This window comes from Ambystoma mexicanum, chromosome 12 (genome assembly GCF_040938575.1).
Source record: "Ambystoma mexicanum isolate Mex_15411 chromosome 12, UKY_AmexF1_1, whole genome shotgun sequence".
Classification (NCBI taxonomy): domain Eukaryota; kingdom Metazoa; phylum Chordata; class Amphibia; order Caudata; family Ambystomatidae; genus Ambystoma; species Ambystoma mexicanum.
The window spans coordinates 309296225-309584582 of record NC_090936.1 but is presented as its reverse complement, the minus strand read 5'-3'; positions in this window follow the sequence as shown (position 1 = coordinate 309584582).

Here is a 288358-nt window from a genome sequence, read left to right as displayed (position 1 = left end):
CCTGGCTCGAGAATTTCTTGAAAACATCGTTCGGTTGCACGGCTTTCCTTCAGTTTTAATCTCAGACAGAGGAAGTCAATTCATCGCCCACTTCTGGCGGAGTTGCTGTCGGTTAGCTCAAATTGATGTGAGGCTTTCCACCAGTCACCACCCACAAACCGATGGTCAGACCGAAAGGACCAATCAGACTTTAGAACAGTACCTACGCTGCATGCTGCAACAGACAGGAGGAACTTGGAAGGACATCCTTTGGATAGCCGAGTACGCTTACAATAACTCAGTCCACTCTGGAACCGGAAAGACCCCGTTTTTTCTTTTGTATGGTAATCATCCTCGAATCTCTAACCTGGATCCACCTCAGGATCTTGGAACACCAGCAGTGGACCACCTACATTCAACCATCACCCAAGCCTTCAAGGAAGCTACTACCCACCTTCAAAGGGCCAAGGAACAATACAAGAAAGGAGCAGATCAACATCGAAAGGAAGCCCCTCAATACCAAATAGGAGATCAAGTCTGGTTATCCACCAAATATTTACCCTTAAAGGGACCACGCACCTTTAACCCAAGATACCTGGGACCCTACTCTGTTACTGCCATAATAAATCCAGTAGCGGTCAAGTTGGATTTACCCCCTCGCATGAAAATGCACCCAGTCTTCCATGTTTCACTACTAAAACCTGTTCAACCAGAAACCCGATTGACTAAATCTCCTGAACCTATCCTAGTTGACGGAGAACTTGAGTTTGAAATCAAAAATATCCTGGATTCCAAGATCTCCAAATCAAAACTACACTACCTAATTGACTGGAAAGGCTACGGCCCCCAAGAAAGATCTTGGGAACCTGCAGAACATGTACACGCTCCCCGACTAATCAGGAAATTTCATCAGACATTTCCTAACAAACCAAGACCTCCGGAGAAGTCAACCTTGGGAGGGGCCTTGAGGGGGGGTGCTGTCATGATCCCTGCTTCCAAGGGGTCAGGACTTGCCCCACGACCTTGGAAGCAGGCCCATGACTCTGATCCCAGGAACCAGCCAGTCCCTATAGGGACCCTCTGGACCTTGTCTTGGCGCCAGTGGCGCCAGGCTCATGATGGTGACTGGTCCCGGCACAGGAAGCGCCGGGCTCATATTGGATAAGAGTGCTTGGTGGACCTACCTGTAGCAGACCATGCTGCTTACTTACCAGCTAACTGGTCTCCTGATCCTTCTCTGCCTGGAACTACTTTTTCTGTCTGGGTGGAGCAGGAGCCACTCCCTGGAAGCAGAACACAGGAACTCTTTTAGAAATCTGGAACTCTTTTCTTACCTGGGTGGGGCCGTGGAAGGAGACGCCTAAGCACTACAGAAGGCTATTCAAACCACACCCGATTGGTTTCACGTGCTTCGCGTTATTCTGCATCTGCAGCAGGACGCTCACCGTGTCAGCTCCAGGAAACCTCCAGCTTCAGATCCTGTGAACACGAAATAACCTGCTGGAATCCAATCTGCAGTCTTCTTCAGTCTTCTGCAGCTCCTGCAAAACAAAGGCACAGGTTAGGTTAAAGTAAAGGCAGAGAATCTACTTACCTAATCCAACGGCAGCATCCAAGGCGCCTTTTTCTGCCTTTCTCTTCCGGCATCCGACATCGGCAAAGAGAGAGAACATCGGTTAGTAATATTCAACTACAAGTTCTGCTTACCTGTGTTACGCCCGTTCCAACTCAGCTCGCGCTGCATTCCGGCACCTGCAAGACAAGATACATTGGTTAGTAACGCTTAGTTACAAGACTGCTTGCCTGTGTTATGCTCGCTTTCAATCTGTTCGCGCTGCACCTCAGCACCTGCAAAGACAAAAGAGACATTACGGAGCATTCTCCAGCGCTAGTGCAGTCTTTCTACTTACGTGCCATTAGAAGGATAATCTTCATCGTCACAGCATCTGAAAAGGGAAAGACATAGACTTTACAGACTTAAGACTTTTGAAAGAGAAGAAAACAAGGCAAAAGGAACTTTAATACTTACACGGCACGCTCGTGCATTAACGGCGTCTTCGCTCTCAGCAAATCCTCTGCTATCAAGAGGCAGAGCTCGCATCCAGTGAAGCAACTGGATCCAGCGCCCCTGCATAAGACGCAGGATGGAGAGCCCGGCATTTACCTATATAAGGTAAGCGCAATATCAACCCAGTTCCACGGGGAAAGAAAGGGCGAGAGGGGCTAGGAACTTTCCGAACCTTCCAAACACTAATACCTTGGTTTACCCTTGCAGACATCTCTCTCTTCAGCTTAAACTGTCGGTGGGAAGGGGGCCCAGTCCGGGAGCAAAACGAACCCTGCGCCTAACACTGAAGACAGTATCCTCGCCAGATCAAGACCCGCGCCTCCGGGGGAACCAGGTGAGCGTTACACTGTGGCAAAAAACTACATTATCCCCAGTAGGGGTGTCAACACAAGTACTACAGCAGCAGACAGGCCACCGATATGACGAAAGTCCAATGCCCTTGTGCAGTGCTCAAGGAGCTGCCTTCCTTGTTGGGTTGGCACCGCCCGCAGCTGCAGGACTACATTCCTCCGTTGACGTGATGCCCCAGGCACATCAGCAACTGGTGTGGAGCATGACCCTGCGTCCTGATCCACCACAGGCAGAGGTCCCACCACCGTCTGGTCCCTCAGTGCAGGTGTCGCGGACAGAGGGGCGTCCACAACAGAATCACTCACCGTTGACGAATGGACCCGACGCACATCCAACTCAATGTCGTCAGAGTGATCATCCGGGCTAAACTCATTGCCAGCCCTAGACACGATCGTCTGGAACACAAGTGGGTTCTCATGGTCTACCACCCCATGACCCCCACTTGTGCTGGGTTGTTGGTGTGATAGCAACCCTGTGCCTGGCATGACTCCATCCTCTGGCTCCATTGCGTCATCATCTGAAAAGTGGAAAAAAAACAAACATGAGTACACATGTCAGAAGCACATAACCCGCACACACATAGACATCACATTGACAGTCAACACACGAAGAAGACATGTCACACACAAATGAGAACCTGGCATGCATCCAGTGGCCTTGATATGCAAACACATCCCAAAAGCAGAAATGGATGTGTCTAAATCGCAAAGCCTACACAAGTACAAAATGTAGTATATGAACTCCATCAGACACCACCTCTGTCAGGCAAATGTCACAGGAAGAAAAGACAGATAGCAACAAAGCGATGGAACATACCATAAGCATGTCTGAACTGCAAATTGACCACTGCTGCAAGTGAATCCAAACACACAATGACACACGTAATATGCATGTAGACATGCATCACTAAATCATCATAAGCAACATAGCTTCATCCATCTGCAGCTCGGCCGTACCGGGATGCATGGGCCATGTAGATATAGTGAATGTCCCAAGCAAAGCAAGGGCCTGCAACCAGGCATGAGGGATCATAACGCCCAGTACGGTCCGAGTGGCAGGGCATGAGGCCTCCACAACACCCCTCAGGGCCTGATTGAGCACAGTGGGCTTTGAATGTTCCCCAATTCATCAATCCTTGTGTAAAATCGATTGATTTATTGATTTATAGAGCGCTTTACACCAAGGCGCTGTACAGTGGAACAACATTATACATAACAACATCAACAATGTAACAGATGAAGCAAAATGATATCATGAATCATTCGATAAAACAGTGACAAGAGCAATTGACTGAAGGGGAGGGGGAATAGGGAGTGGGATTAGGCGGGTGAGGGAGGGCGTGGTGGAGAGTTAGAAGAGGGAAATTGAAGAGAGAGAGAGGAGGGTAGGAGAGGGGAGATGAAAATCAAGGGGAAGAAAGAGGAGGGCAGGGGGAAGCAGAGAGGGTAGAGGGGGAGGTTTCAAGGAGGAGAATGGAGAAGGAGGGATTTAAGGAAAGTGCGGAAAGAGGGGAAGGACGTAGAGGAGCGGTTAGTGAGAGGGAGTGAGTTCCAGTGTAGGGGTGCAAGGAGTTGGAAGGAGCGGAAACGGGAGGAAGCACAGGGGGGTGGGGTTACGGTGAGAAGGAAGTGGTCAGCAGAGTGAAGGGAATGGGAGGGGGAGTAGAAGGAGAGAAGGGAGGAGAGATAAGGAGGAGCAAGACCATGGAGGGATTTAAAGACAAGGCAGAGAAAGTAAAATTTTAGCTGTAAGTGAAATGGTAGCCAGCCAAGGTAAGAGAGCGAAGTAGAGATGGAGTCACGGGAGGTGAGGAGACAAAGGGTACGAACAGCAGAGTGGTAGATGGTTTTAAGGGGGGCAAGATGAGATGCTGGTAGTCCAAAGAGAAGAGAGGAGCAATAGATGAGGCGAGAAAAGATGAGAGAGGAGATTAGGAGTTTGGTAGCGTGGGAAATCTGAAAATCTCCACATGAAAATCTCCACGGCCAGGCCCCATATTAGCTAATTGGGCCTGGGCGTACACATACTGCACAACAGTGCACCTTCAGGATCATGCCAGTTCAACATAACGTGCGCAATGCAGAAATCTCACCAGCATTAACATCAATCAACTACATATTAGTCAGTCAACAAATAAGCTGCGGAAGACACATGTGTAAATGAACACTTTCACAAACACATATGTGAGTAGTCGCAATGTTGCACTACACAACGTTGAAGCTGCTTGCATATGTACATGTGAAAGCATTCAAAAACACCCCTTTCCCCATACACCTGTATTGTGAACATGAACAGCATCCAATAGGGCAAAGCAAGCAGCTACAACGCTGATTGCTTTGATGTATGTGAAAGTGTACACATACACACATGAAGGCAGCTACACAGTCATTACAACCCAATTGGCAGGCTAAATTCAATCTGCGCCCTATGCCAGTTGGTATAGGCCGCAGATTGACCAATCAACTTTGCTAAACAACCACTAGGGAGCTCCAATACTGAGTACATGTGTCACAGGATGCACCTGTGCCCGTGGCATTCATGACAGAGAAGGGATGAAAATCTGACCATACATGCCAGGTGACATTGACATTGCAGCAGTGAGTAGGCATGTAGAACGATGTAACATGGCTCAGAAGTGGGTTGATGCAGTGCAGAACATTTGTACATTACCCACTAACTACATGAATTAGTAGATTATGATGTCTATCAATAAACATGAAGGCAATGTAAGGGCAAGTTCAGGCATCACGTGCAATGTGCATACAATGGGTTGCATGCCTACAAGCAAACCCGCCCCCCCTAAGTGAAAATGCAGGGAGTCATTGCATGGCAGCGAAGGGTGAACAGAGACCTGTGTATTGGCAGACAGTGTTGACTAGCGTCAATAGCATCATCTGAGTCAACTGACAACACAGCAGATGATAATGGGACAGTAAGCAGGACACATGATGAACCCTCAGTAGTACACCCAGGTGTGCAGAAGCCACTACACCAGTTGAACAGAGGCAGGGGGCCTGAAACAGGGGGATGCCTGTGCCCCACACAGACTGTGAGACCCTGAACATGTGCGTGATGCAGGACTGAGCCAGAGTGAGCATGGAATGGATGATCAAATGCCATGAAATGTAGGTCATCCTGGACACGTACTACAATGATCATCCAGTCAAGGACACATAGGGGCATGCATGGAATGCACATGGAGCATGAATGGGCACTCATGTCCCTGCGGAGCATCTGCCATCTGCACAGTCCAAGTGAGACACCCTGCATCAAGGACAAAGGATGTACCCCACTGTATGTGTCTGTCAGGTTGACTGTCGGAAGTGTGCATGTACACAAGAGCCTTGAACAGGCCATTGCAGTAGTCCAACATGATACACACCAGTGCCATGGTGAAATTGGGATGCAGGGGGGTGGAGGGGCAAGGGAGCATGCCTACATGGAGTAGTCACATGCAGGCAGAATACACATGCACGTCAGTCATGCAATGACATAGTCCCAGTGCTGAGAGGAAAGACACCTCAGGCTACATGCAGAAAGGCCAGTGAGCTGGAACATGGACCGGAGGGGGCAGCCGGGTGACTAGCATGTGAGTAGGGTGCAAGTGTGGTGATGAGGACAGTCCGCGTCTGCTCTACTTGTCCAGCATGATGCACAGCAGCCACGCATCAGTGAAGCATTGCATGACTCGCACATGAGAACCATGTACACATGACATGTAGTGGCAGTCAAGCACAACACATTTCACAAGCAAAACACACATGGTCTGGACAAACACGCGACAACACTCACTGGACGGGGCATCTAAGTCCTGCATCTATCCCACTCCTTCGACCAATCCTGCCGGTATGAACTCTGCAATGACTGACTTGTGCGAAGTGAGGTCCTCCTCCTGAGCAGGTGACCCACTGTCAGTCAACCCAATCACGGCATAATTGGAGGCACGCTTCGCCTTAGTACTGCGTTGGAGGTCATCCCAGCGCTTTTTGCACTCTTGAGCTGTGCGCACCTCATGTCCGAATGCACTCACACAATCCACAACTTGCTTCTAGTGGGACATACGATGGGCAGCTGTAGTGTGACAATTCGGCCCCACTAGCACATCACGGTTGTGGCCCCGCATGTAGTCCACAAGGAAGTCCAGTTCCTGAACGCAGGAAGGCTTCTTCCTCGACGTGCTGGAGCTGTGTCTGGGGTCCCAGCCTCTACTGCAGGTGCAACCTTCCTCCTCTTGGTCATTGGTCCAGACCCTGACTGGCAAATGCCATCCTGATCAGTATGGGCAGTGGCACTGGTGGATTGAACCAAGGGAGTGGCAGGTGGAACAAGGACGGAAGCCCTGACTTGCTTTGGTGGCTGCTGGGTGCCCCTGACTTCACCCTGCGCAGCAACATCTGCTGTGCCAAGGTCACTGACTGGGACTGTCCTGGATGGTAGACTCACAGCCGGGGTGGTGTTGGCTGCATCTGCCCAGGCACTTGCCAACACCCCGCTGCTCGGGGCAGTAGATGACAATACTGCCCCAGGGACATGTGCCTCGGTCAGAGCAGCCCTGCGTGCACTTACCCTGTGCCCCCTGAACTCCTGGAAATCATCCAGGGACTCTTCCGGTGCCAACGCAGCATGCGTTGGCCCACCCTGAGCCTGGGTGGTGGTGTCCACAGCTGCACTGCAGCTACCACTAACCTTGGGCCCGTGGCAGTCGATGAAACTGACTGCCAGGTCATATGGCACCAGTGCCAGATGCAAGAGCTGCATCTCCCGTAACCACAGGGGGTGGTGGCATGACTGCACCAACATGTGGCACAACATCGTGCCAAACTGGCGCACCCCTGCCTCTTACCGCTCTGCGGCCACCCTAGACACCCTGGAGTCTCCCTACTCCCTGGTCATCCCAGCCACGTCCCTGACCACACCCGCCATGTGCAGTACGCCCAGCTGGGGCGCCCCTGACCTTTCGTGACCTCCCAGCCATGGCACAGATGGAGTAGTGCAGGCACAGATGGAGTAGTGCCAATGGGAGGTGTACACGACAATTGTCCTGGGCAATTGGAGTGAAGGGGGTGGGATACAAGATGTTAACAGCACCCTTGTGCACCTGCAAGGCTGTATATGGCCCCAGTGATAAAGGGCTATTTCTCATGTTGAGCCTGTCCTGGCTGGGGTGGCGTTGCATCAATGTGGCATTCGGGATCACGGGCAGGGTTCTCGTGAGTACACTGAACATTATTTTGGATGCCTCGTTGACCACGTCGGCCTACTAGGACAGGTCACCCATGCTGGGTTACTCCGTCTGCTGGATATTCTAGTGAACCCCTCCTCAACTGAACCCCCTATGCGCCAGTCTTCCTCCGTGCCATCTTCCTGCCCAAGTATCACCTGGGCACCCTGTGGAGCTGACCCTGAACCAGCGGCCAGGGTGGTGGTGGAAACATCCCTGCCACAGTCGGGAGTCGGAGGTCCAGCAGGGGTGGCCACCACAACAACTGGACCCCAGCAAGAGGACGACGTGCAGGCATCGACCAGCAGGGCACATGCACGGCAACAGCAGGCTCAGGGTGGGAGCCATGATGGCTCGGGGACATCTACATCAGTGGGGCAGGCATCAGCCAGAGGGCAGGAGGACCCTGGATTGGGAGTGTCTTCCATGTGGCAGCGGTTGGGCTGGCAAATAGATAGAGCGGAGGCGGGCGGAGGAGGCACGGCTCACTATGGTCCGGGTGGAGAACTCCATGCGCAGGGCGCTGAGGCGGGCTGAGTGCCTCAAGGCCACTCGCCGGGAGTTGGAGGAGGCCATGGCTGCATCCCTGGAGCAAGGACTTGTTAATGGAGCACTTGGTACAGTTGTTGGCTTTCAAACATACCCAAGTAACAACAACATTCAATTTGTCAATATTCTCTTCTACACAACATCAGAAGTTAAAAAGATAGGATGCTCAACAGCCCCCTTCCTTCTTTTCAAAGACATGTGTGTACGCAAAGAACTATTTTCACTAACTCTAGCATACGCAGTGACCATTCACAAATCACAAGGTCTTACCCTAGATAAAGCATTAATAGATATTGGTAGCACAGTCTTTAAAGAAGGCATGAGCTTCGTAGCACTATCACGCTTACGAACACGTGACAGGCTATTTCTAATCAACTTTGATGCAAGTAAAGTAAATGCTGATATTCCTTGCATTCTAGAATACAATAGACTACGTTCACTCTACACCTCCCATCTAAAAACCTATCTGTTTCACAAGAAGCAAAACATAAAAGAAAACTACTTCAAACTGAAACGATACAGTATATCACTACAGTTCCTCCAAAGAAAAAAAACGAAACTAATACTGCATCAAGTACCACAATCAAATAAGAATATAGTGGTCAAAGTAACTGAACTACTTCTTCAAAAAAGCAACACAAACTCCAAACAAATGACTTCCACACAGAACTATCTGGTCCATTCAAATTTTCAAATGTAAATGCTGTAAATTGCTACGCAAATGTAGCAATAAATATTCTATTCCAATTGCCACAATTATTGAGAACATTTACTTACACAGTACAGGCCCATTGTGTTTGCAAATGTTAGTCCTTCATAGAAATGCAACCACTAATCCTGACAACACTTACAGTGTTCATGGAGTAAGACAAGAATTGGACTACTGCGCTGGAATTGTCAAATTCACTATCAACTCACAAGAAGATCCACAAGCATTTCTAATGTACTTACTACAAGTACTGGAAAACAAAAAACATACCTATAAATTAAATCTTTCAGATTTCATACATGCACTCTCTGCAACCTTGTGGCACAGGAAGAAGTCCCTAATGAACGCTTTGTGTATGTATACATACCTATCTGTGAATCCATTCCATTTCAGCAACTTGTACAAAATGCAAACCATGCCAGATTATGTACTACCTGCAATTCAGATAATTGCTCCAGCTTACAAATACAGACACATAGTAAATACGTAATAGTAATGCTTTTATGTTACAATGCAGATGGTACCAAACACAACTGTAAGCTGACTGGATTCACACATGGTCAAGTATCACTTCGTAAGAAAACCTTCACAACAATAATTATAATCTACCACGCAGGAGTCACAACCAATGCAGGTCACTACACTGCATATATAAAAAAGAATTGTGGATGGTTCAAATGTAATGATAGTACCATTACTCCAAAGCAGAGATTGCCAGCCAATCTTGTAAACGCTTACTTAATATTCTTAAAACCAAAATTGTATACGTAATCTGTGTATGAACATAAGCAAAACTTCAACTTCAAAACTGTGCACAGTTAGAGTACACCAACATGTATCTAACTGTCCCAAGATTCTGCAACAAGCAAACAGATAAATAAATACCACTAAAATGTAACAAGAAATACACAGTTAGAATATGCCAATAGGTATCTAACCAACCCAAAAAATCTGCAACAATCCAACAGATAGATGAATAGCATAAAAGTAAAAATAAACAATTAGAATATGCCAACAGGTATCTAATTGCCCCCCAAATCTCCAACAATCCAAAGATAGAAGAGTAGCATCAAACAAGAAATAAACAGTAAAAAAATGAAAGAAATGTATTTGACCACACCATAGAAGTGTTTTTTTTTAGCTAGCATAGATTTGTTTTCCCCACAGACCCAATGATTTAGAAAACAAACACAGAAACTGAGCAAATTGCACAGTACACTGGTTTGAACTGTAGTACTTGTAAAGTACTAAATACGAGGGTCAAAAAAATACAGAAATGTCTATTATGCAATGCAATAATTCATTATGAACTACCTACTCCAACATATGATCTTTTCTTTTATCACAGAGATCGAAAAAATATGTCTGGGCCAGTTACCCATGTCATGAAAAAACTGCATACAACCACACCACAAAAAACTCAACCAGTAAGTATCCTATAAATAAACTCAGAAACACTGCAGTCCTTGTTACAAACTCTACAATCTCCACTCCATAACCGAGCCAAAACTTCACATAAAAACTCTACCAATCAAACAGTACACAAACCTTTGTGTTGTGGATATTTGATGGGCGTTTGATTCTATGGGTGTGTTATGCTGCGGTGGTTGTGGCCAGGGCCTAGAGTCTTGGGTGCATGGCCTACGGCCTTCAGCCTTGCACCCAAGACTCTCGGCCCTGGCCACAACCACCGCATCATAACACACCTATAATACCAAACATTTTGACTTTGGTATGTGAGCTGCTTATAGATGATATTAATTATAATCAATGCTGGACTAACAACCCAAAACTAACATCATACTAAACTAAAATAGCCAGTAGTGCATTCATTATGTCCAAGGACAGCTGCTACGACCGCGGGCATGGCGAACACATCAAGGGCACCTGCCACCTAATAAACACATACAATATTTGACCCATCTCTTACTTCTCAACCCTCCCCAAGCACTCCTGCACACCAACACACTCCCCAAAATTACATTTTGCCTCTGTTCGCCGCCGCACTGTTGGCGGATCCAAGATGGCGGGCTCATCAAAACAATGTGAAGCGCCTTACGGTTTACCCCAGCCAATCGGCAAACATGTTCATGTCCGCGGACAAGACGCAAGCTGATCAACCAATCGGTTTCCTGTCCGCGGCGCCAACAGGGAAGTGTGTACATGGAGCAGACATAGATATCACATTTTTTTTGCCTTACGTTTTGGCCATTTTAAAAAAAAACTACTGGACGGATTTACACCAAATTAACAAAAGCACGCTTTCGAGACTAAGCCGCCTCTTCTGCCATACATTTGGTGGAAATCCATCCAGCGGTTTGAGCAGTAGCCATGTGCAAAGTTTTTTCCCATTATGTCTATGGGAAAAAAGACATTTTGGGACCCCCACTATAACTTTTCCCCCCCGAATCAACCGCACTAAAATTCAGAGTGGGCCATATACTTTTTTTGCAAACTTTGGTGAGGATTCGTCCAGAGGGAGCGAAGTTATAAGTTGTTTGGAGGAGAATTGCCTAGCATTTCGGTGCTGGACTGCCCCAGTGCAGGACAAATATTGATACATTTTGGATATTTCTCATCTGTGAAAGATAGTGAGCTAAAGAATCTGGGTAAGGCTCTCGTAACCAGGACTGATGTCTGGCAGAGAGACTCCCAGGACACCTCTTGTTAATTTGCTAATAAATGAGATCACTTGAGGAGAGGTCTATTATCCACGATACTTGTTGACAGATTGGAGTGCACATCGCATGACTGGTGCACCAGTAACAATACAAGGGAATATTAACACTGGGAGAAGACATGACAAAAGGCATGGGGAAGAAGTAAGGCCCTATCAATTCCTTCACCAACAACCAAGCAAGGACCGAAGGACAGAGGATCTGGGGAAAAGTGTTTACTCAGGAGAGATGTCCACAGACATCCATGAAGACCAACTCATGTCAGCTATGCTGAATGGCTCTATGCCTGTCAATGTCAATCTGGATGACATAGTGGCGACCATCGGCTCTCTGAAATCCAAATTGGAAAAAGAAAGTGGCTGTATCACGGAGGCAGAGACGAGGATCAGAGAGATGGAAGATAGGGTGGGATTACATGACCGAGCTATAACAACATCATCAGGTTGGGGTGATGATGAGGGACGGAAGGGAGGGTGCTATCATGGAGGGGGAAGTGTTAAGGGGGCAGGATTTGATTGAGGTGGGTGTGCTGCACACTGGGTTTGTGAGTGGGAGCTTTTGGGGGTGGAAGAAGAGGGAACCATTGTTCCAAATGTTGGCAGATGTGTTGCTAGTGAAGTGCACTTGGTATGACCCGCAGTTATTGATGGGATGGCAAGTGTACATAAAAAGCTCCACTGACAGACACAGGTGAAAATGGCAAATTAATTACCTGGAATGTAAATGGTATTAAAAATCCCATTAAAGCGAGGAAGATTCTCTCATATATCTGGACCGTCACCAGCCCAGAATAATAATGCCAGTGTTCACTTTAATAAGCTCATCAACCAAACTTTGCACACCACCTACCCCCTCCCAGTCCCAGGAAATAGCACCCCAACTTCTTTCTATAGAGCTCCCTCCCAACATTAAACGTTCACTCCTCAATGTACGTTCACTTGGAGCCCATGCCATTGAGACACATGACCTAATTATTGATCAACAATTGGACTTACTAGTTGTTACTGAAACCTGGCTGCATCAAGCCTCAGGCCCCCTACTAACGTTGGCGATCCCACCTGGATTACTTGATTCTTAGGGCGAACCGACTAAATGCTCTGGGAGGTGGCGTGGCTATTATTGCCAAAACTAACCTTCAACTTAGAGCTTGCCCACTTGACCCAATACAAGGCTATGAACTACTCCTTGTCCAAATTACAACAGACCCTAAAACCACTACCAACATCCTCGTCATCTATAGAGCGCCTAACATCGGCAACCATCCGGAAACAGATATCCCACTGCTCATCACTCTGCACATCAAGCCTAATACCAAACTCATATCAATGTAGGTTTTATTGATATACTAGAACACAAAGCGAGTGCCCTCCATGATTCCCTAACGGATATGAATTTTACCCAACTAGTTAATTCACCCACACATTACAAGGGCAGGATATTAGATTGGCTACTCACATTAAATGACCATATTTCTATAGAAACCATCACAGCAGTTGACTGGACTGACCATCACTTGATCAACTTCAAACTAACCAGTAAAGAGAAACTCATCCCCACCCCTACCACGCCGGAAACTATGGTAACAAGAAACATTTGAAACCTAAGAGTAGATAACCTTAACCCTGTCCAGCTAGAAACCCTCTCCACCAATACACTCCCTAACTCCAATCCTGATAGTCTGGCAGACACATATCATCACCGTCTCAAAACCACTATTGACTCCCTAGCCCCTCTCACAACCAAAATGCGGCGTCCAGCTAACGTTCTAATTTTTGGCTCAATGAGGAACTTGTGTTATTTAGGAGAAACAAAAGATCTCTGGAACATATCCACAAAAAGTCTCTAACCACTGATTCGGCCAAATCATTCCTGGATGCTAATACAATTTACAAATCAGCCATCATATCACACAAAGATAACGCTCTGAACACCCGTATAAGTAATGCCTCTTCGAATTCTAAAGAGCTCTTTACTATTCTTAGAGAATTGGAAAACCCCATCCCATCTAACATTCCAATCAATTGTAGTAAAGACTGGTGCACCACCATACCGAACGCTCTGGCATCAAAAATAGTTATGCTCCAAGGAAAAATCTCTTCTAAAAGAAAGCTACTGGCTAATAAAAACTCACTGACACCCCTCAAAGACAGAATCATTGATAACACAAGTACACAATTCAAATGTACAATTCAAATGAAGCACTTGTGTGTGAACGCAATATAAATAAAATATCAAATCATATCATAAATGCACACCAGTAACCCAAGACCAAGTGTATGATACTACCCTGAAACTAAAGCCATCTAACTGCAAAGGAGACTGCTTCCCTGCACACTTTGTCAAGTTGTGCGACCCACTCTCTCACCTATTATCACCAAATTTGTTAATGCCTCCTTCAGTACAACTACTGTCCCGGCCAATATCAAAGAAGCGTGGGTCGCCCCACTCCTCAAAAAACCCTCATTGGACCGTACGGTCCCCACTAATTATCGCCCTATAACTACTGTTCCCTTCCTGTTGAAAATAATTTATAAAATAGCCTATTCACAAATACAAACCCATCTTGAACAAAACCACCTCTTAGGAGTGAGACAATCCGGCTTCCGGCCTAACCATAGTACTGAAACGGCCTTGTTGGACCTCAAAATCCAGATGGACTCTATAAGAGGCACTGGCAAACTTTGTATCCTCCTCCTATTAGACTTGTCCGCCCCCTTTGATTTGGTAGATCATGACAAACTCTGTACCACATTAGCAGACAACTTCCAATTCTCGCAAGAAGCCACTCTTTGGGTCAAATCATTCCTGGCATATCGTACATCCCGAGTCACCATTGGAAAATAAGCAGCAGACCCCATCACAGTACTGCTAGGAGTTCCACAAGGTTCTTGCCTGTCGCCAACCCTGTATAATGCCTACACCAAGTTGCTATTCTCACCACTGGATGCCATGGGTGTCATCTACACAAACTTCGCTGATGATACCCAGATCCTCATCCCCATCACTGGTAACTATGAGCATAATAAAATCACCATCAACAAGGTCTACGCCATAATTCAAAATTGGATGGCTGTCAACAGCCTATGCCTTAATGATGAAAAGACAGGGATCCTCCTGGTGGGCTCCCCGGGTAAAAATAATGCCCTCCACAATGACTTTGCATCTATTACCATTGATGGGACTCCCATCCTAGTCCTTAACCAGGTTAAAACCTTAGGTGCCCACCTAGATGCAACTCTAACAATGACCAAACATGCTAATGCCCTCTCACCGTATACATTCAAACTGATTGCTCTAAGTCAACAATTCCTTATGCTGCAAAACTGTACTGCGCTTCCTGTCCTCATCCTGTCGAAAATAGACTATTGCAATGTCCTGTTGCTAGGCACCTCCAACGCCAAACTGGTCAAACTCCAATTGCTGCAAAATAAAACCCTGCGAGCAGCCCTTGGCTTAAAAAAAGCTGACCATATCTCTACTACCAGGAGGGAAGTCCACTGGTTACCTATTAAAGGTAGAATTATTTAGAAAACACTTTGCATCTCCCATAAATGTGTCACCAAGAAGGGCCCGACATACATTAACAATGCTGTCAAACTAAATAAGACTACGAGAGTTCTGAGATCGAACAATGACACACAACTCTTCGTCCCACGCTTTTAAAGTTTGAGGGCAGGGGGAAGCAGCTTCTCAGTCATAGCACCAAAGCTCTGGAACTCCCTCCCACCACAACTGAGAAATGAGCCATCCCGCTAATGTTTCAAGAAGTCACTAAAAACGTGTCTTTTTAACAAATTCTAACTCTGCTAGGCCGCACCCATTGTACCTCTTCATGGTGGTGATGCAACATACTATCCTATACTTGTTCCCAACCCACTGCCAATTGTATGTATCCTTGTTTTGCAACTATGATCTGCTAGATGTAATTAGTATTGTTATCTAAAACACGTTTGATGGAATTGTTATCTAATATGTGTGAAATGTAATGGTTCTTTTTCTATACTGTAAGTATATAACCAAGATGTCTGTAACCTAAACTGTGATACCTCAGGGTTTGGGCGTATAATAAATACAATAAATAAATATATAAATATGCCAGGCACTGCGCTTTCAGGAAAAATAAAAAAGGAGCATTGATCTGCAGGGTCACTATGTGATGGCATGGGGGAGGCTCCTGGGCACAATGGTGGTATTGGTTAACACATATGGGTAAAATATAGATGATCCCGGTTTTTATGGGGACCTGGCCAAGATCCTTTTGAAATGGAAAGGTTCCCTGATAATATGGGGACGGTCTTCAACATTAGATAGCATATTGGACCGATCCAGAACCACAGAGTGAAGTCTGAATGGGGCAGCGCGCATGGTCACCCATTTTATGACTCAGATACAGTTAGTAGACGTCTGGAGAGACCGCAATCCGGGGGTTGCGAGTATACTTATAACTTGGCAGTCCATGATGCACAGTACAGGACAGACTATTGGCTACTATCCAGTACATGGGCGACAGGGCTGCGGCATGTGGGATCATTTACCAGTTGAGATTACATTAATGTGGGAGGGGTCTGCAGTGCCTCGACCATTGTGGAGGATGGCCCCTTCAATAATGCAGGACAACAAATTGAAGCTTTCATTGCTGGACACATTGCAGGGTTTCTTTGGGAGGAAGGAAGGATCTGTACTCCACCAGGCCACAGTGTGGGAGGCCTTTAAGGTATGGATGAGGGGAGAAATGATGTCCATGACAACCGGGCGTATTAAGGGAGGTTTTGCGTGACATGCCTGACGTTGAAGTAACTTTGATGCAATTGGATAATGAGTATGGTACCAAAAATGAGAGGGCACTGTTGGGTCTTATCAAGGGAAACTTATTGAAGTTCTGGGATCTGGCGGATAAGGTGGTCTGATGCATGGCGAGAACTTTGCAGGTGTGCAGATACAGAGAAGTTGACAGGCCAGGACGTTTCCTGGCTGGTGCGGTTTGGGGCGCAAATTCAAGACAACATATCGCTAGAATTAAGGGATGGTTGGGGAATGTACTGACTACGGATGAGGGTATTGATGAGGACTTTCAAGACTACTACGAGACCCTATATAATAACACAGACCGGGGTTCGGAGGATGAGATTAATCGATATATCTAGGACATGCCCCCCCAAGTCTATCTGCAGAGGCATGTGCTGCCCTAGATTCACCAGTTACGGTGGAGGAGGTGGCAGACTCAATGACGGCACTAGCCTCTGGTAAGGTCCTGGGTTCCGATGGCCTGGGCATTGAATTGTATAAAGAACTTGGGTCGACACTTGCACCAAGACTGTTGAAGCTATGGGAGGAATCGATGGAATCTAGCAGGCTTTCACAAACCATGTCTGAGGTTATCATAACAGTACTGTTGAAGCCGAACAGACCACTACAGGACATGTCCTTGTATAGGCCATTGTCACTGCTCAGCTCAGATGCAAACATACTTGCAAAAGTTGGCCACCCGTCTGCTACCACACATGTCGATGCTAATTCATCCGGACCAATCAGGTATTAATGGGGACCGTTCGACCGTGCTAAATCTTCAGAGGCTGTTTGGAATTTTATCACAGATCAACCCATGGGCCAGGGCAGTTGCTGCTTCCCTGACGCTGAAAATGCCTTTGACTCTTTGTTGTGATTTTTGTTCGGGGTCCTGCGACATATGGGGTTGGGTGAATACATTATCGGCTGTGTGTGGCTTCTGTATACGGACCCTGGTTCTAAGGTCTCCACTAATGGCAGACTCTCAGCGGCCTTTTGGCTGCTGCGTGGGACACCTAAGGGGTTTCCCCTGCCCCCATTGTTATTCGTGTTAATGATAGAACCTCTTTCACGACTGATGCGCGAAAGCCATAGTCATAGGGGGAGCTGAATTGCAGTTCTGCCATGAATCATATTGCTATATGCTGATTATACACTACCATATATCCGGGATCTGGAGTGGAATAAGGCACCAATATTGGAAAAGGTCCGTAAATTCACATACTATTCTGGTTCTAAGATAAATGAAGTTGGAGCTGTTCCTCCTGACAGATAACACGCCAGAACCTCCTGATTTCACTGGATTTTGTTGGGTCCCTAACAGATTGAAATACCTGGGCGTGGTGGTGTCTCGCTCGCGCTACCCCTATAAGTTGTCAATCACAAGGTTTACCATGATGCTTTAGCCACTTAACTACAACTTTGTACCCGGTCGCCAATGTCATTGTATATGAGGCTGTCCGTATTCAAGATGGTGGTACTCCCTACATTATTGTGTTAAATAAGAAATCATATCATGCCTCCTTTCTAATATATATTGGCCTAAGCCTAGTCGCTCTGCGAAGAAAACCGCGTTGCAAAGTTCTGATTTTAGATCGACTTTGCAGCCATTTTGGGATCGTCCGCCATTTTGATTTCTGTTCATATGTAATTCTGTGTTCTAAAATGGTGGACTGTGTTTCCAACTCGCAACTGAGACTTCCTGACCTTTGCACCTAGTTAATGGTTAGACTGTCCGCGAGCTGAATGTTTAGACTGGGTAATGAGACCTTGTCCCGAACATGACTTGTTGTCTTAGGATTGTCTGCACCAATAAGCCTCATCCACGAACATACATCGAAGACAATGTAATGCAAATGTCGAGCGTGGACACTGGCTGCAACACATTGTGAAGGGATATGTGCTAAGGCTTACTGCTAAATACTGGAATACACTTTGCCATTGTAACTTGTCTGAAATGTAGACCAAAGTAATCCGTGTGCATATTGTTGTATGAGCCATAAGTGAACTCGGCACGAACTCTAGACCACAGATTATTAACCTGCAGAGGGGCTGGACATTATTACTAAATTGTATAAAAGTGCGAATGTCCAGATGTCCAGTACCTCTCACTCCTCACACTGAAGGGCTGGTACTCACTGTGATGTATTGAGGGCCAGATAGCTGTCGGAATTTGTTTCTTTGTAACTGTGCAGTAGAATAAAGATCTGTGAATCTTTATAAACCCGTGTTTGGTGTATTTCCTTTTGTGGTACTCGGCCTCGATATTTCCTCTTGCTTTTACAATTGTATTTCTTTAGTACAATCCCGATATGGCCCGGAAGATTATTTTTTATTAAGCTAGGATCTGTAGGGTATTTTGTGGAGATTTGGGGCCTGACGGTATTTTCTTACCGCCGAAAAATAACCTAGCAACAATCACTCCTTGTATTCAGATTGGGCCATGTACAACAATAATACAGTGGACATGCGTTATTTCAGCACACAGACATGCATATTTGGTATGCGTGGTTGGTATGCGTGGTTGGTGGTATTTTGGTGAGCATAATTCCCTTGTTTTATTTGTGGCCCCAATATCCAGAACCCCTTATTTTTGTTTAGATTTTTCGTGTAATCACTAGAGAGACCTCAGGCTTGCATTTCAGGAACACCACATTTTCATTTTTAGTGTGCCACCATGGGCAATTTCTCTCTGTCTTATCTACGGCAGCGAGCTATCATGTGCTATTTTCACTATCTTATATACACCACCCGTCTGCTTTCAAATATTTTTGTGTATTATAAAAGTTGCATTTAAACACGATCTCACTCTTTACAGAAATAATTAAAATAGCACAGTAACAGCATTGTCTGTGATACACTGAAAAGAGAGTGGCGGAGACAAGGACTCAATTTGCAACATTAAACATGTGAGTAAAGCACAGGAATCTCTTTTCCTACACTGACTGAATATTCTCGTACACACTCAGCCCCCACACTTCTGTAATTACCTTATCTGTTCAGCATGAGTTTTCTCCAGCTGTTCTCTTTCTGAATTTGGCTCCCTTGAAGATTAACCCCAGTGAAAACAAGCGTCTTTCGTTCTCAAACCGGGGTTATTGCCTGGAATTCTCAGCTTTTGCAGCAGGAATGCTTCAGCCAGGAAACAGGTCCTTCTCCCAGCTCTGCCAAATCTCGATTGTTCTCCCCCTCTCCTCAAGCTCCCCCAGCAAAACTCTAATCACTGCCTCTAGCATGATACTTGCTATGACGCTGCTCCAATCAGAATCAATCATGTCATCTCCTCCCTCACTACACAATGGCTCATTTCTACAGTAACCATTTGTAACCAACTGATTTCCTGTTCCTTCTAGCCCTTTGCTTCCTGTAGTTATGTGGACAGAGCAGCAGAGAAAAAGAAAAAAAAATGAATGTGCGTTTAAAAGTTCACTTTCAGAGTAGGCCTAATTCTGCAGTGGAGACACATTTTTATTAGTGGGTTATGTTAAATGCAGTTTTATTAGTCAGGTTAGTTATTAATAAGGTTAGTTATTAATTTTCAAATGTGTCTCTTGCACCATAGGCATTTCAGGTGAAAAATAGTGTGCATTTTTGAATGTGCACGTGTGCTTTTAACTGTAAAAATAGATTTGCATCTTATATGTTAAAATCGTTTTTGACTGAATAGCCTGTCTTTACTTATATGTCCATGTTAATCTGGACACACATATAGCAATGCACCACACCCATGTGGTGGTGCTGCATCAAAAAAAAAAATTGCTACCTCTGCAGTAGTGCTGTACTCTGTGCTGTAACACGCCAAATATCCTTACATACCCTCCTTTTGTTTTTAGAACTTGGCTACGATCCAAGCCAATTCCTAAAAACAACTTGTTCTTTTTTTTCTTTTACAATGCATGTGTATTGGGATATCTTTCTCTTCCTGACGTAGCTAGTAAAATCAGTAACATTTTCATTTTTACTGATAGCACAATCAACCATCCACCCATGATTAGCACCAGGACAGCCAAACCCACTATTGAGCGACCCCCCCAGGTTCCCCAATTAAATCTTTCCACTTCTATTATCTCCAGATTACTAATTGTAATATTGTTTTTTCTCAAATTCATTTTTATAACATGTCTTTCTTTGTGATTCAATAAATATTCCACATCCGGATCTATTGGAAAAGTATCCCTTTGAAAAAAATCGATATTTTCCACTTGGCTTTCCCAAACATCATTTGTTACATGAAACAATGTTAACCCCCCAATTGACACAATTGTATCCTTTGGAACCTGTAAATAAAAAAAATTATATTTCATCTGTTTAACCACGTATGTTCCATGGTTTAATTGTACTACCGTCATGTTCTTTAAACAGGTGCTGACCAACCATTTACCTCTGACCATCTTAACCTGTGCCATTTCTTCACTCCCCATATTGCTAATAATCACTTCACATCCCTCTGATATACTTGGGTCAGATTTCAAACCACAAATAGCATCTGTGGCATCAGGAACAAACGGTTTACCTGGACACATATAATTTTGTTCTTTAAATTTTACACATGTTTCCAGGTTTGGTATTAAATAAACTTCAGGTTCCCATGACTGAAATGCCATCACTTCTGGAGTCTTAATCTTAATAAATGTGTCCTATTGCCAAAATCCCACGTTGTGTACCCACTTCGTTTGATAAATAAGTTCAGGGGCTACATATGGGATGCACAGCAAAAATCCGATCTCTAGTCTTTCCAAGTCCATATATAACGGCATTGCATTACCCCTTTCGAATGCAATTTTTACCTGTATTATATCAATTTCCCTCCTGGTCAATCTTTCTATCATTTGACGAATAATATCCTGCGAAACAAAATACAAGGGGATATGTCCTTGAATCAATTGTGAAACTGCAGTTTGAACTTCTCTCATATAATTCGTTAATAGTCTATCAACAGGACTCATTATGTTCAATATTTCATTTAAAGTTCTGTCATGCTTAAGTATTATTTTAGTCGCCCGTTGCATTACATCCGCTTGTTCATTTAGAATGATTGCAGTTTCATTTATGAATCTTACTTGTTCATCCAGTCCCCCTCTAATTCCATCTAATGTTTTTTGTATTATTTCTAGGTCAATACTCAGTTGTTGCACTTTAGTACTCAGTGTTCCTACCGAAATAGAATTGGCTGTTGATATTGTGGTACTTATTATGGCTCCAACTATAGACATTACCAATGATATCGCGAGCATCACCGCACCTCTCTTTCCTCTCCTCTTCTTAATGTCTGCTGAATTCACGAATGTTTTTTCCAATTGCATTAATATATCTCTTATTGACTGCTTAGTGTCCTCTTTTCTTATTTCCAGCCTCTCTTTAGTCTGTTCAATCTTAATTCCGGTATTGTTCAAGTGTTTTTCAATCAAAATCTCAGGATTCAATGGTATGTATATATTTTGGAAAATCATCCTTCTATCACTCATGATGAATCCTGGTGCCTCTTCCACCGCGATACCAGATGCTGGTCCAGGTTCAATGACAACCTGTGCTTCTGAATTCTTGAAGATCCCTCCAAATATCATCATCATTAACCATATCATCGGTATCATCTTCAATGCTGATCGCTTTGCAGCCTTGGTCTTCACCCCTCTTTGGGGCTTTCCCGGAATCCGTCCACGTGGGCTCCAGGACTCCATCGTCTCCCGTGGGCTTTGATCCCGGAACCTCCGACCAAATAATGTTAATTTTCTAAATCAAATAGAAAATAAACAATTTAAGTACATAGCACAATACTAACTTCACCCTTTTGCCAAAAATAAAACATGCTTGGTAAAAATATTTCGTTTTTTTTTTTTTTTCTTTCTGAAATTAAACACAAGTTAAAAAGAAAACAAGCACATATAAAACAGCATTCAATATTTAATACATTTTCTCTCTGCACACCAACCATGAGCTTCCATTATATATATTTATTTATTTATTTTATATTATATATTTTTATATATATTACAGTGTTTATGTGCCATTATAACAATCAACTTTTTAACTTCTTTGTCACTGCCTCCTGATTGTACCCATTTATTTTCTCTTTTTGTGTTCAAGGGACTTCTGTTTCTACATGCTCAAGCTGCCTGATCTCATGTCTGGGATGGCATGGTTTGATTTGATTTACATGGACAAACTGCTCTATTGCCGTTTCACCTTCATTTTTCAAAATTTTCTAAACTACAGGAGAGACCTATAATTCGAAATGGCCCCTGCCAGGCTGCTAGAAATTTAGAATTTTTCTGTTTACTTTTTCCAAAATGAAACTTGTACACCTGATCCCCTACACTGTATTCCTTTACTGATGTCTTTTTGTCATAATAAGACTTTGCACTGTCAGCAGTTCTTTCCAGATTTCTCTGCACAAAAGCAAATGCATGTTGCAAATGCCTCCTCAGTTCATCAATATATTCATGAACTGTGGATGCACTCACAAGTGTCTGCTCATGTGTTCTGTATAGTAGGTGTTGTGGTAACACCATTTTCCTACCTGTCAAGACCTCATGGGGGCTAACACCTGTTGCTTTGGCAGGAGTTGATCTGATTGCCATCAAAACCAATGGTAAACGTAAATCCCAGCTGGAACCTGCTTCTGCCACAAATTTCTTTAAAATATCCACAACAGACCTATTGCTTCTTTCAACTGTACCTGAAGACGCTGCCGATATGTGATATGTAGTTTCCTTTTCACACCTAGTATTTGCCATACCTTACTCATTAGAGTACTTCTGAAATGACTTCCTCTGTCTGACTCAATTCTTTGTGGCAACCCAAACCTTGAGAACACATTGTTCACCAGCAATGTGGCTGCTGTTTGCGCACTACAATCTGGTGCAGGAATGCATTCAATCCACTTCGACATCAAACATACCACACTCAAAATATAACGGTTTCCCCTGCTCGACCTTTTTAAAGGACCTACATAGTCTATTTGCAAATCTGACCATGGGAGAGTTAGGCCTCTATTCATCAATGGTGCTCTATGCATTGGTGAAGCAGGTTTAAATTGGGCGCATACTAGACATCCTCTAGTATATAATTCCACATCTTGGGACATATGTGGCCAGTAAGCATAATCTTTTAGTATTTCTAATGTTTTTTGTGAACCTCTATGGCCTGCAGTTATGGCATCATGTGCATGGTGTAGCATTAGTCCTCTGAATGAAAGGGGTACTACCCACTGTATTTGTCCTGTTATGGACTCTCTAATCATGAGTCCATCCTGTAATCTAATTCGTGTTTTGTTCTTTAATAGCACCCTCAACTCTTCTTTTCCCATACAATCATTTTCTGTTAAAGGATTTTGTTCAGGATCTATCAAATGATTATAATAGATTCCCAAAATTCAATCATTCTTTTGTGCCTCAATCAAATCTTGGTCTGGCGTGTCATGACTCCACTGCACCACCGGTTGATCTACCTCCTTTGGTGCTTTAGAACGTGTCACTGCATCAATTTGTATTTCACCCATTAAATAATCAATAGGTAGCAATTCTCCCATCACAGCCCCAATCTTAGCCAGGTGGTCTGCCTTATCATTACCCTCCTTATCCTCTCCTGGTGTTTTTAAATGCCCACGAATTTTTCTCCAGTATATTGTTAAATTATTCTCTGACACCAATTTGTCTATGGCTTGTATCATTTTTCCATGTTTAAGTGGCTTTTTGTTGTATGTAACCATGCCTCTTGCTTTCCAACCAGGCAAATACTCCACAAAGCTATTCCGTGCATAGTCAGAATCAGTCACCAGGACAATTTCACTGAACTTTTTATCAACTGCAGTAGCAATTGCTTTATAAATGGCTGCCAATTCCGCCACCTGACTGCTCCTATCTCCAATCCTCATCCCTATACTGGGGACGCCTTCACATTTCAACCAGACATTTCCTATTCCTGCCACTAATTGTTTATTACTGTCATTTTCAATGTGAAAAGCACAACCATCCACATATACAGTTGGCAAATCCTTGCATGTTTTTTCATCAAAAGCTTTGTGTGGTGATTGTTCAAATTCCTGCAAACTAGTTTCCACTTCCATTTCATTTGGTATTTGTTCAGCTGCACAGTCATGTAAGTCAGCTAACCCTTGAGCAATTGGATTCTTTTTATTTTGTCCATATCTCACTTCTACGGGAAAGCCTTGTAATGCCAGCGTCCATGAAGTGATTCTGGATTGCGCTAGATTACCTGATCTAATTCTTTTACTCTCTAAAAATTGCAAAGGTTGATGATTTGTTTCAATAATCACCTTTTCTCCCTGAACAATGGGGCGGAAATGTTGTAGCGCCCACACAGTGGTTAATAGGGCCTTTTCACATTCATTAAATTTCATTTCAACTTGGGAAAATGCCTTACTTGCATATGCAATGGTTTTGTGATTCAAATCGTGTTTTTGTGATAACACTGCTGACATACAATGTTCAGAAAAACCTATTTCTATAAAGAAATCCCTGTCCTTTATGGGGTATGCTAAACATGGTGCCTTTACAAGACATTCCTTTAATTTAGCCACTGCATCAGACTGCTCTTTTTCCCGTTTCCAGGGAGTATTCAGTTTAAGCAGTTTAGTCAATGGTTGAGTGATTTCTGCATAATTTTCAATGAACTTTCTGTTATAGCCTGTCATCCCTAATAAACTTTTTACTCCTTTCACATTTTTAGGATCTTTTAATCTTTGTATGGCCTCCATTTTCTTCTTTTGTGGATTTAGCCCATGTTCAGTCACTTCATGCCCTAGAAAGTTCACTTTTTTCTTGCACCATTGTGCTTTTTGCAAAGATACTTTGGCGCCTGCTTTCTGCAATTGGCCAAGTACATGTCTTATTTCATCAAAATGGTTTTTCAGGCTTTCATTTCTTATCAGGACATCGTCCACATAAACTATTGTTCCTCTTTCCGCTGCATCCGGCATGGCCTTTCTCAAAAATATGCCAAATTCTCTCCCACTATTGATGTACCCGAACGGAGCTCTAAGCCAGGTATATTGAGTCCTGTCAAATGTAAAGGAAAATAAATGTTGTATCTCCTCTGCCAATGGCACGCACCAATATCCAGAGGTGAGATCTAATGTGGTAAATACATTTGAGCCATGTACCTGAGCTAGGCCCTGATCACTGAATGGCAGTAGCCATCTAGATACTGGTACTCTTTTATTTAACTCTCTCAAGTCTGCACATAGCCGCCATTGACCATTTGGCTTTAACACACCTAAAATAGGTGTATTGGATGTGCTATGAATGGGCCTGATGATTCCCCGCGATTCCAAATTTTTAATAATCTCTGCCAATGATTCTAAACATGCCAGCGGTAGTCTATACTGGCGTACAAACACTGGATTTCTGCTACACCCTTCTGGTAGTGTGGCCACATGTAAATCAGTTAAACCACAATCATAAGCATCTTTTGCAAATACATCCTTAAACTCCATAAATATCTCCCTCAGATTGTCCCTATCCTCATTGCTTTCACACGCATCCGCTAAGGAGATCTGCTCTTCTACCATTTCGGAAAATTCTGGAAAATCTTCTGGTAAGGGAATCCCGGCGCTTTCCTCTAACTGTGTGGCTGTGTCTTTTTGTAAAGCTGCCACTTTTAAATATTTTGGCATATCAGCTTCCACTTCAATGGGCTGATTTTCTGTTTCATTTTCATTTAAATTAAATATTATGCAATCCTCTTGATGGCAGCACACTGTCTCATTTGAATCATAAGGATACACAGAATGAATTTTAAATATTCCTTTGGGCTGAGAGTCCAGGTGTTCTGGCAACTCACCCATGGCATCTACATACCTTTCAGGAATATTTCCAATCACCATGTTATTTAAATCTGCCGTATAATGTGATTTTTGTATGGCCATTCCTAATGGGGAGTTTTCCTCTAAATGAATATCCTGACAACCTTTATTATTTACCATATTTTTTACAGATTCTTCACCAATATCTACCAATGGAATGTATTCATAATCCAGGCCTTGCTGTTTTATGGATTCATTCAGGCATACAAATGCATCAGAGCCTTTCATCTGCTGTCCATTTTTGCATTTCAGTGTTATTGCAAACTGTTTTGTAAATGCAGGAATAATAGTATCTTTCCTCATTTGTAATTCGATTGCATAAGGAACCAGTTGTGCACAATGATAAGCCCGTCTTTTGTCTTCAAATTCAGGTGCCGGACCACCTAGGCGTGACCATATTTTTTGATTAAGGAAATCTAACACCATACACATTCTGTGCATGATGTCATTGCCCATGTAAAATTCATTTTGTGCTCCACTCACTATCCATACATTATGGTAAATTGTTTTCTGCCCAATGCTAATTTTAAGCATGCATCTGCCTGCAATTCGGTTTTCAAAGTCTGGACTGTCCAACCCAGAAACATATTGGTTTTTAATCCTAAATCTCGGGATTTCTTCCCTCTCCATTATTTTTTGCAACAATTTCTCATTAATGAAACTCCTTTCATGTCCAAGCGCTAAAGTGGCTTTTATTGTTTTAAAATAGTCATTTATACCAACATGAACCCATGGTTGCTCATCTTCCATGTGTATTTCTGCCAGAGTGGTAATGTGTTTTTCTGAATCTGTTTTAGGAGCAATATTCTGTTTGCATGTTTTCTCTTTTAAATAAAAACGTATTGTGTGCTCATCTATGGCAGTCTGCCAATTTTTCCTTGGGTCCAAGTATATTTGTACAGGTAGTTTTTCATTGTCGCTCTGCATTTTGTCTTGACACATTAATATAACAGTGAAACTAGGTATGCAGCTATTCTGGAGATATACCTCCACAGCATCATTTGTTTTGGCAACGGTGTGACATTCATTTATATTGCTGTTTTGTGATTTTAGTTTCTTAGGCCTCAATGGTTTTTTGGTTAAGGACCACAGCACTCCATTCACCCCATCTATGAGAGGAGACAATCTTTTCAGGCAATCTGTCCCCATCAGAAATGGAATTTCACAAATAGGTGTGATCAATACCTGTTTCATTCTGTGCTTTCCTATTTTTATGTCAACCTCAGTTACACCTATGATGGGCACCTCCTACCCATTAAAGTTATGCACTGTGCCTTGATTTTCCTTCACTGTGATCTGACTCTGTGGGGGTCTCCCTTCATTGATACTCTTTACCAGCTCCTTGGACATAATTGTGGCCTGTGCGCCAGTGTCAATCATAGCAAAGGTTTGGCATTTTTCTTCTACAGTGATGGGTGCATAATATCTTTCCTCAACTTCCTCTAATACACATAAGAAATGTGAATTCTTACTGATTTCAGGGCTCACCTTTCTCAGGTCTTTTTCACTTTTGGCTAAACACATTGGTAAATGGAAATACATTTTTCCCTCCTTTTTACCCATTTCTGCACGAGAGACTTTATTTATTTCTCCATGATCAGAGGTTTTTTGGAGTGTGGCCACTGTTCGCCCATCCATCTGGGTAACATCAGAGACCACATTACAACCTTCCAACTGAACATGTGTAACAACATCATTCAGCAATTTGTCATTTTTTAATTCTGTGCATTTGTGATCATTTAGTGTGATACCAGCCCTTTCAGCCTCTTCAAAAATATGTGGCTCAAAGAATTCTTCAGGTGATTGACTTGTACCCTCCTTTTGAGTATTTCCTTTTTCTGTCTGTGTTTGGTCATTGTTTTGCTTGCCCAGGGAAGGAGCTATAGTATCCCCACTTACTCCCTGTTCACTGGTATTCCCCATGCATGAGTCATCTTTCTTAAATCTGTCCCTTTGTTCTTTTGGAATTCCTAATGTTTCTTTTTCATTTGTACACATCTTTACTGTTTTATTTAGCTCTAGGTTAAACCGTACCTCTTTTTTAGAAGTATTTGCACTTTCTGTCACAAGTTCATTTACTGGCACTTTCACATTTAATCCATTAGGCATCTCAGAGTCGTTATGCAAAATTATATCAGAGCAATCTGTCATTTTGGCACTGCAGTCACTTTTCGGAAGCCCCCCGGTCATTGCTATGGCCATCAGCCCCCTCTTTGGAAGGTTGTTTTTGCGCTGTACAGAGCTTTCCTATTTGCTCAGCTAACATTTTCACTTGGGCCTCAAGGCACTGGAACCTTTCCATCTCTCTAGGATCCTCTTTCTGTGGCCTAGGTCAATTTTGGTTGTTTTCCCCCTGATTGGATCTATTCTGATACCTCTCAGGTGATTGATGTCGGTTGGGATGGTTTCTGAACTCTTGATTCATTTGTGGAGGGGAGCGGGTTGCACCCATCCTTTGATTATAGTCCCCTGGTGTGGAATCATTGTATTGACGTGGATTGTAGTTCACGTTTTGCCTCATGTCCTGTCTCTCAGATTGTGGGTACTGGCCCCTAGGTTGATTTCCATTATCAGTAAATCGATCCACATATCGGGCCTATCCTGATTACCATATATCATGGTGTTGGGATCAAATCTGCTCTGTGTCCCCAATGACTGGTAGGGACCATCATTTCTTTGATCTTGATTTTGTCTCTGGTTATTGTTCATACCTGCCATATCAGGCCGATATCCTACCCGGGGTCTGTCCCCTAAATACCTAGGGCTGATGTAGCTCTCTCTATTACTAGGATCATGTGATTGGAACATTGGTACAGGAAATGGCGATCTTTGTTGATTACCCCTTTGTTCAGGTGTCACATTATTTTTACCTTGGCTTTGAGCACACTCAAGGGACATTTTGGCTGACCTGATTTCCATTACTGTGGCTGAGGGTTCTTTAGATTTAGGTCTAGTATCTTTCATTTTATCACTTTCTCTACCCTGACAATAGAGTACCTCATATAGTTTTGTGCTTTGATGTACAATCCATTCAAGGGACTTGTCACGGTCAAATTCACGGACCAATTGGGATATGATGTCTTTCTGTAGCCCATAGAAGTATGCAGTTTTAAACTCATTGGAATTTGAGTCAAAAGATACATCAAAGCGAGAAAATGCTCTTTTTAAGTCTTGTAAAAATTGGCAAGGGGATGTATTAGGTCCAGCAGTAATTGTGTAAGCGACTTTCTTTGCCTCCTGCAATGACTCAAAAGGAGAAAAATGACGCCTAATTTCTTTTTCAAACTCCAACCAGGTCATATTCTGCTGTTCATTTAATCCCCTTATGATGCTGGCCGTCGGGGCATCTAAAGTTAAATGAAAATATTGTCTGTACTGTTCCTTAGGTATCTGGAGTGCTTTAAACATGTCATGCACCGCTTCTAAGTGATCCTCAATGCAGCATTCACCTCCCTTTTTAAATGGTTTGATCAGGGCTTTAATGGATTTCATTATTTTTATGGGGCTACTTGTTGCAATGCATGGAATTGCACTATTTTGTGATTCAATCCTGTTTTCAGGTGTATGAGATTGGTGGCCGCCCCCAATGGGAGTATCAAATCCCCCAAGGGCGCTGCAACCAAGTTCAGTCACCGGCCCAGTCACTGGAGCACTAGCTCTTTGGGCAGAGCTAGAATTCACCTCCACTCCATTGAATGTGGTACCCTGTCGCCTCTCCTGGGACTTGGGAATGCACATTTGCTGTTCTAAGTCCTTACACTTTTTAAGGAGTCTGTTTGCTTCATTTTGCAAATAGTTGTTTTCATCACTCATCTTATTAATCACCTCCTGCATGTCGCACATTTGCATTTGGCATTCATTGAACTCTTTATTTCTCTTGTCTCTTTCTTGAATCATTTTAATCATTTCTTGTTCTGCACTCTGGAGATCATATTCTTTTTCACAATGTTCTTTTTGTAAAATCTGCATTTCTGAAACAACCTCATCTTTATCTTGTCTAATGTGGTCCACTAAGGCTTTTAAGTGTACCAATTCTTGCTCACTATCCTCAAATTGTTTCTTGCTTTTGGTTAACTGAGCATCAAAGTCTCTGCATTTTAATTGCATGTCTTTTTGGCATACATCCAATTCTGCTCTTAACATTTCCTGATTTTTACTTGCCCCATCTAATTCAGACTTTAACCTGTTAATTAGCTGAGTATCATTCTCCTGCATTCGCAGGGACTTATTCAAAATAAACCATATTTTGCCGCATAGCCGTATTAAACAGTCTTTCTCTGCACTTTTATCGGCTGCATTCAATAATCTTGTAAGGCAGACCTGAATTATGCTGCCTTCTGCAAAAATATTGTCTAGTTTCTCTTTCTGCACCTCACCCTGAATGCGTTCACGCCATTCTAACGTGCTGTTCGACGACCAAGTCCCATGTGCAAACAACTTTGCCTCTAAATATTGCACTAAGTCTGAGAATGTGGTTTCCCTTTGTGACATTCTGAAATTCGTTTTTAGTGGCACACTGCTATTATAAAATGGGTTCCCTTTAATGTGCAAATGGCAGTGTGAGACACGCTTGGCACGCCCAGTAGGTACTCTATGATCACTTTCCCGGCCTGCAACGCACCATAAATGTGTAGGGTATTTTGTGGAGATTTGGGGCCTGACGGTATTTTCTTACCGCCGAAAAATAACTTAGCAACAATCACTCCTTGTATTCAGATTGGACCATGTACAACAATAATATAGTGGACATGCATTATTTCAGCACACAGACATGCGTATTTGGTATGCGTGGTTGGTATGCGTGGTTGGTGGTATTTTGGTGAGCATAATTCCCTTATTTTATTTGTGGCCCCAATATCCAGAACCCCTTATTTTTGTTTAGATTTTTCGTGTAATCACTAGAGAGACCTCAGGCTTGCATTTCAGGAACACCACATTTTCATTTTTAGTGTGCCACCATGGGCAATTTCTCTCTGTCTTATCTACGGCAGCGAGCTATCATGTGGTATTTTCACTATCTTATATACGGTAGTGAACTATGTCCCGAGCCTCCCTTTTTACCGACTCATAGACCTCCGACAAACTACAACACACACAGTTAGTTATAATTGCTCATACTGAATTACATTGTGCACACGGCTGCAGCCAAATTTGATGTTTGGCTACCTTGAAAATGACAATTGCACTGTCTAAACATCTCCCCACATCATCAGCACTGTATTGGTAAATATAAAACACACCACCCGTCTGCTTTCAAATATTTTTGTGTATTATAAAAGTTGCATTTAAACACGATCTCACTCTTTACAGAAATAATTAAAATAGCACAGTAACAGCATTGTCTGTGATACACTGAAAAGAGAGTGGCGGAGACAAGGACTCAATTTGCAACATTAAACATGTGAGTAAAGCACAGGAATCTCTTTTCCTACACTGACTGAATATTCTCGTACACACTCAGCCCCCACACTTCTGTAATTACCTTATCTGTTCAGCATGAGTTTTCTCCAGCTGTTCTCTTTCTGAATTTGGCTCCCTTGAAGATTAACCCCAGTGAAAACAAGCGTCTTTCGTTCTCAAACCGGGGTTATTGCCTGGAATTCTCAGCTTTTGCAGCAGGAATGCTTCAGCCAGGAAACAGGTCCTTCTCCCAGCTCTGCCAAATCTCGATTGTTCTCCCCCTCTCCTCAAGCTCCCCCAGCAAAACTCTAATCACTGCCTCTAGCATGATACTTGCTATGACGCTGCTCCAATCAGAATCAATCATGCCATCTCCTCCCTCACTACACACTGGCTCATTTCTACAGTAACCATTTGTAACCAACTTATTTCCTGTTCCTTCTAGCCCTTTGCTTCCTGTAGTTATGTGGACAGAGCAGCAGAGAAAAAGAAAAAAAAATGAATGTGCGTTTAAAAGTTCACTTTCAGAGTAGGCCTAATTCTGCAGTGGAGACACATTTTTATTAGTGGGTTATGTTAAATGCAGTTTTATTAGTCAGGTTAGTTATTAATAAGGTTAGTTATTAATTTTCAAATGTGTCTCTTGCACCATAGGCATTTCAGGTGAAAAATAGTGTGCATTTTTGAATGTGCACGTGTGCTTTTAACTGTAAAAATAGATTTGCATCTTATATGTTAAAATCGTTTTTGACTGAATAGCCTGTCTTTACTTATATGTCCATGTTAATCTGGCAACACATATAGCAATGCACCACACCCATGTGGTGGTGCTGCATCAAAAAAAAAATTGCTACCTGTGCAGTAGTGCTGTACTCTGTGCTGTAACACGCCAAATATCCTTACAGATCCCTGGCTATAGAATATGTGTGGGGGGGAGGGGAGTGACCCGGATGAGGTGGGAGGGGCTAGTGGAACCATATAGCAAGGGAGGCCTTGCGGTGCCTGACTTCGAATTATATTATATTTTAGCGCAGGTACAATATGCTGGGCTCTGGTATGCCTCATGCCCCGGCCTGATACATAGAGCATTGGAAACCTACAGTGTGGCACCAACAAATCTAAAATCGGTCACGCTCTATGACCGACACGCTGATTCTTGTACCTTTGACCCGGTCCGCAGAGCAGTGAATGCATGGCCAAGGTTGTTTAAAAGACAAGGGGTGGCAACCCGTATTGCGGTGCCATTCCCTTGTGGAATAACAATGGTCTCCACTCAACATTCGACCTTGACATTCAAAGGGCATGGGATATCGATGAGTGCATGGTCCTACGAGACTTGTAGTACCCAGAAGGGTTGTTTGTGATGCCAGAGGAATTTACAATAAAGCTAGGGGACAGTTCCATCAAGATAGTACAGTATTACACAGTAAGGGCAGCGGTTCGCCGGGGATGGCCATTGTTCCTTCAAGAACAAGACACAAATAAATGCTTGGAAGCAGTGGCGTCCAGCAGAGATGCCAGGAGGCTTGTCTCCAGGCAATATCAACTATGTCAAGAAGGACAGGCATCAGTTAACAGAGCACGGCAGAACGGTTTAAACAGTGAGATAATGGACGACCAATGGCGGAGATGGTGTCAATTGACAAGGGATGTATTGCTTAATGTAGTAAGGCTCTGACTAATACAATTTAAGGTACTGAACCAACTCCACTATACACCAGTGCGTATTTCCAAATTCACCCGGAATGTTAGTGAGAAATGTGTAAAGTGTGCAGGCAGACTCGTTTCACATGTATTGGGGCTGCCCACTGGTTACACAATTTTGGCAGGAGGTGGCTTGAGAAGGTCTCTGTGCTGGTACGAAGATTGTTCAATCTTAGCTGTATAATGACAAAAAACTGTATATTAAAGTATTGGAAATCCAAGGTGGCCCCTACCGGGGCAGAATGGCTCAGGGCACTAAAATACGTTAATGAAAGGCAGGAGGAATACACTACAATGGGTGTAACAAGATGCAGGCAAAAAGATATATGGGGACTCTTCCGGGACTATCTTGCATGGACAAACATTGGAGCAGGACGTGGTGAAGATGCAGACTTTTAATGTATTACGGTTCTCGTGTGTACAGGCCACATAGATCAAATCTGCTCAGGTGAGCACAGATAACCAATGCCAAACTCATGTGTACAAAACTAAGAATCTGTTGTGGTCCCCTAGCTGTGCAATGTAACATGACTGCCTACTTTTAAACAAAGTAAAAAAAAAAAAAAAAGTTTACCCTACGATATATGTGTGTTTTTTTCCATTTACAGAACACGCTATAGAGATTGATTGAGAGCGTTGGTTGCCATCTACAAGTAAGTTGAATTTTTAGTTGGATTTATTTAGAAGAGTTAGAACTCACGATTTGATGTGGCAATCTACATTGATTGTGATATTGTATTGTTTTGTTTGGTTGTAGCCTTGATTGTGGCAACAGATTGGAGAAGAAAAAGAGGGAATAAATGAAGTTGTTCCCTAAAAGAGAGACTAAGGCTGCAGATTAACTGGCTAATTTATGAGACTATGTTTTGTTCTTTGTTGTCTCTTAACAACTCTCTATTTTGTCATTAAGTTTGATAGTACGAGAACACAAAGGTTACTGTTAGTATTGTAGTTTATAACCTCATTTGATTATATACATTGTATTGTATTGTACTGTATTGTTTATTTATAGAGCGCGCCTGGCCGTTGAGCAACTGGGCGCTTGCAAAGAAATAAATCTTGGGTTACAGGTACATGAATACATTACATTTCTTAGGTTACAGGATCATATATTACAGTTACTTACATTTCTTAGATTGCAGGATAATATATTACAGGCTCATATATCGAGCATTACTTACAAGGCATTTTTACTTACAAGAGAGATATGTTACATTTATCAGAATCTTTTGTGTAGCACTGTTGGATGACTTACAGTATAGATGAGTTACAGTTACAGTGTTTGCAATGAATATACAGAGTATTTGGTATAGTTGGGGCATTTAGCGGTCGTTATTTTTAAGCCAGAGTTTAGCATTGGCTTTGAACACATGGAAGGAGGGGGTAGCTCTAAGTGCATCTGGGATGGAGTTCCAGAGCTGCGCTGCTCGAACCGGGAAGCTAGACCCACCAGTTCTTTTCAGTTTAAAGATAGGGACTTTGATGCTATTTGACAGGGCCTTTCTGATGGGACGGTCAGAAGTGTGCTTTGTGAATTTTTCTGACAGGTATGCAGGAGCTTTGTTGTTCGGACAGTTATGTGTAATGTTCAGAGTTTTGAGTTTGATACAGTCATTGATGGCCAGCCAGTTGACGGCTCTTCTGTGGGTAGATATGTGTTGTCCTTTAGGTATGCCTAGGGCTGTTCTGAGGGCATTGTTCTGCAGGGTTTGGAGTTTGTTAGTGTTACGTTTACTGGTGCCTAGGTACAGTGCATTGCAGTAGTCTAATTTGGAGAGGATGAGGGCTCGCGCAATGGTGGTGCAGCTATCTATGGAAAGGTATGGTTTGCATGCATGGATGAGTTTGCAGGTGTAGCTGGTTGCTGAGGCTGTAGCATTTACTTGTTTGTCGAGGGTGAGAGCTGAGTCTAGGTAGAAGCCTAAGGTTTTAACTTCCTTAGCGACCTTTATTTTGATGTCATCGATCATGATGGAATTGTAAACCTGGGGTAGTTTGTTCAGTTTATTGGTAGAACCAATGATTAAGAGCTCGGTCTTATCGTCGTTAAGACAAAGGCCATGAGTGGCCATCCAGGTTTGGATGATTTGGTAAATTTTATTTATGAGTCTGCTGTCTTTTTCATAGTCACCTTGGATTGGGATAAGGATCTGGGTATCATCGGCGTAATTGGTATATGAGATCCCTGTCCAATATATCAAAGAGAGGCTTTGTAAAAATATTGTATAGCGTGGGGGAAACACATGACCCTTGAGGGACTCCGCAGGTGATGGGGACTGGGTCTGCTGCTGATGGAGAGAAGACTCTTATGGTCCTCTGGTCCAGGAATGAATTTATCCATGCCGTGGCTTTTGTGGAGAAGTTGGCTGCCGATTTGAGGTGATTGCACAGTACCTTGTGAATTACCAGGTCGAAGGCAGCCCTTAGGTGTAGGAGTAGGAGAATAGACACATCTCCTCTGTCTTTACCCTCGTCTAGCTGGTTTTTAAGATCAAGGAGAGCCGTTTCGGTTCCATGTCTAGGCCTAAATCCAGATTGTCTTGACCCTAGTAGATTGTTGCTCTCCAGATAATCTTGGATCTGAAGGTATGCGGCTTTATCTAAGATTTTGAGGAGGAACCGGACAGTTGTTATTGGCCTATAGTTTGTTGGGACGTTGGGGTCCAGGTTGACTTTTTTTAGTAGAGGTAGTATCCAAGCGTCTTTAAGGTTTGTTGGCACAGAGCATGATTTAAATGAGGAGTTAATGAATGATGTGACGAAGGGGGCTAGTTTATGAGCAGCCTCTTTAATAATTCGAGCTGGACAGGTGTCCCTGAGGCATCGGGACGGTTTCAAGGACAAGATGATGTTCTTGGTTTCTGCAGTAGAGATGGCTCTAAAGCTAAATTGGTTAGGGGGTTTAGTTTGGTTAGTGGGCAGTTCCTGGAGGATGGTTTCTTGCGTAGAGAGGGCGATGTTGTGGAGGACAGATTTTTTAGCTCGTATTTTGTCTTGTAGCATTGTGATTTTGTTGCATAGGGCTTTTTGAATGTTAGTGCACCAGACTTTGTCTTTGGTGCAAGAGTCTATGGGTGCAATTGGGGATTCTAATTCTCTCAGAATGGAGAAGATTTCCCTGGTGTTCGAATTGGCTTTTTTGATTCTGTCATTGAAGGTCTCTTTTTTGGCCTGAATGATTTGTTTTTTGTAGCTGTTAGTGAGGGCAGTGAGAAGGTCTTTTTTGTGGGAGGAGGGGATTTTTCTCCAGCAGGCTTCTACATGTCGTTTCTCTTTGCGTAAGGCTTTTAGCGCAGGGGTGAACCAAGTGTTCAGATGGGCAATAGGTTTTGATTTAGTGGGTTTCAGCGACGCAATGGCGTCGATCGCCGAGTTGATGGTGTTATTGTACAGGTCGACTAGATCGTTAGGGTTAGAGAACTGGCTGGAGTGATTAGTGATAGGTTGGAGTAGGGGGAGAAGATTAGCAAGTGTTATATTTTTTTTGCAACGGGTGAGGGCAGGTGGAGCATGAGGTTTGGTGGATTTAGGTTGTGGGAGGTCCGAGATAGTCAATGAGATCAGATGGTGATCTGTACAAATACAGGGTTCAATTGCCGTTATGAGGGAGATGCAATTGATGTCTGCGACCAAGTCCAATGTGCGGCCTTTAGAATGAGTAGGGCCGTTATTTTGAATAGTGAGGCCTGCTTCCTCAATAGTGTTAGCTATAGTGGAGGCGTTAGAGTCTTTTGGGTCTTTGTAGCCTAAATTGAAATCGCCTAATAGGATGATTTGAGTTCCCGGTTTGGCAGTAGTATTTAGTAGGGTGATTAAGTCCTCTTCAAAGGTGCCTAGTGGACCAGGGGGTCTGTAGATCAGGTGTATTGTGATAGAATGTGTGGCAGAGATTTCTAGTTTAAGGGAGAGTAGTTCAGCTGATGGCATAGTGAGGCTATCTATTTCTTTGATAGTGAGATTGGCTCTGCAAATAAAAGCTTTATATGTGTATCAGTTTTATCACATATATCAGTTTTATATGTGCTTGATGGCATTACTCTAAATGTATACTCTTCTTATTCTATCAGATATGTTTGAAATTATAACACTCTCACCTGATGAAGATACCTGGAATCACAAAACACATCGTGGATATACAAGCACATGAATGAGGTATCATCTTGTTTGACGTCACATTTCTCATTATAGGATTGTTATCTGGGAATAATGATGTGCATTGACAACTGTTGACAACTGTTGAATGCTTTGTAATATTCATTGTGCTCTTCTTCATTTTTCTTATGAAGATAGTTGTATAGATTGCTTTAAGAACATTGTTACTGAAATATAATTTAAATAGCCCACTATAATTTCATATAAAAGTCTATACTTTTTTAAAGATATTTGAATTTTTTTATTATGAGAACTTGTCCAGTAAATGGAACTGTGAACAATTAGAAGGGAGTTTAATTTTTCCAATAGGAGTGACTGGGTTAACTCATCAAGTGTTTGATGTTCTAGTATATATATTCCTTGGCAGGCCGGCAACCACAATGTGTGGTGAACACCACAAGGAGAAAGTGAGAGGGTTTTCACCCGCAAAAATACAAAATAATACTTGGTTTCCAAAAGCTCCTTTCCTACTGTAAAACGCACCCCAACATTTTTTAAAAGTATTTAATTTTGATGTATATAAATGATTGTCCATCCAGTTACATCAAGTGAGCTTTTATGTGTTTCAGGCAAGGCTCTTGAGGGATCGTCTATCAATACACACTACTTAGATTTCTCTCACTTAGTATAGTGAGTATATTTCCGTCAACAATAGAGGACAAAATTGAAATGTAGTGACAACCATATTCATTAGTGTATTTCATATGTACATGTGTGTGGTTTTACCCAAACAGATATAATTGACTACCAAATTAATAAAACATTGGATGTAAGCAGTATTAGCAAACAGTTGTTTAAAAAATAAATGCCATGCATTTGTTATGAAAGTAAAATTGTAAACATTAATTTGAGAACAAACGGGAGAATAAAGTTATATAAAGGAGTGGTACGGAGAAAAATACACACAAGGAACAAAATCATAATAATATGTTAGTAGATGATTAAAGGAACATTTATAATTGTTTGGTATATCATCTGTTTGGAAGCCTTTATTTATGTCAACCTATCATATCAGAGAATACCATTATGCACCTGTGTGTGAATATCAAAATGAAGTAACATAGTGAGGCCCTTGGACCATTCCAATTCTCTAATAATTCTCCCTCTAAGGGTGATGGACCAATGTGATTTTTATCTTCAAATTAGTCTATTCTAGTAGGTTGTGGGTAACAGCCTTCCAATTTACTGAGTTATCTGGTCCCCAGTTCATAACTTGTTGTGCAGAGTTTGTCATGTGCACGGGTTTGTTGTCTTCAAATGGATCTTGAGATCTATATTGACAATGGTCAAAATTAATTAAGTGCATTGTGTGGCCTTATCAAATTAATATTACAGGTATGATTATAGAAGGTAAATCTAAACACATTTTAGTTCTAAGGATATTTTAGGCAGAAGTTATTTCTTTTTTCATGTTTCATATTTTTGTTATCTCTCGCTGCATTTTAGTAGGCATGATTGCATGTCATCATTATTCTCTATCCATGTCTGATAGCATGGATATGAGGGATTTCCCCTTTAAGTAGAACCCATCTGTAGGGTAAAGTATACCATGTTTGGATGACAATAATGCCTCATACTATTGTTCTGATCTATACTAGGGTATAGCATGAATCTCCATGTCATATTACTTACCTGTAGTAGGGGAGCAGTCTTCAGTTCAGGCCACTTGCAGTATCAGTGTTCTGTTTTTGAGCGCCTTTCGGTTCGCATTTATAAATATTGGCTTGGGCCCTTTTAGAGGAAATATATGACTGACTGCCTCTGATTCACTATAGTTTGTAGGTATAACCTAAGCGCCATTTTGTAGTGACTTCCATATGTTCACTTAAATAATATTGGTTACAGGCGTTCATTTGCCATAGTGATAGATGGTAAATTAAGTATTTTCTCAAGTTCGTGAGTTGCAAATATCTGCCCTGTTCTAATATTGGTTGTATTGAGTACTATTTATCATAGCCATACATTTTGAATATGGTTGTCACTACATACCAATTTTGTCATCTATTTTTGAACATAAAATACTCATTATACTAAGTGAGAGAAATCTTAGTAGTGTTTATTGTTAGACAAGCCCTGAAGAAGAGCATTGCTCAAAACATGTGTGGGCTCAAATGGTGTAACTAAATGGTCAATCATTACTACACATTGAAATTAAATATGCTCTCAAAATGTTTGACATTTATTGAGTGATGTTTACATACGAATAGAGAAAACGCTTTTTGAAACCCATATCATTTTCTATTTGTGTGAGTATTCGAAGTAAGGGAAGGGTCTTTGTCACTTGGATTCACTGTGACACCCTACCTAATATCACTAGCTACTGCACATACATGCCCCCGGTGGGGAAGACAGAGCCAGATTGGCCAGGAAAAATTATGCAGTCTCGTGGCAGGGGAGAGGAGGATTTATTTCCGAGACAGGATGCAGGAACTGTGGGCTTTCCAGGCAAGGTGAGTAGTGTAGGTGGTGGTAGACAAAGATCAGCAGGAGGAAGGAAGGAGTAGTGGCCTGTGGAGGATATGTGTGAAACCTGTGAAATATTGTTTAGGACTGACAGTGGTTCTGCAGTTGGAGTGCGTTTGGTTTTGCAGCGAATGTTGTCGATGGAACAGCTTAGGGAGTGGTTGTAAAGTGAATGTTACTGAGTGAAAGTAGGGTAGTGCTTTGAGGATAGGTTGTGATAGGGGAGAGTAGTGGTAGGAGGAGGAGAGTAGTAGAGGAAGCAGGGTAGTAGTGGGTGGAGGAGAGTAACAGTAGTAGGAGTGGAAAGTAGTATAGAGGAGGGGAGCAGCAGTGTTGCGGTGGAGATGTGAGGTAGAGTGGGAGGAGAATTAACATCAGAATGTGGATTTGAGAGATAGGAAAAGTGAAACATAAGAGGGAAAGAAGAGTAGTTGGTGGGGTAAGTTGGAGGTCAGACAATAAGAGTAGAGAAGAGAAGAGGTTTCACTTTCTGAATGCTAGTCATAATTGAGATGCCATGTGCATTGTGGAAAATCTTGAGATATCGGACCAATGTGGCAAAGGACAAGTTTAGGACCCTAAGCAATCAACTGTATACTGAGTGAGGAGCCGGAAACACGTATTGGTCAGATGTCCACAGCCACCAGAATCTCTAAGGCATATCCTTCTACCCACAACCCTGTGATCTATATGGCAGGACCTGAGAGTATTTCTCACATTAGGTTGTAAACAACTAGCATGCTTTCCTTTGGAAGTTCAGTTCCACAACATCCAGTTGAATTCCACAGACTGCTATGTATGGAAATGTATGTTCTTGTCTGTTATTATTGCCCTGATGACTGGATATTGCAATGTATTTACAAGTATCAAAGGGACTGAGTTATGCCATCCTTATTTAATGGTCACCCTGTTGTATTGGATCTGGATCCTCATTGGTGGCCAAGATAGCTCTTTGGGTGTAGATGCTCTGTCTCAGAAGCAGCCAATCGTCCATTTACAGTACGCCATACTTTTCTACATCAGCTGGATTTTCTTTAAAAATATAAGCAGAAGTTTCTCATTGAAGCCATTCTTGTAGTTCAAAAGTAATACATCAATGACAGAGATTAATGTGTCTAGGTGTGAATTGTGAATGTTCCAATTACACAATATTTTCAGTTCACAACCATGAACAGGAAATATTGCCGCTGGGTGAAAAATCTCAGCTAAAATGGAAGAACACAAACAAATCCTACTCGACTTGAGAGGGAACAATCAGCAAGTAGCAGATTTACTACCCTTTCTTTATTGCAATGCTTTGGTGCAGCTACATAGTTTTCTCGGTCAGAGACAGGAATAACTTGACTTGCGGTTATCTAGACTTTCACTTGTGTCCTCTTCAGCGCTGCTTACTCAGACTCACTGCATCAGTAGGAACAGTGGTGTCCAGGAGTTTGATGGTCGGTCCACTAGAGAATAGATTTCTCATTTGATTAGAATCCATGCTTGGACACTTGTGCCCACTCCTCTTGAGTTGGTCTGCTGATGTCAATTCAAAGTTATTCCGAAGTCTATGATTCAATGACCTGCCGACATGCACAAACTGTGTCATGCTGTTAATGTTAAAGGATAGTTATACCATGCACTATCACCACTGTAGTGGTCCACTGGCGCTCTGGTGGATCTGAAAGAAAGGCAAGTAGGTTAGGGTGTGTGAGTGGGACAAAGCTTGGAGAAAGAGCAAGGAAGCTGTGATGAACTTTTGGCAGCTTCAGTTCAGTTAACACCATTCGCTGAGCTTTTTGGTGTGGTATCCGGTTGGAGTCTGTTGTGTGCTGTTGTGTAAGGCTCTGTGTGGTTTGTTTGTTGTTGCAGTGTGATACAGTGTGTGTGGGTTGTTGTGGTTTAAGACGTATGGTTGTGTTTAGTTAGGGTTTGAGAGGTGTGTGAGGAGTGTGGAGTTTTAGTAGGGTTGGTTATTAGCATCGATGTCTGGAGAAACGCACACTTGTTTTGTGTGTCTTTCGAGCTTTTAGACAAGATTTCTTCTTTACAGTGATCTAGTTTCAGCATGACAAGGCTGTCTCTCATTTCTCTGTCTATATGTTGAGTTAGTTAGACTCTACGATTCTATCTTTGTTCTTGCTAACGCCAGCCCCTACATCCCAGTCTTCGCCTGACGCAAGAAGGTCCCCACAGATCTATCTAGTTGTGACCAGACCCATACACTTAGCTCTGTCTGAGTGCGACTCAGTACAGTTCAGTCCTTAGCCGGATGTCGGGATTGATGCAAGTGAATCACCATACATATGTCTCAGTTGAGTATCTTGTGTGTTTTGGGTTAATCATGGCGAGTCAGTACATATCCAAGAATACTGCTGGGGTAACATGTATGTCAGTCTAGTGCATTCCGTCTTCTACTTGCTAGCTTGGTGTGGGTTTCTTATTGTGGTGATAGGGGTCTCATTTTGCTAGCGGGTTGGCTTAAATGGAGGGTTAGTTTGAGGAAGGTTGTCTTGTGAGCGTGAGGTAGTGGATTGATCGTGCAGCTGGACAATTAGGTTGGGGTTTACACAAGGTTCATGTAGTCATGGTGTTACTGGGATGTTTGGTGGTGGGTGAGGTTGATGGCTGTGTGTGTCGTTCACTATTGTTCTGTCCTGATTGGGTTGTTTCGTGTGGTCGGTTTCAGCTTGCATTGTCTCTTTTGTCCCCTCTCTCTCGGTTCTATATGTTATCTGTGTCGGGGGTTCTGTCCACTGGTTCTCTTTGCATTTCTTTTCTTTTGTTTCATTTGATTCTGTTTGGTTGTGAGTTGCTGGAGAGCCAGGTTTTTAGTAGTTTTCTGAATTTTAGGTGGTCTTTTGTGTTTCTTATTTCTTTCAGAAGGTTGTTCCAGGTTTTTGCTTCCAGGTGGGAGAAAGAGGAACCCCCACGTTTTTTCCTGGTGTATGGCTTAGGTTACATGCAGGTTTCAATGCTTGTTCTCAGGATTCTAGTCGGCTTGTAGATGGCTATTTTCTTCTGTGGGAATTCTGTTCCTTGGCCGCTGATTGTACTGTGTGTTATGCACATTTTTTTGAACATGATACGTTGTTTGATTGGAAGACAATGTAGCATTTTTAGCGCTGGTGTGATGTGATTTCTTCTATATAGTTTGAGGAGGAATCTAGCCACTGTGTTTTGGATGTGTTGTTGTTTCTCCTCTGCCTGCTGACAGGCAGAGGAGTTAACTCTGGGGACGCCTTAGTTTGGTGATGCGGAAAATGGTTGATAGGTAATAGGAAATATGTGACATATACAAATGTTTTGTCAGATAACCGAGATGCTATATAGAAGGGTCATCACTGCTGCCAGTTGCAAGGGCACATCCTGGCAATGCTATATGTCAAGTGATACTGTGAATAGTTAACAAAATTCTTTGAAAAAAGTATTTTCAGCAATATACTTAGAGGCGAGACTACAAGGAACAAATCATACAATCTAAATGAGTGTAGAGTTTGCTACTTTGGTATCTTTTTTAACACTATGGGTCTGTTTCAAAAAGCATTTTTCAATGGCACTGTCCCATCGAAAAACGCTGTGTGAATTTGCCAACCTTATCCTTCTCTTATTTTTTGGGTTGGCCAGCTCCCTCAACGATAACAGTCACACCATTGAAGATTGAATGTCTCGCTCTAGGATCGGTTATTCTCTGTGTTTATTGTGAATTTTAATGGCGCTACAATGTCTGCGTCCAGGCCATCCTGTGAACATTTCATTATGATCCCCAGAAATTCCTTTCTCTTGCAATCTATAACTTTGGACTTTCCAGGGAAGAGACACATTGGTCTCTGTTTCAACCAAACTCTGAATTCAAACCTAACATGTTTCATTTTAAGGGCTTATGTCCATGTTTGCTATGTTAACCTGTGAACAACAGTATTCCACTGTCCGGGTGAATAGCTCATGAGTTATCCCCTCGCCTATGACATTGGGTAAACCTGCTGTTCAGAAATTCGAATATTGGTAGGTGTGGAACAGCCTTTCACACTTCACTGGAAAAATAAATGAGTACGATTAAATGGGGTGATATTAAAAGCAGTAGCACTTAGAAGCAGGATAAGTCTGGGGTGAAAAATGGTCTGAAAACTTGATATTATTATTATGCAAGAGTCATGTATTAAGAACGTTTTTTGTTTGACATTTCTTAGTGCCTGGACTATTTTTTGTTCCCTTTTTTTAACTTTTATTTATTTCTGACAGAGAGCAAACAACATCCGGCATGACAAGCCTCACATATGCCAGAGCTGAGGTACATTAGAGATTCCATGATATACAGTCGGGAGTGGGCTACCAGAGCAGTTGACACATGGGTTACAGTGAGTTACAAATATGCTCAACATTAAAGAGCTGAGGGATGGGAGTCGACCCTTACTCCAATGCGGTCAATTGGTAGGGTTTGCAGTGCTCAGGTAGGTATGGAAGATTGCCCATATATCGCGGGGCCAGGATCCGGCTGGGAGGGCCAATGCATACTTAGGGGGAATTTGTCCTTTCAGTCCAGAAGGATGGATATTTTGCCAATCATACAGGCAATACCAGCAAAAGCTCAGAGAACGTTACTGCATATAGTTGGCTAGATGCCAAATAGGGGGCCCATGTGTTTGTATTGCAGTTGGACTTCGGTTACCTTAGCTACAGTGTATATAACCTTAGCCCAGTAGTTTTGCAGCGCCGGACAGTTCCACACCTAGGGCAGTTGCTAGTTTGTGAGTTGGAAATTTTAGCAAGTCTAATGGGAGTGTAGTAGAGCTTGTTGAGGATTTCCAATTGGATACATTTAAACCTGAAGTTTATGGAAAATGTCCTGGTGTGTGTACACATCTGAGACCACTGCTCCTCTGTCAGGTCCCGGCCCAGCTCTCTAAATCAGGCGGTACGTATCCTGGATGTTTGGGGGTATCGAGTCCAGGACCATCTTAAAGAGTGATGACATAATGGGCCTCATTACGAGGAGGGCGGTAAGAGGTTAACGGCGCCAGTAAAGGTGCCGGAGCCGTTAACCCCTTACCGCCCTATTACGAGGTCTGCTCGCGGGACCCGCTAAGCTGGTCCCGTGAGCAGCCCAGCATGCTAACAACGGGCCCGTCATTAACGGGCCCATTGTTAGCATGGTCCCCATTCCCATTGAGCCCTATGGGGGATCAAATTGGAATGGGGATGGTCTGGGTCCAGGTTCCCTGAATGGGTAAATACCGGGCCCTCAAAGGTCGGAATGGCCCGGTATTTCCCCATTCAGGGAACCCGGACCCGGTTTGGGGGTAGCCATGCCCTTATTAAGGGCATGGCTACCTCTAAACTTGTAATGAAGCCCAATGTGTCTGCAGCTTGCCAAATTGGCAATGTATAACAAACTTGGGGTTTCAGAGGGTTTGTTAGGGTAGGTAGCCCATCTGGCTTTCACCGCCGCCCTTCATCTGTAGAGTTGCAATCGTTCCCCGCTTGTGTCCCCCTCACCAGGTCTCAGTGTGTCTGTAGTAATGAAGTTGCCCTCTGGGAAGAGGTCCACGAGGAACCTGTTTCCGAGATTGCCCCATTTTATCTCTATTGCTTTGTCCCATGTCGGTGTAACCTCTGGGAATTTCCATAGTGGGAGCCATTTGTAATAGGTTGCTGAGGTACCTATGACCGATTGAATGTACAAATATCTCTGTAATGCCCGTTAAATACTAGAGCTCTCAGGTCAGAGTCCCCTGCAGCGAGGGCCTCATGTTTGGCGTGTGGAGGGGGAGTGTATGGTGTACCAGTAGGTTGCATATTGTGCTTACGCTGCAATCCAATGCAGTTCTAGGTTAGGCGCCGACATGCCCCCCTTCTCGTAGGTGAATGTCATGTCTACCCACTTTTTGCGAACCGCACTTCCATGCCAAAAGAAATGGGCCAGTTGTCCATGCAATTGGGAAAAGAAGCCCTTCCTAGGCAAGATCGAGACATTAGCGAATGCATATAACATTTTGGGATGTAGTATCATTTTAGTTAGTGATCATTTGGTGACAGTGGACAGAGGGAGGGCTTTCCATTTCTTTATTTTAGTTTCAGAGTATGCCCCCAGTGTGTCATAGTTGTCCCTCCAAAGTGTTCCCTTGGATCTCAAGATTATCACTCCCAAGTATTTTATCCTGTCTGGGGTCCAGCGAAGGGATAGCTGTCCCTGGCGATTTGGGGTACTGTCAGTGAGGGGAAATATTTCAGATTTTGAAGCATTGACAGTGAAACCTGTTCGTTCTCGGATATGTTCTATATCCTGTATTACCGCGTGATGTTGTGTTGAGGGTCATTAATGAAGAGCATGACATCAACAACGTATGCAGGAATGATATCGGGCCGATCTGACAGATGGATGCCCCGATGCCCGTGATATTCTTTAATATATTATGCCATGGGCTCAATGGCCAAGGCAAAAAAAGAATAGGGGAGAAGGGACAGCCCTGCTGAGTGCCTCTCCCCAACTGGAATTAGGAGGACATGTGCGAGTTGACCCGGACTCTAGCTACAGGGCAAGTGTATAATAATTTGATGTATTGTCTCATGTTAGGGCCTACTCCCATTTTTTCTAATACTAGGAACATGTAGTCCCAAGCAACCATATCAAAGGCCTTTTGGGCATCAATAGTGACCGCTACAGCTTGGGCATTAGGATCCAGTCTGGCCATAATGTTAAAGAGTCACCTAATAATAAGTGTGGTAGACCTCTCAGGTATGAAGCCTGCCTGGTCGTGATGAGCCAGTTTGGGGACCAAAGAAAGGAGTTGATTTGCCAGTGTTTATGGCAAATATTTTAGTATCGCAGTTTATTAGGGAAAGGAATCTATAGGAGCCAACTTTTTGGTTTGCCAGGCTTCGGCAGCACTGTTATTACAGCTTCTCTGAGAGACTCCGGGAGTATACGTCTATGCAGGGATTCCTCCCAAAGCTGTAGAAGGATTGGGTCTAGTATGGTGGCATATTCCTTATAAAATGTGGCCGTGAGGCCATCCGGGCCAGGAGCTTTACCCTTGGGAGTGAAGCAATTGTGCCCACTATCTCCTCCAATGTGAGAGGGAGCTAAAGTACCTCCCTATCCTAGTGATTCAGGGCTGGTAATGTGATTTTACAGAAGAAGTCCAATAAGTTGGCTTCACCTTTGGTGGGGAGACATATATAGGGTATAATAAAAATCCCTGAACACTTCCACCACTTCTACATCAGACCCTCTATTGTTACCTAACGCGTATAGTATTCAATCTACATGTGCGCCCCCCCCTCGGCGTAACCAATCTCGCCAGCGTCCTGCCCGGCCTATCTCCCACGCCATGCCTCCTTGCTGCTGCAGAAAAGGCAAAATACAGGATTTCTCTTGCAGACAGGGCCTGGAATCTCTCGAGTTCCGCCTGAATCTGGGCTAACCCTATAGGTTCTGAGTTCAACGTGAGTCTCTGCTGCATCTTTTTAAGTAAATTTTCTGATTGATCCAACTCTCGCCTAATACCCTTGAGCACCCCTGCCTCTCTAGAGATTGCAATCCCCCATATATAAGCCTTGAAGGCATGCCACCTGATATCCTGTGATGTGTCTGCCGGTGTGTTGCATATAAAGAAAGTGTTAATATCCTCCTTGATGTCAACCCGGAACACGATATCCCGCAGAGCTTCCGACTTGAATCTCCAGGATCGGATTTCAGGGTCCTTTCTGTATTTCAGGGATAAGAGCAGCGGGGAATGGTTGGACAGTGTGCAGGGTCTAATTTCCACCTGAACCACCTTGCCCACGAAGGTGCTGGAGATCAGGAAGAGGTTGATACGCGAGGACATGTCATGGACTGAGAAATAAAATGTGAATTCCCTATCTGTGGGGTGAATCGTTCCCCGTGCGTCTCGCAGTTCATATAACTGCATAGTGGAAAGTAGTTGGCGGGCTGCTCGAGTTTAGGGCCTGGGTGCTCTATTTGATCTGTCAATACCGCTTCTGTTATGCGGGCCCCTTCATGGGCGAGCTGGGTCTTGATGGAGGCCAATTATTCGTAGACCGCAGCAAACCCCTTGGCAATGGCCTCCATCATGCCTGACAGATCGGGCAAGGAGGGGCCCCAATGTCGGTGTCCGGTCGCACCGGGGGCGGCCGCTCTTGTTGAATGGCTTCATTGAGAGGGGCTGCTTTAGTGTATTTGTCCATTGCACCTGTTTTCTTGCTGCTGCTGAAGCCCCTTGACATAGTCTCTTCCACCAGGCTGGACCAAGATGAGCAGTTCAACTCCTGTTGAGTCTGGAGGTATCTATTGGGCGACGGGGCGTAGCGTGTCCACCACCCCCGGAGGAACAGGTCACTAATCGCCCCCTGTTGGATGCAGTTTAAGTTCGGAAGGGCATGTCTGGGACTGTTGTCAGGAGGTGTTGGAACTAGTAGAGAGCTGCGCCCACACCTCCCATCTCACCCACTGCAGTGTCGACTAACCTCCAACAGAGGAGCATCCTCCACGAGCCCGGGCAAGCCACTCCAGAGGGCAGGGGTGCACGGCCCTTTGGGGCCCAGTGAACGGTTGCATGCTCACAGGTTGTCCAGGCATAGGGGGCCGGTGTACCAAGTCTGTTGTAGCAAGGCCAGCACTAGCTGTATGGCACAGGGAATAATTCCAAGTTGATATGCTATACGCTTCTCTGATGCATCTGGTGTTCCCATAAAGCACAGCCTGTTAGGCCAATCACCCTATCTTTGTGAGAGCCTGTGCTTAGGTCTTATCTTAGAAATCACCTTCCTCCCATGTAGATGTAGGTACACGCTCCCAGCGAGCCCTCTCTGGGGACAAAATGGCAGAGATGTAGAGGTCTGAGTTAGGGTCCGGTTTTCACCAGCTTCGAAGGCTAGGGCCCTTCTGGGGCTGACTGTGGGCCGAAAGGATGGTCTGGGGGCAGGCTGAGTCCAGGTAGGGGCCAGCCCAGCCCAACAGCTCCTCTCCAGCAAATGGGCAGTGCCAGGATAAGGAAAGGAATGGCCCCTTCCCGGCCCGTTGCAGTCGCTCGTCGTCTCGGGGGCCCACCGGGGAGCCGACCACCCAGCAGGCTGCACCGGAGGAGCGGGAGCTAGATAGCCTATAGGTCTCCCCCCTCAGCTGGCCGTGCCGAGTTAGGAGTCACGCACGCCCCAGGAGGGATAGGGGCCGGGGTGAATGCTCCAGCGACTCACCTTGCAATATTGGTCCTCAGCGGAACTTCGGGGCGGCATGCATAGCACTCTGAATGTTGTCCGGGTGAGATCTCCAGCACCCGTCAGCAAAGAACAGGCGGCGCCTCACAGGACCAGTCCCAGCTGTAGTCGCCTGCCGGTATGCCAATCAGGTGCAGTCTCAGCGGCGTCGGCCAAGCCCGTCCTCCCTCCATACACCAGTGAACTCCCGGGCAGAAACGCTGAACGAGTTGGGGCGCAGACCGGAGGCATGCCCACACCACACAGCCTCCTTCTCAGTTAGCAGTAGATGTCCCGCACATTGGCCTCAGTCGCTCTTGGCTCTGACGAGCCGGGCTCGTTCCACCTAAATCAGGGAAAGATAGTGGGCGCGGAGGGCACAGTAGCCACCACCTTGGCCAGTGGCCATCAGCAACGGCTCAGCAGCCCATGCGGCCACAGTCAGCTCGCCAAAGCGCTCCTCCCCTGGATCGGTTTGCTCGGTCCGCAGGGCCCTGGCACCCACCTGGGTCGATCACTCACCACACCAGGGTTTACCCTCAATATTCCAGCAATTACGGGAAATTTGGACAGATGGAGATGCCACGTCTTGCTTCAGATCTCGGCTGTGGCATGGAGCCTTCAGGTTAGACAGCCATCTTCGCTGGCTGCACCACAGTGCCCCCTTTTCTTCCTTTTTTTACATCAGTAATCCAAATGCATTTTTTCTCATTTTGTATTTTATTCTCTATAGTTATTCCTCCATAACGAGACTACTTTGCACCTATTTGTTTTATATCTAAGTGCTGTACACAACAGTATTCCCACTCTTTGCCTCAGGTTCTTGGCCTCCTTTTAGTTTGGTCTATTAGGTGGTGCTTTGGTGTAACCTATAAGACGAAACTATTGCATTAGAGTACAAATATTGAGAAATGGCATACAAATAGGGACACATCGCTTGTAGGCGTTTGGTTATGTGCCCACCGATTGACTTGCCATAGCCATGCTAATCCTTATGGCCATTCCCACCCAGTTCCTGCCATTTCCTACCCAAAGCACCTGCTCAATGCAACTATTTGAGTGGGCTTTAATCATGTCTTACCATCAAACTGTGCACTCAAAGTACTTGCCAGTGTTTTTTCAAAGCAGTCTTCTGAGAGTTAATGGCTTTATTGGAGTTGTAAGTGTGCTATTGTTGTAATACAAATGTCTTAACCAGGTCTGGCTTCAGCCACTCTATTTATAAGCCAAATATCTGGGAGCCTCTCTACTGAGTACTAACTTGGCCCAAATAAAGTGTTATATGTATAGGTTCCAACTCGGGAGTGTCTACAACCACGTTTTAGCTCACTGTACCTTTCAAAGAGGATACATATCTATTTCCATATCAGTCTGGTCCCACCACTTGGGCAGTCCAGAACCGAAATGCTAGGAAATTCTCCTGTGAACAAGAGTACCAACAGCAACGCCAGACACATTTTTTGGCCTAGTCGGGCCTCATCAGTGAAGTGAAGCTGTGCCTCTCTAAGCACAGTGAGCAAGGTGGCCATGTCTGGATTATCCTGGAAAACTTAGGGTGAAACCCAAAGTCCCTAACCAAATATGCAAACGGTCTGGGAGCCCCTCTACCGAGAAAGAACACGGTTGAATAACGTGTACTCTCGGTAGGTTCCCACACGGGAGAGTCTACAACCACATTTAAGCTCTCTGTACATTTGACAGAGGAGAAATATCGATTTGTATATCAGTCTGATCCCACTCAGTTGGGCAGTCCAGAACCAAAATGCTAGGCATTCTCCTCTGAACAAGAGTACTGACTGCAGCCCCAGACATGTGTTTTGGCACAGTCGAGCCTCATCAGTGAGGTGACGCTGTGCCTGTTTATGCACAGTGAGCAAGGGACCACGTCTGGATTACCCTGGGAAACATAGCTTGAAACCCAAAGTCTCTAAACATGAATGCAAACACTATGGGAGTCCCTTTACCAAGAACAAACACAGCTAAATAACCTGTTCTCTCAATAGGTTCCCACTCGGGAGAGTCTACAACCACATTTGAGCTCACTGTACCTTTCACAGAGGAGAAATACCCATTTGTATATCGGTCTGGTCCCACTCACTTGGGCAGTCCAGAACCAAAATGCTAGACAATTCTCCTCTGAACGAGAGTACCAACAGCAACCCCAGATATACGTGTTTTGGCCTAGTTGGGCCTCATCATTGAGGTGATGCTTTGCCCCTCCAAGCACAGTGAGCAAGGAGTCCAAATCTGGATTACCCTGGGAAACTTAGGGTGAAAACCAAACTCCTTAAACATATATGCAAAAAGTCTGGGAGACCCTCAATCGAGAACGAACATGGCCGAATAACCTGCTCTCTGAGTACGATCCCACTCAGCAGGGTCTTCCATCCCACTTTAGCTCACTGTACCTTTCAAAGAAAATAAATATCTAATTGCTTATCAGTCTAGGCGAACCCACTTGGGCCATCCAGAAACGAAATGTTAGGCAATTCTCCTCTGAACAAGAGTACCATCGGCAACTCCAGATATACGTGTTTTGGACTAGTTAGGCCTCATGAGTGAGGTGATGCTTTGCCCCTCTAAGCGCAGTGAGCAAGGAGTCCACATCTGGATTATTCTGGGAAACTTAGGGTGAAGACCAAAGTCCCTAAATATATATGCAAAAGGAGTGGGAGTCCCTCAACCGAGAACGAACATGGCCGAATAACCTGTTCTCTGGGTAGGATCCCACTCAGCAGGGTCTAACATCCAACTTTAGCTCACTGTACTTTTCAAAGAAAAGAAATATCTATTTGCAGATCAGTCTGGGTGATCCCACTTGGGCCATCCAGAACCGAAATGCTAGGCAATCTCCTCTGAACGAGAGTACTAATACCAACCCTAGAAACGTGTTTTGACATATTCGGGCCTCATCAATGAGGTGAAGCTGTGCCTCCCCAAGCACAGTGAGCAAGTGGTCCACGTCTGGATTACCCTGGAAAACTTAGGGTGAAACCCAAAGTCTCTAAACATATATGCATACGGTGTGGGAGCCCCTCTACCGAGAACAATCACAGACAAATAACCTTTTCTTTGAGTAGATTGCCACTCAAGAAAGACTAGGCAATTCTCCTCTGAACATGAGTACCAACAGCAACCCAAGACACATGTTTCGGCCTAGTCGAACCTCATCAGTGTGGTGAAACTGTGCATTCTTAACACAGTGGGCAAGGGGTCCACCTCTGGATTACCTTAGAAAACCTATGGTGAAAACCAAATTCTCTAAACACATATGGAAAAGGTCTGGAAGCCCCTCTACAGAACATGAACACAACCGAATAACCTGTTCTCTGGTAGGTTCCCACTCAGGAGGGTCTGCAACCATGTTTAAGCTCACTGTACCTTTCACAGAGAGGAAATACCTGTTTGCATATCAGTCTGGTTCCACCAACTTGGGCAGTCCAAAACCAAAATGCTAGGCAATTCTCTGAACAAGAGTACCAACAGCAACCCCAGACATGTCTTTCGGCCTAGTCGGGGCTCATCAGTGAGGTGAAGCTGTGCCTCTTACAGTGAGCAAGGGGTCCATGTCTGGATTACCCTGGGAAACATAGGGTGAAACCCAAAGTCCCTAAACATATGTGCAAAATATCTGCCCCCATGGTGATGTGATATGATATGATATGATATGGCATTTGTAACGCGCCTATACACAAGTGTTTCAAGGCGCGACGAGGCAGGGAGGGGGGAACAAGGAGAAGACAGACAATGATTCTAATAGGCCAGGTGTCATTCAGATCGCGCAAGTGCAGGGGTAAGGGGAAGGGAGAATGTGCATAGGGAAGGGGAGGGGGGGAAGTGCAGTACAAGGTAAGTAGAATAAAAATAAAATAAATAAATAAAGAAGGCCAGCTGGTGGCAAGTGCAAGGTAAGTGCAGACAAGTGCTGGGAAGGGGGGGCTGTAGGGATACAGAGACAGTCCCGCAGTGCAGGGGTTGCCAGGGAGGCAGTGCAAGTGGAGAGTGGCTGGGCCCAGGACCGGGGTCGGTGAGAGTGGCCCAGTTGCAGATTCAGTGCAGTTTCAGCGAAGAATTAGCAGGGGAGAGGGAGAGAGAGAAAGCAGAAGCAAAGAGGAAGGTTTTGAGGTGCTTCCGGAACCGGAGATGGTTCTCCTCAGGTTTCAGGGAGGCAGGAAGGCTGTTCCAGAGAGTGGCCCCTGCCGCGGAGAGAGATCTACCCCCAGCTCGTAGCTTTGAGAAGCGGCTCACCCTGAGGGAGTTGGAGACGGATGAGCGAAGGGCTCGGGAAGGAAGATATTTAGGAAGAGAGAGTTGAAGGTATTTAGGCCCCAGGCCCCAGAAGGCCTTGTGGACAATGCAGAGGGTTTTGAACTTTATCCTCGCAGCCACTGGGAGCCAGTGTAGAGATTTCAGTCCTGGAGAGATACGGTCCCTGGGCTTGAGGCCAAGGACAACTCTCGCAGTTCTGTTCTGGATGAGCTGCAGAGGGCGGAGAGTGGAGGCAGGCAGATTAAGATAGAGGCTGTTACAGTAGTCCAGCTTTGAAAGAACCAGGGCTCGGGAGACCGTGAGCTTCTGGGGGAAGGAGAGGAAGGGAAGAATACCTCTGAGCAGGTGCAGCTGGTAGTGTGACTTCTTAGAGACGTCAGATATATGAGGAGAGAAGGAGAGTGTGGAGTCGAAGATAACCCTGAGGTTTTTTGCCTTGCAGGTAGGAGCAGGAAGAGGGTCAAGAGAGGCCGTCCAGAGAGCTGCAGGGAAGGAGGGGGTTGGTGTGCCGATGAGTAGAATCTCAGTCTTACTGGCATTAAGGCAGAGGTCATTGGCGGCACACCATTTCTGGATAGCAGACAGACAGTCAGAGATGAGGGAAGGAGAGGAGGAGGCCGAGGGTAGCCTGAAAATGAGCTGGGTATCGTCCGCATAGCACTGAAAGTTGGGGCAGAGAGCGGCGATGCGGTGGGCAAGAAGTGCCAGATACTGGTTCAACAGCCAGGGGGAAAGAGAGAGGTGGCTTAGAGAGGCTCAGCTTCACCTCACTGAGGAGGCCCAACAATGCCAAAACCCTTGTCCGAGGTTGCTGATGGTACTCTTGTTCGGAGGAGAATTGCCTAGCATTTCGGTGCTGGACAGTCCTTGTGGGTGGGACAAGGATTGATATGCAAATGCATATTTCTCCTTTGTGAAGGGTGCTGTGAGCTTAAACATGGTTTTAGACCTTGCTGAGTGGAAGAAATTCCATAGAACAGGGTATTTGACCCATGTTCGTTTTCAGTAAAGAGGCTCCAACACTCTGCTTCAACTCTATTCATAAGCACTATGCATGTCCTTCACTTAAGTCTGGTTAAAAGCAAAGACTGGAAAAGCAAACAGTTTTGGCTTGTGTATAAGTATCAGGCATTTGCCAGGCACTGTTATTAGATGGCTATGTAATGCACCGTTTTGCACCCGTTACCATTAATAGCACGTTAATAACACTACAGCAGTGCCTCGCAAGTCATAAACACTTGAAACCTGAATGGACTGCTAGAAATAGGATGAGGTAACCCTTCATTTTGATCATAAGCATTTTAATTAGAAAAACAATTAATTCAGCAATTACTAAAACGGATTTGTGTCTTAAAATTCAGCAAAAGAGCAGCATCAAATTTCACTTAGACAACATAAAAACCATTAGTACCCGGCGAGAGACAATCAGAATGCAACAAGCATTCTGATTGGCTCTTGCTGGGTCATTACCGGCCGCCTTGCCTTGCTATGCTCGGGCCTATAACTACGGCCCCGGGCATTACCTGGGGCGGTATTGGCCCACCGCCTCGGGTCTTATTGACACAATATATGCTACAACACATAAGCTAATATCAATCCTAAAATGCAATGTGCTATAATGTTAAAGTGTTTACTCATGATACATCCTCATTCATATGTACATCAAATTATATCACAATACAAAATTCACAAGTGTTTCAAAAACCCAAACATGGATCTATTTATCCAGCAGCAATGCCCAACATGTTTCATTCTCTCCTCACTGGCAACCATCCATAGAACTTCTTCGGGGGCTACTGATTCTTTTACACCCTTATATACAACCTGTGTTTACTCAAAACCACAGTGTGTTTAGTATGCTACTTAGAGCCTTACAATCTTACAATTCTTACTCTTTTGCTATAGTTTTTCACAGATATAACTCCTATCCTATCTTCTCAAGGGCTATTTATTCACCCTTCATATTCACTTAGACTAGATAGACAGTCTTATTTGATGAAGTACTTGCCTTACACATGTCTACACAAAAGCCCAAAGTGCTGTGCTTGTTTTAAGTATGCCACTCCCTCTTCTTGTTTATGTACTGCTTCATTAAAACCATTAAAATAATATTTAGGGTAAATTGGATTTTAGATATGTTTTGTAGTAGTTCATCTATTACAATTAGGAACATTGAACATATGATAGTTAATCCTTCTTTTAAGGGATGCAAATGTCTGTCCTCCATTTCTGTTAGTATTGGTTCCTGGTTGGTGCTTTAAAAGCACCCAAAAGGATCCATGACCATTGTTAGAGGTGATAGATGGCTGTGTGATAAAGTCAACAATATCCTGTTATTTTAAGTGTGATTCATGAGCAGCCAACACATCTTCTGAAGAAACATTTAACAGCTTAAGATACTTCGTGTTGCTTTCAATTGATGCATGTTTTTAGTTTTATTTCCCTGCCCATGATTTTTTTGGCCAGATGGGACTGACTATAAGCCTCTCTTCTTGTAATACTCTGATTGAGAGGTGTGCCTCTCAGCACCTACATTGCACAATTTGGAGAAAGCAGGATATCTGCAGATGATCAATTGAATGGTCCCATCTCCTTGAATCGTGTTCGCCTGTGGTGCACCCAGGAGCTACACTCCAGCCTAGAGCAGCACGCTTCTGTTGCACAATGTTACACTCATCATGCGAGCCACACTGCCTATGACAATCTATTGCAATGGAACAGTGAAGAAAGGCTATTCATCAGTGGAGTAACTTTGCTGAAAATGTTGGGGGGTGGAGGGAACATGATATCTGAAAAAAGGTGCCCCAGCCAAATGAATGGGGACAAAATGGTGTGCCATGAAAGTTGGGGGCGACAAACACCCCTGCCCCCCCCCAGAATCACGGACGTACACACACCATGCACTCCTCTTCATCACCTGTGACAGCTACCTCTCTGGATTGTATGTAATCAACATCAGGGGTAGGGTCCAGGCGGGGAGCAGATGAGAATGGATGCCATGTTACTCTACCACTCCTGGAGAAATCGTTATTTCACTTCAGCACAGTGTGGAGCCTAAAGCTGGGGCATATATGTCATGAACCAAGTAAAGGTACTGTCAAGAAGAGCTGGTCGGTATAGATTATCAGCTGCTCCAGAGGCGTAACTGGTGTGGCTACTCCGACTCAGTGTGCATTGTTCCTGTGGCGCTGTGGAGAAGTGTGTGGACACCGCAGGACGCCTCTCTGCCAGACCCTGTCCCAGGATCCATGTGTGACGGAGGCCCACTTCTGCTGATGTGCATATTGAGCCTGCTGCTATTAGCCTTCCAGTTTGCTGAGTTCCGTAAGTGGGTGCCCTAATAGTGTCCCTAATAGTGTGAGTGAAGCCTGTGGCTGCATGCTGCACTGAGGAGTGAGTCTCAGGAAGTAGTGCTTTTGCAAGCGGGCCATTTCAATATTCTACTGTGTGCGTAGGCACTGCCCATGCTGATATTGAGTAGCTAATGTAGTTTCCATATTCAAGTGCCTTCATTTAGAGTGACATATGTAACCTTGTTTTACCACTTCAGACTTTTCAGCTAAGAACGCCTAGCATTCTGGGCATTGTAGTTTTGCTTTTAAAATTGTAAGTAGGGGCTTCCAATGCCAGCGTACAAGTTGCAGTTTTCTAAAAAGCCTGAACGGGTAGAATGATTCACACATCACATGGGGCCACATTACATTCGTACATTCATTCTCGGCAAATCAGACTCTAATTGACAGGGGTGGATTGCCGCTCCACTCTTTCCCGAAGTACTAGTGTTGGACACATTATTTTAAGGAATTACTCTGCTCCAGCCCATGTGTGTGTTTTCTTTTTCTTTTTAAAACATATTTTTAACTAGTCTCCCACTGACAATGTTGCCTGAATATATTTTGCTTTTTGCAAAATGTTGGGTTACTTGTCGGGCAGGAGCCTAAACGGAGATATATGTTGGGTTCTTTTTTTTTTGGTTTCCAGAGCTAATTCCAAGGCATATTTTGTTACTGTCTGTATTGGATCAGTGCAGCTTAGAAGAGATGCAGAGGTCTGAAATATCTGACACAGTTTATAATCTATTAATAACACAAAATTACCCCACTCTCACAGATGTCTGATCTGGCAGAATTCCACGAATATTTGGCTGGAAAGTCAACTACGCAAATTACTTTTTACTGTGTACTAGAGAGCGTGTTTGGCTGGCTTTCCAGCAGAGGAATAGAAAAGAAGCTTGGGAATATGAATAAAATTAAAATACTTCTGTTTAAACTTAATATTATTCCAACGAACTCGGACTTCCACTAATCACGTCCACATGCATGAGGTGGAGAAACTGTAAACGTAATGACTTAAAAAAGGAAATTAGGTTTATTTGTGTAAACATTGCATACTTAGACGGCATAATGCTTCTGTTTCTTGGGGAGGCAATGGGATATCAACAAAAGGGTTGCGTTTGTTCATGATTCTCAGTGAACTTGTCTCAGGTATGATTGCAGACATTTCCAGACTTACGACCCTGGCGGTAAGTAATGGACATTACCGGCATGGCGCAACTAACGTGTCCGTGCTGGCCAGAAACCGTTAAAAGCGGTACATTACGACCTCTCGGGCACGAGCATTTCGCCATGCCGGTAATGTAATCTGCGCCATGCCGTTAACATCCCAAAACCGGCACCTACCGGCATCGTATGCCGTGCAAGGTGCACTACCGCCACCCTACCCACCGATATTAGCGATCACCGCTATTAGCGGTGACCGTAAAGAAGCGGATCCGGAAGTTGCGCCATCACACCGGAACGGGAAAGAGCACGGCGGCCATCTTTAAAAACACAATCCATTGCCATCCTCCACAACCAGTGCACATCTGACCCCGAGACCTGCCACAAACGTTCACCCACATCCACCCATCGTCAGAATGCCGAAAGTTGTTAAAAAAAGTTACGATCGGCTGCGGCAGGAGCGCTTCACTAGGGAAGAGATCACCATGTTGGCGGAAACCCTACAAGAAAACGCAGACGTTGTATTCTCAACAGAAATGACCAGACCGGCAATAGCACGGAAGAAGGCCGTATGGGACCTAGTCGCACAGCGGGTCAGTGCAGTTGGAACAACACCCCGCACCACAAGACAGTGCCGGAAAAGGGGGGATGACCTCCGGCACCGCGTAACGAGTATACTGTCTGCCAACAGAAACCTGGGCATGGCAATTGGTGGAGGAGCAGACTCACCGATAAAATTGCAGCCGTGGGAGGAGATATGTGCCACAACCATTGGCATCGAGAGTATCGAGGGGGTCGGAGAGATGGAGAGAGGAGCCCCGACATCAGGCGACGCAGGTAGGTGCCTCAAATCAAGCCATGCAAAACTCTCTGACGTCCAGTTTCATGGGAAGCACAATGTTGCCTAATAGGGTTAACGCGACACATCAGCAGAAGACTGCCTACAGGCATTATTGACCTACACCCTGTACACATGCAGTATGCACACTCTCACTGTAGACACCCACATTCCTGCATGCTTCTCCCACCCAAAAGGGAGACAACCTGTATGTCACTGCCTCCAATGTGCACCATCTAGTTATCCAATGTGCACCATCTAGTTATCAAAATGATGGCAGTCATCACAATGCCTGCTCAATGTCCGCAGACCCATCAATAACACTTTCCCTCCTTTGCTCCACCACAGGCTCCCATTCGGACCTTGGTGAGGAAGACACTGGCACCACACCTGTCAAGAAGGCCAGGCCCGAAGTAACACCACACCAACCCTCCACCTCTGCTAGACAAAACAAACCCCCACAGCAGCCAAAATCGACGGCCACAACACAGGCCAGGGCACCAATAAGCACCAAGGCAAGCAGCACGGTACCACCAGCAACAGACATCTAACAACTGGTGGCCACTGAAGGGACTGTGTCTGCAGGAAGCAGCACGATTGGGGAGACTGCTGCCATTGCAGCTTGCTCGGATAGTGATGTGGGGAATGATGATGATGTCGTAGAATGTCCCCCCACTGCCCACCCTCATTCCCCCTACCTTTCCCCATGTAGCCTGCATGATGATGGCACACAGGAGCAATCCCCTGATGACTCCTGGCCAGCCACTCTATGCCCAGTGGAAGGTGTGGAGGAGGGGAGCAGCCCAATGAACATGCCACTGGCATTATCCAATGCCCAAAAAAACCAAGAGTCACTGTACCAAATCTTAACACGCCAACACCAACTGTCCTCACTCCTGACTCAGCATGTGGCCGAATGTGGAGGTGCAAGGGTGGAAATGCTAAAATGTGCCAAGACTGTGAAGGCAGCCATACAATCCTCCACCAAGGATATCTGTGCCGAAATTGCCGCGGTGCGGCACGTGCTCTCGGAGCTTGTACAGACAATGAGGGACATGCGTCCTAGTGAGCAGCCGAGTACCTCCTCCGCTGCCAGTTCTGCCCCAAGCAGCCCCGTCCGCAGGTCAGGCAGGAAGGGGTTCCCCGGGGGCCGGCAGAGGGGGCTGCCAATAGAGGCCGCCCAGTGGAACAATCCCACATTAGGCACTTCACCACAGGCATCCACACACTTTTGTGGGGAGTTGAGGTGGGAGGGGGGAGTGGGTGTGTTGGGGAGTTGAGGGGGGAGGGGGGAGTGGGTGTGTTGGGGAGTTGAGGTGGGAGGGAGGAGTGGGTGTGTTAATTGAATTCACATTTACAATACAATTTTTACTTGAGCACAAATCACATGTATTGACATTGCTCATTGCATATGTGTGCTTTATTGGTGAACAGTCCAATGTGCATATCCCAGACACACACAGTGCCCCAATTGCCATCTCCATGTGACACCCCCCATCCGTGTGTGCTAGAACATTGGTTGATCAGCGTCCGATGCATGTCACGTCCCTCCTGTGCATCGCTGCCTCCCTGAGGTGCTGCCCCATCCCCACCCTCCTCATCCTCATCGTCAGGTGGTTGCAGTTCAGCGTCAGTGGGCAGGGGCACATTCCGTCTGATGCACATATTGTGTAGCATGACACATGCCATGACGATCTTTGCCACCTTCTCATGGCGGTACAGGAGTGCCCCACCAGACCTGCTGAGGCAGCGAAACCGTGCCTTCAATAGGCCAAATGTCTGCTCAATCACCACACGGGTTTGTGTATGTGCAAGATTGAAGTCCTCCTCATGCTGGTTCTGTGGGTTCCGGACTGGGGTAAGGAGCCACCTCTTCAGGGGATAGCCTGTATCACCTGTATGTGGGCAACAATGTATGTGTCAGTCATGACATCAAATCTCAAATCATGACGTGCCACCATGGCATGCATTCATCTCTTACTTTGTACCACATTTACATGCACAAATGGAGTCACACTATGTGACCGGTATATGTGTATTCCTCTCATGGACTGTTTTGCATGCCATCAACCAGTGTATGCAGGGGGGTCCAGTGCCTTGTGAGTGCCCATCCACTGTGTTAGTCCATGGCGTTTGCTTTGTTGACCTGGCAGGTGTCCAGTGATATCAATGCTCTCATCATGGCAACATTGCTGTCAGCCTCATGATGACCCCACTGAGCACTACTAATGTTGCTAGGCAATTTTTTTGGGCCTCAGTGTCTGTGTAGTGGTGTGTTGATGTTTTTGTCCGTCATGTGCCTCCTTTGTGCGCAGTTATGGGGGACTGGCCTTTCAGTTGATGGTGTTTGATGCCGTGTATTGGCTGAAGTCATTGCATGTAGGTACATTTCGTTGAGGTCGATGTGGTCCGATTCGGTACAGTGCACTTGCAGATGGTTGTGTCATGGTTGGGACACACCTTCATTCACATGGTAGGGCTGCTTACATCGGCCATTATGTGTTCAGGTGTCAGTTGACGTTTGGGCTGCTTTAGGGTATGAGTTGGCTCCATTGCCTCTGGTACTCGCAGCCAGGTACGGTATGCATCACTCCCCCCCCCCTTTCAGCCAGGTAAAGTATGCATCTCTCCTCCCCCTTTCAGCCAGGTAAACTATGCATCTCTCCCCCTTTCAGCCAGGTAAAGTATGCATTGATACGTCAATCACCTACCCATTCACATTTCCATGGCCATGACATGAGACTCACCGAGTAGCCAGGATCCCCTGCATGTCGCTCCATGTAGCGTGGTATTGTGGAGTTACGCAGGACCATTGAATCATGGGTTCATCCGGGGAATCAGGCACAACAATGTGTGATGATCCTGTTGGAGTCACATACCATTTGCATGTTGATTGAGTGGAATAGTTTACGGTTGCGGTACGCTACCTCAATGTCATGTGGGACCACCAATTCCACATGGATGCAATCGATGGCACCAATGCAACCAGGTATGCCGGCTAGTGCATGGAAACCCACGTTGGTGTTAGCAATCTATTGGGCAGACCGTGGTAAGGAAATGTAGTCGTTTGTGTGCTTGAGGAGGGCATCAAGCACTTAGATCAGCGTACGTGAGAATAATGGTTGTGAAATGCCATGCAAGTTCCCCACTGTGTGCTGGTAGGTGCCTGTGGCCAGGAAGTGGAGCACGGACACTACCTTCAGCAGGGGGGGGGGATGGCGGTGGGTTTTCTATCATGCTGACGATGTCGTTGTGTATCATGTCCATGATGGTGGTGATGGTATCCCGGTCCAAACGGTACAGGGTGTGGATCTGCTCAGCGGTGAGGTTGAATGGACTGGCTCGGATGAGTGGGATTGGGGGCTGCCTGCGTGGTGGCACTGGCTGTGCTGGTGGGGATTGCTGGCCCTGCCTTGCGATCCTTCTCCTCCTGCGTATCCTCTGTGCTGCCTGTTGTTGTTGTTGTAGTTGTAGCACTTGCATTGCAATCAGGTCCTCCAGCCCCAACATTGCTAGTCGTATTGGAATCATTGTGGAGTGTGACTGGGTGTGGGAAGGGGTGGGGTGTGCTCTTTTCGTACTTGGTGAGTCTGTATTGCCTCCACCTGTGCTGATTGTGTGCACCTGTGGCAGCTGGGAACACTGCACATGGCCATTTACGGTTGGTTCACGATGGCGGACTTAGCACCATGGCGGTAAGGTACTTTACGGCCTTCGCGATGGCGTTGACAGCATGTTCGCTTGATTCGTGATTTCACCCCCTTTGCGCGATGCCGGTACTTACGGCATGGGAGGTCGCGTGCGCGCGAGCTTGGTGATGTTAACGGCACCGTTAACTACGATGCCGCTAATTGCACTTTCTCGGGTCATGATCGGACCTAGCGGTAAGCGATGCCGGTAATCATTTACCGGCATCGTTTTTCACTTACCGCCAGGGTCGTAATGAGGCCCTGTGAAAGCATAAACTGAGAAGGCCCGTTCGAGGTCTTTTCCTTGCATCTCTTCTGGGATTCTAAGAGCTTTGCATTGGAGCTGCAGTTTGAGTGTGTTTGTGCAGCAATCTGTTTTCTATATTAATAAGTGTTCCTTAACTTTGACCTACTCTACCTCAGTTTTTATTAGCATTTTAACAACCATGTGTCCTTAATTCAAATCCACATGAATGGAGAATTAATACACTTCCTGAGCAGTAAAAAGATGATAAAAAAAACAAAAATCAGCATAATATTTTTTTCTAAACAGGCCACTCAGTTACCACCCTTTAATGCAATCTTAGGCCAGCCTCTAAGCATTCTTCACTTTTCTACTTCTCTACCCTAGTTCTCCCTTACAATACATATCATATGCCTGCATGTCATTCAAGGTGGTCACTTGGATTCTCCTTTCCATTACAATTAAAACATATATGGCCAAACCTGGGGGGACTGGTAAAGGAGACTACGCTTTTTTGACTCTGGGTACCACTTACAGTTCCTTGGTGCTGGAACGGAGGAGCCTCGATGGGATGTGTGGGGTCAATTGCTCTTTCAAGTATTTCAGGGCGTAACCAGATATACATTTATGAATCATGGTCAAGGCTTTGAAACGTATCCTTGCCAAAACGGGAAGTCAGTGCAGCTCCCTATGGGCACTGGATACATGTTCTCTTTTTGAGAGATGATATGTAAAGTGAACAGCATCATTCTGTACAATCTGCAGCTGATCAATATAACGAGATGAGGCCCCCAACAGCAGCAAATTGCAATATTCCAGTTGTGGTAGTATAATTAAACTAGCCAGTGTGGCTCGGTTCGTTTGGTATAGGAGGGATTTGCCATGCCTTAGCACTTTCAGGTGGTATTGTGTGCCATGAGTTATTTCATCTACATGAGCTGTGGAGCCTACATTTGCATTCATAAAGACACAGAATTTTCACTTTTCTTTAGGTGGGAATAGCGTGGTTATCAATTGGCATCCAATCATAGTCCTCTGAGAGTTTACCTCTGGCGTATACTGAGCCGAAAACTAGTAGTTCAGTTTTAGATGGATTGAGACACACAGAGTTGAGGTCGCTCCGGTTGTTGATGGTACGAAAGATGCGCTCCATCTGTTCCAAATCCTGGTTGTAATTGGCAATCAACTCCAGAATGAGTTGAGCGTCATCTGCATAGTTGGAAAAATACACATTTAGTGATGCCAACAGGTCACAAAGGCCTAATGAATAGATTGAACAGAGCTGGGGATATGCATGCACCTTCAGGGAGCCCCTCCTTAATGAGTTCAGGTCTCGAAGAGGATCTTCCCCAGCAAATGTGCAAACTCCTGTAACCAAGAAATGAGGAGATCCATTTCATGGCACTCTCTGAGCATTGGCCTAGAAGGGTCAGCCAGTTCAAGAGACAGAAGTGGTCTAGCAAATGGAAAACAGCAGATAGATCTAAAAGTATAGCATGCCTGCCTTCCCCTGTTCAATTATGCTCAATATTTTGGTCTGAAGGTCCGCTAATGGTGTCTTCGTCCCATGAACAGGCCGAAAGCCTGATTGATACCGGTGGAGGATTTTCTTGAGTTCCAAGTGATTTTGGAATCGGCTAGCGGTGACCGTATCAATTACTTTGAGCATGAAGAGCGTGTCAGTTATAGGCAGTATATTGCTCGGGTTACTTAGATCTAGGCCAGGTTTCTTCGGCAAGGGTGAGACAACCACATGCTTAAGGCTGTCCCGTATGGTGGCATCTCTGAATGAAGAGTTGACGAAGCGAACAAGAAAAGGGGCAAAAATGTCAGGGTTTTTTGTCACAAATTTAGAGGGCAGTATATCACATGTGCAGGAGGTAGGCCATCTAGTTTTCAAGATGTTGACAATGGGCCTCATTACGAGTTTGGCAGTAGCCATGGAGCTATTAGCTCCATGGGTGCCGCCAAACCGGGCTCCTTTACCGGGTTCCCAGAATGAGGAATTACCGGGCCATTCCGAGTACAGAGGGCCCATTAATTCCTCCCTCTGGGAACCCGGGCCCGGTCCTTCCCCATTCCCATCTGAGCCCCCACAGGGCTCAGTAGGAATGGGAGAGGGAGCAAAGAACGGGCCGATTACAAGCGGCCCATTGTTTGCTCCCTCTTCCCCTCACGGGACCCGGTCACGACGCCTGGTTTGACCAGGTGTTCCTTACCGGGTCCCGCGAGGGGAGCTTGTAATCGTGCAGAATGGTGTTAATGGGTCCGCACCCATTAGCTGGACCTGTTAACCCATTCTGCACAGGCCGTAATGAGGCCCTATGTCTTTTGTAGTTAGGGACGAGAAAGCAAACTTTCCTTTGTGCTGTACCTCCTTATTAAAGGATGGAGTTGTGAGCATGGGAAATTCATCGAAACAGTGATCTTTCTCAAAGCCTGTGATATTTTGTCAGCAAATGCTTGCTGAACTTTACAGCAGTCTTCATTAGAGGGAACAAATTAGTCAAATTGCACCATGGGTTTTTCTAGGCTGCAGTAGATTTCAAACTGCTTCTTTGGTTCGTTTTTAGCCATCTCAATTTCTTTATTAAAATAGTCTTTTTTAATATCGCAAATTAATTAGTTGTAATACGTGCAGGCATTTTACCAAGCCACTTTATTTTCACCAGATGGGTCTATTACCTAAGCTCTTTCTATTCCTCTCTTTTCTTGTTTGGTATTGATCAACAGATGGGTGAACCAAGGCTATTTATTTAGGGTGTCCCTCAGGGATTTCTGTTTAAGGGGGGCTGCCTTATCCATGAGATAGGTCAATTGAGTGTTGTAGTGGTCCACGTTGTGGCACAAACTGCAGCGATTGATCATTTCACTTATTTGTTCAAAACAAGAAGCAGAGACCAGAAGCAAGGAGAGATGAACTCAAGGATCAAGGGCATTTTTCCAACTGATGAAGAGGACAATCTACTGCTACTTTAAAAAGTTAGCCGTTCAAGGGGCTCTGGACCTGACGGGTTGACCAACACTCTTCTTAAGGAGGAGCCTGAATTATGGGCAAACTTTCTGGGTATATTGTTTGTTCCGAATAAAAAGCTAAAACAGGTACCAACATCCTGGAAGACATCTATAGTGGTACCAGTATTCAAGAAGGGTGAGAGGTCAGACCCAAGTAATTATCGGGCGATCGCCCTTCTTGATGCTGTTGGTAAACTATTTGCCAAACTGGTCCTAAGTGACCTGAGGAAAGGACTAGCAGGTCTGGTCGTTTTGATCTATCGCAGTCAGGTTTTGTTAAGGATATCGCTACCTTATTGAATTTTTTTCTGATTCATCTTTTGAAACATCGGTCCATCAAGACCAACAGCAAGATATACATGCCATTTATTGACTTGGCTCAGGTTTTCGACTCTATAGAGACTTGCTCTGCACCAAGTTGGAGAAATGCTGGTGCCCAAAGGACATCCTGGAAGCCATCAAGGACCTTTACACAGAAACCTTGCTGCAAATAAAGCCGCACCAAAGGGGCATACTATCACGTTTGCTTTAGACATCAAGAGGCCTAAAACAGGGCTGCCCTTTGGCACTGGCTCTGTTTAGTTTATTTATTTCAGACCTGTTGGAAGCCCTAAGAAAAGCCAGCAGCTTCCCTCCCAATATTGATGGGGACCACTTGATAATTTACTGTATGGGATGATTGGTCTTAATGAACCAAACTCCTGTGGGTGTACAACATCAACTGAATGCATTACAAACCTTTGTACAGGACAGTGACCTAAAACTCAATGTGGGGAAATCAAACATCTTGATCCTACAGTCAGCTAAAGGAATGACATCTAACAAAAGATCATAGTACCTGAGCAATGAAAGACTGATTAGAGTGAACTCATTCATATACTTAGGAATGTGCATTAACGTTGGCTTTAGAAATTCTCCTCGTGAAGTCATGCTGCTAAATAAAACAAAAGTACCAGCATCTCAAGGAAGACTGCTTCAAAGAAAATATGATAAATTCTCCATCGTCCCGGTGGTGACCTTCTATAAAAAGAGGGTAGTACTGATATTTACATACAGGGCTGAAGCATTCTTTGCACTACCAACCAGAATTTGGCATTCTATTGAAATCCTGTTTTGGAAAAAAGTTTTGAATTTACCAAACTGCGTTCCAATTCAAGTATTGAGACAAGAATTGGGTTTTATTTCCCTACTAGCTTTGGTCACGTGGAATAATTTAACACTACATCGAAAGTGCCTTCTTGTGGTCCAAGTAAGAGGTTTCTGTTTATTGAAACGCTTCTGTTTATTGAAATGAGCACTGACTAGTGGAACTGATCAATCTCTGCAAGATTGGAAAAGTGCCTATAATAAGGTCTGGAAAAGTTTATACACAACAGAGGAACAGTTTTTGGCCAAGCCATTATTAGTAAAAGTTAAAATCTGAAGGCAAGACTGGATTGGGACACAAGAAAAATCTTGCAGGTTTAAATTATACTCGTATGGTGTTCCAATATGCAGGCCCTACAACATTCTACCAAAATACTTGATAAGGTGTCCGAGCACTTTCTACAGGACACAGTAAATGAGATTCCAACTGAACCTATACCCAACCTTAGAGGCCTTAACAACAAGCTATAGAGACAATGAAATGTGCCACAGCACTTAGAAATCAGTATTTGGTGGACGTTTTCAAAGACACCAAGATGACTACACCAGAGGAATGGTGCTTCACGTTCATGCAGGGGGAAAGGTCATCTTTAATCATTGCTTTGATCTCTTACCTGGCAAAAGTGTTCGAGTTAATTAATGCACAATAAACAATGATAGTGACGAGTATAAAAAGAAGAAATTGATTCTCCTGTGTTAGTGTCTGGAACCCATTTGTGGATGACACCCTTTAGAGTTTAGATTTTATTTTTACTTTACTTTCTTTTCATTTTCTCTTTTTGCTTCTGCTTTTTAGTTTTTTTATGTAATACATGTACGTGGAAGGTGAACGACTTAAATAAAGTCAACCACCTAATACATAAATAAATCAAAGTAAGAAATGTTCAATCCTCAGTTTCCACCCGAGCTACCTTCCAACTGGAAAGAAATTGCAATGTATGTGATTCACAACTTGTATTTCACACTCCAGTATCACTTAGGTCCATTGCAACTTAACTCCGCATTAAGGAATTCTGCCACATTGAGTAGCACTGGTTTTGAATATGCAACATCCTTCTGTACATTTGGTCCATGCTTTTTTGCTAATCGATCCTTTCTGGATGGTATGCCTGATATTCAGATCTTATTTTGATTAAAATCAATAGAAATCAATAAAAGACAGGAACACATTTAAAAACAATGTTTTAAAAGACTGTTTTTCAAGTTTGGAACACGATCAACTAAATAAAGCAACTATGCAGCTGCATATTCACCTTTGTCCAAATGCTTGAGAAACTATTTGGAATTCAGCCGAATGTTAATTTTGCTGTTTGTACACCACGGCAGAATATGATTTCCCCTTAAGGTAGGTGCATGTACCGATTTTTAGTGTGTTAAGAGCGCATATACAGAAGTGCATTGGTGATCACAGAAGGAGCCACAATACTTCTTTTCTTATACCAAAAGAGCGGGCCTGCACTTGAACTGGTGCTATTTTTGCAATGGGAGCCCTTGTATTTTTGATGACTTAATGGATGATGAAGTACCTACGACTTGGTTATGCTTTATTTAAAAACCTCCACCAACTCAGTGTGGCATATGTCAACCTAGCGGGCACTGCTATGCCCAGATGTGTGCCTGAGCTTGCTACGACCCCATTTCCAACCAGGTGAGATGTGAAATAGTAGTTGAGGTTTGCCAATGCCTGGTTTGGGTGTGCTGGTTGCCAATCTCTAGTGGCACCACAGACTGAAAAGCAATGGTTCAGAAGGTTCCTGGAGCAATGCCAGAGGTTGTGCATTTTTAAAAACATTGTATGTATCACTTGCACATTGGAGAGTGACAACTATATTGATGGTGGACTTCCTCTGTTCTGAGTTTGTCCACCCATCAGACATGCAGTTTTCAAATCATGTGCATTTGTAATTCACCCCCAAGAAACGCCTATGGCCATACCATTTAATACCTCAAATATTAGACTTTAGGAATTACAACCATGTATTTGCTCTTATTAAGACAATACTAACGCTATAGGGGTTTTCCCAGCAGATCTGATGCAAGTGCAATATAGGGTTGTCAAGGTTGACAATAAATAATGTGGAATAATTCTAGCATGTAGTGCTTAGGGGCAAGACAGGGGGCGGGGGGAATTATATCCATGACAGATGAGGACTGATCATTTCAACCAAGTTAATACTAGAGGTGTTGAATTCCCCAAGCATCAAGTTTTTCTGTTTTTTTGCAAGCACACCTTTTTGTGTTTGGTCTTAAAAAATCAATCCCATGTCCAAATGAATTCATCCGAGAAATAATTAAAAGGACAATGTTAGTGTTTGTTAGTAGGATCATTACACCCAACTGTCACCGTAAATATCATCCCTCCTTGACAGCCACTACCTATGAACTGGTATGCCCGCTCTTGGTGTATGGTTCCCTCCCATTCCCTATAAAACATCCTTTCCAAGAGAGAATTCCCCATGACAACCCTAAAAACCAAAGCAGAGATTTCAATCCTTGTTTTCCAACCTCTCTATGAATTTCACTACTCTTCTAAAAATCCATTGATTGCACACTTAGCTCAAACCTCTCAGCAACTGCATGCAGAAATGCATCACATATGTTCAATGTTAGCTTAAGCTGCCTGGGACTATAACAGCTTTACCAACACCTAACTACACAACACTTATTCAACCCCTCATTCTCTTCAGACTAGTCACTGGAAATACTAGATGATGTTGCTGATCCAAATAACCCTAAGTGCCGCATAGGTACCTAGCAGAAGGTGCATTCTGATCTCTCAGACCTGGACTCCCAAGAAGCCCATATTTATTTTCAAAATGTTTAGCACCTGTTGCAAAGAAATTCCCCACCAACAGGCTACGTCACTGGCAGAAAATATCACATAGCAAGAAAAAAGCAACTTAACCATGAGGAAAGCTCTGCCTTGAGATGCTGGCGCACAGCTTTGTCCAAGCAAAACATTCCAAAACGCACATAATTGCAGTGGTACCCTGCTTCTAAGGATGGGGGGTGTCCCCCTCCCTTGTGTGGCAGGCAGCAAAGACCCCTGTGTGATTTATTTGCATGCAGACTGTGCTGCCTGCCCCTGAGCAGGGGAGCGTTCGCTGCTACACAATTTAGTTTTGTTTGCAGCAATGCCCTTTCGGCTATGCAAAAAACAAGGGTAATCAATGTGCATCAAGAGTAAAACAAACACAGTCTGCATCATGCTTGATTTTCCCTTCATGCACAGCAAACATGATAAATGTTATAACCTGTCCAGACTCTCCTGCATTGAATGTAGGCAACTGTAGCAGGTATTACAACGTATGTCTGCTTTACCCTTTATTCACATTTTACTGTGCATCAAGGGTAAAACAAACATTTAAGTATTATTACCTAGCTAGACTGTCCTACATCAGTGGTGACACTGAATGTAGGTCAATGTAGACATGCAACAACACAGATCATGTTTGCTTTGCCCTTGATGCCAAGTAAAAACTGGCATGTCACATGAGAAAGTATATGCATACTGGTGCTACTCGGGTCAGTCTGCCTATACTTTATTAATAACGCATGGCAATAGTTGATAAACCCTTTCAGAACCACACTATTTCAATTTTCAAACCTCCATCCACACCATAACACATTTTTACAAAAATCTTAGAATTAAGTCATTGTTTTATTTCAATTCGAGCAGGAGGCATTTGTTTATTTACTAAAACGTATTACATCTTTTCATGAGAAATTGTATTAAAATCTGACTTAAGATCTAAAAAAGCCAGAGAAATGGTACCTTTGCCTAAGATCAGATATTTGCATATTGTGGAAGAAAGTCTCGTACATATGTCAATGTTAAAAAGTAATTTACAAAAAAATAAAACAACTTTGGCGGTAGTTGCTACAGAATAGGCGTCCATTCAATCGTGTATGCAATTTTGTATTATAATCAGTCATTGAAATACGTCTGATCTCAATCTGATCATTCATATCCTACATTTTATAAATTGGAATGATGTTGCACCTAACCACGCAGAAGTGAAGCGCGCCCTCTGAATGACTGCATTAAAAATGGGAGTAAGAAAGGGGTCGCAAATTTCTAGTTTATGTTTGTAAACATCTGTTGGAATATGGTCCATACTAGGTACCTTACCTGTCTTCTGCTAAAACATTGCCACGCTAGTTTCCTTTAAGGTAATCGAGTGGGAATGTTTTTTTCCTTGGATTGGGGAAGTGATTACAGCATTATATACACATCCAAGTTGTTTCAAATGTGTTCAATATCAGGGTTACTTTGACTTTTGAAGGTATGATTCTGAAGTTGTTTAGTTATGTATTGCTGCATTGTAACTATTGCACTCATTGTTGAAAGAATATATTACATTACAGATGACATCACCACTGCCAACATTGCTGATAACTTTAGGATCAAACGTTATGAATACTCTGCAGAGAGATTACCCTGAGACGTTGCAATCCACACAATATCTATTCCATTAGTCTCTGGCCTGTAGCTGCAGCCTTGATCTTTTTACTGAGAGGCAGTCGAGGCAGTACCCTTGTCGACTTCAGTCTGCTCACGGTGTTCGTTTCGGGAGGCAGAGCAGCGCTCAAATGTACGTTGGAGCCGCGGAGCAGAGCGGAGAGGGACAGAAAGACAGTCAAGGCAGTCTGGGCGAGTCAGGTGAGAGAGCCGACTCTGCTTTATTAACTCCAACGCCGACTGTAACTCAGTCAGTTTCACACTCAGCTCTGTCATCCTCTCAGAAGTACGCCGTTCACCATCCTCTCATGGTAACTCTGCTTTAGTGAATCCTAGCCCGTTCCCCTCCCCTTTCCTCTTACATCCCTCCCCACCCCCCCTTTTTCTCTGCTGCCACCCGCGTTCAAGCAACTCCTACTCTTGCAACCGGATTAATAACCTTCTTCTTCTCCCACCATAATGGAAAGCAGAAAGTTAACATCCAGGAGTCTATACAGGAGTGTGTGCGGGAGCGTGGGCCAAAGGGTCCATAGCTTGCCATAGCCTTTGGGTATATCCCAGTCAATTATTTGACTTACAAGCCATTGTATGAACCACTGGCCTACACCATCGTTCATCGTTCACAATGGTGAAACATTGTGGTCCTTTTTCCGGCTGACACACAGGAGCCAGCAAAGACCTTGCAAAGCCTATTGGAGTTGTCGCCCTCGATTGCAAGCCATCAGGATCAAAAGCGGTTGGTGGGAGCTCTTACATGGAAGATCTTTATATTGTGTCAATCCGTGCCAACAACTTTATTCTGTAAACGTGGAGCTGCAGCAGCTACTTAACTGGAATTTAAAAACAAACTTTTCCACACGGCCTCTTCGTGGTCTAACACAGATTTAATATGGATTTTATTGGACGGTGTTGATAATTTTTGGGAATTGTTCTCTTTTTAAACTATTAATTAATTGTGTATTGATCTAGCATAAGCACTCTAACAAATTTAACAAAGGTACACTCTGCCACAAGTATAAGTCTCAGTGGTAGTAATGTTGGTCACTTTTGGAGAGTCTGAGCCCTCTATTTAACTGCCACGGATTCAGTGAGAGTTCTGAGCTGCACCTCACGTTGTGGTGACTGCGGGATATAAATCCTTTGAGCCCATCCTGAGGATGCCGCCTCACTAAACCCAACATTATATCTGCAGGCATGTGTAATAGGTGGTGAAGTAGTGAACTTATGGGGGCCAATAGTCTCTTGAATATGTGTATGAAAAATAAGATCTGAGTCCTGACTACCTCCCCATTGAATTAGGGGGCATTTTTCTGGGTTTTCCTTCTTCCTCATCTATATTGAGGCTGTGGTTGCTAAATCCTTTTTTTTGTATGCAATCTTGCATTATTCAACTTCTCATAACGCGAGCAAATGAGAGCTAGCAAGGTGCAACAAGCCACCCTTTGCAGCGATACAAGGGTGTGTCCTAAATGAGCCCGTAGCCTGATAATTAGTAGGAGCCTCTTAAGACCTGACCCTCGTAACAAAAAATAGATCCAAATATAACCCTTTAAGGTGGATCCAACAAAATAAAAAATAAAGTCTTTCTTTGGCGCAACAGTGGCATCTCCCTTGCACCAGGCAGGACTTGTACCCATGGGAGAAACACTGCATAACAGAGAGACAATTTCACGGATTGTAATACCTTGTTGGATAATAATGGCTATTTGCTTAAACTATGTAAAGGCATACAAAGAATGTCAATTGCACCCGGTGACTTTGCTCAAGATAATGTATTGCCCACAAATATTTCTGGTACTCCAGACTTAGAGCAATTCAAAACTACCACAGAGTGTTCCTCAGATGAAAGTATAGAGGATGTCACCGTGAATGGTCTTCTCCCGGCGGACTCATTCTAACAAAAACGCCAGGAGAAGATAGGGCTAGAAGTTCTGGAGGCCAAGGTAAAGGCATTATTAACATTGTGTGCCAATATGGCTGAGAAACAATTGTCCCTATAAGAGGGACAGGTGAGGCTGATGAAGGCTATGTCCAAACTGACAGCCTCCTCTGTCCCCCCTGGAGCGCTGGAATCCTTAAAAAGGGTCTATCTAAAGATCCAGAGGATTTCCCACAATGTTTTAAACCAACTCTTGCTACAAGCTTGACCACAGCCTTTACTCCAAGCACTCTGGCAGTAGGGATGACCGTCCTCAGGATACAGGCTACATGGTAGCGGACTCAGAGAGTGGGGCGCTGGAGGCAATATGTGAAGAACTCTCCATGCTTAACCAATTTCCGACCCCCTCCCCCTTCCTTAAGCGCAAATTCAAACAATTTTAAGAAGAGGGTAGTGCATCAGCATTCTACATCATCTAACACTGCCAAGAACAAATTACCTCCCAAGGAGCAAGTTCAATCCTGTATACGACAGGGAAGGGGTAGAACAGTTCTAAAGGATATGGGCAATGGTGAAATTAGGGGTGCACTTTTACATGGCCCTTTATATGGATGGTTGTCCAGCTCATCACAGGTACAGGGTTCCAACTCACGGCTGGGGTAGTGGGGTCCATTCCTCGTCTACAAACATGGTTACCTTCTGGCCAGAATTCATTTGCAGCACCCAAACAATCTATTGCTCTTCCCCATTCTCTTCCCACTCTTCCCACTCAGGTGCCTCTGTCTCTGGTTAACTGCTTACAGTGTAGCTGCAACAGAGTAACAGGGGTTCCTCTGACAAATCAGGTGGGGGCCTTACAGGTGAATGTGACAAGAGATCAGGCTGCGACTCGGGCTATCCCGCCACAAACTTTAAAGCAAGTTTCTTGGCTTGATAGAGTGGCTGCCCTTAGTCCTAAAACCACTTCTAAGAAAACGAGCATGGCTGATGTAGCTGTCTTTAAAGACCTTGTCCACATTAAAATTGTGGAACTAAATCCTATGCCCAGTAGCCCATTCCTGAATCGTACCTGGTTATTAGAGCTTTTGCATCTGATACCTGACCTGTGTACCATGTCGACCAGGGACATTCTCAAATTGGAATTGCCTGCTGTGGGCAGTATGGTTTATTGGTCCCTGATAACTTTAATTTTCCCGGTGGTAGTCGAACGGATTTGTAAAAATGCTGAGGCTCGATTGCAACTGGATTTTGAAATCAGGGTGTTCTATCCCTCTAAACCTTGTCTCCAATTACAGGGTACCTCCCGCATTCCGTCTTGTCCACAGGGGCCAACTCATTGGGCTACCTTCCTGGTTCCTCTTTTGAGACAACAAGGGCAATGGCTTCAAGTGGGTGGGTTGGCTCATTGAAGCCCCTTCACACGATTGTCTCACAAATTCAGTCTTCTTTCTTGGAACACCAGGGGACATAGCTCATTCCTACAAAATTATTAATCTATTGAGTGTAGATTGTTTCTGTCTGAGAGAGACTTGGCTATGTTCTTCCTTCGAGTTAGATGGTTATTCCCTTTTTTCCGGTCATCAACCCTTCCGGCGAGGGGGCATCCAAAGTGTGGTCTCTGTATAGGAGTGAAGGTGACTTTTTTTTTAATCAACCTTATTTAACATAGTTTCACAGAATTATAAAACATAAAAAAAGAATACACATGTGAGAATAAATTTGCATGTAGTTCCATAGAGTCAATTTCTTCATAACACATGCCACTACCAATTACCATATTTGATTACCATAAGATACCCACCCCCACATCCCATTTCAACTACAAGACATAGCAAAGACAATAGAGACAAAAACACTCCCACCACCCAACCCCCAACATCATGATCACACCTACAGATAAAATCCCACACTTTAATCAAATAAACTATTGAACAATCCCCACAACTCCTCATATTCAACCTCCCGGTCATGCCTCAAAGCTTGTGTCTTTTTGTACCATGAACATGTTCGCATATCCGACATTCACTTTTCATAGTGTGTTTTTTTTCTAGATTTCCACACCTTCATTATATGCTTGAAAGCCATCAACAATGCCCTATCAATCCAATTCAGAGAATCACATATATCTCCATTTCTATTATCCACTGAGAGAAATATTACTGATTTAAAAGTTTGAGGGAATAAATTGTTCACCACCAAATCGACCCGATCCAGAACATCCTTCCAGATATCCAACACTCTACTACACTCCCAAATCATATGTTGAAAGGTCCCTCTTGAGCGAATGCACCCCCAGCACAAGCCTGTGTCCGTCAATCTTCTCCTATTCATCCTCACAGGCGTCCAATAAATACATCCTAAAATGCGCTGATGGATGTATCTTAGGTTTAGAACAACTTTCGCTGTCAATGCAACTCTCCAGGCATAATTCCATGATTCCTCAGACAACTCCATTCCCAATTCTGACTCCCATTCCATTCTCAGCTTGTCCCAAGAGTTCGACATACAATCCTGTAAAGGCATCAATTTAATAAAGGTCAAAACCGCCCCTGGTGGTGTGGTAAATAATTTACAGATTGGAGGTCAACAATTCAAAAGTCCACTCAACATTTGAAATCTCTCCCTCAGCAACTGCTCCAGAGAGCTTTATCTCCTGATCTCCCTATTGTTCAAACAATAAAACCTAACTAGATCCTCAAACTGAACCATAATTCAATCCCTCCAAACATCTCCTATATTCAAAATACCCTTGTTGGCCCAACCTCTCCAATTCAGCATTTTATTTTCAATTTGCAGACCTGGATTCAGCCAAATTGATGTCAAATCATAAAAAACAAAGACTGTCCACACCATTAAATCCAAGAAATGAGAGCAGATTCTGAAACTACCATTGTTTCCAATTTTGTCCCAGAGTTTGGTATCCTCCTATAGGAATATAAACAGTTCACAGAAAAAGGATATAATCTCTCCCGCTCCATCAAAAGCCAATAAGGATCCAAGTTGCTTCTTTCTCTGAAGTAGTAGGAAGCCTTTTTTTATAAGAATCCATTATAATAATTTTCCAACACGGGGTAGCCAAAACCCATCTTTAACTCTATGTATCATAATAAATTGTGGAATCTTCGGCCTATTTCCCTTCCTCCACAAAAAATCCATTAAATCCTGTCAATACTCTTGAGCACCCTCTTAGTAAACCTGAGAGGGAGAGACTGAATGTAAAATGAACTTTTGGCAGCAACATCATTTTTATTGCATTTATTTTAGCCCAAATTCCCAAAAGCAACCTATCCCATTGTTGTATATCCTTAATCAACACTTCCTTTAATCTATCCAGATTATCTTCAACCATTCTTCTAATGTCACGCACCAAATAGACACCTAAATATTTCACCGAAGCCTCAGCCCAATGACAATCCCAGTCCAATGATCTTCTATTTAGTGGATTTATCTTAAGCGGAAAGACCACCGTTTTCCCCCAATTTACCTTGTACCCAGAGAATTCCCCTACTTCCTGCAATATATCTCTTAGTAGTGGCCCCCCCATCTCCGGGTTTGTCAAAACCACTGTCAGATCATCAGCATATGCCAGAACTTTCATCTCTCCATCCTTTAACTTCCACCCACAAATATTCCATTCCTCTCTAAGATATATCAACAAAGGCTCAGGGTGAAAGTGGGCAACCCCGTCTAGTTCCTCTGATTAACCGAAAAGCTTGAGAAAAAACATCATTAACCCATATTTTAGCTGAAATATTATACTGCAAAGCGACTATTGCATTTAAAAATTGCGGACCAAACCCATCCGAAGTAATGTAAAATTGAGAAACGACCAATTCACTCCAACGCTTTTTCAGCATCAAAGAAAATAAGGAGTATGTCATCCACCTTCTCACGAGACAAACCAACTATATTCAGTAATGTCCTAATGTTATCATATCCATGACTATTGTCCATAAACCCGACTTGTGAACCACCTATCAATTCCTCTATATATTTTTGTAACCTCGTAGCCATGACCTTTGCAAAAATCTTTACATCCATGTTTAGCAAAGAAATAGGACGATAGTTAGGACATTTTGAACTTTTCCCCCGTTTAGGAATTAACGTAATAATCGCCTCCTGCATCGAGGTACATAATACCCCATCCGAGAGGAACCGATTAAACAAAACACACAGCTTGGGCACCAAAACTGAGCCATAAAACTCCACGGGTAATCCATCAGAACCTGGAGACTTACCCAAATTGAGTTGACGAATGGCATCCCCCAACTCTATTTCTAAAACCTGAGCATCAAGTGCCTCTCTACCTTCCTCGGACACTACGCCAATTTTGGCAAAAAACTCAGTCAGTTTATCCTCCTCAACATGCGATGCATCTGAAAAAAGAGAAGCATAGAAAAGTCTGAAGCATTCACAAATATCATTGCTTTTCAACCCTTCTTCATCTTCAACCCTCCTGTTTCATCCTCAATCTTTTGTATAAACGACCTCTCTGACAAACTCTTCAGGTTTCTAGCTAGCATGGTCCTCCCCTATCCCCATCCTCACAAAACCTCTGCCTCATAAAATATAACCCTTTATCTGCCTGCTCATCCGATGTTTTCTTCAATCTATCCCTGGCACACTCCTTCTTCAACCTATCCGCACCTTTACCAGATAAAGCATATGTTTGCTGAAATCTCTTAAGGTCAGATTCCAGATTTTTTACTTTCATCTCACACTCCCTCCTTGCTCTGGCTGTCCAATTAATCAATTCTTCACTTATAGTTGCCTTGAAAGAGTCCCACACCACCAAACAGTCAGCAGAATCTACATTGTCCTCAAAGAAATGAACAATGAAGGCCTCAACTGCATCACATATATTATTCTCTTGTAATATAAACGTTTTAAGCCTCCATTTAATATTAGTGGGTTTAAGCCTACTCCAATTCAAGAGCAACTTCACCAACGAATGATCAGAAAGGCACCACTTCCCAATTTCCACACCAGTCACTACATCGACCAACCTCTCTGAAATCAATAAGTAATCCAACCATGAATGAGAGTTATGAACCGGAGAAAAAAAAGAGAATCCCTTCTCGGCTGGATGCAACAATCCCCAACTGTCTATCAAGTCAAAAGTATGAATAAATAAAATCACAAAAAGCACGACTTAACCTATGACCCATAAACCTGCACGATGATAGCCTATCAAGAGTGGCATCTAAAATACAATTAAAATCACCGCCAAGAATAATGTGTTCGCCACTCATGTTTCTCAGAGAATCCTTCAGCTCTTTAAAAAAACTGATGCCATTAGAGCATGGACTATATACCGAACCCAACGTCAATACTCTCCCTTCGTGATTAACGTCTGCTAATATAAAACGACTGTCAGCATCCATAAGTACATTATGTTCCACCATACCTAGGGCCTAATTCATAGAATTTAGCGCACAAGTGGCGCATGCGGCTGGCGCACAGAGTGCGTGTGAGACAGTCTGCACCAGCCACGTGAGCCAAAACCCATTTTAGCGCACAACGTATTCATGGATTTCAACATCCATAACCAGCCGTGGCGCCGAGCAGCTCAGCGACCGTGCATCAGCACCAGTAACGCCCCCAACCCCGCCCCGTGCGCCAAAAACATCACACAAATCCCCTACATGGCGCACAGGCCAGTGGACCAGCATACAGCCCCCCAATAACGAAAATGGATGTAAAAGTCCACGCGCACCCCTCGGAATACACGTATCCCGCCTGCACTAGCGAAAATGCGTGTAAAAGTCCATGCGCACCCCTTGGAATACACGTACCCCTCTTGCGCTATCAAAAACGCGTGGAAAAGTCCACACGCACCCCTCAGAATACATGTACCCTGTCGCGCTATTGAAAACACGTGTAAAAGTCCACCCGCACCCCTCGGAATACACATATCCCACCAGCACTAGTGAAAACACGTGTAAAAGTCCACCCGCACCCCTCGGAATACACATACCTTGCTCGCGCCAGCCAAAACGCTTGTAAAAGTCCATGCGCACCCTTGGAATACACGTACCGCATCCCACAAAGAGTACTTATAGAGCGATGGAAACCCACGTGGGACCTTCAACCCGTGGCGAGGGAAACGCCCGTGCATGTTACATCACAGACACGCTTACGCGCTAAGGGCCTTTTCTCGGATTACACACCAACGTGCTGTTTTTTCACGTGCCAAATCACTCCGCATCAAGCTGGCCACACGACAACACACGGAAGGCCACGCTTCTGCCTACGAGCCATCTGCTGCTGCCTGTCTGCCTGCTGCCACCGTGCCCTGCCATTTGGTGCCTGCACATCTTCCATCTGCAGGGGTCCAGTTGCAGTGACCACCCCTGCTGGAACAGAAGACTCCCGACTGAAGTACCATCACTCCACTGTCCAGCCCCAGGACCCAGTTGCCCACCCACACCTGCCTTGGGGGGTTGCCATGTCCGACACAACACCTTCCAGCACCAGTGACAACCCCAATCCAGAGAGGCATAGGGCTACCAGCTTCAGTGAAAAGAAAGTTGGTATCCTGGTAGAGCAAGTTCTGGGGCATTATGATGCCCTCTTCACACCATCGCGTGCTGACAAGGAAGGACGGAAGAGGATCTGGAAGGACATAGTGGGTGCCATTAACGCTGAGGGGGTGGCACCCGGTGACAAACATGTCCAGAAGCGCCGGGAGGACTACAAGTCCAGGACCCTCAAGAAGGCCCGGCGCCTCATGGAAGTAGCGGATGCAGTGGGGCACCAGGCCCAGCTTACCACCCAGCATATGAGGGTCCTAGAACGCATTCGCCCAGTGCTTCACCACCAGATCCTCAGGATGCAGGCCTGTCTGGAGTCGAGCAGTAAGTGGCCACGCACTTATGTTTAAAAAAGAGCATGTTGCAGTGTGCTGGTAGTTAGCTACTTGGCTGCATGTGTGAAATGGGTCATGTTTGGATGTGTGTGTGCAGGGACATGATGGTGCCACATGTGAGTCCAGTCAGGCGTGACCCACATGGATGGTGCATGTGTAACAATGCATAATACAGAGCAGCATGCGGAACGCACACATGTAAGCATGCCTGTCTCTGTAATTTGACATGGTTAGGGTGTGAGAGTTGTGTGCTGTTGCCATGGACATGCATGATGTACATGTCCGTGTGTCTGAGTAGTGTGTGCACCATGGATGCATGACACATGTCGGTGATGATGTGTTGATTCACTGATACAGCCTAGTCATCTCTGTATCCACTGTGTCTGGGGGTATACCGGACCAAATGCATGACCCTCCGGTGATGTGTGTGCATGTGACCAGCATGTCCCATGGTGCATGTGAGAATCAGCCCACCATTGGATGCAACTACGGTGCCTTGGACATGGACGCCAATGTATGTTGCATGTGCCATGCCTGTTCCTGCATGTGTGTTGCCTGCACTGACCCATGTGTTGTGGAGGGACATGATGTAAGTGACGTTTGGCAGTGCTACTCATGTACCATTGTTTGTGCCTAGGGGACTACAGTTCAGTACCCTGGTGCTTGTGTTCAATGTCTCCCTTTACACAGCGGCAAGTGAAGAAGAGTGAGGAGACGGCGCTGTGGAGGAAAGCGGCAGAGATGCCTCCACCTGCCAGCGACACAAGGCCCAGTCACACTCCCAGGATATTCCATCATCCGGGAGCAAGGGGACCCAAACAACCCACCCACCCAGCAGTGACGGGCACCCGCCAGCAGGCACCGACTCATGTCCCCCAGCCACCCAACCATCCACCCAGCATTGACGAACCTGCCAGCAGGCCCCGACTCATGGCCCACCAAACAACATGTCCTTACAAAACACACCCATGTCCCTAATGCCAACCCTATTCCCCTTGCCCCCTAGTACAAGCACGCAACCATCCACTGCACCCACTCCCAAATTACCCATGCCATGAGAGTCTCAAAAGAACCACCATGGCCAAGCATAAATGTACAACAGAGCCACACAGTGGCAACACATGACTGAGGCAATGCTCATAGAGACATGCACAAAACCAATGAGAGTAGGCCACACCAATAATGAAGATATACGATATGCATTAAAAAACGTAATGAAAAAGCATATTGAAAAATCAAACTTGTAAATTAAGAGATAATGCAATCAACAAAAAAGAAAAGTCCAATGTTAAACAAAAATCCACAAGAGTCCAAATAAAGTATATGAAAAAAAAAAACATTGATCCATGGGATGTTAAAATAACTAAAGTATGTACAAGTCGGGAACTATATACACTGCAAGTCCAAAGGGTCCATGATGCCCAAACCAAAGGAAACCTACCAGAAATCCTACAAAATAACTATGTACATAAATTGGAGCAAAGTCCATGAACACCAAAATAAAAAAAAAACTAAGGAAACCTAACACTAAAGAACTATGTACAAAGGCGGCGGGCAAGTCCAACGGCTCACTCGTTGATGTTCCGGGCCAGGGCATCAAACTCCTTTTCAACGTCCTGGAGGCGGGCCTCTTCCCTGGCCTCGAGGTCTCGCAGGGATAAAGTCATGGTGGCCTCCAACTCCCTGTGAGTTGCCTCGAGGCACTCAGCCCGCCTCAACACCCTGCACATGAAGTTCTGCGCCCTGACCATAGCGAGCCGTGCCTCCTCTGCCCGCTGCCACTCCGCATCTATTTGCCGGCCCAACCACTGCCACACGGAATCACTCCCAATCAAGTGTCCTCCTGCCCTCGGGCCGATGCCTGCCCCTCTGATGTAGATGGCCCCGAGCCATGATGCATCCCACCCTGAGCCTGCTGCTGCCGCGCATGTGCCCTGCTGGGTGATGCCTGCACGTCCTCCCCTTGCTGGGGTCCAGTTGTGGGGGTGGCCACCCCTGCTGGACCTCCGACTCCCGACTGTGGCAGGGATATGTCCTCCACCAGCCTGGCCGCTGGCTCAGGGGCAGCTCCACAGGGTGCCCAGGTGATACTTGGGCAGGTAGATGGCACAGAGGACGACTGGCGTGTAGGGGGTGCAGTTGAGGAGGGGGTCAGTAGAAGATCCAGCACACGGAGGAACCCAATGCTGGTGACCCATCCTAGTAGGTCGACACGGTCAATGAGGTATTTGAAATGACGTGCATTCTCCTCACGAGAAGTCTGCATGTCATCCCAAATACCACGTTGATGCAACACCACCCCAGTTAGGACAGGCTGAACCCTGTCACCGATTACCACGTCCGCAGGGAGAGGAAGGCCAGTTGTTCGTGCATCCCCTCCCTCAGAACGGGTCTGGACGAAGCCATCCCTGCTGGTGCGGGATGATGCAGTCACAGTATCGGGGACAGTATTACACACAGGCACCTCTGCAGCGGCTGGTGCTGCCTCCTGTCCCTGCCCATGGACTGCACCACTAGCACCAGTGGAATCCCCCCTCCAGACCCCTGCGTGGGCCTCCCACGGCCTCCCCCTCAACCGAACCCCCCCACCAACCTGGATGACTCCATGCCATCTACCTCCATAGCCCCCTGCGGGGGCTCAGCTGCCCCTTCTACTGCCGAGGAGTCCACCTCTGACCTCCGCCTCTTTGACCTTCCCTCAGCAGCTGTGCCCACGGACGCGGCACCAGACTCCTCACTCCCCAAAGAGATGACAACCTGGGAGGGGAGCTGGGCCTTGCGTCTCCGGCTGGAGGTGGGATCCCTGCCGCTGTGCTCCACAGCACCGTATCCGCCCTCTTCATCAGTTGATGCTGCAGACAGGGAGAGACAGAACACAGACATCAGGGCACTGTAGAATGGTCTGATACACACAAGACATTTGCACATGAGTGGCAGTGTCAAACTTCACAGATGGCATCACACTCCCCAACACACATCATTTGAACTCACACACACGCGCAAATTAACAGGAATGTTGCAGCAGGCAACAGCATCCATACACATACAACATCATGAACATCCCAAGGTTGCCCCACTGAAGAACTGTAAAAGTAAACAACAATCCCACCTCAATACTTGGTTCACTCCACACCTAATAGAACGGAGATTGGAAAAAAGGAAGCTTGAAACTGTATGGCGACACACCCCTACAGCTGAAAACAAACTTAAACTCAAACTATGCGCTACTCACTACAAAAAAGCAATCATCCAAGCTAAAAAAAGACGTCTATAACGAAGAATCTCCAAAGCATGTTTCAACACAAAGGAATTATATAATAAATAATTTGAATCTCCCATACCACCACCCGATAACGTACCCAAAGACAAGCAATAGTGTACCAATATCCAAAATGCCCTCGCAAATAAAGTGAAAACATTACAATCTAAAATTACTATAAAAAAAAGCCTTGCTCCCTCTCAGCGAAACTCCCAGTACGCCCACGCCCACGCCCAAACCTAGCCTAATACCCTTCAAATTTGCTAACGTTTCCACTCATGAAACTGAAAAATCATTGTCTCACTAAAACCATCCAATTGCAAAGGCGATTACTGCCCAGCCCAGTTAATTAAGGATGCTGCCAGAGACCTAGCCCCCTTTGTCACTAAACTCATCAATGCCTCCTTCTCGCCTAGCACCGTCCCAAGCAGCTTAAAAGAGTCCTGGGTTCTCCCCCTGCTAAAAAAAAAACAAAAAAAAACCCTAGACCCCTCCATCCCCTCCAACCATAGGCCCATCACTATCACTCCTGTCCCTTTCCTCCTATAGATAATTGACAGAGTGGTCTAGCTCCAAATCCAAAAATACCTGGAGACTAACTCACTCCTTGGCACTCGTCAATCGGGCTTCAGACCTCAGCACAGCACTGAGACCACACTTATAGATCTTAAAGCCCAAATCGACGAGCTCAACGACAAAGGAAACACAGCTATGCTACTCCTCCATGATCTGTCAGTGGCTTTTGACCTAGTGGACCACACAGTACTCTGCAGACACCTAGCGTCAGCCGCCCACTTTTCAAGCGAAGCTATAGCCTGGGTCCAATCCTTTCTCGACAATAGAAGTATGCGAGTCTTCTCCACCTTATATTCTGCAGACCCTCTCCAGACAACATGTGGAGTACCACAGGGCTCCTGTGTCTCACCAACGATGTACAATATCTTTACTAAACCTCTATTCGACAAATTGGACGGACTGGGTGTCACCTACACAAATTATTCAGACGACACCCAGATCCTCATCTCCCTTTCGGGCAATTTCACTACGGATACAGCTTTAGTAAACAAAATGTACACCCTCATTCAGGCATGGATGGCAACCCATGGCCTCCGCCTGAATGACGAAAAAACAGAAATCCTTATTTTTGGCCCACCTAACAACTTTAAAAAACTCGATTCCAACTACAGCTCCTTCAATATCGACGGCAATATAATCCAATTCGCCAAAGAGGTGAAGACCCTTGGTTTCTAATTGGATTCCACTTTGTCCCTAAGGAAACAAGTGAACTCCCTGGCCTCATCCACTGCCTATGCTGGTAAACTTATTAAAGCATGCAGACCCTTCCTCTCGCCAGCTAGCTGCATTATCCTAGCCGATGCACTGATCCTCTCAAAATGGTATTACTGCAATGTACTTTATGCAGGTGCTAACAAATACATCATCAATAAACTTCAAACCCTGCAAAACAACGCGCTCAGAATGGCACTGAACCTCCCAGCCAGAGAGCAAATTTCGAATGTGCGTAGAAATTACAACTGACTAAAAATTTGCGATATGATCACTTTCAAAATTGTCACGCTAACATTCAAATGTCTGAAAAATGCAGCCCCCATACCTTAGGGATAGAATAATAGGAAAAACCGCTGCATGACCAACCAGAACAGCCAACTCTTTTTGCCTCCAGACCCCTAGATTCCGACAAAAAAAAAAACCAGGAGGCAATAGCTTCCCTGTGCAAGCAGCTCAGTATTGGAAAGCCCTACCAGTTGAACTAATAAGGGACCACCCCTACAACAGCTTCAGGCACAATACCTGCACCTGGCTCAGACACAATGACCTTTGAAACCTGAGACCATGTGCATTGTGATCTGATGCCATACGTACCCCTCCACTCTCACATGTAAAATGTAAATAATGTATTTACTGTTTATAATATGTTACCCTCTATCCTTACATGTAAAGAATGTATATAATGTAATTACTGTATATAATATATGATACCAATAACCTGTGATCTGCAACCTGTAACCAAGCTCTAAGTATTCTTGTTAGGTTACCAGTCATTTGGTCGAAAACCAAATGGTCGAATTACCATTTGATCAAAGTAATATGGTCGGAATAAAAAGGATGAATTTTTATTTTATTTTATTTTTTTATTTTATGGGGTGGTTCCCCCCCCTTTTTCCTTTATTAAAAAATATTTAAGCAACCAAAACTAAAAAAAATATATAAATAAATAAATAAATAAATTCGACCTTTTTTTTCCGACCATTTATTTTCGACCAAATGACCAGACACCTTCTTGTTATTCTGTGCACCCAGCTACCCAAGTGTTTTCTGGCACCCTATAAATAAACAAACAAACAAACAAACATGCAACACGGGACTGCTGAACACATGCACACAGGCCACCAGACATACATGCATCTGTACATCTCCACCACCTGTCACAGTGTAATCATCGGCAACTATGTCACATCTGCCAATCGGGTTCCCACATGTCTGTGTCACATGCATCAATGGCGTATCACATTCACACACATGTCAAACACACGCACGCCCATGTGTGCTGTGCACGTACATGAAGGTGGAAGCAGCATCCATGTGTCACACCACAACAATGCCACAGTACATACACAGAAATGCTAACATATGTGTGTTAGGAAAGATTTCTTAATTGTGGGTAATTTTCCTTCCATGTGGCAACCCCTAAACTTTTTGCTGTTGTTTTCACCATGATCTAGACTTTGCCAGAGAAGTGCAGCCTTCTGCCGCACTCCTCTGGGCTTTCGCTCCATTCTTACAGGGAAACTGACATGCCCTTAAGACAGTCAGTACCGGGAAACGTTGTTTTCCATAGTTCTTTTATCATGTTGCAGCTTTCACGCAACATGGCACAAGAGGGCCCTGTAAACTAAGTTATATGCTCTCTTGGGTCTCTAGTCTTCTACAGGCCCTAGATACTCTATGGATTGTTAATGAACGGTGCAAGTGAATCACGGACGGGACTGGTGGCAGCGATCATTTCTTTGTGTTTTTGAGCTCCTTTTGGCGTTTAAGCGCGTTTCTCGCGCTTAGCCCAAAATGGTGGCCTGGCTCCGAAAATGGCCAGACCACGAGGCTCATTGTCCTGTCCGCTGACTGTCTTGCCCCCTTCACCTTCCCCAGGTCGAGCCGACCTGGGGCCTTCCTTATTTGGGCATGTACTTTCCCGTGAAACCCAGATGCTTTTGCGGGCTTCTACAGGCCTTGTGTGTGCCTCCAGGATGTGGGCTGGGATGTCTGGTCCCAATACACATCCTGGGTGCCAGAGAGTCTAGGGTGTCATGAATGCCTGGGACCACCGTGGTCCGTGATAGGTCCACGTATGGTGTGAGTGTTTTGTGAGCAGATCTCCCATTGGGTCCCCTCCGTTTTGGCGCGAAGGGAACCGTGGATAAGAGGGGGCTGGAAACACCACTACCATGTCGATCTCCTGAGTTCTCACGAACAAATGAATACAGGAGCCAAGTATCCTGCAACTACGAGGCTGAAACGAGGAATCGCTGGTGACCCGCTGAAGGACTGCTTCTCTGCACTGCTGTCACTTTGTGAAACCCTTTCTACCTCTGATCGAACGAGAAGGCCTGTACTGGTACTTCGACCCTTGGAATAGGGGGAACAACTATTCTCGGCATCTTCACCATCTCCTGCACGTAAGCCTTCGGAAGTGTCTCTGGGCCATCCAGCAGACTGACCAGCCTACCCAGGAGTCTCGCTCTGTAACCGCCGTCTGGTTGTGTTGTATTACGAGTCCTTGTCACTCTCACACGATTCGTACACTTGGCATTCCCAGGTCTGAAGTGAGTAGTGTACAATGGGCTGAAATACACACGGCCACTCCTTTGCCCTGCTGTGGTAACAAACTGTGCGGGTTCACTGCGTTTGGGACGTCCTCAACTCAACTTCTGCTGCTGCGGAATCTACACGACGAGACGTCCCCTGCTCGTATCTGAACCTGCCAGCACTGAAACTGACGCGGAGAAGCCTGGGTCTGCCTGCATCGGGGACGGCGAGTAGCATCGCTAGGAACTGGTCGCCCTCCTGCAGTAGCCCATACCTTTTCCCCGCTGTGTCAAACAGCACGCCTTTCCGTACTCGCGCTCTGCTTCTACCCACAGTGGAGGCTGCGTTTGAGTCGCGGAGCTCTGTTCATCTTCATTTGTTCATCGAACTGAACTGCCTGATTCCCTCGAGGAGACTCCCCTTTGCCCGTTGGCACCCGCGTGTGCAGGTACTTTTGACCACAAGGCTCCACTCTTCGTAGGGCTCGGACTTCCTTTTAGTTAGGTGCCTCTGAAGGCGGACTGGGTCTAACTATTATTCACACTGCCTGTTTTCCTCCCCATCTAGGTGGTCTACACATTTTGTGCGTCTAACTTGTTAGACTCGTTTGTATTTGTATATATATTGTATTTGATTGTGATGTGTTGGTTTACTTGAGTTTTATTGTGATTTCTCGCTACGGTCAATGTTACAAAGGCCTTGTAATAAATGTGTCTATATTTTTAATAAAACACCTGCTTGGAGTAATTTGTAAGTGTCCTTGATTTGTGTGCTCATTGCGGGCTTTCAGTCACCCTCACCCCTCTTGAGACCTAGTCTTGACCGCCGCAATCGCTACCCCGATTGGTCTGGCTTGTCCAGAGGTTACCCTGTTCCAAGAAACTAGGCTGGCCTTCTGAACCTCTGCCCCTCCAGGACAGAGTTCAGAAATCCATCTTAACAGTGTGCATCCCCACATGCATCCGTGCATCATGCATTTGAACACATACACCATTGATGATTGATGTGACTCACACATGACTGGACTCACATGCGGCAGGCTCATGTCCCTGCACATACACATCTGTACATGGGGCTTTCCAGACATATGTCCAAGCTGCACACTCCTGGCACACCTCATCATGCACTGCGTCCAATCAGTACCCATGGATACTTACCGCTCGACTCCAGACGGGTATGCCTCTGAAGGACCTGGAGGTGGAGCACCAGGCGTATATGTTCCAGGACCCTCATCTGGTTGTTGGTAAGGCAGACCAGGCACCCCTCTGCATGCACTGCCTCCTAGAGGCGCTGGGCCTTGCTGAGGGTCCTGGATCTGAAGTCCTCCAAGCGCTTCCGGACATGTGCCATGTCACAGGCTGCCACCCCCTCCACGTTGATGGCAGTCACGATGTCCTTCCAGATCCTCTTCTGTCCTTCATTGTCGGCACGTGGTCTTCCGAAGAGGGCATCATAATGCATCAGGACTTGCTCCACCAGGATACCAACCTCTGTGGCACTGAAGCTGGTAGCCCTCCGCCTCTCTGGCTGGGGGTTGCTAGTGGTCTCCGATGTTGTTTCCCCTGACATGGCAACCCCCGAGGCAGGTGTGGGTGGGCAACTGGGTCCTGGTGCTGGGCTGTGGAATGATGGAACTTCAGTCTGGAGTCTTCTGTTCCAGCAGGGGTGGTCACAGCAACTGGACCCCTGCAGATGGCTGATGTGCAGGCACCAAATAGCAGGGCACGTGGCCAGCAGGCCGGCAGGCAGCAGATGGCAGGTGGGAGTCTGCTCGGGGCTCTGGGGGGCAGTAATTTGGCCTTCTGGGCAGGAGCGTGGTCTTCCATGTGTTGTCGCGTGGTCATCTTGATTTGGAGTGATTTGGCACGTGAAAAAACAGCATGTCAGCGTGTAATTCGAGGAAAGGCTCTTAGTGCGTAGGCGCGTATGTGACGTGATATGCACGGGCGTTTCCCTCAGCACGTTCAAAAAATTACATCCGTGTGTGAATGCGTGCGATTCGCGGAAAGGGCCTTAGCGCGTAAGCGCATATGTGACGTTACACACGCGGGTGTAGCTCTCAGCATGGGTTAAAGGTGAGCACTGGCCAGCAAAACACTATACGTGCTGTTCGTGGAGACCGACGCGTGTGTTTACTCTGCTGGAATCACACGCAATTACTTCACAGCGTCTGAAGTCCGTACCTCTTCTTTTGGTGGGGTGTTGCCTACGTGCACAAACGCGTGTGCTTTTTTTTCCACGCAAGGCAGAAGGTGAGTCGCATATGCTTTTTTCCCACTGTGGTTCCCCCTGTGCATGCGTACCATTTAGAGCTCATAGTAGCCAGCGTGTTCCATGCGTATGTGTTTTTTGTGTTCCTGGGTGCCACACCGTACTGCTGGAGGTAATATTCACGCATTCCATCAAGTACCCCACCCCCTTCTAGCCAATTGCCAAGGACAATTGTTTAGTGAACCTCCCATAGCCCATTTTCCATCGGTGCCATGGTTGGGAGGCCACCAAAGGCCAAGGGCGGCAAAGCTGGGTGACCTCCCAGGGCTGGACGTGGTCGGGCACGTGGACGTGGAGACCAGGGAGGACAGCGAGTCCAGGGTGGCCAGGGTGGCTACAGGGGTGGAAGAGGCAGGAGTGCCCCTCTGGGACGAGATGCCCAGCCACGTGCTGGTGCAGACATGTCAACACCCCCTGTGGTTCCTGGTGATGCAGCGGTTGCATCACAACCTGGCACCCATATCACCCAACAGCAATTTACATCTGCTGTCACAGGCCCACTGGTGGCGGTAGCTGTAGGTGCAGCTGTGGACACCTCCACCCAGGCTCTGGGTCAGGCAGCGCATGTTGTGTTGTGTAACAAGGACACCCAGGACGATTTCCAACTTGTCTGGAGGGTGGGCTCATGTGCGTCCACTGTGGCTGTGACTGTGGCACACATATCTGGGGCAGTTTTGACATCTGCTGCCCCAAGTAGCCGAGGGAGGTGGTAACTGCATGTGCAGATGCAGCCAAAACTTTGCGGCAGTGAATCAGACCCAAGCAAGACCTTCTGTCCTCATACCAACACCCACTGCCTGGGTCCAGTCCACCAGCGCCACTGCCCCCACTGATCAGGGCCACATTGCCCCCTCAGGGTCAGTACCAACGTCCAAAAGGAGGAAGCATGCTCCTGCACAAGAGGCTGGGAACCCAGACACGGCTCCGTCTTCCGGCATGTCAAGGAAGAAGCCTTTCTGCAATCAGGAACTGGACTTCCTTGTGGACTACGTGTTGGAACACCAACGCGATATGCTTGTGGGCCCACAGTGCCATACAATGGATCACCAGCATTGGGTCCACTGGCAGCATGTTGCGGATGGTGTGACATCCATGGGATTCCAGGTGTGCACAGCTCAGGACTGCTACAAGCGCTGGAATGACCTCAGACGCAGTGCTAAGCATAAGCATGCCTCCAATTACACCATGTCTCTGGTGACTGGTGGTGGGCCACCGCCAGAGGAGGATGAACTCACTCAGCAGGAGGAGATTGCTTCAGAGTTCATCCCGGAAGAACAAATCCGTGGAGTGGGAGAGAGGATGGATTATGATGCATCATCTGGTGAGTATTGATGCGTGTAACTCAATGACATGTGTGTTTGGCATGTGTGACCTGCTCAACTACAAGTAGGCTCTTTCCTATCTTCAATCTCCCTCAACACCTGTGTTGTTCACCAGAGGTCTGACCTCTCAGCCCCAATTCATGGAGAGCAAGTGGCAGCTCTTGACTACTGCATTATAATTTTTTTGTACAAGTTCTGGTGCTATGCTGATGACAACCAACTGATTTCGTGGCTGACCTTGGCCACCTTGTGTCCCTCCCTTATTTCTGATAGCCTCATTGCCATTTGCTTTTGGTGTACTACCAACGGTCTCTGTCTGAATGGCAGCAAGACTGGCATCCTCCTCATCGATGCACCTTTGCCATCCTTTGCCATCAATCTCTGGCCAGCCCCACTTGGCCCTCCTCCTGCCTCCACCTGCAAGGCCAAGAACCTCAGGGTCACCTTTGACTCAACACATCCCTTTTACACACACACATTTGTGATGTATCTTGGAATGGATTAACTTCTTGCTCCGCCACCTCAAGGTTACTGTGCCCTCCCTAATATTCTCCTACATGCTCACAGTCTGTCAAGCTCTGGTTCATTCAAGGTTGGGGCACTGTGACAGTCTCTTTCAATATTCGACCTGCTCCCACCCTCCAACACTAATCCACTACAGGACTGCAAGACTAGTCCTTGGCCTCAAGCCCTGGGATCCTATCTTTCCAGCTCTGTGACCCCTTCATTGGCTACCAGTGGATGCAAGGATGTTACTTCAGACCCTCTGCATTGTGCACAAGGTTTTTTTGGGACTGGGTATAAAGTACCTTCAACAATCCCTCTACCAATTCCACCCCTCTTGAGTCCTTTGCTTCTCTACCCCACACTCCCTCAAGGTCAGTCATTAATTGAATAAATAAGGTAGGAGCAGATCTCTGTGTACAGCTGGGAGCTCACTTTTGAACAGCCAACTGGCCATGTGGAATCTTGAAGAGAGAAATATCTGCTTCTGGAAGCACCTCGACATCTTCCTACTTGCTCCTGCATTAGCCCCTCTCTACCCAGCTGAACAGTTTACTATGTTGGCACTGTGCCCCTGCACACACTCTGTCCATTGAATCAGGTACCTGCACACCTTGCCTCCTTGCTGCACTGCCTACAGGCCTCCCACATCAATGGGTCCGGTGCGTGTCCCCATACGTCCAGCACTCTTTGTCTGCACTCATCAGATTTGCCCTGTCCAAAACATCTTGCACTTGCCAATTTCTGGCTGCACTCCCACTTTCTGAATGGACATTCTATCATTGGACTTCATTTTCCTTCTTTGGTCTGCTCTGTTTGGCACGTTCCCCTTCTCCCCCTTCCTGGGTCTTCAACCCTTTATCCCTTCTCCATTCAGTAGTGTGTTCTCTTTGTCTCTCTGCCCAGTATGATAGTTGTTTTGAACTCCTTTTCTCCCTTGTTCTCCTCCCTTTTTTGTGCTCTGAGCCACTTGTGTACGAGTGCAATCTTGATGAGATGTCACCTCATGTCATATGCATCCTTTGTCCTTGGTGCAGTGTGGCTCACTTTGAGTGTGCTGATGGCAGTGGCTCCCCATGCACATATGTGCAGGATCATGTTACATGTGCATTCCATGTATGCCCCTAGGTGTCCTTGACAACCTGCTCATTGTATTTGTCCAGGATGATCCAAGTGTCAACTCATTTGGACAGCCATGTCAGGCTCACTGCAGGTCTGTGTGTCATCATGCATGACTTTAGTCTGTGCACATCTGTATCATGGCCATGGCTCCCCCAGTTACAGGCCCATGACCACTTTTCAACTGGTGTTGTCTTCTACATGCATGGATGTACTATTGATGGTTCCTCACCTCTCCTCCATCATGTCCACTTCTCATCGGCTGTAGTGAAATTTGACTGACAAAATCCAATAAACGCACGCCTACACTGTCTGGCAATGCACAGTTTGGCATGGAACATGTCATTTCATGCAGTGCCTCCCTGCTATTGGCCAAAGGGCGGGTGTTTCACGGAAACCATGCTACCTGGTGCATGCAATTTGCACATGATGGCTGCAATTGCCGGTACACTGCCATAATGTTTGAATATTGTCATCACTACATACGTCTTGATGTTGTAAGTTGAGGGACTACACATGCGCTACAATGCACACACCCACTCCTGTGCCATGTTAAGCCCTTCAACATGCAATCATGATGGTGCTGTGTGATGTTGACCTGACATGTATGTACCCATGTCCCTCCTACCACAGTATGGAAATGCACTACCGTAGGTGCCTCCTATGACACATGTACTGTGCATAGTTGATTATAGTTGAGTGCTGCACATGAACATGCATGTTACATGTATCATGGTGTGTTTGGTTACATTTCTAGCTGTGTCTATTTGTGTGTTAACACATGCTTATGCTAGGTGCTGACTATTTGTAACCATCTCTCATTTTGGCATTGGATGTATGCCCTCTAGAGGTTGTATGTGATGCAGGTGATGTGCAACATGAAATACATGTGTTGCATTCACATTTTGCACACATCCTTTACTGCTTTTGGGATGGCCCTGCATTGCAATGCCACTGGTGCATGTTGGGGTTTGAGTTGCCTGTGACATGGCTGTTTCATTATTTGTCTGTCAATGTTGTGAACGGTATGTGTGTGGTATGTGCTACTGACATGCATGTTCTTGTTTCTCTTTTTTATGTTGCAGGTGATGACGCACTGGTGGCAGAGGATGAAGATGTCATCCCAGACATGGTGGTCAGTTCACATGACCAACCAGGCACCAGTGGTGGTCGTGGGGTGGCAGCCCATGAGAACCCACAGGTGCTCCAGGCCATTGTGTCCAGAGCTGACTCAGAGTCAGGCTCTGATGTATCCTCTGACCACTATGTTGAGCCGGATCTGCATCATGACGTGTCGTCGCTGGTAGGTGATCCTGTGTCGGATGGTCTTCTGTCTGCAACACCTGCAGTAGGGGGCCAGGCAGGGTTGGAATGTCCGCCTGTGGTGGTTACGGGTGCACGGTCACACTCGACACCAATTGGCCATGTTCCTGGGGCATCAGGTCGACGGAGGGATGCATTCCTGCAGCCGCGGGCGACACCAACCCAGCAAAGACCACTGCTCCTTGGGCCCAGCAGGTGTGGTGTCTGGCAATGCGGTGGCCGTGTGCCACCGGAGTCAACTGAGTGGGAGCGTTCCATGATTGCCATAGCACAGCAACAGGGGGAGCAGTTGAGATGATTGCTCAAGGTATGAAAAGTGTGGCCCATTCCATCCTCTTCTCTGTAAGGCAAATGGTGCTCCAGCAGCGGGCTACGCAGTCCACGTGCCGCTCACTCAGGCTGAGCATGACGGTGTATGACAGGGCATGCCGGGCTGAAATGATGGCTCTGCGTGAAACACTTAATGCTCAAGCAGAGGCACACCATGAGGCCCTGAGGTTGGAACAACAAGCCCTCCGATCTATTCTAGCTGACCTCATGATGGATCAGAGTAAGCGGACAGAAGACAGGTTGGAACAGCATGAAAGAACCATCTCGGCTGAACTCCATGCAAGCCGGGAGTCACTCCGTTTGTCATGTGAGGCCATGCAAGCAGAACTCTGTCACACACGTCAGTCCCTGCAGGAGGAAGCACGTGTGACACGTGAGGTAATGCATGCTGACCTCAGTGTCAATGCCCGCCAGGACCTGGCTTACCAGACCTGTATACTTGCTGCCATTGAGGAGCAAGGCGTGGCTAGGCGTGGCAAGTCAACAGCACCACGTCAACCTTCTATTTCAGATCCAGAGGGTGACTATGACAACCTATCTCCCACATAGGTCGGGCCGTGCAGGCGCTGAGCCCAGTGAGTGTTTTTTTTTTTTTACCTCAACATATACACATGTGGATGATGAGGTGCGCCCTGTACTTCCCCTCTCCTGGGTGCTCCCCCACCCCCTGGTCATATATGGCCATTTTTTTTTTCCTGTAAATGTTTTTTTTTCCAGCAGTTTTTATCCTGAAAATATTTTTGATTTTTCATCCTAATTGTATGGTTTTTGGTAAGTATGTTATCATTCTATTTTCATTTTTGATTTTATTTGACTTTTCCGTTATTTTGTTGTTCTTTTTCAATGATTTCACTTTGCTTTTTATTTGTTATGTTTTTTTCTGTTTTTCTTCTATTTTATTGATGTTGCTTTTGTTTCTTTTATCACTCTTCATTTTTTTATTTCAATTGATTATTTGATTTAATTTGTATTTTCTTTAGAATTCTTTTTTTCCAATTTTATTTTGTCTATTGTGCATACATGTGACAGTGTGGTGCTTTGTGGCATCGGAAGGCATCCACTGTGTGTTTCTGCTGGGCCCATTCAGGCTTGTCTTGTGTATGTGTTTTGCTTGGGGTCCTGACACATATGCTACTCCTGCTTCCCTTTTCCATGGGCTCGCAAGGATGGCTCGGTGTAACAGCATATCACACATGGGCATTGGGCTTCCGTCATATCTGTGGCCAGCCTGCAGTTCTACTTGTGTGTACACCCCTAGTGGGTATTCCAGATGGGTTCTCGAATGCATGTCTCACTTCACTTTGGTGAGTATTAAGTTGACTGTGCATTTCATCATGTTGCTTGAGATGTTTGTTATGTATTGACTGTCTATGTTGATGCACTTCCTGCTGTAGCTGGTACCATGCACCCTTTGGCTGCATACAACACATTGATGGTGGGAGGGGTCCATGTGCTGAGAATGTTGAATTGGGACCGTTTTCCCACAGTGATTTTGATATGTCACATGAAGGCTGCATGCTGAGTTACCCTGTCACCACGCTTTCCAACAACCACCCATTCCTTGCTAGCACCACTTTGGACATTTCCCAGCCCTGGCTGGTGTTTGGATGTGACATCTGGTTATGACTACATTGTTTGTCATTTAAATTTTCAGTTGGTGTCCTGGACCTGCTCCACCCCTCCCACTGTTTGCACTTGGCTCTTGTGACAATTCAGACAACCAAAATGCTTGAGCCTGCCACCACTATCAAAAGCCCACTAAGGTGGCCCTGTCTAGACCTGTCCACTTGCCTTCTCAGTCACTTGAATACCCCCCTGTTTCCCCAGCCCCTGTCAATGTCCCTCTGTCTCCCCCCCTTCATCACCACATCCCCCACTCTCCTGCACTGTCAGGTTTCCCTCTGCCCCCTATGTGTGCTTTCTTTCACCATCTTCCCCATTAGTCATTTTGAGCATGGCCCCCTCCTCCCTACTCTCCTCCCTCTCCACCACCCTTTGGCCTCCTCCTTGTACTTTGGCTGTCATTTTCAACCACTATCCCAATTGCCATTGGCCATGGTGATACAAAAGCGTGTGTTCTTTGCATACATTTGCCCTTCTGCCTCCGTCCTTCCACACCCCACCTTCACCATTTTAAGTATTATTTTGACAGTTAATTTGATCATTAGTCCCTCCATCACTGAATACAGGTCATCTCTTCCCCCTTACCCTTCTGTCTTTCTTCTCCGCCTCCCCAGCACTATGTTGGTTCTTTGTAGACCTACCACAGTTTGTCACTTGTTTTGTTACTCTCCTCACCTCTTCCCTCTTCCATCACTCCCCTCCTTATGTGACTCCTGCGCTGCGACTATTCCCGTCAGGCATAGGAATAGTTGATGCTAGTTATATCATCCTATATTCCCTGCCTAGACTCTCCCTTATTGGTCCAGGCAATAGTAACATGCACTTTGCTTTTCCAGTTCATTCATTCATATGGTGGCTGTTTGAAGGACGTGTAGGAATGTACTGTTCTTCTCCCTTATTCACTCCCTCATTGATGCGCTTTGATGAAGTTTGTGTGTTGGTCATATTATGGATTTCTATGAATCAGTAATGAGTCATTGTCTGCTATTGCCGATTTGGTGTAATCTGTACATGATATATTCTGCTGGTCAATTTCTGATGCAATGTACTGATTTCTTTTGAGGTGTCAGGGGATGGGTGTGGTTTGAGACACAGGGGGGTCCTTGGTGCTATGTTCATATGTGCTGTTTACGGGACACTGGCATTCACTTCATTTCACATGCATGTATATGGACAAATACAATTAAGCAACAACACCCCCCCCCACCAACTACATTGACACCATGCAAACGCATGCATCCAGATTGCCTTCTCATACATGCTGTGTCACGACAATCCATGTTCACTTCTGAGTCATTGATCGTGTACATTCATGACAGGGTAATATTGCTAATGGTTGAATGCCATTTTTTGAAATGATGCAGAAGGGTTTTCACCAATGCAATGCACACTCACTGTGCTGTGCGGTGTTTGATATGGCAATTTGCAATTGTCCAATGTGCATGGCAACAGGTTTTCTGACTTTTGTTGGTTGCCCCACTGGTGGCATGCATTTGTGGCACCATTTTCAGGGTGTGAGGTTTTGGTCACTCTTTTCTTCCGATTCCATGTGAGGTATAATGTCTGGTGCCTATTTACATTTATCACGTGGCACTTCATGACTATTGTGTCGTGTTTTGTGGGTGTGCAGTCAAAATATCGAAAAACATTTTTTATTTTTTTTTATTTATATTTATTTTTTGGCTCTCGCGTGTAACAAAAAAAGGTTAAAATAAAAAAAAGGGTGGTTTGGGGGGGGTAACACCCCCATTTCGAATAAAAAACGTAATAAAAAAGAAATTAGACTTTTTTTTTCTACATTTTTTTTCTCCATATTTTGACTCGACTATTTTGTTTTCAATATTTTGACTATAAACCGCATGCATATGGTTGGATGTTCTGCCGTTGCATGCCATGGTATGGTGTGGCAGTCAGGGTTCAGGAGTGTTGGGAGGGTTCGGGTGGCATACCAGTCCTTTCATGCCCTGTTTAGCAAGGGGGGGATGCCTTGCATGTGTTCCCTTTGGTCACATGGGATTGGTTGTGTTTAAGTAGCTAGGGATGCACACAATGTGGAACTTCCGTGGACACATTCTCAGGGTGGGAAGGTAGTGACAGTTGACTATCCCTTTGTCATCATCAATTGTGACCTGGTATGTGCTAGGCCTGTGTGCACTATGCAGGGGTTGGAGTTTAGGTGAAAAATGTGGCCACAAGCTGGGTACGGGCTGCCTCGCTCTGATGCTGGAAATGCATCGGAGGGACAGGGCCTCTGTATCCTTGTCATATACTGCTTTCTATCATGTGCTCGGTCATGTTTTCCGCGCAGGAGTTCATGTGGGACTCCTGGCGGTGCAGCTCTCTCTTTTGGTTTGGTGAACAGACCCATGGGATACCCTTATGGCACCCATGGGTGGGGGGTACAACCCTGTGCCCCTAGTGTATGATTTTGGGCACCTGTGTGTGGCCCACAGAGCAGGGTATGGGCTGGTGGCAGCTCCATGCTGAATTTGACAGGTGCTCCAAGTATCCTCCATTTTGGGATACCCAGGCCCTGCCATTGGAATCAGTTGATTCCGGATAGGAAAGAAGATGGGCCCCGTGGCCTCTTGCTTTCTATTGCCTGTTACCTTGTTTTCCCAAAGTCCTGGGAAGCCCTGACTCTGTCCCTTCCCCCTGACCGTCTGTTGGGTGAAAGTTCCATATATGGTGTTGTTGTGAAGCCCAGGCCAGACTGCCTGGAGCCTTCCCAGTGACTGTATGTTGTGGGTACACCCTGTGGGTGGGACCTGGGTGAATGGAGTGTGTGATGAATACGCATTCTGTGTTGTGGGTGTCTAGTGTCTGGTGTTTGACACAATGGGCCTCATCACTAGTTGGGCGGTAACGCCGGCGCTATTAGCGCTGGCGTTAATAGCCCTACCGCCAAACCCCCGGGTTCCAATAGCGCCGGATCACGGGTTTGGCAGAACGGGTATTGCCCATTCCCCACTGAGCCCATTCGGGAATTCCCCATTCCCCATTGGGCTCAATGGGGAATTTTCACGCTCTTGCCGGCGGATTTCCCACCGGCGGTAATAGCGCGAAATTTCGGCGGATTTCCCCCCAGCTCAGAGCTGGGGGAAATCTGCCAAACCCGTGATTTGGCGGACCCTTAAATGCAGCAGTAACAGCGCAACTGCACGATTTAAGGGTTAACGCCAAACTCGTGATGAGGCCAAATAACTGAGACAGGCCTTCCCGAAACTGGTATGAATGCAGTGTGGAGTGTTGAATGGCTGGGTACTTGTCCCAATACACATAACTTGTTGTGCGTGTCTGGAGAGGAGTGAATGGCCTGGATGCACTATGCACCGGATTGGCTGCCTGCCTGCATGAATGCCCTTCTGACCGATTGGTTGCCTGAGGGTGACCCAGAAGAATGAATGGGAGATCAACTAGTATATCTGGGGGCCTCTCACTTCTAGAATTCGTGTTCAGAAGCTGAAGAGTAACTGGAGTGAAACTGAAGCTTAACCTTGAAGCCCTGCTGGAAGAGAAGAATTGCTGTTGCTCTCCTTCACAATCTGAAAGCTGCTGTGTCTCCAAGAATTGACCCAGAGAGGACCTGGCAAGGTGCCCTCTTCCCGAGCTACGAGGGACCATTGTGCACCAGCTGATCTTTGCCAAAGCTCCCTGGTAGACAGACCTACGACAGGCTGCCGACCGGAGACGGGGACTGCCATGGAATCCCAAAGAGAAGCGCCCGGACTGTTGTCCGCCACTGTAGATGACTGCCGTCGCCGACTGGAGCTGCTGTGCTCCCGTTTGTATAAGAACTTAATTTGAGCCAAGGATGCTCTTGTCTGCATCGCCGCCCGCTTTATCCCGCTGGAGAAGGCCCGGCCATCGATGCGCCGAGGAGCATCTGCCGGTGGGTTTCCCGCCACCTAAAGACCACAGAGACGCCGACGACTCAACGCCCTTGCTGGGCCACAGTTCTTCATCATCTCTTTGCGGTCCAGAACTATCGTCACCGAGGTGCCCCACACGCCTCTTCCTTGTAGGACGCCAAGGTTCCGTCATCGACGAGCACCACTAGGAATGAAGCTGCCACTTCACCGCCGTAGTTCACCCTGTTCTCCGTCGGACGTTCGACGACCTGTGACTCCTGCCTTAAGGGAGGGCACTCAAGAAGGGCCGTCGATTTCCTGTCGACGAACGCTACAATTCCAGGTACATTGGGGCTATAGAACTATTGTAGAAAGAAATAAGACTCATAGAACAATATATGGACTGGGCTTGTGCTATATCTTTATCTTACTGGTTGCCCAGGTGGGGGGGATCTTCACACAGAACTATGCTTAACGTTAGAGGCTAGTATTCTGCCTATTGTTTCAACCATCTTGCTTTCCTTCCTATTTCTATTGCTGGTTTTCTTGTATTGATCTGTGTGACATTTTGACAGTATAGTTGATGCACTTTAATGAGATCTGATAATACTTGTGGTACCACTTTAGAACTGTATATATTTACCATTGTTGATTTTCTGAGCACAAAGTGAGTTATTGTGATAGTGTACATAACCTTGAAAATTAATTATATAAAGACTGTTTTAACCAATACAGTGTGTGGACATTCCTTTGTGGGGGCTTGGGGACCACACTGTACTTAAGAACCAGCCTGCATCACCTCCTGAGAAGCTAGGCCTTGATTGCTCGACCATAGCTACCAAATAGAGAATCTTGGCTGGGGTCCTCTGTGCATCTCCTCTACCATATATAGAGCAGAATTACAGACACCCCCCTCGAGTCATTACACTCACCACATGCTCTTTCCCCTCCCATGCGCAGCAGCCGTGAGTTTGGTTGGGGATGTGGGGGCACCACCATGTCCACCGGTATGCCATGCTGTGTTGCAATGTTGTGCAGGACACAAGCTGCCACAATGATCCTGCACACTACTGGATGTGCATATAGTAGCTGTCCAACAGAGTGGTCAAGGGAGCAGAAACGTGACTTGAGCACTCCGAATGTGCGCTCCACTATGGCCCTGGTTGCAATATGGGCTGCGTTGCATGTCACCTGGGGTGGTGTGGTGGGGTTCCGTATGGGCGTCATCATGTAGGTGCTCAGAGGGTAGGCACTGTCCCCTGGTAAGGTGATAATAGTTGTCATTAGTTGGGCTTGTTTATTTGTCTGTGTGTGACATGTATGCATGTGCACAGGCATTTGTACTAACCTAGGAGCCATGTGTCGCCATGCTTCCCAGCTTCCAGGACCCGGCTCAGGGTGGACATTCTGAATATAAAACTGTCATGGGTGGACCCGGGATAGTTTGCATAGACAGAGGTGATGATTCCCTTGACATCGCATACCACCTGCACATTGATGGAATGCCAGTGCTTCCGTTTTCGATAGATGTGCTCAGTGGCCTTAGGTGGACATAGGGCCACATGGGTGCAATCTATGGCACCAAGCACTTTGGGGAAGTGTGCCACCATGTAGAAGAATTAACTTTTAACAAATTGAGCATGTGACAGCGCAGGGATAAGGGGAGCAGAAGCCTCAGAATCCAAGGAGCAGAAACCTCGGATGTCGGCCACTAAGGAATTGCATATGAATGTAAGCCCAATCCACATTTGCTGGATTGCAGACAAGAGGGGGCGAGACACCAAACCACCAAATCTCTTGTGAGCCGAGTCTTCGTGAATGTTTGACTTATGCGGATAAGATGAGTTTCTACTCAGAGTCGCTGACTACACGAATGGGCGCAAGTGTATTTGCTCACACATCTCGGGCAATCTCTGTGCTTTTGATACAATGTGACACCATTGTATGGACCTTAGTAGGACCCTTACCCTGGGGAATACGTACACCTTTAGGAAGCATGCAACATACTAACACCGAGAGGCATGGCATGCCCTTTAGAATATTTATCACATGCGGTCCAGATTTTCTGAGCCCTTTGATTACATTTTCCGGGGGTCATCTCAATGTGATTTGACCTTTTTTAGCCTAGCACTTTCTAATTTTTAACTGATTGCTTAAAACAATGTTATGCTGTTCGCCCCTTCTGCCAAAAGACTTAAATCACCATCTCTTTTTGCAGATTCTTGAGCATGCCAAATGTCCCATGTCTCATTGGGGAGTGCACTACCAAATCTTCCCTTCTACACGGATACTCGTGGGGACCCCTGTAACTAGGTAAGACCTAGTCCCAGTCTACTATACGATAGCACCCATGCAATCTTCTATTGTCTAACAACATTAATGGTGCCTTTTCCGTCCTTTTCTTCCCCCTCCATCTGCAGGTGGGATCTCCTGGCATTATCCAACCATTTACCCATCTGTCGACACAGCAATCTTTAAGTGTCAGCCCAGCCCTGATGAATGTGGCCTCTATCGAGCCTGTGCCACTGAAACCAGTAGGCTTTTTGTGGCTTCTTTACCAGGAACAAACCCAGACGAGCAGATGTATATTTTTTCCTGAAACTCGTCGGGCCTCCTCATTCCTTGACTCCCCCTCAAAAAAAGATGGGAATCACCATTATCCCTAAAAGGACTCTGGAAAAATTATGAAAAAGACCAGAGCAGAGGAAATAACAAGGGAGACCTGAATCCTGAGGAAATTTTAAAAAATGAATACAAGTATCCAATAGAAATACATTTATATGTATCCTCTTTTTATACCCTGTGGATAGAGAAATCTAATTTAAAAAATTCTTTTTTCATCAATGAAGCAGTTTTTAAAGCAATCTCAAGTACCTCAAAAGAGGGAAAACTCAAACTCTGAATGAGATATTTGACTACAATATCCCCCATAGAACCGATCAACCTGAGACTTCTATTGTGCGAATATATAAGGGTACACTCAGGCATGAAACCCTCTTTTTGGTCCCTTTGTGTAAAACAATTGCTTATTTTCTACCCATATGGGCATGTTCTTCTCTTGCCTCTATATGAATAAGCCGTAGGAGGCCGATACATGCCCTTTGAAATGTTTTCTATTACAGCATGAGGGGATTGGGGCTCATATCCAGGAATGCAATATGGCAGCAAGAGAGAACAGGTTTCCGTCCAACACCACCGTGTTATGTTCCTAGAGCAAGTTTTTAACTGCGAGTTTGGATTTTTGTCCTACTTTTTTTTTTTACCAATAAATGCTTAATGGACAAATGCCATCTACTAATACAGGGTCGATGTACATCTATGCAGCAATTTTTGCTCAACATTGACAATAACAATTCTGATGGGTATTCGAATATCAGCCATACTTTTGGTATCCCATTGTGCAAAATGTTATACAACTTTACTTTTAAAACAAGTTCATAGACCGGGTTATATTTAGTTGTAACAGTTTCAGGAAGTTTCATCAACTGACACAAACCTTATCAGCATCTCAAACGGGGCCTAATGTAGTCATAGCTGCAGAGCTTCTACTGCCTCCTTGATGGCTATCCATTGATATATGTAATATATGTGCTGTTTTTTTTAAAAATGAAATTAACTAAAATAGAAATAGTAAAACAACAGCTTATAGTAACTAAATTATCAAATAAAATAATGTGCAGGAATGGAACAACTCCCTAAATGTATGTCTAACCCCGCATCAAAGACTGGCCTCAACACAACCCTGAACAACCCTGAGAAATGCACACATCGGGCCTCATTACAAATCAGGCGGTCCGGAAATAACGGTGGTGGTAAACCCGCCGCCACCGTTGTTTCCGGACCGCCTGATCCCGACTCCTGCAGGCGGGAGGTGATGTTCCCGCCAGGTCTGACCTGGTGAGTTTAACACCGCCCACCTGCAGGCGGACGAGGAAACACAGGCAGCATCACGAGATGCTGCCGGTGTTTCCACGATCCCCATTCCCATTGAGTCCCATAGGACTCAATAGGAATGGGGATTAACACCATTCCGCCTCTGTGATTCCTGGGAAACCGGGGTTGTAATGCCCCAGTAATTCCGGGAATCACGGAGGCGGAAAGGTAATACGAGTCCGGCAGTAACCAGGCGGTTTTACCGCCTCGGTTACCGCCGGACTCGTAATGAGGCCCTTTGAGTACTTCATAGTGACACAAAGCGAATAAAGGTGAATCTCCACTCACCAGTATGACTTATGTTTGGGAAAAATGTAATCTTAACAATAATTAGTTCAATAAAGGTTCACCTCACCGATGAGGCCCAACAAGGCTGAAACACGTGTGTGGGGATGCTGTTGGTACTTTCTTTCAGAGAGGAATTGCCATAGCATTTCAGTGCTGGACTGCCCATGTGGGCGGGACAAAGACTGATATGCAAATGGCTATTTCCCATCTGTGAAAGGTACAGTGAGCAAAAAGCGTGTGCTGCAAACTCTCATCTCAGAACAGGTCATCATGCCATGTTCTTTCTGGAGAGGAGCGCCTGCTACCTTTTTTGAAATATTACCAATAATTAGATGCAATTGTCCTAGGATGAATGGCCAAAAAAGAAATAAAAAAATAGAAGAAAAATAATAGATGCAATTATCCATTTTAATACGTTCATGTTAAAAGATGGAATGACAGGTATTGTAACTGACTTCAGAGTTACTATATATAATAAATTAAGAAACACTGATGAAAGAACGAATTAAATTTGAAGGAAGAAACATAGAAAGAAAAAATGAAAGAAGGAAGGAAAATACATTTAATGAAATTTCAAAATCCATACAGGAATGTATTCAACAAAGCAAATTGATGACACCAGACCAATAAGTATGTAGTTTGTAATTGTGGGTAAATCAGTCCAACCAACATTACAGTTTGATAACGTCCGCATAAAGAATATACTGATATTGCATTACAAAGTGTACAAATTGGAGTAAGTAAATACACATACGCTTATGACGTATAAAAACAACACACATATGCATTGGGTAACTTAACCTAAAACACTAAAAAGAATGAAATATATATTCCAGATAACCAGTTATGAGATAATTGTTCCTAGCTTTGACAAAATGATTCAAGCCTTTGGACTGCAATTCAAAAGGTCTGATAACAAAACCTATGAAAGAGTGGCTATGACCACTGCACAAACCTCATATCAATCAATAAAGGACTTTAAAGAAAGTTTAATTAACTGAAATGAAAGAGCTCACCTAATAAACAAGCATTTTGTCCAAATTATGAGGACACTTGCAATAAGTAAGAACTACAAATTGTGGTTGATCAAAGCACTTCATCTGAAGGAAACTCAAAGGTGTTCAAATTAATAGATTGCAAGAAAGTAGGTGGGCACAAGCAGAAGAGGCAAGCATTCACATTTGGACTGCTCCTAGAACCAGAGAGCCCCATATACAACGGGGGAAGTGGAGTCTCCGGAGTGACAAGCAACAAATATGTGTTCATCGAATGAATGTGAAGGTATTGAACAGCAGGGGTGAAAAAAAAGTTCTGGTAAGAACAGCAACACATTAGTACACTTCGGACTGAGTTGGAGTTGGGAAAGCTGTGTAAAGAGAAGAATGCAAATGGTCTGGTTCACATTATATTGAATGTGTGTGGAGTTCTCATTTTCTCTTCAAGTTAGAACATTCAATACAGAAATAACTTCGCTCGCGGAGGCAAAGGGTGCACTGTTGTGTGCCATAGCATCTCCCAGGGAGTACAGATCAGGAGCTCTTTAGCTGTGTAGCCTGTGCTGGCAAAGGACGTGGTGTTGTGCACCGCCGGTGTTAGGCACTGAAGCATAATTGTAGTGGCATGTACCAGAGCTGCTGTACCAGAGCACAGATTTGTTCCCATTGTGCGTGGAGGTGCGAGCTGAGAACTGAGTGGTCAGAGGCATTCACAAGCAGCCTCAAAGTAGCTCTAAGGTAGTTAATCTTCCTTACTAAATTATTTGGAACATTGGCATTGTATTTCACAAATCACTACCTGGGACTAGAGTAGCACATCCACGACACGCAGAGCCTCATTGACTAATTCAGTCTAGAGCTGGGGAAGTAGACAGACTAAGGCTGCTGACTTAGCAGTCGAGCGTTCTCTGCTTCTTAGCCTTGTTTAGACCTCAATGCCCCAGGCTGTATTACATATTTTGAGCGGCTAGTTTATTGTTCTACTGTAGGTTGACTGTGTGAATCAGCGCTGCTTGCAGGCCATTTTTTTAACTTGCGTTTTAACATATGCAATAAATGGATAGGCCTATTTTATGACTTGATTTTAGTAGTAGTGCTAAACAAACTGTTCTGTTTAATGTTAAGCTCGTAACTTTTATAGAATCCTCTCTCTTGTAGGGAATTTCTAAAAGAAAGCCCACTTCAATTATGTCACAGAGGGAAGGACCAAAGAACTATATGTTCTTTTTGAGCCAATTAAATCAGTATATGTTTTAATCACGGAAATTCAAGACCTTTTGCGTGATATCAATGGTGGGGCTAACAACAAAGAGCAGACTATGAAGGGTGTAAAGTCAAATTGTGTAATGAGGGTTGTGTATATGAATTTGCTAGTGATAGAACAAAGGGGCAGTGAGACTATGCGTAGATCCCCTTATCCCATGTGTTTGGGCAATTCTGCAGCCTAAGTGAAGGACCCGCTGGGTGATTATGAGGTGGGAAATAGAGACGGGGGGGGGGGAGGGGGCATTTACACAATTCCAACTACTGGGATAGGACTCAACGGGCAAACAGGCAGTGGAAAGATTGAACTGCACACTCCTAGTGCGAATAAGCAGGAAAGGGCAATCGTACTGCAGAGGAAGTAATGTATAGGTGTTCTGGCACTGCACGGAAAGTAATGTGTGGGCACCAAGGCTTGTAGCGGCTTAGCTGGCCTAGATCAACCAGCTAAAGATACCTTTTGTCTACATAATGGCTCATCAAGGATCAACTATATTTTCATTTTGGCTAGAGTTCGGGACTTAGTCTTTAGCTTTGAAGTATTAAACCGTTGTTAGAGTGAACACAAGCTGTTGTCTACTGTTTTCTACCTACCTGGGCGCCATCACAGTGGCTCCTTGGATGTAAATAGGGCCTCGGAAATTCTAGCAAGCGGGCATGCCCATTGTTCAGTGAAATGAACTAGTATTGTAGTGACTGATTGTAAGCTGGGCATCTGTAAATCGGTTTTGGAGAATATCGAGAGCATCTGTAATGAGGCGTATCATGGCCAGACGGTGGTGTCGCAGTATGACACACTAGTCAAAAGCCTTAGTCCCTTATTCCAATGGCGAAGGTCAAGAAGTTAACATTAGGGAAAAAGTGGTGGTTTGATGAAAAGTGCAGGGCCGCAAAGAATGAAATAAGGATATGCCTAGCGGACAATCCAACTCTGCATAAAACATGATTGTGAAGACTCAGAGCGAACTATAAATGGATTACTAAAAAGAAGAAAGTGTCATTCCTTAGTGACAAATGGAATGACCTGGTAACACACCAGTTTATCGCACAAAATGTCCTGCGTATTTGATTATAACAAACCATAAAACAAAAATGTAGCTGTGTACCCTGCAGCCTGGTCCCCCGGTCCCTTACTAGGTCTGCCAGACCCCCAAATCCCAGCAGAGCCTATATATACCCACTTAACTCCCCCATGGACAGTAAGCCCTCAGAGTGAGGGCAACATTCCTGAAGAATACACACATTGACAATGTAAGTCTCCTAATACATGGGTGGTCTCTACATTTAGGGATACCTCTGTGGTTACTGCGTTAATCCTACTTGTCACCATTAAAAATACAACCCCCCCTCAAGATATCAGTGTTGTTTTCCTTTGTCACACTGCTGCCAGCAGACAACATCTGGAGAAGATCTTGACAATGTACACGAAAGAGAGGGAGAGAGAGAGAGAGAGAGAAATAATGAGAGCAAAGGAACGCAAAAGAGGGCTCGATCACTGAATGAGACCATTTACAGGAAAATTCATCATATTTTGGGATTGATAAACATATCAGTCTGACTTTAAAGACTTTGCATTCTGTCAGTAGGGGTGTGGAAAATATCTTGTTTGACGTTCAAATTATAAATTCTCATTAAGGTGACATAACTAATCTCAGCCCCACCCCACAATTATAGGCAAGAAAGCCACAGTGAATTGTCAAAAAGTCGACATATATTTAGAGAATGAAACACCATCTAAACAATGATGGTATCCAGCTTTATACCAATTAAATCACAACAATGGTAAATACGTATAAACAATTAGTTGTTGTACATAGCTTTATTCGGTATTACACCATAAAAGCAATTAAATATCACATTCTAAAGATCATACGTAAACACTGCAATTCTTATTGGCAATGCACATTACATTTTTAAGGGAAGAACAATTAATCTGACACACACATGTATCAGTCACATTTCACCCTGTAACCAGGCCCTGAGTACACATTTTGCATTTGATGTATTCTTACAGAAATTCACAGCAAAATCTGTTGTTCTAATATCTTTCAATCGAAATACTGGCAATAGATGGCACTTTCTCAGCCGTGTATAACCTGGGCAGAACAATAGGAAGTGCTTGATTGACTTCTTGGGATTGCCACAGACTTTGCAACTCATCTCCATGGAATCTAGCCACTGTGTTGTGTATGTGGCCACTTCAAGAGTGTTTGTGCGTAATTGTATATATATAAAGCACGGGCATATGCAGGGGCTACATGATCTAGGTACAATTCAAATCCCTCTACCTGTTTCAGCATTATATAAGGAGCGCCTGTCTTCAGCACATCAAAAGCACTTTTCATCTTGCTTGTTATAACTTTGTGGCAATTTTAATTTGGGCCTTTGAACTCTGAGTTAGGTCCTCTGGGTTTTCCCAGAGAGACGCCATATCCGGATCCTCAAAGCCTCTACATAAAAATCGAAGCCATGCCAGAGAACCGGATCCTGACGTTTTCTTTCAGACAAATCAATGGTTTTTTTGTATTTAATAAGTTCAGGAGTACTCCATAGCCTAATCCAATACAGCAGCGGTTTGGTGGCAATCACTTCATGTATGGGCTTAAAGTCACATTCCCATCATAAACTTGCCTTTGGGACTCCCTTAGGTTGCATTAATAGGCCCTGTAAAAAGCTATTGTACACCACACCTAGCTCATGTGAATGAAAATGACCAGACAGTTCTGTCCAATACATTGCTGCTGCCCTGCCTTGTTCTTAATACAGTTTAATAGCTGGGGAGACTGCATCCCTACCAAGCTATTTATAAAGGCAGCAGATTCCACCACTATAAGGTCGCTGTGGCCTTAACAAGATGTGCTGACCATGTTAGATCTTCTGAGAATCTATTCCCTAGATAGTCATAGTAGCACACCTGTTCTAACACAAAATCACCTACTGACACCTTCAACTTAATTTTCTTCTGGTTCTTTCTACTAAATACCAAACCCTTGTTTTCTCTAGATTCAATGACATAGACAAATGTTCCTATCAAAATGTTCAGGTTGTGTTCCAGCCCCATCAGTGTTGTAGACAATAGTATGCATCATCAGCATAGAAGAGTGCTGGAAACCTGTCCCGCCCAAGATTAGGTGGATCGAGAAAGGCAACCAGAAGTTATGATATGATAGGTTATTTATAACCTATCTAGCTTATACCCAGAGGTTTCTAAGTGCGGACCCGGGGATCGAACTTATGTGGCTCCTTGTTGTCTTGCTTCCGAGGTGAGCATGTTGCCCCTGCGCTATCCTCCAGAGTTCCTCTACGATGATGTTTATATACAGACAGAATAAGAGGGGGGCCAGCACACACCCCTGGCACAGCCCCCTCTCCACTGCAAAATAATCAGTTAACTTCCCAGCTAGCCTCCATCTAACTACCCTATTATGACAGTAAAGGCATTGGATATTACCCAAAAGGGCATCTGGATTACCCTTTTCTCTCAGTACTGACCATAATTTGCTGCGGGATACACTGCTGAATGCCGTACGAAAGGTCCACAAAAACAGCTTAGTCCCTAGTATGCTGGAATGTAACATATTTTGTCATAATTACATTCAACCTGTGACATTGGAGATGGTTTAATATACTGTTCTCAGTGTCCCATTTTTGTAGGCAGGTTGTTAACACTTTGGCACAAACCTTTCCCAGGGCACCCAAAGCAAGATAGTCTGTAATTACACGGCTGCCTATAGTCCCCCTTTTTAAAAATGTACAGAAATATAGCACTTCACCAGGATTGTGGCACATTCCCTGTCTTAGCAATACAATCGAACACCCATTTAAATAAAGGGGTCCATACATACGAGTTAATCTTTGAATAGATCAATTGGCAGTCCATCCGGGCCTGGTGCTTTCCCCCTCCCAAACCCTTTAATGACCTTTTTCACTTCAATTACAGAGATGCTTATGTGCATGCCTCTTTCTCCCCCAATGTCACTACATTCGCTAGATACTCTGGGTACTTCCTGGCTTTTTCATATGGTGTGCTAAAATAATGGCACCAGTCACTCGGGGGGATATGACTTAACATCTGGTTATCCATTTTCCTTTCATTCCCCGCAACATAATTCCAAAAATTGACCAGATCATCTTTCTTAAAGTAATTTAATAGGTTGTACCACTTTTTCTAATCGAACTGGGCCTTTTGTGTAGTTACCGTCAATTTTAGGTGGCCCTTAATTTCCTCACATGTGGCTCATCTGAGTTTCATTCTTTAGATAAGTGAGTAGATCATTCTTAACTTCACGACATTCACTATCAAACTAACCCTTATTGCCCAATGCCTGCTTCCTTAATTGCCCAACCGTTTTAGTAAACAAAGGGAGCTGTACCTTTGTCATATTTATGTACAAGTCTTCGACATCCATCGGTTTTCACATTTTAAACAGATACCATGAATTTAATGTTCAGTACTAGCATATATTCTTGGTATAATTACGCACAGGTCCAGCGACGACCATTTTAAAACCCCTTTAGAGTGCCCCATAACCATAACAGAACACCCATCCCTCATTCCTCTTAAGTTACTTCCACCATGTTTCCCCATAGTCACAGTACAACTCAAGGGGTAATAATCGCTATCACTACGTGCAATCACTTCCATGCTTTCGACCCTAGCCCGATCTGACATACTCATTGTTACATAATCAATCCGCTATCTGCCCTGATGACTTACATAGGTTTAACTCCCAGGCTTATCAGGGAACGCTCTCGCGTTGCATGCTCTCAAACATAACTCATACATTAGTCTCACCACTTCTACGGCAGCAGGGTGAGTTCTAGCAGGTTTAGCTGTCTCTAATGCAGGGATCCTAAGCGCTGCGTCTTGATCATCCCAGAAGCCTTCTAATACTTCCATTATTTTAGTACACTATATGAAAAAGCCAGGAAGTACCCAGAGTATCTAGCGATGTAGTGAAATTGGGGGAGAAAGGCATGCATACTACCTTCTAATACTTTCAAAGGCTCATATTGAACATTGAAATCCCCCATTGCCAGTAGTATTGGAGGATTATTGGACGATGACTGTCTTTTTAACTAATAAACTCATGGCCTTCAGGCATTCTAGATTGTCCTTACCGCCAACTCTGTTATAGATGTTAAATACCAGCAGGCGGTTCCCTTTACTGCTGATCATGTCAAGGCACATGAGATCGTCAGAGCCTGTGGGAATCAGCTTGGCAGACATATCCATGGCAGGGCTAATAAGTAGTGCCAGGCCTCTCTTTGGTCTGACTCTTAGTCCTTTTCTTGCATTCAGGCTGCAAGTGCTAAACCCCAATAACTCAAAGGAATCTATTGCCCATGTTTCCTGGAGGCAAACTAGGTCATAACAATGTAAGAAGCGGACCCACTCCAAATCTGGCAGTAATCTATTGACCCTAGCCCATTCCGGGACAGTACTTTTATATTTGACTTCCCAGAATCTCCCTCAGGTTACATTAGTGATAAAAATGTACTTTTCCATGACTATATGATTCATACTAATATCAATTCACACAAGCCTCCATGTCCATAATCAATGCTTGGTGTATATATATTATACTATAAAAATATTTAGTTATTTATTTATTTTATTTATTTATGTACAATAGGAACAATGCTCTTTTGATCACAAAATAATGTACAATAGATAAGAAACTAGGAATGCTAAATGCACCCCTTCTATGATTGCTTATATCTAATGAAATCAGGTTATTAAAATGTTTGCAAAAACAAATTGCAGGTTTGTAATAGGCAAAAAAAGGATTGTGCACGCTTCTCAGAACATGTGTGTGCAGTCTTCTCGGAATATGTATATACAACTTTCCATATATAGTTGCACTGTTCAATCTACATATCTGTGCCTGGCTATGTGAGGGGTCAGAAATGCGAGGTGGACAACTATGTGAAAGTGTTTCAAAAGATGCCATTTTTATTAACGCAAAGGTTGGATAAACGCCTCACCATCCCTTCCCTAGTGAGGATTTCTATCCCTTAAATAAACTAAAGGAAAAACTCTAACAAAAGGGTTTCTGTCCCTCGTCATTATATACACAATATATCAACAAGGAAATATATGGCAGTTTAACAACAACAATTCTAACAGTATAAGTCACATCACAATAGCTGCCTCTGATAACGTGGACAAACTCCAATTCCCCAGATTCAAGCAGCTCTGTCTTTAAACGTTCAAAAAGAATAAGGATATCTCATGTCATAACAAAAGCATTTTCTTTAATTAAAGTTTATTGTTAAGACGGATTTCTGAACTCTGATCTGGTGGGCAGATGTTCAGAAGGCCAGCCTAGTTTCTTGGAACAGAGTAACCTTCTGGACAAGCCAGACCAATCAAAGTAGCTTGGCGGCAGTCAAGACTAGGTCTCAGGAGGGGTGACGGTGACTGAAAAACCTCAATGAGCACACAGAGTAAAGGATACTTACAAATCACTCCCAGTCAGGTGTATATATATCAAAAATACAAATACATTTATTCCAAGGCCTTTGCAATTCAACACACAGTAAGAAAATCACAGCAATACTTTAAAACCAATACAATCCTATCTATACATATATATATATATATATATATATATATATATATATATATATATATATATATATATATATATATGACCAATGGGGTCTAAAGGATGAATGCACCAAATGAGTCCACAACCTAAACAGCGAAGGAAGCAAGCATTGAAAATAGTCTTTAGGCCCTTCTGCATCAAACACAGTCCTAACTGAAAGCCAGTCCATTCCCTAAGATGAGGGGAGCCTAGTGCTCAAATGTACTTGCAAAGCTGGTGCACGCTGTAGTTCTAATTGGCAAAGCAGGGTCTTTTGAAGGGGCTGTAGCAGCTCAGTAAGGTAGGTGAGGTGATGCAGAATCGGTTCCCACTATTCGAGGAGGGCCTCCACTTGAGGGCAGAGTCAGTTCCAAGAGTTGGGAATAGTTTGCTAGTCGCACTAGTAGTGGAATGGAGAGGGGCCTTCAGCGGTCACTCGTGCGTAAAAATTGATGGATGCGCTAGGGGCAACCGGTTAGGGTTGCAATTACTCACCGATCCCCAGCGCATTCCGGACCAAACTTCGGCTGTCAAGTCCACTTTGGTTGCAGGTTCAAATGGGGCAATCTCACGGCTCTGCGGCTTTCAGCAATGAAGATACAGCGCTGATTCCCCTACGGGACAGTGGTGATTTCTGCGCTCCTGGTGGATGGATCAGGCCAGTTCCACTCTAGCAGGCTTCAGGGCATAGAGGATCACAGCTGCAATGAACTTGCAAAGTTCGTCACCACAGCTGGGTGATACGGTAACTGCGTGTACTCCGGTATGGGCATACTCACTTTACTCAAGATCTGGGAACACCAAGTGTATGAAATTCGGTATGAGAGTGCCGTGAACACAGAACTCGTGATGTACCATGTTTGAAGGGCCTCCTCAGAACGGCAGCGATATCAGGGCAAAACTGCTGTGCAAACTGGTGAGCCCACTGGTTGGCCCAGGGACACTTCCGAAAAGGCTTACTTCCAGGATTTGATGAAGGAGCCGAGAGTAGTTGGTCCCACTATTCCAAGGGGTCGAAGTGCCTTCACAGACCTTCTAGGATGACCATATGCAGTGGGGTCCAGCGGGACGACAGCAGGCTCAGGGTGCCAAACCTTCCAGCGTGTCACCAGTGGTTCCTCGACTCAGCTTCTTAGTCTCAGGATACTTGTATCCTATCCTTCGTTCAGTGAGCACTCCAGAGATCGACATGGTATGGGTGTTGGGCACCCTCTCTTATCCAAAATCTCCTTTGTGCCAATACGAAGAGGACCCAACGGGAGATGTGCTCTCAGACAGGCATACCATACGTGGAGCAATCACGGACCACAGTGTTCCCAGGCATTCACAGCACCTCAGACACTCTGGCACCCAGGATGTGTATTGGAACCAGACGTTCCAGCCTACATCCTAGGGGCACACACACAAGGCATGCAGAAGCCCTTGAAAGCTTGGCACTATGCAGGAAAATGCATGCCCAAATAAGGACTGACCTGGGTCGGCTCGACCTGGGGAAGGTGAAGGGGAAAGATGGCCAAAGGACAGGACAAAAAACCTTGTGGCGTGGACATTTTGGAGCCAGGCCACCTAACTGTGCCAAATGCGGTAATCATGGTGTACCTGGCAAGAAAGGGTTAAAAATATGCAAAATGATAAGCTGTCACCAGCCCTGTCCAAGGCACATCTGCACTTCTCCTAATGAATCCTTTGAGAGTATCTAGGGCCTTTGGAAATGACAGGAAGACCCAAGTGCACTGTACGGTAAGGCACATTGTACACTTGTTACATGTTGCAGAAAAGTTGCAACATGGACAAGGACTAAGGGAAACAAAATCTGAGTACTGACTGTCTTTAAGGGCATGTCAGTTTCCCCATAAAAAGCGAGTGAAAGCCCAGGGGAGTGCAGTAGAAAGCTGTGCTCCTCTGGTAAAGTCAGACTATGGTGTTTAAACAAGGCAAAAAGTTGGGGGGTAGACAACTGGAGGGAAAATTACACATTAAATGGAAATCTTTCCTAAAACCTATGGCTAATACAATGGATCCTTTTGCATACATATCATCACACTATATACAAAAGAAATGAGGCAACAGCTTATACATTATATATAAAATCAACAACATTAAAACCAGGGGTGTTGCTAGGTCTGGAAAAGATCTGGGGCTACGCTAATTTTGGGACTGCCGGGACTAAGGGCTAGCTCGCCTTTTTGGTTGCAACCCCTGAGCTTCTATCCAGGGCTACAACCAAAAATCCTCAATTCATGTACTACTAATTCATATTATACTGCCTATACTAATTGCATTATTAAAATAGATAAAAGCTACACATTCAAATTAATGTCACTAGACCTATTAGTGACTAGAATCTGCCTCTGTGTCTATTCTATATAAGTAACCCTGACACCTGTTTGCCGTTTAGGAATTTTCGTTGGTAGCGTGCCATGTATGTCCTCCCAGACATGCACTGCAGCTGCAGTAATCACAAGGGGCCACAATCATAGATGAAAACTGTCTGTTACTGTGCTGTCTGGTACTGTGCAGAAATGCTCCTAGCCCTCGAGATAAAAGTGAGTTGCCTTCTCACATGCTGTCAGAATGTGCCTATTAGTTTCTATAGAATTAGCACACAAATGACAAACTTTTTTCGTGTTCAGTGTTCTGCCACGCACTAATTTGTTCGATAACCGTCAAGATGTTTAGACACAGAAACATGATAAAGTGGCTTATTGTGTGTGAACATGCCTTAATCAGTTACCTGCATGGCGTGTGATATGCAAAACTTTGTTTACCATACTCCTTCTAACGCTATGTTTTCTCTAATATGCCAATAGGTCTCACTCAGTCCCATTCCTGTGTCTTGAGCTTTAGTTTATGTAAATAAAAAACAATATCTGCTGCCTCTATCGGGGGCAGTCCAATGTTCTCCACATGGACTTGTACAGAATCAACCAATATGAGCTGTGCATTATTACCCCTCTGGTAGTATACATGTCCTTTAGATGTAAAAAGTACATCAGGGATGTCAATTGTGATGCTAGCTTGATTTATTTGTAAGAATAAACTTACTACAAGTTAATTTTCTAATGGTGAATAAGGAGATGGTGCCGAGTTCCATTCTCAAGGCATCCACAGGAATAGTCATGGATAAGCTCAATAGTGACCTGTGTATTGTTCCTTCTAGTTTATCTAGCCAGCCCACATGCTTGTCAGGCACTGTGTCAAGGCCTTATCAAATACATGGTACAATTGCTTTGGTATACACTTCCACTAGTCCCTCTTCAGAATTTCCACCAACACTCTTAATAAATCTCCTCAATACCAACCATTGTTGCATCGATCTAGCATTAAAATAGGCTGAGTATTGTGAGGATGTAGGAGCACTGTAAAACATTAGCCCAAGATAAACATATGTTTTTACCTGCACCAATTTGTTACCATTAATATGCCAGCTGAACCTAGTAGCAAGATGACCTTTACTCCGAATGTGCATAACCTTGATCTTCAAGTGTTTAGCGTCTGCAAACTGGGCAAGGATATCAATGGCTCTATGTAGGCCAAGTAGGGTGCGGTCAAGTAACACTGTCATCCACATAAGTAATCCACGGTACCGCTACCCCACCAATACGTGGTGGAAAAATCAGTGTCCTGCTTAATTTTTTCCACATGTCAGCCACATAGAGGTTGAAAAACAGGGGTTCAAGAACACACCCCGGCTTTAATCCCCTAATATTAGGCATGGGGGAAGAGATATCCCCATCTTGTGAGAGATGGACTGTGACAGTTGTAGCGGTATATAGGGCCTTAATAAAGTACAGCAGGTTTAGACCATAAAATATGACGGTTGACATAATCAAATATTGTCATATAATTGGCAAAACATAAACAATGTTGCCATCAGTCATATTTCGCACATCAGCAGCTAACAGGTGTAAAGCCCACATAGCCTGTATAGTTGAATAGACCTTCCTAAATCCTAGCTGGTGGGATTTAAGCAACTGTTTATCACTAACCCATTTCTTCAACAATTGCAATAACATTGTTGCAAAAATGTTGCTGCTAGTATCTAGCATGGCCAATAGTCTGTAGTGGTTAGGGTCTATGCAGGAGCCTCGTTTATGTATCGGGGCCAGTATTGAATTAAGCCAACTCTGAAGGAGTACTGCCAGTGTGCATATGTGGATGTACATGTCATGCAACACTGTGGCCCAAAATTGAGGGTTAGACGTCAATACAACATTGGCTAACCCATCCAGCCCTGGGGCCTTGCATGGTGTTAATCGTGCCAAGAATGTCACTGATTTCAATATTCGGAGCTGGGCCACCCAAGTAAGCATAGAAAGGCTTACTTTTCACAATACATTAGTCCCAATAGATGCCTTTCACATGTGCCTTCCAATCTTCTTCCGCTATGGCACAAATGTCCTTAGGGGTCATTGCGGCTAAATAAGTCCGATATAAGCAACAGACGTTCTGTATATATGCATGGGACCTTTTTAAGTTGGCCTCAGACCACACAATTCTGTTACCCTGTGCGTTGACAGCTGCCTTACCTAATTCTACCTTCCTGTTCTTCTGAGAATATATGTGAAAGGTAGATTTCATCATTGCATGATCACTAACTAGAGTAATCACAATTTCTTACTTCAATGGTTTACAATGTAGACTATCCGTAAGGAATATACTGTACAAACATGAGGCACTGCGCCCATTAGTAAATGTAACAACCTCCAACAGAGTTTTGTTCTTGCTTGGCAGCAATAGCACTAGATTAAATTCCAGTAGTAGTACTTCCGACCAGCTCAGCCCTTCTGTATTAGTACTCGAGAATGCTCCAAGAGCAGCCTCAATTGGTCGTTTGTTATGACATCACTTACCAAATGAATACATTGTGCATTAAAGTCGCCAGCAATTATTATATTTCCCTTCGGCTTCTTTCACTTCCATGTTGACAATAGCTCTGCCACCCATTTCAGCAGTGAGGCAGTATGCCTTCCATCTGGGGGATCATATACATTTAGTATTAAGGTGCTGCCATTCCAATCAAGAAAGTTCTTAGTTTCAACTGCTAAAGAGTTGTCACAAATAGCGCCAATTTTATACCCTGCTGTCTCGTAACCTTGTTTGAGGCCTATACACAAGCCACCCTTAGTTCTCCCTATCCAAGCTCAGATAGCTGGTTGGACAAGTATTTGGTAAACATCCAATGAAAAAGTTGACATCAAGCAGGTTTCTTGTAACATTAATTTGTCAGTCATGGCAAAAGCAGCATAACCTATTGGTTGTGTGGTAAACAATCTGAATCCCTTGTGTTCCAGGATACGACAAGGCCCGAATCAAAACTGGCCTTTGGTCAAAACAATGGCTTTCTACCGAAGGCGCCCAAAACTCATTGGGCAGAGTTTGCTGTATCGATTTAAATTATTTTCCTTGATGACCCGACCTCTTTTTTTGTCCAGGCAGGTTCAGTTGCTGCTTTTCCCTCCATGATATACATGGGGACTTAAATCACTCCTCATTAGGTGGGCCATGGTATAACTGCATGCAATAGTCTATAGTATACAATTTATTGGCAAATAACATGAGCCTTTTCACAACCATACAACTGACACACTTTACCACCACCCAATTAGATTGAGTATGGAAAACGGGTAATTCTATCCTTTCAATGTCTTGTGATATCATAATGGAAAACTCCTCGATTTGTTGTAACAGTAGCATCACATTTCCTCTATTTAAAAATGGGCTGTGGTTAGTTGGCTCGATTTCCTCAATATAGATGCATTCTGGGTAGTATGATGGCATATTTGATGGCTTATCGTACTGCTGGTTATACGAGTAGGTCCACGTAGCATGTCTACCTTCATGCAAAGCTTGGCTAGGGCCGATTGGCTGTCGCTGGCATATAAGTAGATGATGTGGCTCAACCAATTATCAGATATGTGCTTGGGCATTGCCCACAAGTCTGCAGACTATGCTGTATTCTGAGAAGGTTCCCAGGCTGTGTTCAGTGTACATGGTGTACCCACATCCATTTTTGTCTGTTGCACCTTAATTACCTGATCTTTATCTCTTTGTGTAGAGATATTTGTGTTGTTGGTTTCACCAGAAATATTCAGAGAATTAGCTATCTTGGCATTCACAGATGTCAAACTTTTAATTACAGTTGTGATATCTGCAAATGACGATGCATTATTGGATGCTTCCACAGGAACTTGTTTTCTATGTTTAGACGATTGCTTAGTTTAATGTTTGCTCTTTCTATGTTTCTGTGTTGTTTTAAAAGTGGCTGTTAGATGACACGATCGTGGCTGTAGGAGGTTTTAAAGATGGCTGTTCCTGCATGAACCACCTTTGATTCATATCCACGAATGACATAGAATGATCAGAGATTCAGTGCAGGGTATTTAACATACTTAGCTCAGCTAATAAATCTTCACCAGCTTCTTCTACAAAATCCATTTCTACTATTTTTCCTGTCCGTCCTCATTCAACTGCACTGTACGTCAGTATCACGTCCACTACGAAGGCCAACATCCTATTTATTGCTCTCTGTTCTTTGGCCAATCTAGGACATAGGCCAAAAATTGCATCCATCGTAGCAGCGATTGTATTCAGGCTTGGCATAAAGGTAGAGTCATTAAAATTACCATCATCTTGAACAGTACTTTTTGAGGTATGCTGACTCAAGTCTACCACAGTAGACAAATGTATATTCACATTTCTTTTAAGATAAGGTGTTACTGATAAATTAGTTGGAGGAAGCGATGCAGAAACTTTGATGTGGGGAGCCTTTCCTGATAAGGATGATCATCTTAAATTCAAACACACATTTTAAAAAGAGTTATTATTGTCAATGTTTTCCATCGAATTAGGTGCGCTCGCTACTACAGGAAAGCATTCAGGTCTTATTATGGAAAGTGTTGGAAAAAATAGTTTTCTCCTCTTCTTCTGTGGCAGTCTATCCACTGATCGTGCAAGCCTAGCACAATGCAAGCCTTCCTGTGCCTTAATGAATTCAGGGACCACATTCGGTAATGCAGGGGGCTAACCCCTCCCTCTTCACACAATATTTGTTCACCAGTGTTAATGCTCGCCATATCAATGATAGGTTCTGTCACTCACTGTATGGAACATATTTTGGCCATAGTCTGGCTTCTTTTGTCAGTAATACCGTGGGGTAGGCACAAGGAGATGGAAGTTTAACACATTCTTCTTTTTTCGCAGCCCTTCCCTTTTTGACATTAGTCTTGTAGTTGCAAATGCAATATATATAAGGAATCCGCCTACTTCATTGAGGCTCGGAATTATAAAAACCGTCGACGGTCTTGCATGAGGCCCGGGAATTTATGAGAAGGGAATGAGAATTGTATTTGCCGAGTATAAACACCAGTGGCCCATGTGAAAAACAATGGGCACCTGTGAGCCACAGAAACCACCAAAAAGGCCACCAACACCAAATCAGGATGGCAGCCCAAAGCTAAAATGGGTAGACTGGCTTTACCAAGGACCAATACTCAAAAGAAAACTCCAGAGCTAGCTGTTCCCCTAAATTCAACTAAAGCCCAAGCATGGGCCTGGAATCCTGGAGGGTAGCCTTAACACACTTTCTGACTTTGGCCCCCCTGACGGGGTGCAGAATGCACCCACCCCCGCAACCCAGGTTAATGGACGTGCCCCAGGTTAAAGGTCATACAAAAGCAGTAGGTCTGGGCGTCACAGTGGCTCTGTCAACACTCACCATTCAAGTGTTACTTGGTTGTGATAGGTGGTAAGTCTGCAGAACACAACAGGACACGACTCACCACTGCCGTGTTTGCTTCTCTGTTAGACTCTGAATACCAAATGCTGGCCACACAGACACAGAGCTTTCCGCTCACAGCTTTTCTACCGCTGCCATCACTGGAATGCTAGAGGAAATAACATATCAACATGTAAATGAGCGTGTCAAGCCACACTGCCACTCAGCAACTCTCTCGTTAGCAGCCACAAAATCAAAAGCAGTTCCAATTCAGTTGTGTTTCTAATCCAACTTTACAACACAAAGTTCCATCTTGGATTCCAAGGGCGGTTTACAATTGTTTAATAAAGCTTTCCTCTTTCCACTTGCAATCAAGGCCCTGATACTGTTTCTTGTCATCATAACTGAATAGTTCAGAATTTAACTTCAAAGTAAAATGAAGGTGTCAAGATGCAAGTTCAGAACACGTATTTGTCAGGATATGTTAGCACCACTTTAGCTTCAGTACTACTTCATCAAAATAGAGATCCATTAAGAATATTTAAAAATGTCATGAGCTTCAAAACAAATGTCTTTATCAGGATATTCTGTCACCACTTTAGCTTTACCCCACCACAGTACTTTATAAATTCCCATCCGTTTACTCTCATGCCAGGTTCACCACCTCTACAACACTGTTCTGATGTATTCTACCAGAACAGAAGCAATGGATACACATGTTCTTGGTCTGGTATACTCTGCTGCCAGCCAAAATAAACTACTGCAGTTCTCTGTGCAGGTATACTCTCCTGCCGGAACATAATCAATTGGCACACGTTTCTAGGACCTGGGATACTCGCTTGTCAGATCCAACTACTACCGCCAAGTGCTTCTGTGGTACTTCAAAGGTTGTAGCAATGTCTTCTGCTTGCCACAATTAGATTTGAGAATGTCTTCAAGGGAAACAAGAATCACACTGGTGCTTTTTACTAAACCTAATTGTTTTCCAGACGCAAAACAAGCAATGCTTCCTTCCTTCCGAATCTCTTGTATCAGAAAGGCAGCCCACCTGCCAATCTTTTCCTCCTTTGTATTATTAACCAAATGCTCATAATAACTCTTCAGTTCCTTCTGACTTCTTTGGCTAGGACATGTGGGTTTGCAACAGTCTCTGTACCTGGGTAATATTCTTTACATACCCTATTAGGCTTAATTATTTCCTTTTGGCTTAGGCAACCCTGCTTGTTTATCAATTGCCTGCACGTGAACCCATTTTGGCTTTGGCAATGATGGTTCAAGTTTACTTCTGGAGATATTGCCCCTTTGTGAGGTTGGCTTTTAGGATAACCCACTATGCAACTGTCACCTCCTTCAGATGGAATCTTGGCTGTCTCTTTCTGCCATCTACTTTGGTTTCTATCAGCTCGGTATGCGTCACAATCATCAACTTGTCTTATATCAGTTTGGTATTCAAAGAGAAAAGTGGATGCAAGAAACAGGCAGTCATGAAGCGCTCCAAGATCACAATAGAAAAGGGAACTCACCAGGTTTTGCGTGCACATCCATTTACCTCGCTGCTTCCAGCTCTTCTGCTTCAGCTTCCCTATGCGGTCCCGCCACCTCTCATGCACATCTCACTGTGTTCCGTGCTAGCTGCGTTCAGAGCCCTCATGGCTTCTCCTGCAGTCCAGTGCTCGCCTGCCACCTCTGAACACTTCCAGTGGGGAAAGACACTACAAGGTATGCTTTCCACTGTGCAACCTCGACAACAGCCCTAACAGCTTCCCCAGTACTCCGGTGCTTGCCTGCCACCGTTGTGCATTTCACAGTGGAGAAAATTACATAAAAGGCACACTTTCCACTGCACGACATCTGAAGCTGAAATCTCAAGCCAATACAAGCCTATCATGACGGGCCTTCTTGGAGGCTTCAAAACTCATCCAGCTACTACTGCCCTTGCCTTCGTGCTGCTGCTGTTTCGGCTGCCTCACCTGCTTCAATATTGGTCTCCTGGCCTGCACCGGAGAGTGATTTTTATGCCTCCCAGCCATCCTCAGGTGCGGGGATTTAACATCAATGGGCTTCACTCTGCAACCTGGTGCCTCTGCAGCCCTCTTCTTTATCCCAGTACTTTGATGTCCCTAGAACAAAAGTCAGTTTCCTCAATAATAATTTCCCAAGTTCCTTTTTCTCCTTAAGCATATTCCTCAAAGGAGTGTCACAAGGTCAAAAATATATATTTGCTTTAGAGAGGATTTAGGTTTTTCCAGTTTCAGATTGGTAGACCTCTTGGCATGCTTCATCAGGGACTCATATGATTTCCTATTTCGGAGAGGGTTACATATTTTACAAAAATTTTTCTCATCCTTGATACATGACCAGTTATAATTGTCTTCACTCACTCTGTTACAGTTAACATTAAGGAGTACCCCTTCTCTTTGACAACATGCCATCATATGTACTGGCATTCATGATATTCCCTTCCTTGAGATAGACAAGTACTGCGTCTCATCCCATGAAGTCTTCCCATTTCCTTAGGACCCTTCTCCTCCCAGGTGAATCTCCCGGCTAACACCACCCCCAGGATCAGGACCAGGAAGTGTCAGCCTTTCCCTGGCCACATGAGAGGGGACTTTAGGTAGGGCTTTCATGAGGACTTCATTGGATTCATCACAGCTGTCCCTCTACATCTGTGTAGTTTGCAATCTACTCCTATTCACTTGCCTTCTGATCTGCAGGATTTGAGGTGGAGATGTAATATTTTCCAGCAGAAGTTACCATGTTAAAGTACCCCTGCCCTTTTGCATTGGTCCAGATGATTCTATGCCAGCATGAGCCGAGGATTCTATTTTAATTTGGTATCATTTTACAAAAAACAATCTGCATTCAATTTCCACAAACTGCTTGTCCATTATATATTCTGCCTCTCAATGAAGAAATTGCCTTGGGCTTTAAGAAAATGACATCTCACTTGGTACTCAATTTAAATGGGAGCTACAGGGCACTGTATTCAACACTGCGCTTGAATCTTGGTCAAATTGGCATTCCCCTTAACCCCCAACCATTTATTCTGTGTGTGAACAGTATTATGGGTAATTTGGATTTATATTGGGGGTTTCTATGCTAAAATGTCTTTTTTTTTCTTTTTGGTTTTTCCAAATCTTTAAAAAGTGAAAAATAAAACGTACAAACTGTTATCTCCAAACAATTTTAAAACATAAGAAATTAAATTTATTGACACTTAACATACATTCAACACCTAAAATAACAGCTACTTACTATCTAGATTTAATATACATTTAATAGAATTCATTAAATAAGTTTGCATATATTTTTCAAAAGCCTGAGCACAGCATGTTTCAGAGACAGACCTTTCATGCATGATATCCCCTAGTGTTACCCATTGTACACTAGCTACATATCTACTAGAATATTCCATTCTCTACCTTCTCAATGCTGTACAGAAGAGAAGCAAATGTGGAGGTATTTTGTTTCCTTTTGACATTTGCAAAATTGGCGCTGTGCAGAGGCTCTCAACACATCACCACTAATAAATAAAATCTCCTTTGTAAGCAACGCATTAAATCATTCCTCATCCTCTTATTAGGGAAACATTTCAAATAAAATTCCAGAGTGCCTGGTTCTTTTTTAGTCTAAATGATTTAAGAATAAGGCCACTATTTGAATACATCATCATTAGTCCTTATCCAGTCACTTCTCTGATTTAGCCTTTTCACTTTGAGTGGGTTTGCCGCCAATATTTTCACGGAAGTAGCTAGATCTTCCAAGGACTGCAAACCCTCAAGATAAAATTTATAAACAAATCCAGATTCCAAAGTCCCCCCCCTCACCGCTTAGTAAACAGTATAGGCTTCTTTCCAAATTAACATCAAATTTCCAGAATAAACTCAACGTTCTCCATTCAAATATGCTTTAAAATGACTGTAACCCAATTCGTAGCGTATTGCGGAATATACAACACATTTTGGTATACAATATAACACTGATTGCCAGATATAAGCTTTGTACTTCCCCCGACTCCGGAATTATCCACTTTGGAAAAAGCTCCAATCCATAGCATAGGCTAGGAATCACTTTTGCAGTATAGCATTTTAATACCATAAGCATTCCATATTTACCAAACTTATTGTCAATCTTTATCATTTGGGCACCAGATTTAATCACTTTATCCATCAAGTAATTTCTATAGAAGCACTTGATGGGGTGAGTAATTATCGGGTAGCCCAAATATGTCGTATTAGATTTCTCTTTAAGTTAATTTTGATTTAAAAACTACACACGTGTTCCTATTTTTTTTAATTTACTCAGCTTCAAAATCACAGTCTTCTGAGGATTCATTTCTTAATTATTTGTTATTATATATTGTTTAAAGTCATCAATAAACTTTTGGAGGCCCAATGGGGTATGGTCTATCAGGGTAAAATCATCAACATAGGCAGCGCAAGAGATTTTTAATCCACCAATTTTTGGTGGCGCAAACAAGGGTCTTAGATTTGCCTGACCAACATCAGACACACATAAATTAATAGACCAGGTGCCAATATGCATCCTTGTCCAAGATCATGAGATGTCTCAATCAGTCTGGTCAGAAGTCCTTCCTTGTTTTGCCTCACTTGTATCAAAGAGACTTCATGTAAGTGAATTAGAATACTTAATAAACCTTGTGGCAAACCTAATCTACTGAGTGTGTTTCAAAGTATATAGCAATCTATGAGATTAAAAGCCATGACAAGTCCATGGAGGCAACATATATTGGAAGTGATTTCTCTTTCCATGCTACACTCTGTAGACTACCCAGCAACAGCACTCCACCGTCTGTGCCCATGGACTTTCTAAAGCGTGCCTGATGATAAGCTAAGACACTATTAATGTTACACCACTCTTCAATATGTTGCAGTAGTAACAAAGCAAATATTTTAGAGTCAGCATCCATAATAGCAATTGGACGATAGTCTAACAGCAATATTCTATCTCCTTTTTTGTGGATGGGTATGCCATAGGAGTTCTTCCAAGTAGATGGAGTTGTCATTGAGTCCATGATATCTCCAAACAATACATACAGCACCTTTAAGCACAAAATTAATTTTCTGTTTGAAAGTAAGATTCATAAATTGATTTGGTCCACAAGCTCCAGAGGTGCTGGCTTTCCTAATCAAATTGTCAATACATTCCACAGATATTGTCATGGACCATTTATGGTTTGTTTACACTACCTGTAAATGCTGCCCCATGTCCATTTAACCCCAGTAACTGGTTTCACCAAATCTGCTCCATTATAGGATTAGTTTATATCATTGTTTGTTTGTTCTCTATACCATTTATGATTGTCTGGAAATTACGCATATTCTGTTCCTTCATAGCAGCCATCACTGATTCCCAATCACTTTGATACATCAAACGACAGTGTGATTTAATCAATTTTTAAAAATGTTGTTTTAGTTTATGTAATGAAGTGACCTTCTAAGGCTTCTTTAGGTTACTTCAAGTTTATTAACAGCTTCTTAAATCACAATTACATGAGTAAGTTACTTAGAACAATAACACTGGCACCCATATCCCAGGCAGGGACTCTCTAACTGCCTGGGCTTGGAACCCTCACCACAACATTCTCTCATAAACAACATAACTTTCCACATGACATCATAGACTTCCGCATACCCTCACAGGAATTATACAACACATCTCCTTCCCTTACAAATACACTAGACACACACACACAGGGGAAAATCGAAACACATCACTGCACTCACCCAAACACACACAGCTCCTTGTTTAGAGAGTAGACAACTCTGTGAAACAATCAGAGGCGTCCCTCCTTCTTTACCCAAACTGTATCTCCAAAACAACACAAATCATGGCGGGCCTCACACACACCACTGTTACTGACCTGGTGCGACTCACACATACCACTCACACTGACCTGGCATGACTCACACACATCCACACTCACTTCTACAAACAGAGGTATGAACATCCAGACCCTGTGGCACACACAACCACACACACACTCACTTCTACAACTGGAGGCCCAACCATCCAGACACTGTGGCACACACAGCCACACTCACACTCACTTCTGCAACCAGAGGCGAGACCATCAAGACCCCGTGACACACACACACACTTCAACTTCACACTATATATAATAAGAGAGCACAGCCCTCCATAGTTCTCATCTGTAGGTGGAAGGCGCAACCCCCCCAAGCCCTAGACATCACACCCTGACCTGGCATGACTCACACACACCACTCATACTGACCAAACTCCTGACCACTCTAACCATTTTAACATATACATTACAATATGTGGAAACTAAAAAAAACATTTTTTTTATTTAAAAACAAACTAAAAGTCTATGCTGCTCATCAGCAATAACCCTTCAAATCCTCAAAAGTTTAACTCTAATCCCAGTCTTAGCTCCTCAAAAACTCTGGCACTTCACTTGTCTTAGTGGGCCTAATACCTTTGCCTCCAATAAGTCCATGGGTGCTGTGCATGGCTAACCTGCAAATCCTTAAAGTTGTTAACTTTAAAACATCTCCACACCGTACTATATGCCTTTGCACTGATGTAAACTAGAATGCCAACATGTCTTCCACATACATAACCCAACCGCAATACTTGTCTTGACACACCTTTTTTCGCTTATCTCGTAATACCAAAAACATTACAGCATTGCATTACTTATTGCAGCCCAAGCAAAATAACTAATTATGCCAAATGATTCTACATGTAAAGGATACATATCATGTGTCCATCTTCCAGACACACTGAGGAGCACATAATATGTGCACACATATTATTCCAGGGCCAGATGACATCTCCATAGCTCACGTTCCGGCCCTGATGCCATCACCAATAACATGCAGTCAAACAGTACCTGACTTCTTCCCATGCTTCATGTTGATGCCGGTCCGGTACCTATACTCCTTGCAGTACTTTGTGTGCATCCCATTCCGGTGCTCCTTGTTCCAATAGCCTATTGAAACTGCTAGTCACCTTCCACTTTGCGGCTCTCTTGCTCCACTTTACAACACGGCCCGACTCCTGCACTATGCATCGGAGAGCGCATCACTTTGCATTTACTCCTGCACATTACTACATGTTTCCTCTGACCCTCTCCCTCAGCATGCCACTCTTGAACTGGTGTAGGCACAGCCCGGGCACTGATTGCTTCTGATCCCTGCGACGACCAGTCAACTGCATACTTCCTGGTCACGCTAAGGCACGGTCCAGAGTGCCTTACTCTAAAGTTCATTCAGCCTTCAATTTGAACTGTGCAACAGCAAGCAATTACAAACGCTGAAAGCCAATGTCAAACATTGCGCACGTTTGATTAGATCGCCATCCACCTCAGCACAATCGCTGACATCTCCATTTGGGGAACCAACTATGGAACCGCTCACAGCTCCTGATGCCAACCGTCGCCACGGCAAGTTTCACCCACCATTGCAGATCAACACAGTGAGCTGTCCCCTTTTTCTATGTCCATAGCTTTGGCCCGCACAATGATCTGGCAATTTCTAATGCTCACATAAACTGGGCACTTTCCATTACAGGACTCTAATATTCTTTGTTCCCCTGGGCCTCACCCAGGATAAACTCTGGCAACTTTACATTTACTGGATGCTAAACAACACAGTCTTCTGGTACTTCTACTTCCCTCAGGTGTCAACTAATGCAGTCTCTAGCCTCTAAGACTCCTTGGCACCATTAACGTCTCTGGCAACCTTACTTCTCATGGGTGCCTACTAAGACAGTCTCTCTAACTTCCCTTTGTGGCTTATCTTTCCCCTCCTTTCTTCTTTGCCCTGGCTCTAAATTGGGGGGGTTACTCCCCTGCCCTTCTCTCATGGACTGCAGGGCCAACATACTCCCTCTTTTCAGCCCTGGGTGATGGGTCTTACTTGTGTGGGGGCAGTGTGTTCTCTTCCTTCTTCTTTCTGCACCCCCCCGCAGCAGATTCAACTCTTCTTTTGCCACGCGCAGTTCTTCTTTTGACCCTCTTGTCACCATTGTAATGAAGGGACCTTCTTAGGCTTCTTTAAGTTACTTCAAGTTTATTACCAGCTTATTGAGTTACAATTACATAAGTAAGTTACTTAGAACAATAACACTGGCACCCATCACCCAGGCAGGGACTCTTAACTGCCTGGGCTTGGAAACCTCACCACAACATTCTCTCATCTACAACATAACATTCTACATGACATCATAGACTTACGCATGCACTCACAGACACTATCAACCATACTAATATTTTCCCTTGTTTAAATGTCGAATCTGTCTGTGTATATAATTTTTCTTTTCTTGAACTTGTGAGTCAAATTTGTGTGTATGTTAAATATTTGTGTTTATGTTTTGTTTTTTCCTTTTCCCTTTATTTAGGTCACCCATCACAGTTTGTAGATAATAGTTTAAAGATTTGGTTGAGTAAATACTAAGTGTAGTATCTAAAGAGTGATCCTCAAAATACTTCATCATAACCAAATTGAACCTCTCAATATTACCATCATCCCAAATTGATCGATTACATTTCAAGTTGGTGAGCAGGGTTGAACTGTATGTTTGGAGTTTAGGATCAGACATTCTCCAATGTATTGTCATTGTTAGCATACCATGATCACTATAGTCATTTGAACGTCAAAGTTAACAACAAGATCAAGCAGGCTTTTAGTAACAAAAATATAACTGATGGTAGAGGAAGCATGTTGACCATACCATATAGGAGTGTTTGCACATAGCCTGTGTAGGCCCCACACCTCTAAACTCTGACACCATAGATTTCCTTGTACCCATTAATGCCTAAAAGTACAGATGGCATTTAAGATCTTTCAATTGTGTAATCGGATCTCTCAAGGTCAAAGCTAACCATTGCCAATTGAAATCATCATGGTCCTTTATTTAATCCTCTGGTGAACATTCCTCTGCCTCTACGCTAGAAATCTCGAATTACTTTTCTTGGATTAGTTTCTCCGTCTTTGATTGAGTATTTCCCCTTCTCAATGTTCCCTCATCAAGCAGGGAAAGATCATAACCTAGTTTATGAAGATTATTTCATTTAGGAGTACCTCATATACCACCCTAGATGCAATCACCAAATCACATAATCAGATCTCTGTGGATGGAAGAAATCCACTATTTTAATATCTCTTGATGGAATCAATCTAAGTGCTGGCAGACGGACATCATTTCACCAAAATGCCAGGGGTAGCGGAAGTGACATCACACGACCCTTTACCTCTGATGACATCACAGAAAGTGATGTTGTTTGACCATACCCTGATGTGGCATCACAGGAAGCGATGGAATACAACCTTTCACCCATTGACAAAACAGGAAGTGGCATCACATAGCATTGTTCCTATGTACACTACGAAAATATGGCCCGATATCAATAATGTGATATATATTTCATACTAGAACGGATCACCTTATGTATCGTTAATATCAGTGAGTATATGCCCATATTACAAAATGACTGTGAATGCAAGCAGACATCCAAGGCCAAACGATAATGATGTGTTATTTTATAGCTCTTATGCTTAAGCACTTCATATTGAACAAGTATACATACAATATCACCTAACCTCCTTTGGTACTCATTTATCGACCTCAGAAGGATGAAAGGCTGAGTTGGTTCTTGCCGGGTATTCAAACCTGCAACCTGCAGATCACACACACATCGCAACAGCAATCATTCAACCCACTGAGCAATCTTACCGGCTAGAGTTATCTTACCGGCTATAGTAAAATGAGCAATTACAAGTCTGAATGTTCACGAAGTCAGAGAGCAAATTACACTCTGTAATGGATACCACTACACTGGTTATCAAGATTCAACAGCAGGCCAGTTCATCTGCAGGTGTGGTGCAAAGTCGGCCACATGTCAAGCCAGCATAGATCTACTTTTCATGCTTCAGAGGTTGGCAAAATACATACCATTGGGAGGGTTCTTAACACTGTATTAAAGAATTTAGATAAGCACAGCCAATGCAACGCACTGACACATCATCTCATACTCTGGGCACTCTTTACCTGATACATGCAAACAAACATCCTGAACAGCATTCCAGGTAGGAAAGATAGACACATTACAAAAAAGCATTAATTGTGGCACAATAAAATCAAGGGCCACATTATGTGCTATAGTCAAACATTTCTATACTGTACACAAGCTTCTAGGCACAAGGGTTTTGTCAAGTGACCGAGGAGACCGAGATGGAATGTCTTGTGATGATCGTAACAGAGAGAAAAAACATGCTATAACTGCAACTTGTGAAAAAGCAAAATACATAGGGGCTCATCACGAGTTGGGCGGTTAAGCCGGCGTTATTAGTGCCAGCGCTAATAGCCCTACCGCCAACCCCCCGGCGCTATTAGCGCCGGATCATGGGTTTGGCGGAACGGTTATTACTCATTCCCCATTGGGCCCATTCGGGAATTCCTCATTCCCCATTGGGGAAAATTTGCGCTATTACCGCCGGCAGATTTCCCACTGGTGGTAAACGCGCCAAAAGAGCTGGGGGGAAATCTGCCAAGGTCATGATCTGGCGGACTTTTAAATGCAGCAGTAATAGCGCTACCGCCGCATTTAAGGGTTACTTCCAGACTCGTGATGAGGCCCATAGTCTGAAATGTATGCTTATTCTACTCTAAACGATTTTTGGAAGTTTTTGTCTGCATTGTGAATTTGAGGTGTTTAAGAACAGACTAAATTAGTGATTAGCCCCTGAAGTGGGCCTGAAATAAACCTTTCATGAGTCTGGCAATTATTGTGCAGAATTCTAGAAAGCCAAATTATTTGTCATTCCTATTTTATCTGATTTAGGGTCACTGCTCAAAGCGTTGCACTTGTGGAACCAACAGTTTTTTTTAAAAGACCTAAACAAGAAAGCCAGCCACTCCAAAAACAAAGAACCACCAGCCTTTTTTTCAGTGGTAGTAATGGAGACCAGAACAGTAGCAAGGGAGACCTCAGGGTTCGCAGGAGTGGCCCCTGGTGACTCCAAATGATGTCCCTTTGCTGGCACCTCATTAACTAAGGCCAAGACCTGCATTCTATTAAGCCACCTTGATCAAAAATATAATTGAATAATACACTTCGTTCATCTGAGAAATCCCTCAACTGAGTGCAATCCATCCCACCTTGGTTGATCCCAAGAGGATTTATTCTGCAGGTGGATTTCTTTGTCTTATCCGAGGTATCCGGGTCATAGTATGCTTTCCTAGCTTCTCTTGGGACAACTGTCTGAGTTAAATTATTAGGCCTATAATCATCCTCAGCTAGGAGATTACAGGCATCTTTCACAATTGCCCAATCAGCTGTGTTTTTAAGAGCAACGTCATGACCTTGCATATTAAGTAAGTCGGAAAAGTGGCCTCCCTCTAATGGGATGTTATTAATCATGGCCCTTCCACTTTCCTGTTCTAGGATTGTTGCCTCATCCGTGATATTTTGGGATGGTATCACTTGGTTGCTTCCTCCCTCTTTATCTCTAATGACACATCATCCAATAGATGTGCTTTCAAATTACCTTGTTCTATTATGTTCTTCACAATTTCTCTAACAGTAGGCTCTTTCAAATCATGGGTATTCGACTCAACGGTCATTGGGGAACTAGTCACTTTCTGAATTTTAAATGTCGTAGTGGGGACTGTTTGGTTAGAGCATGTGTCTCGTGTTCCTGACTCAACCACATCTAAGTGGATGCCTCCTACTTCCTGTACAGTCCTCTCTTCATAATTCTCCCCATGACTGTCACACTTTCTTCGTGTAGTATGTGTTTGTTTCACACACTGCCCCCCTACCCCCCCCCCGGACCCCTCGTGTACTTTATTTTTTATTTTTTACATATCAAGGATTGTGGAGGTTTAAAGATATCAAAAAGCACCGTTTCCTTCTGAGGGAAATAAATCCCCACCATCACTCCTTTATGACAACCATTTTGCTTAGTTGCATCTTATAACCATAGATCAGGCTCCGCTTGATGGTCTACTTGAAATAGTTCTGGCGTTTCTTCCATGCCTTTTCTCTCCATCCCAAATTCAATCACTGAGAGAGTGGAGCTATTCCCTCTGTGTTCATGTACATCGTCATTCGTTTCACCCTGTCCTTCCTCCATTGAAATGTCCTGCTTATAATAGTACTTATTATCATAAAGCTCTTGGTGTGCTAATGAGCGCAAGTATTTCCAAGATGTTTCTTTGTAATTTTTAACTCGGTTAATGTGTATCTGTCATGCCTTTTTTTTATTTATGAATTTTTTTTTAGTAATTTTTTTTTTTTTTTTTTGTTGGTATTCTGCCCTGAACCGTTTTCCAGAGGAATGTTTTCTTTCATTCTAAATTCAGGGATTGATTCAAATTCTTTTTCACTGTTTACCTAAACTACTCTAGCTCTCTGGATGTTGTCCTCATTATTCTCTGATGCGGGTAAAAGTGTCTACAATAGGCTCCGCAATTGATTGTTTATAACATACAACAGGAGTGGAGTTTAAAGGATGATGTTCCTGATACAACTTGTTTAAAGAGACTAAAGATAAAGAAATCTCCTTCAAATAAGTTGTATGTTGCTTTACCTCCAAGCCTAAGTAGTCCTGCAACCCTAAAATGACATATTTTAGGGTATTAGGTATGCCTCCTCCAACCAAGGGGGGGCTAGACTGTTCTTGTGCTGAGGTAAGGCTCAAGTCGCCACCCTCATCCTCTTGATGATGTTCTGAGAGTACTAAGAGGGATACTTCACCTCTTTCGAAAATGGCTAGAAATTAACCATTTAGAGGCTCAGCAATCAAAAAACCTTCATATATATCCTTTCCCAGAATTTGATTCTTCATTGCCTGTGGCAGGATATCCAAATCCACTGTTGAGGCATTGGTGTCAGTGAACAAGTCTGCCTGTGTTCACCCAACCACCTCTGAGGACATGTCCATTACATTCTCTACTTTGTCCCCAGATCCAATGGGGCAGGGGGTAAGGAAAGCACATGAGCACAAGACATACTGGGGGTCATTACGACCCAGGCGGTAAGGGGTTAACAGCGCCGTAAAAGGTGGCGGAGCCGTTAACCCCTTACCGCCTAATTACGAGGTCCCTTTGCGGGTCCCCACCTTAACGGCTGGTTGTACCAGCCGTTAAGGAAGGAACCCGCAAAGGGACTTTCGAGGTAATTACGGTACCGTAATTTGTGGTACCGTAAATACCACCTTCCCCATTCCCATTGAGCCCTATCGGGGCAAAAATGGGAATGGGGAAGGGCCAAAGGTGAATGGGGAATTACCGACCCCGCCAATCTTGAAATGGGGCAGTAATTCCGCCATCCACCATGGCGCAATCGGTAAAATACCGGCGTCAACCATGGCGTTAATAGCGCCATGGTTATCGCCTGGGTCGTAATGACCCCCAATGTGTCTCCGGTTTGTAAATATAAGTGGGACTGTTATGGTGTTTCTTTTAGCAGCTGTTGCCCTCTCTTTTCTCTTTAGACCTGGGAATTGGAGTTGGGGTGTTGTGGCAAGAAAATGCAATCCTACTTACAGTACTTCAATCACAGAAGCTACCTTCCAATTCAACATTTGATCATCACTTATACGAGATGCATATGCATTTCTTTCTATTGGTGCCAGTCTTTCATATGCAATTTCATATAACAATCAACAGCGAGTGTCGTTAGAGCCTAATCACTTACAGGTTTCAAGAAATGCAAGGAAAGCAACCCCTGAGTCATACAAAAACCACTCACTCCTGAGCCACCGGAACAGCAAACAACCAACAGCACTCTCGGTGCACTCCGGGATGTGCACAACCTGGGAATTTATTGCTGTTTCTGGGTTACGGGGGAGGAGCAAGCAAGAGTCGTATTTTTAACTCATAAATCGTAACTCTCCAGACAAGTGGATTCAGAGCTTCCATCAAACAACCAACACAGCCAACAGCACTCTTGGTGCACTCTGTACACATTTTATATTTAGCATCTTAATTCTAATGTCTCATATTGGACGATCACTCTGGCATTACTGCCTCAGCAAGGTCCCTTTCAGGTGGTTATCTGGAAAATCAGTCTCCAATATCTCTCCTGCTCATCACTTTGAAATGACTATTTTCTCTAGCCTCCCTTGAAATCCGTCATCTAGATTATTTCAGGTCCGCTCCCCAGGCATCTCCTTTCAGTTGTATCCAGAAATATTCTCCAATATTCATCTCCCAATATTGATCATCCTTTAATTCTGTGTGTTTGCTAACTTATAATCTTCAGTTCTTCCCTACACCTTATGACTAACCTGTGGCTTCCACCAGTCCCATGACAAAGAATGGAGGGGGAGGTCACTGCTAATCTTTTGGATAGGCCTTTCCTTTATTTTAAAGTAACATCGGATGTAAATGCACTAATTGTAAAATAGAACATTATCATTTATATATCAGAAGAAATTATTCAAGAAATTAAATACTCCTGTATGTTATTTACTTAATGAGATTTTAAAAAATCCTACTTATTTACATTTTTTTTATTACGCGCCATGTACATTTTACGTTGGCGAAAGACATCTTTTTTTTTATCTACAATGTACAATTAGTGTCCTGTTCCTAAAAGCATCCTTTATAAAGTTATAATTTTTTAATGATCACATTTTGCGGTAAAATCCGACGTACGTGATTTCGTATTTAGTTTATAACTAAAGACATCCTGATTTTGGCCAACAGAAGTCATTTAGATACATCCCACATACATTCTCCTTCATGAGGGACTTCATGCCAAGTCTAGATTCTTTGACAAACATTTTCAACAGACATCTCAGAAGTTCTCATGACCTCAGGTAACTGCATTTTGATGAGGGGCTTACACTTGATGGATGTGACTGGTATCTTTGTAGTTATACATTAGACACACACTTGGCAAATTTTATGAGGCAAAACTAGTTTTAACATGATTATTCCAATGGTTCTGTGTGGCCTCTGTCTTGTGATGTCGCTGGGGCTTCTGGGGGTGAATTCTAGGTGAACTTTGCTAAAGCTCTGAATATATGTCCTTAGGGCAGCTAAATTCTCTTGGATGTGGCAAACAAACACTTTTTTACATGTAGCAGTGCCGCAGTTCCACTTCCATCTGCAGTTTTCTACATGTCTTACATGGCTGGATAATAGTTGAAAAATACACAATTTACATTTGTGTCTTTAAAAAATGAAATCAAGCCTTTTACATTTTTACATGTAGAAAATTCCTTTCTGAATAGATGCAGTTCTCTGCATCTTTTCAGCATTGACAAGCCAGTCCCAAGCCAGTCCCTAGCATTATTTTTTAAAGGCCTTAGAAATGGTTGCAGTTTGTGGCTTTTCTTTTTCTTTGTTGAAAAATATTCTCAGGTGCACATGCAGGTATTTGCACCTTACATTTTACAGAGGCACCCAATTCATTGAGAAATATGCGCAATCCAATGCGCAGCATCATTTTGTGAATGACACCTCTCACTCTATAGAACACTTCTTGTTCTCATTTTACTACAGGGGTATGGTCTTTCACTTCTATGTTCCCCTCATGTCCCACCTCCTGGAACTGATGTCACAAGGAGAAAGACAAATGTTCAGGGATAATGGCTTCCTGAAAAATATATTCCTTTTGTTCTTGCAACAGGAGGTCCAGATCAACCCTGCACATTTGACTTCCCCGGCTCGTCAACATCAAGACTCAAATTACATCTGTTCTTCTTTTAATAGGGATTGTTAGCATATCAGCCATTTTCTTTCATTGGTGCATACAATTAACACTCCTACTTTGGATTCCCCCGATTTCCTCTCGTTTGGGTACGGAAGACGGGAAGGAAGGTTTTGGTCAGCTTGCTATAGAGATGGTTAGAAAAACTAATTTAATGTAACATCACACATTTTTATTTGACAGACTTTCAAATTCCCTATCTTACCCTATACTACACAATGCTAAGAAATAATAGTTACACTGTCAAAATATATTCTAAACATTATTCAAACACTCATCCTTTTAGTCAAATCATTCATACTCAACTCTTTACGCAGATTCCCTTTCTTGGTTAAAATATATCTGATTGGAATGTGGAACTGATTCCTCAATATGATGAACAGCATTTCGAGGGTGGCTGTCTTTCAGCTGGTTAACCTGAACACATCGTTTCTCCACCTACTTCCCTTTTGAATTGTGTATTTTTTAAGCAACAGGAGGGATCTTATCAGTGATCCTATATATTATTTCTAGTCTTGCAAGGAACTCGTAGCTTTAGAAATTATAAAGATAAACTCTATCATCTATCATAATTATTTTTGGATGTACCCAGGTCATAATACATTCTTGTAATTACCACATATTTTTCCAGGTTCCTCTGAACATATGCATAAACTTGTTGAAGACATACATTTTCCATCTTTTCATGAGTGGTTGAGATGTTGTTTACCATATGTTCCTACCTTCAGCATAGCAGATGTTGAGGCAAGACCATTTAACTACCGGTCATGAGTTCAAAAAGGGATAGTTTCAGAAGTAGGTGTCAACATCAGATCAGAACAACACCCTTGTTATTTGCATATGTCAAGTAACTTTGGGTCTCACCCTACGTTACTAGGGGAATCCAGATGTGGACCCCTTGCTCACTATTCTTAGAGAGGCACAGCTACACCCTGCTGATGAGGTTTAACCAGACAAACACGTGTCTGGGATTGCTGTTGGTACTCTTGTTCAGAGGAGAATTGCCTAGCATTTCAGTGCTGGACTTCCCCAGGACAGGACAAAGACTGGTATGTTTAGGATATTTCTCCTCTGTGAATGATAGTGAGCTAAAGACTCTGGGTAAGGCTCTTGTAAACAGGACTCATGTCTAGCAGAGTCTCTCAGGACCCCCACTTGTTATTTGTCAACATCAGATCCATCAGGATTAGTGGTAATCATAAGTCCTAACTGGGTCCATAAATCACAACAAACCTTTTTAAGATTCCTATTATAGTTTTATTATAACCTTCACCCACCCCATGCCCTGCTGGATGCAGGGTAGCAGGCAATATGTAATTTACACTGAACTCCAAGAATTTCCTTCATTTAAACATTATCTCACTGGTGAAATAACTACCTCAGTCAAGCTCAATCTTTTGAGGAATAGCTACTGTCTCTGTCCCGCAATTTGGGGTGAGATAACATTGGGCCCACTTGGTCAAGAGACACATAACTTTCAAACTATATTTGTTGCCACATGAAGAACAAGTCACTGGACCAATAGAGTCAAGCTTTAGATCAGACTATGGTAACAACGATTTCCCTCTTTTGTAGAGGACCCCGTGAGAGGGAGAACTTGGTAGGAACTGAGCACACACTGGACACCCCGTTATATAAATGCATAGATCTTGACTTGTGAGTGGCCAATAAGTTATTTAATGTAGCATCTCCATTGTCTTTTCAAAACCCAGATGACTAGCCGTTACTTCATCATGGACATGATTTAACATTATACTTCAGAATGAGTACATGATTAAATGTGGGAATCTCCCGATCCTTCGGTAATTTCCTAAGTAATCTTTTACTAATAAAACATCTTTGAGTTAGGAAAACTATGGAGAGAGCAGTTTTCTTACCTTCATTGTGTTGGATAGGGAAGGATATGAGTTCACCATTTCTTTGCAGTTGAGTTAAACTGCTGATTCTGTTTTCTGAATTATCTTCCAGTTGACCTTGGTTCTCACTACATGTGTGCATGAACAGAACTTCAGTGTTTCCCTCCAAACTGGAGAACCACTGGTTAGTTGGAGAAAATGTATTCTCAAAGGTTCTGTGGCAGTCCCTTCGGTATCATCTTGTTCTTTCACAAATATGATAGTGATGTCTGGAACTTGAGCGTTTAGGTAAAATAAATCTCTACTAGGTCAAGATGTTTTTAAATCAAATGGCAGGTGTTACACAAACTGAAGTTTAAGCCTCTGAAGCAAATTGTTTCATAGTAAACCAGAGAGGTTTGAGGGTGATATATTGATTTTGCCCCTTCCTTGTTGAGACTCTCAAGCACGTCTTAAGCTATCAGGTTTGCTTGAGACACTGGGCCTCATTACACGGATGGCGGTAAGGTAAAATACCGGTACCGGTAAATCCTTACCGCCTTACTACGAGGTCCCTTTGCGGGTTGGGGATTTAACGCCTGCTTTTTGCAGGCGTTAAAATCCAACCCGCTAAGGGACCTCGGAGCAAAATTGCGGTGCCGTAATTAGCGCCTTCCCCATTCCCATAGAGCCCTATGGGGCAGAAATGGGAATGGGGAAGGGCAATGGTGGAAAGGGGATTTACCGCCCCTCCAACCTTGGAATGGGGCGGTAATTCCCCTTTCCGCCAAGGCGGTGCCGGTATTTTACCGGCATGAGCCATGGCGCTAAAAGCGCCATGGCTCACAGCCTACCGTGTAATGAGGCCCACTGTATCTATGAGAGAGGGTAAGTCGAACTGTCCCTGAATTTGGAGGGACACAAAAAAAAATTACATCTCCAACCTACAGAGACATTGTCAGTTAGTGGATGATTGGGATTGCATTTGGTGAATATTTGGAATTTCACAAGCTTGTCCCTGGGATCCCCACTTAAAGGCATTCTCCTCAGGGTCAATTTAATGTGGGATGGGCAAGGACTCTGTTGCAATGAAAAACATTTGAAGAATATAAAAGAGGTGGGGACTTACCCCTTTTCTGTGGTGTCCATGTCATTGCTACTGCTTGGATTGCGAGGCCTTGAAAAACGTAAAGAGGAAGGAATACCCTTTTGTTTTGGGGTCTCTGTCAAAATGATTGAACTTTAATCATCTTGGGTATTGCATCTACGTGCTTCTTTGCTACTCTGTTTGTTCTCATTCAGGTTCTTTGCCCGACTTCTTTTTACTTGGACTGTTCTTTTAGAGACATTACGTCTGCGAAAGAAACAATGCTGGGGTTCATCGCCACAGAGTTCTCTTCTTTTTCAATTGTAACCGTTACATTTTTCTCCTCACTGAATTTTACTTTTTTGTTTTTCTCCGATTTTATTTCAAGGAATAAAGAGGTTCACCATCAACTGTTCTCAATTTCTCTGTAAGCTCTGGGGTATTTTCATGCGAGGTAAAATAATTTTCCTGATAGACTTAGCATATCCTTTCTGTCGCCTCCCACATTTCCTCTTCTCCTATTTTGAACCGGAACAAATTCCTCTTGTTATTTTCCACCCTGGCATGTCAATTCATTATGGGCACAGTTTCTATGAGCATTAGAATCAGAATTTCCCTGTTTGGAACTCATGAATTGGCCAATACCCTCTGCAAATGCTTGACCTGTCGCTCCATTTTGAAACTCTTTCTCTACTTTTTGGACTGCACAGTCTTCTTTGGTCATATCAATGTTCTTCTCCAGAAGAGTAACAGTGTATTCTAGGGGAGTCGTTCCGGTAGTGCTGAAAAGTATTGTATAAATTGTCACATTTTGAGAGCTGCAAATTGTGTGTCTGTGTAGACAGGACAATTTGTTTGATTACCCACTAGTTTGTATTTGCACGGTGAAGTGTAATTGTACACATTCTAGTTGTTTAACTGTCTCTAGACATCGTATAGTAAAGTCTAGAAGCGTGCAATTTGTGAACAATGTATTTTCATCTAAATTGGAACTGAAATTGAACTGGAATTTGTCTGCGACTTAAACTCCCAGCAGCCCACAGTCCATCTTGAGACCAAGACAGATGCATCAGCACCGGCACATGTTAGCCAATTTCTGTTGGGATGTTCAAGTCTAGAATTGTGATTCTGGTAAGAATCATTATTCTGAAAGATTTTCTCATTAAAGTGGAGGTAACGTTATATACCTTCCTTGTACCACTTAGTCCTAATCTCGCAATTTATTTTTACTGCCAATTTTACTATGGGACTCCAGTCAGGAAACAGTCTGATTTTAGCATCGCAGAGATCAGCTTGAATTGCCATTGTAAACAAATACCTTGCCACCTAAATGAATCTTGACTTGGCCAATTTAGTGTAGCATTTCAGCCCAGCTGACACACAGCAGAGGGGCACACATTTGCTAGATTCTACCATTGCTACCGAAGAGTTAACTTCTACTGATCAAGAAGATGTACATCTTATCAATTCTGCAATAGTCCCATTAATTATGGCAATTTCTCATGCGGTCCCTCTTAGTGAGCCATCTGACAATGACCCCTCCTACATGCACAGTATTAATGACAAATCCAACACCTTTCTGTTTCCTGATGCCACAAAACTACCTAATTACAGAGAGCAACCAACCTGAATTTAATGCTGGCTGGACTACCACTGTTTGTTGCCTTCATTATTTATATTTATTATTATTTATCTGTTTCTCCTTTGCTCCGCACTTTCCACTTCTCCGTCCTTCCATGCACTTTTCCCGTCCCCCTATCCCATGCATTTGCGCGTTCTCAATGTCACTGGGCCTAGTAAGATTGTTGTTTTGTTCTCCCCTGTTCCGCTCCCTTGCCTTGTCGCCCTCTGAAACACTTGTGTACGAGCGTGATAGAAATACATTTCGTACAAAATGGTGACTGAAGTAGGAATTATTTTGTGCAAGCGACCACAAAGTCTGAAACAGCTGACACAAGAAACCTTATCTTCACTTACTACACCCGAGGAAATTCAGCCAATTGTACTCCCAGACCATCTTAACTCACTGGTATTGCTGATAGTAGGATTATTAAAGCTGTCCTCTTGCATACCAGGTCCTTATGTAAACTTTCTATAGAAGTACATGGTTACATAACAGGAAACACAATTGATATATTATAATTACCAGAGGCCTGGCTCAAAGAATCTAGTGGACCTAAAATCAATCTGCCAACACAGGGTATGGTATGGTATGGTAATTTATATAGCGTGAACTAAGGCCAACAGGCATCTAGGCACTGAAAAACAGACAGGGAGGTGAAACAGGCCAAAGATGCCCCAAAACTTCAAAAAAGCTACACTTTCAGAAGCTTGCGAAATTGAAAATGATCAACAGTGTGTCGAAGGCACACAGGAAGAGAATTCCACAGAGTCAGGGCCAGGACTGAGAAAGAACGTCCCCAGCCAGGACCTTGTGATATCTCGGAGTTCTCTACAAAGCTTGTGAAGAAGATTGAAGAGTTTTTGCAGGCATATAAGGGATCAGCTTAGAACAGAGAATGTTAGCACTGGCATTATGAATAGCACAGTGCGCAATACACAATATCTTAAATTCAATCCGGCTCCTTATAGGAAGCCAGTGCAGCTGGCACAGCAGACCCCGAGAGTGAGAACATCTCAGTGCCCCCAGAGTTTTTCAGATCTTCAGATGCCGAAATAAAAAAGATGGTTGGCCAAGGTAGATACCATTGCTGTAATCCACAGACCCCATGATGGAAGATGTCACTATCTTGGCACGAGATCTCAGGGTTGTGTTTTCTTCTCCCAGAACTTAGAACGCGGTAACGGGGGAGAAGTTGCAATCCTGGCAAGGATAGAATTTCTCCTTTTCGAGACTCCCAGTGCTTGTAACAACTGTGAAATTCTTCACCACAAATGTAATTGTAATTCCACTCACAATAGCTGTATTAATATCATCATTCTTTACTATCCCTAGAAGACATGCCCAATTTAAATGAGAAAATCGTGCAGTTGTTAGGACCCCTAAATTGACCTAGCTGTGCAACTCTACTTTTGGGAGATTTCAATTGCTGGCATGGTAACACCACTGATAAGGATGCCATAACTTTGGAAATAACTCTCAATCACATAGTAATTTTAGTTCATAACAATTAATCCACATATCACAAAGGAACGATCTTGGAATGGGTTGCATCATGAAACCTTGATATCAACATAACAAATAATAGGCCATGTATTTGCTCTGACCATTTTATCATTTAAGTGACATGTATTGCTCCCGGACAACTTGAAAAAACAAGCTAATACTCTCAAAAGTGTCCTTAGTTGGAATTACAAGAAGGTTCAATCTTCCGACATTCAAGAATGTATGAATAAACTTTTGGATTCTACATTGGATTCCGACTCTCCTTGTACCTTAGCTACCATGTACACAACTCACGTGACCCATATGTTAGATCGTAATGCCCCTATAAAAAGAAAACAATCAGGCACCCACCACAACATCTGGCTTACAACAGATCTCAAAATTCTTCTTTCATATTTTCCTGCTGTTGATAGCAGATCATCCACTCAACAAATAGGAGCACTAGGAAGCGAGCTGTCAACAACGGCAGAAGAGGCCCAGCTGGGGTACATGTGCATGTTATGTGAATTGGGATTTCACTTTTCATTTGGATCTCGATCGCACTGAATAGCAGTGTGCTTAAGCAGGGCTGCTTCATTGATCAGCCTGCTCCTTTGTCCACGTGGGTCAGGCAGCATGAACAGGCTCAGCCATCAGCATAGTCCAGTTGGGCTGGTGAAATGCTGGGGCCTTGCATCTTTTAACATGGCCGTTACCATTACCATTTGGGAAGTGCATCCACTACCTGCCCTACTGCATTCTTGATTGGCCAAATCTGTTATATCTCAGCCAATCTGGGAGCCGGCAGGAATGAGCCGGCACTCAGCCAAGGCCTACACTAAGGCCCCTGTCTGGCCTGTCTGGCCATGACCACCATGCCACAATGTTTTGCTCCAGCTGACTTTTCACCCACCATGCCTGTGCTCCACTAGGCCCGCCAGAGCCTGCCACTCAGCTCCTTCACCTACCAAATGGTTAAGCGCACACCACTGTGGTTATCTCTCCGGCATCCCCAGGCCAATGTTTTCTTCCTCTTTGAACTCTGCCACGATCCTCCACCAGCCGCTTGCTCTCAAGCCCCCTCCCCAAGCTTGCGCTCCCCTTAGCATGATGCTGAAACCCTGAAGCCTTTTGTCCCCCCTGACACACATCAGCCTGCCCAATACTCTTCAACCCTCTACTTGGCAGCGCATGTACCCTGCCTTACTTGGAACTCTATATCTGTACTTTTACCCCATGTGTGTGCATTGACTCTCCCTGCTCCTCTCCATATCCACATTGCCAGCACTGTCTTATGTCCGCTCACCAAGATTCACTTTTTTTCTGTTCAGATACTGCCTTCACCAAATATTAATCTACCAGGCATTGTATCATAACCACCTTAATCCTTATATTCTGCTGCATCTGCCTGGGTGCTTTTTCAATGCTCGCATTCTCATAGATTTGTAAAACTGATTCAAATATAATCCCCCTGACCTTTGTTAGCCTTGTCTAAAGTGCTGAACTTTTGCATATCTGTTTGAAAGCTGAATTGCTACAATTTCCCATACCTGTATGAAAACTGAATCTAGCTGTGATTGATCTCTACTGGCCTTGCCAAATTGCTTCATTTTGCAAATTTGTTTGAAAGCCAAATTGCTAAAAATATTGTATAACTGTTTGAAAACCGAATCTAACTGTGTTTGATGTCTGCTAGCCTGCATAAATTGCTGCATTTTGCATATTTGCTGTAATTATGTTCACCTCCCTCACCCCCTTCTCACTCATGTTGGGTTGCTGCTAATTGCCAGTGTATTGATTGTTCTGCTTCATTTTAGTGTTTTGTTTGAAAGTTGAACTTAGATGTTCCTTGAAATTGGACATTGATTGTCTTCAGCTGCATTTTAGAGCTCACACAGTCCGGGTGCTTAAAATTCCATACCTGTGCATATTGTGTTCAAAGCACCTCCTTCTGTGCATGTTTGGCTACTAGGCCCCCTAGGTGACTTTAGCTGTGCATTGTGCAGCTCTTCTGTCCGTCTCTCTCTCTCCATCTGCCACTTGCATGACGCTCTTTATCTCCCGTATCTACTCTAATTGCTACTCTATCACCTATCCTATCTCCCTCACAAAGTCTGGAAGAGAAAAGCTTATAAAAGACCTGACCTCTAATTCAGGACTACCTATTGCTTACACCTCCGTCAATGTTACTTCCAGGCAGACTATTACCGATTTCCTCTTTTCTGTCCCTTCCCCAGACCCATGGACTTACCATTTGATCTCTACTCTCTCCCCTTTCTGCTATTCACCCATTAATGGTTGCACTAGATGGGAAGTACACGTGGCATACTTCTCATCCTCTAGATGCATCATTAATGTCTATGACAATGGCAAGATCATGGCCCAAGGTTCTCAACCTACTCTTCTGCTTCTTGGCCAATGCCTACCCTCTCTCATTAACGTTCTCCCTTCTCCAGCTACTCCTCCTTCCTCTCCTTCTCTAACCTCTCCACTACCACCATACCCCTGTACCGCCCTCGGAAAAGTTTCAAAGGTGTTAGTCAGCACGAGCTAGCTACTCTGAATGCTTTTTCTGCTGCCAAACACTCCTTTGAAGTCTCTCTCCTTCTTGAAGACATTGAACTCGGCATCCTCACCCTTACTGAGACGTGGTTCAATGCCACCTCTATCACTGCTCTTGACACTCTCCTTCCTGAGGGCTACAAACTCCTCTTCAAACCGAGGCCCAACCGGCCTGGAGTTGGAGTGGCCCTGATTTTCCCCAAGTGGGTATCTGCTTCTATCATACCTACTTAACCCTACTCTTCTTTTGATTGCCTCATTTGTAGGCTTGGAGCGACTCCTACTCTTTCACTCATGCTCTCTACCACACTCTTTGAATGTGCCAACCTCACCTCTTGCCTCTTGACCTGTACTTACAAACTCCTCCTGCTCATTGACTTTAACATCCACCTTGACTCTCCTGAATCAGCCACTTCTTCTCCTTCTTTTACTAGTCTTCCTTCTGGTCCAACCCACACATCCAGACACACTTTGGATGCCTTCATCTCTGGAGACATCCCTGTCTCTAACCCAGTCACCACCCCTCTCTTCTGGTCTGACCACTCCCTTCTCTCCTCTCCTCTCACTTGGGGCCCCTTGACCCTCTGTCCGAGCCACCTCCCGCACTGCCAGCCTACTTCACCGCAATTCAACCGATGAAGCAGGTGTAAGTCACTGCTTTTGCTTGCACTTTCAGCCCCCTCCCACACCTGCCACTGACTCTTCTTCTGACTCTATCCTTGATAACCTTCACCTCTCCATCTCGAACACCCTTGACATCCTTGCTCATGTCACGAGGATCCGCCTGAAGCCTGCCTCCAAGTGTAATGCTTGGTATGATTCTGATCTAGCTTCTTTGAAACGTAAGTGCAAAGTTACTGAACAAAAGTGGCAGACCTTGGATTCATCCTCTGACAAACTGGCCTGTTGCATGCTCCAAAGGCAATATCGCTTCTCTATCCGCTCCAAGAAGAGGGCCCACATCCAATCCTGCATCTCTGGAGCCACTAACAACACGGCTGAACATTTCTAAATCTGCAAGGAACTCGCCAATCCAACCCCAGTCTCCACCTCTCTCCTTCCTTCCAAGGCTCTTTGCACCACCTTGGCCTTTCATTTCACTTCTAAAACTCAGGACATCCTGTCCTCACTCTCCTCCACTCCCATCTCCATTGCCACCTCTGCTCTCCTACCTCCCTTAGCTGCCCTCCCTGCACTCTCTGCTCCCTCCTGCCCATTGCAACTGATGAGGTCTCTAAAGTTGTCCACTCTATGAAGGTCTCATCCAAACAGGTGCTTCCCTGCTCTTCCAGAACCATTAAGGACAACACCTCCTCTCTTGCCCAAGCTCTTTCTGATTTCAGTAAGGACTCCTTCACCACTGGCTCTTTCCGGCTATCCCTCAAGCTCTCCCTTGTGCACCCTCTCCTTAATAACTGTCTGCTTACCCCTCCTGCCTGGCTAATTATCACCCTATCTCCACCACCCCTTCCTTGGTAAACACCTGGAGAAGCTGCTCCTCCCCCAACTGACCCTGCATACTGAACGTGTTGGTTGCCTTCATGAACATCAATCTGGATAGCGGGCATCCAGAGTCACAGAAACTGCTCTCCTGAACACCTGTGATGACATACTCACAAATCTTGACTAACTCTCCTGCTGTTCTCATTCTCCTTGATCTCTCCTCTGCCTTCGACACGGTCAACCATTCTGTCCTCTTAATATGGCTCTGATACCCTCAGCATCACAGGCTGGGCACTGGACTGGCTGACTGTTTTTCCTCACTTACCACCCTTCCCACTGCAAAACTGGGCCCTTTCTCCTCCACCACCTCACTCTCTACGTGAAGCGTCCCCCAGTGCTCTATCCTATCACTGTGACTCTTCAATATCTATCTTACCCCTCTTGCTCACCTAATCACCGCCTTCTCTCCTCATTTCCAGTGTTATGCTGATGACACACAGCACTCTTTCAAACTTCCCTCTACTGCCTCCTCTTCCTCCTCTCTCATCTCCGATTGCCAGACTGCTATCTAGGCATGGTGTGTGACTGACAATCTCTGTCTTAATGCCAGTAAGATAGAGTTCCTTCTCATTGGGACACCTGCACTCTCTTTCTCTCTTACCCTTTGGCCACCCTCCAAGGGCCCTCTACTCTCACCATCCTGTGAGGCCAAAAACCTTGGCATAATCTTCGACTCCTCTCTCTCCTTCACCCCTCACATCTTGGACCTTGCCAAGAAGGCTTGCTTCCAGCTTCACCTCAGCCCCAAAATCTCTCCACTGGCTCCCAGTGGCCGTGAGGATCACATTTAAGACCCTCTGCATCATCCAAAAGGCTTCTGAGCCTGGGTCCATGCTGTCTCCAACTTTCTCTCCATAAATACTTCCATGCTAGATCCCTCCTCTCCTCTAACTCCAACTCTCTGAGGTTCCATGTCTTAAAATCACAGCAATAATGGCCGTGTGTACAAAACATTGCGGCAAAAATGCAGTGGTTTTGCCGCTACAATCATGTAAAGGATGCGGGGGACACCCCTGCAACCTCTGGACCCATTATACCATTTAAGGGGAGTGGGGGACACCCCCGCATCCCCCGCTCCCTTAAAGGGTATAATGGTGTACACCTTTACCGGGTCAAACCACAGCATTTTTGCCGCATTTTGTTTTTACTGGCAATATTTTTGCCACAATTTTATTAACTGATACCCTCTCTGATTGTCAAACAGGTCTCCAAGCAGAGAATGGGGCAGGCCTCTCTCTTCAGCTGTTGCCTCTCTCTGGAACAGCCTCTCTACCCGTCTCAGTCTTGAGCAGGACCTCCTTCAGTTCCCAAAACCTCTCAAAACTATGCTTTCTCTACCTCTTTCCCTCTTCCCTTCCCTCCTAACCACCCCACTGCCACTGAGACTGGTGGCCTGGTCCTTCGTGAATCTCACAGGTTACCAGGCCATCTTCCGAGTCGACACCAGTACACTCCCACCCTCGTCAGCACTGTCCTTGTGTGCCCCCTGCATGGCAGATGTGCATACCACCCCTTGGCATCCCTCCGCCCTGCACTTAGGCAGTGGACTCCTCCCCTGGGAGCCCTTTGCACGTCACTACTGGGCTCACCAGCAGTTACCCATACATTACTCCCCCTCCCTTATCTTCTTCACTTCTCTTGCATGTCCAAATGTCACAAGGCCTAGTAGGACCATGGGATCTTTTTGCATTCTATTCACTCCCCTTGTTCCCTCCCCACTTGACCTGTGGCACTTGGAAACACCATTTGGTTTTATAAGTGGCTAACAAATGCTCAACATATAAATAAAAAAAACAAAAAAAAAGAAAACGAGACGAAGGTGTTAAATTAACTCAGAGGCACATAAAACTGTATGCAAAAATCATGAAAAATCTTACAAACTTGCTATCTATGAAGCCAAAAGGAATCATTTTAGCAAGAATATTTATAGTGTGAGGAACACCACCAAAATTGTTTGAAATTCTAAAAATGCTAGAAAAAAACGAAAGCACAAGTACCACATTGGAATCCAACCAACTTAGATCGCACTTGGCTTCAGCAAACATTTGCTGGCAAAATTACAGTTGCACAGGAGAACATTTAAAAAGATCTGATGGCTGACTCCCTGGGTGTGATTCTTTTGCTAACTTACAACATCATCCTCATGACTCCAAGCAAATGCTAGACTCTCTAGCCTTCACCTTTAGGCTCATTACGTTGGCTGCAATGGAATGAGCCCTGGGTGAAAAATATCCCACGTCCTGTTTTGGAGATGTTATTCCCTCCAAAAAAGTTTAAGAAAACAAGGAAATCTTTTTCACCCTTCCTTGTGAGGTTTGTAAATACATCCATTAATCACAACTGTGTTCGTAATCCATCAAAGCAGTTACTGTCACACCTCTAGTAAAGAAAGTGTGACTGAATCCCTATGAAGTAACTAATCTTAGCCCCATTACCAATACCTACTTCTTTCTGGAAATATTACATAAAATAGCAACGATTACATTTCAAGATTATTTCGATACTTTTCCTAAACTAAACATAAGACAACCAGGTTTTCGCTCTGGTCACAGTACTGAGAGTGCTCTATTAGACACACATCTTTGATATTTTGGACATGGGCAAAACCGGGTTGCTAGTATTGTTAGACCTATCGGTAGCCTTTGATCAGTTAGATCATGGGGCGCCTTTTAAAAAAATGCACTTATCTCCGTAGGCATCTGTTCACAGTGTGCTGTGATCTGGATTTTTTTTTTCCTAAAGGTTCACTGTTCATTGGGGGTGAAGCCACCTCAGACTCCGCTCCTCCATCATGTGGAGTATGCCAAGGATCTTGAATGTCACTGAGACTTTTCAACATTTATATACAATCACTATGGGACCTTCAAACTGAGATGGGTGTCTACTTTACCAACTATCCTGACGCCACACAATTGTTACTTGAACTCAGTAGAGTTTACGAAACAGAGGCTACCTACCTCACTCACATCTACAAGGCCATCAAAAACTGGATGTTGACACACTGGATGTGCTTGAACTACTCCAATACTGAGTTTCTGATTCTGGGTTCAGTTCAGGCCAGAGCCAAATTAGATCTGAAATACCCTAGCTTTACTATTGAGGGTTTTAAGATAAAAACACTTGAACAAGGAAAAACGGTCAGTGTTTATTTTGAATACACACTTGGCGCTGATGCAAACACAAACTATGTGGCCAAAAACTGTCTATACTACCTTAGACTTTTAGAAGTTAAACGTTTTGCTAGTGAGAAAAAAATGTACTCCCTTAGCCTGTGTCATCATTTTACCTAGGACTGATTACTGCAACTCACTTCTAGTAGGTGCAAGTAATGGCTGCCTTCACAGGCTTTAGGTCACACAAAACGATGCCATTCGCATAGTAAAAACTGTTTTCCTCAGAGCCCACACTACCACCATAAGAAAAGGCATGCACTGGCTACCAAAAGTGGCCTGAATACAATTTAAAGTAGCCACCCTAGTACACAAATATCTCTATGGCAAAGCCCCAATACATGTTCAGGAAAGGTTGGTCATATATGAGCCTATGAGGGTGCTTTGATCTAGCACCGCTAGTTTTTTGTGTTGCCCTAGAATTAGACGGACTCAGGTAAAAGGCACTACTTGGAACAATTTGCCTCTGAATTTACAACAGGAGACCAATTTTCTCCTTTTCCAGAAAATTATTAAAACTGCTTTTGAACTAAACCTCGCTTTTGATGCCTCTTCTTTTCTTTGTCCTGTTCATGATGTTTCCGTCTTGCATGTTCATGTGTGCCCTGATGCCTACAGGCTTTGGTGAGTTATAAATATATAAATAAATTATAAGTAAACACATCTGCACTCAACCTGGAACTGGTATCTGTTATCCTTAAACCTAGAAGAGGTAGACTGGTAATTGTCTTGATAATCAGAGCTAGGAAGTAGTAATTGGCTTGTTTCCCTGAAAAAAATTCTGACTTGGATTTCCAAGGGTACCTATTTGTGGGTTATGAGCATTTCTCTCTGGCGGAAGCACATACTTGTAGCTCAGCATAGGCTTTGAGCCTAAATACCGAGAACTGATGCAAGTCTCTGTTTTTGTAGGGTCACAAGTGGAGTACTGCTCAGCTAGCTTTGAACAGAGGGTTCCTTAACAAAAGAGGAACAGTTATCTGCCCCCGCGTCTCTAAATATACGGAGGAGTACTCTTCACCTCAGCTACCTTAATGGTGGCTGGAGCAGGCGCTTGTTAAATAATTATTTGTTTTTTTGTTTGTTTTTGGGTTCTGTACTTCATAGATCCTCATGGCCTGCGTGATTATCCACTCCAACTTTCTTGGGTCATCAAAATCATGGACTAACTGAGTCACGATATATTTTGGAAGGGCATGGAAAAATGTAGTTTTGAAGTCTCAACTTTCGGTATTGACATGCAAGGAATTCTTCTCCATACTCTCTAGGAAAATGATCCTCAGCATTCATCGAATTGTAGGCTGTCGTGAGGGATTCTTGGGGTTGGACACCATGTAAGAAGACTATTTGCAGTGATGTTGATCATCCAGCCCAACAAAGAAACTAGAAAGCTTGAGAGAGAACATCCATTTTACAAAGTCTGTTATTTTGATCATTCTTCCCTCCAAATGATGCCATCATCAGTTCATACAATTCTAAATGTTCCCTGTTCTATAGTGCCTGTGAGTGTATGCGGAAGTCTATGATGTCATATAGAATGTTATGTTGTGGATGAGAGAATGTTGTGGTGAGGGTTCCAAGTCCAGGCAGTTAGAGAGTCCCTGCCTAGGTGATGGGTGCCAGTGTGATTGTTCTAAGTAACTTACTTGTGTTATTGTAACTTAAGACGCTGTTAATAAACTTGAAGTAACCTAAAGAAGCCTAAGAAGGTCACTTCATTACATTCCCAAATATAATATTTAGCATATTTGTGGTAAGTAGTCATACAGCTTTTTGATTGATTGGATCTTTCAAAAACTGTGATTGTGGCTTCCTGTTTCAATGCCCATTTACCAGGGTCCAGCTTCCCTCATCAGAATCAGTGGCACTACTGGAATTCCCTTCCGTACTTACCTATTTTCCCCCCTATGTCACTGTGACCATTACAAAGCCCTTCTTGATTTGCATTTATTGTCTCTCAATGTCAGTCAAATGGGCTAGGTGGTCTCTCTGTTGAATTATCAAAGGCAATTCCTGTTCCCATACCTTATTTTTATGTCTTGAATCACTAATGCTCTAGGTGTGCTCTCACTCACACTTCCGTCCATGCTTGACATGCTAAGTGTGCCACTCCCCTCTTCTCTGACCTGGATTTCTATATATTCCTCTGCATCTGCAAAGAAAGTCGGGGCTTCCTGTGTATCTGAGTGACTTTGGGAAGAGATGATGTGTCTGGTGTGCCCTATATCCTGATTATGGCTAGGCATGTCAAAACCACCAGCATGACACTGGGATGTTTTTGGCAATAGAGAGGTAGTCTCAGGTATTGGAAACAATCTCACCTTTCCATCAAACCTATCTGTCTGCAAGTTTTAGACTTTGAGTCTGAACTTGCTTGTACATCTTTGATATCGTGTCTCAATCCAACATTATTATCCATTTCAATTATGATCAGATGTTTACTTCACTCTAGCGGTTCCCTAGTTTAATCCAGACTAGCCCGGCTAGTGTTAATTGCCCTACTTTGAAAGCCAGGGTTTCTTTCATATTTTGTATTTCTTGCTATAAGGAATCTTTTTCTTTTTGATATGTGTATCTTCTGTTCACTCCTGCCTGATATTCTGCTAGCTAGTTAATGTTTTCTTCTGGTGTTCAAGCTCTGACCATGCATCATCAAAATAGTTGCCTAAGGTGTCAATTATTTTCTCTCAATTATACATTTTCCTCCATTCTCTACATCAAGTATTTTGTAGCCTCCTTGCTTTACTCGTCTTGTGTCAGTTGTGAAGTAAGCTGGTATATTTACGGAATTGCAGCATGTTTCTCTTGGGATACCTGAGCCCTTTGCTTCTTAATGATTTTTATATAATTGTGTAGCTGATCCTTCTGTCTGTGAGTCAATGTACCTCATTGCATGTTTTGCATTTGCACCTTGATACTCTTTAATTTTAGTTTTTATATTTACAATGTCATTCAGTAAGCCATCAGTAAACATGGCGTGGTTAGTTATTTTGACCTTCAACCAATCAGGTGTCTGTAGACACTGGCCTCATTATAAGTATGGTGGTAAAGCAACAACAGTGCCGGTACCGCTACCGACACCGTTGCTACCATACCACCATACTACGAGCTGTGCTGTGTTGTTAACGGTGCTTGTGCATCCGACGTACCCATTCCCATTGAGCCCTATAGGGCTCAAATGAGAATGGGGATGTACTGGGACCGGCACCCATGAAAGGGCAATTACCGGGTTCGGTTGGGCTGGAATAGCCCGGTAATTGCCCATTCGCGGGTGCCAGACTCGGATGCGAGTTTGGAGGTAGCCTTGCCGGTTTTATTGGCAAGGCTACCTCCAACCTCGCAATGAGGCCCACTGACTCCGAATATCATTACGATCAGAGAGTTGGTCTGTAGTCACCATTTGGCTTCATGTACAAGTCCTAATTCTATATAAGCAACACATTAAACTTCAATGATAGTATTGCTGTCTATCAGCCAGTGTGTGTGTGTGTGTGCATATTGTTATAGAACCATTTCAAAACTCTTCAGAAAAATTCCAGTATAAAAACAATTATGGTATTGGAGAAAAGTTACTTGAACAAAAACCATTTACAAACACATATGGGCATCATTACGAGTCGTTAATAATGGTGCTTCTGTGAAAAGTCTGCGGGCGGCTTGGCACCCGCCTGCAGGCTCAGAGTGTGCCAGTCTGGTAACAATGGTGCTGGTAGGCTTTCCGGCAGCATTGTTATTGGGCCAGCACACTCGTAATGAGGCCCATATTCATTCTACCTCTCTCTCCTACATAAGTGTGGGGTTATGGATGTACAAGCTTTGTGCAGGTCTTTTAAATGTAGGCAGGAACACATTCCATATAACTCCTACAGGTTTTTATTAGGGAAATAATGTTCTCAGGGATTGTGCACTCTTTTCTGAATACGTGTTTGCAGTCTTAGAATACATATGTGCATCTTTCAATCTACATGCATGCACCTTCCAATCTACATGTGTGCACAGAGTTCACTGTACGTTTCTGTAGTTCTCTATCTATTCCTATTCATTTGGCTTTTCATCTACATGTTTTTAGTTGGAGATGTAATATTCTTCAGGAAGAGTTGCCATTTTAAAGCACCCTTGCCCTTTTACATTACACATAGGTCTGTCTGTGTGTTTCAAGATAAGGGATGTCTGGGGTTTAACACTGTTCACGATTTTCTGCAAATATGTTATGTTATTTGATATTTGTATGGCGCCACAGCCATTGTTAGGGCTTTGAAGTGCTGTGGTGGATAAAGGCCCTACAGTAGTTTGTGCAAACTTGAACATCAAAAGGTATTATATTGCATGAGAATAGCCATTAGCATTTGGTGACTATTCAATTACTGGGAAAGATTACTAGTTTAAAACATTATAAAAATCATGCAGCATATTGTGTTCAGACAGAGAGATGACTTCTGTATCATTGTCTATGTGGACCAAATTTTATGTGGGGCTCAGCACACAGGTGGATGGGTATTATAAATAGTCTATCAACCCCTAGGGCAACTGTCCACAGTTGAGGGCCCTGCTATACCTTACTCGCAGAACACATGGACAATTGTCAGATATGTCAAAGATACATTAAATCTACATCCACTTATCTGTACCATTGGGTTATTTCAGTACAAATGTTTTATATTGGATACAAATGTGATGGCAGTAATACATAGCCATCTATAAATAAAATACAGTCTCACCCTCTAGGACATCACCACTTTCCAAGAATCCAGGTGCTCTAGAGAATAACCACCTGCTCCCGGCTGCTACCCACATAAACCCTGAAAATCAATTTCCTTGCCCGTAGGAGTCCTGTGCACCTGATGGTGGGCTAGTGGGAATTCAAGTGAAGTATTATGTTATTGTTGGAACCCTGCAATCCCCCCTGTACCATATTAAGCCTAACGCTAAACCACAAGAATAATGCCAACACAAAATCAACAGGCACACTTGGCAGTCACATCCGCAAAACATAGAAAGACACGTCCAACCTCGGGTGGACCCTCAGGTATAACGAGTAGACAAATCACATTTTCTTTTGAGGATATGTATACATGCTGTATACATAGGAAGAATTATCTTTGCTCATTTCTGTTGTGCAACATCTAATGTATGACTAGACCCCCCTGTGGCTGCATATGTGTATGATTTCTCATTTGTAAATAGTGTGCCATGAATACACTATGGTCCAGATAATTCTATGCCAGCATGAGCTAATGATTCTATTTTAATTTGGTATGATTCTACAGAAACAATCTGCATTCAACGTGTACAACATGTTTGGACATTTTAAATTGTGTCTCTTAATACAAAAATGCATTGGACTTTAAGGACATGACTTCTCACTTTGTACTCAATTTACATGGGAGATGCAGGTCACCATATTTAACACAGCACCTGTATATTTGTTAAGTTAGGATTCCCCTTGCACCCCAGGCGTCTATTCCCCAGATTTACTGTGAACAGCACTGAGGGAAATTTGGATTTATATTGGGATTTCACTACTTAGATTTTAATTGTGACTTCTTATTTCTGGGGAATCAGCTAGGACCCTGGCTTGAGAGTTACTGCCCCACCTAGGTCATTTTCAGCTGGCTTTCTAGAAAATCTGTCTCTAATAGTCTGCCTGCTCGTCTCTCTGAAATGGCTTTCAGCTCTGCACACCAGAAACCTCCTTCCAGTTTATTGAGAAATATCCTTCAATATTCATCTCCCACTATTGATCATCCATTATTTCTGTGTTCAAGATATTTTACAATCTTCAGCTCATCCCCACATCTTGTGACTAAGGTGTGTGCCTTCTACCAGTTTCATGACACAGAAGGGAGGAGGAAAGTAACTCCAAAACCTATGAAAAGGCTCTCATTTGTTTTAATGTAACTTTGGATATGACTGTGCATGTCTAATAAAATACAGATTATAATCTGTAGAACAGAAGGAACAATTCAAGACATTCAATGCTCCTGTACATTTTGTACTTTCAGAGATAATCAATTTTCCTAATTATCTTAATTCTTTTTTTATTACGCCCGAGGTGGATTTTAGGTTGAATGAAATACATATTTATGTTCTATGATTTGCAATTAGTGTCATATTTCTAAAGGCTTCCCTTTTACAGATATGAATTTTTTATGATTACATTTTGGGGTTAAAATGCATTTTATGTAACTGTCATATTTGGTTTGTATGTAAGAAAATGTTATTTCAATTAACAAATGTCACTGCTGATACATCCCAGATATATTATTCTTCATGAGGGACTTCATGCCCAGGCTAGTTTATTTGGTTTTACAGGGAATCTGATCATCTGTTTTCATGACCTTAGCTAAATGGATTTTTATGAAGGGTCTACACTTGATAGATGTGACAGGTCTTTTTATAGTTATGTATGACCCAGCCACCTAACAATGCTTAAGAGGCAAAACTAGTTTGAACACAATGATTCCAGTGGTTCTGTGTGGCCTATGCCCTGTGATGTGGTTGGGGCTTGTGAAGGCAAATTCTGGGTCAACTGCAGTCAACACCAAGATACACATACCATGGAATAGAGAAATGAATGCCCAGTTTTTCATCTTACACAAGTGTGAACCAATTCAATGTTTTTACATGCCTCACTTGAAGTAAAATAATATACAGTTTTACTCAAAGTGGAGCGAAGTGCATGGAAAATTGCAACGGGACTTCAAATAATGCCTTTTTTCAACATTATACTTTGCATTATTTTGGTTTAACATGAAACATATTGTAACATACTCTAATTAAAATCAAAGGGAAGGCTATTATAGTACACAAGTGCATCTTTTCCTGGGCTATTACAAATCTGGTGGCTGGGAAGTCAGGCGCTGGTCCATTTGTTAATCCTCATTCCCATAGAGTCTTTTGTGACTCTATGTGAGTGGGAACACAGGAGCACGGTTAGCAACAGTGCTGGTTCTCCCATGACAAGTCTGAATACTGTGGCCGCTGTGCCCGGCAGGGTCAGAATTGTAGGCCACAGCAGTCTTGGCAGTCAGTGTTGTAGTTTGCCAGTCCGGAAACAAGGAAGCCTGTGAGCTTACCGGCACCCTTGTTTCCGACCAGTAAACTTGTAATGAAGCCCATAGCGTACATAGCACTTGTGATGAAGTCCAGAAATTGTTCCTATAGAATATAAAGCTCTGAATATAAGTCTTTCGCCCTGGTAAATTCTCTTGGATGCGGCAAACATGATAATTTCTACATGTCGCACAGTTCAACTTCCATGTGCATTTTTCCACTTGTGTTACTTACTGATTAGGCAATAGTTGAAAAATACAATATCCGAGTGCCGTTGCGCTATTGGCCCCACCTACCTCTGTGCAGTCGTGCCCCAGCAGGAAGTGACAGGGGTTAATACAAGCCCCCAGGCGCCCTTGCAGCGCTAAGCCCGAACGTGCAAAGGGTGATTAGCAGTCTCACCTAGGACTGCTGTTTGGCTGTTTGCTGCTTGCTGTGCACTGCACGGCGACCTACTCCCCTAAGCTGAGAGCGAGCGGAGTGACAAAGCTAGACGATCGTAGAAAGCAAAGGATTTCCTCACACCCCTGTCACAAAGGGATTTCAGGTAAGAGACTAAAAGCACTGCATGGGTTACAAGGTGGGAGACTGTTCAGGCAAGTCTTCTTTGATCCCATTGGGAAGTCAGTGTTTACAGTAACATGGAAAACTCTGTAACGGGAAAAAGAGTACACGTTATAGGTGCTTTGCGGAAAGAATTAAAAAAAAACCCACAAATTTAGTGGCTGACATATCTTGAGCACCAAAATAAATATCTTTTCAATAGTGATATAATAAAAAGAGGAAAAATGAAATTGTAAAGTAACGCATTGCAGGATGACCTTAGGTGCCCAGAATGGGATAGTTCCTACTCCAAGGAGCTACAAATACAAAATCAAGAGCTGCCATTAAAAAAATGCACCTATCTCAAGTCAGTCCTTAGTTAACAAAACTACAGCACAGATACATCCTGGTCCCTTGGGCTACTTGCCAGCTAGTAGCACTCCGTCTGGCACGTTACAGTCATGGAGAAAAGGGTTGGAATACACTATTACCATGAACAAGATTCAAAGGAAAATTGATGAACATTTTGGCAAGAAAAAACAAAGCCAAAATAAAAACGTTATTCTTAGAAACAGCATAGAACTCTCAGATAATGATGTAATTGAGTGTTCATCTATAGCAGACCCTCCTCTTCAAATCCCCTTGCAAACAACTTCTGTACCTGAAAGGGAGGTAGTAAATGGAGAGGAGGCAACAGGAGAGGAAGTTTTTACACAAGCACAAAATTATGAGGAAAAACAAACTGGTTCCACATTAGAAGTAGCCCAGGAGTTAAAGAATTCTTCAGAAGAGGAAACTCTAAAAGAGCCAAGCGCTGCTGCTTTTGCAGCTTTGAACTTTGTATTAAATTCACTGGTGACTGTCTTTGAGAAACTGAAACTGGAAGTCCAACAACAAGCAGGAATCCTGATGGAAGTTCCCAAAGATTTAACCAGTTTGGATGCCACAGTAGTGGGGCTGACCTAATTAATTAACACAGTTGTAACACCATCACTAAGAGAACTGAGAGTGGAGCTTGCAAAACAAGGTCTAGACTTATCAGCCCTAGAAAGGTCCTTGATAAAGAAGTTAGAAGTCAAACAAAAGTGTCTACTTCAAGAAATTCTACATCTAATCAAGGCTGAGAAGAAAACAGTAACTGGGTCCTTGGAAAGCCCGAGAGAGGGGGAAAGGGCAAGTAACCATTTTGATGACACTGCCCTTTCGGAGTCAGTATTGGAGGAGTTCAGAAGGCTTGCTCATGTTGTAGAAGATGAAGTGGTAGAAATTGAGCATCATATAAACAATCAGGAGGCCTTGCCAAATGACCAGGATGTATGCTCTGCTGAATGGCTGGTACCTGGTAAACAACTGTCAAAGGGAAGAAGAAAAGCCCCCAAAAAAATAAAAAAAACAAAATCGGCACAATGGCATTTCCAGTCACCCTTCGAAAACAACAAAAAATGGCCAGTCAGGTGTCCAAGAAATGAAAAATCCTAAAAATGAGGAACCAACAGCCACTAAAGAAATGAAAACTCCTTCTCGGAAAGATACCCAAGAAAACAACTCGAATGTCCTGGGCATAGCAAATGGAAATACTAAAGGATCCCTGGCAAAAAGTGGGAAACCTCAACGTGGTATTGAGGAAAAAAGCACAGAAGGGAAACAGAAAGCTATTGTGGGAATCGACAAGCGATCTTCAGCAAAAACAAAGAAAATGAGTGCAAGTGTTGGACTACAGACAGATTTTTAGATCAACAAGTAGATCCTCTACAAACCTGGTCCTCAGGAGTCATAAGTGTCACAAGTCCCATTGGGAGAAGAGAAGAGAAAAGAGGGAAAAAAACAATCTTGAGTTGTCCATCACTGAAAGGCCCACCCTGGGCTCCTATATTCCTGGGGAATGAGAACGAACCTCTTCCCAAAATAAAAAAAACGCTCAGGCAACAACAGAAGCAACGTTAAAAATTGCCCCAATCTTTCTGAAACGAAACTCCAAGAAAAACCAAATTAATACCACTGTTGGATGAAGTTAAAAATGGAAAGCGAAAAATTAAGGAATTAACTGAAGCACCGAGAGAAAAAGCAGAAGACCGGACAAAGACAACTGATTCGGAGGTGAACTCCTATGAACAATCTTTGGAGGAAGACATAGAAATTCAAGAATATGCCGTCCCAAAACTCTGGCTAAAAGTGCTAAATAGAATATACATCGCTTTGCAGGAGTGCTATCTTGTACTACGTCAAAAGAGTTCCCAACCTCTACCTGTTTGGCTCAGGGGACTTGGAACTTGTAAAGTTCCCAAGTAGAAATGTGAGGAATATAGTAGAGGTGGTTTTTACTTCACAAAAAGCATGGAAAGGTATAAAAAAAAACAACAAAAAAAAGAGCTGGAAAAAATCAGTTTGTTGATTTTTGAGAAGCCTCCGATTGAAGTGCAAAGTGGAAAAAACAGCGAGAGCCCTGCTTCCGAAGGAGCAAGATTAAAAGCTGTGGGAAGTTCAAACCAGAAGCCAGAAGTATCCCTTCAGGGAAACTCTGGAGACACTAAGGCCAGTACCATAGCGGCACTCCCAGAGATTCTCACACAAGTACTACTGAAGCTGGGGTTGAGTCAGCAGAGTCTTTAGGCAAAATGAAATTAATATCACAAGTTGGAATACCCGCGGACCAAAGACCTTTACTGCTAGTACCAGAAAGAAAAATCTTTTCGTAAATTCTGATGCCATTCTTCTCCAGGAGACCTGGTACACACACCCAACAGAAATAAAAAGGGTACAGGGCATGGCACGGAGCCGCCATGACTGGTATGGCTTCCTAGGAGCTCCTGCATGGCCCGCAGCACCATCATAATCTCCGCCGCTCCCAGACCCCGTTATGGAAGGCAATTAACAGAGATTGCACATGAACCTTCGCTGCACCTGTCAACCGAGTGGGTCCTCGCTCCGAGTCTGTTTTATCACAATTCGGCTCGTTTCTCCTGCCGGGACCCGCTCGGCTCCAAGATGGCGGCAATGATACGATCTACGGAGGCTTCTCCATGAGGGGGAGGGGCAAGTGCGCTTTTGCAACTGAACCCGCCTAGCATTCCCAGCTTGCCCTCCCGCTCTGTCGGTCTCCTATCCTGTTCCTTCTGATCAGATGCTGCTGCCGCCGGACATGAGCACCCGCCACGCATTAGCTGCATCGGACTCACTGAGGCAAGCCCCGTCACCAGCACACATCCCGCTGCAGAGGCGGGGGGAAGATTATCGGCCCCGAGGTGTCCCCGGCCCAGCCTCTCTGTCTGAGACTCGGAGCCCCATGCTCCTCCCACCCTCCTTCCCGCACGAAGCTCAAAGCATTCGAGGCCCCCCCGCCCAAGGGCGCTGGGCGTGGGGCCACACGCACGTCGGGGGCCTCGAGCGGAGGGAGGCACACTCTGTAGGCAACCCCGCCTGAGGCTACCTGGCAGCAATCTTCCAGCTAAGTGTCACTTTGCCGACCAGGCACTGGACCATCGCCCTGATACTCGCATGAACGCTGCACAGGGAGGCCTCTTATCCTGCAGCATCTGGGGATCTCCAATTACACCCACGACTCAGCAGGCTTTCTGGAGCGAAGAGCCCCCAGCGCCTCAAACGCCCATCACACCAGACTGCTGCATTAACCGTCTCCTGGGGCCCCTGATGTCTCAACGCCCTCCGCAGATCTCGCCAAAGCAGGCCCTGCGAGGTAAGGAGCAGGGAGGGGGGAGAGGAACTGCCTGAGCCATAATCTACAGCCCTACACCAATCGGGCTCCAGGTCACCTCTCCTATTGGACACTCCTGGATCACTTCAGCCGGCCTAATCACACCCTCGGTACCCATTCATCCTGCTTGCCACCTCTCCCCCCCTCCAACCACCTGGACCCACCAAAGCAATCACCGAGGCCACCCGCGCCCACCTGAGGGCAGAAATCTATCACAACCGCCCTCTCATAGCCGATCGGCCGATACTGGGTTTGGCTGGGCTGGAACTCAGCGGGGGCTCCCAAACTCTGCTCTTGCGAAGTGACACCAAAGGCCCAACTGTATCAGCATGTCTAAAAGCAGCAAAGCATCCAAACAATCAGACATTGGCCCTCATTACGACCCTGGCGATAAGGGGTTTACGCCAGGGTTAGCTGCGCCGACCCCTTACCGCCAACTACGAGTTCCCAAAGCGCCATGGTCACTTCTACGCCCGCTTTTTGCGGGCGTAGAAATCCATGGCGCTATGGGACCTTGGTGTTAATTACGCCACCGTAATGTACGGTGGCGTAATTAACGCCTTCCCCACTCCCATTGAGCCCTATGGGGCCGAAATGGGAATGGGGAAGGGTAAATGGGTCAATGGGGACTTACCGCCCCGCCAACCTCGGAATTGGGGGGGGAAAGTCCGCCATCCGCCATGGCGTAAACGGACTTTACGCCATGGCGGAAAAGTCCGTCGATGGCGGAAAAAATCCGCCAGGGTCGTAATGAGGGCCATTGTCTCCCTGAAGGCCATCTCAGCGGCCGACAGATCTAAAAAGGGGGACCCCCCAGATGATTCTACCAACAACCCCACACCTGCAGCACCCACCTCAGTCCAAGGTCCCTCCCAAATGGTCACCAAAACCAACCTGCAAGACCTCCTATCAGCTCTAACTAAAGAAATACACAAAAGCACAGAAGAGGTCACGAAGAAAATTACGGTCTTGGACAAGCGGGTGGACGAAATAGAACACCGAACGGCCGAACTGGAATCTGAGGTCTGTGACCAAAGATTTGAAGGAGAACTGGACAGGGACCGGATAACAGCCCTGGAGGCGAGATGCAACCTCCTAGAAGACAAACAGGAAGATGCAGAAAATCGCTCTCGGAGGAATAACATCCGCCTATGAGGCATCCCCACATCTATCACAGACGCAGAACTAAAACGCTATGTCTCTGAACTCCTCAGGTTCACAGTCACCCTCCCGGACACCTCACCCCTGGAGCTGGACCGAATACACAGAACATCTCCGAGACGGGAGTCCAACTTCCCACCATATGTCCTGGTCAGGGTCCACTTTTTCCAGCTAAAAGAAGAAATCATGCGCGAAGCGAGACAAATGCAACAGATAACTTTCTGGGGAGCCACAATCTCACTCTATCAAGACTTGGCCTCCTCCACACTACAAAAACGAAAAACCATGCGACCATTAACGGAATGTCTACGTGAAAAACAAACCCCATACCAATGGGGATTTCCGGCCTCGGTCAGATTAAAATGGGATAGATATCAGAAGCAAATCAACTCACCAAAAGAAGCAATGAAATTCATGGGCCTCGGAGGTTCGGACAGAGAGTCAGGATCTGAAGATCTGAACCGCCCCCAGCGGGACAAACCCTGAATAGGAGAATGGTCAAAAGACTGGCAGGCGATGCAGACCCCGAGGTCCCCCCCAAGAAAGACAAAAAACCGGGATGACCAACCATCAACAACCTTGGAGGGCCCCGGCTCTCAAGCCTCTGGCACACATCCCTCGCGGGCCACCACGTTCATGGTGAGGTACACCACTTAGCCTGCATGAGCTTGAAACAATGTCCTCAGAAGGATGAAGCCCACAAAGTACACTACGTGCATTCTCGCCGACAGTGCGGGAGCAATGTTCGAGCTCCAGCATATTCCTTATTAGTGGCCCAGTTGGCCATTGTCATGCGCTTAGGTGCCACCAGTTCCCCAGTGGCAGTAGGATGACAGTTCTCCTACCAGTTCTTGTTTATAGGGGGTGGGGGGGATAAATGGGTTTTAGCGGATCCAGGCTATGGAGGGGGCATCTGCCCCTCCGGACATCGGCCTTACACTCAAGACAGCAGCACGACGTAACATCAACGATATCTCCACGAGTTCGATGCAGCAATCACTCTTCACTATCAGACTCTCGACCCCGTGGGGGGGATCATGGACAGAGGCACATCTAAAGCAAAAACATAAAGTAAATGTCAGTAGCCAATGAAATAATAATCCTCACCTGAAATGTCCAAGGCCTAAACTCGCCACGCAAACGCAAATCAGTGGAACACAGACTGGGCCAACTATCGGGAGACATCATACTTCTCCAAGAAACCCAACTGCTGCAAGAAGACGAATGACAGGTGAGATTCAGCAGGTATAAAAGAAGATACTTCGCTTCCTCCGGACAAAAGAAAAGAGGAGTAGCAATTCTTCTAAGACATAAAATCCCACTGTCAAAGATCACCATAAAGAGACCCACATGGGCGCTTCCTCCTCTTAAAGGGCTTCTTCGAAGAACTCCTGATCATCATCGTCTTGATCTATGGCCCCAATACGTCTCAAGCTAATTTCATAGCAAACCTAACGCCTACCATCACAGCATTCCGCGAAGGCCACCTCATCATGGGTGGGGATTTCAACTGCATGCCAAACCCACAAATGGACAAGACTCTACCCCCCACAAATGCAGACTTTACGCAAGCTCTGTCCATTGCCAAGCTGCTCAGAGAAATCAAAACTGTTGATGCCTGGAGGTTATTCAATGACACCGCGAGAGACTACACCCACTACTTCTGTGTCCACAAAGGATTCTCAAGAATAGACCTCATACTAATCTCTGGAGTCTTGTTCCCCTGTCTTAACAACGCAGAAATACACACCGGCATGATATCGGATCATGCCCCACTCTCGGCTAATCTAGCCATCTCAGGCCAAAAGCACCCTGCTCAAAGACACTGGAAGATCAACGACTCACTGCTATTAGATATATGCATTAGAGCAGAAACTGAAGAAACTATTTCCAACTACTTCAAGGAAAACACGACAGAGGAATCCCCCATCAGCATTATCTGGGACGCCATGAAAGCAGTCGTCAGAGGCACGTTAATCAGCACTGGAGCAGAATAGAGAAGAATCTCAAATATCATGTCGGCCAAGCTGAAGGAAAAAGTAAAGCAACTAGGGAACGAACTGAAATGACACAGCTCCAGAATAACAGAAAGAGCCCTGAGGAAAGCAAAAACTGTGCTTGAAATGCATTGCACCGATCGCACAGCCAAATCCTTTTTTTAACAGCAAAAGTAATAAGGCGAACAAAGTGCTAGCGCAATAACTGAAAAAGATTTGCACCTGGAACAACATCCTGAAACTAAAAGGGGAAGACGGAAATTTGCACTACACCGAGGCAGAGAAAACCGAAGAACTATTCAATCACCACAAATCTATTATGTCATGGAAGCCCACCACACTAGACAATAGAATCCCACATCACTAGTGAAGAAATCATGGAAGCTATAAAAAAAAATCTCAAAACCGCTGCCCCGGGCCCCGACGGCCTGTCCGCAAACTTCTATAAAAAATTTGCCAGAATCCTAGCTCCCCAAATGGCAGCCCTATTCAACTGCTTCCTATCCTCGAAGTCAGTCACTGGCTCAATGGCAGAATCGCTCACAGTCTTGCTGCACAGACCCGGGAAAGACCCCGAACTGGCCACCTCTTACCGCCCAATCTCACTCCTTAACAACGATGGCAAAATCTTTGCCAAAGTGCTGGCTAGCAGGCTAGGCCCGATCCTGCCATCCCTGATTGACCAAGACCAAACGGGTTTCATCCCAGGGAGAGCGACCCATGATAATATCAGGAGAACGATAAATATCATCGAAAGCACTCATAGACTAAAGGTGGGAATGGCGGTAATTTCTTTAGATGCTCACAAAGCCTTCGATCTGGTCGACTGGGGGTACATCCGGGCAGTTCTCGAGCACTTCGGCTTCGGCCCAAACTTTATCACATGGGTAATGGCTAACTACCAATCTCCCACCACGCAGCTGCGAGTCAATGGCACCAGGTCAGCGACAATCCACATATCCAGGGGCACCAGACAGGGTTGTCCACTCTCACCACTAATCTTCGCCCTATCCATGGAGCCCTTCGCAGCAAAATAAATCAGACAAAACCCTAGAATTAGGGGGATACTCGTGGGAAATCAAGAATACAAAATAGCACTACATGCAGATGACATTTTAATAACGGCATCAAATCTAGCAATGTCCTTGGGCGCCCTGTGGGAGGAGATCACAGAATTCGGGACACTATCTGGGTTCAAGGTGAACCTCAATAAATCCGCCGCACTCGTAGTTAATCTATCTAAACAAGAAAAAGTCTCCCTCAGCCCCCAATGCCGATCCCATGGTCGACAGGCCCAATCGCTTACCTCGGGGTACAGATCCCCAATGACCCACTACGCTTGTACTCAAGCAACTTCCTGCAACTAATTAAAGAGCTCCAAAAGGATCTTAAACGATGGAAACCCCAGGAAATCTCCTGGTTTGAGCGGATCACCGCCATCAAAATTAATCTACTCCCTAGATGGCTGTACCATTGCACAGCACTATCAATTCAGATCCCCGGTCCAGCCCTAATAGCCCTACAAAAGAAAATCCAAAAATTTGTATGCGGTGGGAAAAAATCTTGCATTGGCAAACGAATAATGATGAGGGGGATAGCACAGGGCTGGTTGGGAGTTCCAGACCTGGCTAGATATACCCTAGCGGTGCAACTATCCCACGCATTCTCATGGGTCTAAGAATCGGACACACCGAAATGGACTCATCTTGAAGAAGCCTGGTGTCGGACCCCACCCTTTGCACTACCACACCTATCCATCATACAACCTCAAGCTACTACCGGCCCCCTACTAACGACTAGAACTACAGCCCGTTGCTGGAAGGCTGCAGTCCGAAAATGGGGCATCCGTGGCTCTCTAGGCCCCCTAAATCCCATTTGGAACAACCCAGAATTCTCCCCAGGCATGTCCCCACAGAACTTCCAACCATGGAGGGAGGGAGGCTTGCAAACAACCAGTGATTTCCTAGAGGCAGGAGAACCCATTTAATTCAAAAGGTGCAAAGCAAAATTCGGGGTAAATAAACGAGAAAGATTCTGCTATGCCCAAATCCGACACTGGCTATCCCATAGAGCGACCAGAGAAACATGCTCCAGAGAACTAACTGCATTGGAACTATCCCTCACGACCCCTACTAGCAAAGGCAGAACCTCAACCCTCTACCAACTCCTAGATAGGGCAGACCCATCTATAAAAGAAAGATACATGCTTGAATGGGAAATGGACCTGGGCAAGGAAATCGATATTGAAAACTGGGGGAAAATCTGGACTAGGCTGCATAAAAGCTCACAATGTATCGCAAATAGGGAAGGGGGCTACAAGCTCTGCTACAGGTATTATATAACCCCCTCACAAATCAACAGGGCCAACCCGAACATTCCCTGATCATGCTGGCGCGGCTGCGCAACACCAGGCTCACTATTCCATATGGTATGGACATGCCCAAAGGCTGAACTGTATTAGAGAGAGGTAATTAAACATATCAAGGATATCTCGGGCCTCTCCATCCCCTGGGACCCCGGAATCATCCTACTGGGTGACACAGGTGATGGCGCTTTCCCACTCTCAGGCCAAATCCCCCGGCTATGCTCTCACCTACTCCTAGCAGCGAAAATCGCAATGGCCCGGGTATGGAAAGATAAAGAAGGGCCCTCAGTGGCACTCTGGTGGGTGAAATGCTGGGACATAGCGGTCGCCGAAAAAATCACGGCAATCCGATCTGGCTCTCTGAAAAAAGCCTTAAACATCTGGGACCCATTCATGGACTATGCTGCCAAATTTCCGGCTCTCACCAGAAGGCCTCCACTAACCAGATGGCTCCAAATCAACCCGCTCCACTGATCTCCAGCCTCGGGCCACAGCAACCCAGCATGCCAAAGGCCCCTCAGCAACCAAGGACAGATCGGGCCACGGACATGATCACTCAATCCATCAATATGGCCCTCCCCCCCCTCCTCACTGCTTCCACCGAGAGACAATATCACCTGATTATACTTAGCGATTGCAGAGCTGCTGTCCTCATACTCAATGTAATGCTCATTTATAAAAACCCAATAAAATGTTATGAAAAAAAAGAAATAGAAGGTTACACGATTTTCACAACTTTGACATGTCAAAAATCCAAAGGACGACCGTCGGGTGGACTATTGCTTGGGATTAACAACTCATTAAGTAAAGACGTCACACTTTTGCATAATGGAAGGGAAGGCATCTTAGCACGTGAAGCCAAGCTCTGTCCTCTCAGGGTCATCTCTCTCTAGCAATAGTGAACATTTACTGGAACCCAGCGCAATGTAATCTTGAACAATTCCATCATTCACTCTCAATGGTCTTGGAGAAGATCGCACTGTTTTATGGAAATGCCAGTGTGATCCTGGGAGGTGATCCGAACACTAAATGCATAGCAACACAATATATGAAGAATATATCAAAATGGGCATAAAATCTCCAAGACAGGAAGACAGTGGATAGAGTATCTGAATTCATGGGGCCTTTTCATGTTAAATGGCTCTGTAGAAGGCGATTGCCCCTCGAAACCAACATGGACCCGTGGCAACTCCTTCTCCACATTAGATTATGTTTTTGTTTCTGAAGACCTACACTTGAAGGAAATATCTATGGAAACAATTTGGGGAGAAGTGAGTGATCATGCTCGGCTAAGAGTTAACATCAAGCGCTCAATGGAAGGCCAACTGAAAAAATATTCACAGGACTTACTACTGAGAAAAGGCAAAGCAGTCCTGGTTAAATATAAGAGAGGGACGCAACTTGAATGAGAAACTAAATCTTATCTCATTAGAAGAACAAAAAGAGAATTGCAAGCCTGACTGCTTCAAGCCATTCATTTGGTCAGCGCACCGCCCAACTGCAGGAGCCTTGATAAAAGAAACTCATCATCAACATTCATTTGATGAGGAAACGTGGATTAAGAAAAGGATCTTAAGGCGAGAAGACAGACGGCTGAAGAAATCTATCATGAATCCAATCGAACTTCAAACAGATCAGAAAAAGCTCATTAGAAATTACAAGCAATGGTCACGAGCAAGAAAGATCCTCCAACACCAACAAGATAATGAGCAGATGCGGGAGGCCCTTTGTGAAAACAGTATCCGAAACCTTTGGTCTATTATAAACAGCAAAGGAAAGAAATTAGCCAGCAACACTACGCAATCTAACTTGGTTCCAGAAAAGAGATGGATAGATTATCTGATAAAGAATTTTAAAAACACGTCAGCCACCCTGGAAGAACAGCAGGAGGTTGTTAAGTGGGAACTCAACTTCGATATAAAATTAATAGAAGATCTTATTCTGAGCGCTTCATCATCAAAGACAGCGGACCCAAATGGGTTAACCTATCTGGTTCTGAAGAATAACGTAAATACCTGGGCGATTCTTCTGGATACCCTCTATAAGGAAATATTAGAGTCAAAATGCTGTCCTCCTTCCTGGAAACAAGCGGACACAATACCATTCTATAAGGGAGGGCGATAGAACTCAGCCTGAGAATTATAGGCCAATCGCCCTGTTAGATATCGAAAGCAAGATATTCATGCAGATCCTCTTGATAGAGCTAGAGGACTCGGCCAAATCAATTAAAATAGTCTCCAAATTTCAAACGGGATTTAGATGAGGAATGTCTACATCATTAAATGGCATCACTCTGAGCCTCTTAGCAGAACACTTAAATGGAGAGGGGATGATATATGGACCCTGGGTAGATTTCTCCAGAGGATTCGACTTAGTAAATAGGGAAAAACTTTGGGCAAAATTGAGGAGGTGTGGACTTCCAAGCAAGCTACTGGCTAGATTAATTGAGCTTCACAAAAACACCTCACTTATGGTAAGATTAGATGAGGCTGGTCATCTTACAAATACAATCAGCGTGGAGCAAGGGGTGCGACAAGGGTGCATGGGAGCCCCCTTCTTCGTTAACCTTTATTTGTCAGATCTGGGTGACTTTCTTCAAACTTGGATCATGGCAAGCCCCAAACTCAACTCCATCAAGGTTCACTGGCTCGCATATGCACATGACATCGTCCTGTTTGACACGACAGCAATAGGCTTGCAGCACTTATTGAATGGTTTAAGTGAATACACTAAACTTAATGGACTGCAAGTAAATCCAAAGAAGTCCAGCATTTTGGTGCTGAAACATCCTAAAAAGCAAATCAACTTTGGAAAATTGTTTTTTGAAGGTGAAGCAATTTTTTGAGGGTAGATGAATTAGTCTACCTGGGCTACACAATGTTTGCCTCTCCATCAGTCGGTAAAGTGGAACTAGAAATAAGATCAAAGGTCGAGAACAATATCACAAATGAAAAAGATCTTCTTTGAGCTCTGCAAATTCTCAATTAAACCACTAATAAAGTTTTATAATGCTAAAGTAATCCCAGTGATATTGTACGGGTTGGAGGCACAACCAATGCGTTGGGACATAGACTGGCTAAAAGTGGAAGGACAGATTTGGAAGAGCTCCTTGGGCTTGCCCAGCTCTCTTCCTACTGGTAACTGAAGGGATAGCCCGAATACGTCAGAACATTGGGCTAAAGATACTAGGTCAACAATGGGGGTCTGTTCTGACGTGTAGCGTTTTCTGGGGACTACTATTGTGCTAGAGTAGACCTGGATTATTTCTATTATGTCAAAATCAGTACATAAACACTTTAAATGTGAAAGATGCACAAGAAGGAATTTCAGACACAGATCGATATTGAGCTGTCAGCTTTTTAAATTTATTTTGCTTCTGAATGCATTTATTAATCGTGCATTTTTTGATATTGAGCTGTCAGCTTTTTATTTTGCTGCTGGATGCATTTAATAATCATGCATCAGTATTAATTAAGAAAAAAAGTAAGAAAAAAAGTATATTGTTAAAAAGAACAGTTGCGAGCTGCAAAGGATTCAATCACAAAAACAGAGTTTGCAAAACGATTAATTCTTAATATTTCCTCAAACAGCTGTTTTTGACAAAACAAATTTATAACCACCACCTAAAGTGACTAGTGATTAAGATATAAAATATACATAACAAACATAACAACCAAAACAAAAGCAATAAATGGAAAAGCTTTGGGTTATGTGTATCCAGGCTGGAGGGTGACCTAACAGGTGGTCGACGTCTAGATATGGATCAGGAAAGATGTTGTGACCAGGCAAAGTATTGAGGTACTGGTCAAAGGGACGTTTCGGCTTGGAGCCTTCATCTAGGGCCTGGGGTAGGTCTCCCTAAAAATAGAAACAGGGGGACTGCATTAGTGTCTGAGTGAAACATTTAAAACTATTGTTTTAAAAAAAAACACATGACATAATAATCTCCGTGAATGTGGTACACCACTCTAAAAATCAAGGACAAGGAAGACACGGGACTGACCTTGGGGGGTGCAGATCTGTTAAGATCTGAAGTTAATATAACTCATGGATGGCAAGAGATGCTAATTAGTTTGGTCTTCTGGCAGTCAGCTATGGATTGCTGCAAAAATCAAAAAACATGTGGTTCTGGGTGAGATTACTATTAGTGGAGGAAAATAACAGTAAGATGTTTAACCAAGTGTGCCACAAAGACAAGTTCTCACCTGACTAGATTATAGCTGCGCGACGACTCTCAGGAAGTACGCAGGGTGCCAGTTGGTTTTGCACTTGATCATTAAAATGTGGACCAGCACATAATGGTGGCTGGCTGATAGTTTATGGTCTGTAGTCGTCCTACAAGGGAAGCGAAATGTATGCGCCCGTTACGATAATTCGTAAGGAAAGGGTCTGTGCTGTGTGCCCAAGGAGGAAGAGGACATACCTGGTATTAAGTCCCAGGCTCGCTGCCGGCTGGCGTGTGGAGCCGCGTCTCGGGCTCGCTGCAGGCTGGCGTGTGGGGCCGCGTCTGCTATTTGCGACTAGATCGCTGCGTGCAGGTTAGCGAAATGAAATGCGCCGAGCACTGCACGTCTGTACTGAATGCGCATGCGCATCAGGAGTAGTGTTCTTTGAACTAGCGAGTGCGCATGTGCCGGCCCGCTGTGGAGTAGCGTTGCCGTAGGAACATGTCAATACGAGACACTGGTCTCTTGCGCATGTCCCTTTTGGGACGAAATGGCAGTGAAATATATTTGCGCATGTTTTTAAAAATAAAGAGAATACCAGTTGTTATGGATGATTCCAGAGATATCCTGAAGAGGGGTTCCTGCCGGGTGACTGCGTAGAACGCATCACAAGTGAAGTTGTGTGCTACGGAAGGAAGGTGGGGAAACCAGTAAAAGACTAGTAAAGAGCACGCTTCCCGTGGGCTCATAAAATTGCATGAGAAATGGAGATGACAAAAGGAGAGGAGACTCAGGAGATTTTCACTAGTATAAAAGTGTGTAATTATCTACAAAAACGCGTGGGATCTAGCTCATTCAACCCAGTTGTAGTACTTTTCAATTTAAAAATCCACCAAGCTTCTTTGTGATTGAGTGAGTTGGTGGTATTGCTTGTATTTGATACTGAATCAGCTACCCACCATAGGATGTCATCTGGGCCATGGTGGTTTTCAGTATAATGTTGTACCATTGGGGCTGTGGCAGATTTGCACCGGATTCGAGATCTGTGCTCTCCTATCCTTTTGTGGATTTGCCTTGTTGTTTGGCCCACATAGCGCAAACCGCAAGGACATTCAATGATGTAGATTACATTGGCTGTTTTGCAATTTGTGAACTGTCTGAGTTCCCAGTCTTTTTCGCCAATCCTAAATGAAGACATTTTCCTAGTAAATCTACATACTGTGCAGGTGCCACAGGGGTGATGTCCCTTTATTTCCCGCATATTCCAGAGCGTTGATCTTTGAGATTTTTTCTCCAGTCTTGCATGTGATAACATGTCCTTCAGATTCTTGGATCGTTTCAGCGCCATTCTTGGTGGTTTTTCTTCTGGCAAACTCAATTGTACCAGGGGCCAGAACTTTTTCAAGATCCTTTTTAGTTTAGTTGTATCAGGGCTGAACGTGGAGACAAATGTAAGGGTCTCATCTCGGTCCAGATTTTTCATTTTGGGTGTTAATAGACTTTCCCTGGGCGTGTATTTGGCTCTTTTGATAGTCCGACTGACAAGTTTTCTGGGATATCCTCTTTCTCGTAGTTTGCTTTCGAGCTTTTTTGCATGTTCTTGAAATGTATTCATTTCGGTGCAATTACGCCTTAATCGTAAAAATTGGCCATACGGGAGGTTGTCCCTTAAGTTCCTTGGATGATGACTTTTGTAATGAAGTAGAGTGTTCCTCTCGGTCTCCTTTGTGTATAGGTTGCATTGTAATTTGCCATTCTTGGCTAAGATGGTCAGGTCCAAAAAGTTAATGGCATTCTTACTGTTTTGCATAGTGAATTTTATCTCTTGGGTCTGGGTATTGATCCACTCGAAAAATGAGGTGAGGCTATTTTCATCTCCGTTCCATATAAGGATGATATCGTCAATGTATCTAAACCATGAAGAGATTTTGTTTTGGAACGGGTTGGATATGTCTATAACATGTTTCCTCTCAAATTCTGCCATAAAAATTATGGCCAGACTCGGGGCAAATGCAGCTCCCATCGCCGTTCCACTTATTTGGAGATAGTATTCGTCATCGAACGTGAAAAAGTTGTTGGTTAGTGCGAGTTCAAGTAGTTCCACTATGAAGTTAGTTGGAACTCTTGTTTGAGTCATAAAGTGAGTTAGATGTTGTCTAATACACTCCACCGCTGCTTCTTGTGGGATGTTTGTGTAAAGGCTAACAACATCCATGGTTACTAGGAGTTCCTGCTCGTTGTTGAACTCGCGTCCTTCAAATTTAGAGATGGTTGACATGGTATCTCTGAGGTACGTAGGTGTTTGTTGGCTCAGAGGTTTCAGAAAGTGGTCTATAAATTTACAAATGGGCTCAAGAATAGACCCACATCCTGATACAATCGGTCTTCCTGGGGGATTTTGGCTGTTTTTATGAAGTTTTGGAAGAGCATAGAAGGCCGGTATTCTGTTGTCTGAGGTATTAAGGAAAATTTCTTCGTGCTCTGTAATCCACTCATGCTCTAATGCAAATTTGGTTGTCTCCTGGATTTTATGTTTTATGGCGACTGAGGGGTCTTTCCTTAGTTTTTTGTAGTTGCCTTCTTCATTCAGTAAGTGCATCACCATTTCTTTGTATTGTGTTATACTCTGAATCACAATCCCACCCCCTTTGTCGGCTGTTTTTATAATCAAGTCTGTTTTTGGCTAGGGCGGTTAGGGCCTTGCGTTCCCCTATGGTCAAGTTCTGTCTCAGCTGCTGCTGGTCAGTTTGGAGTTTCCTCATTTCTTTCGTGATGCATTTTTCAAATGTAAGCAAGGAGCTAGGTACTTCGTTTTCCATAGGGTTAAATGTTGATTTTATTCTTAATCCGGTGTCATTTTGTTCTTGGCGAAGGTCCTTGTCCCTGAAGTACACTTTTCTTCTGATACTTCTGAAAAGATTGGATACTTCAGAGTCCAGTTTGAACCAGTCAGTATGTTCTGTAGGTACAAAAGATAAACCTTTGGTAAGGACGGAGATTTCTTCTTTAGAAAGCACATGTCCTGATAGATTAAATATTGGGATTTCCATTATAACCTGCGATTGACTCTCCTCCTCTGGTTGCGTGGTCCCCATTGGGGGTAGTTGAAAAATTGCATTGCCTGTGGGTGCGGAGGCGGCCCCCAGTATGCGCCTCTGGGGGCCATTTGCCCTAAAAAAGGCATCTGATTAGGGGGTTGATATTGTCCCTGTTGTCTATTTCTGTTCCTGTTTTGGCTAGAATCTCCTGACGAGGAGTCCGAACTGGAAATGTCTGAAAAAGAGACCCATTTGCGTCTATTTCTAGTGGCCGCAGTTTGGTTGGCCAATCTCTCCTTTTCCTTCTTGTCCTTATATTCTGCTGAGAGATATGGGTAAATTAATTCTATTTTGAAATTACTTATATCTTTTGCCAATTTTTTATGTTTTTTCTCCAAAGTGGTAGCAGTGAACTGGTCATAGGCTTTGTTGATTTCTTTCAATTTATCTCTGGCGTTGGACAGACTATCATCATGCAGAAACTTGGCTTCTTCTTCCTTGAGATCTTGTTGTATTTTGGTATGAATTCGTTGGGCTGTTGTTATTGTCAAGGCCATTAGGTCCCTGCTACATTTTGTTGAGATTTTACTGAAATCCAGCATATATTCCTTATCCTCAAGGAATAATGCTGGTTCGTTTTTGACCAGCAGACCCATTGGTACAAGATTAACTCTCAGGTATTCCCTGAGGAAATGAGCATGGACTTCCGTGCGAAAGCATTTTTTCTTTAAATTTAATAGCGCGTCTCCTGAAGCTGTGGAAGCAATATGATGTTGTGCTCCTGCTAAATTGAAGAGAGATGGACCCTCTATAATGTTGTCTATTTCTTCTTCCGTGAAAGATAGCATTTGATTCATGATATTGACGTGGGAGGTTTTTCACCCCTGGGGGGGCAGGTACCGTGTAAATCCTTGATAGGTGTAGGTATATGTGGGCCTGAAATTAAGGCTCAGGTGCTAGAATTAAATAAAAAAGAAATTTTAAAGAAATTTTAAAGAATTTTTAGAGAAACTCCCTATTATAGCATGGTGCTATATCTAAATACTGGTAACTGAAGGGATAGCCCGAATACGTCAGAACATTGGGCTAAAGATACTAGGTCAACAATGGGGGTCTGTTCTGACGTGTAGCGTTTTCTGGGGACTACTATTGTGCTAGAGTAGACCTGGATTATTTCTATTATGTCAAAATCAGTACATAAACACTTTAAATGTGAAAGATGCACAAGAAGGAATTTCAGACACAGATCGATATTGAGCTGTCAGCTTTTTAAATTTATTTTGCTTCTGAATGCATTTATTAATCGTGCATTTTTTGATATTGAGCTGTCAGCTTTTTAAATTTATTTTGCTGCTGGATGCATTTAATAATCATGCATCAGTATTAATTAAGAAAAAAAGTAAGAAAAAAAGTATATTGTTAAAAAGAACAGTTGCGAGCTGCAAAGGATTCAATCACAAAAACAGAGTTTGCAAAACGATTAATTCTTAATATTTCCTCAAACAGCTGTTTTTGACAAAACAAATTTATAACCACCACCTAAAGTGACTAGTGATTAAGATATAAAATATACATAACAAACATAACAACCAAAACAAAAGCAATAAATGGAAAAGCTTTGGGTTATGTGTATCCAGGCTGGAGGGTGACCTAACAGGTGGTCGACGTCTAGATATGGATCAGGAAAGATGTTGTGACCAGGCAAAGTATTGAGGTACTGGTCAAAGGGACGTTTCGGCTTGGAGCCTTCATCTAGGGCCTGGGGTAGGTCTCCCTAAAAATAGAAACAGGGGGACTGCATTAGTGTCTGAGTGAAACATTTAAAACTATTGTTTTTTAAAAAAACACATGACATAATAATCTCCGTGAATGTGGTACACCACTCTAAAAATCAAGGACAAGGAAGACACGGGACTGACCTTGGGGGGTGCAGATCTGTTAAGATCTGAAGTTAATATAACTCATGGATGGCAAGAGATGCTAATTAGTTTGGTCTTCTGGCAGTCAGCTATGGATTGCTGCAAAAATCAAAAAACATGTGGTTCTGGGTGAGATTACTATTAGTGGAGGAAAATAACAGTAAGATGTTTAACCAAGTGTGCCACAAAGACAAGTTCTCACCTGACTAGATTATAGCTGCGCGACGACTCTCAGGAAGTACGCAGGGTGCCAGTTGGTTTTGCACTTGATCATTAAGATGTGGACCAGCACATAATGGTGGCTGGCTGATAGTTTATGGTCTGTAGTCGTCCTACAAGGGAAGCGAAATGTATGCGCCCGTTACGATAATTCGTAAGGAAAGGGTCTGTGCTGTGTGCCCAAGGAGGAAGAGGACATACCTGGTATTAAGTCCCAGGCTCGCTGCCGGCTGGCGTGTGGAGCCGCGTCTCGGGCTCGCTGCAGGCTGGCGTGTGGGGCCGCGTCTGCTATTTGCGACTAGATCGCTGCGTGCAGGTTAGCGAAATGAAATGCGCCGAGCACTGCACGTCTGTACTGAATGCGCATGCGCATCAGGAGTAGTGTTCTTTGAACTAGCGAGTGCGCATGTGCCGGCCCGCTGTGGAGTAGCGTTGCCGTAGGAACATGTCAATACGAGACACTGGTCTCTTGCGCATGTCCCTTTTGGGACGAAATGGCAGTGAAATATATTTGCGCATGTTTTTAAAAATAAAGAGAATACCAGTTGTTATGGATGATTCCAGAGATATCCTGAAGAGGGGTTCCTGCCGGGTGACTGCGTAGAACGCATCACAAGTGAAGTTGTGTGCTACGGAAGGAAGGTGGGGAAACCAGTAAAAGACTAGTAAAGAGCACGCTTCCCGTGGGCTCATAAAATTGCATGAGAAATGGAGATGACAAAAGGAGAGGAGACTCAGGAGATTTTCACTAGTATAAAAGTGTGTAATTATCTACAAAAACGCGTGGGATCTAGCTCATTCAACCCAGTTGTAGTACTTTTCAATTTAAAAATCCACCAAGCTTCTTTGTGATTGTGTGAGTTGGTGGTATTGCTTGTATTTGATACTGAATCAGCTACCCACCATAGGATGTCATCTGGGCCATGGTGGTTTTCAGTATAATGTTGTACCATTGGGGCTGTGGCAGATTTGCACCGGATTCGAGATCTGTGCTCTCCTATCCTTTTGTGGATTTGCCTTGTTGTTTGGCCCACATAGCGCAAACCGCAAGGACATTCAATGATGTAGATTAGATTGGCTGTTTTGCAATTTGTGAACTGTCTGAGTTCCCAGTCTTTTTCGCCAATCCTAAATGAAGACATTTTCCTAGTAAATCTACATACTGTGCAGGTGCCACAGGGGTGATGTCCCTTTATTTCCCGCATATTCCAGAGCGTTGATCTTTGAGATTTTTTCTCCAGTCTTGCATGTGATAACATGTCCTTCAGATTCTTGGATCGTTTCAGCGCCATTCTTGGTGGTTTTTCTTCTGGCAAACTCAATTGTACCAGGGCCAGAACTTTTTCAAGATCCTTTTTAGTTTAGTTGTATCAGGGCTGAACGTGGAGACAAATGTAAGGGTCTCATCTCGGTCCAGATTTTTCATTTTGGGTGTTAATAGACTTTCCCTGGGCGTGTATTTGGCTCTTTTGATAGTCCGACTGACAAGTTTTCTGGGATATCCTCTTTCTCGTAGTTTGCTTTCGAGCTTTTTTGCATGTTCTTGAAATGTATTCATTTCGGTGCAATTACGCCTTAATCGTAAAAATTGGCCATACGGGAGGTTGTCCCTTAAGTTCCTTGGATGATGACTTTTGTAATGAAGTAGAGTGTTCCTCTCGGTCTCCTTTGTGTATAGGTCGCATTGTAATTTGCCATTCTTGGCTAAGATGGTCAGGTCCGAAAAGTTAATGGCATTCTTACTGTTTTGCATAGTGAATTTTATCTCTTGGGTCTGGGTATTGATCCACTCGAAAAATGAGGTGAGGCTATTTTCATCTCCGTTCCATATAAGGATGATATCGTCAATGTATCTAAACCATGAAGAGATTTTGTTTTGGAACGGGTTGGATATGTCTATAACATGTTTCCTCTCAAATTCTGCCATAAAAATTATGGCCAGACTCGGGGCAAATGCAGCTCCCATCGCCGTTCCACTTATTTGGAGATAGTATTCGTCATCGAACGTGAAAAAGTTGTTGGTTAGTGCGAGTTCAAGTAGTTCCACTATGAAGTTAGTTGGAACTCTTGTTTGAGTCATAAAGTGAGTTAGATGTTGTCTAATACACTCCACCGCTGCTTCTTGTGGGATGTTTGTGTAAAGGCTAACAACATCCATGGTTACTAGGAGTTCCTGCTCGTTGTTGAACTCGCGTCCTTCAAATTTAGAGATGGTTGACATGGTATCTCTGAGGTACGTAGGTGTTTGTTGGCTCAGAGGTTTCAGAAAGTGGTCTATAAATTTACAAATGGGCTCAAGAATAGACCCACATCCTGATACAATCGGTCTTCCTGGGGGATTTTGGCTGTTTTTATGAAGTTTTGGAAGAGCATAGAAGGCCGGTATTCTGTTGTCTGAGGTATTAAGGAAAATGTCTTCGTGCTCTGTAATCCACTCATGCTCTAATGCAAATTTGGTTGTCTCCTGGATTGTATGTTTTATGGCGACTGAGGGGTCTTTCCTTAGTTTTTTGTAGTTGCCTTCTTCATTCAGTAAGTGCATCACCATTTCTTTGTATTGTGTTATACTCTGAATCACAATCCCACCCCCTTTGTCGGCTGTTTTTATAATCAAGTCTGTTTTTGGCTAGGGCGGTTAGGGCCTTGCGTTCCCCTATGGTCAAGTTCTGTCTCAGCTGCTGCTGGTCAGTTTGGAGTTTCCTCATTTCTTTCGTGATGCATTTTTCAAATGTAAGCAAGGAGCTAGGTACTTCGTTTTCCATAGGGTTAAATGTTGATTTTATTCTTAATCCGGTGTCATTTTGTTCTTGGCGAAGGTCCTTGTCCTTGAAGTACACTTTTCTTCTGATACTTCTGAAAAGATTGGATACTTCAGAGTCCAGTTTGAACCAGTCAGTATGTTCTGTAGGTACAAAAGATAAACCTTTGGTAAGGACGGAGATTTCTTCTTTAGAAAGCACATGTCCTGATAGATTAAATATTGGGATTTCCATTATAACCTGCGATTGACTCTCCTCCTCTGGTTGCGTGGTCCCCATTGGGGGTAGTTGAAAAATTGCATTGCCTGTGGGTGCGGAGGCGGCCCCCAGTATGCGCCTCTGGGGGCCATTTGCCCTAAAAAAGGCATCTGATTAGGGGGTTGATATTGTCCCTGTTGTCTATTTCTGTTCCTGTTTTGGCTAGAATCTCCTGACGAGGAGTCCGAACTGGAAATGTCTGAAAAAGAGACCCATTTGCGTCTATTTCTAGTGGCCGCAGTTTGGTTGGCCAATCTCTCCTTTTCCTTCTTGTCCTTATATTCTGCTGAGAGATATGGGTAAATTAATTCTATTTTGAAATTACTTATATCTTTTGCCAATTTTTTATGTTTTTTCTCCAAAGTGGTAGCAGTGAACTGGTCATAGGCTTTGTTGATTTCTTTCAATTTATCTCTGGCGTTGGACAGACTATCATCATGCAGAAACTTGGCTTCTTCTTCCTTGAGATCTTGTTGTATTTTGGTATGAATTCGTTGGGCTGTTGTTATTGTCAAGGCCATTAGGTCCCTGCTACATTTTGTTGAGATTTTACTGAAATCCAGCATATATTCCTTATCCTCAAGGAATAATGCTGGTTCGTTTTTGACCAGCAGACCCATTGGTACAAGATTAACTCTCAGGTATTCCCTGAGGAAATGAGCATGGACTTCCGTGCGAAAGCATTTTTTCTTTAAATTTAATAGCGCGTCTCCTGAAGCTGTGGAAGCAATATGATGTTGTGCTCCTGCTAAGTTGAAGAGAGATGGACCCTCTATAATGTTGTCTATTTCTTCTTCCGTGAAAGATAGCATTTGATTCATGATATTGACGTGGGAGGTTTTTCACCCCTGGGGGGGCAGGTACCGTGTAAATCCTTGATAGGTGTAGGTATATGTGGGCCTGAAATTAAGGCTCAGGTGCTAGAATTAAATAAAAAAGAAATTTTAAAGAAATTTTAAAGAATTTTTAGAGAAACTCCCTATTATAGCATGGTGCTATATCTAAATACTGGTAACTGAAGGGATAGCCCGAATACGTCAGAACATTGGGCTAAAGATACTAGGTCAACAATGGGGGTCTGTTCTGACGTGTAGCGTTTTCTGGGGACTACTATTGTGCTAGAGTAGACCTGGATTATTTCTATTATGTCAAAATCAGTACATAAACACTTTAAATGTGAAAGATGCACAAGAAGGAATTTCAGACACAGATCGATATTGAGCTGTCAGCTTTTTAAATTTATTTTGCTTCTGAATGCATTTATTAATCGTGCATTTTTTGATATTGAGCTGTCAGCTTTTTACATTTATTTTGCTGCTGGATGCATTTAATAATCATGCATCAGTATTAATTAAGAAAAAAAGTAAGAAAAAAAGTATATTGTTAAAAAGAACAGTTGCGAGCTGCAAAGGATTCAATCACAAAAACAGAGTTTGCAAAACGATTAATTCTTAATATTTCCTCAAACAGCTGTTTTTGACAAAACAAATTTATAACCACCACCTAAAGTGACTAGTGATTAAGATATAAAATATACATAACAAACATAACAACCAAAACAAAAGCAATACATGGAAAAGCTTTGGGTTATGTGTATCCAGGCTGGAGGGTGACCTAACAGGTGGTCGACGTCTAGATATGGATCAGGAAAGATGTTGTGACCAGGCAAAGTATTGAGGTACTGGTCAAAGGGACGTTTCGGCTTGGAGCCTTCATCTAGGGCCTGGGGTAGGTCTCCCTAAAAATAGAAACAGGGGGACTGCATTAGTGTCTGAGTGAAACATTTAAAACTATTGTATTTTAAAAAAACACATGACATAATAATCTCCGTGAATGTGGTACACCACTCTAAAAATCAAGGACAAGGAAGACACGGGACGGACCTTGGGGGGTGCAGATCTGTTAAGATCTGAAGTTAATATAACTCATGGATGGCAAGAGATGCTAATTAGTTTGGTCTTCTGGCAGTCAGCTATGGATTGCTGCAAAAATCAAAAAACATGTGGTTCTGGGTGAGATTACTATTAGTGGAGGAAAATAACAGTAAGATGTTTAACCAAGTGTGCCACAAAGACAAGTTCTCACCTGACTAGATTATAGCTGCGCAACGACTCTCAGGAAGTACGCAGGGTGCCAGTTGGTTTTGCACTTGATCATTAAGATGTGGACCAGCACATAATGGTGGCTGGCTGATAGTTTATGGTCTGTAGTCATCCTACAAGGGAAGCGAAATGTATGCGCCCGTTACGATAATTCGTAAGGAAAGGGTCTGTGCTGTGTGCCCAAGGAGGAAGAGGACATACCTGGTATTAAGTCCCAGGCTCGCTGCCGGCTGGCGTGTGGAGCCGCGTCTCGGGCTCGCTGCAGGCTGGCGTGTGGGGCCGCGTCTGCTATTTGCGACTAGATCGCTGCGTGCAGGTTAGCGAAATGAAATGCGCCGAGCACTGCACGTCTGTACTGAATGCGCATGTGCATCAGGAGTAGTGTTCTTTGAACTAGCGAGTGCGCATGTGCCGGCCCGCTGTGGAGTAGCGTTGCCGTAGGAACATGTCAATACGAGACACTGGTCTCTTGCGCATGTCCCTTGTCCAGTGTCTCGTATTGACATGTTCCTACGGCAACGCTACTCCACATCGGGCCGGCACATGCGCACTCGCTAGTTCAAAGAACACTACTCCTGATGCGCATGCGCATTCAGTACAGACGTGCAGTGCTCGGCGCATTTCATTTCGCTAACCTGCACGCAGCGATCTAGTCGCAAATAGCAGACGCGGCCCCACATGCCAGCCTGCAGCGAGCCCGAGACGCGGCTCCACATGCCAGCCGGCAGCGAGCCTGGGACTTAATACCAGGTATGTCCTCTTCCTCCTTGGGCACACAGCACAGACCCTTTCCTTACGAATTATCGTAACGGGCGCATACATTTCGCTTCCCTTGTAGGACGACTACAGACCATAAACTATCAGCCAGCCACCATTATGTGCTGGTCCACATCTTAATGATCAAGTGCAAAACCAACTGGCACCCTGCGTACTTCCTGAGAGTCGTCGCGCAGCTATAATCTAGTCAGGTGAGAACTTGTCTTTGTGGCACACTTGGTTAAACATCTTACTGTTATTTTCCTCCACTAATAGTAATCTCACCCAGAACCACATGTTTTTTGATTTTTGCAGCAATCCATAGCTGACTGCCAGAAGACCAAACTAATTAGCATCTCTTGCCATCCATGAGTTATATTAACTTCAGATCTTAACAGATCTGCACCCCCCAAGGTCAGTCCCGTGTCTTCCTTGTCCTTGATTTTTAGAGTGGTGTACCACATTCACGGAGATTATTATGTCATGTGTTTTTTTAAAAAACAATAGTTTTAAATGTTTCACTCAGACACTAATGCAGTCCCCCTGTTTCTATTTTTAGGGAGACCTACCCCAGGCCCTAGATGAAGGCTCCAAGCCGAAACGTCCCTTTGACCAGTACCTCAATACTTTGCCTGGTCACAACATCTTTCCTGATCCATATCTAGACGTCGACCACCTGTTAGGTCACCCTCCAGCCTGGATACACATAACCCAAAGCTTTTCCATTTATTGCTTTTGTTTTGGTTGTTATGTTTGTTATGTATATTTTATATCTTAATCACTAGTCACTTTAGGTGGTGGTTATAAATTTGTTTTGTCAAAAACAGCTGTTTGAGGAAATATTAAGAATTAATCGTTTTGCAAACTCTGTTTTTGTGATTGAATCCTTTGCAGCTCGCAACTGTTCTTTTTAACAATATACTTTTTTTCTTACTTTTTTTCTTAATTAATACTGATGCATGATTATTAAATGCATCCAGCAGCAAAATAAATTTAAAAAGCTGACAGCTCAATATCAAAAAATGCACGATTAATAAATGCATTCAGAAGCAAAATAAATTTAAAAAGCTGACAGCTCAATATCGATCTGTGTCTGAAATTCCTTCTTGTGCATCTTTCACATTTAAAGTGTTTATGTACTGATTTTGACATAATAGAAATAATCCAGGTCTACTCTAGCACAATAGTAGTCCCCAGAAAACGCTACACGTCAGAACAGACCCCCATTGTTGACCTAGTATCTTTAGCCCAATGTTCTGACGTATTCGGGCTATCCCTTCAGTTACCAGTATTTAGATATAGCACCATGCTATAATAGGGAGTTTCTCTAAAAATTCTTTAAAATTTCTTTAAAATTTCTTTTTTATTTAATTCTAGCACCTGAGCCTTAATTTCAGGCCCACATATACCTACACCTATCAAGGATTTACACGGTACCTGCCCCCCCAGGGGTGAAAAACCTCCCACGTCAATATCATGAATCAAATGCTATCTTTCACGGAAGAAGAAATAGACAACATTATAGAGGGTCCATCTCTCTTCAACTTAGCAGGAGCACAACATCATATTGCTTCCACAGCTTCAGGAGACGCGCTATTAAATTTAAAGAAAAAATGCTTTCGCACGGAAGTCCATGCTCATTTCCTCAGGGAATACCTGAGAGTTAATCTTGTACCAATGGGTCTGCTGGTCAAAAACGAACCAGCATTATTCCTTGAGGATAAGGAATATATGCTGGATTTCAGTAAAATCTCAACAAAATGTAGCAGGGACCTAATGGCCTTGACAATAACAACAGCCCAACGAATTCATACCAAAATACAACAAGATCTCAAGGAAGAAGAAGCCAAGTTTCTGCATGATGATAGTCTGTCCAACGCCAGAGATAAATTGAAAGAAATCAACAAAGCCTATGACCAGTTCACTGCTACCACTTTGGAGAAAAAACATAAAAAATTGGCAAAAGATATAAGTAATTTCTAAATAGAATTAATTTACCCATATCTCTCAGCAGAATATAAGGACAAGAAGGAAAAGGAGAGATTGGCCAACCAAACTGCGGCCACTAGAAATAGACGCAAATGGGTCTCTTTTTCAGACATTTCCAGTTCGGACTCCTCGTCAGGAGATTCTAGCCAAAACAGGAACAGAAATAGACAACAGGGACAATATCAACCCCCTAATCAGATGCCTTTTTTAGGGCAAATGGCCCCCAGAGGCGCATACTGGGGGCCGCCTCCGCACCCACAGGCAAAGCAATTTTTCAACTACCCCCAATGGGGACCACGCAACCAGAGGAGGAGAGTCAATCGCAGGTTATAATGGAAATCCCAATATTTAATCTATCAGGACATGTGCTTTCTAAAGAAGAAATCTCCGTCCTTACCAAAGGTTTATCTTTTGTACCTACAGAACATACTGACTGGTTCAAACTGGACTCTGAAGTATCCAATCTTTTCAGAAGTATCAGAAGAAAAGTGTACTTCAGGGACAAGGACCTTCGCCAAGAACAAAATGACACCGGATTAAGAATAAAATCAACATTTAACCCTATGGAAAACGAAGTACCTAGCTCCTTGCTTACATTTGAAAAATGCATCACGAAAGAAATGAGGAAACTCCAAACTGACCAGCAGCAGCTGAGACAGAACTTGACCATAGGGGAACGCAAGGCCCTAACCGCCCTAGCCAAAAACAAAGACTTGATTATAAAAACAGCCGACAAAGGGGGTGGGATTGTGATTCAGAGTATAACACAATACAAAGAAATGGTGATGCACTTACTGAATGAAGAAGGCAACTGCAAAAAACTAAGGAAAGACCCCTCAGTCGCCATAAAACATACAATCCAGGAGACAACCAAATTTGCATTAGAGCATGAGTGGATTACAGAGCACGAAGAAATTTTCCTCAATACCTCAGACAACAGAATACCGGCCTTCTATGCTCTTCCAAAACTTCATAAAAACAGCCAAAATCCCCCAGGAAGACCGATTGTATCAGGATGTGGTTCTATTCTTGAGCCCATTTGTAAATTTATAGACCACTTTCTGAAACCTCTGAGCCAACAAACACCTACGTACCTCAGAGATACCATGTCAACCATCTCTAAATTTGAAGGACGCGAGTTCAACAACGAGCAGGAACTCCTAGTAACCATGGATGTTGTTAGCCTTTACACAAACATCCCACAAGAAGCAGCGGTGGAGTGTATTAGACAACATCTAACTCACTTTATGACTCAAACAAGAGTTCCAACTAACTTCATAGTGGAACTACTTGAACTCGCACTAACCAACAACTTTTTCACGTTCGATGACGAATACTATCTCCAAATAAGTGGAACGGCGATGGGAGCTGCATTTGCCCCGAGTCTGGCCATAATTTTTATGGCAGAATTTGAGAGGAAACATGTTATAGACATATCCAACCCGTTCCAAAACAAAATCTCTTCATGGTTTAGATACATTGACGATATCATCCTTATATGGAACGGAGATGAAAATAGCCTCACCTCATTTTTCGAGTGGATCAATACCCAGACCCAAGAGATAAAATTCACTATGCAAAACAGTAAGAATGCCATTAACTTTTTGGACCTGACCATCTTAGCCAAGAATGGCAAATTACAATGCGACCTATACACAAAGGAGACCGAGAGGAACACTCTACTTCATTACAAAAGTCATCATCCAAGGAACTTAAGGGACAACCTCCCGTATGGCCAATTTTTACGATTAAGGCGTAATTGCACCGAAATGAATACATTTCAAGAACATGCAAAAAAGCTCGAAAGCAAACTACGAGAAAGAGGATATCCCAGAAAACTTGTCAGTCGGACTATCAAAAGAGCCAAATACACGCCCAGGGAAAGTCTATTAACACCCAAAATGAAAAATCTGGACCGAGATGAGACCCTTACATTTGTCTCCACGTTCAGCCCTGATACAACTAAACTAAAAAGGATCTTGAAAAAGTTCTGGCCCTGGTACAATTGAGTTTGCCAGAAGAAAAACCACCAAGAATGGCGCTGAAACGATCCAAGAATCTGAAGGACATGTTATCACATGCAAGACTGGAGAAAAAATCTCAAAGATCAACGCCCTGGAATATGCGGGAAATAAAGGGACATCACCCCTGTGGCACCTGCACAGTATGTAGATTTACTAGGAAAATGTCTTCATTTAGGATTGGCGAAAAAGACTGGGAACTCAGACAGTTCACAAATTGCAAAACAGCCAATGTAATCTACATCATTGAATGTCCTTGCGGTTTGCGCTATGTGGGCCAAACAACAAGGCAAATCCACAAAAGGATAGGAGAGCACAGATCTCGAATCCGGTGCAAATCTGCCACAGCCCCAATGGTACAACATTATACTGAAAACCACCATGGCCCAGATGACATCCTATGGTGGGTAGCTGATTCAGTATCAAATACAAGCAATACCACCAACTCACTCAATCACAAAGAAGCTTGGTGGATTTTTAAATTGAAAAGTACTACAACTGGGTTGAATGAGCTAGAACCCACGCGTTTTTGTAGATAATTACACACTTTTATACTAGTGAAAATCTCCTGAGTCTCCTCTCCTTTTGTCATCTCCATTTCTCATGCAATTTTATGAGCCCACGGGAAGCGTGCTCTTTACTAGTCTTTTACTGGTTTCCCCACCTTCCTTCCGTAGCACACAACTTCACTTGTGATGCGTTCTACGCAGTCACCCGGCAGGAACCCCTCTTCAGGATATCTCTGGAATCATCCATAACAACTGGTATTCTCTTTATTTTTAAAAACATGCGCAAATATATTTCACTGCCATTTCGTCCCAAAAGGGACATGCGCAAGAGACCAGTGTCTCGTATTGACATGTTCCTACGGCAACGCTACTCCACAGCGGGCCGGCACATGCGCACTCGCTAGTTCAAAGAACACTACTCCTGATGCGCATGCGCATTCAGTACAGACGTGCAGTGCTCGGCGCATTTCATTTCGCTAACCTGCACGCAGCGATCTAGTCGCAAATAGCCGACGCGGCCCCACACGCCAGCCTGCAGCGAGCCCGAGACGCGGCTCCACACGCCAGCGGGCAGCGAGCCTGGGACTTAATACCAGGTATGTCCTCTTCCTCCTTGGGCACACAGCACAGACCCTTTCCTTACGAATTATCGTAACGGGCGCATACATTTCGCTTCCCTTGTAGGACGACTACAGACCATAAACTATCAGCCAGCCACCATTATGTGCTGGTCCACATCTTAATGATCAAGTGCAAAACCAACTGGCACCCTGCGTACTTCCTGAGAGTCGTCGCGCAGCTATAATCTAGTCAGGTGAGAACTTGTCTTTGTGGCACACTTGGTTAAACATCTTACTGTTATTTTCCTCCACTAATAGTAATCTCACCCAGAACCACATGTTTTTTGATTTTTGCAGCAATACATAGCTGACTGCCAGAAGACCAAACTAATTAGCATCTCTTGCCATCCATGAGTTATATTAACTTCAGATCTTAACAGATCTGCACCCCCCAAGGTCAGTCCCGTGTCTTCCTTGTCCTTGATTTTTAGAGTGGTGTACCACATTCACGGAGATTATTATGTCATGTGTTTTTTTTTAAAACAATAGTTTTAAATGTTTCACTCAGACACTAATGCAGTCCCCCTGTTTCTATTTTTAGGGAGACCTACCCCAGGCCCTAGATGAAGGCTCCAAGCCGAAACGTCCCTTTGACCAGTACCTCAATACTTTGCCTGGTCACAACATCTTTCCTGATCCATATCTAGACGTCGACCACCTGTTAGGTCACCCTCCAGCCTGGATACACATAACCCAAAGCTTTTCCATTTATTGCTTTTGTTTTGGTTGTTATGTTTGTTATGTATATTTTATATCTTAATCACTAGTCACTTTAGGTGGTGGTTATAAATTTGTTTTGTCAAAAACAGCTGTTTGAGGAAATATTAAGAATTAATCGTTTTGCAAACTCTGTTTTTGTGATTGAATCCTTTGCAGCTCGCAACTGTTCTTTTTAACAATATACTTTTTTTCTTACTTTTTTTCTTAATTAATACTGATGCATGATTATTAAATGCATCCAGCAGCAAAATAAATTTAAAAAGCTGACAGCTCAATATCAAAAAATGCACGATTAATAAATGCATTCAGAAGCAAAATAAATTTAAAAAGCTGACAGCTCAATATCGATCTGTGTCTGAAATTCCTTCTTGTGCATCTTTCACATTTAAAGTGTTTATGTACTGATTTTGACATAATAGAAATAATCCAGGTCTACTCTAGCACAATAGTAGTCCCCAGAAAACGCTACACGTCAGAACAGACCCCCATTGTTGACCCAGCTCTCTTCCTATGCAGGTCCTAAGGTTTGAACTCGGCCTGAAATCACTGCAGCAACAGGTGGCCTGGTGATGGTTATCTCTGTACAGGCTAATAATAATTCCACAAAAAACTCCCTTTATGAAGACATCAAGCATCATCTTCAAATGGACAGCTCCAAGATCCTTCAACAGTTGGACATAAAAGTAAAAAGAAACCTGGCTGGAGCCGATTCATTGGTAGCAACCCTGAAAGAGAATCCCCTGAAAGAAAAGAAAGAACTGGAAACAATGGACTGGATTAAAACAGGGCTGGAAATGAGACCTGTAAAACCAAAGAATAGTTTTTCAGTAGTGGAAAAAAAAACTGGGAGAACTGCCTAAATATTTGTTAAAACATCCAAACAGTGAATCAAGGTATATATTTCTTAGGGCGCGCCTAAACTTAATTCATACAGGCGAGATCTTAAACATCAGAAGGCAAAGCCATAATATCATACCCTTTTGCAAAATGGGTGCAAACCAAAATAAGCAAAACCTGCATCATTTGCTCCTAGAATGTGAAGGAACTTGGAAGACTAGAGTTCTGTACTTTGAGAAATGTATTCATAAAATGGAGTGCTTGCACTCAGAGAACTTTTGGAATCGTTTGATTTTGGGGCAAAATACCAGTTTGATGATTGCAGTGGGTCAGGTCGTTTTAAAACTTGGCTTGACCTTAACAGGCGCTCGGCAGACTGGGACTAATGTTTCTCAAGAAATGTTGGCTTAATACAGAAGTAGAAATTACATTGGAAGTCTCTCTCGCAGCTAGAGAGTTTTGAACAACATAGGATGAGGTGCAGGTTTTTGGGGGAGTGATGGTCTTTTTTTACTATTTTCTTTTTTCTTTTTTTTAAGGCTCTGTCCTCCGTTTAGTAGAACAGTATAAAAGGACAATTATAAAATTAGTGGTGATCACTAGTTGGTAATATGTTGGTTTTAATATTTTGTAAAGATCTAATTTGATTAAAAATAAATAAAAAATAAATAAAAAAATACAATAGTTACATGTATATCTTTAAAGCATGAAATCAGGACTTATTCATTTTTACATGGAGAAAATTCCCATTTGAATAGATGTAGTTCTCAGCATGCCTTCAGCATTTACAAGCAGGTCTCTTCAACTCTTCCTGAAAGCCTTAGAAATTATTGCACTTTGTGTGATATTCTTTTACTTTGTTGAACATGTTCTCAGGTGTGCACTACTTATTTGCACCTGCCATTTTTGCAGGGGTGCCCTTTTCATCATGGCAGTGAGCAAGATGAGCAATCCAACATGAGTCATATGTTTGTGAATGTGATGTAATGTAATATGTAATGCAATACAATTTGTAAAGCATGAAACCATGAAACTATGGCCCAACTGTGGCTTTTTTCCTCTGCATCCATGACATCAAAGGAGGCAGGCTTCCTAACTCTGCGCTGTTCACTCTGCCGCAGAGCCCCCCCCCCCACGAGATCGGAGCTGCCTGCAACCCGACAGCCTCATCATTACAGGTTAGCCATTTTTGAGCTTGACACAGATCGAGTGGCACATATAGTAGAAATAAAAGTGCTGCATTCTTAATTCATTAGCCTAATCCCAAAACGAAGAAATCCGTATTTTGAGCACCAGATATGCTGTGCTCCGACCACATGTGGTTTCATTTTAGTGTAGTACCATTTTACAAGATGGCAGCTTTATTCACCAGCACTTGAGTGCTTGGTGAGTCCGAGGCCACGTGTTCCTGACAGGCTGCAGCACTGTACATAATGTGCAATCTGGGAAGCTGGCATGCAAACACCGGCCCCCTTCCAAGGCCCACTCTTAAGGCCCCTGTCTGTTCCTGTCCAGGACTGGGAGGGCTCATAGGGCACCCCCTCCTTTGTTCTCCCTATTAGGAAGAATTCGCTGTTTAGGCTGAATTTCCTAACCTAGTGAGTCCCCCAGAAGCTTTGCTGGATTACTGGAGTTTGTTTTTTTCCATCCTGCCAAGAGTGAGACTCTTTTTCTCCCACTCTTGGACATGAATGTGTGTAATTCCTTTGAATGTCAATGTGTTCTATGGGCTATGGGGTCTTTTACCTCATAGGGTCTCATATGTTTTTCTATGTGTGTTACACCGCACCCTCCGTGCCGTAGCACTGGGGCGTCCTAGCGGACCTCCATCATAGACTCCATACCCGGGGACTGACTACTGTCTCCCAGGGCATGTAAAGTCACCATTGGCTTTACTAGACCTAAATTTACTAACAGAACTAGTACACACCATCCTATTGTGGACTTCCTAGTAGGGGTAATTCGATTACTCCTGGGTCTGTTATTCGAGGGGGCACTGTCCCGTCCCCCCTCGTCGAGTTTTGGCTGGTGGCAGTGGAAACTACTTGTTATATTCGACCCCGACTATAACCCTATGGGATTCTTCCCATTGTTGGAGGTTAATACTTTTTCTCGTTAATCTCTAACATACCACCGGTTTATTTATCTTAAATAAATCTATCGGTTGGTATTTTCTGCCAGAACTCGGTTTTTAAAATGGCGTCTGTGTCCGTCTCTGTGACTCCTAAACCAAAGGTTGAGCCCTTTGTTCCACTTTTGGCGGGCCTCTACACCGAGGCCCTCCAAAGTGGTGCCATTCTGTCTGGGTACCACAGAGGGTGTGGGAGGGGGTTTAGGCACCCTGGACTGAGTTGCCTTGCCAACTCAAGTCGCACTCCGGTGTGATTGGCCCAAGTGGTGAGCCACCCCGCTCACCACTTAGCGTGTTTTGAGTGACAGCTAGGCTGAATGAATGGGGGTTTTCTGCATAAAAGCAGGGCTTTTGGGACTGGATCCTCAGAAGTCGCCACAGGACCTAAGAATCCAACGAGGGTAAAGCTGAGCCGACCTGCAACGATGACACCTCCGGTGGAGCCCTGCTGAACCGACTCACCACTTCCCGACGACAGAGGAAATCTCCCCGCCGGAGAGTCTCTTCCCCTGACTGGTGGGAACAACCATTCCCCTTTGCTTTTTCGTCGTTCCAGAACGCTGTGGTCGAATTGCCCGTGCAGAGCACCCCGACAACCGGATAGCCACTAACCCCTGTACCGTGACCAAAAGGTGGTGCCTTGTGACGGAGCACTCCGCGGCTGGTCTCTTCCCTGGTGGTGCAACGATCTTCAACTTTCCTTCCACGACGAGATCATCTCTTCTCTTGGCAAAGCCCCGACGTCCATCCACCACCAGGAACAACTGCCCCCGCCGGAGCTGTCTCTCCACAAACAAGGTACCGTGTCCGCCTGGCTTCCCTTGTGTCAGTTAGTGTGAGGTGTCTGAATCCTCGCCTCTCCATTGGGTCGCCTCCAAGCTTTCTCATCTCTCTGTTCTGAACTGGTCCAATCTTTCTATAACAATTTGCGACAAAGACTCGAAGTGCATTTCCACTGTGATACTTTTTTGGACACATCGCCTTGCCTCTCTCCGAGTGGGCCTGGCCTCTGAACTTTGCGATCTACAGTACACCCTGCCTTACTTGCCTTGCATTTGTTCGTAAAAGTGTTGGTACCGAGTTGATTTCATACCCTGCCTTTTCTCTCCCGTCCTAACGAATACTAGAGTGCCATCTAGGTTAAAGCATTCACCTCTGTCTGCAAATAAGTGGTGCCATTGAACCTAGACTTGTCGAACTATTGTTAGGGGGATTGAATTTTCTTATAGTAATTGTGCTTGAAGTGTTTACCGAATTAGTGCCAGTGTGTTTTTATAGATGTGTTTTTATAAATAAATAACTCTATATCTTTACACCAAAGCCTTGTTCCGTGTTTGCTTGTTCTACTGTGTAAATTGCCCTATTTTGTATACTCCACATACTGCCTAACTCTTCTTGAGGGAAGTCTGACTGCTCAGCCACAGCTACCAAGTGAATCTGTGTGGTACGGACTGCTACCAAGTGGGTTTACTGCCAAACACCTGTAGTCCTAAATCTTTTGCAGTGGTCCCAGAGGGAACTGCACAGGTTTCCGCCTAACACTCCCCTGCAGTACCATATGGAACAGCCACTAGGCATGCAGCCTGCTAACACGCAAGCCCATCAAGAATCACCTGCGAGTCATGGCTGGGCATTGTTTTGACCTTTCAAATTTTTTTCTGTTCCCCACTAACCTAATACTACTGTTGAACTAAGGTATGCCTCTTCCATTCTACGTCTGTGCCTCACATAATCCTTCCTATCACTGCATTCCTGTGTCTTTTGTTCAAATTCGAATCCCAGTGTGTTTTCTAACATCTCTGCACACTTTTTTGCATTGCATTTTGTGTCTCTTGTGCAAATTTCATTTTTGCATTGCATTTTGTGTCTCTTGTGCAAATTCGAATCCGGGTGTGTTTCTTAACTCCTCTGCACCCATTGTGGTACTGCAGCATTCCCAGTGTATCTGTTCTCTTGCTTCCCTTGGCTTATAGGCCACCTGGTGAGTTTGTGCTAATACTGTGCTGTACAGCCCCTCCTCTTTCTTCTCCCATCTTCTACCGCCCCTATGGCACTCTCCATCTCCCCTATCTTTCTTTAATTGCTATCATATATCCTCCCTCTCTCACAAAGTCTTGAAGAAAACATGCTTAAAAAGACATCCTGACCACTAACCCCGGCCTACCTTTCGCAGACACCATCAGTCAGCACAACTTCCAGACATATCTTCACTGATATTCCCTTCTCTGTACCCTCCTCAGATCTATGGACTCCTCATCTCTCCTCTTACATCTTCACCCATTAATGGTGGCACCAGATAGGAAGTATTCTTGGCGGGCTTCGCATCAATCAGGTGCATCATTAATTTCTACCACACTGCCACTATCCTGGTTCAGGATCCACAACCCACTCCTCCTCTTTGACTGGTGCCTGCCATCCCTCATCAACATTCTTTCAAAACCTGCTAGTCCTTCTACTCTCTCCGTCTCCCCGCTCCAACTGGTGTACAACTCCCTGTACCCATCCACAGAAATCCTTTAAAGGTGGTGACCCCTTGCATCTAGCCATGCTTAATGCTTGTTCTGCCATCAAACACTCTGCCGACATTTGCCTCTTCTTTGAAGACCTTGACATAAATATCCTTGCTCTTACCGAGACGTGGTTCAATGCCATCTTAGTGACTACTTTTGACTCCCTTAGCCCTGATGGCTTTAAGATCATCTCCAAGCCTCACCCTAAACATGCTGACAGCGAAGTTGCTCTGTTCTTCCTTAAGTGGGTCCCTATTTTCCTCATTCCCACCCAGCCTTACTCTTGCTTCAAGAGCCTGGATTGCAAGCTGGTCATCCCTCTGACCACCTCTTTGAACATTTCCACTATCTACAGGCCACTTGGCTCTAATACCATGTCCCTCTCTGAATGGGCTGATTTCTCCTCCTCCCTCCTCACACCCATCTATAAACTTCTCCTGGTGACTTCAACATCCACCTTGACTGCTCAATCATGGCACCCACTCTCTTCCGTGACCTCTGCACCTCACTCTCCCTATCCATTTTCCCCTCTGGTCCTACACACTCGGCTGGACACACGCTTGATGCCTTCATCCACACTGATTTCTCACAATCCCCCCTACTGATCAACGCACTCTCCTGGTCAGAACACTCCCTCCTCTCCTCTCCTCTCACCTGGGTCCTCTCGGCCCTCTGACTGCACCTCCTCCAGCCCTGCCAATATCCATCCGATGAAACAAGTGTCAGCTGCTGCCGTCGCATCTACCCCCCCTCTCTCCCCACTGCAAACTCTTCCTCTGACTCTGCTCTCAGCAACCTCCATCTTGCCATCACTAATAATCCTTGACATTCTTTCCCCAGTCATGAGGATCTGCCTGAAACACGCCTCAGAGCATAACACCTGGTACGACTCCAAACTTGAAGCCCTGAAATGCAAGTGCAGAGCTACGGAACAGAAGTGGTAGTCCTCAGGTTCACCCTCTGACAAATTGGCCTGTCGCCTGCTCCAAAGTCAATACCGACTCTATATTCATTCCAAGAAAAAGGGCCCACATCCAGGCTCGAGTCTCTACACAGCTGAAATCTGCACGGAAATAGCCAACTCTTCTGCAGTCTCCTCCTCACCTCTTCCCTCCCAGGTCCTCTGCAATGCACTGGCTACACACTTCACTGCAAAAACTCAGGAGATCCTGAGCACCCTTGCGTCCCTCTGCCCCTCCTCTTCCTTCACCCTCTGCCTCCACTGGCCTTCCATCCCCCCTCTGCCTCTCTCTCTCCTCCTTCACTTTAGGTCACCAGAGTTGTCCACTCCATGAAGGTCTTCTCCAAACAGGTCTCCCCCTGTTCCTTCAGAACCATAAAGGACAATATTGGCTACCTTGCCCATGCTGATTTCTGCAACCACTCTTTTGCAACTGGGTCTTTCCCCTCCTCCCTCAAGCACTTCCTTGTGCTTCGCCTTCAGAAAAAAACCTTTGCCAGACCCATCTTGTCCAACCAACTACTGCCCCATATCTATCACCCCATTCCTTGGGAAACTCTTGGAGAAACTGGTGCTTCCCCAACTGATCCAGCACACTGAACTTGTTGGTTGCCTAGACGACCATCAATCTGGATTCCGAGCCCCCAGAGGCATGCCAGCTGCTCTTCTAAACACCTGTGAGGAATTGCTCGCTTATCTTGACAACAACTCTCCATCTGTTCTTATTCTACTTGATCTCTCCTTCGCATTCGTTACGGTCAACCACTCTATCCTCATGAAACGGCTCCATGACACCCTAGGTATCTCGGAGGGGGCAATGGACTGGCTGACCTCCTTCCTCAATGACCAGCTGTCCCAGGTTTCCTCGGTTGTTTCTCCTCCCGCACCTCTATCTCCACCTGTGGCATCCCCCAGGACTGTAACCTTTCTCCCTGGCTCTTTAACACCTATCTTGTCCCTCTTGCACACCTCATTTCTATCTTCTCCCCCAACTTCCAGTGTTATGCAGATGACACACAACTTGTTTTCAAACTTCCCTCTGATCCTCTGTTTTCTTCCTCCATTATCCCGGACAGCCTATCTGCCTTCGAGTTCTGGTGTACTTCCAATGATTTCTGCCTCAAAGCCAGCAAGACTGAGATCCTTCCTATTGGGACTCCTGCTCCCCCTTTCTTCCCCTCACTCTGGCCATCCTCCATGTGCTCTCCTGCTTCTCCTTCATCTGAAGCCAGAAACCTTGGAGTCATATTCGACTCTTCCATTTTCTTCCTCCCTCACATTCAGGACCTTGCTAAGAAGGCCCACCTTAAATACCACCTCCTCAAAGGAATTCTTCCTTTCCTCACTTTCCCCAGAAGCTGGATGTCTCTAGAGCTCTTGTTCTCTCTAGGCTCAACTACTGCAATAGCCTCTTCCTCAATCTACCCACCTCTTCTCTACAACCCCTCTAGCTAATCCAGAATAGGGCTGAAAGACTTATCCTTGGCCTCAATCCTAGGGGCTGCATCTCTCCAGCCCTAAAATCTCTCCACTAGCTCCTGGTTGCCGCAAGGATCAAATTCAAATCCCTCTGCATCATCTATAAGAGTGTATGGGGCCAGGGACCATTCTATCTACAGTTGGCTCTCGCTAAATACTCTTCCCTCCAGATCTTTACGGTCCTCCGGCACCAACTATCTGTGTGTCAATCGCTTTACTAAACAGCAAGCTCGTGGCCAATCTCTTTCCTCGTCTGGTTCCCACCTATGAAACAGCCTCCCCATTCCTCTTCATCTTGAGCCAGAATTCCTCAAATTCTGGAAGCTCTTCAAGACCTTCCTTTTCACCTCCTACTTCCCTTTCTCCCTCCTCTGCTAAACCACACAGTTGCTGAGATTGGTGACCAGGGCCATTATGTGTTCTCCTAGTCCTGGCCTCACACACCCAATCGCCTTCAGCATTAGCCCGTTCCAAGCACTTGTCAATCCCAGCACTTGCCTTGGCACTCACTGGCCTATGCCACCATAGGCAGACACTTACTTATTATTGGCAGCTGGCCACTCTCACCAAGCCACTAACAGCTGCTGACACCCTAGACACCGTAGCACTTCCCTCTTTATTACTGCTAGATTCTCTCTCTCTCTCCCCCCCTCTCTCTCTCTCTCTCTCTCTCTCTCTCTCTCTCTGTACTGAAGGCTCACAAGGCCTAGTCTGTCTGCCACTATATTTATTGTTATATTTATTCTCTCCCATGTTCCCTCCTGGTTGCCCTGTGGGTGCTTTGAAACACTATTTACTTGTTGCATAAGCACCTTACAAATGCACAATTAATAAAAACATAGGTAGGTAAACAAAGGCATCTAGGTGCTAGAAACAACATATGAGCGAGACCCGCTGTACGACCGAAAAACTAGAGATAAGACAAGAACAGATGTGTTTCCAAGGCTTTCCCAAAGTCCAGATGATCGTTCATAATCTGAAGCTGGTCTGGGAGAGAGTTCCACAAAGCAGGTGCAAGAATGTAAAAGTCTCAGCCCCCTGCACGTGCTCTCCTGAATCGAGAAACTGTCAAAAGTTATGAGAAGCCAAATGGAGGGAACTTGAGGGAGCGTAGGGAATAAGTTTAGCCTGCAAATACTCTGCGCCAATGTGATAAAAAGCCTGGTGAGTGATGCACAGAATCTTAAAATCAATGCGACTATTCACCGGGAGCCAGTGAAGTAGTCGAAGGAGAGCCTGTGCTTGAGACAACCGACCAACTCCAAGTGCCAGCCGAGCTGTATCATTTTAAAGAAGCTGCAGTCTTTGAATCAAAAAAGGCTGGTAGGCCCAGATAAATTCCATTACAATAATCAATGGATTCAAAAGTCGATGCAGCTACCACCTTTGCTCGAGACTCAGAAGTCAGAAAAGGCAGCATCTTCCTCAGAATCCTCAACTTCATAATATCAGAATTGCAAACTGATTGATATTTCATGTATAATGTGCCTGTAGTTTCTAGGTGCGACAAGACAAGTGAGGGAAGGCAGAGGGAGGACAAGACAAATGATCTTACTACGCCTTGTGTCATTCAGCTTTTGCAAGTGCAACAATGCAAAGTGCATGGGAATGGGAGAGAAGGGAAGTGCTCTGAGGGTAGCCAAGCAACCAGTTGGCACAGCAGACAGTTAGGTCAGCAGGGGAAAGAGAGAAAGCAGAGGTGATAAGGAAGGTCTTGAGATGCTTCCAGAACTTTAGGTGGTCCGGCTCACGTTTGAGAGGGGCAAGGAGGCCATTCCAGAGGGAGGCCCGTGCAGAGGAGAGAGATCTACCCCTGCCTGGAGAAGCATCTGAGTTTGAGGTAGCTGAGGGAAGGGCTTGAGACGGAAGGCATTTTGAAAGAGAGAGTTGTATGTGGTGCGGGCACCCGGTCCCAGAAAGCCTTGATGAGATCTGCAGTTCTCGAGAGCCTGAAGGTGACATTTTAATACCACAACTTTTGACTGAGTAACTGGGTACAGGACAAGGGCCTAGGGAGTCTGGCTAGAAATCACTAGGCCATGATATCAGTTTTTTCTCTGTTCAGTTCCAGCCAGTTTTTGGCCATCCACTCCCCTACTGCTGCGAGACAGCTTCTCAACCGAGAAGGGGGAGCACTTTCAGGAGAATCTAACCGAATAAGCAGCTGAGTGTCAACTGTGTAGGTATCAAACCATACCTTTTGCAAATGAATTAGATCTGACAGAGAATGTAAATTAAAGATTAAAAAGAAGCAAGGACAATGACAATCCCTAGGGAACCCCGCACTAGAGGGACCATGAAGAAGATTAAACATGAAATAATGACACTGCCTGCGTGCGCTTCAAAAGAAAAGATGTAAACCAGGAAAGAGGAGCACTGAAAATGCCCACCCTATCCAGGTATTTCAACAAAATACTATGACCAATAGTGTTGAAAGCCGTGGAGAGGTCCAAAAGAATTAAGATACCAATCTCCCTGTGGTCTTGGAGACACGACAGAACATCCAGGACCGAAATCATTACTGACTCTGTACCCCTAATGGGGTGGAAACCATATTGAAAAGGATGTAATTGCACCCTGAATTTAAAAAAGTGTGAGAGTTGAGGGGTAGTAATAGCCTCCATGAATTACATGACACATGGTAAAAGTGAAATGGGCCGATAGTTAGCTACCAAAGCCAGATCGATGAGTCTTTTTCAGTAATTGTGAGACAAGTGCATGCTTCAAGCCTTGGGGACAAAACCCATAGATAGCAAAGTCTGCTGTGCTGCAGTAAAAAGTGGAGTGACCTCCGGTGGCAGGGACTGTAACACCCACAGAGCAATAGCGTCTGAATGGTGCCTCTTGCTCTATAGAACACTTTTTTGTTTTCAGTTTGTATCAGGTGAATATGTGTTCAATTCAAAGTTCCCCAAATGTGGCCCCTGGGGTCTGCAACCTTTGTCTCACGAGATATTTTGGACTACACATCTCATCAGCCCTAGCCAGAAAAATCAATGGTGATGGATCAGGTAATTTGTTGTCCAAAGCATCCTCAAATCAGCCAGTTGCATTCCCCAATCCATGCTTTCACTGCATAGCATTGTAGAGATTACTAAATGCAACTGCTGAAGAAACATTTTTCAGGAACACTACTGAGCTCTCAAGTGTGAACCTTGTCTCCTCATCCGAAATGCTAATAGATGACAATGACTAGATGGCTATCTTTGGTTTTAATGCAGGTAATGAGAGGGGCATTGATTATATCGACGAGACGTTTATAAGAATGGATTTGGAAGTATCTAGGTATGCTGTACTGTGTTTTAATGATAACAGTTTATGCTAACGTTATTTTCTTTCCTTCTATTTTGCAAATCAGGGATTTTATGTACGATGTTTTCAAGTTTTTATTGAATAATTGATGTAAATTCATTCCAGCTAACTGCATGAATACTGTTCATTGATATGTGCATTTTGTTATACTTTAGAAAGCTGTTAATATCAAGATTTGTTGATTTTAAAGCACTGTCTGTACTAATTTAAATTGGTGCTTTTAAAAAATAGAATTATGGAAATGCTAAGTGACGTAAGAATACGCAAACAATTGTATTCTATTTTTAAAACATGGGTAGGGCATGGTTGTAATGTAGGATTCGGGGAGACTGTTTTATACTATTACAACAAAATCGTATCTCCTCTCCAACTTCTTGAATTACATCGAGATTATTGGGCCTTATGTTAAAGAGTCAATGGGGAGAGTTGGATTGAGACGGTTTTATTTTAATTTGAATGCGTCACATTGAGATTCTATGAAAAACGATGGTTAAAGGGTTTTTATGTTCATTATTGTTATTTGAATGTTAGGATGTATTGGATATTATGACATTGTTTTGTTTTAAATTTGTACAATATGTGTAAAGTTTATTTTGTAAACTAAATCACATTAAATATTAAATAAAAATATTGTTTTGCACTTTGTGTTTTATAATGCTGAGATCATGCTATCTATGTTTATATATAGCAGGTTGGTAATGATACTTGTGTTATGAGGGGATGAATGTTTTCTTTTTTTATGATTTGTCTGTGCTTAATACAACGAACTGTTCAGAATAAAGAATACTAAAACTGATTAAAGCAGTAGGGGGTTCACAAAAGATGCTGCTGAATAACTGAATAGTGTCACATGATGTGCCCCCTTCTAGTTAAGATTCTGTTGCCAGGGCTAATCCTGGACAAAAGCAGTGCTTAACTTTACTCACAAAAACACCACACTTGATTAGTGTATGGTGAACGTCTACATATTACTACTAGCTCTCATATAACGCTTCCTATGAGATCAACATTTGATAATTGTATTAATACACATTTAGTCAAGTGGCTTTGCATACACAACATTAAAATGACAATAACGATGACAACGCATATTATAATTCATGATTGTGGTCTAGTGTAAAAGTTCATCATAGGAAATAAAAACATTTGAAAAAGATTTGCACTTGTGACATAACTAGGTTCTTCATAGCAAAATCACATTATAAACAAGATACAACAAGAAATATTTTAAAAACCTAGTGTTACAACAGAATGTTAAAAAATTGACAGTTTGCATCAAGTCAAACACTAATACAAAATGAGGGTGAAAAAATGTGTTTCCAACGACAATAAGTTATTATCTCTGCCCACTTCCAGTAAGATTTTACCAGATAAAAGATCAAATTATGATCACAACCATCTATGAAAGCGGACCAAATTAAAAGGCTGTGATTGCAATTAAAACCACTGTGATACGATGTTAAGTAGCTACATCGTAACAAATGAAGACTCTCACAAGTTGTAAAAAAAAAAAAAATGTGTGTTCAATAGTTTCTATGGCGTCAGTACCACATAAACAACACAGTCTGGGGTTATGAGGAATGCCATTTCTTGCCCCTTGAGTGATTAGGGCATTACTAATATAAAATTGTAATCTTAAATATTGGCACACAACAGCACTGTTTGGATATGCAGTTAGGTATGTTGGCTTAGATAATCGATCAGCTATGTAATCACAAAATGCTGTGGCATTACTCCCAGAGTATACATTGACCACATGCTGTTCTTTGAAAAGTTCATAGAGTTTGGATTTTAAGCGAGACTTTATCATGTACATACCTCCATTTATAGTTCTGCCACTAAGTTCCTTTTGCCATTGTGAGTACATGGAGAGCAACAATCCGAGAGTTCCCATTGACATACAGTTATCAATATCACAAAATGCTTCAAGGGAGGTTGCCATCATGGTGTTATTCGCCAATTTGAGGAGATTGTCACAGAATATCACCGCCTTCACATTGAAATCAACTATTATGCAAGTAATATCAAAGTCCAGGTACAGATATTCGATTGGGACAGACTGTGGCAGAAAAAAAACAATGTTAGCCCTTCATACTGTTTCATATCAGCACTATATTTGTGTCCCCAGATCTCACAACCCTAGATGCTGGCCAATGAATTGACAAATGATACAAACTGCTCTATTAGATTTAGCATTGGTTAACTGCCAGTATGTCTCCCATCTCAGGTTGCTTTTAATATGAATACCTAGATATTTATCTGTGGTAACATTATCCAGGCGTTGCCCATTCAATGTGCATCCACAGTACGATGGTTCTGATTTGATGGAGAAAATGTCATGATCTTGCTTTTCTTGATGTTAATCTATAAACCGTTCATTTTTTTAAAGTAGATTTTGCAGGCCTTTGGGGGTATAGTAACCAGAATCAAGTAATGCGCATAGGGTAACAAACTGATGAATTGGCGACCCATTTTAAGGGGGCACGAACACAGATTCATCAGTGCTGGGCTAATATCAGCAAGATACAGGTTTAATAAAGTAGCGGCTACTATGTATCCTGGTTTGACGCCACAATGAGTGGGCATAGCACTAGATAGTTTACCTTCAGCATCCAATCTGACCTTAACTGACGTATTGAAATATAATAGCATTAACAGTTTAAGCAGTCCAGCTGATAAGTTCCACTGAGACAATTTCTTCCACAGTCTATTGCGTAACACAGAGTCGAATGCTGCTGAGAAATCCATGAAAGCGGCATAAGCAGGTGTTCCTTTTCGCTTCCAAGCATATTCAATGGAGGTTACAAGAATGAGTAGATTATGAATAGTGCTAGATTTTTTATGAAACCCAGCTAATTCAGCGGTAGTATATTATGTGTCGCAATCCACTCATTCACTTCAATTAGTAGTACCTTAGCAAAGGTTTTGGATGGTACGTCCAAAATTGCAAGCATTCGATAATTAGTTGCATTGTTCCATGGACCTTTTTTATGTACTTGCAAGATATGACTCTGTCCAAGTTTTAGAGATGCATCCAGAGTTACCTATGTGGGTATACAATAAGTGTAGGCTATGGGCCCACAGTCCTGGGGCGGTTTTAACAAGGGGCTTGCATATGCCATTGGGTCCAGCAGGACGGGATGGGTTGAGGTGCTCAATCATAATCGTAATTTCAAGAATCAATGCCTGGAATATCCAGGTTGTGATTGGGAGGGGGAATGCAGTAGCATCACTCTCACTCCTCCCTAGAGGATTAGCAATGTGGTTCATCCATTCAGGTTCGTTGATCACATTGATGAGCAGTCCCCGGGGCACATTTCCTCTTAACACTGCCCAGATGTTTGAGTTCACCTTTTGGATGGCCATATGTGTGATTTCTTTCCTTATGTTGAGATTACTTTTCATTCTATAATCCTTTAACCATTTCCAAATCAAGCTCTTGGCTGCGCTAACATACAGACAGACTTCAGTTGAGGTGAAGGTGCAGATTTTGGTATAAATGGCTGCTCTAATTGTCATGCAAAGTTGTCGTTTAGCTACTGCTATCACTGGATCATAGTTAATTCGTCTTGAGATTGTTTTAATAATTCGCTGAGAGGCTCTCTTATATTTCTGAAGAGATACTATGGTGTCTTCAATTGGACCAACCAAGTTGGCAAACACGGTCACAATCTCATTCTCTGAATTGGTGGTTGTAACATTAAAATGAACTATGATATGATATGATAGTTTATTTATATAGCGCCTATACACAATGTGTTTCAAAGCGCTTCAAGGCAAGGGAGGGAACAAGGGAAAAAACAATGACATTCTTACAGGCCATGAACAGTAAGGATGTGAAATTAACTATCGTTCTCGGCCTGATGACATTTCAGATAGTGCCAGAGCTAAAACATAGATAAGGAAGGGAGGGGGAGAGTGGGAAGGAAATGGAAACAGACAGGCGACTACCGTCTAGGCCTGACGACATTTCTGGTAGAGCCGGAAAAAAAACAAGAGGTGAGGGATGCAGAAAGGTAGGGGAGGAACAAAACAAGCGACTATCATATTAGGCCTGACGACATTTCAGATAGTGCTGGAGGGGGTTGGGGAGGAAAAAAACAGTAAGGGGAGGGAAGAGGAGACAGACGAGGTTGATATCATACTAGGTCCAGGGACAATTCTGATAGAGTAAGTGCATAGAAGAAAGTAAGGGGAGGAGATAGGAAAAGGGAGAAGGGAAAGGAGGAGAGAACAGAGAGTTAGCAGTCAAAGAGTGGAGAAGCAAGAGGGAGAGTGAATACAATTGCAGAAGTCAGTAGTAACACATAATGTTGCAAGCCAGGATACAAGGAAGATGGGGAACAGCATGATTCAGGGCCACCATGAGTACAAGATGCAAAAGAAGTTCAGCATGAGAGTTGAGAAAGGGTGACGCACCATGAATGAATGAAGTCCATAAAAGTCAAATCCAGCATTGTCCGCAAGACGGTGATGGTGAAACCAGAATGTATCAGGACAGACTCCTGCAGAAGTAGGCTTGAGTGGAGTGAGGGGGGAGCAGGGTAGAAGAATCAAGCAAACAGACAACACCTGTGTGCAAGAATGGGGGGGCACAAGGGAACATCACGGGGGGACCAAAGGGAGTAACACATGTTGGTGCATGCCTACCTGCTGTCTGAGCAGGGGGTGGGGGGGTCGTGCCCTGGGTCCTCCTGGTCCGAACAGGTCCAAACAGGAATTCCCCCTTTTCATCGTCTGCCCTATGACAGGGGGCAGCAGATCACGTCTGGCCAAAGTGGCACGAGCCAGTGAGGAAGCATTCCATCGAATGCGATTGCCTTGCGTATTAGTCACAATATCTCCATTAGTGTCATATGACTGGGCAATTATACTGCTATCTATTTGGGTAAGTAGCAGACATAGGGGAAGGTGATTACTTTCGGAGCGTTGTATGATGGCCATGTCTTTGACTAAGTGCATACCACCAATATTAACAAATAAATAATATAAGATAGAATCAGATTTCCCACTGAACATAGGGGTGTCTCCTGATCAAAGACCATTCAAATGTGTCATACCATGCTCTTCAAGAAGCAGCACCCATTGTTGTGTGGCTCCCTTAACAGTTCTGTATGGCTGACAGGGACCTGAGACATGTACATTGCTTCCATTAAAGCTAGATAGTTCAATGTAAGCATTAAAATCGCCTACTAAGAATATCGGACATTTAGAGAAAAATTTCTAAATGATTGATCGTACCATGGCAACATTCACACTAGTCGCTGAATTATTTGTGGGGTCATAATTAATTAGAATAAGAGGCTGTGAGCCTAAGTGAAGTTTTGATGCTAATACCATGGCAGTGGAACCTTCTATTTCTTCTTGAACCCATGGAGAGGCTACTGAAATTAGTAAACCGCCTTAGGTCCTTTAACAGCAACCTTTTGTATTTTGAACCGGCCATCAAAGTCGACTATGACTGTTAACCATGTTTCCTGTAACGCCACATTGGTCAAATTTGACAGATGGGGGTCAGCCCATTATAGTTGAATATATGTGTGGACCCATGGGTATTCCACCGTAGCATAATAATCTGAGTGTCATCACCACAGTTGAGAGAAGTGCTCTTTGAAGACAGAGGAGAGCCACTGCCAGTAACCAGAATCGGTTATGTCATCGGCATTGTGTAGCTGTTCAGGTTGGGATGCTGCTGGCTTTGTAATTTGTTGCATAGCATTACTGGATGGGAGTGGGTGGCGCTTTCAGTTGAGTCAGTGACTGACGGCTAAACGGACACGCATGCCCACAACAAAGGTGACTGGTAGAATCTCCCTTCTTATTTAAGGGAGGGGGGCTGCTAATTCAGTGGAAGTTAAGGGTCTAGCTAGATTCTTTATAGGACTCTTCGATCTTAGCGGTCTACGTTTCTTAATGGTGGGAATTTGAGCAACAGAGCTCTGATATCCGAGTTTGAATAATGCATCTTGGTACGTTAAAACATAATACAAAAATGAATAAAATTGAAATAGAATGTTCGAAATATTAATAAAACAATGGCCTACTTGATCAACTAAAATTATATCACTAGACTCGATTACCCATAGTGGAGCAATAGCGTGGAGCAGTTTTAGTACTGCAGCACGATTCAACGAAGCAGACAGGCCATCAGTGGCGAGGGACTCCAGTTGGAGTAAGTATTGCCTCTCATCTCGATGTTGGTGAGGTTTGAGGATAAAGAATCCACTGCAGGTGCTGCCAGATGGCTAGTTGCTAAGGGCCACATATCAGTCAGTCATGGCTGACCCAATAACAGTGACGCTTGATGACCTGGAAGAGTCGAGACAAGGGGAACAGGGGGGTGTACATGTGGGGCTCTCATGGGTAGTAAGGAGGAGACGCAGGCTGTAATGGCAGGTGCCGGAATGTCATTAGACAAAGGTGGGGCACTTGATGGTGGAGGGACGTCAATATTAGTTATCACTGCACTAACATGAATACTTGGATCAATGATTATACATGGGTTGGAACAGGGTCGAAGTCCTTTGGCATACATAATCGCTTGAGAGATAACTTTCTTTTTGCGTTTTGCAATTACTACTTGATCAGTCGGGTTTCTTATCATTGGGACAGCCTGAGATAATTCATGATTTCGGGTTTGAACTAGCTAAGAAAATTATTGGTTTGGATAATGCTGGGACAGGAACACTGTTAACACTTTTATCAGTATTGGTGCATTGGACCTGGACTGCTTTTCAGACTCAATTTATACTTATGAAGTGATTTTTTCACATTTATCAATTAGTGTGCAAAGGAGCCATTCAAAAGCCTGAAACATTTAATCGGAGTCCATGCTGCAAGTACTGGCAGGGCTCAACTGTGGAGGGCCAGGGGAACGAGGGAGGGGGAAGAACACTGGCAGAGGGGAAATGGAAGGGGAGGATGGGAATCTGGTAACTGGAATAGAAACAGTCAGGGTGGGGAGGGGGGGACAAACATCATGGGTGACTAGTGCATGAATTTGATCTTGGGTAAATTGGAAACTCAGGTCATATTTAAGGAAAGCGAGGGTCGACTGCATTGGCACAAGTTTTGGAAATGACCCGTCAAAACAGGGCCCTAGACATTCCACATCACCTATGCTGTCCGATAGATCTAAACGGTTAATTGGAACAATGGAAAAGATGCTATTTGACATGCGGGGGGTGGATTGAGGCATTGGTGATCACGTCATAGGTTAGTACAGATAATCATGGAGGTTTTTTCGAACCCGGCGGCCAGAGGCGTTACTGTTCGTGATGATATTGCCCTATCAGAGGAACTTTGTATAGTAACGGGATCGTTAAGTCTGAGATCTTGCTGGGCTTGACTCGGTTGAGTACAGGCTGTTCAGCAAGAATTTGTAACAATTTTGGGATGGGCGAGATCAGCTCTCCAACTCGTTTAGAGCCTAAACAACGAAGAGAGTCTGCGAGATGAGCAGTTACAGTTTTAATGCAGAGTCAATTTCTTCAAAGTTTGGTGGCAGAACCTTAGCAGAAAAGGTTGTGAGCTTGCAAGTGTTTATTTACCGCACCGGTTGTGTGATAGTTTTAGAGGTGCAAACACAGCGGCCATGCTGCACAGGATTTTCGGTTTCTACAGATATGATATGGTATGATATGATATGGCATATGGAAACAAGTGTTTCAAGGCGCGACAAGGCATGGGGGGGAACAGAGGCAAGACAGAGACAGCGATCTTACTAGGCCAGGCGAAATTGATATCGCGCAAGTGCAGAGAATGGGGGCAAGGGTAGAAGTGTGGGGGGAAAAGAGCAGGGGCAGTGCATAAGATAACCGTAATAAATATAGATAAAATAAATAAGACTATAAATAAAAAGTGTGGCCAGCCAAAGTCGGCAGACGCCGGCACCACCCCAAAGGACCACACTCTGGCCCGAACACTTTCATCCATCATTGAATTTCTGCCTGCGCTGCTGGCACGAGTGCCCTGGACTCGCTCCAAGCCCATGGAGCACAAAGGAAGGACCCCCGATCCAGATGCACTCCAGGAAAGCCCATCGGGGCTCCATGCGCTGTAAAGTGCGCAAGATGATCTTGTATACATTTCCCAACCGCTGGTGCTGCAATTGAAGAAAAGATCGCATATTTAATGCGCATCCGTGATATCTAATCGCAAAACCCGCTGCCTACCCTACTAATGACATGATTATATCCGTATTCACTTTGCAGCACATTGAAAGCTGCACATCTTTCATTATGGGAGCATAGCATCGCCAACGCAGTTCCTCCCGCCTGACTTCCTGGTTTTTACTGCGTGGCTGCCGTGATTGGCCACTTGATGTTCAAATAGAACCAATCCGGGGCCGGCAGGCAGACGCCGGCACCACCCCAAAGGCCCACACTTAAGGCCCCGTTTGCCTCTGTTCGCCAAGGTGAGTCACAAACCCCTTCTGTCTAATTTGCTATCCTAACTCAATACAGCTACTGTTTTTCTTTGCGCTCCCATCGCGTTCACTCTGGCTAACGTCTTTGGCCGCACACTTTGGAAAACCGTACCGACATGCACACAGTGCCTGCCCTGGTAATAGTTCACCCCGTCTATCCGCTCCTGTTCGGAGAGGACATTGCCACTTATTTACAATGACCCTAGTCTACAACTTGAGTCGTACTAAAATACTTTGGTCACCTTGCTCCGATGAGCAATCGCTCATTACAGTCATATCTGCCCAGGCTGCCAAAAATCTGCATGCGTCGCTGCCTTGTGTCGGCGCCATGAAGTCTTGGCTCAGACGCCGGCTAAACATCCGATTCTGAACACTACCGTCACTACCTTTGCACACAGCATCCGCCTCTTGTGGTCCAGCTGCTGCATTCATGACTATTGCCTTTAACACCTGCTAACTGTCCTTTGTCTACTGATATTTGCTGTATCTATTGACACAATGTATATGGATTATTGACTATGCATGCTGCTTCCCTGTTGACTTAGCACATTGTATCTAGCCGACCTGCCCATTGCCTACCATAACTTTATATTAGCCTACCGTATTGGGGGAAATGGACTAACCTTTTAAACCTGAGCGATCTAGCCTACTGTACCTAAAGTGAACTAGTCCACTGTACCTTTAGTGAACTAGCCTACTGTACTGTCCCTTAAGTGAACTAGTCCACTGTACCTTTAGTGAACTAGCCCACTGTACCTTGACTGAATTAGCCCACTGTACCTTGAGTGAATTAGCCCACTGTACCTAGAGTGAACTAGCTTACTGTACTCTGGTGAACTCTGCTCTACCTGAGTAAAATAGCTCTTTGCGCCTGAGTGAATTAGCCTACTGTACCTTAAGTGAACTAGCATACTGTACCTTATTTAACTAACTTGCTGTAACCTAGTGAACTAGACTTTGCACTGGAGTGAACCAGCCTACTGAACCTTAGCTAACTCTTTGTACTTGAGTGATCTAGCCTTTAGCACCAGTTGCCCTAGTACGCTTAACACACAGGCCTTCTATTCTACAAAGACCCCTGCCTTCATGGCTGCCCTCTGCAGAGCCACTCTAACTATGGCAACTATCCTCCCACTACTTAACTCAACCACCCAGTCCCACTTGCTTCCCCGGCTGCAATCACCCCCAGCACCACAATCACCCTACCCTCACACAGAGTCTGTGGTTCGCAACAACATTAAACTGGACTCCTTTCCCAGTCCATCTCTTAGCCCTACAGAATGGATCCACCGATTTGCTTCACCTCCCACACCTTGGATCCCCTGTCCAGTGAAGGACAGAAACCTGAGACTCTGTTCCCGGCTCCCTCTCCGTAGGACACTTACGAGAAGAGACCCCCAACTCTTGTCTCCAAACCTTTTACCAGCCAGCCCAACCCCTGACCCAGCCAAGACCTCAAGAGCAACTCTTAGCATAGCTAAATGCCCCACCATCAAAGGTGCTCTCATTAATGCTCGGTCTCTGGTTGCCCATGCACCCGATATTGCAGACCTTATCTCATCCAACGACCCACACTTCCTGGTCATTACTCAAACTTGTCTGCACAAGGCAGCAGGCCCAGCATTATCTCTTGCCATCCCAGAGGGCTATTCAATAGTAAGGAAAAACACAGGCAAAGGAGGCGGAGTCTAGGATCTCAAATCATCCTGCCTGGTGACTTTAACTTAGGTCTCCTTGATCCGAATGACCCAAATGCCTGATCTATGGAAAACTATCTCCCAGCTCGCCTTCAACCACTGCGTCACAGCACTGACACATAATAAAGGCAGAACATTGGATTGGCTGGTAGACTACAACTGCTCCACCACCATCCTCCAAAATGAGCCCACTACTTGGTCAGACCAGCACTTCATCTCCTTCTCCATCAGGGGAATACACCTGCCAGCCCTAACCCTGCCATCACTCTGCAAACGCTTGCCAGAAACAACCGCAACATAACGTTGCAAAGCTTATGCCCACTAATCCATAATATCATAGACCCTGCCAACTGCGCAGACTTAAATGCAGACTTAAGTGTTTTGTTGTAGTAGACCTCTACAACAAAACACTTGAGGCAGCAGTAAACAGAGTCACTCCCATTAAACTAACTAAAGCTAAACCAATAGCCCATTTTAGCAAGTGGTTTACCCAGAAATCAAAATCCTCCGGAATGCCAAAACAGCTGCAGAATCCACAAGAAGAAAAACGCTCAACCCACCTAACAAAGCGTTCTTCACTTTAGCCGCTTCTGCCTGCAAATCAGCTATCCTCATCTCTAAGAAAGAGACATATGACAACAGAATCCTTAATGCAAAATCTAGGACTAAGGAGCTCTTCAATATCCTTAGGGTACTTGAGTCACCATCCCCTCCCTCGGAAGCCTGTGGGAAAGACGCAGACTGGTGTGCAAAAATACAAAAAGCTCCTGCAGACAAAATTGCCCTGCTCCAATCCAAAATTGGGCAAAAAAAACAGCTGGGCCAAGAATGCCAATACCTCTCCACCTCGTAACCATAGAAACCCTGTATGCGCACCCTTCCCCTCCCTCACCGGTCTCACCCAAAGAAGTAGAAAATATCGTCAAAGGCCTCAAACCTTCCAGATGCCAAGGAGATCTATGCCCAGCCACAATCATTCAGGAAGGCGCCAAGGACTTGGCCCCCTTCATAACTGCCATAATCAACTCCTCCTTTAAAACTAGCTCAGTACCCAGCAGCCTTAATGAGGCCTGGGTTATGCTCCTCTTAAAAAAAACTAACTTAGACCCTAATAATCCCACTAACTAGAGGCCCATCACCACCGTTCCTTACATTCTAAAGATTGTAGATAGAGTGGCCTATCTACAAATCCAGAAACACTTGGAGGACAACAGCCTACTGGGCCTCAGACAATCAGGCTTTAGGCCAAGGCACGGAACAGAAACAGCCCTCCAGGACCTTAAAATCCACATGGATGAGGTAAAGGACAATGGTAAGCAGGCCATGCTCCTGCTTCTAGACCTATCAGAAGCTTTTGATCTTGTTGACCACTAGATCATCACTGAGCACCTGGCGACAGCAACTGCCTTCTCTAGCCATGCATCGGACTGGATGCAATAATTCCTATACAATCGCACCACTAGGGTCTTCGCACCCTCGGCCTCAGATGACACTATTCCCATGTATTGTGGTGTCCCTCAAGGCTTGTGCGTATCACCAACCCTATACAATGTATTCACAAACATCCTATTTGACTGTCTTGGCAACCTGGATGTCGCATATACAAATTATGGTTCTCATTACGCTGTCAGGGTGCTATGAAGAGGACCCAAAACTGATTAATGATTTATACCTGGAAATCCAGGTGTGGATGGCAGACCACAGCTTATGTCTCAATTATGAGAAAATGGGAGTTCCTGCATGTCGGATCCCAAATACAACTTAACAAATTAGACCCTCGATATACATTCATCAACATTGATGGAAACCTGATTAAAGTGGCCAAAGAAATCAAAACCTTATGGGTCTACTTACTCTACACTTTCACTCAAAAAGCAAGTGAATGCCACTGCATCCACAACTGCCTACACCAACAAGCTGATCAATGCTTGCAAGTCATTCCTCTCGCCCAATAGCTGCATTATCCTAGCCAGTGCACTAGTGCTATCCAAAATTGACTACTGTAACACCCTCTTCCTAGTCACCTCTGAATGTAACCTTAACAAACTCCAGGTTCTCCAAAACAATGCTTTAAGATCTGCTTTGAGCATCCCTTGATCTACTCACATCACTAGCTTCAGAAAGGACACCCACTGGCTCCCAGTACGAGCCAGAAGCACCCTTTGTTCACTTATCACCCATAAATGCCTAAGGAACTCTGCGCCTAAGTACCTGGCAGTTAAATTCAACAAACACCAATCAGTTAGACTAACAAGAACCATGTACTCGCACTGCCTCACCATCACCAAATGTAATCTAAAAAATGCTGGTGGAACGAGCTTCCCTGTCTTAGTTGCCAAACAGTGAAACGCCTTACCCCTCAACCTCAGAATGGAATCCTCGTTCTGGACCTTTAGAGCCAACATTAAGAACTGGCTCTTTGATAAGAGGCACTGCTAATGTCTGACTAACTCGCATCAAACTTCTCTGCCTGCTTATTTTCACTGTATCTTTGTAATACTTCGCAACTCTGTATTGCAGCACATTTTCTCTAACGAGCGACCATCATGTAACCCATGTCATCCACACTTACTGTTTGTTGTTGTTGTTCTAGTATACTCTGATATATGCGTGTAATATGTAATATTTGCTCTAAGTCTCTGGCGCCCATTTACCTCAGGGTTAACCGTGCGGTATAAATAAAGAAACTAAACTAAAATAAAGCTGATGGCAAGTGCGGCCAGCTGGTGGCAAGTGCAAGGATAAAGGCAGACATCAGGTGTCTAGTGCTGGTAGGGGGCTGTAGGGATAAAGAAACAGTCCCAGAGTGCAGGGTTGCCTGGTGGGCCATGCAGTAGTGCAAATGGCGGGGAGTGGACCTGGGCCCGAGATCAGAGGGTAGCCAGGAAAACCAGTTCAACAGGCGATCAGCAAGGGAGCAGATGAGAGAAAGCAGAAGCAAAAAGGAAGGTCTTGAGGTGCTTCCGTAACAGGAGATGGTTCTCCTCAAGTTTCAGAGAGGCAGTGAGGCTGTTCCAGAGGGAGGCCCCAGTAGAGGAAAGAGATCTACCACCAACTTGTTGCTTGGAGAAGCGACTGACTCTGAGGGAGTTGGAGGCGGATGAGCGAAGAGTTTGTGAAGGAAGATATTTAGGAAAAGAGAGTTGAAGATATTGAGGCCCCAGGCCCCAGAAGGCCTTGTGGAAAATGCAGAGGGTTTTGAACTTAATCCTCACAGCCACTGGGAGCCAGTGAAGAGATTTCAGTCCTGCAGAGATATGATCCCTGGGTTTGAGGCTAAGGACATGTCTTGCAGTCCTGTTCTGGATTAGTTGCAGAGGGCAGAGAGTAGAAGCAGGCACATTTAGAAAGAGGCTGTTGCAGTAGTCTACCCTAGAGAGAACCAGAGCTCTGGAGACAGTGAGCTTCTGGGGGAAGGAGAGGAGGTGCAGATGGTAGTGTGACTTCTTAGAGATGTCCGAAATGTGTGAAGAGAAGAAGAGTGTGGAGTCGAACATGACTCCAGGGTTTTTAGCCTCACAGGTGGGAGCAGGAAGAGGGCCAAGAGAGGCCAGCCAGAGAATGACAGGAAAGGAGGTAGCAGGTGTGCCAATCAGGAGAATCCCAGTTTTAATGGCATTAAGGCAGAGATCATTGGCGGCACACCACTCCTGGATAGCAGACATACAGTCAGAGATGAAAGATGGAGAAGAAGTGGCGGAAGGGAGCCTAAAAATGAGTTCAGTGTCATCTGCATAGCACTGAAAGTTGGGGAACAGAGAAGCAATGCGGTGGGTAAGAAGTGCCAGATATTGTTGAACAGCCAGGGGCAGGTTAGACCCCTGGGGAACACCACAGGTAGAGATAGACAGATGAGAGTAAGGTCCCGAATTGGACCTGGGATGGTCGATCAAGCGAAAAGAGGTCAGCCAAGCCAGGGCCTGATTGGTGATACCCAGCTTATCGGGGAGACAGTTGAGCAGGATGGCATGTTGACTGTGTCAAAGGCAGAAGAGAGATCAAGTAAGATGGGGACGCAGGTGAGTTAGAATGAAGGTTGGAGAGCAGGTCTTCACGGATGTTCAGTAGAGCAGTTTCCATGCTTCTTGCAGCTCTGAAGCCAGACTGATGGTCATGGAGACAACCAACAGACTCAGTGTGAAGATTAAGCTGGGAGATGGCCAGCTTTTCCAGGAGTTTTCCCAGGAAAGGATTGATGGATATTGGACAATAGTTAGCCAGGCATGACGTGTCAGCAGAGGGTTTCTTAAGAAGAGGCTCCACAAGGGAGTGCTTCAGAGGGAATGGGAAGACCCCGATGCTGAAGGAGTGGTTGCAGAAGTCAGCCAGAGCAGGGAGCAAGGTGTCAATGTGGTTCTTGATGGTTTTGGAGGAACAGGGGTGAACCTGTTTTGACAAGACTTTCATAGATCAGACTTGTCTACAAACCTCATCTGGGGAGAACAGGGAAAAGGAAGAGAAGGAGGGAGGAGAGGTGGCCAAAGAAGGACCAGAGGAAGAGGGAGAGGACAGGATATCCTGAGTTTTAGAGATGAGATGAGAAGCCAGGGCTGTGCAAAGGGCCTGGGAGGCGACAGGAGAGGTAGAGACTGCAGCATGATTGGCCAGCTCCTTGCAGATTTTAAAGAGTTTGGCCGTGTTGTTAGATGCCGCAGAGACACCGACTTGGATGTGGGCTCTCTTCTTGGTGCAGACAGAGAGCCGGTATTGCCTTTGGAGCAGGCGGCAGGCTAGTTTGTCAGAGGATGTACCAGAAGCACCCCAATTCCTCTTAGCCACCCTGCACTTCTGTTTAAGGGTGGCGAGGTCCGAGTCTTACCAGGAGTTGCACTTGACTTTAGGCTTCAAGTGGATCCTCATGACAGGGGCAAGAACATCAAGAGTGGCAGAGATGGCAGAGTGGAGCATGGAGAGGGCTGTGTCAGGGTGTGAGTCAGCCAAAGGGGGACGGTGGGGGCAGAATGTGGCAGTGAAAGCCTCAACTGACACATGCTTCATGGGTCAGATGACCGAGAAGGTAGGTGGGAGTGCTGGAGTTGGCTTGGCCTGAGGGGTGGAGAGAGTGTGCTGGCAGGAAAGGAGAAAGTTAACGCTCCAGGAGAGAGGAGTGGTGAGAGGGATAGAAAGAGGAAGGTCTGTAGAGATCAGAACATCCAGAGCATGCCCTGCAGAGTGAGCCGGGCCAGAGGGGATGATAGACATTGAGAGAGAGTCGCAGAGGTCACGAAAGAGTCAAGAGGAAGCATCCAGGTGGATGTTGAGGTCTCCGAGAAGGAGGAGTGGAGTGGTTGAGACAGGGAGGGAAGAGGAGAGGGCCGTCCACTCAGAAAGGAAGGAGGAGATCTGAACAAGTGGGCGATAGATGGTAGCCACAATAAGGGAATGGCTAGGAGAGAGAGAGTCGGCAGGCGAGGCATTCAAAAGAAGAGTAGCCCTGCATAGGAGTGACAGAGGCAGCAATTCAATCAGGGAAGGTCAGGGCTACATCCCCTCTGGAGCGGTTGGACCTGGGCATGGAGAGAATCTTGTAGCCCTCAGGGAGGAGCGCGTCAAACCTCGCGACAGAGCTAGCCGTGAACCATGTCTCAGTGAGACCGAGGACAAGTTCTTACAGGAGGCGGCAGATGTCAGGGGAGTGTTTGACAGCTGAGTGAGAGTTGGGAGTGGCAATATAGGGAAGGTTGCCGTCCTTGAAAGACTTCCGAGGAGGGGTGCAAATCAGAAGAATGCTGAGCGGAAGTGTAAGAGAAGCCAGAAGTGGGGCAGAAGAGGAAGGAGGAGAGGGCTGGGAGCCATGGAGGAGACAGCAGGGGGAGGCAAGGAAGCCGTGAAGGGGAGAGAAGGGAGAGAGGTGAGAGCATGAGAAGACAGGAGATTGATGAGGCACGGTAAGCATCTATCAACGAGGCGAAGGTTGGCCTGAGGGCCTTGGACCAAGACGGTACCATTCAGGTAAACATTAATGATGATCTTAAGTGAGGAGAGCAGGATAGTCGATAGAGAAGCAGTTTGAAAAGATAGGAGAGACAGAGAGAACCATATGGTAGGTAGGGAGGGGAAAGAAGTGGAAAGGTGTGGGTGCGGGGTGCAAGCAGACAAGACAGAGGGAGACAAGTAGACAACTGCACAAGACGATAGTGGTGGAAAGTTTGCTAGAAGGATGCAATGCTAGGAGGCTGAACCACAGAACGGTACAATTTTCGAATCCACATTTTTAAATACTGGAGAAAAAAAAACACATCTAAGTCTGAGAATCCTGTAAGTGGGGAAAACGGCCTAGGTTTCACAATGTAATATTTAAATAATTTCACAATGCAATTTTAATTACCAGAGAAAACACACACCTAAGACTGAGAGTCTGCTATGTAGCCAGGTTTACAGGGTAGAATGAGGCTCCATTCCTGACGCAGGACATTGCTACCTGAGTAGTCGCAGCTGGTTGACAGCTGGTCCCAGGATTCCCCTGCTGACACCTGCAGACACAAAAGGGAGCCACCTCAGTGGGAGCCGCCCTTTACCTAGGGGCCCTTAGCCGCTGGGGCTGCAGGGGCAGAGGGCTGCCCTAGGAAGGTCCGTTATGACCAGAGATGTAGCCTATTAGGGGAGGAGGAAGGGCTGGGAGGAGGGAGGGATTGGGAACACGTAAATGGAGGCAGTGGGGGTGGGAGGGAAGGGAGAAACCAGGGCTCTAAAGCGCTGATTCAATTATCCTCTCTGGAGGATAGCCCAGCGGCAATGTGCTCACCTTGGAAGCAAGGCAACATGGAGCAACACAGGTTCGATCCCGGGGTCCGCGCTTAGTAACCTCTGGGTATTAAGCACATTATAAATAACCTATCATATCATTTCATAATTTAAAAAGCAAAACACAAGGCCCGTAGGACCAAAGCTGCTCTAACCTGCTCTGCATACAAAAAATTACACGAGCAGGAACTACTGTGGGTCGGTAGGCCAATAGACACACGAGGCAACTACCAATCAGGGGAGGAGGGAGGGATTGGGAACACGGAAATGGAGGCAGTGGGGAGGGAGGGAATGGCGAAACCACGGCGCTGAATCGCTAATTCAGTTATAATTTAAAAAGCAAAACACAAGCACAGGAGGACCAAAGCTGCTCTCACCTGCTCTTCAAAAAAAAAAAAAGATACAACAACAACATCATTTGCTGGGATATCATTATCAACATTAAAAACACTAACTCAGTGCTTTGGACATATTGCTTACCATTCAAGCTCGGATCAGTCAGCCTTATTTTAAACAACGTTCTGCGGCAAGGACCAATGAAGGCTCCTCGATGGTTACTGGTCAAGCACAAAGGGTCCGTACACTCTCGCCAGATTGCTTGGTTGGATCATGGGAAGACGAACGTGTAGTTAGACACAGGACACTTTCCGTCAGGCGTTAGGCATTAGCTCTATGGTTGAACAATCAAGGTAGAGAGTGGACTGCTATGTAAGAATAGATGTGCAGCAGTCAGAACAGGACTCTTGATCGTGTGCACAACCACGTATAAGTTTCGGGGAGATGCTGAGGAGAAAGATATGACGGATTGCAGCAAAGAAGTGTGGCTAGCGCTGGTGTGCGAACGAGCTAACAGCACACTTCCGTTGCGCATGCACCGTTGCACACAGGCTCTAGATTTGATGGCTCTTCCCCCAAGGAGAGTGGGGCTTCAAATTAGTACACTAAAATTAAAGGAACACAAAATATTTAGACTCCAATTATATATATTGTGAAATTTAAGCCTATCTGAAAGTTTAGCTAGTGAGTCTTACAATAGTCCAACAGGTAACTATCCAGGGAGGTGGTGAAAGGGTGACTGCTCTCAAGATGCACAGAGTTTCCCGTCGAACAGCACACTTCCTAGCGCACTTCCATTGCATGTGTGCCATTGCCTTTAGGCTCCAGATTGTATGGCTCTTCACCCACTGCTCTCAAAATACACAGAGTTTCAAAGCAAACAGCACACCTCCTAGCGCACTTCCGTTGCCTGTACAGGGAAGTCTGGTGGCTGGTCCACTGCTACAACTTGTATCATCTCCAACTAATGATGATCTGCAGTACTATTCATTACAGTATGGAAATATGTATTTCATTCAGCTTGCTTTAAAAGACAATACATATATATCATTAGAACAACTAATTCAGAATCATTCTCATTACTCACGGATGTTTAATTTGACTCCAATCTTTATAAAAGTGTACACAAGAAACAGTACAAAGAGGTTTCTTAAAAAATTGCTGAGGTGCAAACAGGAATGGAACAGGGTAACATTCAATAGCTGTTGTTGTCCCTGTTCTGCATTTATATTCACACATCTCTAGGTATCTTGATAATTGTGAGCACTAGATGATAATTTACACACACCTATAGATTTCATGCCTTTGAAAGTGCTGAATTATTTTTTCACTTCATTAATGGGACACCAAACTCGTTTTCTGAAGTATTCACATTATATTAAAGGGCTCAGTGCCTCTGTACTATAGTGCTCAGAGACAGACTTGGGTTGCTTGGGTTGTGTTCTCACGGAAATGGTGTGCCAAGATCACCTAATAACCAGATGTTCCCATTTCCATTTCCTGACTGGCAAAGTCCTTGTTGTGACTTGGTGATAGGAGAATAACTCCCTGTCTCCAAGAAAAGTTAATTTGCCCCAGCTCAGGTAAGTCTCGCCACACTCCAGTGCTCATTTGGCCTTTTGTGTGAGCAGGTGCAGTTTTCTCCATTTGTTTCCTTTGTTGGCACCTAGTCACTCCTTGTCCCACCTTCTCTAAACAACCCCTCACACTCCTCACTCCCACACGCTACATGGGTCACATGACCAGAACCATTTTCACGCACCTGAGTGCTTTTTTAACTGAATAGTTGGTGTCCCGTACTCCATTTCACCCGTGGATCCAGCTCGGGTAAGTAAGCTGGACTCTTTTGCTCATTTAGCATTTCGTGTGATTGAATTAAGTTTCCTCCGTGTGTTTCCTTTGTTGACTCCTAGACCCTCCTTGTTCCACCTTCCCTAGACCACCCCTCACTCTCCTCAGTCCCTATTGGACATGCAACATGGCCTACTTGACCGGAACCTTTTTCCCACACCTGAATGCTTTTTTAACTGAATAGTTGATGTCCCGCACTCCATTTCACCCGTGGATCCTGCTTGGGTAAGTCTTGCTACACTTTTGTGCTCATTTAGCATTTTGTGAGAGTGGATTAACTTTCCTCTGTTTGTTTCTTTTGTTGACTCCTAGTCCCTCCTTGTCCCGCCTTCCCTAAACCTCCCCAATCCCTCCTCAGTCCCTATTGGACACGCTGCATGGCCCACGTGACCGGAATAATTTTTCAGAGGCTCTGGTAGGGCATCCTTGCCCGAGCAGCCAGCGAAGGGCCATAGTAAAAACCAGCTCCCATATGGGCCGCTCCAATTCCCTGTTTGCACCTGTTCGCCCATGAATGCCTGAAAGAGCTGCCTACAGGTAAGGTGGTATGGGCAGGAAGCACAGCAATTACTGTTCTCTGGTAAACCCCTGGCACACCCACATTACTACTATCTACTCTTAACTGTATGTTTTCATGCACTATTCTCCGTGTTTTGCCATTGTTTTGCTTTAAATGAAATGGGCAGGCTAGCACATGTATTACATTTAGATGAAATGGGGAGGAGAGCACATGTATTGCAGCTAGAAGAACTTTGAAGGCCAGTCCGTGCACTGCACTTAGATGAATTGGAAAGGTTAGCCTATGTATTGCATCCTGAAGAACTGTGAAGGTCAGCCCATATATTGCACTTAGACGAATTGTGCAGGATAGCCTATGTACTGCATCTAGAAGAACTGTGTAGGTCAGCCTGTGCATTGCATTGCGCTGACATAAATTGAGAAGGAGAATCCTCTACTTCTCCTGATGATTCGTGTAGGTTAGTCATTGCTTTGCATTCTGAAACATGTACATGGTAGCCAGGTACTGCACTTAGAAGATGGTGAAGCTAGCTTAGGCATAGCACACAATAGATTTAGGCAGATAGCAAACACACAACACTTCGATGAAATGCGAGGATGGCTAATGTGTTGAACTTGGAGGATGTTGAGGGGAGCCAATGTATTGCATTGTTTACTAATAACACTCTAACTCTCAACACCCAACATGTCCACCACCCTTTACATTACTAACTTGACAACTTCTGACACAAGACACCAAAACTACACTCTCCCATCTCTCCACACACCCACAGAAAACACCTGCATAAAACATATAAATGTCACTCCAACAAAATCATGTTAGCAGGCAGTGACCAGTTTTTCCCAACTTAAGCTACCAAGCCCCTTCCTTTTCCAATCCGTCAGGGCACATGGAGACCAGGAAAAATGTCAGCGGTGCACGTAACAAGTCCCAATAGCATAACATAACGTAACATTTTACCTTTGTAAGCGTTTAAGGTTACGATGAGCTGATGATTGACTGGAGTTAATGGACTACTTACGATTGGCTCATGGAAGGTAATTAATTCATTGCCACCTAGTATAAGCCAAAACTAACAGTATGGAGAGTGGCAAAGAAGTGTAGCTTTTACTCATGGATATATATCCAAGGTTGTTTGGCCATACTCCCCCATAAATACACTCCTGCCATCGGCTTTTTGCGTGGTGCAAGATGCATTGCTGGGGTCCTTTCTTCCAATGAAATTGATTTAGCAGGAAGTTCTCTTCGCCAGCAGTTTCATTAAGTTACAAGCCACCATAGGAAGCCAGAGTAGAAAGCGCTGATGATGCTCTGCCCTCCTATGCAACCAGAGAAGAGCAGGAGCTTCGTTAGGCTGTACCTGGTGTCAGCCTAGTGAAGCCCAGATTTGCTCAGGCTGCAAAGGAGCGTAGAGGAGTATGGTAGAGGAGTATTGGTACTCTCTCCTCTGAACTCCGAATTCACTACCACTCTCATATGGCAACAGCCAAAACTGTTGGATTTACCAGTACTTTATTTAGCTTTGCCTCATGGGTGAAATGTTAGTGCCACCCAAAAGCGGTTAACTGTAATGGTAGACGAGTTTTATGTCCTCTCACCCGCCAAGCCTCTAACCCACCCATACACCTCAAGGGACTCTCGCCCGCCAGAAATAAAAGAGAGAGGTATACAAGTCCTTATTTATTTTCGTAAACTTATTATCTGATCATGCAGGCCCAGTAAATTCACTTCACTCACTTATAACACGTTCTTCTCTGTGAGGTCTAGTAATATGATACCAGAAAAGAAAAGCGTTGTTAACATTATGTATGTAAAAACAAGCTGACATGAATTGTGCAAGGGACTATGTTAGTAGTACATGGCTTATAACATAGTATATAATGTCAGAATTTAATATATGGTTTGAGTACCTGTCCATGTGATAGAAAACACTGGAGTGTAGTGTGAGAACCAAGGCATCCCATGTCCATACCTGTAAAATGATCTAAGCTCCTGGCCAAATTAATTCATAGCTTGGCAAGGAAAGGAAATTCTTGGGGGCATATCAACACATTTCACTAATCAAAAGTCAAAACTATGATCTATGTCAAAGCGTGTATTTTTTGTCATCGCTCAAGGATAGTGCTTTTGCGCCTCCTCGTAAGCTATAGTTGTTTGCATGGGAGTGTGGCAAGAGGTGAGATGGCATACGAGGAGGGACACACACAATGCTATTGTTCTTCAGCTATGCTTTTTTATTTGAAGCCCATAAACGTTAAGCATATCAGAGGCTGCAGACCCCTGTGGGTATCAAGGTAGCTGAGACAAGAAAGCAAGGATATGTGTGGTGAATGTCTTTAGCAATCTTAAAAATATTGCAAAGGTGGAGAAGGAAAGAGGGCATCAACCAGGACTGTAAGAACACGGAGGCGCTCACCTTAAAGGCACTGCTAGCCAAAGGCCCTGATCTGAAGCCAATGGCCCTCTGAAAAGCTAATCAAACATAAACGGCGTAGGTCGGGTTCAGCTATTTTTGCACAGCCAAGCTAAAAAGCGTTACTTCACCAGGAGTCTCCTTGCCATGTTTGTCTCTCCTTTATTACATGATGAATATTTGGCTGGAACACATCTTACTGCAGGATTCGTCAATGAGCATTCCAGGGCCTGGAGTATGAATTATTTTGAAGTTAGGACTTTACCGTGCAGTCAGTGATTTACTGAATGAACAAGAAAATGCTTCCAGTTTCTAGGTGGGCTGTTTTGACAGTTTTAGAAGCTTGCCTTGGCAACAGTTGAATACATTCCCAATCCTTTGCACTGGTGCCAGGAGAGACGGCGCATTTCTCCAAAAGACAAACGCTCCAATTCCTTGCATTGGCCCGTGCAGGCTACATCTGTTTGCTGGCGCGCATTTCATTGATTTTATTTTTTTATTTTTTTAGCCAGGCTGTTAAAACCCACAAATTCTGTACTAAATACTACAGATGCATCGCAGCTACTAGCGTGACCAAAGGCACTTCACATACAAATGGGTATATGTGTACTGCATTTCATTGCCTCATTAACACAGCATAACATGGAGCTGGTGTCTGGTAGAATGTGCTGTATATATGACTGTTATTTGGCCTTTTTACTTTTTAATAATTGTCAGCATTTGCTAAAATAACAATATGTATACCTGCATACCCCTATCACTTCTTTCTATGCTATAAAAATTTCCCTCGGTTTAACACTCATTGCAGTGATATTACATGGCCTGCTGTAGCGGGCGTGTAGTTATGGTTAAGTTGCTGAACTCATAGAACAAGCCCTTTTTGGGTGGCTTATAACTTCGATCCCCCTGGACGAATCCATACCAAATTTTGAACAAAAAGCATATGGCCCACTCTGAAATTTTTTGACAAGTTTGTTGAGGTTTTGTTATGGGGGGGTCCCAAATATATATTTTTTCAGTAGACATAATGGAAAAATGTTTTGCTCACACCTACAGCCCAAACCGCTGGACAGATTTTCACCAAATTTGGGCCAGGAGCAGCGGCTTTGTCCTGAAAGCGTGCTTTTGTAAATTTGGTGTAAATCCGTCCAGTATTCTTTTTTAAAACAACCAAAAAGAATGTCCAAATAAATGTTTAATATCTGGGTTCGGTCTGCGGACCCATTTCCCAGTTTGGTCCGCGGACATCACGGCATCCTATACGCCGATCGGATGCTTGTCCGCGGACGCACCCACTGATTGGATGGTGAAAAGCATGAAGTGAGTCCGATTTTTTTGGTAAACACCTGCCATGTTGAATTCGCAGACATCCGCTGGTGTCCATGGACACCATGGCAGAAACATATAAAAAAACACAACATTGTACTTGTCAACCTTATCAAGCAATCTCTGGGGAGGTAAGGGGTGATGAGGATGGGATGGGATATGGCTGTAAGAAGCAAAAAAACAGGTGTTTTCATCCCTGAAATCCGCGAACAGTCTGGATGTTCAGAGGGAAGTCCTGTGATGTTCGCTAACACTTTAGGTGTTTGGGGGCATCTATGCCTATTTCTGCATTACAGGGTTGGTGAAAAGTAGTTCTTGGATGGCTTATAAGTTTGGCGCCACTCAAAACTGCATGAAATTTCAGAATTGTATTCTAGACGTGATTCTAAGGGGCCGATTCATGGAACAAACGTGCGCCGAAAATCTTCGCGCAAGCAGGCGCAAGCGGAAAAAAACAGGCGCACGCGCACGCGTGCGATTCATGGAAGTCCCTGCGCGTGTTTACCTCGGGATGTGCGCCAAACCCGTGCATGGCGCACACGTCACTGCAACATCCCGAAAGACGTGCGCGACGCGCACAGTGAAAGCGCACAACCTCGGCGCATACACTAGAAAGTGGGCGGAACACGGGGCGTAACGCGCGGAATGGGGAACAACTCGCGAAAACAAGGGCGTAACTGGGGATGTACTGCAGGGAAGCAGACGGAACGCCCACACGCACCCGAACCACACGTATTCATGGAATCGAATAGGGCAAAGCTACGCACAGCGAAAGACACGCACAAGCCGAAACACGTCCGCCACACGAAGGCAGGCGGTAGCGTCCCTGCGCATTACAAAAGTGGCAACATACAGCAATTGGGCCTGTGCGAGCGGGGCACGTGTATATCGGGGGTTCGCGTGAAGTTTTTCACGCGATCGGGCCTGGGGGAGCGGGCTACATGTATTTCAGGGGTTCGCGTGAACTTTTTCACGCGATCGGGCCTGGGGGAGCGGGCTACGTGTATTTCAGGGGTTCGCGTGAAGTTTCTCACGCGATCGGGCCTGGGGGAGCGGGCTCCGTGTATTTCAGGGGTTCGCGTGAAGTTTTTTACGCGATCGGGCCTGGGGGAGCGGGCTACGTGTATTTCAGGGGTTCGCGTGAAGTTTCTCACGCGATCGGGCCTGGGGGAGCGGGCTACGTGTATTTCAGGGGTTCGCGTGAACTTTTTCACGCGATCGGGCCTGGGGGAGCGGGCTACGTGTATTTCAGGGGTTCGCGTGAAGTTTCTCACGCGATCGGGCCTGGGGGAGCGGGCTACGTGTATTTCAGGGGTTCGCGTGAACTTTTTCACGCGATCGGGCCTGGGGGAGAGGGCTACGTGTATTTCAGGGGTTTGCGTGAAGTTTCTCACGCGATCGGGCCTGGGGGAGCGGGCTACGTGTATTTCAGGGGTTCGCGTGAAGTTTCTCACGCGATCGGGCCTGGGGGAGCGGGCTGTGTGTATTTCAGGGGTTCGCGTGAAGTTTCTCACGCGATCGGGCCTGGGGGAGCGGGCTACGTGTATTTCAGGGGTTCGCGTGAACTTTTTCAGGCGATCAGGCCTGGGGGAGCGGGGTACGTGTATTTCAGGGGTTCGCGTGAAGTTTCTCACGCGATCGGGCCTGGGGGAGCGGGGTACCACTCACTGTCTGCCTTGCGTGTAGAAGAACGCGTAGCCAACACCCGCTGTGAAGTAATAGCATGTGAACCCCAACGGATGGAAAACACACGCACCGCACGAAAAGCACGTACAGAACATAAAGGCACGCGGGATCTCCAAGCCCTGCCAGGGCAACGCCCGTGCGCAAAACGTCACAGACGCGCTTACGCTGTAAGGGCCTTTGGTCCAATGAAATCGCGTACGCGTGCTGACGCGCTTACGCGCTAAGGGCCTTTCCCCGATTTTCACGCTGACGTGCAGGATTTTCACGTGCCAAATCACTCCGTATCAAGCTGGCCACGCGAAAACACACGGAAGACCACGCTCCTGCCCAGAAGGCCGAATTACTGGCCCCCAGTGCCCCGAGCAGTTTCCCACGTGCCATCTGCTGCTGCCTGCCTGCCTGCCTGCCTGCTGCCACCGTGCCCTGCCATTTGGTGCCCATCAGCCATCTGCAGGTGTCCAGTTGCTGAGTCCACCCCTGCTGGAACAGAAGACTCCCGACTCGGATAACATCGCTCCACAGCCCAGCCCCAGGACCCAGTTGCCCACCCACTCCTGCCCCTGGGGTTGCCATGTCGGGCACATCAACATCTGGCACCAGTGGCAACCCCCGGCCAGAGGGGCAGAGGGGCACCAGCTTCACTGCCACCGAAGTTGGTGTCCTGGTGGAGCAAGTCCTGGGGCAGTATGATGCCCTCTTCGGATCGTCCCGCGCCAACAAGGAAGGACGGGAGAGGATCTGGGCCGACTGTGTGGTTGCCATCAACGCGGAGGGGGTGGCAACCCGCACCATCCAGAAGGTCAAGAAGCGCTGGGAAGACTTGAGGTCCAGGACCCTCATAAAGGCCCGGCGCCTAGTGGAGGGGGGCCGGGGCCGCATGAGTTCCATCAAGATGAGGGTCCTGGAACGCGTACACCCAGCGCTCCACGCCCAGGTCCTTGAGAGGGAGACCCGTCTGGAGTTGAGCGGTAAGTGGCCAAGCATTGCTGTGTGAGACAGGGCATGTTGCAGTGTGCTGGTTGTCTGATACTTGCCTGTATGTGCGACATAGGCCATGTACGCATGTATGTGTGCAGGGACATCATGGTAATACATGTGCGATCAGCAATGTGTGAACCGCACGGTCGTTGCATGTGTTTAAATGCGACATGGGGAGCCCTATGCAGATTGTACACATGAGAGCATGGCAGTCTCTGTTCCTGGACATGGGTGGGGGTGAGGGATGGGTGCTGATGCCAGGTACATATATGGTATCCATGTCTGTGTGCCTGACCTGCGTGTCTGTGACTTGTGAATGCCATGGATGCATGACACATGTCTGTGACAATGTACAGATTCACTGATGCAGCCTAGTCATCCTTGTATCCACTGTGATTGGGGTGTACGGGGCCAGATGGATGTGACTGAGGTGAAGTGTGTGCATGTGATAGGCATGACCCATGATGCATGTGAGTACCATTACATTGTATGTTTCGAGAGTCCATTGGACATGTATGGAAATGTCCATGGCATGCACCATGACTGTCACTGTGTGTGTTTTGCCTGGACTGACACATGTGTTGTGGAGGGGCATGATGGGAGTGTACTTTGACAGTGGCACTCATCTGCTATTGCTTCCTGTCTAGGGGACCATTGTACAGTACCCTGATGCTTGTGTTCTATGTCTCCCTCTACGCAGCGGCTAGTGAAGAAGAGGGCGGAGACGGCGCTGTGGAGCAAGGCGGCGGGGATGCCCCCATGGCTGCAGCGGAAGGGGTGGGTGAGCCCCCACAGGGGCCTGCTACGGCGGAAGACGGTGAGGAGCCATCCAGGTTGGTGGTTTCCACAGAGGAGGAGGAGGCCGCCACTGAGGCGCACATGGGGCCTGGTGGGGGCATCCCTGCTGGTGCAAGTGGTGCAGTCCAGGGGCAGGGGCAGGAGGCAGCACAGGTCACCGTGGAGGGGCCTGTGCATGTCGCTGTCCCTGACCCTGTGGGTGCACCACCATGCACCAGCAGGGATGCCCCGTCCCAGGCCCGTCCGCAGGTAGAGGGGATGTCCATGTCATCTGACTCCCCTCCACCTGCGGACGAGGGGACCCCTGGCCGTATGGAGAAGGTCCTGATTGGGGTCGCGATGCGCACGGCTGTGATTCGTGATGCCGTGCGTGCTTCCCAGGAGGAGCACGCACGTCATCACGAAGAGCACCGTGCCGACGTGGCCCAATTGGGATCGTCCTTGTTGGGGGGTTTCCTGCATGTGTCGGCCAATCTGGCGGCCCTCTCCTCCTCTGTGGAGACTATACGCCAGTCGTTCTCCTTGCCGTCTTCCGGCCCAGATGCCACCAGGGCCCCCTGTGGACCTGCCCTGACCAATGCAGCCAGCTCGGTGGGGATCCCATCCCTGCCACAGTCGGGAGTCAGAGGTCCAGCAGGGGTGGACACACCAGCAACTGGACCCCAGCAGATGGAGGATGTGACGGCATTATCGGGCAGGGCACGTGCACGACGGCGTCGGTGGTTTCCATCAGCCTGGATGCCGTCGTGCTGGCACAGGCAGTTGCGTCGGAGGCAGCAGCAGGCTCAACGTCGGAGGCATCATGGCTCGGGGCCATCAACATCAGGGGTGCAGGCATCGGCCGGAGGGCAGGAGAACCCTGGAATGGGAGTGGCTTCCGTGTGGGAGCGTTTGTGCCAGCAGATAGGTGCGGAGCGGCAGCGGGCAGAGGAGGAACGGCTCACAATGGTCAGGGCGGAGGACTCCATGCGGAGGGCGCTGAGGCGGGCTGAGTGCCTCGAGGGTCTTCGCAGGGAGTTGGAGCTGGACACTGCATTATCCCTGCGGGACCTCGGGGCCAGGGAACATGCCCGCCTCCAAGCCATTGAACGGGAGTTCGATGATGCCCTGGCCCATGACAACAACCAGTGAGCCGTCGGACTAGCCCGCTGCCTTTGTATATAGTTATATAGTTAGTGGTAGGTTTCCTTTAAATTATTTTTTTTTTATTTGGTTGCGATTGGACAATGCGCCACTTTTTTGTATATAGTTCAGTTTTTAGTTAGTTGACATAGTTAGGTTTCATTTGGTTGGGCTCATGGACCCGGGATTGTCTTGTAAATAGTTCTTCTATGGATTTTTTGATTTTTTGGATTTATTTCATGGACATTCATCTTCTTTTTGTTGTTTTGCTTTGTGGTTTTTCTCATTTCATTTCCATTCTAGTTGATTTTCAATACATTTTTATTTTCATCCTTCAATGTGTCGTATCATCTCATTACTTTCATGCATGTCATGTTGGGTGTTTTAACATTCACTTGCAGCCATTGTGTGTGACAGACATGTGTTCATTTGCATTATTTACATTGGGTGTGTAACATGTAATTGCCTTTGATATGTGGGTGGATGTGATAGTTGGTTGGGCCTTTTGGCAGGGGAGGATGGCCATTACGGACATGATTGGGGATTGGTGGGACCCAGGTGCAGGGGGGCATGGATGGGACATGGGCGAGGGCCTGGTGGAGGGTGCCCCGCAATGCTGGGGGGTGTTGGTGGTGGGGCACATGAGTTGGACATGGGTGGGGGCATGCTGGCAGGTGCCCCACAGTGCTGGGGGGTGGGGGTGGTGGGGGACATGAGTTGGACATGGGTGGGGGCCTGCTGGCAGGTGCCCCACAGTGCTGGGGGGTGGGGGTGGTGGGGGACATGAGTTGGACATGGGTGGGGGCCTGCTGGCAGGTGCCCCACAGTGCTGGGGGGTGGGGGTGCAAGGGGACATGAGTTGGACATGGGTGGGGGCCTGCTGGCAGGTGCCCCACAGTGCTGGGGGGTGTTGGTGGTGGGGGACATGAGTTAGACATGGGTGGGGGCATGCTGGCAGGTGCCCCACAGTGCTGGGGGGTGGGTGTGGTGGGGGACATGAGTTGGACATGGGTGGGGGCCTGCTGGCAGGTGCCCCACAGTGCTGGGGGGTGGGGGTGCAAGGGGACATGAGTTGGACATGGGTGGGGGCCTGCTGGCAGGTGCCCCACAGTGCTGGGAGGTGGGGGTGCAAGGGGACCTGAGTTGGTGTTCATTAGTTCAAGGAGACATGTGCCTTTGCTGGGGGGCATGCCCATGTTGGGTGGGCTGCCTGCGGGACATGACCAGGGATGCAGGGTAGTCCCCTGTGGTGTGGGCTGCCTGCAGGGGCCCTGGAGGGTGTACAGGGAACACCTGGGAGGACCCACACTGTCAAATCACATGTAGGACTCCCCGGCACCCCTGAAATACACGTCCCCTCGTGAAATTGCGTGTAAAACTTTCCGCGCACCCCTGAAATACACGCGCCCAGGCCAATCGCCTGTGGAACTTCCCGCGCACCCCTGAAATACACGCGCACAGGCTATTCGCGTGTGGAACTTCCCGCGCACCCCTGAAATACACGCGCCCAGGCCAATCGCGTGTGGAACTTCCCGCGCACCCCTGAAATACACGCGCCCAGGCCAATCGCGTGTGGTACTTCCCGCGCACCCTACACGCGCCCAGGCTATTCGCGTGTGGAACTTCCCGTGCACCCCTGAAATACACGCGCCCAGGCCAATCGCGTGTGGAACTTCCCGCGCACCCCTGAAATACATGCGCCCAGGCCAATCGCGTGTGGAACTTCCCGCGCACCCCTGAAATACACGCGCCCAGGCCAATCGCGTGTGGAACTTCCCGCGCACCCCTGAAATACACGCGCCCAGGCCAATCGCGTGTGGAACTTCCCGCGCACCCCTGAAATACACGCGCCCAGGCCAATCGCGTGTGGAACTTCCCGCGCACCCCTGAAATACACGCGCCCAGGCCATTCACGTGTGGAACTTCCCGCGCACCCCTGAAATACACGTACCCTGCTGAAATCGCGTGTAAAACTTTCCGCGCACCCCTGAAATACACGCGCCCAGGCCATTCGCGTGTGGAACTTCACGCGCACCCCGAAATACACGTACCATGCTGGAATCGCGTGTGTAACTTCCCATGCACCCTGAAATACACGTACCCTGCTGATATCACGTCTGGAACTTCACGCGCACCCCGAAATACACGTACCCTGCTGATATCGCGTGTGGAACTTCACACGCACCCCGAAATACACGTACCCTGATGGAATCGCGTGTGGAACTTCCCGCGCACCCCTGAAATACGCGTACCCTGCTCACACGGGGCCAATCGCGTGAGGTACTTCCCGCGCACCCCAGTGATACACGTAGCCCGCTTGCTGTGCTGGTACAGGGTTAGCGCAGCCCTTTGCGCTGGATTGGGTATGTTGATGGCTTTTCCCTGCGTGGGAGGCGTTCTTGGGGGCGTAACTGGCGCTGCTGCAGGGTCGCTGCGCCACTGTGCGCCACGGCTGGTTTTGGTGGCTGGAATCCATGAATACGCTGTGCGCGGAAATGGATTTCAGCGCACGCGGCTGGCGCAGGGATTCGCACGCGCACACTGTGCGTCAGCCGCGTGCGCCACTTGTGCGCTGAATTCTATGAATTACCCCCTAAATGTTTTGGAAAGTGTGGAGCTGTTTTGTCAAGAGGGAACACATTTAGAGAGGGGGTCCCAACATATTGTAAAGGCTTATAAATGTGGTGCCATTTGACAAATCTGCACAGAAGTTTGCAACACTATTTTAAATCTAGGTATAAATGTTTTTGTAAAGTTTGGTGGGATTTTGTCAATAGGGGGCTAAATTAGAGGGGGTTCTCAAAATGTTTAGATGTCTTATAACTTTGTTGCCTTTTTACGAATGTGGACAAATGTTTTCAGAAAGATTATAAACCCAACCTTCAATGTTTGTGTAAAGACTGAATGGATTTTGTCAAGTGGGGGCTAAGTTATATGACTATTGCATGTACATACATTTTGACACTTTTGAAAAAATAAAACATTGGTGGATTTCAAGCAAACTCATGTAAGGAGCATTGGCAAGGAGCTTAAAGCATGGTTTTGAAAATGTGCCTGTGTTTTATTTTTTTTACAAGTTTCATAATGTTAGTACAAAATATAGTGATATACTTTTGGTGACTGTGACCATGGGCAGTGGGCAGATTTTCCCGGTCGTGGTATAAGGTCATGACCAAGACAATCTGGCTACTGGCCATGACCGCAAAGGACGAAAAATGATGTTAAAGTGGCCATGTCCACCTGGGACCGGCTGTGTGGTAAAGTTATTTCGAAAGTAGGATAGGTCTGAAAGGGAATAAAAATGTGCTTGTAGGAATTTGGTCATAGTGTTCTGCCTTCACCTTCTGCAGGCTGCCATGGAAAGGTAAGAGGGGCTCTGTACAGAGCCCCACCTTCTCTTTCCATGGTGGTCATCTTGGAAAAGGATTTTCGTTCCTGTGGGAGGACAGATCTATTTTTTAGCACCCCACGTTCCTACTTTGGGGCTGCAATGGAGGATAATGGTATGGAGCCATCGTTATTTATTTATTTTCTTATTTATAATGCACTGAAGCCCACAGGCATCAGGGTGCACACAGACACACTTCGCTTGGGCCGATAACTTGGGCTGCCGGGCCGTTATCCCCATCTTCGGTCCTTGGAAGGGGGGATAAACGTCACCTTATTCCCATTAGCATAACACAAAATGCTAATGGAAAGAGTCTAGGCACTTTACTGAGAAATGTAAAGTAGATGGAGATTTTCTTTTAGTTCTATTTTTTAACTGTGAAAGGTGGTTCCTAAAGGAACATTCCCTTGGTTGTTTTAAAAAAAAAATAATGTTTGCTGGAGAGGTTAGAACTTAAGGTGGGGAGGGAAATGAGGGAAGAGGCACCAAGCACTAATATGGAGGGGCAGGTGGACAGGGCAAGATGTTGCACGTGTGTTACTTCTGAGGTTGTGAGCAGTGTTTCCCAAGCTCCTTGATTACAGTTTCAAACGCATGTCAACATTGCTTCCCCCTGACCAGAGGTGTGTTGCAGTATATACAGAGGGCTGATGTCTTTGAAAGATATGAATCAATAGCCTCTTTTATTGCTTGCAAGGTAGCTGGAAGACAGCCTACTACTTGCTAAGAAAGTAACAATCTTTCTGAGAGCATTGCAGTATTTGGATTTGTTGTTGGCAGCGTATGGAGGTGGTCCCATAGGAGTAATGTCCAGGTAGTCTGCAACTAAGTACAAAGTTGCACTCAGCGCATTTCACTTTTGTAGCTTTAGCCTTTGGTACATTCCCAACAGCGGTAAAGAACTGCCACACCCATGATTCTCTCTGGGTGCTAGAGGTAGGCCCTTCCTCTACCTCATCTTCTTGGTCCTCTTCATTGTCTTTGGAAATTCTGCATATTTTTTTTGTGTGGGTCCTCCAGCTGGTGGTGGTGGTGGCTCTTGGGGAGGAGGGATGGCAATAGCTGATGCCATTTTTAAGATAAATAGCCATTTTGCTACTATTCTTCCAAGTATGTGCTTTGGACTAGATTGTTCATGGATAATGAGGAAGAATAGGTGCAGGAGCTGTGCAAGGGTACATTTTGAGCTTGAAAATTCTTAGATCAGTAGAAAATGCAGTTACAAACTCTCCTCGAAGTAAAGGACCCGAAAGCAAAGTGCAAACGCGTTCATGGACACATTATCATGCCGCACAGAAGCGCATGGTCACGTGGCACTGTCCGGAAGCTCCACAATGACATCAGAGGTTCGCGGACGTTGACAGAAGCAAAAACAGTGGAAAAAGTATAGAAGTGTTAAAAATGATGCTAGAATGTGGGAAATGGCAGAGTTGTAAGGTGAAACATCGCAAATTGGACAAAAATGTTGCTATATTGGGGTAAATATGATATTATTAAGTTGTAGGAAAATATATGCACTGGTAAAAGCCCATGGAATTCTCTGAAAAAACTTTATTAAATAGATGTTATGGTTAAGTTGCACCGATAAATACCTATACAATTCACTGAAAAAAGTTTGTTAAAGGGACTTTATGGTTAAGTTGCACTAATACAAAATCTATAAAATTCACTGAAAAAACTTAGTTAAATGGATGTTGAGGTTAAGTTGCAATAATACAAATCTATAACATTCACTGAAAAAACATTGTTAAAGGGACGTCATTGTTAAGTTGCACTAATAAAAACCTATGAAACTCAATGAAAAAAAGTTGTCAAAGGGGCGTTATGGTTAAATTACCCTTATAAAATCCTATGAAATTCAATGAAAAACCTTTGTTAAAGGGACATTATGGTGAAGTTTTACATTTGTGATGTCATCTTTGATATCCTGGGTGTTAGTCTTAGCAGTGCACAGTGGTGGCCGAGTTATGGTTGCTTAGCTTACCATAACTGGTGACTTTCTGAGGTTTTTTATTTTACTTGTAACCATAACATCCCTTTAACAATGTTTTTTCATTGAATTTCATAGGTTTTTATTAGTACAACTTAACTATAACGTCCCTTTAACAAAGTTTTTTTCATTGAATATATATATAGCGCCAGCGGCCATGTAGTTATGGTTAAGTTGCTAAACCCATAGACGAATCCTCACCAAACTTTGCAAAAAATGTATATGGCCCACTCTGAACATTTTCCCCAAGTTCGGTGAGGTTTCGTCAAGGGAGGGCACAGTTATAGGGGGGGGTCCATTTTTTTTCCATAGACTGAATGGAAAAAAACTTTCCTCACGCATACAGCCCAAACCGCTGGATGGATTTTCATCAAATTTGTGGCAGGAGCAGCGTCTTGGTCCCGAAAGCGTGCTTTTGTTTTGTGAAAATCCATCCAGTAGTCCCAAAAAAATAGTGATATCTGGGTCCGCTCCGCAGACTCACTTCCCTGTTCAATATGCGGACAGGACTCTGATTGGCTAGAAAAGCAACGTAATGTCCACGGACATATAACATGCTCACCGATTGGCTGGAGGGGAGCATGAAGTGCGTCACATTTTCCTGATGCATCTGCCATGTTGGATCAGCGGATATCCGCGGATAGCGCGGTTGCAAACAGGGTCGAACCCAATTTGGGGAGTGAGTTAGGGGGAAGAAGGGCTAGAGAGGGTGGTAGAGTGAAAAATGGGTCAAATGCTGTATTTGTTTAGGCAGAAGTAGGCCATGCTATGATCGCGGTGTCCACAGACACCGCGGCAGTCTGCGGACAGGAGCTTGGGCGAACAGCTTATGTTGTGAATGCAAGTAGGATTCATTAGGGTGGGGGAGTGGAATGTAGATTATATGAGGATGGTTATAGAAGTGGAGAGGGCTTCAGATGTCTGGATTATGTGTGTGGGTTGTAGTTAGTGTAGAGATTGTTGGGTGCAACCTTGTGTTATGTTGTGTTCATTGTGACCAGCTATTACAGTCTTGAGTGCATGGGTGGAGGTGATGCATGGAAGAGTCTAGTGGTGTGGCAACTTATTACAGTGCTGTAATGGTTTGTGTGGAAAAGTCTGGTGGGTCTTAGTTGGTTGGCGTATTGGTCCGAAGTGTGTTCTCACTAGTTTTATGTACTTGAATGATATGTGTACTGTAATAGACAGGGCTTCAAGTGGATGCCTTATGTGTTTGGGTTGTGGCCACTAGGCAGATTGTTGGGTATTTCACTGTGTTATGATGTATTGCTTTTGGGTAGTTAGTAGAGTGTTGGGTGGAGAGGGCATGCATTGAAGAGTTTGTGCATTGGCTGCAAGTACTGTAAGGCCTCCGGCCATGCACCCAAGACTCTAAGCCCTGGCCATAACCAACACTGCATAACACAGCCATGGATGTAAACATTTTGGCAGTGGCATGTGGATTACATAGGGGGCATGTACTGAAGAGTGTGTCCACTAGCTTCAAGTAGTGTAATAGTATTTGTAGACACCACTCATGCTATACTTACTGTTTGCATTGTGGAGGCTGTATGCAGATCTTTTCATGGTATGTGAACATGTAGCAGAAATTGTTTTTTCATTCTCTGTGATAAAAGAATGGATCACATGTTAGGGTAGGTACTTTGTAATGTGTTATTGCATTGCATAGCAGACATGTTTGTACTTTGTGGACACTCATAGTTAGTACTTCACAAGTACTATGCTTCAAACCAGTGTACTGTGCAATGTGCCCAGTTCCTGTGTTTGTTTGCATAATCATTGGGCCTGTGGGAAGAATAACAATCCAGAATTAAGAAAAAACCTTTATAAGTGTATTTTTTATTGTATGGCACAGTGTTTATTGGTGGTCTATTGTAGTAGGAGGAATTGAAAAAGCAAATGGTTTTTGGTTTGGAAGTGGTGGTACTGTTGTTGCAGTTAGATACCAGTTGGAATATTCTAATTGTTTATTTGTTAGTGCCTTTTAGCAGTATTTATTTATGTGTTTGGTTGTTGATCTTTTGTAAGTACTGTGGTATTGCACAGTAATGTTGCAGTATTTTGGGGGAAGTTAGATACCTGTTGGCGTATTCTAACTGATGGTAGTTTTGAATTTGTTGAGGGTATGTTTATACGTAATAAGTGTTGCAGGGTTTCCTTAGAAAAACTTATATTGCAGTATTATGGTTACAGTCAGATACCAGTTGGCATATTCTAACTGTTTATAGTTTTTCACTTCTGCAGGATATGTTTTCAAGGCCGTGTTTTCTTGTTTTTGGATGTACATTTTCACTGGTAGATAGCTGTTGCCTTATTCTACTAGTTTGTTATTTTAAAGGTTATTGAGGACAGTTTGTAGACGCTCATACTCAGATTAGTCATGTTGGGTGTTTTAACATTCACTTGCAGCCATTGTGTGTGACAGACATGTGTTCATTTGCATTATTTACATTGGGTGTGTAACATGTAATTGCCTTTGATATGTGGGTGGATGTGATAGTTGGTTGGGCCTTTTGGCAGGGGAGGATGGCCATTACGGACATGATTGGGGATTGTTGGGACCCAGGTGCAGGGGGGCATGGATGGGACATGGGCGAGGGCCTGGTGGAGGGTGCCCCGCAATGCTGGGGGGTGTTGGTGGTGGGGGACATGAGTTGGACATGGGTGGGGGCATGCTGGCAGGTGCCCCACAGTGCTGGGGGGTGGGGGTGGTGGGGGACATGAGTTGGACATGGGTGGGGGCCTGCTGGCAGGTGCCCCACAGTGCTGGGGGGTGGGGGTGGTGGGGGACATGAGTTGGACATGGGTGGGGGCCTGCTGGCAGGTGCCCCACAGTGCTGGGGGGTGGGGGTGCAAGGGGACATGAGTTGGTGTTCATTAGTTCAAGGAGACATGTGCCTTTGCTGGGGGGCATGCCCATGTTGGGTGGGCTGCCTGCGGGACATGACCAGGGATGCAGGGTAGTCCCCTGTGGTGTGGGCTGCCTGCAGGGGCCCTGGAGGGTGTACAGGGAACACCTGGGAGGACCCACACTGTCAAATCACATGTAGGACTCCCTGGCACCCCTGAAATACACGTCCCCTCATGAAATTGCGTGTAAAACTTTCCGCGCACCCCTGAAATACACGCACCCAGGCCAATCGCGTGTGGAACTTCCCGCGCACCCCTGAAATACACGCGCCCAGGCTATTCGCGTGTGGAACTTCCCGCGCACCCCTGAAATACACGCGCCCAGGCCAATCGCGTGTGGAACTTCCCGCGCACCCCTGAAATACACGTGCCCAGGCCAATCGCGTGTGGTACTTCCCGCGCACCCCTGAAATACACGCGCCCAGGCTATTCGCGTGTGGAACTTCCCGCGCACCCCTGAAATACACGCGCCCAGGCCAATCGCATGTGGAACTTCCCGCGCACCCCTGAAATACACGCGCCCAGGCCAATCGCGTGTGGAACTTCCGGCGCACCCCTGAAATACACGCGCCCAGGCCAATCGCGTGTGGAACTTCCCGCGCACCCCTGAAATACACGCGCCCAGGCCAATCGCGTGTGGAACTTCCCGCGCACCCCTGAAATACACGCGCCCAGGCCAATCGCGTGTGGAACTTCCCGCGCACCCCTGAAATACACGCGCCCAGGCCATTCACGTGTGGAACTTCCCGCGCACCCCTGAAATACACGTACCCTGCTGAAATCGCGTGTAAAACTTTCCGCGCACCCCTGAAATACACGCGCCCAGGCCATTCGCGTGTGGAACTTCACGCGCACCCCGAAATACACGTACCATGCTGGAATCGCGTGTGTAACTTCCCATGCACCCTGAAATACACGTACCCTGCTGATATCGCGTGTGGAACTTCCCCTGCACCCTGAAATACACGTACCCTGCTGATATCGCGTGTGGAACTTCACACGCACCCCGAAATACACGTACCCTGATGGATTCGCGTGTGGAACTTCCCGCGCACCCCTGAAATACGCGTACCCTGCTCACACGGGGCCAATCGCGTGAGGTACTTCCCGCGCACCCCAGTGATACACGTAGCCCGCTTGCTGTGCTGGTACAGGGTTAGCGCAGCCCTTTGCGCTGGATTGGGTATGTTGATGGCTTTTCCCTGCGCGGGAGGCGTTCTTGGGGGCGTAACTGGCGCTGCTGCAGGGTCGCTGCGCCACTGTGCGCCACGGCTGGTTTTGGTAGCTGGAATCCATGAATACGCTGTGCGCGGAAATGGATTTCAGCGCACGCGGCTGGCGCAGGGATTCGCACGCGCACACTGTGCGTCAGCCGCGTGCGCCACTTGTGCGCTGAATTCTATGAATTACCCCCTAAATGTTTTGGAAAGTGTGGAGCTGTTTTGTCAAGAGGGAACACATTTAGAGAGGGGGTCCCGACATATTGTAAAGGCTTATAAATGTGGTGCCATTTGACAAATCTGCACAGAAGTTTGCAACACTATTTTAAATCTAGGTATAAATGTTTTTGTAAAGTTTGGTGGGATTTTCTCAATAGGGGGCTAAATTAGAGGGGGTTCTCAAAATGTTTAGATGTTTTATAACTTTGTTGCCTTTTTACGAATGTGGACAAATGTTTTCAGAAAGATTATAAACCCAACCTTCAATGTTTGTGTAAAGACTGAATGGATTTTGTCAAGTGGGGGCTAAGTTATATGACTATTGCATGTACATACATTTTGACACTTTTGAAAAAATAAAACATTGGTGGATTTCAAGCAAACTCATGTAAGGAGCATTGGCAAGGAGCTTAAAGCATGGTTTTGAAAATGTGCCTGTGTTTTATTTTTTTTACAAGTTTCATAATGTTAGTACAAAATATAGTGATATACCTTTGGTGACTGTGACCATGGGCAGTGGGCAGATTTTCCCGGTCGTGGTATAAGGTCATGACCAAGACAATCTGGCTACTGGCCATGACCGCAAAGGACGAAAAATGATGTTAAAGTGGCCATGTCCACCTGGGACCGGCTGTGTGGTAAAGTTATTTCGAAAGTAGGATAGGTCTGAAAGGGAATAAAAATGTGCTTGTAGGAATTTGGTCATAGTGTTCTGCCTTCACCTTCTGCAGGCTGCCATGGAAAGGTAAGAGGGGCTCTGTACAGAGCCCCACCTTCTCTTTCCATGGTGGTCATCTTGGAAAAGGATTTTCGTTCCTGTGGGAGGACAGATCTATTTTTTAGCACCCCACGTTCCTACTTTGGGGCTGCAATGGAGGATAATGGTATGGAGCCATCGTTATTTATTTATTTTCTTATTTATAATGCACTGAAGCCCACAGGCATCAGGGTGCACATAGACACACTTCGCTTGGGCCGATAACTTGGGCTGCCGGGCCGTTATCCCCACCTTCGGTCCTTGGAAGGGGGGATGAACGTCACATTATTTCCATTAGCATAACACAAAATGCTAATGGAAATGTTGAAAAAACGTATTGAGTCTAGGCACTTTACTGAGAAATGTAAAGTAGATGGAGATTTTCTTTTAGTTCTATTTTTTAACTGTGAAAGGTGGTTCCTAAAGGAACATTCCCTTGGTTGTTTTAAAAAAAAAATAATGTTTGCTGGAGAGGTTAGAACTTAAGGTGGGGAGGGAAATGAGGGAAGAGGCACCAAGCACTAATATGGAGGGGCAGGTGGACAGGGCAAGATGTTGCACGTGTGTTACTTCTGAGGTTGTGAGCAGTGTTTCCCAAGCTCCTTGATTACAGTTTCAAACGCATGTCAACATTGCTTCCCCCTGACCAGAGGTGTGTTGCAGTATATACAGAGGGCTGATGTCTTTGAAAGATATGAATCAATAGCCTCTTTTATTGCTTGCAAGGTAGCTGGAAGACAGCCTACTACTTGCTAAGAAAGTAACAATCTTTCTGAGAGCATTGCAGTATTTGGATTTGTTGTTGGCAGCGTATGGAGGTGGTCCCATAGGAGTAATGTCCAGGTAGTCTGCGACTAAGTACAAAGTTGCACTCAGCGCATTTCACTTTTGTAGCTTTAGCCTTTGGTACATTCCCAACAGCGGTAAAGAACTGCCACACCCATGATTCTCTCTGGGTGCTAGAGGTAGGCCCTTCCTCTACCTCATCTTCTTGGTCCTCTTCATTGTCTTTGGAAATTCTGCATATTTTTTTTGTGTGGGTCCTCCAGCTGGTGGTGGTGGTGGCTCTTGGGGAGGAGGGATGGCAATAGCTGATGCCATTTTTAAGATAAATAGCCATTTTGCTACTATTCTTCCAAGTATGTGCTTTGGACTAGATTGTTCATGGATAATGAGGAAGAATAGGTGCAGGAGCTGTGCAAGGGTACATTTTGAGCTTGAAAATTCTTAGATCAGTAGAAAATGCAGTTACAAACTCTCCTCGAAGTAAAGGACCCGAAAGCAAAGTGCAAACGCGTTCATGGACACATTATCATGCCGCACAGAAGCGCATGGTCACGTGGCACTGTCCGGAAGGTCCACAATGACATCAGAGGTTCGCGGACGATGACAGAAGCAAAAACATTGGAAAAAGTATAGAAGTGTTAAAAATGATGCTAGAATGTGGGAAATGGCAGAGTTGTAAGGTGAAACATTGCAAATTGGACAAAAATGTTGCTATATTGGGGTAAATATGATATTATTAAGTTGTAGGAAAATATATGCACTGGTAAAAGCCCATGGAATTCTCTGAAAAAACTTTATTAAATAGATGTTATGGTTAAGTTGCACCGATAAATACCTATACAATTCACTGAAAAAAGTTTGTTAAAGGGACTTTATGGTTAAGTTGCACTAATACAAAATCTATAAAATTCACTGAAAAAACTTAGTTAAATGGATGTTGAGGTTAAGTTGCAATAATACAAATCTATAACATTCACTGAAAAAACATTGTTAAAGGGACGTCATTGTTAAGTTGCACTAATAAAAACCTATGAAAGTCAATGAAAAAACGTTGTCAAAGGGACGTTATGGTTAAATTACCCTTATAAAATCCTATGAAATTCAATGAAAAACCTTTGTTAAAGGGACATTATGGTGAAGTTATACATTTGTGATGTCATCTTTGATATCCTGGGTGTTAGTCTTAGCAGTGCACAGTGGTGGCCGAGTTATGGTTGCTTAGCTTACCATAACTGGTGACTTTCTGAGGTTTTTTATTTTACTTGTAACCATAACATCCCTTTAACAATGTTTTTTCATTGAATTTCATAGGTTTTTATTAGTGCAACTTAACTATAACGTCCCTTTAACAAAGTTTTTTTCATTGAATATATATATAGCGCCAGCGGCCATGTAGTTATGGTTAAGTTGCTAAACCCATAGACGAATCCTCACCAAACTTTGCAAAAAATGTATATGGCCCACTCTGAACATTTTCCCCAAGTTCGGTGAGGTTTCGTCAAGGGAGGGCACAGTTATAGGGGGGGGGGTCCATTTTTTTTCCATAGACTGAATGGAAAAAAACTTTCCTCACGCATACAGCCCAAACCGCTGGATGGATTTTCATCAAATTTGTGGCAGGAGCAGCGTCTTGGCCCCGAAAGCGTGCTTTTGTTTTGTGAAAATCCATCCAGTAGTCCCAAAAAAATAGTGATTTCTGGGTCCGCTCCGCAGACTCACTTCCCTGTTCAATATGCGGACAGGACTCTGATTGGCTAGAAAAGCAACGTAATGTCCACGGACATATAACATGCTCACCGATTGGCTGGAGGGGAGCATGAAGTGCGTCACATTTTCCTGATGCATCTGCCATGTTGGATCAGCGGATATCTGCGGATAGCGCGGTTGCAAACAGTGTCGAAACCCAATTTGGGGAGTGAGTTAGGGGGAAGAAGGGCTAGAGAGGGTGGTAGAGTGAAAAATGGGTCAAATGCTGTATTTGTTTAGGCAGAAGTAGGCCATGCTGTGATCGCGGTGTCCACAGACACCGCGGCAGTCTGCGGACAGGAGCTTGGGTGAACAGCTTATGTTGTGAATACAAGTAGGATTCATTAGGGTGGGGGAGTGGAATGTAGATTATATGAGGATGGTTATAGAAGTGGAGAGGGCTTCAGATGTCTGGATTATGTGTGTGGGTTGTAGTTAGTGTAGAGATTGTTGGGTGCAACCTTGTGTTATGTTGTGTTCATTGTGACCAGCTATTACAGTCTTGAGTGCATGGGTGGAGGTGATGCATGGAAGAGTCTAGTGGTGTGGCAACTTATTACAGTGCTGTAATGGTTTGTGTGGAAAAGTCTGGCGGGTCTTAGTTGGTTGGCGTATTGGTCCGAAGAGTGTTCTCAATAGTTTTATGTACTTGAATGATATGTGTACTGTAATAGACAGGGCTTCAAGTGGATGCCTTATGTGTTTGGGTTGTGGCCACTAGGCAGAATGTTGGGTATTTCACTGTGTTATGATGTATTGCTTTTGGGTAGTTAGTAGAGTGTTGGGTGGAGAGGGCATGCATTGAAGAGTTTGTGCATTGGCTGCAAGTACTGTAAGGCCTCCGGCCATGCACCCAGGACTCTAAGCCCTGGCCATAACCAACACTGCATAACACAGCCATGCATGTAAACATTTTGGCAGTGGCATGTGGATTACATAGGGGGCATGTACAGAAGAGTGTGTCCACTAGCTTCAAGTAGTGTAATAGTATTTGTAGACACCACTCATGCTATACTTACTGTTTGCATTGTGGAGGCTGTATGCAGATCTTTTCATGGTATGTGAACATGTAGCAGAAATTGTTTTTTCATTCTCTGTGATAAAAGAATGGATCACATGTTAGGGTAGGTACTTTGTAATGTGTTATTGCATTGCATAGCAGACATGTTTGTACTTTGTGGACACTCATAGTTAGTACTTCACAAGTACTATGCTTCAAACCAGTGTACTGTGCAATGTGCCCAGTTCCTGTGTTTGTTTGCATAATCATTGGGCCTGTGGGAAGAATAACAATCCAGAATTAAGAAAAAACCTTTATAAGTGTATTTTTTATTGTATGGCACAGTGTTTATTGGTGGTCTATTGTAGTAGGAGGAATTGAAAAAGCAAATGGTTTTTGGTTTGGAAGTGGTGGTACTGTTGTTGCAGTTAGATACCAGTTGGAATATTCTAATTGTTTATTTGTTAGTGCCTTTTAGCAGTATTTATTTATGTGTTTGGTTGTTGATCTTTTGTAAGTACTGTGGTATTGCACAGTAATGTTGCAGTATTTTGGGGGAAGTTAGATACCTGTTGGCGTATTCTAACTGATGGTAGTTTTGAATTTGTTGAGGGTATGTTTATACGTAATAAGTGTTGCAGGGTTTCCTTAGAAAAACTTATATTGCAGTATTATGGTTACAGTCAGATACCAGTTGGCATATTCTAACTGTTTATAGTTTTTCACTTCTGCAGGATATGTTTTCAAGGCCGTGTTTTCTTGTTTTTGGATGTACATTTTCACTGGTAGATAGCTGTTGCCTTATTCTACTAGTTTGTTATTTTAAAGGTTATTGAGGACAGTTTGTAGACGCTCATACTCAGATTAGTGAATACATTTTGGTTTCAAGAATATTAAGTAAGCGTTTGCAAGAATTTCTGGTAATCTCTGTTTCAGTGTAATGGAAGTAACATTGCATTTGAACCATTCACATTTCTTTTTAATGTATTCAGTATAGTAACCTGCATTGGTTGTGCTTCCTGTGTGGTAGTTATGCATACTGTTGTGATGGTGTTCTTGCCAAGTGATATGTGTGCATGTGTGAAGCCTGTCAGTTTACAGTTGTTTTTGGTACCATCTGCATTGCAACGCAAAAGCATTACTATTTCGTATTTGCTATGTGACTGTATCTGTAAGGTGAAATGATTATCAGAATTGCAAGTAGTACATAATATGCCATGGTTTGCATTTTGTATGAGCTGATGAAATGGAATGAATGTATAGTTAGGTATGGATGCACACCGAAAGCACTTGTTAGGGACTTGTTCGTGCATTACATGGTTACAGAGAGAGCATGTATGTTTCCACATGTATGAAATCTGGAAGATATCACTTTTAGGTATGTTTTTGTTTTCCAGTACTTGTAGTAAGTACGTTAGACATTCTTGTGGATCTTCTTGTGTGTTTATAGTGAATCTCACAATTCCTGCACAGTAGTCCATTTCTTGCCTTATTCAAGAAACACTGTAAGTGTTGTCAGGATTGTCTGTTGCATTTCTGTGAAGGACTAACATTTGCAAACTCAAATGGTCTGTGAGATTTAAGTAATCGTTTTCAACAATTGGTGGCAATTTGAATAGAACATTGATTACTACATTTGCAAAGCAATTTACACTTGTTGTATTGGAACATTTGAATGGAGCAGACAGTTCTGTGTCTAAGTCATTTGATGGAAGTGCAAGTAGTTTCTTTGAAGAGGTAGTTGGCTTTATTTGTGCAGTTGGATATGCATTTTTTTCCAGTACATCCTTCTTTGGTTGTGGTAATTGATGAAGTACCAGCTGCTTTTAATTTCTTTGGAGGTAGTGTTGTGAGATCATGTATAAATTGAGGCTGCACTAGTTTTCTCTTACAAAGTTTCAGTTTTTGAGGAACAGGGTGTGTAGAGTGTGTGAACATTGACAAACTGAATGTTGTTGTCACGTGGGTATGTTTACAAGCCAACAACTGTACCAAGTGCTTCATTAACTAATCCTTGCTCCACATCAAGGTTACGCTTTAGCATCACTCTACAGTTTAAACACAATGTCAATATTTTCTCTAAAAAAGCTGTTTCAGAGATATAGTTTTCTAAGGTATTTAGTCGTGCTGTGGCTTGTTGACACAAGGGTAGTGCCATACCATGCACATCCAGTTTATCTGTGGAGTAAATTTGCACTACTGGTCACATTTAGTTTTTCAGCATTGTTTCATTGAATTGTGCGCAGCTTGCAAGAGTTGGCATCAAGGACATACAGTTTGCTTTTTTGAGTGCTAATTGTTCCATGACATCAGTAGCACATGTGTTATAGCCGTATAGCTCATGGATGTGTCTGCTATTTAATATAGTCTGTGCTTCCTTAGATAGTACACCAATCTGAATACTTTTCAAAATGTTGGCGTATGTGAGGTCTGCACACTGACACATGTTTTCAGTTAGTTCTTTGTATTGGAAATGTCACCAAAAGATTTACATTTCCAATGCTGCCAAGAGTTTTACGGCACAGTTTGTGTCCTAAGGTTTTAAAAATAGATTCCCCTTTCACTGGTGTAAATTGAAGAAGATCTCTGAAAACAATAACATGTTTTCCTCAAAAGAGTACTTTGTAGTCTGTTTTAAGGACCTCTTGCAATCTGAGGTGAATCAAAGCCAACATTAGGTTGGAGACCATACTCACTTCATCTATTAGCAGCACTCACATTTGTTTCAAAACTGTTTTGGTGTTCTACTGGAAGGAGTAGCAATCGATGTAAAGTGACACCACCTATGTTTTAGGCAGCTAAACATGTGGGGGCAGTTACCACAGCTCAAAGTTTGTTGTTTGTCAATTGTTGGAGGAACTTGCTGGTGATTTTTATTAAGAATGTTTTGCCTGAACCAGCTTGACCACTTACATACAGCAGCATAGTTTTATAGTCTGGACAGGTACAAATTTTAGTTTCGTGGAGAACACCTTGTTCAATTTGTTTAGTTAGTTCTAGGAAAATGCTACGCTGTTCTTTGTTTAATTGTGATTCGAGTATAGCAAAGTCTTCTGTGGATTGCTCATACTGACACATGGTGTTTTCTACTTCAGTCATGCCTAATTCTGCCTCATTTGCTATGAGTGGCTGTCCAAGTGGTTCTTGGCTTCCTTTTAGAGATGGTTGACTGCTGTCTGAGTGTCTATATTTAGTTATGCCTGGAGTTCTTCTTCTTGTTGGTGTTCAATGTCCAACATGGTTATTATAATGCTTTCATTTGCATTGGGTATCCAATATATCTTCTTCTTTTCTCCATGGTTTAAAAAGTTGCAGTAGTTCCACTCCCCGCCAGAACCCGACGTGGGTGTTCGATGGTGGAAGCAGGGCACATACCTCCCAACAACGCCCTCTCCTTTATCTCGAGATGGTACTGTCAACAAGGTTTCCCCCACGTTTTAGATATGCTTCTCCTCTCTGGTTTCACACCTCCCTGACGGGCACCATTGAAGGCTCCCAGACAGTTTGTTACCCACAGCAAAGTTCAACTTCCCCTTGTTAAATCCCAGTCTAACCAAGGCGATCACTTGCCACTTCTACGCCTTAAGTTCAAACATAAACTGGGTACTGGAGTTCTCTATTTGCAGATGGCTTGGGCGCCAGAACGGATGGCGCCCGACAAAGACACTACTTAAACCAACGCACCTTGGGGACTCTCTCCATTGCACCTTCGATGGAACTGTCTAACGTATTTGCTGCCACAACTTCTTTTTATATGTTACCTATTGAGTTTTCCATGTTTTGCCCCCACCTATTGATACCAAAGAAGGGATATATTTCAACCCACCACGGCCCTCATTATGGTTGGGCCGCAATGCCCCTCCCAGAGAAATGTATCTGTCCAGTGATGATGGCTAGAAGCTTCACATTATCCATAGAACCTGAGCGACTGAGTTATGGCAACCCCTAGCTATAAATTTATTTCGCTTAACGTGCAGGGCCTAAACTCCCCCCTGAAGCGAAAAGCACTCCTCCATAGATTGAAGTCTCTAGACGCCTCCTTCCTGTTCCTTCAAGAGACACACCTGTGCCCAGCGGACGAATTCCGCCTGAATGACAGAAATTATCCCATTAGATTTTTCGCATCGAGCGGATTGAAAAAGCGTGGGGTTGCCATCTTAGTGCGCAAAGGGATCTCTTTTAAAACTAATGGACAATTCCGGGATGAGGAAGGGAGGTTCCTGCTGGTCAACGCTACACTAGATGGCCGCAGGGTCACTCTAGTCTCCATATACGGCCCAAACCTTAACCAAAGTCGGTTCTTCACAAAGTTGTCCAAAGCGCTATTTGACCACGCTGAGGGGGAGGTAATCATAGGCGGGGACTTCAATGCAGTAATCAATCCCACGGCCGACAAAACACTACCCCCCACAGTAAATGATGGAAATAACTTCAAGGCCCTCACCTCTATGCTGAGAGATCATTCCCTGATCGAGGTATGGAGATATCTCCACCAAAATGAAAGAAATTACACGTACTTCTCACCAGTACATGGCGGGTTCTCAAGACTCGATATGTTTATGATCGCCGACTCATTGATCCCGAATGTGTTAGAATCAGAAATTCTCCCAGAGGCCCTAGCGGACCATTCTCCGGTCCTATTATCTATCTCTCCCCCTAGAGTCTCCCCCCCCACGAGATCACCCTGGAGGTTAAATGACTTCCTACTAGACGACCCAATAATTCGAGCCCACATTAAAGAAACTATAGAGCTATACCACAGTGAGAATAGCACAGGAGACGTGAGTGTGGGGATGGTCTGGGATGCGGGGAAGGCGGTACTCAGGGGTCATCTAATAGAACAGGCTGCACAACGAGGGAGAACCAGAAAACTGTTGCGGGAGCAGCTAGAAGAGGAAGTTATCAGACTGGAAGGGCTACATAAGAAGAAACCCACTCGGCGCACATTGAGAGACTTGAGGGTGGCCAAAAAAGCGCTAGAAGCACATCATATGGGGAAAGCGGCCTATGGCATGATGCGCACTAAACAATTTTTCTACACTAAAGGGAACAAGGCAAACAGGCTATTAGCAGCCAAAATAGGGAAGCAAACTAAACAAAACAGAATAGACTTCCTAAGGGACAAGACAGGCAGAGGCACATTTTTGGAGGAGGGTAAATGCTGCATCATAAAGGAATACTTCACGGAACTCGCCACCCCGCACACAGGGAACCCGCCCCTAATTCAGGAGTTCATAGACAAAGCAGAGCTCCCACAACTACCCCAATCTTTGAAGGAATCCCTAGAAGCCCCAATAACTGGGGAAGAAATAGAAACAGTCATTAAATCTCTCCCCAACGGGAAAGCCCCGGGTCCAGATGGGTTTACAAACAAGTTCTATAAAACCTTCGTGAAGGAACTCACACCACATCTAACCACCCTGTTCAATAGCCTATGGGAACTGGGATCGGTCACCACATCCATGGCCGAATCATTTACCACCCTAATACTAAAACCAGGAAAAGACCCAGCTGACTGCTCCTCCTATCGGCCCATAGCTTTGCTTAACACGGACGGTAAAATCTTCAGTAAAATCATAGCTCGCCGCCTGGGAGAAATACTACCTAAATTAATAGATCGAGACCAGACGGGCTTTATCCAGGGAAGATCGGCTCATGACAATATCAGAAGAGCTATCGACCTGATAGCCCTTGCTCCCTCCATGCCAGGCCCTCTCTCCCTACTGTCTCTAGACGCCCATCGGGCCTTTGACAGCATGTCATGGAATTACCTACACTCCGTCCTGAGGGGGTTTGGGTTTAGCCCGCATTTCTCCAAGCTGATACTATCGAACTTCCAGATCCCCACCACCCAGGTACGGGTCAACTCCCTGTGGACAAGACGAATACCTCTCGGCAGAGGGACTAGACAGGGTTGCCCCCTATCTCCGCTGGTATTCGCGCTCGCAATGGAACCGCTAGCCCAACATATCCGCTTACACCCCGAAATTCAAGGGTTCAAACTGAAAGACCAGACGCACAAAGTGGCCTTATACGCGGACGATGTGCTCTGTTTTCTGCGAGAGGCCCAGTCCTCGGTCCCCCCACTCATGGCCCTGCTGGATAAATTTGAACAGACCTCGGGCTTCTCAATAAACGCGGCCAAATCAAAGGGGCTGAACCTGTCCGAAACACCGGAGGCGCTAAACGTCATACAGAACAAATTCTCCCTCAGCTGGGAAACCACCAAAATAACATACCTGGGAGTGTTCTTGACCGCAAGATACTCTGACCTGGCGAAGGCCAATATCCCCCCACTATTTAAAAAAGCAAAGGAATCATTAGTAAAATGGGGCCCCCAGGAAATCTCCTGGCTAGGGCGAATGCAGGCTGTCAAAATGACCCTACTATCCCGCCTTCTCTACGCATTCCAGGCGCTCCCAGTTTATATCCCGGAGCGAGACCTGCACGACCTTCAGAAAGCCACATCGCAATTCATTTGGCAGGGTAAAACGCCTAGAATCCAGCGCAAGATCCTCATTAGAAGTAGACAACTGGGTGGACTGGGACTCCCGTCTATGGTGAGATACTACCGAGCATCTCAGATAGCCCCTATCCTGACATGGGCGCTCCAAGAGGACCCCCCTAAATGGCAAGATATAGAACAGACACTCACTACGACCCCCCTATCCCATCTCTCCCAAGCTCCACTCCTCCCAACCACATGCGCCTCACTCAGATGCTGGGATAGACAGCTCACTCTAAGAGGATTGACCCCGGGACTGGGCCCCTTGACTCCGATCACACAAAACCCTATCTTCACCCCGGGCTTCAACCTAGATCCTATCATGCATGGTCGGGAAACGAAGTCTTGAGACTGCAGGAGACATATTCAGACGGGGTCCCCTTGACATTCATACAGTGCAAGGAGAAATTTAACCTCCCAGAATCTGAAAGGTTCAGATACATTCAGCTTAGACACTGGATCACCAACCCACTAGTTAGGAAAGCCGCCAATAGACCCCCCATAGGCCTCGAGCTAACCGCAACTAAAGGTCAACGTGCCCATAATGTAGCCACATGCTATCGCCTTACTGAAATAGTCCCTGAGGAAGAGGAACTTCCTTACATGGTTTCGTGGGGGAAAGAACTGGGGAAAGAGATCCCTTCTGAGGCATGGCAGCGAATCTGGACCAGAGCACATAAATCCTCCAGATGCACGACAGTGAGGGAATGCGCACTCAAAATATGTTACAGATGGTACTTTACTCTGCAGAGGCTACACGCTATAAATACGGAATACCCTGAGACTTGCTGGCACGGGTGCGGGGCAAAAGGGGACCTAGGTCACATGTGGTGGCACTGTCCGACCATCCAATCCTTTTGGCTGGAGATTCGCTCCAAAATCAAAGACATCTGCGGATCCCTCCTCCCTATGGACCCAATGGTGATGGTCCTGGGAGACTCCCCCGAGGACGGATCATACCCGCAGTCTGGCCCCAGAGCGCAGCTCATTACCCAACTCCTGATGGCAGCTCGTCTTACGCGAGCGCGCTTCTGGAAAGAGCCGGAGGGCCCCTGTATTGCACAATGGTGGGTCAAAGTCTGGGAAATCATGGGAATGGAGAAATTAACAGCCACATTAATGAATCGTACGGACAAATTCCGCCAAATCTGGGGCCCATTTCTAAACCATGTAGAAGATAGGGAGCATATGCTCTTCCAACCAAAAATAATCAAATGTCTCCTCCAGCCCTGAGAATCTTACCAAATATAAGGTACATAACTGACTCAGCACCAGAGTGAGAGATTGTTGGTACTAGGAACAGCAACTGGACCACTGAGGGAGCAGGTCAAAAGAATGTGGTGGGGCCCCTCCTTCCCCTCCCCCCCTTTTTTTTTTTTTTTTTTTTTTTCTCTTTTCGCTTTCTCCTTCCTCCCTTCCTTTCTTCTATAATATACATTGCAGCAATACACCCCTGAGAGTAATTATGATGTAATAATAACAATGTTTAAAATGAAACATCAACCTACTGTTAAATTATTTAGCCTCAGTGACACTCGCTGAGCACTAGGCAAATGCATAACAATATGATGTAATATTGAACTGCACCCAAATATTCTTGCCTTTGTTTATACTGTTACAAGATTACTTTGTGAACTGATGTTTCAATAAAAAGATTTTGACAAAAAAACAAAAAGTTGCAGTAGGGCCATGTAATACAGTTCTTTATGTTGAGGAATTTTTAATGATAGTTTCATATGATCAATCAGGCTGCATTTGGTAGGTTTAACCAGGCTGCCATCACAACGTTTGACCATATATTTTTTTCTCATCTGGTTTAATATTATTTTTGTTTGTGAAGTTTTGGTCTATGTGGTATAGACACATTGTTTCCAAAGCAGTACTCCTGTTTGGGTAGTATCTGTCCAGTGAGTTGTTTTTCAAAATGTCCTTGCTTTTGGGATTGTTTTTGGCTATTGTTTCTATGTCTTGGTATGATCTGAGAACACGTTTTCTGGATGCAGCAGGACCAAGGCTTAGCCACACTATGTTTGCAGATTTCCCATACAAGGTGGTGCCTGTTAAATGGTCTGTGGCTTTGTAGCAGCCACATTCTCTGTGGGAGAGCATTTTTATCCTGAAACTGTACAATTTCTGTGACAGTGTTTTGTCAGATAATATGTCATCCCATAGGTCTTTTAGCTCTGTTTTCTCTGCTTTGGTTAAGTAGACTATGACATATCTTGCAACTGCAGTGGAATCGTCTGCAATGTACTGCACATCTGTTTTTGCATTCCATAGGGGGGTAATGATTGCATTGTTATCATTGATGTACTTTGATCCTTCTGTTCTTTTTATTATGTGTTCTTAGGTGATTTGCCTTTCACACTGTGTCTAACTGAAGACAAGAAGCTGTTCACTTGCCCTGTTGCTGAAACTGGTCTAGGGAAACCAAAGCGACATTTGGTATAGTATTTACCTTTGTTTTCATATTTGTGTCAACAATACTTTCTAAACTTGAGTCTTTGAAACTGCTAAATGTGTGCATGTAGGTCGCTATGTGATGTTTCTGAAGGGATTTTGCAAGTGACATATTTGTGAATGAACTGCAAAACAGTGGCAACACTGTCCTTACCAAATATAGGAGCATCTTTAATCCACAAAGCATGTGGATGTGTGGTGCTCCTCTGGCTTAATATTCGTTTCTCCAAAAAGGGGGAGGAACTGTTTTATTACTAATGAAGTGCAGCAAGCCAATAAAGCGATGATGGAAGTAGCTTGATACATTTACAGGAGCAAGAGAGTAGAGTTCTCCTTGTGTTTTTATGTCTATATTTGCTTTGTTTTCATTTGCTATGCGTAGGAAATCGTGCAAGTCTTCCCATGCGTACTCTGCACAAATTAAAGTCACAAACCATGTGGGCAGACCAAGGTTGTGTATCATATAGCGTACATCTGCGGGACTTCAGAACCAGTATTCTTTATTACCACACACAAAAAGATTTGTAAAACTTCATCGTTTCTTGTACCTTTTGAAGTAACTGTATGGCAGACATATTTTGAAAATTGGAACCTGTTTTCAATGTGTTTGCAACTCCGTAACATAGAGTTGCTAGTTCACTTTCAAAGAGGAGGTGGAATATGTATTCAACGTTTTGTCTGAATCTGGGGTCTACAGAATACATTCGTAAAGACCGGTATTCTGATGCTGTTCTTTGTGTGGATCTTTCATTGTAACTTCCACCTTTTCCAGTAGGAAAATATAGGGGAAAGGCATGTGCTTCTACACTTTTTTCCCATAAACTGATTGGAGATCCTTTGGCTTGCCACGTTGATATGTTTCCAGTGCATCGTCTATTGTGTCTTTGGGGTGCAGTGGGTGAATTATATAGTGGTCTATAATATTGGATGCTGTAGTAGGATCTAGAAGTTCAAATTGGCCAGGTCCTGAGGAGTCTTTAATTATGTCAGTGGTTTCCCTCAGGTTTTCTTCAATGTTTATTTCTTCATAGTATTCATTGTTGTCTTTTAGATATTGCGGGGCTTCCCTACCTTTATTAAGGTCCACTAGTTGCTGCTAAATTATTTTGTCTTTTGTAGGTACGCCATTTACTAGGATAATCAAAGATTGATTCATTGGCCATTGCACTCCCAGAGTGTCTACATTTTCTTTGAGATCTAATGGTGAATAAACTACTTTGCCATGAATGCCTTTCAGTAATTCAGAGGCAGGCAGTTGTGTTGTTTTTGCTTTAAGGCATATTATTGCTTGAAATGGGTGCACTGTTTGGATTATAATGATTAGAAGATAAGTTGTTGGAGTGGTTTTGGCAGTGGGAATATTTCCAAGTTATGAGTTATTAGTTATAGCCATGAAGGTATTTGGTTGTTGTCAAGTTTTGCAGTGCAGTATCTGCAAAGTATTGAGGGGTTAGTAATTTCTTATTTTTTTCTGCTATAAGATAGAGAGCTAATTTTAATCACTTGGATTCCTCATTGTCTTCTATTTTGTAAATTATATCTACAGTTTTGATGCTCTTTTTGAAAAATGTTCTGCGGCAACACACACACTCATGGTTTGGTGCTTTTAAACTTTAGAATTTCTTTTTTGTATGTGTGTAATAATGGGTTGACATCTGAAAGGTTGTTGCAACTCTGTTCTAAAGGTAATGGATTTTGTAAGTGGGTTTCCCTTCCAAAATATTTGCTTTGGATGTGCTCTATTTCTTTGAGTACTTCTTTGGCTGTACCATGTAGAAGAATGTTATTTAAATGGTCCAGTGCTAAAGCTGGACTTTTGCATAGCACAGTTTATGAATGAGATTTCGTACAGTTGAATGATGTGTTGCTAACATTTTGATATGGTGGAAGGTGCTTTTGCAAGTAGGTCCAGAAATGCACGCTAATGAATGCCGTTGTAGTCCTGTGTATTTGCGCATTGGCCAAGAGTCTATAGTTTGTAATATTTTAATTTTTAATTTGTATTTGCCTTTCACATACTGATTTAGGAACTGGCATAAAGATGTGAAAGATTATTTGCACATGTTACACATTTATGTGCACGGCCATTTGTAGACTGGACGTATTGGTTTGGGTGGAATGGAGAGTTGATTATAAGTTTGCTGTGGATATTTTAGTGAGCAGCGTTTCTTGTTCCATAATGGTATTGTTAACCTTCTCATACCCTCGTCACCTGCTATGTACGGCAATTGGGTCTGTTTGCTTTTGTTTGTGTGCATCTTCATTGAAATATGGATCTGTGCTGGTGGTGTGACTCCATTCACCTGCACAGATGTTTGAAAAGCTATCTTTGTCGATATTCTGTCTGTTTCGAAGTCCTTGTTGTAGTTTAGTAATTAATTTTGTTAGTGGTTTCATTCTGTTTAAAACTAATCTAAATAGTTTCCTTTTGAGAAGGATTGCACTGTCAAGGAGAGCTTCCAGGATTCGTTTTCTGCAGAAGATTTTAAGGGTTGAGTGTAATTTGTCCACGGTTTTTATAAGGTTCTGAAGGACTCTGTGGTGGAAAAATGTTGTTGGTATGCTTACTTGTGGCTACATCAAGATGTATAGGTGCAGTGTTAGAACTAGTGGTAGTTGCAACCTTCTTAATACATTTCTTTTTAGTTTTACATTTTGAAAGAGGAGTCAGAGGGCCTCATTACAGGTCAGGAGGTCCGGAAATAACAGTGGCGGTAAACCCGCCGCCACTGTTACTTACGGACCGCCCGATCCCGACTCCTGCAGGCGGGAGGTGATGTTCCCGCCAGGTCTGACCTGGCGGGTTTAACAGCGCCCGCCTGCAGGCAGACGTGGAAACACCAGCACCATCACGAGATGGTGCCGGTGTTTCCACTTCCCCATTCCCATTGAGTCCTATTGGACTCAATGGGAATGGGGATTTACCGAATAACGCCTCCGGAATTCCTGGGACACCAGGGTCGTAATCCCCTAGTATTTCCGGGAGTCACAGAGGCGGAATTGTAATACGAGTCCGGCAATAACCAAGCGATTTTACCGCCTTGGTTACCGCCGGACTCGTAATGAGGCCCAGAGTTTCTTTCCTGCAAGCTGCTTCAGTTTTGCCTAGTGACTGTATTAGCTGTTTTTTTTAACTTTCTGTACAAATTCTGCTAGAGGCGGATGGCTATTTTGTACATTTTTTATTTGATCTGCTCAATTTCTGTGTTGCTTTCTATGGAGTTGTTTTTTGGTAGGCATTCTTCAGTGTCTGTTGGCGAAGAAAGGAAACTGTAGGTTGGGAGGTTGTGCAATGCATATGTTTGCACTGTGCATCAGTGTCTGAATATGATGATAGGCATATGCATAGAGGTGTGTGATTGTGGAATGAAATGATATTTCATTTATATTGCGCTCACACATAAGTGTTTCAGAGCGTGAATAGACAGAGGGAGTGGAACAGGGGAGAACAAAATAACGATCTTACCAGGCCAAGTGACATTAAGATTGTGCAAGTACATGGGAAAGGCAAAAAAGGGGAAAGTGCATGGTAGGGGGAGGAAGTAAAGTGCAGAACATTGAGGTGACAGAATAAATAAGTGAAATAAATAAGTAAAGGTGACAAAAAGTGGTAGTGCAGTTAGTAGGTTGCAAGTGCTTGGTTAACTGGATACAGTAAAATTTGATAAGTGCAGAAGAAAAGTGGGTGAGGGGACTGTATGGGTACAGATACAGATGCCAGTGCAAAGGGTGGCCTGGAGGCAGTGTGGTAGGGTGAAAAGGTAATCAGGTACCCGGGCCCGGAGTACAGGGGGTAGCTAGGTGCATGGTGTCTGAGAAGAGAAGACCGATTAGCAGGGAAGAAGAGGGGCAAAGGCAGAAATGAAGAGGAAGGTCTTGAGGTGCTTCCGGAACCGGAGATGGTTCTCCTCAAGTTTGAAGGTGGCAGGAAGGATGTTCTAAAGGGAGGGTTCAGCCGAAGACAGAGATTTGCCTCCAGCTTGTTTCTTCGAGTAATGCCTGACCCTGAGGGAGTTAGTCATAGAGGAGCAAATGGGCTGTTACTTCAGGTTGGGAAGGCTTGAGTGGTATTTGTATGTTAATGTGCTGGTGTTAAGATGACAATACAAAGTGTGCACCTGCTGAGGTGAAATGAGTAAGAGTGAAGCAAATGATGTTGGGTTCATACAAATCTGTAGCCTAGAATACAGGAGCACTGCACTGTCTAGGTAATAGGTAGACCAGTATGACAATATTGCACTTACTGTGTTGTATGTGAACAGTAGGTTTTTTCTGGGTTGTATTTTCCGCTTTACACACCACTGGCTTTCAAGAGAGTGCTCTTCACTGTAATTGCAAAAGAAGGAAGGTAGTACATATGTGTTAATGGCATAGTAATTGCACTTGGAGAACACATTATTTAAAGTTAGTGAAATATTTCTTGGTAGGAAGAGTTAGTGTGTGTGTGAAATTGCACAGCTTTTTATATAAATGCACTATTTACTTTAAAATCGATTAGTGCAAGTTGTAGTAGGGTGAGAACAAGGGTCAGAAAGATGTACAGATTGGACAATATTAAGTTTCTGTTTGTGGAATTCCATTAACATGCAGTTTTCTATTTCAGTGTGTAGGCAAGTGATTTTAAAACTGGCAGTAGGAATGAAGAGAATAACAGTTTGCACATTACAATGGGTGATATGGGCTAAGTAAAGGTTTTAAAGTACACAGCATTGTAAGTGCCACGTGATAGTAGGAGATGGGACAAATGATAGTATGCTTATGGAGTAGGTTATGCAGGGTAACTGGCATGTATCCTGTTCACAGACATTTATAAAAGAGTTGCAAATGTAGTGTACACAATATATGCATATTTGTAGTTTGTGTTGGTGGGTGTAGATGTGGACAAATCTGGAAGGAGATATGTTGGGGAGTTGTACAGTACTTTGTTCTGGAGGTGCTTTGCAATCACAGTAGACGTGTAGCCAGATTGTTCAATGGTAGATCTAGACTGCTGAAGTGTGATCATAGAGGTAGATGTAGAGGTCTTGAATGTGATTGGTGGATGGTTGTGTAACTGCTTATGTGTAGCCAATGAGGGAGTAGTGCAGAGACTGATGTAGAGAGAGGAAAAGGCCTGCCCCTGCGTTACGGGGTCCGTGGACACCGCGGTAGTCCGCGGACAGGGCGTGCCACATCTGGAGCTTCTCAGCATGCCTGGCATGGAAATGGGACTGGGGTTATTATCCAATCATGTGTTGAGGGTGTGATTCATAGGGAGAGAGGGTAATCCTTTTTTCATTGTTGTGTGTAGTGAAGATGGCTGTGGTTGGAGAGATGGAGAGAGTGAGTGTGTGGATGGTGGGAGATTGTTTTATAAGAAATGATATGTCTCATTTATTCCAACCTAGGATTGGAGTGAGTGGAGGCTTTGTGGTGTGATATACCAGGGAGAAATTTGCAAGGTGTATTTACAACAGTCCAGATATCCTGTTGATTAATTGTGGAGGATTGCTTTTGGAGTATGCGAGTGCAATAATTTTGCAGGGTGACCTGAAGCAGTTCCTAAAGGCACTAATGCACCTCTTTCCATGTGCCAAGGTCTTCTTTTCCTGAATACCATGTAGGGGTGCATAGATGTGTTGTAGTGTGTTTAACCCTCAACAAGACATAGGAAGGCATCTTTTTAACCAACAGATATCTTCTTTTATGTGTGCTGTTGGTATGTCATCATTCTCAAATGAGAATATTTTGGAGAATAGTGCAGTAATGTTCAAAATGCAATTAGAAGGTTGTTGTAAAGTCATGTAGAGTGCATTTAGTAGGTGTATTCGAAAAAATCTGAAAAGTCCCCCTCATAAAAGGTTTTTTTTCAGAGCCACCATTAAAGAGGTTGGTAGGCATGAAAATGGGACTGTGGAGGTCAGGGAATTGGTCAATAAGTTTTCCTGGATGTGGTGTGCAAGGAAAGACTGTGTATTTGCTGAGAGCAGTGCAGTTGGCTATGGCTGTGTCTTTCAGGAGGCAGAGGGTATGGATGTTGAGGGACTTCTGGATACATTGGTTGGAAGTGTATGCAGAACACTGTGGAGTGGCTGCACTTCTTGGATTCCGTCATGTGGATGTGCACTGGCATGGAGTGCGTGAAATGAAGTGGCCAAATTCTGTTCCTCTTTGTGCCACTTTGGTGACGCTCCATCATCCAGACATTATTATTATTATTGATTGTGGAGGGGACATTATACAACATGTTACCAGAATCTCACTGAGGTTTGCGATGAAGAAAGCACTTGGGAAAGTCATGGACATGTTTCCAAACTCTCGAGTCATTTTTCTCGCATTGCGCAGAGACAAACGTGGCTGCTTTCTTATTTATTTGGACTGCAAATGGAGAAAGCGAGGTGCAATGTTAACAAGGCTGTTTGTGCCTTTTTGAGAGATTTTGGTATGTCGTCCTTCCACAATGAAAATATTGCGTTTCGTAGCACGAACATTTTTCGCAGAGATTGAGTCCATCTTACTGATGCAGGTAATGAGCCTTTTCTGCAAAATATTCAAAATGCATTGCACCCTTTTTTGCAAGTGTAGGAATCATTTTTCTAGTAGGTGTTGGACTGTTCCAACCTTTCAAAACAAACAAACACCACTAAAAGGCTCTTTTCAGAGCCACTACTTTCTCCCGGAAAAGAATGCAATGTTTTTGAAAGTGCCACCCCCTGCATTTTTATTAAAGTCCGCAGACAACCAGATTGTCTGCGGACTTCTCAGAATGCCCAGGGCCCTGCACCATTTCATTGGCACTTTTATTTTTAAACTGTGAAAGGTGCTTCTGAAAAGAGCCTTTTTTTGTTTTTGTTTTGTATTTTTTTTTTTTTTAGATATGACACATAAGGAAAGGAAGGGGAGGGAGGGTGTGTGGGGGCACCAACCACAGGGATAAGAAAGGGCAAGTGGTGAGAGGAACATGTTGTGTGGGCCTCACTTGGGTAAGGGGAATTCTTACTCATTCTCCTGGACCGAAGCCTCGAAAGCGCTCCAATATTGTTTCTCCCTGTAGAGTACCGCATCGCAGTACATGCACAATACAGTGATCCTCGAAAGGTAAGGGTCTGCTGCGCCGCATATGGCCTGTGGGGCTGGTTCAGGGATGCGCTGTCACACAGGAGTATTTCTTGCGGTGGCAGGAGTGTATATGGAGGAGGCTGTAGAGGAACTCAACCTACTACGCCGCATGGAGGTGGTCCCTCCATGCCAACGACTGAGCACCATTTTGCACTCAGTGCAGGTCACCTTGTCTGCACATGCCTCATCCTGGCTGGCAATAGTAAGGACTTCCGCTACCTCATCCTTGTCTTCGTCTTCATCCCTCTCTACATCTCCACACCTGTTCCCCTCTCCGGGCCCTTGGGAAGGTGGTGGTGGTGGAGGTGGTGGGGGTGGTGCTGAAGCAGAGGCAGCAGGAGGTGTTGCCATGGTTGCCATCTGATGTGCAGTAGTCTTGCAAAAGTAGCTCAGCACAAAAGGGAATGCAATATAAGGAAACCAGCTATATGCAGCAATGCTATGTGCTGGTATCCAAAAACAGAATGAGGAGCAGCACTGGGGTGTGGCCTTTTATAGGTGTGCTGGGAAGCTCTCTGCCGACAGCCGTGCACTCCGTGGACATTTTGAACACCAAAGAGAGCTCAACAAGCTCCAAAAAGTGTGTAGATCGCTAGTGGCATGGGCTGGGACCTGTGCAAGGGTGAAGTTTCACAGAAAAAAACCTTGGATTGCTAAAAACAGAACTTTTTTGGTGTCCCGTGGCCCAGACACTGCTCATGGACACAGGCCTATGCTGAGCGTGGGTGCGGTCACATGGTGACGTCGTGGATGTCCGCGAATGGGACGGGTGTCCTTACGACACCTATTGCGTGGGATTGGTTGTATGCATGCGCATAGGTGTTCTACTGACAGGGTTGGGCTCACAGGACAAATTAAAAGTTCGACACATGTGCGGCAGACAGTTCCAAACAGGTGTGATGTTCGTAGGACACCAAAAGTGAGATGCACATGCGTACAGGTGCCCTGTGGACAGGGTTAGGGTCCTCAAACTAAACAAAGATGTGTCACAATTTTGCGGACAGGCAGACAGGCTTGGTGTTCTACGGACACCTCCATTTTGATTGCAGACAGCCCGGACAGGTTAAGTGTCCGTAGGACACCTATTGCGCAGGATCGGTTGTACGCATGTGCATAGGTGTTCTACGGACAGGGTTGGGCTCCCTGGATTAATTGAAAGTGCAACACATATACAGCAGACAGTTCCAGACAGGCGCGATGTTCGTAGGACCCCAAAAGTGGGATGCGCATGCATTTAAGTGTCCACCGGACAGGGCTAAGGTCCCCAACCTATTTAAAGATGCATCACAAATTTGCAGACATGCAGACACGCTTGGTGTTCCGCGGACACCTCCCTTTTGATGGTGGACAGCAAGGGCAGATTAAGTGTCTGCAGGACACCTCCATTTTGGTTAATTATGGACATTCCATACAGTCGCGATGTTCATAGGACCCCAAGGTGGGAGGCGCATACATTCAGTGGTCCTCCGGACATAGCTAGGGTCCCTGAACTAATTAAAGGTGCGTTGCAACTTTGCAGACAGGCTTGGTGTTCTACGGACAACTCCATTTTGATTGCGGACAGCCCCGACAGGTTAAGTGTCCATACAACACCTCCATTTTGGTTAATTGCAGACATTTCGGACAGTGGCACTGTCCGCAGACTCCGAACCGGGCTTTAAAAAAAAGAAATGCAGACACATAAAGCAACAGTATACATATAACTTTATTTACAGAAATATGTATATACAAATTACGAAATAGAGGGGGAAGCAGAAATGGACACAGATAAAGGGGAATTGGGGTTTTCTAGAGGTTGGGTGGTAGGGGAGGAAGGGATTGATGTTTCATCGTAACATTTGTGGTGATGGGGAATCTGTGGGGATGGTTGGCTGGGACACGGAGAAGGGGTACAGGTGCAGGTGGGGCAGTAATATTTAATTTTTCCATGATATGTCTTTGTACAAAGTCTTTCAAATCAGCAACAGTTTTCAATAATTCATCAATGTTTTATTCCAAGTGCACTAGATGGTTTTGCAGTGCCTCTTTGTTGTTCTACTTGGTTTTTCAGTTGTACATGATGTATTGGTTCTGGGGGATTGCTGTTATTTTCTGCATATACTGATAACAAAAGAAATGTGTCAGGTACATGTAGAAAAATGTGTATTAATTGGCTTACTTTGGAAACTGCACTGTGTACCAATAGTATCATTGTCTTCACTCATTTCATCCCATGGAAAATGTTCTTCAAGCCACTCCAGGGTGCTAGCCATTTCTGTGAAAAAAAAGAAATTATTTTTAGTGTAGCATATTGAACAAAGTGCGCTGCTGTAGGAATCAATGTAGTATACTTACCAGTTTGTTGTTCAGTTGTGCTGTTAGTGCCTTGCAGGTGTGCTGTTGACAGTTGTTTTGCAGTTTCTGTATAAAAAAGCAGTGAGGTAATTCTGCTGGAGGCTTAGGTAATTTTTGTTTTTGGTGTGTTCCATTATGTTGCATATCTTATGGAATTGCGCTGTTGCTTTCTTGAGTATAGAGTTTGTAGATCTAGTTTATGTTTCTTTGTAATTCAGTTATGTGCTGCTCTTTCAACATGTTCAGTGTGTTTGTTGTATGCTACAACAATTTGAGATACCCCCTGAGCTTTTGGACAATGTGGATGCTACCCGAGGTCCGCAGACAATCGCATAGTTCGCGGACACTGAACCCATTAGTATGGAGCCAGCGAGTTCAGTATGTTGGATCATAAATCTATACAAACTAAGGGTATCTTGGTAAAAACCTATGAAATTCAGTGAAAAAACGTTGTTAAAGGGACATTATGGTTAAATTGTGGTACCAAAAAACTATCAAATTCAAATAAAAACGTTGTTAAAGGGACATTATGGTTCAATTGCCCTAAGCAAAACCTATCAAATTCAGTGCCAAAAACTTTTTTAAAGGGACATTATAGTTGCTTTGCACTAATAACAACCTATCCATATTCTGGTTACAAGTAAAACCGAAAACCCCCAGAAATTCGCCAATTATAGTAAGCTAAGGAACCATAACTCGCACCACCACTGTGCACTGCAAGAACTAACACCCATGACAATAAAATGACCTCACAAATGGCATCGATGACATCACTGATGCGATCACATGTCTGGCTCCCTCTTTTTTTCTTTACAGACATATATACGCCACATGGTTTTCTTCAGTAACTCTCAGGAACTAAAAATTCCAACATGTTCTTACACTACTTTCCTTAGGGTGCAGTGACAGCATTTGATACATATACATTGGGGAATAAGCAGGCTTGAAACACAGCAATCATTTCTGTTCATGAAGTTAAATAGTAAAGTTATGAACACTTTCTGGTACAACTGCTGTTTTTTTCTTACTGTACTTTCCCTGTATATGCTCACATTTGTATGGGTTGTTCTCACACTCCTTTTCTTAGAATCCAGTCACATCATATAATACATATACATAGGGGAAGTAACAGCCTTGAAACACACCAATCATTTCTGTGCAAGAACATAATCAGTTATGTTATGAACACTTTCTGATAGCACTACTGCTTGTTTGCTTACCTTACTTCCCCTGTATATGTTTATATTTGTATGTGTTGTGGTTTCTTTATATTTTGTGTGTTGTAATACAATTATGTAGTAAGTGGGCCTTTAAGACCTACTTATTATATGTTTCACAATACGTAAAACTCTAATACGAAAACATTTATCATGTCACTATCCAACATGGCAAGGTTATGAACATTGCACCTCAATCATGTATGCTACACACAATGGCAATGTTTTTACATGAGTACATTCTTACACTGGAAAGACCTCCATAATATAATACTATTTATAGCAATGCATTCCTTAAAGAACTACGTAGCTCATGATATTTATCCCAATGACCCCTGACACTTTTTTGACAATGTTACAATAACAATCCCGTGTACAGACTTTTCGTGCAAAGTAAATCCACATGTGATGTCATCAATGACATTTGTGATGTCATCTTTAATGTCATGGGTGTTAGTCCTTTCTGTGCACAGTGGTGGCGTGAGTTATAGTTCCTTAGCTTACCATAACTGGCGAATTTCTTGGTTTTTTCGGTTTTACTTGCAACCATAATATGGATAGGTTGTTATTAGTGCAAAGTAACTATAATGTCCCTTTAAAAACGGTTTTGCCACTGAATTTGATAGGTTTTTCTTAGGGCAACTGAACAATAATGTCCCTTTAACAACATTTTTCACTGAATTTGATAGTTTTTTATTAGCGCAACTTCACCATAACGTCCCTTTAACAACGTTTTTTCACTGAATTTCATAGGTTTTTTATTAGTGCGCCTTAACCATAATGTCCCTTTAACAAAGTTTGTTCACTGAGTTTGATAGGTTTTATATTAGTGCAACTTAACCATAAAGTCCCTTTAACAAAGTTCTTTCATTCAATATACAAATAGTTGTTTTCAGTTTCTCAGTCAGTCAAAAACACGCTCAATACTCTATAAGTGTCATCAAAGTATGATTGGTGCCAGGGATAGACTGTAAGGCAATGGATGCACTGAAAATAATTTTCAAAGTGACCCCATATTACACACTTTCAGCTACCTCAACCCTTTTCCTAGCACAAAATGTGAAGTTGAAAATAGGCCCAGACTGCAAACGGACACTAAGAAAATTTGCACAGTTACCTTTAGGCCAGTCCAGCCCTGATTGCTACTCTTTTCACTAACCTCATCCCCATCCATCACCCCTCCACTATCAATAGCAGTTCACAGCTATGGCCCTGCACTTCCAAGGGACTGTGAGGATGGAGACACTCTAGTTACTATACAACATGTGCACGTCAAAATAATCTGCAAAAACACTATTCTTCACATGGCCTCCTCAGACCCTGTCCCTCCATACTTTACTCGTTGAAACCTAGGCAGATTACAATTTGTTTGTTCTCAGCGTCTCTAAATTCCAGCGTGGTAAGCTGGACTCATCTATCCATATATCAAACATTAAGTCTCTCACTCTCACAAATTACATTGTGTAAAGTACGATAATATGCAAATCTGACTAGTACATAAATACGGAATGCACCAGGAATGTTTGTGGGGCACTGCAATGGTTAAACAGTGGAATAAATACAGTCACAATAACCAACCCCTTTTGTGCGTGTTGCATTATACAGTGCTAGACAAGAGTGAGCTGCGGTTTCTATGCAATTTTCTTGCAGGGATGATATATCCACGACTGTTCCACCAAAACACACAAATCTGGAAAGTTCACAGCTTCACATTGTGTAACCTATTTAAAAAGCTATTTAAGACTTGCATTATACTCGTTTGCTTTTTTTAGTGGCATGTTTTTACAAAATCGAAACCTACGGTCTCTATCTTCAATGAATGAGAACAAGCTCCTTTTGTTATTTGGCCTTCAGCGCAAGTCAGCAACAGTTCAAAGTACACAAGTTGTCCAATAGCCACAAAAAATTATAACATTTACTATTTGAGAGTAGACATTCCAAAAGTTAGCTTACACTTCTGTGATCTTCATTGACAGACCAGCACAATGGAATTTCCCGAAAATATGTAAGTTGAAGTTTACATAATATTATTATTCAAACAAAAAATGACCAAAATGCTATATGCATAATAACTAATTAAACAACTTGCAAACTGGCCTTCTTCTGGGTTGTTCGCTATAGCATATTGTAACTATTCATCATCTATGTACCGCAAACACCACTGGTATACAGAGTACTAATATGTAAACGACTTTGTCCCATGGAACATACAGTTGTAGCCTACAGGCTCATAAAGTCCGAGTTCGGGACACTGCGCAGTACATAAACATTAATCCTGGGCACTGGGTCGCTTTTCCATCAGTAATCTTCTCAGATTACTTATAATAACATCTGTCTGTACTACAACCTGAAATGGTCATATCTTTCTCCTTGTTTTCTGCATATACGTCTCCATCCCATTATGAGCTATACCGAGCACTGCTCAATGTGGCACCTTTCGCCGGATCCGCTATATATATATATTTAGAAACAATCACAGTTCCCTGCCGGTTTTGTCCTGAAAAAGCAGCTTCTGAGAAATCTAGTTATGTTTATCTATTGGTTTGAAGACTTACACTTCTTTCAATTGGTTCTGAGACTCGCATCATTTATACAACTTTCCAAACCTATAGACAAAAGTGTAACTCTCAAAAACAATGGCCCTCATTACGACCCTGGCGGAAATCGAAAAACGATGGCGGAAATGCAATACCGCCATCGAATAGCGCTTGGTGCGATTATGACCCGTCACCGTAAAGTACGATGCCATTAGCGACACCGTAGTGAACGCCAACGCTAACTGCACCAAGTACGCACACGCGCGCCATGCCAAACCGTAATTACCACCATGGCGCAACGGTACGCGAATTCTGACCCTAGCGGACATGTACCTAACGCCATCAAGCATGGCGGAAAGTACCATTCCGCCATGGTGAGAAGTACGGCATCGCGAACCAACCGTAAACGGCCCTACTGAGTGCCTGTACACCACTCCCTGGCCACATTGCACAACTCCTCATAGGTGCAATGAAGTCACACAATGCAACCAGTGAAATGTACAAGTCACCCATGCATGCCAACGAACAAATGAATCTAGGGGCTCCAAGTGCCTTGTGAGTGGCCATCCATATTTGCCATGGCACCATTGCCGCACTGATGCAGCACAGGCATGTGAAGGTTCAAGTCCAGCAACATGAACAGAAAAATGAGACAAACAAAAACAGGCCCCCCCATCGACTGACACCAGTGCAAGGCAACATTCAAAGCAGTATCCTGAGGGAGACTGCACCAGCCCTGTACTCCTGCCAGTAAACAAACCAACCATCAGCATAAGCATGTACCACACAAGTTGGCAGAGTGACTGAGCAGCCAGGCTCATCTCAAGAGGGGCCAATGGGAGCTGCAGGGCACAGATGGCACGAATACAGAAGCTATTCCAATGGACATGACCTCAGTCTCCCTCCAAGAAACGCACGCAAACACAGGCACCTGTGACCAGCCATATTCTGATAATCACATCATTCCACCAATCCACCTGGCTGACCGGCATCTGTTACACAAAAGCTAATCCCCCGCCCCTGAGCATGACATCATTAAAACAGTCATAATGGTAGCCCCTATCCCTGACCACACTGGGCTTCGTAGGCAAACGCGGCCAGTACAGTACCACGCAACTATACTCAGAAGCCGGAACCCAATGCAGATCTTCTCACAATACATCGCTCCACAAATAGGAATATGCTACATTACTTGCAAAGAAGAACGCTACACGGTTAATATCAGAATAGAAATTTAATGCACAACAAAATCACCAAGCCCATACAGCCATTAGGTCATGAACTCCAAAATATATTTCATTATTGTGGGCTGCATCCGCAATAAATTACCAGCTTCTTCTTGTGTGATGCCCTGTTCCTTCATGGTACACAGGGGCTACATTCACGTTCAAAAAGGCAACATGGAAGCGCCTAGAACCGCAGGGCCGTCCCATTAGGTAGGCACTAGTCCAGCTGAAAGGTCGATATGTTGCTCCTAGCCACTAGTACTGCGTAAGGGCATGTGGCCCATTGGCGATCGTCCCATAAGATCGTAATGGTGCTCCACTGATTAACACGAAGCAGCAGGTGTCGGGAGTAAAATCCATCTGCAGGAGTGGCATACAGATGGCAGCGGCAAAAGGGGAGGAGATACCTGTCACCCAAATGAAATGAAAAAGAATAGTATGGGCATCAGAGCTTGATTTGTATTACTCACTTCAATGATCACACTAAATCCACAGCCATATGCATGCTAGCCCACTCCAAAGGATTATTCCCACCCAAAAATCACTTGCGAATCATAACTATAAAAATCGAGGTGAAAACACTATTACAAACGAGTGTTTGTGTGCATGCGTCTGTCAAAACAGAATCCATTAGATGGGATTAGTAACGTGCATAGACACAAGTGTTTGAAGGCGCGTCGAGACAGGGAGGGTTCAACAAGGGCAGATAGACAATGGTCCCACTATGGCAGCTCTGCATCACATAGCGCAGGGGAGGTGGATAGATTCCAAAAAGCCCTGTACATGGCAAACTCTCCATCAAATCATCTGTCCATGCATCCATACATCATTCCCTCATCCCGGTATGAAAACGCCTGATTATTTACTCACATAACATGTGAAATTTCCATTGAGTCTGTGCGTAATGCAGTCTGCAAAATCCACTGTGCTCCAGGCCGGAATTCCAGTGTTGTGAAGTAACATGTATTTGGGAACGTCCTGCCTTATCGTCCACTACGCTATTGCGCATCCCATACTATTCATATCAATCATTGCATTCTCGCCATGGCCCCTGTCCCAAGGACATTGAACAATAGAACGTTATATTTGCAGTCAGACCTGTGGGCGTCTCCTCGCCGCTAGCTGAAAACCGAAAGTGCCGTCCTTCGAATTCATCATTTGCAACATCACGTCGAAAAGGCATCTGTGACCGCTTGAAATCACAAATTCATCCATGTAGTGCGGCAGTGTGTGAAAATGGCAACTGGCTTCACTCACAAATGGGACGCCCCGCCCGTCGGTGAACCTCGGTACAGTGCTGCATGAGGGTCCACCGTTAATCGAGTACTACATTCCACTGACCCTTCACAAGTTTGTTCGCGACTGCAAAGATAGTATGTGAAACAATGGGACCATAGCAGAATGAACATATGAACCAATATTTCACTGCCATCGGGATCAAATACATGATTGTAATAGCAAGATGCCATGCGTCGAATTGCAGCGTTGTGTGCGGGACGTGCTCGCCCAAAGGGGATTGCAGCTTGCACAGGTGCAATGAATCACCACAGGTGGAGGCTATACAGCCTGAAAACACATAAATTGCACACCCAACCCCCTCCCACAACCACACCCACTCCAAAATGCTACCGGCAGGACTAGCGATGTTGGCCCTGGGGGACCTGATAGCACTGCAAGTACTCCAACTTCAAGAAGAAGACGAACACAAACTACTACAACAACCGGCCGCACAGAGGAGACGCAGGAGGAGGAGGAGGGCAAGGCAGGGCCAGCAAGGCCCGCCAGCACAGCCACTACCACCACGCAGGCAGCCCGCAATCCCACGCCTCCGAGCACATCTGTTCAACCTCACGGATGAGCAGATCCACACCCTCTACCGTTTGGACCGGGACACCATAACCGCCATTGTGGACATGACACAGGCTGACCTTGTCAGCATGATAGATAGCCCAACCGCCATCCCACCCCTACTGAAGGTGGTGTCTGTACTCCACTTCCTGGCCACAGGCACCTACCAGCACACAGTCGGACAGTTGCATGGCATTTCACAGCCAGTGTTCTCACGGACACTATTGCAAGTGCTCGATGCCCTCCTGAAGCACGCAGACGACTACATCTCTCTACCACGCTCGGAGCAGGAAATTACGAACACAAAAGTGGGATTCCATGCACTTGGCGGCATACCGGGTTGCATTGGTGCCATCGACTGCACCCATGTGGAATTGGTCGTCCCACATGCCATGGAGGCCCAGTACCGCAACCGAAGACAATTTCATTCTCTTAATGTACAAATGGTGTGTGACTCCAACAGGATCATTACACATTGTTGTGCCCGATTTCCTGGATCAACCCATGATTCTATGGTCTTGAGGAACTCTACAATACCACGCTACATGGAGCGACACGCAGGGAACAGATCCTGGCTACTCGGTGAGTCTCATTTCATGCATGATAATGTGGGGTATGTGATGCGGCAATGACCTGGCAGGAAGGGGGGGGGGTGCGTACGTAGCAATGTCATTCCACAAACATCCTTTATTGTCCACATACAGGTGATGCCGGGTATCCACTGAAGAGATGGCTCCTTACACCACTCCGGAACCCACAGAACCAGCATGAGGAGGACTACAACCATGCCCACTCACGTACCCGTGTAGTCATAGAACAGGCATTCGGCCTACTGAAGACTCGTTTCCGCTGCCTCAGCAGGTCTGGCGGGGCACTCCTGTACCGCCATGAGAAGGTTGCAAAGATGGTCATGGCATGTGTCATGCTACACAACATGTGCATACGTAGAAATGTGCCCATGCCCCCTGACGCAGAACTGCAAGCACCTGAAGATGGTCATGATGAGGGTGGGGATGTGGCAGCACCTCAAGGAGTCTGCGAGGCACAGGAGGGCCGTGACATTCGTCAGATTCTCATTGATTCATGCTTCTAGCACTCACGCCTGGTGGCTGATACATGGACACGGGACTTGTGGCACTGTGTGTGTCTGGAACATGCCCAATATGGACTGTACGCCTATAAAGGCCTCGTACACAAAGATCAATGTCCACACATCTCATTGGATGATCGTGCATTGTTTATAGCATATGTGAAATTATGTTACACACCCCATTGACCCGCCACCCAAGTGAGCCCAACACACCCCCTCCACCCTCCTACCTCCCCCCCGAACACCAGTGTCCGAAGATGCTCATTGTCAGTGGGCAGACGCTATTGCAAGCCCCCTCTCCGGGTATCAGGGGCACCCCTGCCTGTGGAGCGCAGGTTCCTCCCAGATCTACGTTGGGGGCTGCCCTGGACGGAACTTGCAACGGATGATGTCTCTGCCTGCTCACGTCCATGCATGTCCCTAAGGGTTTGTGAGAGCTCAGTGAGCACACGGCGCACAGCGGCAAGTTCAGCACATACGTCTTTGGACGTCGCATGCAGTTCCCCCCTCAGGCTCTCGGTGCTTCTCTCCATTTGTACTCTCAGGCTCTCGGTGCTTCTCTCCATTTGTACTCTCAGGCTCTCGGTGCTTCTCTCCATTTGTGCCCTTAGTGTCTCTGTACTTCTCTCCATTTCTGCCCTAAGTGTCTCAGTTGATGTTTCTATGGCTGCCTTAGTACCGCCACATTCATCAGCATGGTCCTTGAGGAGCGTGGCCAGTTGCTGCTGTTGCACGATCACCTGGTCGAGGGACTGTTGCCTCTGCTGTGCCATGGCCATTTGCGGTGGTGTCACAGAGGGGCTGGTCACCTCATGTTGCCTTGCCACAGGGCTTGTGGGGGATAGCCAGTCGTCGTCTTGTGGGTGCCCCTGCGTGGTATCCTCATGGTGTACGGGATGAAACAAACAGGGGGATTGAGACAGGTCATGGATGGATCTTACTTCGACATCCCCGTTTTCTGTGTCGGAGCATGCTGCCATTAATGCAGTGTCACCTATGGTGCTGCTGCCACCAGAAGCAGTGCCTTCTGTGGCATCCATTGGGGGGACCTGTGGTGGTGCTGTTGTGGGCATGCTGGCTGCTGGGGTGCCTGTTGAAGTTCCCTCCTGTGTGCTGCCACTTGATTTGTGCTGCTGCCGTGTCTTGATGCGTGCAGCTGAGGTGGAGGGTCTTTGGCCGTTGGTCTTGGCCCTCTTTGCAGGTGTGCTGTTAGGGGTGTCCTGGAGCTCGTCGTTTGAATCGGACCCTGTGGTGGAGTAAAGGAGGGCGAGCATTATTAATGGGTCTGTGGAAATTGGAATGGCAATGTATCACATGCATTGGGGTGGTACCTGAGGGTGATTTGGGTCGGGGCCTTGGAGGTGGTTTCATTTTTGTGTGGATTGAGGATGCAGTTGTTTTGCAGCCTGCAGTTAGGGTGTGCCTGCTGCACGTGTAGAGGGTGTTTTTAGGATTTTTAATCATTTATGTATTTAATGTGAGTTTTAAAGTGCGCTATCAGGCCAATGTATGTGGACGTTCTCCTGGACATGTGTTACTGTTGCACTATGTGGACACATGGTACTTCACATGATTGGACATTGTGGATTTAGCATTGTTTTATTTGGCCCACCTACCTGATTCTTCGGATGTCTGCACTCCTTTCTCCATCCCTCCGACTCCCTCTATACTCTCCATTCCAATGGTGGAGGCACAGATTTCTTCCCAGGAGGTCAACTTGATGGGTGATTCCGATCCTCCCCCGGTAGCTGTGGCAATGTTACGGTTGGCGGATAGTATGCTCCGTACGCGTATCCGCAGGTCGTCCCATCGCTTTCTGCATTGCTGTGGGTTGCGGGGTACGGTCCCCACCGCACTTACCCGCTGTGCCACCAGGGCCCATATGGCCTTCTTGTTCGCAAGTGCCGTCCTGGTCATTTGCGTCGAGAAGACGACGGCAGCATTCTCCTGGAGGGTCTCTGTGAGCACGGTGAGTTCCTCACGGGAGAAGTGGACCTGCCGCTTGCGGTCGCACGCTTTTTTCGCTACTTTTCCCATTTTTATTGCTTTCACTAGGGTGGATGACGGGTTGGGATGTGTCTCAGGGTAGTATTTTTTATGGTTGTGTGGGAATTCTGATTTTATAGCTGTACGGCGTGCTGTTTCCCGTTCCGGGACCATGTTTTTACTTCCGTTTCCGTATATTTACGGTCACCGTACTTTCCGATTGCCGCTCATTACGGTGACCGCTAAAATGGGTGGCGGAATTGCACCTAGGGCGTCGTACGACGGCTGTGAGGGGCGTTTTGGGGACATTTCCGCCATCGCGGACTTTGCACTTCCGCCATGGCGTAGTGCTCGTGCCCGATGGGTCGGAATTAGCCGCACTTTGCTCCGTCGTGCAATGGCGGAAACGCTATTTACGCTATGGCGGTCAGGTCAGTCACTTTCCGCCAGGGTCGTAATGAGGGCCAATACAAGGAACATTACGTTGATCCGCAGTGCTGTGCACCGCATTTTCTGATTGTGAAAGATTTCTAGAAAAGTTGTTAGGAGGATTTAAAGTGACTATGGAGTGTGCACGATGTAAATTTGGAAATTGAGTGAGAAGAAAGCCAACAGTAGCTGATTTTAAAGGGCACGGGACGCGGTGTCAATGGGCATGCATGTAGGCACATGGAGTTTAGCCGTGCGTTGCTTCCATCAATGTTAGCCTGTTGCATGGCTGGGCGGTGTCGCTCTTGGAGCTTGTTAGACTCTAGCACAGTAAGTGCATTTTACTAGAGTTGGTCTATATTGGTAATTCTGCTTCCATTCGGTCTGCTGCCCTTATTTGCATATTGCATGTTGTACACGGTCACGCAAACAATGTGTTTGGTAAGTTCCAGGAATATATCCCATTTGTTTAATGCTACCGTGATATAGGCATTGGCCCCTCAGCAATCACCCATCATGAACATGGCCAATTATGCAAATTAGATTATGACGAAATATAGCTACTTCTAGCTACTTTTAGGACAACCAATATCTACTTTCCTTACTAACCAGTTTGCTACACTGGCTCTCTGCGACTGCACTGTGCACAGTGTACTCGCACAGACCACATTACATCACTGAGGCGAGCAACCAGGTTGCCAAGAGTTGAAGACCCTATGATTGACCAAAAAGCAGAATCCATTTCGAAAACACAATCATCACCGAGCCCCCACCTTTCCAGGCTTGCTGAAACTTGTCTTTCTCAAATGAATTGTGTTATTTGTATTTTCGGATGGCTAAGTACATTTTGACACGGACGGTGCACAATTGAACAGTACACAAACCATAGCAAGATAAGCTTACTACAATTTGTGTACTTTTCAAGTAATTAAACAAACTGCGCCATTTTAAAATATTATTTTTAACATTTCCATTTATCGGAGTTCAACTGGCACCTCCACCCCTTCTGAACTCTGCCTCGTCGGAACTCTACCCCCCTCCTCGAAAACCCACCCCTGCACTGGCCCTTGTGGAATCCCTCTCTAATTCCCCAAAAAATGTCCACTGTACTGTACTTCACAATCTTATAAAAGCAACACAGAAAAATAACCGCACAAAACGAATCCTGGAAGCTCTCATTGACAGTGTAATGCTCCTCAAAAGGAAATTGTTTATATTAAAGGATAGTTCCGGGACTTTTTTTTTATTGTACCTACGGTTCGGCCATGTGTTTTTAAGCATAACTCGGTAGATCGTAGAAAACTTTCCTATGGACCTTACCCGACTTTTCGTCCATTAACGCACTCGAAATCAGCCGCCATTTTCTGATAATCCTATCATTTCCCCCCATCGCCCTGGCTCACCTGCTTTTGCGGCACTAAATCAAATCCCCCGCCCCTGAGCCTGACATCAGCAGACGCGTACCGCCCATTTCCCAACGCCAAAGCACGTTTCGTGTCAACAATCGCTGCGCCTCAGCTAATGAAGTGTCGCCATGGAAATGGCAGGACGCCTCTTTCCTCAATAAGTATAAACACACCGTTTCACAACACACAGCAGCAGATTTTCGATTCCATTACTCTCTCTGTGTTACTTTGAGTATTCTGTGACTCGTTTCTGTGCTCTGGTCAGCTACCTTCGCCGCTTCTAGGCCTTGTGAACACCTGTACCATCTCTGTACATTTTTTTACTTTCTTTACCACACAATGGCTACAATAATGCCGTATATGTACGAGCCCGAGTACACCGAGCAAGAGCTACTGGAAAGGCAAGCACGCGAAAACGATGGGGATTCGGACGGCAGTTGGGAGGACCAGTCAACGGATGAAGAGCCTGGACCATGTCGCATGGACGGCGTCTCCACCTGGTGCACATGCAATCGGTGCGAGCTAATGCCAACTGAGGAGGAGAACTGCTGCTGCCGTGAAAATTCCGGGTGCTTGGCCTACATTTCGGAAGGCGAGCCAAGTCCGCAATGCATCACCGAGCTGCCAGAGTTCAGGGAAGCCTGCCTCTCACGGACCGTGTTGAGGATGATGATGGTGCTTATGCACGAACTTCGCGGCACTGTTCGTCCGCGTAATCCGAGTAACGAGTAAGTATACTCTGGTTTTGATGTCAGTGATGCCACTACTATGTCATGGTCGTCTCCCACATATAAAATTACATCTACATATCATTCGAATGCATGTAAATTGGTTCCATATTGTGCATTTTCTAGATAGAATTTTTTTCAAAGCAGAATGACATTTTTTTACCTGAATCGACAGTGATAAGAAAGTTTTGTCATTTTAATACAGTTTGCATCTTTCGTTTTCACAGGTGGTACAGGCTGGTGGCCTATCGTTGCTTCACTTGGTGGCTTCACGGGAGGCTCGGACACCGCGTTCGGAGAGTAATACCTGCCTGTGCGGTACTTGCCATTAGACAACATTTCCCCAGCGACAGTGGACAATACCGCGGATTTTCCCTGGATGTGCTGCAACCGCAACTTTACAATGTGTAATGTTTATTATTTATGTTCAATTGAAATTAAGATCTAAAATAAAACCCAACATATATTTTAACAATGGTTGTTTTGATTTTTTAAATGAATCTAGTGTGTCTCCATTGAATAGTCTTCCTGTGCCTTGTCTTGTCACACCACATGTCTCCGGCCAGCATCCTCCCTCACGCTGGCCGCCCACCTTCAATCCACATAACCGTTGAACCCATATGCAGCAGACATACATATGTTATTTTGCGGGTTGGCATCAAGCCTCCCGGCCTTGCCTCCTCCCCCAAAAATACTTACCACACCACTTTGTTCAAGCGTTGGCAATAAAAGGAAGGCCGTTGGATTTTATTGATACAAAACATGGTTATAGGTAAATAATCAATATGGTTGATCATAATAAATCATCCTTTTGGGCACCGGGTACAGAGATGACCCCCTCTGGCCCGTGCCGCCTTGCCACCACAGGCCAGCCTGCTGCTGACTAACTGCCTAGGCATCCAGGGTCTCCAGGGTGAACTGCACCCATATATTCTCCTGGGAGGGTGAGGTATTTATAAACTCACCCCCCTGCCTTCCATGTACTAGATCCTGCAGCCTGCCTCTTACATGCAGTTAGATGGCCTCTCCTTGGTGAGGCCCTGCGGCAAACGAGTCTTGTCTGCACGACCACCGCCCTAATCCACACCCCCCCCGCCCTATCAAAGGCAGTTCGCACCGGGGTACTTGTGCTGCCAAGTGGAGCTGTCAGGGAGCGATAAAGGCCAAGAGGTGCCAAAGACCATGTACACTTCAAAGTGGTCTATAGAGCATGGGTTGTTGTTCCCATGTCTACCTCCAGACCCCGTGTCTCCTGCCAAGCATCCCCCTCACGCTGGACGGCCCCCTGCAATCCACATAAGTGTGTCTCCATTCACGAGTCTTCCTGTGTCTTGTCTGCCCGACCACCGCCTCAATCCACCCCCCGCCCTATCAAAGGCAGTTTGCACCGGGGTACTTGTGCTGCCAAGTGGAGCTGTCAGGGAGCGATAAAGGCCAAGAGGTGCCAAAGACCATGTACACTTCAAAGTGGTCTATAGAGCATGGGTTGTTGTTCCCATGTCTACCTCCAGACCCCGTGTCTCCTGCCAAGCATCCCCCCTCACGTTGGGCGGCCCCCTGCAAACCGCATAATGCCACGACATATACACATCATTCATTCACAAACACACCCCTGTTTCGAATTATTTATAACCCACTTCATATTTCTAATGTGAACTTCTTTGCGCTTTGCTAGTCAACCCGTGAAGGTGCTGGTTATCTGCTCTTCGTCTCTGTGAACTTCCGTGACCACTTCGAGGAAACTCGTCAGTTTGCAACCTGTGAACTGCTCCCTGTTCTACGACAAGAAACTACTTTGATCCCTGCATCTAACTGTTTGTTCGTCAAGGTAAGGCCATGTACCATAATCATTTTGCGTCCAATTTCTTTTCGTTCAAGACAGTTAATGCAAGGAACTAGTCACATGTTCTGAGTTTACATTGGTATTCATAGAGAATTGTTGATCTTTACTTTTCAGAACTTTCCACAATGCCTGCCTGTTCCATTGGCGGTTGCCCTTCGAAGACCCATAATAAATCTGAAGGTACTATAATGCACGTTTTCCCTAAGACAATAGATCAGATAAGAGAATGGGTCCGATATTGCGGATATCCACCGTCTGAGCTTGAAAGTAGAGTCCTAGAAGTCTTTGCGGACAAGAGGGGTGATCGATACCGCATCTGCAGCAGGCACTTTAGCTCAGACATGTACTCCACATCATTGCTAATAAAGAAGAACACACCGCGAGCGAGGCGAAAATTGCTCTCAACCGCTATTCCCACTCTATTCGTCCACATCCCTCCACTTTTGAGTCAAGTTTATGTATTTATCTCTCGGCCTTGCGGTAGTGTGTAGCATTAGCTAACAATAATTTCCCCATTTATGTATCCACTCAATATGAAGGCGGAAGATTCTCCATCCGTGTCGTTATTGCAGTCATCAGCCACTTCAAGCGCCTATCGGGTAATCTTACTTAGCTATTCTGCCACTGACTTGTTTTAGGCATGTAAATCAATAGTTTTAATTTATCGTGTAATTATTTTACCTAATGGTACACCCTTGTACTCGTCCTCTAGTCTTTGTTTTCAGTTATAATTATTGTTATCCAAAATAATGCAAGTACTGTCTTTCAGGGAGATGCTGAGGAGTCCAACGTATTGACCACAACCGTTGATGTCACTCAGATGCTCGAGGTACGTTTCCGGACAGTTCCATCGATGGAGATCATCAGATCTTGCATTCTTGTAGCGTGATTGTTACACACAATGTTTCTTTCGTTTTTAGCCATTGATATGTCCTTCTGTCGTCGCCCTCCTATGTGTCTTCTTTTTTCAATATTGTGTTCATTACTAATGAAAGTCCTATGTTTCAGGGAGTCGATGGAGCATTAGTCCAAGAAGAAGGGGGAGCATGCAGTTACGGGTCGGCGCAACAGCTTGCAGAAGTGTGCACCGCAGTTACATCGTCCCTTGATGTTCTTATGCATTTCGAGGTATGGATACTGACAGTTCTATCAAGCGAAATCATATGACGTGATTACATCGGCTATACTTCCTTCTTTATTAACGCAAGTACTATGTTTCAGGGAGATGACGGAGCTTCTTCTACGAGAACATCACCCCTAGTAGTTGATGCAGATCTCTGGGTGGTGACACTTCCAACGATCGAGCAAATCGAATCATATTTACATATCCATTATTTATTTTAGACAACTGATCATTTGTGCAGGTCTATTTAGATGAGCCGTTGACGCCTGCACAAAGTTTATGTTCTTTTTAACAAAATAGAAAACCAGACTAATGCAATTACTGTGTTTCAGGGAGTTACTGAAGCATCATCTTCAATAATATCATCAATGGAAGTCTATGAGGAGCCCGAGGTATGGATCTTGACAGTTCCCTCTAACTAGATCAACAATGTGTGAATAATTGTCGTTTGAATGTTCTACACAAAGCGTTCATTCGTGTTTTGCTATTGAGATGTACGTGGGTATTGGTCCCCAAGTACATTTTGTGTTTTCGATATTATTATACATACTAATGAAAGTTCTATGTTTCAGGGAGTCGATGGAGCGTCAGTGCGTGATGGATGTGCTTATCATGAAAATATAGTCGTTGCAGCGCAAGAGGAAGTGGAGACATGCACACACGAGTCAGAGCAACAGCGTCCTGATGTTGAAGTTCGAGGCAAGAAAGTTTCAAAGAAAAGAAAGCAAAAGAAGGTTAGTGTCCTGGTCACTATATTATGTTGTTTTTCACTGTTAATAGTTCAATACTGTAAGTTGTGTTTAAACTGAACATCCCTTTTCCAATCTGTCCTCTAGTTGCGAGTGGGTGTACGAACTAGATCTACACAGACAGTGAAGCGAACGAGAGATGTTGCTTGTCAAACCTTTTGGCATGGACTTGAGACTGGAGATGCATCATGCCAATGGGAAGAATATGAAGTGATTGACAACAGAGCTATACCACCACCAGCCATTGATAGTGAATGTCCTCCTGGTAGTTCGGATGCAGTCGGAGATCAATTCACAGAATCCACACCCTCAAAAACTAAGACCGCGAGAAAGTTGAAAAAAATGTTTTATTCACCCATTGCCGGAGAAGCAACAGATGTTGCAATGGAAGAGAATGAAGTGGACGACAATGAAACACCATCAATATCACTGGACATAGCGGAAGACGATATCAGAGATTCTACCTTTCATGTGAGTGACATGTCCTCAACGTTACAGGCCGAACCAGCTGGGATGCAGAGTGACAGTATAAGGAAAGAGGCCAAATTCATTGTATTCGATAGTTGTTTGATTGATATTATTATTCGGATGAAATGTGGGCATTCGGTTGGTGGGGAAGTATGTGGGGAGCCATTGATTAATGTGACTCGTGCAATTCGAGGCACTAACCTTAAAATACATGCCACCTGTACAAAATATCATCCTTTCTCATGGTCTGCACCACCCATGCTGGGGCAACTGCCAGCAGGCAATCTACTTTGTGCAGCGGCTGCACTTTTTAGTGGTTCAAGTTTTAAAAAGTTAGAGTCTTTCTTTCAGTTTGTGGGAATCCATTTCATTGCGAAAACTCAGTTCTACAAATACCAAACCGATTATCTATTTCCAGCCATTAGCGAAGCTTGGAGAATGGAAAAAATGTCTATTGATAGTACATTTGCGGGCAAACGGTTCAGGCTAGCCGGTGATGGACAGTGCGACAGCCCAGGATTTTCAGCCAAGTACTGCACCTACCACTTTCAGGACATGGAAAGTAAGAAAATTGTGAGTTCGGTGCTCGTGCAGGTGTCACAAAGTACATCCTCAGTGGCCATGGAGAAAGTTGGCTTTGTAGCATCATTGCAAGAACTACAATCGCGGGGAATGGTGATCGACCTGATAGCCACGGACAGACACGTTTCAATTGCCAAGACAATGAGAGAAGAGTACAAAAATATAAATCACCAATTTGACGTTTGGCATCTTGCAAAAACAATCAATAAAAAAATGTCAGCTGCAGGTAAAAAAAAAGATATGCAAGGTATTTCACAGTGGTCCAAGTCAATCAGCAACCATCTTTGGTGGAGCTCAAAAACATGTGGAGGGTCGTTGGAAATTCTACTGGAAAAATGGCGGTCAGTAATGCTACACTGTACCAACGTTCACCGTTGGAACACAAACCAACATTTCCACAATTGTGAACATGGCCATTTGTCCACAGAGGAGGCACGGAAGAAGAAGTGGTTGATTCCTTCATCACCCACTCACAAAGCCATTGAAAAGATTGTATTTGATAAAACTATAACAAGAGATTTGAGGGGACTCACGGAATTCTGCCACACAGGAGATTTGGAGGTGTTCCACAATATGTGCCTAAAGTACAGGCCAAAACGATTGCATTTTGGCATGGAGGGCATGATAAATCGGACTCTTCTAGCGGTCTTGGCACATAACCATAATGTTGGCCGTCAACAAAGTAGGACGACCGGAACTTTAGGGACGCTTCGCTACAATAAGGCCTTCACTTAAAGAAGTAAACAATGGGTGATCAAACCAGTGTTTGAGGATATGCAATATGAGTTTATTGAGAGACTTATTGTTGATGTCCTAGATAGGCACATACATGGAGTTGTGAACGAACCTGTGCAGGGGACAACTGCATTGCCACCCAACATTGCCTCTGTTCCATGTCCACCTAAAGAAGAGCTCATTGAGAAATACACATCACGGTTTAAATGATTGTAATTTGATTGTCTGTTCTCTCGAGTCTCCTCATGTCGCAGGCCCATTGAATATGTGTATCTATGTAATGTGTAAATAAAAGTGATTGCTCAGTGTACATGCAATGTGTCTCTCCACCCTTGCCCCTCCCTTCACCGTGCAGTAGTGCGAACCACCCGGGTGTCACCTGTGACTTTGCTCTCGAGTCTCCTCATGTCGCAGGCCCATTGAATATGTGTAGCTATGTATTGTGTAAATAAAAGTGATTGCTCAGTGTACATGCAATGTGTCTATCCAACCTTGTTCATTTGCGCATTAAATTAAACCAAACAGTAATATAAATCATTTTTCAAAAAATATAGAATGTCTCCGTATTTATGGTTCTCTGGGGCTGCAAAGCACGCAGACAAAATGCAAAGATGGAGTGTAAATTTCAAGTCCTGTGAGATGGCCTTACACTGAATGGAGCTAACTAGGAATGTGTGCTCGTTCAAAGTGAAGGTCAGCTGCTTTGATTTTTTGCTCGGGTGCCGGAATGGCCCACGACTCAGTATAAGGTTCTATTGTTATTTGACCTTGACAGGCCGGGACCATCCCGAAAGACTTCTTTTTGGGGGTGTGGTGCAATAACGTAAGAAACGACAATGAATAAAATTTCAGAAACGATAGCCATTTAATGTTCGTTCATTAGAAGAAATAACGTCGGCATAGAAGGAGTGGTATTTCGGGGCTGCCCTACGCACAGAAACAATGGAAAATGCAAATATAATGTAAGTAACTCTTTAGATGAGTTTATACCGCAATTTAAACTTGTTCGTTCTATGTGGCATATTGTTTTGTACCGCGCACTATCTTTAGGAGAACCATCTCCTTTTACGGAAGCACCTCAAAACCTTCCTCTTTGCTTCTGCTTTCTCTCTCCCTCTCCCCTGCTACAACTGGTCCACTGTCTGCGACCTCGGTCCTGGGCCCTTCCACTCTCCACCTGCACTGCCTCCCTATCAACCCCTGCACTGGGGGACTGTCTCAGTATCCTACAGCCCCCCCTTGACGTATAATACCCAGTTGCACTGTCCTAGCTATGAAATAATTTCCCGACCGAATATATAAAATGAATAATTTTAATAAAGATCTGATGGTGAGACTAATTTCATTTTTTATGTTTTTCAAACAGGTACATCGTTCATTATTGCATGTGTCACGAGTACCAGACACCGGCAATGGGTTTTTCAACCACCAGTTGCTTCTCCGCGTGAACAACGTTACCACCCTGACCATTTTATGGGACGATCGCCAAGTACAAGTATGCCCTTACGCGGTACTAACGGCTAGATGCAACATACAGACCGTTGTGGTGGCCTAGTGCCTCGTTGTTGGAACAGCCATGCGATTATCAGTGCGACCGAAGAGCTTATTTTATCGTAAACCAACACCCTGTGTACTGCACACGAACATCGCTTGCCTCAAGACGAACTATTTTGGATCGAGAGCAAAGAAAAATGCAAATCGCTGAATATTCTCTAAACATTTGATGTCCAATAAATGTACTTTGCCAAATGTACAATCTTGCCGTTTGCTTTTAAACCACAGTTTCATATTCCGAATTGTGGCGCTGTATTGTGAGATGATCTAAGACCCTGTGTACAGCAAAGGAACATCGCGTGCCTCAAAACGAACTTTTTGGAACGTGAGCAAACAAAAATGCAAATCGCTGAATATTCTCAAAACATTTGATGTCAAATAAATGTACTTTACCAAATTTACAATCTTGCGGTTTAATTTAAAAGTACAGTTTCATATTCCCAATTGTGGCGCGCTGTGTTGTGTGAGCTCATCTGTGTTGATTTCCGGGTTCTGTGTGGAGTCGCGTAGAAGACGCCTGGGCGCGTTTGCCTACGCAGCTCAGTCACGTCACGGATAGAGGCGGGGAATATGAATGTTTTGATAAAGTCTGTTTCAGGGGCGGGGGATTTGATTTAGTGCCGCAAAAGCAGGTGAGCCAGGGAGATGGGGGGAAATGATAGGATTATCAGAAAATGGCAGCTGATTTCGAGTGCGTTAATGGAAGAAAAGTCGGGTAAGGTCCATAGGAAAGTTTTCTATGATCTACCGAGTTATGCTTAAAAACACATGGCCGAAGCGTAGGGACAATAAAAAAAAAGTCCCGGAACTATCCTTTAATTTTGACCAGATTAAGTCCACTAACTAAATTAATCAGTAAACTACAAAAATGACTACAATGTCATCAACGATATCTTCAAAACCTCTCTGCAGATGAGTGCATTCACACAACCAACACAGACCATATTTCAATGAAAACACATACATTTGTGATGTCATCTTTGATGTCCTGGGTTTTAGTCTTAGCAGTGCACCGTGGTGGTTGCTTAGCTTACCATAACTGGCAAATTTCAAGGGTTTTTGGTTTTACTTGGAACCATAACGTCCCTTTAGCAAAGTTTTTTTCACTGATTTTCATAGGTCTTTAGTAGCGCAACTTAACCATAACATCCCTTTAACAACGTATTTTTACTGAATTTCATAGGCTTTTAGTAGCGCAACCTAACCATAACACCACTAAACAAATTGTTTTCACTGAATATACATATAGATAATATAAATTTAATACATGTTTACTAGGATTGCCTTAATTTATATACATATAACATAGAAGATACTAAATCCCTTTGCCCCCGCTAGTGATTTTAGATGTCTGCGGACTATGCGCATGTTCGCGGACGGGCTCGGCCAACATCAATACTATCCAAAAATTCAGGGGGTATCTTAAATTGTTGTATCATGCAATAGAAACACTGAACAAGTTCAAAGAGGAGCATATTGCATTCAATAATAAATAAGAAGTGGAAACTGTATATTTAAGACATCAACCGTCCATTTAATTAGCATATGCACCAGAATGGAAGATACCAAAACAAAATAACTAAGCTTCCAACATAATTACCTCACAGAAACTGCACAGCAAAAAGCGACAGTAGACCTAAACAGAAGTAACAGCAAAACCTACCAAGAAACTAGTAAGTACACTAGATGTATGTTATATATTTACAAACTTTCTTATTAGGTACACTAAAACTAATATTTTTTTTTTTTTACACAGAAATATCCAGTACTTTGGAATGGCTGGAAGGAAATTTCCCACAGGATGAAATGAGTGAAGACATTAATACTAATAGTATAAACAACATTTCTCTATGTAAGCCAATTAATAACCATTATTTTATGTGTACTTAATATATTTTTTAATCGACCATACAGAAACTAAAAATAATATACCAAGAGAGACATTAGAAAATACTCTGCAGCGAATGGAACTAAAAATGGATATGTTAATGAAAAATGTCATTCTTATAAAACACTATGTGGAGGACTACATAAAAGAAAACATTAAATATCACTGTCCCACATGTACCTGTTCCCCCTCTCAATGTCCCAGTCAGCTATCCCCAAACCCTCGCCAGCAAGAAAAACGTTACGATGCGACTTCCATCCTTTCCTCCCCTACCCTCCATCATGTCCAAACCCCTAATTCCCCTGTATTAGTTTCAGTTTCTGCTTCCCCCTCTCTTTCATAATTTTTATACTTTATTAAGTGTGTTGCTAGTATATTCCTCTGTGTCTTATTTTTTTTTAAAATGGCAGTTGGGCTATCTGCGGACAGCGCGGGAGTCCAGAATGTCTGCAATTAACCAAAATGGGGGTGTCCTAAGGACACTATACCTGTTCACACTGTCCGTGGTCAAAATGGTGGTGTCCGCAGAACACTAAAGCCGTCCGCATGTCCGTAACTATGGAAATTAAGGTGTCCTAAGAACATTCTTCCCGTTCGCATTGTCCAAAACCAGAATCAATATGTCCGTCGAACACGTAGCATTCCTGCCTGTCCGCAAATGTGTGACGCACTTTTATTTTGTTCAGGGACCTGAACACTGTCCGTAGAACACCCGCATGCATGCGCGTAACACTCTTGGGTCCTACGAACATTGCGCCTGTCCGGAACTATCCGCCCCACATGTGTCACACTTTTAATTAGTTCAGGGACAGGAACACTGTTCGTAGAACACTCGCACGCATGCGCTCAACCGACCCCGCACATTTGGTGTCCTACTGACAGCTGTCCATTCGCGAACATGTCCGCAACATCATCATGTGACCGTACCCACACTGAGCGTGTGACCTTGTTCGCGAACACTGTCCGGGCCCCCGAATATTTAAAAAGTGCTTTTTTGAGCAATACAAGGTATTTTCGGGTAAAAGTTCACCCTTGCACATGTCCCAGGCAATGTCCTTGGCGATCTACATACTTTTTGGAACTTTATGAGCCCTTTCTTGGTGTTTGATTAATCTGCGGACAGCACGGGTGTCCCCGAAGTGTGCACCTGCACCCCTATGAAAGGCCACACCCCAGAGCTGCTCCTCATCCTGTTTTTGGACTTCCAAGAGAGACACTACTCCACACTGCTGGATTGCTCTTTTGTGTTCCTCGAGTCCTGGGTTCTTGCTGGTTCCTAAGAACTTTGAAGATGGCATCCATAGCTGTTCCTGCTGCAGTTGCTTCTCCCTCAGCACCACCCCCACCCCCTCCACAAGGGCCTGCAGAGGGGAACAGACTTGAGGATGCAGAGAAGAGTGATGAAGAGGATGAAGAGGATGAGGTAGTGGAAGTCCCTACTACTAGCACTCATTGTGAATCTTGGGTGTGGAGGTTATTTGCCACTCTTGATAGAGTACCAAAAGTATGTGCAAACAAGGTGTGCTGCACTCAGTGCAAGATGCTGCTGAGTCGGGGCAAGCCTTGTTCGTATAGCTATGGTACTATATCAATGAGGTGACACCTATGGTCGTTCCACGGTGGGTCCGTTGGTAAGATTGTACCTTGCGATAAACGTAGTAGGTTGCGTTCCCATGCAGCATCCTCTGTTTCTGCTCCTGCCACCACAAGTGGGACAGCGCATCCCTCCAGCTGCCTCACAGGCCATACGTGATGCTGTTGGCCCTTACCTTTCGAGGATCACAGTATTGCGCATGTACTGCGATACAGTACTCTGCAGGGGGGAGACACTTCAAAGTGCTTTTGAGGCTGCGATCAAGGAGCATGAGAAGGACTGCTACCTGCCTGAATAAGGCCCACCCTACATCTTCCTCTCTCCACCTGCCCTTTCTTATCCCAATGGTTGGTGCCCCTCCCTTACCCTCCTTTCCCCTCCTTTCCTTGTGTGTCGTGTTTAAAAAAGCCCAAAAAATATAAAACAACAAAAACAAAAAAAAGGCTCTTTTCAGAGCCGCCTTTCACAGTTCAAAAATAGAAGTGTCAATGAATGCCATAGGGCCCTGTGCATGTCCTATCAGAACCATTGCACTTTTCTCCAGGAGGAAGTGGTGGCTCTGAAAAGAGCCTTTTTGTGTGTTTTCTTTTGTGTTTCGAAAACGTTAAATGGTCAACACCTACTGCAAAATGGATTGTTGTAATTCCAAAAAGGTTTGCAATGTTTTTTGTATATTTTGCAGAAAAATCTGATTGCCTGCATAAGTAAGATGTACTCCATCTCTGCAAAAAATGTGTGTGTTACGAAACATAATATTTTCATTGTGAAAAGAGGACATGCCAACATCTCTCAAAATGGACAACAGCCTTATTGACATTGCGCCTCGCTTTCTCCATTTGTGGACCAAATGAAGAACAACATAGCCACATTTGTCTCTGACCAATACTTTCCCAAGTCCTTCTTTCATTGCAAATTGCAAAGAAATTCCAGACACATGTCCTAAACTGTTCCCTCCACAGTGAATAATAATAATGTCTGGATGACACTGTGTCACCAAAGTAGCACAAAGAGGTACCAAAATCCAGCCACTTCATTCCACGCACTCCATGCCAGTGCACTTCCACATGAGGGAATCCAAGATGTGCAGCCACTCCACAGCGACCTGCATGCACCTCCAACCAATGTATCCATGAGTCACCCAAAATCCAGACAGTCTGCCTTCTGAAACACACTGCCATAGCTATCTGCTCTCCTCTCAGGAAAAATACTTTCTGACAAAGTCTCTCCTTCCACATCACACCCAGTGAACCTTATTGACCAATCCCTTGCTCTGCAAAGTCTCATTTGCATGCCTACAATCCCTGTATCTAATACGCGATGTGCGCGGACAACCGCATAGAACGATAGAAGAAGTGTGCCCCATTTCCTCTTTGAGGTTGGCTTCCTGCCTTTAGCATACTGCTCCAAACCATGCGCAAACATATCTTCAACCAGCAACACCCTCACTTTCTCCACCTCTGCCATCTTCACTACACACAGCCTCTTTCAATACCAACCACAACCTCAACACCTGATTGGCTGATCCCCTACAGTCCTATGTCCATGGCAGATATGTTGAGAAGTCCCATATGTGGCACGCCCTGTCCGCAGAGCCCTTCTACCCTTTCCACTTCACTCTTTGCACCATTTCCTCAGTGGCTACTGTTAAGCAGTCACACAACCATCAACCAATCACATCCAAGAACTCTACATCTAACTCCATCATGGCAGATCAGCACTTTAGATGTACTATTGATCACTCTCAGTATAATTGGGCTGTGACTGCAAAGGACCTACAGCAACAACTACTATAAAACTCCACAAGATTTCTACTTGCAGATTCATCCACATGCACATGCAAGAACACAAACTGCAGGTATGAATATTTTCTCCATAGTACATATACAGCTCTTGTATGAATGCATATAAACAGAGTAACTGCCACTTACCCTGTATAACCTGTAAAATAAAAATAAACTTACTGTTATTTCTCCCATCTGCTATCATCAATTATCACTTTCAAACCTGTCTGCTCTCCAAATTTTTGTTTACACACACAACTACCTAAAAAAAGTACAATTAAACGATGAGAGAAATAACAGTATAATTGTGGAAAAAGGCTCTGTAAGTGTATTATAAAATGACACAAAGCCAGGATGCGTACATGCATCTTTATTCAAGCATACATATAGACAATATCATTAGAAAGGCTCCCAACTGAAGCAACACCAGTGCCTCTAAATCAAATCCTTATGCTTTATTTCCCACACCTTCACACATGCATACATTGCATGCTTTTTTTGTACAATTCCTGCCATTTACCCTGTAAAAATAGCAAAAAAGCATATGATTATTTCGTCTACCTCCTAACATCCAATAAAACAGCCTTAAGAAGCCAAGTGTGTTCTGTACACTTACTATTATACTCATTTGTAAAGCATGTTCAACTAACAGATTCTAAGTAAAATATACAGGATGCACATAGGCAAAGGAAAGTGCATGTATATACAATACTCAGTTATCAGAAAACACTAATACTGCAAAAACAAAAAAAATCAATGTCTACATTAACAGTGCTATAAACACACATACTTACTAACTTCTTTCTTTTACATTACACAGAAGAGCACTGTCCTGAAAAGCAGCACCGTCTGAAGTACGAACAAGAATTTAGAAGAAACATACTCTTTCTGTACAAAAAAGTAAGTGCAATACTACCGTAATGTTTGAACTGTTACTCAAACACACGAGATTTCTAGTATTGTAGAACAAACAAGTGTATTCACCTTGTACCATTAGATTTAGTATTAGTGCTTCCCCTCATCAGCTGCATACTTTGTATTGTCATCTAAACCCCAGTATAGTAACACACAAATACAAGAATAGCCTACCCACCTTGACGTAGCTGCCCATTGCTCAATCACACACCTCCACATGCATCCTTACAATCATACTCAGACACTCATGCACAAAGCACACATACACTGCACAACAGCCCAACCCACACTTTATTTTTTTCTCCACAGACCCCAAAGAATGCCTACCAAAAACAACTCTGTAGAAAGCAACGCAGAAGTAGAGCAAATCAAAATAAAAGTGTCCAAAATAAGCATCCATCTCTAGCAGAATTTGTACAAAAAATTCAAACAAAACAGCTAATACAGTCATTAAGCGAAACAAAACTAGCTTCCAGTACAGAAACTTTGCCCTGATTCATGGATTATTTGTGCCGAAAAAAACGGGATTTGTACGCAATTCTTCCTGCAAATCCCTGTTTAACAAATGGGGATTTGCGGGCAGAATGGCGCACAAATCCCATTTTTTTTTCGGCGCAAATAATCCATGAATCAGGGATAGTGAGACTCTTTTTTCTTAAACAGAGTGCAGAAGAATAACAACAGACTTTCTGCTGGTTTCAAATTCATGGGCCCAAGCTATAGGACCTTTTTTTCTCCTAGAAGCAGAAGAATATTCATTTGACAGAGTTGTTATACTTAATTTAAATAATGTTGCTACACCAGGAAATACCCTATAATGTTCTGCTACTCACAGCAATACTTTTAAATCTGTTCCTAGCATTCTGCAATTAACTCTCCAAAAGAGCTACTTTCTCTAACAGAGTCAGAGAAAAAGATAAAATTTAATGCAACAATGTATTAAAATAACATTCAAATATCAGTCCCTCCCCACACACAAGTTCCACCAATTGTTCCCAAAGTGTCTGTGAGTTACCACTGGCATTCATTCCTATTTGCTTCTACTACTGCAAGTCTGCTTTGCATGTGGTATAAGATTGCAACTTTGCTGATAACAAACGACTTTCTCAGTTGGGATTTATGATTGCTTATATTGTTATGAAAACCTTTAATTGTGTTTTTATAAGTTTTCTTGCATTTCCTTTCATGCAGAGCACTGAAGGACAATTGGGCCTCATTACAAGCTTGCCGGTCCGGATGCAACGGTACTGTAAGCTTGACGGTACCATTGTATCCGGATCGGCAAACTCTGAGTTGATCTTGCGGGTGCCTTTCATTCTGCCAAGTCTGACCTGGCTGAATGAAAGGCACCCGCGAGCACAGCATGCCTGTAGCACAGGAACCGTTATAATCAGTGCCGGTGCTACAGGCATCCCCATTCCCATGGAGCCCTATGAGGCTCAATGAAAATGGGGATCACCCGATACTGGCACCCACGAAAGGCCAATTACCGGGTCTGGCTGGGCTGGAATACCCCAGTAATTGCCCATTCGCGGGTGCTAAACTTTCTTGCAAGTTTGGAGGTAGCCTTGCCGGTTTTATCTCTAACCTTGTAACGAGCCCCAATGATTAATCCATCTTGAAACTTCTCATTCCTTGATCTGTTTCTGCTATCGGACAAGGAAGAGACAATGTACTAAAAATGGTAGCAATCACTGAGATCACTAGTGTGCTTGTATTCACACAAGGAGATAAGACTTGTGGTTTACCATGTATTGTTCCTATACTCAAATAATTCTGTATAGTCTCTACTGGCCCAGAATTAATTTCAGCTATATTAAAGCAACATTGGAGGCTCACCTACAGCCATTCTCAGGAACTGATCAATGCAACCTACAACATCAATCTTGCTGGTGCCCAATTTCCCTACCGAGGAGTGCTATGCTTTTCTTATAGAGATAACTGATTAGTCTGGTTAATCCACACTTTTCTCGACCTATCTATCATTTGGCTGAATTACATTTTGTGACAATTGTACTGTTTTCTCTTACCACAAAAAAGATAGATGGTGGGTTTGGGTTAAGCATATAGAAAGGTGTGGTGGTGAGTGAGTAGGTGATGGGTGTGTGGGTGTAAACCCCTGCTTTCTGTGGTAAACAAAACAAAAGGATAAAAGAAAAGAAATCAGTGAAATGTAATTTGGCCCCAAAAAAATTTGGAAAATCTCATAGATCATGATCCTGCACTCAGTTTACGGTAGTTCTTTTTATTATGATATTAAAGTGGTAAAAAAAAACTAAAACTAAACACATGACTGTTTAAACGTTTCCTCACTTTTGAAGAAGGGAACCGTTAGACAGACTTAAGGAGCATTCTTACTCCAACTTGCCTCCATGAACAAGTAGCAGGAAAATAGTAGCCATCCAATAACATACTCCAGACATACTCAGTTTGTGCAGTGAAGGGCACACCATGCCATAACAGTCCTTGATGACCTGCCAAAGATTGTTCCACCCTTAGCTCCTGGAATGGTTCACATCTGCTCCTTCAACCAGGATTGCCTTGTCGGGGGTTGGGGCGGCTCTCACTTGATCCTGGTGCCAAAATCTTTCAAGTAGCGCTTGTACTCCTTCCCTCTTCCGGGGTCAAATGGTAAAGTGTCTTTGGTTCCCTAAGCCTGGAATTCTTTTAAATACAACACTGTCTGAGGGATGGTTGGGGGACAATTTTCCATCAGCCCCTTTTTGGCAGCATAACATAGTAAGGATCAGTTGCCTCTCTGGCCTCCTCCTGCTCTGGCGATCCACCTCTCAGTTTTCACTGTAGATGGGAAACCCTTAGAAACCCTATTTAATGTGGCAATGACCATTAACACATTTACAGCTGAATGGTGTCAAGATAGATCAAATAACAAAGTGTGGAGATGTTCTCTATCAATGGGATACTCGTACCCTCAGGATCTCTAAAACATAAAACAGTCTCAAGGATATATCACTCTGCCCTTTCTTGGATCACAGTCACTTCTTATGCCAGTTTGCAGTCCCAAGGATATAGCCCCTTCAGCTCCTTTTCACAGGTCTTCTTCACACCGTATAGCAACCTGCTCACTATTTCTAATCCACACCAGGGGCGTACTCTACTACTTTTTGTCCTGTGGTTATAATGGACCGGGTCACTATCAGGAATATTGTTTCTTTTGGAACCTAGGGTAAAAAGGACACCATATCTCTCCCATAAGGAATGCGAGCTCTTCTCACCCTGACAGTTATTTCTTACACCTCCCCTCTCTATTTCACCCTGGTTGCTAAATAGTATGGTACCTTTTTCAACCACAAGAGATACCCAGTTCTTGTCACCAACATCCGATCATGGGCTGCCGAGTCTGCAGAAACAAGTGAGACTACTTGGGCTAATTATTTATTTCAACAACATCATCCACATTAAGATGGCTGCCTGTGGGATGTATTAACCCACTCATCCGAGCCCTGCAACAGTACTGTGCATTGCTGGCAGCAGAAACATCAGAATGGCCACTGGAAAGCATGCTGCTTGCCAGAGATCACCAGAAAATGCACAGTGAAAACCGAAAAAATACACAGCCACCCACTTTTGCCCATATTAGTGAGCGCAGGAGGTCACTGCCTAAAACCACCATTGGGCTACACACACAGTAGCCTGAAACCACTTGGAAATAGCAATACTGATTGCCAAAAGCAACCCAGAGCTGTTTGGGAATTCATTTTCTTGATTGTCAAAATATGCTAAAATCATGGCTCACAAATCACCAAAAAGATCCAACCTCCTTGTTGGGTGTTCCACATGATTATACTGCAAGAATCCACAAAAAACACAATGTCAGCAAGAATCATATGCTATCAAGCGAAATCTGATTTTAAAGATATTGATGGAAGGACAGCTGTCAAAAATGGGTGTAGTACCGTTGCTCACCTCTACCAGAAAGCTGGCGTTTTAAAACAATTCCTTGTAAAAACTGAACAACTGAACCCAAACTATGCCAAAGAAATACTGGCTATCAGAAGCCTAAGGGGTAGAGACAATGTAAAACTAT